The sequence below is a fragment of the Lagopus muta genome, chromosome Z (genome assembly GCF_023343835.1).
Source record: "Lagopus muta isolate bLagMut1 chromosome Z, bLagMut1 primary, whole genome shotgun sequence".
Lineage (NCBI taxonomy): Eukaryota > Metazoa > Chordata > Aves > Galliformes > Phasianidae > Lagopus > Lagopus muta.
The window spans coordinates 10,592,763-10,881,120 of NC_064472.1; the positions used below are offsets into that span (position 1 = coordinate 10,592,763).

General features: G+C 40.1%; 4 protein-coding genes and 1 non-coding gene across 8 annotated transcripts; 1 reads left to right on the top strand and 4 right to left on the bottom strand.

Annotated features, from left to right (window-relative positions):
• Nucleotides 1-1,582: 1,582 nt before the first annotated feature.
• GOLPH3 (golgi phosphoprotein 3) lies at nucleotides 1,583-32,518 on the bottom strand. Its single transcript, XM_048930958.1, has 4 exons — nucleotides 31,989-32,518; nucleotides 13,753-13,884; nucleotides 8,485-8,599; nucleotides 1,583-5,457 (listed from the first exon to the last, which is right to left on the bottom strand). Exons 1-4 carry the CDS (start codon nucleotides 32,199-32,201, stop codon nucleotides 5,033-5,035), a joined length of 885 nt encoding a protein of 294 aa, XP_048786915.1. The 5' UTR covers nucleotides 32,202-32,518; the 3' UTR covers nucleotides 1,583-5,032.
• A 13,054-nt stretch (nucleotides 32,519-45,572) lies between these two features.
• On the bottom strand, nucleotides 45,573-79,371 carry MTMR12 (myotubularin related protein 12). The gene is made up of 16 exons (XM_048931185.1): nucleotides 79,202-79,371; nucleotides 73,047-73,101; nucleotides 71,747-71,886; nucleotides 69,971-70,043; nucleotides 66,738-66,868; nucleotides 66,028-66,121; nucleotides 64,049-64,172; nucleotides 62,857-62,932; nucleotides 60,805-60,911; nucleotides 58,588-58,712; nucleotides 54,317-54,395; nucleotides 52,627-52,697; nucleotides 51,281-51,453; nucleotides 50,443-50,610; nucleotides 49,641-49,802; nucleotides 45,573-48,614 (listed from the first exon to the last, which is right to left on the bottom strand). The coding sequence occupies exons 1-16, from the start codon at nucleotides 79,259-79,261 to the stop codon at nucleotides 48,039-48,041; spliced, it is 2,214 nt and encodes a 737-aa protein (XP_048787142.1). The 5' UTR covers nucleotides 79,262-79,371; the 3' UTR covers nucleotides 45,573-48,038.
• A 9,433-nt stretch (nucleotides 79,372-88,804) lies between these two features.
• Nucleotides 88,805-130,276, bottom strand: ZFR (zinc finger RNA binding protein). 3 transcript variants are annotated; one of them, XM_048931131.1, is made up of 20 exons: nucleotides 130,182-130,276; nucleotides 129,828-129,912; nucleotides 115,162-115,444; nucleotides 113,552-113,696; nucleotides 112,736-112,954; nucleotides 111,204-111,451; nucleotides 110,047-110,238; nucleotides 107,519-107,807; nucleotides 106,385-106,578; nucleotides 105,783-105,902; nucleotides 104,505-104,650; nucleotides 103,972-104,134; nucleotides 102,484-102,689; nucleotides 102,088-102,238; nucleotides 100,569-100,710; nucleotides 95,601-95,698; nucleotides 94,683-94,778; nucleotides 91,728-91,839; nucleotides 91,524-91,621; nucleotides 88,805-91,174 (listed from the first exon to the last, which is right to left on the bottom strand). In XM_048931131.1, exons 1-20 carry the CDS (start codon nucleotides 130,216-130,218, stop codon nucleotides 90,995-90,997), a joined length of 3,204 nt encoding a protein of 1,067 aa, XP_048787088.1. In that variant the 5' UTR covers nucleotides 130,219-130,276; the 3' UTR covers nucleotides 88,805-90,994. The 3 variants fall into 3 exon arrangements, with proteins under 3 accessions (XP_048787088.1, XP_048787087.1, XP_048787089.1); XM_048931130.1 differs by having other exon boundaries at nucleotides 107,507-107,807; XM_048931132.1 differs by lacking the exons at nucleotides 88,805-91,174; nucleotides 91,524-91,621; nucleotides 91,728-91,839; nucleotides 95,601-95,698 and having other exon boundaries at nucleotides 94,677-94,778; nucleotides 107,507-107,807.
• LOC125687434 (small nucleolar RNA SNORA66) lies at nucleotides 118,503-118,639 on the bottom strand. Its single transcript, XR_007374064.1, has one exon. It is a non-coding gene; the product is annotated as a small nucleolar RNA SNORA66 (small nucleolar RNA).
• Nucleotides 130,277-138,520: 8,244 nt separating the features above from the next.
• SUB1 (SUB1 regulator of transcription) lies at nucleotides 138,521-155,579 on the top strand. 2 transcript variants are annotated; one of them, XM_048931404.1, is made up of 5 exons: nucleotides 138,521-138,539; nucleotides 140,393-140,465; nucleotides 142,034-142,153; nucleotides 149,757-149,865; nucleotides 152,153-155,579. In XM_048931404.1, the coding sequence occupies exons 2-5, from the start codon at nucleotides 140,394-140,396 to the stop codon at nucleotides 152,230-152,232; spliced, it is 381 nt and encodes a 126-aa protein (XP_048787361.1). In that variant the 5' UTR covers nucleotides 138,521-138,539; nucleotide 140,393; the 3' UTR covers nucleotides 152,233-155,579. The 2 variants fall into 2 exon arrangements, with proteins under 2 accessions (XP_048787361.1, XP_048787360.1); XM_048931403.1 differs by having other exon boundaries at nucleotides 138,532-138,568.
• The last annotated feature ends 132,779 nt before the right edge of the window (nucleotides 155,580-288,358 follow it).

Below are 288,358 nucleotides of genomic sequence, written 5' to 3' on the forward strand. Positions count from 1 at the left end.
ACTGTGAACTTCTGCATGGATAAAGGACCTGGGTTTACTAAATTCCTTCTCCAAGTCCTCTGAACATAGGATCTGAGATTTTAGTGGTGTGTAGGTGTTGTTCTGCTTAGCATTGCGACACATGTCTTAGGTAAACCTTTCAGAAGTGACTGAGGTCCTCAGGGAATTAAGAAGTCAGAACAGAATTTTAAAAGCTGGTCCTAACATGATTCCATTTGAGAAGGCAGGAAACAAAGAAGGACCCATACAGATGCTCTGATAATGGCAAAGCAAGATTATGAATACTACCACTTTTTACAATAGGCTGCTGAAGGCTTCTCCTACCATCTATTGAGGGAAAAAGTAAAAAAGGAGGAATCTTGTCTACATCCTCACTACAAGAGAAATTTAATAAGGAGACAGCAAGTCCTTGGAACACTGACTCAGAAACAAGATCTACTTACATTACGGAAGTGGCAAAAGTCATGTTATTCAGCTGCAAGTCTTCCCTCTGCTGCATGGACAATAGCTTGCTGTTGAAGTGAGCAACAAGCAGTGTCAATGTAAATTAAATCATTTTTTTGTTCATCTTATGAAATTGTACCTTATAAGCTATATCAGAAATCCAGCTGTTTCAGTTCAGCCACAGAGGCAGCTAGAACAGACAAAGCTATTTGTTGGAGGGGAACCTGCTCAAACCATCAGCCAGAGAAGAGGCAAAAGCAGTTCTGACAACAAGGTGATGGAAAGCTGAGCTCAAGGTGGCTCTAGATCTGAAGGCAATAATAAAAGGTCAAAATGAAAAGGCAAGACTGACAACATCTGAGGCTGGAAGTCAGTACAGATTGCTTATGAGCACAAAAGAGGAAGTCACGGAGATACACAGAAAAGGAACAGAAGACCAGGTGCCAAAGTCAAGAGAGAAAAAAACTAGAAACAGCGAAATGCCTTAAAGTTCAGATAGGTTATGGGGAGAAAAAAAAGAAGAAAAAAAAAAAGGCTACGATACATCAGCATTTCCTTCCCTACTTCTCCCTCTGTTGTATAAGCCAGTTATAACTGTGTACACAAGTTTCTCCCACTTCCGAGTCAGAAGGTGTTTCTTCCTCAGCTCTTCACAGGGTTCATGTTGCTGCTCTCTAGAAAGGAGAAAACAAGAACTGATGGGAGGAAACTCCAGATGTTGTCCAGAGATGAGCACAGGCAGTGATTCTATCCTTGCTTCTTCCCCACCCAAAGAGCCTGCCTTCCTACCCCAGGTCCTCTGAAATCTCACTTCAATGTTTAACACTTAGAAAGCACTCGGCTGCAACTCTTTTCCTGAGTAATTATGTCAATGTACATACTAAGCATTGCTACAGAATAAATGAGTTGTTCTCAAGAAATGCATACTTCTCTGCAAGGAGAGACACAACAGGCTCTGACTGCCCAAGTGCTAAAAGCCCAGTTTACACAGAATTGATGCTGTAATGGAAATCTGACAAGTTCTGTTTCCCAAACTGGTGAAGACCAAAAGCTTAACACTTATGAACTGCCCAACAAATGAATAAAAAATCCTTTGGGTATGACGTGCACGTGATACACATTAACCACTTGCAGTTGATAGCTTGAAAGGGTGCTTTATTTTGATTGAGTACAGATTCAGTTCACAGAGAACACATCAATACATATCTTCACTTTGTAGGAGAAATGGGCATGAACACAAGCACTCAGTCACCAGTCTTTTGTAGCCAAATTATGCAACTTGTACCTTGAAAGCATCATGCATGAGAGTTTTCACTAAAACCCCATATAGGAGCACTGTAGTCATCTCTAGAAACAGAGGAGGTTAATCTCAAGGACTGTAACTGCATACGTGTACATCACTTGTGGATTTATCCTTCAAAATCCTGTTTTGATGTTAACATGGAAGTGTGTTTTAAAAGAATGAGTCCATGAATAACATCTTCCCCCTTGAGGTTCAAGTTCTTCTGCATACAGCTAGCAGCCTTCACTTCAAGCAGCCAGTGAGAGTTGGAACCCAACCAGCCAAAACTCCCTTAAAACCACATTAGTCAGTTGCAGTGGCAGCTATCAGGAAGAAGGGTTCCGGATCTCAGCAAAACAGAGTGGTCTCCACGTTCAACCATTTTATTAGAACCTGATACAGTAACAAAGGCAAGGTTGTTTGCCAAAGCAGCCCCTATTCATCTACCTAACTTACCGTCATTGCTAGCCTTAACGTTTGGTGGCACTTGGACTTGAAGACTCCAAAGCTCTTCTATTTTCCCCACATACCCAACTTCATATCAGGCAACCTAGCAGAAGATACTGTTGCTCTTCACAAACCACTCAGTACTGACACCAGACCTATCCAACATCTGTAACAAGTTCCCTCATTACACAGGTTCTACCTTGAAGGAAAAGCAAGGTGCTAAGTACTGCAGGGAGTTGACATCTGCCTGTCTGCATGTACGGGGATGGGACACTACCTCTCTCCAGAGGCAGTTAAAGAGGAGTGACATATTTACACATGCTGGCTCAAAGGCAGACAAAAGCCCTGAATGTGGGGGCACCTAACGTGAAACATGGCAGGAACACAAGTATGGAGTGAAGATGACAGGTGAGAGGGCAGAAAGGGAATTATGAAAAGATGTCGGCAGACCAAAACGTTTCATTTCAGCTTTTCAAAGCCATTTTAGAAGTTTTGTGCACTCAACCAGCTTCTGAGTGCTCAACTGTTTTTCTGACTCTTACAACTAATTTATTTTCTCCTCTCAAAGAGCTCCAAAACACAAGAAGACACCACCAGCAACACAATGAAAGCAGTGGAATAGCAAATAATACCAAGCACAGAAAGTATTCTGTAAGCTGTCAAATGTAAGTAACCTTCATTTTTCCTCCACTTACAACAATCAAGGCTTGAAAATGTTTAAAATAATTGTCTTAAAGCTGCAAGTTCATGCCCAAGGTCCTCAAAGTTCTGAACAGCATCTCACAACTGAGAAAACACTGTTTATCTTTTTATTTGTAAACCAGAGTTTGAAATACTTTATAATATTCTTATAGTTTCATCTTTCCCCCCCTCTTCCCCCCCCAAAGAAACAGCATTTAAGTACTGATATGAACAGAGTGGTGTTAAATGTTAAGGAGCATGTTTTTAAAATCCTTATTAAAAAATGTAATCATGAATTTAATTTGTGTTTTAAACTAAGCTACTAAATAATTTGAAATAAGCATCTAAATAATTTGAAATGAAGTGCAAAATTGGAAGTCCAGTCACAGATGAGGCTGCGTTGTGCTCATGACAGAAGAGGCCTACCTGGGCAGGCGCAGCTGCACACTCACAAGCTAACTCTGCCTGTCTCTGTCATGAAGGCTGCAACGCCACTGATCTATGCAGTATAAACTCACCCTTTCTAATAAGAAGGATATTAACTAACGCTCTCAGTTAAGCAATAAAACCTTTCTAATTAGCAACAGAAAATAAAAAATGACATGCTTGCTCTGTTTCAGGCACTTTCAAGATCATAGTTTATTTACTGTAGGTAAAAAGCTAGTATACAGATTAAGAGATCCCTTAAATTTCAACTCTACAGTTATACACCATCTAGTATTCTTGCTCTGAATATTAACCAATAACGTTTCTAAACACCTGTAAGCCCCGCTATAAATCTGCGTTATGAGGAAAAAATTATATAAACCAATACGTATTTGTTCAATGCATAATATTTACATTGTGAAAACTGTGGGAGATGTAACAAGGAGTGGTCAAGAGGCAATAAATTTTAAAAAGCCAAAGTTGTAAATATTTGTTGTTGTTTTTCCCCCCCCCCCCCCAGCAGTGTGCTAATCAGCATAATTGTATACAAAAATTAAAATGAGTGTCCCACTGCAGAAATCTTAATCATCCAAACTGCAGTCATTACTTGCAAACCACGTACATGCAATACCTGCTAGGACTGACTTTGTTTTAAAGTGTAAAATAGATTATGACACTTAGACAAACATTAACTTGCATACAAACAAAATTAAAACTGCACTCAAGAACTGTACTGGTCACAAGCATCTTCCATACAGGAGGGGAAAGAAAAACAAACACTTAACAATGACAGAAAGTGGTCTCTTTCTGTACACTAATTATCAAAGGCAATGTATAGACTGAGAATATCTGGATGGCAAATTCTGTAGACACTGGAAACAAAAAGCTTTCACATACATGCTCTTTATAAGAGGCCTTTCTTTCCAACAAATGGCAACAACTGACAGCAAGTAAGGGGCACCAGGCGTACAACTAAATAGATCTTGCAAAATACTAAGATAGGACAGTTGTTAATATACAACTTGAACTATATATACAATATAATGGAATGTATTCCATCCCCAAACTGGTTTATGAAACAACTGGACCTTTCTACACTAGCCTTCTGACTCACCTATCATTCTAATGAAAGTATAAGTACATGAGAGACTTACATGAAAAGTAAAACTTTATAGGGCATCTTCACAGGACCATTGACAAAGCTGCTTAACGGAATTTCTGCTTTTAAAGTAATTTTGTTAGACATAATTGAAAAAAAGGTCTGTGTATAAAATGCCCTGACAGACACTTCAACATAGAGCTTTGGTGATTTAAAAGGCCCTTTTTGATCTGCTATGAATCATACTGTAGAAGTACTGATGCATGCACACATCTGTGTCAGCTGAGACTAGTGATCCAATTGCATGCACATTTCCTCGAGGTGCTTTCCATGTTAAACCACTTCAGTAACAATAAAATGAAAAACAGAGTAACCAAAGTACTTCAGATAACTCCTACTTAACATGAAATGGAATGCCAATATGGCAGTAAAACCTTTTTCTGTTGTTGTGTTAAACAGGAAGCTCTCTTGTACCAGCAGAACCCTGTATACAAATGCACAGAGAAGGAAGGAATACACCATTTATAATCCCCATTAAACAAGAGCTGATTCATCATGTGAGAAGGTACAAATTACAGGAAATATGAATAGTCAATAGAAGAGAAACAACTGGTTTACATGGAAGAAAAGAGAACACTTCAGTCTGATTGCAGTTATTTTGTGAAAGCTGCTACAACAGCCCACAGAACCTCATTTGTGTTGGCTTTCATACATTCAACCTCAGGGTCTAAATCCAGAAGCTGCCGCACTCTCTTTGTGGCTAAATCATACTGCTCATCCAGAAGGGGGGCAAAAGCGTTCTCCAGGACATCTGAAGCATGGGCTAAGTAAACGAGTGCCAGCAAGCGCTTGTCCATGCGGTGGGGGTCGTTCACCCATTTGTCAAGAACCGCCTCCTGAACCTTCTTGATGAGGCGCTGTTTGATGTTGTTGTTGGTGAGCGGGTGCGTAGTCATGTCAAAAAGAAGGAAGTTCTGTTTCTCTGTGGTCAGTACACCTTTTTCCACTAGATTTTTAGCTAACCGTTCACGGACATTTCGTAACTGGTAGTGCAACTTTAACGGGTTCCATGTTTCACCTAAAAACAAACAAACAAACGAACAAAAAAGCTAGTCAGGCAAAAACTAAGCTGAACTATTACAGTGATTTTCTTCCCTGTGGTGCAGAATGAGCTGTCAAATTCATATAGCTGACTACTACAGTAAGATATTGTGGTCATGTCAGCACTTCTCTGATCTCTGACCTATCCAGATACATGGATAAGGACACAAAACACGAGAACAAATTTGAAGAGTTTCAGGGTATGTTTATAGCTGGGATTCAGTGTTAGCTAAGTCATGCCTTGACCAAGAATATGATAAATAAGCACTCTTGTACTTATGAAGAACAACCACAAAGAGTTTTACTAGAGATACCAAAAACAGTTATTGTTTGCAATTTAAAAAGCACTTCCTCCAACCTTGTGTATTTAGAATAGTTGGGTTGGAAGGAACTTTCCCAGTTTGTCTAGACCAGTTGCCTGACTTCTTCAGGGCTAATTAAAAGTTAAAACATATTTGTCTGCTTCCAGTATTTACCAATTCAGAGATGGGAGGAACTGTCACTGCCATTCTTTCTGCCATAAAGACAGCTAATATGTGGCTATCCTACATGACTCTGGTTTTTCTATTTCCTCAAGTTTATGCTCTCCATTTCTGCTCCTCTCAAGAGCACTTCAGAGCACATGTATGCACTTCAGAGAAGGGAATTTTTAAAGCACAAAATGTCAACAGCTACATATGAAACTGAAGTTGTTAAGCACTGCGAAATCCATCTCCGTTTAGAAGTTTACTTCACCTAATATCTTTAGGGTCAGCTTACCTCAGTATTTCAGCATTAAGAACTCCTCCTGATATTAAAAAGCCATTGCACTTTCACAGGTGAGGAAAGAAACAGTATTGAACATTTCTTATGTAGAAATAGCTTTTCCATAAACAATATGGCAACTTCTACAGCACTGTGTTTCTATTTTTTGGTTAGTTTTCAGTAATAATAAATAAAAACACAGAAGAATTTAAGTCTTTCCCACTTGTTGCAAGGTGACAAACTGTATGCAAGTAACAGCCAAGTCAAGTAAACAAATGGGGTGACACCAACTGCGTAGTAAAAGAAGTCCTGTAGGTCCAACTCCTTACTGCTGTGGGATTGTCCAGCCTGAACATGAATGCAACTATCACACACCATCACCTCCCAAAAAGGCACTGTCCTTTTGAACATTTTTTCCTAGCTGCTTCTGAATCTGGTAGGTGGTTGTGCGATGATAAGAATTAGTGCTGTGGTGACACCTTGTGACCAACCTCTACCACTACACATTTATTCCAATAAAGATGGATGGCTTTTTTTTTTTCCCCCCTACAGGGAGATTTGGCTTTTTGACCCAAACTTCTGTATTCTGTATACTTGCCTCTCTTTGAGGTTATCTTATAAGCCCAGAAAATGTAGCTTCCAACATCCATATAAAGATTTCCACAACGGCTTTGATCTCGCATGCACTGGAACAGAAGCAGCATTCTTGCACTTCTGATAACAATGGCTGGAATAACTATTTTCCCTGGATCAGGCTCCGGAGTAAAGAATCCATTAAAATATTCTTCAAAGGGCAGATCTCAACTATGAGAAATGCAAAGTACCCTAATGCCACTGAAGAACCAGTAATTAAATGCTCATGTGCAAGCAAAAAACACTGATCTGTCTCAGTCAAAGCACTAATGATAATAACTTTCCTGGAGCCAAAGTTTATGAGGCTCACGCCTCAAGGAAAACCTACAAGATAGTTCATTAACTACATGACCTTCTCTGAATCAGTACTAACTTGATGTTGATAAGGTGAAACATCGGTATTTGTGAGGAGGAAAACAACTGCCTTTACAAGCTGTAGAAGCAAAGGAGAGCTGAGCAACAACAGCCTAAATCGTGGGGATGTGCTGCAGCCCTGCCCCCTACTGACAAGAACTCTCATTCTCTCTATCCACTGACCAACACTCATTGAACTAGAAAGAAGGAACAGAAAAAACGGAATATGAACTGTGCAGGAGAACACAGAAGAGCAAGGCAGGCTTTTTGAGGTAGCGCAGGAAGAACATAAACACAAAGAAGTAGAGAACTGGAGAAAATTTTGCTCAGTTTTGAAACTCATCTGTTTCTACAAGTAACAAACAGGTTCAGGTGAACAATCCCAAGTCTCACAGTCCCCTTCCTTCCAAAGCCATGTTCTTGACAGAACGGTTTTCATTTTCTCCTCCATTATTCACATCATTGAAGAACAGCTCTGATCTTCTGCAGAAAAGTTGCATTTTGTGTGTTTTGTAAAAACAGGTGAGTCTTAGCAAAGAATTCCCGCTACAGAAAAAAAAACAAAAAACAAAAAGCAAGAAAACCAGTACACGCTACAACTGTTGGAGAGTTATATGAAGAGTTTTAACTGCAATTGTAAAGATGAAATCAAACTGATGTTTATTTCCTCTCCTTTTTTTTGTTTTGCAAAAAATGTTTAGCTTTATATGAAGATTTGTGCACAAACCCTTCATTTAGGTCAACTAGAAGTGCGATGCAGTGTTTGAAAATATTTGTTACATTTCTCCAGGTAATAAAGAACTCATCTTTATTATTTCTTTACGACTGACGGCTGAATTTTCACTCTCAATTTTTACAACCATACAGGTAGCTTCTTAAGTTCTTATCCAAAGTTCTGAGCACTGAATCCAAATGACCATGCTCCAGGCTTCCAGTAGCTTTCATTTCCAGTTACAAAGAAAGACAGTAAAGATAGTTATAGCTCCAGGGCAGAGTCCTGATTCACTTCAGATTACCAGAAGACACATTTCAGTGCAGAGCTGAGATGTTCTCTGACATTTCTACCTAGATCCTTTCTGTACCAAGTTGAAAGCAACAGTTACTTACATTTGATTAAAGGCTACAATCAACAAGAGACTACTCCAGAAGGCAGACTAATTAAATTTTTGCATAATTTCTTCTCCAAAATTTAACAGTATAATCTCTAGTGAATCCAAGTAACCAGCTTTATTGAGGGGAGAAAAAAAGCAAATACATTATGTCCAAGGCTTACCACTAAGCAGTTCAATCCAATTTTGTACTGTTTCAGGAGGCTGGGTCTCTTTTATGTGTTTCAGAGCTTCATCAAGCAGAACATCCCCTGTAGGAGCATCAGACTTGCAAATCACCTAAAACAGAATAAAACACAGTATTTTCACTTAATTCATACACCACAAACATCCAATAACAAAAAAAAAGAAAAAAAAAAAAAGAAGAAAATCTACTTGTAATGAGAACAAAGGGAAACCAAAAAGTGACAAGTCTTTTTGTTACGAATATGCAAGTTTTAAAAATATCTCATTAAAAGGCTACTCAATATTTTAATTGCAAAAAAAAGTGTTGAGTCAGTTATCTATTATCAAAAGTTAATTAACTAAAACTATAGCTATTAAGCATGTGTTAACACTAACTGTTATTTATTTTAAGGAAGATAAACCACTAAAGTGGTCCTTCCTTTCCTCCTCAAAACAAAAAATGCACTACAGTTTAAACTGTTCTCTGGTGGCAGTCTACTTCACTGTTTCAAACCAGTTGAACAAACTGCAGTTAACTGGGCAACAAAGTTGAGAAATCAATTAGAAAAATAAAAAAGCAGGTTTTCTTCTCTCAAAGATCACTGGGTAATGATGAGCTCAACAGAACATCTGTAATTTTTACAGCTCTGCAGAACACACTGATGAGAAACTTTACTTTCCATTCACTAACAGTTAAGCAAACTATATACATACAAAAACTGGTATTGCACACTACAGGAATTAATGCTTGTCAATTTTAAAATGATTTAATTATTTCCCCCAGAGAGCACTGGGGAAAAAATCATTCACAGTAACATAACAGCATAAGAATTTGAGTAACTGCTTATTTAAAAGTACAAGCAGTTATATAAACCATGCACTAATACCAGCTTTTCTGGTTAAAAGACAACAGCATGAAACTGAAAAGATACAGATTTAAGTAACCTGAGTCAATGTATTTAATAAGGAAGATATTCCTCTTTCCCACAACAGTATTTCTTCAGGAAAAGACTAATTGCCAGATACAAAGCTGCTTATGCAAATGATTAAATCTGGCAATTGTTTCACAGTTGGCACTTTATATGCAGGTAAAGAAATAACAGGAAACAAAGAAAAACTCAACCACATCAAAACAATTCCACATCTACAGGAGAAGCAGCAGGTAAGAAATGTTACTTTTGGGCAAAGCTTCCCAATAATCAGAAGGTGCCTGCTATCACATAGAAAAAGCTTAAAGTATTCCAAAGAAATACAGCCCAAGTTTACCTCTGTCAATCAAACAATCCATACTATAAGCTACAGAGGAGTTGTGTTTTCATAGTCTGCAGATGAACAGAACAAAATGAGTGGGACAGCTCTGTAATGTCAAGATTATCCTTAACCAGAGATACGTCCAAAGACAACAACGTGAAATGAGAAAGAAATGCAAGTATTTTAGTCAGGATGAGAAACCAGGAGCACATGAAAGATTCAATGCATCACTATGTAATTCAGAACAGAAAAAAAAAACAAAACAAAAAACCCTCCAGCAGCAGGCTGCAAGTCAAATGAATCAACAAAAAGGAAGTCCTTTAGCAAGCTGAAAATTTCATTCTAATCTGTGTTAATAGGAAAACCACAGGAAAGATCTCTATATAGATATCAGGTCATTTCTGGAACTTTATTTCCATTTTAGACAGCATGCATAAAGCACTGAATTTGAAATTTGAATAAAATCAGCAAGAATGGAACAGTCAACAATGACAGGCTAAGAAGAATTAGATTTGCTTAGATATAAAAATAAATCATGCAAAATATTTTTGCAAAGTGGGTATCAATCAGGAGTTTAGAGTTTAATTTTAGTTCAGACAAACCCTACTAAAAACAAACCCCAACACGTGCATCTTTCTGATTTACAAGCCTGTAGCTCAGCTTAACTCAAAAACCTCATTAACCACACACACACCAAGTCATCTCAAATCTCTTCCAGTTTCACACCATGTTTTTCTGAACTTCTGGAAGTTTCTATTCTCTAAATACATCAGAGCAAGTTTCAAGTGTTTTTGGTTGCTACACTGTGTTCTATTAATAGCAACCTTTCATGCCTTTTTTTCAAGATCAGCAAAAAAACAACACATAGAAAATCTCTTACGAAGTTTAGAAAACAGCTTCCCTTGATTACATGGAGTGAAGAAACCTTTTATTACCACTGCAAGGAAGCTTAAGAAGGTAGTCAGCACATGATTCATGATGACAGAATGAGCCTCAACATAAAGGCACTTAGAGGAAAGCTACAAGGAGCACAATCTTCCATTCAACTCTATCAGGTCTCTCTGAGCCCTTGTGAAGCCACAAAATGTGGTGGTTTTGCCCCGAGTTTATCTCTGCAGCAAGGCACTCAGATAACAGAGCACTGTCTCTTCTCAATTCTCTGCTAAACAGAACAATCCCTAAACAGATTCTTCCAATTATCCTCCCCTAAAAAAAAAAAAACAAAAACAAAAACACACATATATGTGTGTGTGTATATATATATAGATATAGATATATATTTTTTTTACAATTACGCTTTACAATTCCACAGTATTTTTTCTTCTTGCTCTCTCAGCACACAGAGACATGCAGTAAGGGGAGCTCTACCATCTTTTTCCTCTACTCACAAATCTGCCTTCTTGGACAAGGATTTATTGACTAATATCTTTTGGTTAATTCTTTCCAGAGTCACTGAAGCACAAGAAGAGTGGAAATTGAGTGAGTTGGGCATGCTGTGAATTGAACCATCACAGAAGACAAAGTATCCACATGGGGGAATATTTTTTCCTCTTTTTAATAGATGAACAAAGGTAAAGGTAAAGAAGCTACAAACCTGATTACTCAGAGATTATGATCCTTAGACCTATTGCAGAAATCTTTCTTTACTCCAATTCTTCAGAAATTTATCACATACTGGATGTGCCTCTTATCCAGCCACCAAGAATATTTCAATAGTATAAAGTATTTAATTTGCATTTTCCACAACGTTGTTCTGCAATTAAGCAGCACTGAAGATTAAGCACCTCATGCACTAATTTCCCGAGTGAACTCTTCATTACTTAGTTTTAGTAATAACAATAAAAAAATCACTCATGCATGAATTGCTCAGAATTGTCAATTATAAAACAGAGGTTAATCCAAGGATTTCCTGAGATTTCTTTCATTTCAAGAAAAAAAGCTGTAATTATTGGTTTTGCTTTCTGAAAGGGTAAAAGGCAGCACAAAATTCCATTTTCCATCTTCAACAACCATTAGTCTTAGAAATTATTTTATTTACATACAAACCTCAACTTTCTTTGTGACACCAGTAGATAGAACTCTGAAATAATACAGTGACTATATACTCTCCAGACAAATTCGGTAGGACATACCAACACAGAGACCAGTCACAGTGGCTATCAGAAGTTTTTCCTAAAGTCCATCATCACCTCTCTGCCAGTTTCTTAGTTTCATCTGTATCTGGCATTTAAGTACAGTTACGATCCTGCATACTGTCCAAAAAACTAGTCCTGCTGTTCCCCTTCAGCTTATTGCTTGTGTTCCACCTCTGATGACAAGATCAAGACAATGATTCAAGTAAAAATTTAACTGAGCAGAGAAGTGAATGAGTTTTAAGACAGAGTGATTACCTGATAAGGCTGCACAAACAGTATTAACAGCTAAAGGGAAACTCAAAAAAAGCCTCCTTGCAAAGACAGAACTGCGCTGCTTAGCTGCAGCACCAACTGACGTAACTGAAAGTGAAGCTTTCCCCTTCAGAACATGGCTGGAATGATAACATGGTTTGAGTTTGAGTTACAAATCAGAGCACCGAGCTCTCAGAACAGCTACACAATATTAAACACTGCAAGACTTGAAATAACATAGGAAACAATACAAGAACGATTTCTATACAGAGAAGTGAAGAAGGAGAGAAGAAACACCAGACTATGTATCAGTAGTTAGGAATTTTACTTGCACGAAGTTCCTTAGGTAGAAATCAATTGCATTTGAATTTTATATTAAATCTTCTCCAAAGAACTCTCCTGCCTGCAAAGCAATCTCTAGATTTGTTGTTTTGTTCAACAACAGAAAGAATAAAGCATTAAAACGTTATGTAGCTTTCAGCTTTCCTTAAAAGATGTAAAAAAACACCCAGTCAAAAACCAGACAAACAAAACCCCAAAATCACATGCTTAAAAATAAGGAGGAATACAAGAATTTGGTTTGTATGCTGCAGTAAAGGTATGGCGCAGGTTATTTTTCTATTTTCCTAAAAAGCACAGTTAAAACTTCAGTTAAGCAGACCTGACAAAGTTTGCATAGAAAGAAAATAACTGCTAAAGAACATTCCTGAATGCCTAAGGAGCCAAAAGCTTTGTGGGGGAAAAAAGATTGTGCAAACTAATAAGTGCTGAATATGCTTACATAAACCTAAAAGAAGTAGGAGCTGTTTGCCTCAACAGAGGTTCAATTCTTCAGTAAAGAGGGAAGCTGAGAGATGTTTGGGGAACTTGGAAGCTCTCCTTTAAGAAAAAAAAAAATCAGCAAAGCATAATATTGATAGAGAAATAGCCCACAAAAGAGAATTCATTTGTGGTGAATAGAAATATCTGACCACGCATTCAGTAATTTTAGAAATATCCACTAAAGCTGATGAAGTAAAAAAATTCTTCGAAGAACTTTTGTACATTTCGTAAAGGAAAAATCCAGCAGCAGAAGGAATAAATTAAAGCTTCTAATCTTCAGCTTAATTCAATCAGGAACCTTAAAACCCATCTTAAACATAAGTGACCAAAACCATTTTAGCTAGACAGATTTGAGCATTCCCAGGGACCAAATCACAGAGATATCTCCTATTACAATTCAGGATGCATCTAGTACACTGCCAGTGAGTTGTCCTTATCAGGCCCAGCCCACATCTCGCTCATGCTGCAAGAGCCAGTTCCTTCAGCAGATCACAGCTGGTGCTTGCTGGCTCCTAGTAGCAACTGCTGCCATGGCACCCAGGCCACCACTACTGCCAACTGGTTATGAAAGGTTCCCAAGTGCAGCAGGAACATGTCAATGAGAACAAACAGGAGCTGTGAACAAGTACAGAAAATTTTCCAAGGCACTTCAGCTCGCTGTTTAAACTCTATGCATGCAGCTTAAGTCACTACTCAACCTCTAACCAGATATTAAAAAGCCTGTTTTGTTACAACTGATTGTAATTTATAGCTACAGCACTGTCTGAAACAGAACTCAAAAGCAAAACTGACCACAACTCCACTTACTTTTCTAGTCAGCAGACTTTTGCGCCTCATTCCACAAGCCTCTAGCTGAAGACGTCCACGCAACGCAAGTTCAATTAGCATGCAGCCACGCAATCCTGAGGAGATGCAATCATTCCAGAAGGATGTGTAACCCTGTGAAGAATGAAAGACAGTCAGATACTTCCACCTGCACCTGAAAACAAATAGAAAAAGAAACATGCTGTGTACTCTAAGCAGTTACCTTGCCTTCATAAACTTTTATGACAAAAAAACATCGTATCTATACTGTACATGTTAAAGAGAAACAGATGAATTTTCTTACTTTTGAGGTTTTGTCAATTCTTTGAAGAACTGGGAAGTTTCAAGAAAGTGACAGGAAAAAAAAACCAGCAAGGTAGGCCACCGAGTTCATATACATCAAAATAAATCTAACATATTTTTAAGACGTCAGACGCTTGGCATTACTAATATCTCACAGGCTTATCTGAGTTTCATGATAAACAGAAACATGCCATAAACAACATGGCACTGAAATAATGATTATCAACATTAAGTAAGATAGAGAACCTCTTTAAATGGAAAGATTAAACAAATGCTGCAATCAGCACAAACTGAAGACCAGATTTCCCAGGCTGAACAGAGTACAGTGACGCAAGGCAATGCTACATGCTTGGGGCAAAGTGGCTGGAAGATTGCAGAGGGAAAGCATCTGGAGGTGTTGGTCAGTGCTCAGCTGAACACGAGCCAGCAGCGTGCCCAGGTAGCCATGAAGGTCCATGTCATCCTGGCTTGTGTCAGAAACAGCATCCTATGAACATCAGAAGGTGTTTGTCCCTCTGTACTTAGCCCTGGTGAGGCTGCACCTCAGGTATTGTGTTCAGTTTTGGGCCCTCACTACAAGACATTGAGGCCCTGGAGTGTATACAGAGAAGGCAGTGAAGCTGTGAGGGGTCCAGTGAATGGCTGAAGGAGCTGGGACTGTTCAGAGTGGAGAAGAAGAGGGAGACTTTACTGCTCTCTTCAACTCCCTGAAAGGAGATTGCGGCGAGCTGGGGGTTGGCCTCCTCTTCCATGTAACTAGTGACACGATGAGAAGGAATGGCCTCTAGTTGCACCAGGGAAGGTTCAGGTTGCATGTTAGGAAGAGCTTCTGTGAAAGAGTGATCAGGCATTGGAATGGCTGCCCAGGGAGGTGGTGGAGTCACCATCCCTCAGGTGTTCAAGAAACATGCAGATGTTGTACTGAGGGATGTGGATTAGTGGAAAATATGAAATATTGGTGATTGATGGACAGTTGGACTGGGTTATGTTGAAGGTCACATTCACATTGGTGATTCGACAACTGCAAACCAAAAGAAAACAAGAAGTTTCCAAATAAGTATTTGGAACAGTTACTACTGTCATCTAAACCCCCTGAAAACATTAATATTTCCGAAACATGAAGCATACTTTTCTCACGTGGACTGCAAACCACATTTATTTTATGAACCACATCACAACTTTTATGCTTCATCTACATTTCTGCATTCATAGCTGTCCACAGAACAGAACACTTGATCCAGTAAATTTACTTACCAGTTAGAAACACGCATTTATTGGTTTTTGTACTTCACTGCTTGCATGCAGCGACGAAGACTTATAAAAAGGATTCTATTTTAATCACTAAATACCCAACACTGTTCTTTTTGGTTTTGTAATGCTAAGACAGAACAAAATCATTTTGAGAAATGATCTGCCTTTTGATAAATGACTGCAAAAACAGTGGTATGATCCAGAAAGGCCTTCCAAAAATCCTGTAGCAATGCATCCTGTCCATGAAAACAGTCACTTTGGATTACAGGAAACAACAGAAAAAAGGAGAGCACTCAAAATTTACCCTAGCCAGTAACTAAGACTAGCTCAAATTAACACAACCTTACAGTATTTGCAAATGACATCTGTCAGAGACACCAGAGAGACATACCAGAAGTCCACTACAGCATACACAAACTATTCCCCAGCTAATGCATGCCATTAAATACAGATTTCTAAGAACGTAATACTTGTTTCCACTTCGGATTTAGATGTTTTCAAGAGCTGTATTCTATAAATGAGTAATAGTTGTAAAAATTCCACAGGAACACTGAATTTCTAGGAAGTTGTTAATGAAATATTAGATCTTCACCTAAAAGGCCGTAAGTATAAGGCTCCAAATGCATTTTGGAAGTTATTTTACCAGTCTTTTTACTCAAAATGGATCTTTGTGAGAATGAGCTATTATCAGATGTCAGCCATTCCACCAACTTTTTGGTTGGCATCAGACCAGTTCTGTCTTAGAAGAAAAACAAACATGTAAGATAAGGTGCAGTACTTGCTTTATGAAATAAAATGATGACTCCTACATTCAATTTCAAATCAATTACGCCTTTTAAGTAAAAAATAATTTCTGAAATCAGACAAGATATACACATACTAAAAATCTACTGGACAAACAGCTGTGACTTAATAAATGAGTATTTCTTTATACTTATTAAGTATTATACTGTTAAGTGAACAGTTTAAGTCCTGGAAATTATTCCCTTGTTTAGTAAGAAAAGATGAATTTATTTTTGAAGTATTTGCCAAGGAGACGACAGCAATTACTCAGTATTAAATCCTTTGTTTCAGCAATTATCCAACATGTATGACCACAGACTGTGAGATGTAGATAAATGAATAATCCTAGGATTATTCAGGTCAGAAGGGACCTCACAAAGTCTCTGTTCCAACTTTCAGCTCAAAGCAGGTTCAGCTATGAAGTCAGTCCAAATCACACAGGGCTTTATTCAAGCAGGTCTTGAAAACTCTACGAGGATGGAGACTACAAAACCATCTGATGATTTAATGAAGCAATCCTAAAAATCAGTTCGAAAGGATTATGATCTTCAAAAAGGGAACTGCTTAGTCTACTGAGTTCCATGACATTAAAGTCACAAGAAGGTACATTGCCTCAACTTTTTTTTCAGGCTCAAAGTTTGCAGGGCATCCACAAGAAAAGGAACATCTCATTAGACACAGATTATGTTAGCACAGTAAGGAACAAGGTATTCTATAACAGCCAGTGACATCCTAAACATTTTACAATCTGTTAAATTGGTCTTTCTAGATAGTTCAAGCAGATGGACTGACTGACCGTGCTCAGGGTTACTGCAAAGACGTCAGTCAACTGAAGGAACCTTCAGAGAAGGTAAGGTTAGCACACAGCAGTCTCACTAAATCATCCTTTAAATTAACTGGAAGTTTCTGGTGTAGCTGAAACAAAGTAAAAGCAGGCATTTATCTTCCACAATCATCTACCTCAAATGATACATGTAGACAAAGTAAAGAAAAGAAAAACAATAGTGGTCAGCATTATAGTACTATCTGTTAAAGAGGTGAACAGTGAAGAAAAGAAGAATGAAAAGGGTAGAGAGAACATGCAGAGAGGAAGAACAACTTTGTAGAATTGCACAAGAAACAATTACTTCTCCTTTTTCCAGACAAGAAATAGAGGGTGGCAACCGAAATTATCTTTTTTTAACCTGTCAAAGGCCAATTTCTTGTCTACATAAGAATTTGACTGTTTTCACAGGAAGATGGAAATTATTAGAAGAAAACTTCTAAATGGATTCTGTAAGCAGGACACAATCTGGGAGATTTGCACAGAAGTACACAGCATGCACTGGAAGTCTTTCTGTGCATGTTAGTCCCTGGCCACTGCTGGTTAAAGAGTACTGAAGACAATAAGGATTCAGTTTGACTTCTAACGCTGTTTTTATGTTATGTTCCAAACAGCTAGCAGTCTCAAAATACTTAAAGAACAAAGATCACTACTAACAGGCACCAGTCATGTCACTGTTTGATGTTCTCGAACAACATCAATATTCCCAGCAAAACAACACCAAATATTTTTCTCTCTTCCTACAAGCCTCTGCTAATTTTATAAACATCCTAACTGAGTGAAATACTTATTTTCATTAAAGTTGATAGCAATGGTGGTGGAGAAGACTTAAAATGTAGTGAGTGTTTTTATCTGACAGCAATTGCATCAGTGTAGCACAAAGCTATGAACAGCTCACAAGACAATTTTAAATCTACACTGATTCAATGATCCTTAGCCTGCTTACAACCATCATGTTTATTTACAGAAACACAGTAGAAAAGTGGTTTTCTTTTGAGATAGCCTAGGAATTCCAATATAAAAAATAGTTTTGCTAGACAAGCATAAAGGGAAATAAAAAAAGTTTATAGTGGAAACTTGCAATTATATTAACTTCGAAAGCTCAAGCTTTCCACTAGAGTACAGCAAAGCACAGAGCTAAGACTAACATCCTCTTTCTATTTAAGAAATAGGTTATCCAAAATCCATGCTCGTTAAAACATTAATCTCCCATCACACAATGAAGTGTAAGTGGAGTTGAGTGGGACCATGTAATAAGCTACTTCAGAAAACTGTTTTGCCCATAAGAGTTACTAAAAACCTCTTTATAGAAAGACACCCTCTCTCCAGTTCTTCAATTATCTCATAACAGGAAACCAGAAGTTCTACTATGCTCTGCATGGATCAGAAAATGGCAGAGAACTTTGAAAAACATCACAGATTCATAAGAAAAGAGGAAAAATGGTTGTGGAGCTCCAACCCTGATGCTTTCAAGATACACTCGTAGTAACACAAACCATGCTTAAAGCAGTTGGTAAAGGCTGTCTGCTTATTGAACCTTCCGCAGCACATGGTAGACTGTAGCATTCAGTGCATTTCCTTACCTAACGCAGCAAGTCTCAAGCTATTACTGATTACTTTACAGATCACAGAGCCACAGCAAATGAATGTGAGCTTTCTAAGTCTTCATTAAAAAAAATCATAAAGCTATGTAGTAGTCCATGAAGGTTACTGAGAGTTAATATGACCCACTTGCTAAAAAAATAGAATTCATTTATTAAGAGAACAAGCCCTTCAGGCTCATCTTCAGCTCCACAGACTCAATAACAGTCAGTATTAAGGTCAGTGCTAGGCTGAAGACTCAGCTCTGACTCAGACTCTTTTACATTTATGAAGAGCCGTAGCAGCAGAGCTTCTGAGAGGAGTCAACTCTTTACAACAGTAGGTAACAGCAGGACAAGGGGAAATGGTTTTAAGTTGAAGGGCAAGAGATTGAGGTTGGATGTGACGGGCAAGTTCTTTACAGAGAGAGTGGTGAGGTGCTGGAACAGGCTGCCCAGAGAGGCTGTGGATGCTCCGTCCCTGGAGGTGTTCAAGGCCAGGTTGGATGGGGCCCTGGGCAGCCTGGTCTGGTATTAAGGGTGGAGGCTGGTGGCCCTGCCTGTGGCAGGGGGGTTGGATCTTGATGATCCATGAGGTCCCTTCCAACCCAAGCCATTCCATGATAGCACACAAAGTAATGTCACCCAATCTAAATTTCTCTCCTTAAAAACCTTTTCATTTCATATTCCATCCTCACAGTACTCCCTCCCTGTTTAAAAGGGGAACAAAAGATCTACTGTAACAAAACTGAAATGAAACACATAAAGGGGAGCTACCTAAAAATCAGACATGCTTGTACTCAGGAAATTCCGAATTCTTCTTTTACAAAATACACAAACAAAAAGAGTTCAAAAATTTAGTAAGGAATGCAATTTTTGAAGCACTTTTCATCCACAACAGTTCTACCAGTAGAGAAGTTTGCCAAGCTGGTAACAGAAAGTTAAGATAAATAACAATCACAGCTCCTGAGGGGTTCGAAGTCCTAGATACAAAACAATAAACTGGATTATTGACCACGAAAACACGAAACCCAAAAAATCAGGGTTTCTCAAATAGGAGGCATAATCAAAGAAAGCCTCCACGTTAGTGCACAGTAAATTCTCTATTTACAGGTAGTCTTTTTTCCATTAAAAGGGGATCTCAAAGGAAGATATTCAACCATCTCTTCTTGGGTGTTTAAAGATAGCTACTAGTCTTGAACTCTTCAGGATTTTGCCTGTACTTTTATTACTTCAGCACAGCATTCAAATACTGTGTGAATGGCAGCCATATAAGGCCTCTAAAACATAAAACTATGATGTTTACATATGAGCAGATGTCTAGTTTTCTCAAGCAGTAGTTTCTTCACTGGCTTCTATTCTTCCTGATACTGGCAGACTATTTTTACATTAAGTTCTCAGAAATCACAGATGACAAACATACTGAAAAACATTCCAGGCCTGACAGCATTGTGGGGCATTACTGAGCTCAAATGTACTAGGTCTCCTCAATAAGTTTCACTAAATTAACATGCCAGCATAACAAAGACACAACGCTAGAAATGTCATGGTCTGTCTGTGAACCACAGTTCTGGAAACACAAGAAATACAAGGTGGCTCACCTCTCCTTCAAAGATGAGGAAAAGGAAAAACAGTTGCCAGCAGATGTATAATTTCAGATGGACCAGATAAATCAGATGTAGAACTTGGAAGAACTCAGTCAGTTTGATTTATTTGTAGGCTAAGGCAAAACAGTATGATATAAACTATAAGCTGCACTGCGCAATAAAGAAATGGCATTTACACAGCATGATGCATAAAGAAGCAAGAAAACTCAAATGATCACTGAGTAGCCATCCCAGTAATGAGAGAAAGACTCACTTAGTACTCACTTAAGTACTTAGAAGTTCTTAACACAGCAGCAATAAACACCAGGGAGGAAAAAAGAAAAGCAGGAAAAGAAACAGAGGTCAAAACAATACCCCAGTGCATAATCATTTTGACAGCATAAGAATCACTTTGAAACCACTACTTTCCATACATCATTTCAATTGCTCTTCCTTCAGGAGTCTCATTTTAATTACAGCGACTTTTAAAATCACAGCATTTCACCTCAACCTTGCACAAAACTCCTTGAACCTGAGAAGGTAATTCCTCCTCTGTGTCTTCATTTACAGCCATTTGAGAGCCAGGCGAAAATAGGCAGACAAACAGAACCTGAACTGCTGCTGATAAACAGTATCTGATTTTTGCAGGGATAACTGCATACACCGTCCAGGAGCACTGCAGTGGGTTAAAACTGTTTTTCAGCCACTGTTTCCACACCAAGAATGGCTGCTGCCCTTCCCTTGCATTCTGTGCAAGCATAAATTCTAAAGTTGCTACAACAGATTTTATTTTCTGCTTCACAACTATGACATTTAATGGAATTCACCTTTTTTAAGCATTTTGTTTTTAATGAAGAGTACTAGCAAATTAAGGAGCATGGGGCTATCATAACTCTCACAAAGAAGAGAACCACCTTAACATACTGTTGATTTTTATGTAGGCCCTCTGCAATCATTACTAATATTTTGAATGTTTAAAAGCAGCTATAATCATTTAAAAAAACTGCAACATTTCCTTAAAGCTGTTCTCATATTCAAAGATGTAAAATACCAACTAAAAGCAGTACGTATACAAAAAGGATAAGGCAAGTATCTGGTTTATTACAAACTGTGTTTTTTAACATAAAATTTCACTCCTTTATGTTGACCTAAAATGTTCATTTTATGAATTCCTAATGCATCTGCAATCAATACTCTTCTACAGAAACACTACATCTCCTCAGGTATTTCTATCACATCTTGCAACTAAATGGATATCCCAGCAGAGAAGGGCAGAAGACGACAAAGAACAGAATGGGAACCTTGAATTCAGAACCTTTACATAACACTGCTGAAAGTAAAATTGCTGCTTAGGAAATATTGCCTGGTATTGTTGCAGGTAAGTAAATCTATCCTCCGTGACACTGCAACTTCAAAAAATCTTATGCAAATCAAAGTCAATAACCAAGCTGCTGTAATACAGGCTTCTTAGATAAGGAAGCCCCTTCAAAGACAGCGATTCATTTAGGAATACTATCATTCTACAAAGAAGAACAAATACAACTGCTGAATTTTCAGTGCAAGTCAGGAAGACTGATGCAACGTAAGCTTAATTCAACATTGACCATACTCATCAAAGCATCTGTCCAACAAAACTAGTACCTGACTTCTGCAGCCAATCCTAAAAACTTCAACGTTCCTTTTTAGAGCAGGAAATGCTTATATCAGAATAACAACATCTTCTAAAACAAAACAAAACAAAACAACCTACGTTTGTTCTTACAGAAAATTGTTGCAAGAAGCTTCTCGACATAAAAATAAGCAAACAATTTTAGTAAGAAATGAACACTAAGTACAAAAAAAGCAAAATTTCTTAAGTTCTCAATGACCCAAATAGGAAAAACAGGTCAGCGCTTCAAGAAATAACTGCATGCTCATTCTGATAATTTGAATCCCACAAATCAACACCTGCAAAACCATGGTCAGCATAGCACGGCTGGGCAGCATAACTTTAGGTAATATATAACACCACACTAGCAGGAATTGTTCGGAATCAAACATCTTCACACAGAAATAGCAGAAAAGTGGCTACAAAAGTTATGAAAGCTGTTAAGCTACCAGAAGCACTGCAAAAATGCTACTTGTGTCTCTGACCTGTACAAATACTGAAATGATGTAACACTGTTTGCTTTATTGGCTTCTTATATATGTTTCTTTTTTTTTTTTTTTTTCCAAAATTAATTACTGTGTAGAACTATATACTTAACAAATCTGCTAATTCCATTTTAATGTCTAAACAATTATTTCAAATACCACTTCTGTATAATTACTACAAACCTAGATTTATTTAATTCTTCATAACCAGGAAAACTGGAAATTTAGCTTTATCAGTTAATAATCTTCAAAGTGCCGATAGTTCACTGCAAGTAGAGGAGACATAACAGGAATATAATGGCAATTCTATGCTAGTTCTGCTCTACTCCTCTCCTGAACAGCCAGCATGAGTTTCTGCTTAACTAGGTCCTCAAGTGGACCTCTGTCAAGTCCTCAGCCAGCTCTTCAAGGAACCTTAGAGAGACTGTAAACATGCAAAGCACCCTAATTACAGAAAGAACCAACTGAAAGTCTTTTTACCAGCATATCTAACCACATTCATAAGGAGCTGGGGGAAAATGCAAACAATACATAACGATGATAGAAGAGAAAGGAAAAGCTTAATTGTAACAAAACTTGAAGACAGGCTGGAACGTGTTAAATTGTTTGAATTGTCACAATAATACTGGGCTAACCTCAGTACAGGTATGTTCTATTACAACACTAATCCATTTTCACCTTCAAAGAATCAAAAAATACATTCTATCTTTTCCAAGGCACGTTACTGTAGTTTAATGTTCCTGTAGATGAGCTTAACAGCACAGAAGTTGCAGCTGACAGTGGAAGTCTTAAACAAGAAAAGCAGATATGGTCAAAATCTGTATGTCCTTTAATGACTCAGGGAGTCTCTCTCACTTTCCAAAAATGTTCAAAGCTCATATACTGATCCCTACGTACAAAAGCTATAGATTTTTTATTTTTATATTTTTACCTCTAAGAAAATCCATGTCTAAGAAATCCAACCTAAGAAATGCAGTAACACTACAGTTGTGCACAATGCCAAATGAGTTAAAACATAACATCAAGTTCAGCTTCTGTGGCAGTATTCTCTGCCAAGACCCAAATCAATTTCCTTTGCAAGGGATCTGCACGGTCTCAGCCCAACCTACTCATGTTTAGCTGAAAAGAAAACGTTCAGGGTTAGTCTTGCTTAAGAATTCTTCAATAATCATTTCCTTCATTTCCACTCATTGTTTATCCTTCTCTTCCCTGTATTATGGACCTAAAAGACAAGCAAATAACAAAAACCTGTTATGGTGAAGACGCTCAAAGTTGTTTCATTGTGTTTAGATTCTAAGACAATAAGTTTCCCTAAAGTGCAAAAAATTGATTTTAGTTTTGGCAGCAATAACACCTGGCAGATTTCAATTTTAACTTCTTCCCTAACCAACTTCTTTTAAAGAATGGCACAACGCAGCTTCACCTAATAGGAATGCATTCAGAGAGGGTAATTTTGAGTACACTATAAATCTAGTGAAGAAAACAGGGAGTCTCATTTTTCAAGATGCCCTTAAATTGGTACAAAATAATTTCAGATTCAGCAAAAGGAACCATTCTATCTATCTGCATAACTGGAAAAAAATGAGAATACTAGAGAGACGTTCATCCCTCATCAGTCATACCTCAAACACAGTAACATGGAAAAAAAGGATTTGAGAATACTCAAAATATTCAAGACAAACTTCTCTAGGAGAATATTTTGTATTTTCTGATGTGTCAAAGCAAAAACATTTCAGCTCCATACCTGGATATTTAATTTGCAATTATAAAAAATGATTCCTCTTTACTGTCTTTAAGAAACTGTGCCAACCTACATTTAACCAACTCTTCACAGCAATTCTTACCTTTCAGGCAAGCCAGTGCCTTCTCAGCACTGCAGAGGTTTAAGACAGAAAAGCAAACTTGAGTGCAGAACTGCTCAAATACTACAATTTGAAGAACATAGTGCCAAACTGCAGTCCTTTTTCCAACTTCAGTGACATTTAAATCATTAGCCATTTTACTGGAATATAAATTGTAGTCTAGTTATAAACACAAGGTTGTAAAGAAAGTCTCTGAAGCGTTCTGACAGCCAAACAGTAGAAATACTACAGGAAAGCATGCAGACATACTCTGAAAAGTGTAATTTTGTTGACAAGAAACTTGCCAGTTATTTGACTGACTTGAAATTGCATTTAAGAATAACAAATAGCAATTGCTGTTAACTACTGAAAGCATTAAAGCCAAATGCTACCACCCAGCTTTGTAAGCATGTGCACAGACATATACTCAGGTATCTTCTCACCAAAGGGAAGATCTAAAAGACAACTTTGCTGAAGAGGAAGCAACTTATCCATGCACAGTGCTGAACCTTTAACAAAAGACACAGAATCCTCACTTCTGGCATGATTAGGTGCATGCACAAGCAGACAGCTACTTCAATTAATGTGCAGTTCATGCAACGCTGCCTTCTGTCGAAGTCCAACTTCTGTTCTCCATACGCTGTGCAAAATTTGCAATAAGCTTGTTCCATAACCTGCAACTTAATTTCTACACTACCAGCTATTGTCACTGAGCATACAATCTGGCCCCAATTTGAAAGAAATGTTTAATTAGAACTGGTGCTCAAATCCTCCACAGCAGATATTTCATTCAAAAGGAATCTTCCCACAGCAGTAAGCAAACATGGCAGGAACAGACACAAAGAGATCACATCCTGCCTAGGTGCAAATTTAACAAGCAGAAGCTCACAGTACAGCACAGCACACCAGTGGTGCTGGGCTAACCCTGGCGGGCAGCTGAGCCCCATGACTAATTGCTCTCTCTCCTTCAGCAGGATAGGGTGAGAATGGAAAAAAAAACAAAAACAAAAAACAACCCACAGTGCTGTGTGCTGAAATATGGAAAGTTTAATAAGAAAAGCAAAGAAGAAAGAAAAAAAGAAAAAAGTGATGCAAAGGCAACGGCTCACCACCTCCCACACGGAAGACAGAACCACCCAGTCCCTGAGCAACGACCCCCACCTCCTCTTTATTTTGCTGAGCATGAGGCCATATGGCACATAATACCCGCGGGCCGGCTATCCTGGCAGACTCCCCCACAGCTGCGGGTGAGGCCTTCCCACTGCGCCCCAGGGACAAACAGGGAAGGCCTTGATGCTGCTGGGCAGCTTTCAGCAACAGCTCTAACAGGATCCTTTATCAGCAATGGTTAGGTCACGAATGGAGAACTGCATACCAAACCAGCTGCTGCAGGGAAAATTAACTCCACCACAGCCAGACATGGCACGGCTCTTCTCACAGAAAGAGAAGAGCTGAAATCCTGTACGTCCTTCTAATGCAGAGAAAGTGGGTCTAATGCTGGCTAAGTAATAGGGGGATGCTTAACTGATTTGGATTGACTAGGCAACACAATTAGAACTCTCTCCTCTTGACTTACCAATATACTGGTATCAGCCCTTAAAAACAACAGCCATCCTTCTCCCCTACCTTTTTTCTCCCCTCCATAGTTGTGACAACTTAAGCACAAAGTAAAGCACTGGGTTAATAGAAACAGAGGAGCAGCAGAGTAATTAAGTTTGAAGGAGGTGAACCATCTTTATTTATCAGTCATTGTGAAGATAATGAATTTCCAGAGCAATGTCTTAGAGGTTCTAAAAAATGTGTACAAAATGAGATTGTCTGAATTCCCCTAGATCCCTTCAGCTTGTTGTTTTTCAGAACAGCCTTTGTTTCATCTACCCAGGTGCAAAAAGTTTGCAAGAAACAGACCATCTCCTAAGAATGCCACGTCACAACATTCTCTCTATGAGATAAGAAAAAATCCACCTGTTGCCCTGCTCTTGCACTAAAAGGAACAAGTTATTCCATTTAGTGTTTAAAATGTACCAACTGCAAAGTCTTGTACACAGCCTGCGGATGCTGCTAAAGCAGAAACCATATCTGAATAACCTATAGGAAAGCAGCTGTAGTTGGTGCTTCAGAGAGAGCCCTGGCACCCTTCCTGCCGTATACCTCAATCCAATCAGAAAGTACTATACTTGCCTCTTCCAGTAAGACATGCAAAACATGTGCTGAAACTCAGTACACAGGAATGATTCTCTCCTAGTCAAGACTGTCAGATGGGGAAGAAACAAGCATCTGCAGAAGTAAAAACTGGAAAGACCGTTTGCTAAACAGAAAATCCATGGTACAACACCTGCCTGCATACAAAAGACTGCAAGCCTGTCAGGTAATGGCTGGCTATAATGACACAATGCTATCCAAAAAGACTGTAAAAGGAAATTATTATGAAACATTTAGCAATAAGCAGCTTACACATGGGAAGAAAACTAGCAACAGAAAGATATGCCAAAAGCCCAACAGCCTAACTTCCTGGTGTGATGAACAGCACTCTGCAATGTCCACAAACAGCAGTAAGTCCTGCAAACATTTAATGCCTTTCCAATTACAAAGATCTAGCTCACAAGGCATACCACTCATCATCTTAATGGGTCACCACAAACAAAATGAAACAAAAGGGCTGAAATACTGTAGTTCAATGTAAGTTAAGAGGTGGGGCCAACCCATGGTTCTGCACTGAGACTAACAGTCTTCCTCATACCACAACACGCCTATCTGCTCCCACACACCCAGCTTTACAGGCAGCATCTTTTAGAGGAAGAGAACAGTTTTGTTCTATTTCATGTTTTTATGAATTTTTTTTATTTTTATGTCAGTAATATGCATGTTAAATTTTTCTGCAGTAGCATTTCAATATTTCATTCTGAAACTAAAGAAAATAAATTACTGAAATTGACATTTTACAAGCAGGTTAGCTATGGAAAAACAAGTACTCAGCAGCAGTACACAGTGAGACAATTGATATTTTTACCTTCCTCACTAAAAGCTCAGTGCAAATGTGCCTATGCAAAGAAAACTGACTTGCACTGTTACTGGGAACTAGCTTCCCCTTCCCCAGCTAACACAACACCAGTGAACGTGTGCTGCAGTCACTTGCTCTGAGAAGAAAATTCATAGCTGACATACTGCCTGCAATTCTTAGGCTGTCAATTCGGCCTCGCAAAGAAGGCCCATTACATGCAGCTTAATTGAGATAAGTGCACCGGTGCCTCAAATGCTTCGCTGTCAAAAAAAAAAACAAAAAACCACAACCCCAAACCCTGAAAATATATATTTTTTAAAATATAAAACACTGCTTTTCTGTTCCACAATTACTCACTCCACGACTAACCAGCAGTACTTTCTCAGGTACACATTATGAAAAAATCTGCCAGAAAAACAGCTTGCTGGAAGAGAAGAGTTATAGCTTTCCTTATTAACAGCACTAAAAAAATTGTGATGTATCACTAGAAAGGCTCTGAATAAGTTTTTGTCTGGTTTTCCTACACTAGACACTTGAGATGAAAGGAAGAATTATGCTACACTTGAAGTTATTCATGAATAAATAATACAGATCACAGATTAGCCACGCTAGAGGAGTGGGGATAACACACGCTGCATCCAAACTTTGAAAAATGAACACCTTTTCAACACAAAGTCAACTTATAGATATAACGCTGCTTCCAGATCCTCCAAAGACTTGAGGAGGATTTACTGGCAAGCACAGTAAAGGGGCACTTCACTGCATCTCAGAATTCGTGTACTCCTCAGCTTGCACCTCTCATCTTCTGCCAGCTCAGACCTTGTGTTGGGAGGTGAAAGAAGGGAGAAAGGCAGAGAACTACGAAAGGAATGACTTAATCACAGACATTACCCCCCTCCATTGTTATACCATGGATATGGTTTTCTTTTAAGCAGAACTAAGAAGGTTACAACAAAACTTTTCAAAACCAGTATTTTTTTCTTTGCCTACAAATTATCAACCCCACAACCTTCTGCATCATCACAAAATCAAAATTTAAAACTGGACAAAACACCACTCCATTTCAAAAGTTGTAATTTTTTTTCCCCACTTTTCATGAAAAACTCTTTAGGATTAGCAGGAATTTCACTAATAAATCTAACTGCTCAGATTTTTTTTTTAAGGATAAACAACATTATAGCACTAACCTGATCAGCATCAAACAACACACTTGAAACAGGTAAACCAACTCCCAAATAATTTATTTCAATAGAATGAAAATTTAACATGGAAGCCTTCACGTTATTTTGGCAAAAAGCTACACTGTAACTCTACTGTTAACACTGAAACTTCACCCATAAAAAAGGCTTCCAAAGGCCCAGCATGAGCAAAGATGCCAAAGAATTTCTGCACCTAATTAAGTGACTGAATATTGCTTCACTCTCACAAATAACATCTTAGGCTTCACCAAAGGAACAAATAATAGAGCCAGAAACATTCCCTGTTGGAGCAGGCAGTAGTACAACTTATTTCAGCATACTTCACATGAGCTTTCTTTCAGCAAACAACAGACTAGTTACAGATCAAATACGAGTTTTACCTTATTAGCATTATTATCTAAACTATAAACCTCTGTAGCTGCTTTGACTCATCTAGCTGTGACATAGGATACATATAACAGCTGTAAGCACCACTGCATTTCAACAGATTCCCAACCACTATCAAGAGAGACATCCAAAAAGAAAAAAAAGGAAAAGACAAAACAAAACCTACATACAGAAAAAAAAAAAAAAACCACCTTAAAGAGGGATGGCTACTGAGCACTCTGTAGCCTTCCAGCTTCCTATGGGACAGAGCTGGACAGTATCTGGAAGAGCCACTGTTGAAGAGCCCACTGGCCTGCACTAGCCCTTTCGCTGTCATTTACAAATAAGCAGTTAGTGTTTACCACTCAATTCTTTTGGCAGTGATGACCTCAGATGCTTCAGAAGTTCCATATAACAATCTCCCTTTCACCGCAGCTTTGACCTATCCTACCACAATACTATTTTTAACTTCACACAGCAAAGTATTTTATTTCAGTATTTTTTATTCCTGTAGCAACAGGCTACTACTCTGCTCTAGATGGATGAACAAGACTCCCCTTTGCAGCCTCATTTCCAGAGGGATTCCAGGTATTTATTGAAGGATGTTCCCTCTAGAACTGCAGTAATGCATTCTGTTCCACTGAATTATCTGTTCCTCCAAGGACACAGCATTTGACACCTTATGCAAGCATGTGTGTATATCAGCACACACCCCTTGCAACCTGTCTCAACCTTGGAATACAGAAATAGTTATGAATACATAGGAGATACAGAAAAGGAACCATCAGTGGAAAAAAAAAAAAAAAAAAGAAGAACAATCAGCCCATGTACATAAATCACATTTTAATAAGATCAAACTTACCAGAAAAGAAAAAAAAAATTAAAAAGACAATGCCTAGGAAGCATGTGTAAAGGCTGTTAATTGTGTTCAAGCATTAAGAATGAGGTGCTCTGCGTTTGTTAGGGCAGCAGGATGTGCTCATGGCTGAACCAACAGTGCGGAGACAACCAGGCAACAACTCAAGCTCTGCGATGGCTGCTGAGGGCCTTGTGCTGCCACGAAAGCAGGATTCTCACAAATACCTTGCCATCTCCTAGAAACACTGAGCGCACCTGTCCATCACTGAATCTTCCTGTAAAGCTCTCCGAAGAGCAAAGGCTCTTCCACCTATACAAAGAAATTATAAACAGTGTCCACTGGCACGCGAGGCATTCCTGATAAAATTTACATGTTATGCCATAATTCACTACTGTTTAATGTTTAAAAAAATTAACTCCAAAACTGTCAAAGCTAAGTTATCAATGCAGTTAGCAGTGACTTTTGTGAAGTAACTGTTTTTAGGGAAATGCATTCTTACCAAAGTACAGTCTTGTAACTTTTATTCTATTCCAACACAATGAAGTAATTCAGCATACAGTCAAACAAGAACATTGATAACTGCAGATTCACTGGCTTTAGTTGAGATTAAAGCTCACATACCTGCTTTTGCCTGTCTCTTACCCTCTGTGCAGTTTCACAGTTGTTCTTTATAGACCTTTTATTACTTTTCTCCACTTGCTGTCATGAGAAAGCCTCAAACAAATGTCAATGGGGATCAATTCTACTGGAAGTAAAAACTTCATAAAAAGCATTCCCAACTGCATAAAATAAATTTGTTTTGCTCACTAGAACAACAGAAAACCCCAAATCTTCAAAAATTTATCTAGTTTTAAATTTAAAAAACCCTGAAGATAAAGAGCTTCACTTCTATAAAAGACAGAGGTACAAACAGACACAGAAGTAAAACACAGGCTCTAGTGATTCGTGCCTAACAAGCCTCAGAAACTGCGTGCTAGTTGGTGCACATAAGCCCCCCACCCTACAGATGACATTATCATTCTCATCATTCTTCTTGTCTGACGTTTCAACTGCAAAATCTCAAGGGAGTCACGAATACCCATGCCACTGCAATCAATTCCCTTTTTTGTACACAGAAACACTGCATTACCTGTAGCATGCACCATCACCACTTATACTAAAAGTCAGATGATTTAGCAGTGCAAAGCTGCATTTTTTAGGCCCAGTATGAATTACTGACTTCTGATATACAAGGAAACACTCGTGCTGTATATTCTTTCTAAGCAGACAGAATGCTCCCTAGTTTGAAATCTTTACAGCCCAGAACCCACGGATTCAGCAGATTTACCACACATATGAGGAAAAAAAGGGCTGGAAATTCACCTAGTCTAACCCATCTTTCTCAGAGCAAGTCCTCCTATCCTGACTTGACTCAGCAAGCCCAACTCTTCCCTGCAACTATTCAGGCGAGTTAGAAGAGCAACACACATAGGCACATCTTCAGGATCAGTAGGAAGAAGCACACATCTCTGTGAGTATCTGCTGACTTTACTGTGATGCCATGGCAAGGTCCGTCTGGGAAAAAAGGGATTAGAAGAACGTGGACTGAAGTACGTGGACTGAGAGAGAAATAAAGCATGTTATTGCAACAGATATATACACAGACAGAACCCCAACAACAAAATTACCATTATTTAGGAAAACTACTTCCTAATCTACACAACATCAACCAGTCAAGTTATTCTAGATGCAACCCACTGCCAAGGAACACACTGCTTGGCAGTTTCCTCTTGTTATTTTCTGCTTGTGAACGGCTTCATACTTCCACCCAAATCAGTCTTCTTTAGTTTACTTGCAACACCAATAGAGAATTAAGCAGGTCACTTAATTAAGCACACGTGACAGCTAGTAACTAAAATAAAGGCATCACAACAAAGGTGTGCTTCACCACACAGCATATCAAACTGTTTTCCCTGATAAGGCTTTGCACAGTGTGCAGGTCCTTTGTATTGATTATCACTTCATAATGATAAGTCAGTACGAAGCTGACCACCACATCCATAGAAATACGCTTTGCTGTTCACACAACCACGACAAACAAGGGTATCATAAACTCAGTGAAACACGGAGTTACATAAAAACCTATTTCCTCATTTTGACCCGCTTAGGATTCGAGGCCCGTTTTTATTATGTCTGTCTCCATCAACTTTCCGGCCTTTTTCGCACGCATTAGCCTCAGAAGCGTTTTCAGAAAGGGCTGCCGAGCGTCCCGAAGCCCTGCGGGCACAAGGCGTTACACAGCCCAGACTCCCACGTCCCAGCGGCGGGCGAGCAGCAGTAGCACAGCCACCGCAAGGCTGCCCGGGCCTCACGGCAGCCGCGTCCCACCTGCAGGCACCCCAACCCTGGCCTCCAGAGCCTCCCCCGACCCACCCGCACCCCGGCCCAGCCAACACACGGCAGATCCCCCCTCCCCCACACACGCTCCCCGTCACCGGCGTCCCCTCTCCCCGGACCCCCCCGCACGGTCCGCACCTCGCGGTCCTTGAGGCCCAGGAGCAGCACCTCCTCCATCAGGGTCAGCCGCGTTTCCTTGGAGTCTCCCTTCTCGTCGTCTCCCGGCTCTTCCCGACGGCCTTCGTCCTCCGGGCCGCCCCCGGCCCCCCTCTCCTTGTCGGCGGCGGCGCTGCGGGACGCCTCGGTGCGGCGCTGCACCAGGCCGGAGCTGCGCTGCGTGAGGGACGTCATGGCTGCGGGCGGCGGGAGGGCAGAGGCCGGGCCGGGGGTTTGGGAGGTTTGGGGGGTGGGGAGGAGGAGGAAGAGGAGGAGGAGAAGAAGAAGGAGGAGGCGGCGGCGGGGGGCTCGGCGACAACTCGGGAGCGCGGAGACGGAGTAGCGGGAGCCGCTCCCACTCGGCCCTACCCGCACCGCGGCTGCGGCCGGCCGGGGGCGGTCATGGGGAGTGGGGCCGGGCCGCGGAGGCGGAGGCAGCGGGGGCCGAGCTGGCGGAGGCGGCTTCGCGTGCAATATGGCGGCGCGGGCTGATGTCAGCGGAGGATGTGGCAGCGGCGGGAGGGGGGGGGCGCCGGAAAAGGCCGCGGGCGGGAGGAGCCCCGGGGGGACGGGAGGAGACGACGGCGGTGGCGGGAGGGGCGCTGCGCTGTGGTCCGCCCCGAGGAGCGCCGCCATCAGCGGGGCGGGGAGTGGCCGGCCGGCCGGCGACGGAGCTGAGCGCAGCTGGAGCCCGCGTCGCGGCTTTGGCGGCCTTTCCGGCTTTGGGCTATAGCTAGTTGCGTCCAGCAGGCGTTTGCGTAAATAAAAGGTGCCTCGGTATCGCCACAAGACCTGTTCTGCGGAAATGCCTTCGCTGAATAGTGGAATCTCTGTTAATTCGGTCCTCCATAAGCTGCAGCAGTTTGCTCAGCGCTGCGATCAGGGTGACGGGCTTGCAGTCGTTGCAACAAAGCAGCGCCGTCCTCTCCTCCCGCGTGGACGCAGTGCGCTGTTGGGGCTGTTAAGATCATTTCCATTTTGCTACCGCTGTTTAACTACGTTCTTTTTTTCCCCTAATTCCATTTTAGACGTTAACCGATGGAAGGCTCGTTAACAGCTCCTGGTTATTCACGTCATTTCTTTTGTCATTATTTTTTGAGTCCTGTTCTGGGCAGTCACAAAGGACTCGTCGTTGGTCTTTGTTTTGTTTTTCAGTTTTGTGAAAAATGATTTTAAAAGCAGTTGCTGACCATTTTGCTAATTGCCAGCTTTTCCGTTTCGTATTACAAAAGTGACCAAATGAGTATAACTTGTAGGTCAATAAGGGTGTTAAAGTTTGTTGGTCAGTTTCATGTCTGTTAGAGTGAGACATACTATGAAATCATATTTGATAGAGTCACTTTTCTGCCTTTACATGCTCAGATGTTTGCATGAATTTAATGGTGTAACTTCAAAGAAATATATTTTTGTTATTAATTTCAATTCCAATTCCTTATCATTGAACTGAACTAATAAGCACTGTATGAATCAGTATTTATAATTGAATTTTGATCTGGTCTTTTATTATTGTTTCTTTGGTTTTTCTATACCAGATCACTGCCAATAAACAAAACCAAAGGAGGGCAAACAAGACACATTTCAGCATCCAATTTCACTAGTGTTAAAGCCCCGAATAGTACCAAGAACTGCTGTTTCAGAGGGGGACCACGCAGCTTGTTGGATCTTCTTCACCTGGCAGATCCCAGTGTGCCACATAACAACTTTCTCTGCAATCTGTACCAGAACATATTTCAAAAATACTGATGAGTCCAATGTGGTTGTGTCAGGAGCCCAGGAGGCTGTATCCCTAGCCCTTGTGTAATATGTGCATCCCATCATATGGGCTGTCACCTGGCACGTCCCAACTCCAGAGGCACCTGGCCACAGAGCTGAAGGGCTACATTTTTTAATTGTTCTGTTAAGAAGAAATAATGCAAATGCAGGGGCTGTCATCCATAAATAGTTTCTGTTTGGCTTACAGTAAACTAATAGCACATCCCTGTTTGTTCCTAAGCCAATATCTGGCAGAATTTCTCTTAACAGCTGCTGACAAGCTGAAGTTATCCTAGCCAGGTGTAGGAGACTTCAAAAGCACTTGGATTTTCTGAACTGCTGCCAGCCCTTTGGGTAGCAGAAATAAAAGGGAAAATAGCAAAGCGTGAATCTTAGACTTGCTTTGTGTTGCACTGATTGCAGTTCCCACGATTCACTTTGCAGTGGGAGTAGGGCTTTTTCTGATATCAGCAGAAAAGACAATTAACAAACCAAGTGCAAATGTCTTGGGATAGCAGGTAAGACAAAGAGTAACAATATTTAACAAGCAGGAGGTCAACTGCTATTCATTCTTGACAAATGTGTTCTAGCTTAAATGTCCTGAGCTTGGCATGTAGTTAGTCAGTACTGGAAGTTCTAAACCATGATATGCTCCAAAACTTTGGGCTTTGTAGGTAAATGTAGGTTCCACTGTTATAATAGCAAGATACTGCTGGGCTGATTTTTCTTTTGAAGGACAATCAGGTTAATAACTTGTGCACATTTTGAGGTTAATGTCAAGAATACAGAAGTTATTTTCTAACAGAAGCAGCATCTAGAAGGCTGCTCACCCTAGTATTGCTTCCCCATCAGTGTTTTGCCAGTCGAGCTCGTTCACATTCCTATCCATGTCTTCCATTCCCTTACAATGAAGGTCTGCCTCTCCACCATTGTAACTGGTGTCATGTGGAGATGCTGCTGGAATCATTGAAAGGATCTGCTGTGACACACACAAATGGTATTAACCATTAATCATTTCTGGAATCTGGTGATTAGGAAGCTGCACAAATTGGCACCATATCATGACTGAAGGAGCTCTACACTCTCTTACAACATGGAAACCAGTGGCCAGGAACAAAGGAACACAGGGATTTCCTAAGGCCAAACCATCCTTAAAAATGTACTGATTACAGATATGTGTTTAAGTAAATTCTGCAGTGAGCATTAATAATCAAAAGCAGTTTGAAGGAACAAAATATCTTGAGGTTTGTTCTATCCAGTATTATTGCTGATCTCCGACAGCAAGATTTTGACCTGCAGTAGGAACAAAGGCATAGAAGGACAGCAGGAGAGGGAGCCAGCGATTTTGACTTGACTTGCAAGAGAAGTGAGCAGACCAACATGTGGCATTTGAGGTGGGAAGAAACTAGAGTCTATGGCCAAAAGTCTGTAAAAAACATGTTTAGAATGCAGTGGCTGCACACTGCTCTGTAGTGTTTTCTCTCTTGCAGTTTCAGCTGTACCTGTTTCACTTGTACTGTTGTCCTGGTACCAAATAAAACCTTCACTAGCCATTGCAGACCAACTGGCATTTTCTTCTTGGTTTTATCAATGAACTTCCCAACACTAGTAGCATAGCAGCAAATTTTGCTAAGAAGCTCCAAGTGTTACATTTCTTTTTGTCCATACAACAAATCCATGCTCTGACAGCAATTGGCACTCAGTAGTCAGATATCATTTAAACTACCACTTCACAAAGCTGAAATTTGGCAGTATATCTTTTCAAATAAGCTTCTCTTTAATTCTCTTCCTTGGCAGATTTAGGAATGATATTGTCTCAAAAATATGAAGAATTACTCCGTATTTGACATAGACTGGATCAGGTTATGATGAACTCACAAATTACATCCAGTGGCACAGTGCCAGGCATTAATACCTAGCTCATATAAAATCTGGTGTAGCCACTAAGTCAGTAAAATGATTCATCTTAGATTCACAGTGCTTTGAATTAAAAATTTAGTAATGCCTTTAATATTTTTAAAAACAAAACCAATAGTCTTTTTTCTTGCAGGCTGACTGACAGACGTTTTTGGGAGACCAAAGGCAGACACAGAAAGGCGTTAACTTTCCCAAAAGATCTCCTTCGTTTCATGTATTTGTAGGTCCTCTCATTTTCTCCTCACCTGTGGAGTTCAGACGATTGCTAGTTCCTGAAATCTTTGCATTTTAACGGCATCTTCTCCCTGTGTGTGAGCAGTGCTGCTCAGTAGCAAGAATTTGTACTCATTATTTTAATACTGCAATTATAGTACTGAAATAAGGAAGACAAAGCATCAGTTAAAGTGCAGTTTGTAAGGAATATGTGTTTTCATTTCTACACAGTGATTCAATCCAACTGTTATCACTAGGAAAAATGTGTAGCTATCTTAGCAAGTTCAGTGTGAAAAATGGGGTGGAAATTTTGTGAAACCAACACCACAGTGGTCACTGGGATCCTGGCAAAATTTAAAGCACTTAATCCAATGGCTTGTATATAAAATCAGTTTTGAAAAAGCTTTGTTTCCCTTCCCATGTAACAAATCAGTAACTATCTGTTCTCTCTAGGGTGTGTAAATACTTATCAACTCGTTGAAAAATACATAAAGCCAGATGGTGCACAGAAAATGTTTCCATGGAGTTGTAATTTAAAAGCCTCTGTGCAGAGAGGTGAAGGAGAGGAAGGGAGTTAGATTGCTCCTGAGGGCTCAGCCAAGCACATCACACGGTCTGTTCCACACCTGCTTTGTGCAGGATGGTTTCACTCCTGACAGCAGCCAGGCTGCGATCACAGCACACAGAGGGTTTTGAAGTAGCACCAGTGATAGTACTTCCAGTAATGCCATCTACCAAAGCATGCAATAGGCGTTCATTGGTGGAAGACGCAGACATCTCTGGATTATGCTTCTCCCTGACTCATTCAGGACTCAAAACAGAGTGGAAGCGCATCTGATTAGCTGGATTTGTTATGCTGAAAGTTGACTCTGAAAACACAAAGTCGTGCTAGTCAAGCATTATGGAGCACTCTATTGCACCTTCTCGTTGTGGATGTGCTTGATCTGCACTGAGGGGAGGAGTGCAGCAGCACAGCACACCGCCAGGCACTGACAGCTTTTTCCATTTTGACCTGAATTTGAAGTGCCTCCATCGACTGTGAAGGAGAAGGCTGAGAAAATCACCTGCAAATGTTTTCCCACAGGGTTAATGTGAGCCAAATGTGGATTGATTTTCTTTGGGTAAATCCTGCACTGGACTATGTCTGTGCAACACCATCTATCTTCAGTGTCATAACATTTTCACTGGATCATTTCTGTGCAATGGCTTTTAAAAAGAGCTTCTCACCAGCTAACACTTTACCATCAATGCAAACCCTGATTAATATATTTGATGCTAAAAAGCTGCTGTCTCTACAGATCTCTTCATAAGGGATTTGCAAGAAATTTTTGAATGAAATCAACTCTACAGACCACATCTTTAGCTTAAACTAAAGTAATCATTCAAAATGGTGGGACAGAGACAACTCTATTGTGCCGCTACCTGCATAATATTGATTGAAGAGCAGCAGATGCCTAAGAACTTCTGCTGTGCGCTTGTGCAGCGCTGGGCACAAGACAATCTGCACATGGCTAAATAAGATGATGTATAATATTCAAGCATGAGTCTTTAGAGAGTGTGATAACAATGTCTCCATTTTAAAAATATTAGTATTTTTAGCAATCACCATGGATTCAAACAGAAAAGAAGCTTGACTGAGTAATCAGGAGCCTGGATGGCAAAGCAATTATGTAATGCCTTGTTTTTCCTGCTCACGCTTCTGCCTTCAAGTGGATTTTTATATTTTTTTCCAACTGAGAACTAGATTGGGAAAAAAGAGAGAGGATTTGGGGCTTCGTTCTTGGAGATGAACAGAGCTGAAACAGCACCAGAAATAACTGATATATCTGGAAAGATGAGAGTGATGTTTGATTTATTCTTTATGATTTCATCCAGTTTTTAGGGACACCTAGAAGGCCTGTGTAAAAGTGCTTCCCTTGCTTGTTTAGTGAATGCTCCCATTTGAGTCTGTTGGCTGCTGAGCCTTAGGCTGGTTCTCACGCTCCCAGGGGTCACTGAAGTCAGGATCAGACAGGCCTTCAAGACTCCAGTGACTTCCATGGGGAGGAGAGAGAAAAAGAAATAAGCATCTAAATTATCACCATTCACAGTTTTCAATGAAGGTTAGGAACACAGATTCAGTGGAGAAACCCAGCTGATGACTAGAAAAAGAAATACATCCAGCAGTGTGAAGTTGTGGCCAGGATCCTCTCAACAGCACCAATGCATCTACATGGCTGTACAGAGAATGAGACATGCTGCACATCGGTATTTCACCTGCATAGAGACTTAGCTGAGATCCCATCTGATTTGTAAGTCATCTTCCAAAGATAAAATACATTTCTTTTTTCTCTTGCTGAGAGATGACATATGAGCTTTCCATATTTAACGCAGAATATGTCGAATTGATGAGTCAGCCATCCCGGTCAAGGTGTCCTACTTTGGCATGTATGATCTTTTCTTACTAAATGTTTTCACTAATGTTTTCTTAGGCAGTTGCTTAATTCTGTCTGCCAAAGGATAAAGTAATGATTTAACAGCTATTTACTGCACAGTAAGTCCTTCAGAGAGAAATTAAAACAACCTTTAAAAATCCCCCAAGACCAAAATTACCCTCACTGTTCATATTCTGCATCACACAACAGCAAATGCAGCCCTTGCGTTCCTGCAGAACAAACACACAAGAAGAATACATTTTAGCCTTTGCTGACTGCTCCTGTGGCTGCCATCCCTCAAGGAAATGGCTCTCAGCTCAGAGTGGGTGAGCAGCTCTAGGCGTACCCCAAAGTGCTGAAAGCACTCCCAATCCTGGATGCATGGTCCCACTCTGAAGACTGGCTCTAAAAGAGAACTTTAGGAGGCTCTCTTTTTTTGCCTCAAATGGGTTCTGTTTTCCTAACTGCAAACTCAACGTGGAACTGGAGAACCAAGCTGGCACTTCGCCATTGGTGATGAATGTCCTGTGGCCAAAATAAAAGCACAGTTTGCGTCTGCACAGAACATGACATGCCCTCAGATATGGACATAATCTTTGAACACGTGTTCAATGGTACACGTAAAACCAGGGTTAATACAAAGTGCTAAAGCATCTCTAGCATCCTGTTTTCTGACAGGAGCTATATCTGAAGTGTGATACAGACACATTGCTCTTGGGTATGCGATTGCAGTTGAACCACACACCTCAGCAAATGCCTTTTACTAAGGTGTACTCTGAGCTCTCCTCCCTTCCCTGGAGTGCTGACAGTAGCAGGGACTTAGTTTTGATGCTAACATCAATAAATAGGGCATGGAAATGAGGGAGGACCACAACTGTTGCAGTAAGAAAATGCCTTTTTTACCACTGTTTCCAAGTGCATTCTGAAAATATACTGTCACACACAAATCATGTTCAGTTTTGAAAATACATGGATAAAAACTTCAAAGTTTTTACTATGTCTCTTCAGCACATCTGACAAAAATTTTTTATATATATATATATATATATATATAATATATATATTATATATATATATATATAAAATCCTGATTATGCTCCATCTGCCAACTTTCCTTTTGCAGGAAGAGATCTTTCTTGATCTGGGCAACTGGCCAGCTTATAGAGTCCTACAGGTTACTCCAGTTAGGAATAAAGCACCTTTTATACCATTTGGCTTATTTACAAAAATACACAGCCCTGCTTCTTTGAGCATGGCTTAAATCAAACAGCTGGAGACAGCTTCTTTAAACATAGCTCCATCAGCCAGAACCCTGACCTCAAAGCCCTTCTGTGAGGCTTCTCCCACCAGTTCTGCAGGGAGCGATACATCTTGTGCTCTTCACCGCTATCACATACACCTCAAAGTCTGACCTGACACACCGAAGCTGCCCACGTGCACTTATGCTGCGATTGCCTACCTCAACACAGACGTGTTCCCATAGCTCAGCACTGAGGGATTGGTGATAACCAGGTGGAGATTACTTGCTTATTAACGCAAAGCAAACCTCCCTAAAGCTGACCCAAGCAGACATCCAGGAGAGATAGGAAATCAGCATCAGCGTGTGATTTAAGATGAGAAGTAACAGATTTAGCCTGCACCAAGAGAGGTTCAGGTTGGATATTAAGAAAACTTCCTTCTCCAAAGAAGTGGTGAGGCATTGGCACAGGCTGCCCATGGAGCTGGTGTAGTCACCATCACCAGAGGTGTTCAAGAAATGAGATGAGTCACTGAGGAGTATGGTTAGTGGGAGCGGTGGGGATGAGTCAGTGTTTGGACTAGATGGTCTTACAGGTCTTTTCCAACCTTCATGATCCTGTGATTCTATGGTTTTATCTGGAAAAGGTCCTGCTGCCAGTCTAGTTGTCAGTGTAGCACCTACTGGCGAGTCAACAGCTATGCAAATTGAACAAAAGCTAAGATAGATGAATTAAATACATTTTCTGTACTTTAGCATTCAGCCACATCTTAAGAAAATTTCACTAGGGACTGAATCCTTCCAAAAAAGCCTTTCCATAGTCACCCCAGCTAAGCAAATGCTGTTAAAAGGTTTTAATCCCTCCAGAGCCTCTTATCCCCTGCATTGAAAAAAGAGGTAATATTACTTCCTCACTTAAAAGAGTTCAGCTCTATTAAAGAATTGCTGGTCAGCCCTGTGATTAAGTTTACTCTTTAAACTCCAGTTCTCACACAGAAACAATGGCATGTGAGGGACAAACAGGTGATCTGAAACAGCCAACTCGACTTTACCAAGGGCAGATTGTGCCTGATGCATCTGGTTCAGTGATGGAGTGGTGGCATCTGTAGATAAAGGGCAGGCAACTGATGTCATCTACCTAGACTGCGCAAGGTCTTTGACATGGTCCCGCACCACATCCTTGTCTCTAAATTGGAGACATTTGAAAGGTGGAATGTTTGCAGGATCAAGAATTGGTTGGATGGCTGCATCCAGAGGGATATGTTCAGAGGCTCTATGTCCCATGAACGTAGAGGCTGGTCACAAGTGGTGTTCCCCAGGGATCTGTCTTGGGGCCTAATGAGGTTGAACAAAGCCAAGCGCAAGGTGTTGTGCTTAAGCCAGGGAAATCCCAGGTATGTTTACAGACTGGGAGAAGAACTTGAGAGCAGTCTTGTGGAGAAGGACTTGGAGTCACAACAGAAGCTTGGAGCGCTGAAGCGCCTCTCCTACAAAGACAGGTTGAAGGAGCTGCGCTTGTTCATCCTGGAGAAGGCTCAGGGGACACCTCATTGTGGGCTTCCAGTACTTAAAGGGAGCTTATAAAGAGGAGAGAAACAACTTTTTACATGTCCTGATAGTGACAGAACAAAGGGGAACAGTTTTAAACTAAAAAAGGGGAGATTTAGATTACATGTTGGGGAAAACTTTTGACTGAAAGGTGGTGATGGTGAGGCACTGGCACTGCTGCCCAGAGAGCTGTGGTGCCCCATCCCTGGAGGTGTTCACAGCTGTGTTGGATAGGGCCCTGTGCAGCCTGAGCTGGCAACTAGCCCATGGCAGGAGGATGGAAATAAGTGATTTTTGAGGCCTCTTCCAACCAAAACCACACTTAGATTCTAAGAATATAAAGTAAATTTCTTGGTGGCAAGAGCAGCTGTACACAATGTTATTCTGATAAAGACATCAATGAGCATGTGTTTCAGCTGGAGAATCATTTGCTTTGTGAGGGAAGTCCTCGCTGGCTTCAAAAGGGAAAGGATGTCTGCCAGTCTAGACGGAATAATAATGTTAGCAGCCAGCACCAATAGGGCTACTAATGCTTTAATAAGGTACAAAGATTATGAAGAATCATTTATGTTTGATCATTTCCTGTTGCCTGAGTCCAGGTCCCTGGTAATTATATTTCAGCTCTTTCTAGCATCCACTGTTACCTGCAGAGGCCTTGTGTATTCATGGAGCTTCTATTTAATACCGATACATTGAATAATGATTTTACTATTAATGTACTTCATTTCATTTCACTTCATTTCATTTCAGTAACTAGCCCTTTTTATCATCATCTCTGCCAGATAGCTATTCAACTGCAATTTGAATAATAAAAATGGGCCACTACCTGTGGAAAAGCACTGGGTGGATGAATAGCCTTGGAAAATTAGGGTCTTGGTCAGAAGGGAGAGACTTGCATGCTGCCCCTAGGATGGACAATGGGCTGCATATGGACAAAGCACGTCAAACACATTAAAACTAACAAGAAACGAGATGTGAGTGAATAAAATATGCTGAAAACGAAGAGTAACCCCTCAGTTATGTATAACAAGAAGCTTAAATGAGAAAAGCAGAAATGCATCAGGAATCCAAAGTCACTTTCAGAGTGATGATTGTTTTCACATTACAAGTCAAAACATGATTTTTGCTTTTCAGCAGCCACAATCACTGCTAAATCACAACCCAGGCAGAATGATGATATTTAAAACATGCCCAAGTCCAAACCAAAGCACAGCCTGAGGAATGTGCCTGATGACTGTGGATCAGGCTGGCTTATTCTGCCTACCGTAGCTTCTTCCTGTAACAACCAGCTCAGATCCAACGCAGATCTGATCACCCTGGAAGGCTTTTTCAGGCAACTCAAAACCAAAGCTTCTTTTGTTTGGTTGGTGGCTTATTTTGTCTACTTTCGGTAGTGGTTTTGTGCTTCCTGTGTTTTCTTCTCAGAAGAGTTAAACAGCTATGTGTGCCATTTATGACCTTTCAAATAAATACACGTTAGGTCTGGTTCCCAAAGTTTCTTTTTTTCAACAACATAGCAGCTCCAGAGCCATCTCTACTGCAGTTGTGATTCCACCTTCCCCTCCTGCTGTAATTGGCAGTTGCCTGTTGGGAAAGTCACCCTCAAGCAATCTGCCATAGATGTTTCCCTTGCACAACCATGGCGTGATACATCAGCAAGCTGATGTAATAGAAAACTAATCTACAACAGCAAAATATTTATTTCTATACAATCATGTGGCAGCCAAACTAACAGCTGGGCAGCAGGAGCACACTGCTGGGTAGCGCTCAGCAGGAGTCCCTCAAGCAGCAGATGCCCCACATCAGATGCAACCCAAACCCAGGCAGTCAGGCACTCAGGATTCCTCGAGGCAGACATCAACCCTGCAAAGTACTGAAAGTTTCCAGAAGCCACGTTACGTTAGAAAACATAGTTTGGGATTATCAGCCTGTGTTTTCTTTATGCAGTTTCCATCTAGGAAAAATAACACGCAACAGGATTTTATTTATTCTGAATATTTACTCTTAATTACAGGACAACTACCAGAGCTGCCATGCTCCATACTGACACAGAAGTGAGGGATCTTGTAATCTGAAAACCTGCACATTAATTGTCATGAGTTAGGACATCTGCAGCACTCCCTTACCTAGCTTTCACATGTTCTTACCATCTCAGAATGCAGAAGGAGAAACCACAGCATGTGTAAACTCAGTCTTTTTCAAACTTCATCAAAGAGCTTTCACGAGAGCGTGTCAAGAAAGAGTTGTTTAAGAGTGAACTCACAGTAGAAAGCTTGAGCTGGGAAAATATAAAGTGGAGGAAGTGACTTTGTTAGAAACAGATAGTATTTATCTGTGTATGAGGAACTTGGTAAGAGGAATTCTGTTTTGTACATCGAGGTCATGGTGAAAGCTGTGCTTCATGTTTTTGTGGTGATGCAAGAAATGAGCTCTCCATATAAAGTCTTTTTATCTGTCATCACGTCCATAAACATTCTTTAAAACAATGTTTGTAGAAACAGAAAGAAAAAGTGAATCCTCCTCGCTGAAATTGAGCGAGCTACCAGCCCACAGGCTTGGCACTGTTTACAAAATATGTGAAGATTTACACTTAATTAGCAGAACTGTACATTAATTCTAGCTCGGTTAACTGTTACTCATTTTTATTTTTTCTTTTCTTTTTTTTTTCTTTTTTCTTACCAGAATGGGAATACTATTAACAAGGATTTTAAGTGTCTTTCAGAAGTCATAAAAATGCCATCTGATTCCCAGGAAAATCAAAAGGTTCCCAAGACTGAATTTGGGCTCCTACAATAAAATGAAAGAAGTATTTCAGAACACAGAAACAGACATTAACCAAGACAAATAAAAATTTTGTGGCATAACACGTGATATTTGATCTGACTGTAAATGAGTGGACTTTCCTATCTGAGAGTTGCATTCATTTTTGTATGAACACTGCATGCATGGGGATTCTCACTTTCTCCCTAGTGACCACAGAGGACTGCTCACACTTCCTCTCCACCTACCTGTACCAGAGCTTTGGCAATCAGCTGGTAGTTCTGATCATGCTTTACAGAAATAGATTTCAAGTTACTAGACACTAAGAAGCAGGCTGCAGACCACCTGGCCTGGCCAAGCCACCACAAGCCCATTTATTCAGTCCCCCAGGAACAGAGTTACTGAAGTTGGCTTTTCAGCAAGTTACTAGCAATGACAGACTAACTGCAAACACTGCATCTCACTTCAGAACAGAGGAGATGAAGAGAGCGGAGATCGAAGGTGTCATGGTGTGAGCAGGGCTGGGGAATTTCAAGGAACAGCAGCACAGCCGGACAAGTCATCACTGTGGGAAAGCACTTTCCACGGTTCTGCTTTTTACAAAGCTATTTATCAAATGCTTTCCTAGGTAAACATAATGACCTTGTTTCAAGCAGCCAGGCAAAGCAATAGGGGAAATACTGCTTGTTTTGAAACAGCTATTTCTCAAACTCAAACAGCAGCTGTGTTCATCTTTTGTGCTCAGTGCCTTCTGGGATACACCAGGTTCAGTGTTCTGCAAAGCCTGGCAAAAAGCATTTCTCACAGGGTAGTTTTACTATAAATAAAGGAAAAGAACATGGCCCCATCAGAAGGATCTTACCTCACACCCCTTTCAGTCACTAGCTACAACATGGAAGAGCCAAAGGAGTTCTGAATATGAAATGCTTTTGAAGATTGAAAATATTTCATTACTCCACCTCTTCTTTGTCACAGAAGAAGAAACACACCTCAGGTAATTTATAAACCAAGTTTCATGCAAAACATGAGTATCAGGCAGTAAGCACTGTATACAAAGCTTCCAGCTCAAGACTTGAAGAAAGGAAACCTCTGTGTGACAAATAACCCATTGGCAAGACACGCACTACAGAGACTGTCATACTAACTCCTGAAATGGTTATGCTTATGTGCTTTGAACAAGGAATGAAAAAGCTTTAATTGCAGGAAGAGAACAGGAGGATGAGCCGGATGTAAGTACCTTTATAAAGCACTCGGATTCCAGCAAGGCATGCAGCATAGCTGAGCACATTCACTACAGTGAATGCCATCTCAAAGCCAAGTGGTCAAAGTACACACAGGGATCTGAGATGTGGGTGAGGCTGTGGCACACCTTGTGTTACAATGCAACCCAGCACCCCGCTGCCGTGCCTGTTCCAACAGCAAATTCTTCTTAAACCTCACAGCAATTTTATATGTTCTCTTTAGGAAATTATTTTTGAGTGATTTGTGCTCATGCTAGATTTCAGGGCAGGAACTAGTAATATGTCACCTCTGGAAAAAATAAATCACATGTTTTTCATTTGTGCTCTACAGTTTACCATGACCAGCACCCGACCTGGACTCAGAACACGTTCAGTTTGAGGAATACTCAGCCACTGTAATTTCAGGAAGTTCCTGTGCTAACACACTAAGAACAATGCTCCTCCTTGAAATGGGGAAACAACTCAATGAAAGACAAGCACACCATTGTGAATGAAAAAATTTAATAGATCCCCAAAACAGTTAAGATTGCAATATTTTAATAGATCCCCAAAAAATGCCATTCGGCAGACACGCTCTAGATCAGTTCAGGAGCTTACCATAGTCATCCTATGGCACTGCACTGAATTTTGATCTTTTCTGAACTGATACACTCGTCCTACAGCATAGCCAGGTCAAAACTGTACAGCATCCTCTCCGTAAGTCTGCAAATACCCTGTGTACAACTCAACAAGCCTTGACACTGCGATTGTCAAGTTCACTACAATTTAAAGTGTCATTTTGCAAAACAGAGCTTAAACATACATTGTCATTTCAAGATAAATATGACAAAGTATATTTTATTGACACTCTCCACACTGCCCACTAAAGAGGAAGAAGAGTTGCATTTATTTTTTTAAGCCAACTATACAATTGCTAGATCGCATTCAGTGTAAAAACTTGGAGGTATAAACAGAAGTTGAGTGAAAATATTAAGTACGTTTCCAATCCTGCAGTGCAGAAAACCAACAACAATGGTATTTACTCTACATTAGAAGTGTTCCTATGTTCAATTCCACATATATGCTTCTCCTCTATATAGATTTCTGATAACTTATGTACAAATCAGATGTCCAACATCTGTAATATAAATATGTGATCTTTAGGACACAGCCACAGTAATAGTTTGATCAAAAGTACAGAAAATTTCATGTAATAGATTTTTTTTCTAATGACAGTGTTTAAAAACCCCCTGAACCCAAATGACCCTTAGAATGACGGATATTTCTTCTCTACAAAAATGCATTGCTCAAACACACATAGAAATCACTGGATAAATGGATTGCTTGAGCTACACTAAGGTCAGAATGACATGTGCTGGGCAGCCCATTCCAATAAACGCTAGCTGTACAAACAGCAACGAGATATGTATCAAAGCAGAAAGGAAAAGTACTAGCATATTTTTAAACAAACTGCTACAAATTCAGGCTACTAAGATTAAGGCAATCAGCAGTTGAAAAGCTTCAATTTGGCATAGAGTTGCAGCAAGATCTCTCCCTCCCCCCACTTATACATTTCTTTTAACATTAATATTTTAAAGAGCTGCAGATGATCTTCTATTACACGTATGAAGTACAATTCACTGTGAAGTGACTGATCTGTAACTTAGTTTAATAACCCTGATTACATTGAGCTGCTCAAATTTTAAAGTGTTAGTTTTACTATTTAAATTTTCCAGCATGGATTTCTAAATCATACAGAGAATATTCAACATCCACCATCTCAAATTAACTGATACTATGATTTGCATTTATTCTTGGGGTACTCTATCATTTAAGGGCTCAAAATAGATTTGACAGTCAGATAGCACTCAACTTTACAAAGGACAGTTATTTGCAGCAAAAATACTTTTTATATAAACATATACACAGTAGATCAAAAATCAACAGGCTTTTCTTTATGGCTTTTTTCACTGAGGTACTGTTAGAACATCCAGTAACAGGACGCATATGTTTGTAGGGTATGAAAGCCACATTCATAATCTGTACCACTAACTCATGTCAAGTGGCAACAGACTGCAAATTCAAGACTGCCTTCCCTTCCGTGTAGAGGTCTCAGTGCAAAGCTTCAGAAAGCCGCAAAGGCAACTGGCATATGCAGAGAAATTAGAGTAAAAAAATTTTCACATCTAAAGGAGAGGAAAAGAATATCCATAATAAACTAGAATCTCTGTCAGGTCGTTTCCTACAATCAACAGCAAACATTTGGGACTTAATTTTCCAAGGCAGCAAGGGAGTATGACAGCAGACACAATAGGTCTTGAAATGTTTAGTTTAGCTCTTGCACCTGATCTTTAAGCTAAGTGCAAGCAGAGCCTTAGGAAAGCCAAGCTGCTATTATACCACTACACAAGGTGAAGTTCTGCAAGCCAATGATAAACACTGTCAGAAAGGATGAGGCTGACAAGCACATGACTTCATTTGACGCCACATCAGACAGAAATCCCCAAGTTCTATTCTCAGCTGTAAAAGCTTATGTTTGAAAGCACATTTAGTTTCACCTTGCCTTCCTTATTTCACATGATGGACAACTGCTGATGTATTTATTAATAGTTCCTGTTAGCTTTTAGCACAAAAGGAACAATGTTTAATGTTAAGCAAGTCTGCAGATTCCTCACAACTGCTGCTGTATGCATTTAGTATTCTACCTCTGAATCATAATTTTTTTTTTTTTTTGCATAAAGCAGCCATGTGGTGCTGCTACACTTGTTTTTCTTTTACACCTATACTAAAAATGTGTTTCTGCAATAAATACTGTCAGAGTGAAATGGAAGTTCAAAATATACTCAGCCAAGTTTCCTTTACCCTACAGACCCACTCAGCAGGCTGTGGATACTCGAGTTCTTTAGATTAGGATACAGCAAAACATCTTAAACTCAGCTTAACCACATACATACTTAAATGTATATACACTTTATAACATATCACTACTTAGATCAACAAATTCGTCATCTCTCTTGACCAAGTCATCCTCATCTTCCAAGTCTTTCCAGGTGCTAGTGGGTAAAGCTGGTTTGACAGACTGTCTCTGAAGTAAAGCAAAAGGAAACAAAGACGACAAACGGGCAGAATTTCTCAGCGTTGGAACACCATGTATGTCTCCAGAAACAGCTTGACTATGTTCTTCATCCATTTTCACCTGCAAGTTTTGCACTTCCTCCATCAAGTCCAAAATCTTGGCAGCTGTGGCTATTGTACCACCGCCATGAAGCTGTGCTTCAGGAATCCATCGTAAATAGCGTTGAGCCCAGACTTTGATTTCAGGTCCATCGATGCGAGGCAACAGAAGACCGTGATAATCAACAGGCTTACTATGCCAGCTATCGTAAAACTCCCTGAAGCTATTTGGAGGTTCATCTGAAGAATTAATGAACTTGCCAATTCTTTTACCCAGAATGTTTTTAATTAGATGATCTGTTTCCTCCCTGAAAAATCCTCTCTTTGGGGAAGATTTTGTTTGTGTCAGTGGCAAAGAAAGCTGCCGTTGATGCTTGAAGGGGAAAAAGAAAATAAAAATATACAAAGATAAATATTGATAAGACTTTAGAAATCTTCAGCAGAAGAAAAACATTGAAACTGTGTTCATAAAACACCTAAAAATCGATTAAGTGACTTAAACACAGCCTTGCCTTTGCTATAGTGTCTGAAACTGCTACTCCTCATGGCTAATGCATCAAATAACTCATACAGCATTCTGTATTTGCATCTACTTTCTCTGCAACTATAGCAGTGAAGTAACACTGAATAAAGCATTCCTTGAAACAGGAAAACGCCCTTCATACAAGCATTACAGATTTCCAAGTTTAATTTAAGATGGCCATACAAATCAAAGAGCATTTGACTTAGAAGTTTTTAATTCTATATTTCCTCATTACTTGCCACTTTACAGAAGCATATTATGCTGTATACCATAACGGTGCCACACCTGAGAATGCTTTAGTGCAGAAGAGACTTTAGACAAGAAGGAAACTACAGAACAGCCACCCCAAACAAGTTGTTTCTTCTGAATTTATGTTATTTGCTAGTAATGAGGTGACCTACTCAATACTGCATATCCTTAACAGATGTTTTTTGTTCCTGGGTTTCACTGGGTTTTGTTTGTTTGTTTGTTTTTAAATACATGCACACACTCCCATTATACTCAGGGCAAAAATCAAGGAGTCAATTACAAGCCTGTTATGCGCTTCAATTAAGTACTCAGTGAAATAAAACAATAAAATAACTTAAAATCATTACAACTCACCTGGACATTAAGTCCCAGGAAGAAGTTAATAGTTGTATGCAAGTGCAGTAGTAAGAAAAACTGTGCTGTGCACAGAAACCATGGAAGATTGATTGAAAAGCTGAGAGATGCGAGCAGCACTCAAGACCTAGATAAGTCTGAGCTGTACATATATTTTGTCAGTTAAAAGTTGACACTAATGTAAGCATGTTAGAAGTATGACTGAGTTGTACTTCTTTTCTTATTCGTAAATGATAGAAAGAACAGGTTAAGCAAAAAAAAAGAAAATCTTACTTTGAATCGTGCAGTTTTCCGTTGGCTTTTTTCTGGTTTTGGTTTCTCTGCATAAAGAGGGTTGTTCAGAAAAGCCTGGGCCTTGAGATCAAATTGCACAGACCAGTCCCACACAGTAAGAAATCTGAAAGGACTGCTTTGTGCCTTCAGGATTTCACCAGTCTGTCAAAGCATTAAGACAGTTAGAAAGGATTTCTGACCAAGTTAAGGTGAAGTTTAGAAACATTCTGGAAGCTGGGCAGGAGATGAACTCAAACACAGAGGGCATGTCAGGACTATGGAATAAACCTCTCTGTATTTCACTGCAGTCACACAGTGATACCAATTTAAATTTTATGCTCAACACTTCATATGCTAAACAGTGATCTTCAATTTCTTAGGCTCTTTACTGCCTACTTCCACCTCCTTATGCTAGGGAAAAGCATTAACCGAATATAAATCCACAACCAAAAAACACTCATTTTAGAACAAAGCAGAGTATGTAACAGGAGAATTTTGTAGATAATTTACGCAGGACAGCTTAGGTTAAGGAGCTCAATTTTCACTGGAGAGTAATGAACATGGAACTACAGCTCCACACTAGAAGTTACAGATTTCTGAGTTATTTTCATCTTGTCATCACACACTCCGAAGTACTGAACATGACTCTCTAGACCCAAAGTTGAACCGACTCACCTCCAAGGCATCATCCTTCAATTAAATAAGGAAAAATATCCTACTAGTGATTTTTTTTTTTATATATTCCTCGTCTATCAGACAAACTTGTTAGCCAGCACATTGCATGCACAAAACAAACCCTTACCGTAGTAGTGTCTTTTTGATGTTGTGAGTTGAAGAAGAAAGTGCTGAATATAGGCACATAGAGGCTGTCCGACAAGACAGTCAAGTAAGTTTCTGTGAACTCAAATGCTGGAGGATACTGTTGTACCAACTGCCAGACACAGTTCAGCAAGAGCAGAAACACAGGAGCCTAAAAGAAAACATTGTATCAGTTTCACAAAAATAAAGTACGTTCTATCATGCAGACCATTTATTTTACAGTATTCAGCATCTACAAATCAAAGAACGCAACCTGGTGAATTACAGAATTGCTGTATACAACTTTGGCTGAACTCTGCAGCATCATCTGAGTGACCCCAAGCCATCTATTTGAAGAAGGGAGCAACACTTTCTAAGCTGAATTTGTACATATTAGCTCACTATAAAAGGCTGTAAGGGAGCCGCTTTCAAAGTTGCAAAACTAGTTAATAACAACTGTTAATTATTGAGCAGTTTACACCTATGATTTCCATTCTTTACAGCAATCTGATTCATTCCCAAAATACAAACATATGAAGCTGTGACAAAAATGCATAAGTCACTTGAGTTATTTCTACAGATGTTAACCATTCAACAGTTTAAAAGGATACAAGATGCGAGTCTTTTCTGAAAGGCTCAGACTGAAGTTAAATTTCATGTTTATTCTTTAGTTATAAAGACGTTGCTGAACTTTAAATAGCAGAAACACTAACACTGTACAAAGTATTGACCCGTGAAGCAGAAAAAAAACAAAAGAGCTTCTGGATGGATAGCTAAGCCCCTCCTTATGCTGATATTTTAAATATCAGGTAAGGAAAATTAAAGAAAAATAAATATCATACCTCTTCTTTGTCACTTTTATGTAAATGATTACAACGATCCAAAAAGCCATGTCCTCCAATTACCCACTCCTTCTGAATAAGGCTCTGAAATCCCAATTTTGTTCTGCTGTATGAATCCATCATCACTTGAACCAGACTGGAGATTACACAGCACAGATCAGTAGCACTCTCTTCTACAAAAGAGAAGACAAATCTGTATTGTCTATACCATTCCTTAAGCTTTGGATAACAAAGCAAAGAATTACTAACTGCACGTTACTAAACAAAACTGTATTTCAAAACACAGAAGCACAAAATTCCTCACAAGTTATATAACAGAGACATTAAATCTGTATTTCTAATACTGTTTGTCTTTTTCCTCCTGAAAACAAAGGTTTTTGGACACATATGCAAGACAAAATAGAAAGGAAACTTTCAATACTCTAATTTAGATCCCTACTCCTTTTAGTCTTCCACAGTGCACACACTGCCTCCTTCTGCCTCCAACTATTAGGCCTGCTACTCAATCCTCACCCCTTTGTTCTGCATGCATCTTTTCACAAGGAGGGGCTGTGACTTAAAGTATCCCTAAATGCACACAAGAGACATAGGGTAAGGAGTGTACAACAGTGCTGAAATTGGCCCGTTGTGCAATATCCATCCTCTGCCATTCACATGCCTTTGAGAAACATCTTCCAGAGCTAGGTTTCTCAAATGGTAATGTGGTGAAAAATCCCTTAACTTTTAATAGAAAAATAGTGTGTTGGTTAACATTACATTTGGTTTTTCATGTGATTACTTTCATCAGTCTGGGCAAACGCACTGCTCAAGATGTGCACAGTAAGCATACACTTTACTAAAGTGATTATATATATTAGTGTGCATCTAGAGCAAAAATAATGCTTTACAAAGTTCTTATTCTCAATGTTCTGTGTGAAGCTCATCTCCTCTCTTCAATCTCAAAATACAGCAGAAGACCTTAAAAATAAGTTAGTAAATGAGAACATAAACAACAGACAGTATGACTTGCATGAAAGTTCATGAACAGCTTTCTCATTCATAATGTATTCCTCTTAGCTTTGAACTATGCTTATTAAATGTTTCCTTCTGTTTTTTTCCTGTTTGTTTGTCCTATTGCTTGTTTTGTTTTTAGACTACTGAAAGTATTTCCAGGAATGTGTGATCTTCAGCATTCTTAAAGTAGCAGACACTTATCAACTGTACCAACTTCTACCATAACTAAGAATTGACAGCGTAAGCTACATTTAAAGAACTTCAAAAAGAAAAATCAGAACTACTTCTATAAATCAGATAGTTTATTGAAATTTAAAATAATATAAAATAGGACAATCTCATCAACTTCTTACCAATAAGGAGGACATTTGTATGCTGCCTTTCCAGACACTCAACAACTTCTATGGCTTTCTTCAAGACTCGCCTATTGTGGTATAGAAAAGTTTAGTTTAGCTATTAAGATGTTAGCTAGTTAGCTATTAAGATGTTTACTTTTTTGTTTTAAAGTAGCCTCCTAAAAAGTAGTTAAAATATACTATTGAAACTTGCTTATTCCTGTAATATAAAACTTCACTCATCTTCTACAGATGAAGCATTTAATTTCAACATCAAGCTTCCAGGAGATATCCTTATTTGACAATCAATCGTGTGTTTCCACTGTTAGCTCTGTACATACATCATACAGTACTTGATTCTGAATCTGTACAAATCATTACCTACATTGAAGATTTCTATTGCTAAGATCCAAATCTTTATCCCAGTACACTGCCTCACTTATTTTCCAACCTACTACATGGTACGTTTCTCCCACAACCTCTGTTTGAGCAACAGAGGGGAAGACCAGCAATCAGATGTTGTAAGCATGCAGACAATGCTTACTCAGAGATTATCATTAAACACAGATGACTGAATGGAGTTAAAGATCATGTAAAAATAGACTTACTCTACTGGTTTCTAGTCCTAACTCTTCATGAAGTTGGCATTTTCTGAAAATGTTTGCATGCACATGAGGATTCTTGCAACTGATTAGGCCACTAACAGAAGCTAACAGTTTAGTCTCTAATTGTAAAGCTGTCAGATTCTTCGGTGTAGTTGAGAAGGCATTCCTACTGACTCCAAGAGCCAAGAATAGGCTCAGAAAGTAACTGCATCCAAGTACAGAACTGACCAGTCTCAAAGCAGCCTAAGGAACTTGGGCTGGTATGTACTTTAGCTAAATTATGAGTTATGTCAATAGATTTCCCAATATATGACCTTCACTAGAACCTCTCATTCAATCAATGTCAGTATTTGTTGATTATTATTCTGCACAGAATGAAGTTAAGCTCACTGCAAAAAAGCTGAAAAAGTACTTCATGGTAACAAGCTGATCACAGAATAAGCCAACAGATAATTCAGACAACACAAAATGACACTGAAAACAAATAAAAGAACCTCAACATTCCACTACACCAAGCCTTATGCCAGCCAACACCATTCCAAGACTTACTCACTGTGGACTGCTGAGAGAAGAAAAAGAACTTGAGGAACAATCAGGAGAGGAAGGGGACAAAACTGAGAACAACTGTCATTTTATTAATCTGTGGAGGGCTAACATCTTGAATACTGCAGTTCATCCCATCCTAAAGGATATTACAGAAGTAGAGAGTACAGAGAATGGCAAGGCAAGTCAGAGACATGGAACAGGTTTCAAGCAAGAAAGAAAGAATACTTCAGTTTGGAAAGAAGCTAAGTACAGGAAGGAAATTTACAGATATATAGTTTTAAGAGATTTCCTCAAAGAACTGTAATTGGAACGATCTGCTGCTTCTCCCAATCTTTTAAAAGTGGGGTGCTTCACACAATTCTGCATTGTTGAAATGGTGAACTATATTGTAGAAATAAGATAAATAGGACCGTAGTATTGCCTTAGTTTCCTGAAATATGAAGACGTTCTTCACCTTTCCAGTAGGAAAGAAAATTTTTGAAAACCCTCAAAATTCAAATTCAATTAGAAATTCAATTAGCAGCAATCTGAAAACAAGAGTTATAGGTATAGCAAACCTGATGATCTCTAGCCAGTTTGTGCTCTCCAACAATGAAAACCATTTCACATCAGTTGCCCAGAAGTCTGTACTGTTATCTGAACAAAACAAGAAAAGCAGTTTACTCGTAAGTAGCACTAAGTAATAGGCATCCGTTATATTACTTCTCAGTTACAAAGGATTACACAACAACTAATGCTGAGTCAGTAAATCATAGCTACTGTTAAAGCTGACACTTGATTTATAACTAAACAAGGAAGTAAAGTAGTCTTGCAAATACCAGTAAAGCTTTGTAGCAAGAAGACTTTTAGAAGACTTGCACAGTAACCAAACCAAGGAAAGAAACTTGTTGGCAATATGGGAAAAGTTTAATAAGATGAGACAAAGTATTACTTCTGATTTGAATTTCAGGTGTCTTGACTTTAAAGCATGATCTATGTAAATCTTAACATAAGAAGGTAGGACTTTGAAAATGACTAACACTGAAACCAGAAATACAAATGGGTTGTAAAAAGGAAAAAAAAGCAGCATTAAAGCACATAAAAAAAGAGAATAGCTAGGATCAACCAGAGGCCAGTGTCATATCAGGAAGTCATAATTCCTATGAACCTCACTAAAATGTTTGTAGCTGGTTAAACACAACCTAAATTTCTACTGCTTTTATTTTTTGCATAATCAATATTCAGAAACTGAAAGGCTCTCTCTAGGCCTATATGGCCACAGAACTACCAAGTTGGAAAAGACCTCCAAGATCTTGCAGTCCAACCATCCAACTGCCACCAATGTTTCTCCACTGAACCATGTCCCCCTTGGAACAACATCTCAATATCTCATGAGCACCTCCAGGGATGGTGACTCCACCTCCTCCCTGGGCAGTCCGATCCAACAGCTGACAACTCTTTCTAGGTTGGAAAAGCCTCCAAAATCATTGGTGCAATCATTAATTGAGCACAGCCAGTTGGATGAAGAATATGACAGACTCTAGTCTGCAATGGATGAGATGGAGGAGAACACAGCCAATTCAGCAGCAAGCAGCTCACGAACTTAAAGTTCTGCAGAATCAGCTTAGCCAATGCAGAAATGCCCTGGAGTGTTCTGAGGAGTTGCTGGGACTTGATGCACAGTCACTGGACATAAAAGGGACTGTCAAATTCTCACAAGTTGTCAGACAAATAAATTCACAACGTTTTCAGCATTGCACAGCGCTGAAATCAGGAGTAAGTGATAATATTATTTGTTTAATAGTGGGCTTCTCCCAGATAAGGCATGTATTCCAAGCTGCAAAGCTTTTGCCAGTGCATAAAAGATTCAGAGATAGACTTGGCAGCGTGTCCAGTTGTTGATAATCACATCATGGTTTTATGATTTTTGTGACTGGTATTCCACATGGTGACATCATGTATGGCACTGGGAGTTAAAGAGTTAATGATCCACGTCTGTGGATTGTCAGTGGTTCTGGGTATACTTTTCTCAGAAGAGAAGAACTACAAATCCCACAACTGTTACATTTCCATTTTCCATTCAGAGAGAAAGATGAAACTGCTCACGAGTCACGAGACTGCCCCTTCTGTCACTGCTCACCTCTGCACTGTGTGCTCCCTGGCTGTCTCGCCTTCAGCATTACATTAGGGCCCTAGGTTTTGGACACTCTCTCTCTCTATTTATTAGCTTCAATTCCAATTATTTTGTACTATATTGTGTTATCTTGCATTCTGCTATTGTATTTAGTGAGTTAGTTTTCTCCCTTAGATCGTTGCCACTGTTTTGTTTTTAGGCCCATCTCCCCACCTTTTCCCTACCCCTCTTCCCCCTCTCCTAAGGCATGGGTCTGTGGGTCCCTCCATCCCATCAGTCATGGAACCAGGACGAGCCAGGCCAGAGCTTTGACACTGCATAACACTGGAGAACAATCAAAGAAAACAGCAAAGTCGATAAAGAAATAGAATAAAGAAAAGCCAATGTTATTTGGCTTGCTCTAGAGTAGTAATGCCATGGAAATTAATGGTGATGGACTATACTAAAGCTTCAGAACATACATTATAAGATCAGAAGCCAAGTATATGAAAATTTGAGTATGAGTTTGCAAAGTTGTGGCAGGAGAATACTTAGATCCTATAACTCTGGAAACTAGGCATTTATGTTCAATTTACAGCACTTCATCTCATCTGACCTTGAAAGATGAAGATCCTGATGTTGAATAGGAACCTACTGAAGGCAAAGGCAAAAAAGGAAGTGGAAGGGAAAGAAAAAAAAAGACAGTGGTGCATCAACTCCAAAGAGGACATCTGTTAGTGCAAAGCTGTCAACAAAGGGCAGCAGGAATTACTTCACTGGTGAACTATACACATTGCCTGGAGACAGTGCTACTGAAATCAGGCAGCATTACTTTGAGGTGAGAGCCCAGATGGAAGTTAGAGCATATTTTATAATGCAAACTCAAAGAGAGATCCTTCCAGAATCTAGTTCACTCAGCTATTATCACCAATGTACACAACATTCTTGCAGGTCTTGCAGTTAAGTACTGGTTTGCAGGTGCAGAATGCATGGTGAAAACTCCAGAAGAGTGAAATGCATTCAGAAGATCAACTAGCAGCCTAAACAGTGTTGCCCAATGGTATTTATTCAATACTTCAATTGTTGAATGTTTCTTTTTCTGTGCAGCTGCTACACATAGAAGATTGTGTGTTCAATTGAAAAGTGATTAACTTAGATTTGAAAACCAGGCAGATAGACCAGAAGTTGTAGCTAAATACTGTTTAATATTGCACTTCTGCATTTTGTTATGGATTTGAATACTAATTTTACGCATATTTTTCGATGAAGAATATAACAAACACTGTTATCTTAGCTCTCCCAGCAAGAATTGACTACACATTTTATCACTACTGAGCTTCCTGTACATGTTTGTTGTCTCAAACTTGAATTTCAAAAGAATACTGCATCATTTAAAAGATGACAGGCTAGCTATGAAGGAACAGTAAAATCTGTGCTTTTTTCTTGATTAAAAGAATTTTTCTAATTTCCGTGAGTAATCCAATGAAGTATCATGTATTTAGAGTTTGAGTTCAGTTCCTGTTTATCACAAGCTACACAAAGTATAAGAATGTGGAGACACTTAAGAGCATTGCTCTGGCCTCTATGAAGACTGAGTATGATATGTCGGCTGTTTAGCTAGAAAGTCTTTCAGATAAGTGTTTCAGAACCAAAAATCCAGAACTTTTCAAACACGCAGTGTGGAACTACTCTCAGAAATAATTTACTTTGGGTTTGCTCTTGGTTTTCCTGTTTTGGGGCTTGATGCTGCTAGGATTCTGACAATCAGTAGTTCATATTGATTGAAGTACATCAGACAAGAATGACAAGCTGAACAGCTCATTCACGTCGGCAGATAACAAGGCTGCAGTGCCGTCAAGTTTGGGATCAAGAGTGCAAAAGCTTTAGGCTAAATGCAAAGAAGAAGGGGAGCTATTGCTTTGTTCAGCTTCTTTCAAGCCTACATCTTTCTGATTAAAAGGCATACAGCATTTCCTGATACATGTCTTAAACTTAAGCTGGTCTTTTTCTCATAGGCGTGTAAGACTACATTGAAATTATAACCCATTGTTTTTAGCTCTTAAGTAGTATGAAGGATTTTGAGAGCACATTCTAGGAAAAAGAAATATTCACTATGAACCTCTGATGAGTTCTCATATCCTACCTTTCTCTTTGGTATCAAAAACCTTTCCAGAAAATTTACCAGAAATTATCCATACTAATTTGCAATCAATTTCCACTACATTCTACATATAAAACCAAAAGGCATTAGAGCTATCATGTATTAAAGCTATGCTGCAAATATACAGTGCCTCAATGATTGTCAGCTTCTTATGTCCAACAAACAGTAGTCTATGGGAAAAGTTAGCATTTAAACTAGTACTTGATACAACCCAAAGGATTAAAAAAATCTTAACATCAAACATCCAATTTCAGTGTATCAGAGAAAGTTGAAGTCTGTCACAATTGCAATCCCCCTAATGTATACTACTGAACATTTAAACTTCGGTAAAAGCTGCTCTTCTAAGGAGATTTTCAAATACCGTGACTGCTTAGCAAGAGATAAGTCTAAGAACTACAGATATCCATTAGCCTGCCAGTCATGGGCACAGTCCTTAGCTACATACTGATAAGTCTGCATTTAAACAGTATCAGAAAATAAGGCACCAAGAGAAGGGCTACCTTTATTAGACACAGAACAGCGCTGTCATTCGTTCACTGATTTCAGAGACAGGACTACTTTGAAGGTCAACGTACCTATCAGAAACAGCTGTTTAAATCTTGTGTACGCAGTCTGGATTTCTTGCAGAGATGGAAGGCTGCTCGATAAGTCGTCTGTCTTCAGGAGTTCATAGGGAGGTTTTCTAATTGTCCTATAGATTCTATATCAAATCACCAAGAGATTAAAGCCTTCTGCTTCACAGGTCAAATAATGCACCAACTAAATACAAAGTTAATATGAGTAAGTTTGGGAAATCACTATAAGACTAAGAGACAGAGATCCCCAAAAGCTAGTGGCCTCCATGAAATTCTACATACTGATTGGAAGCTTGTCTACAAGCTTATGAAAATTTTTGCTGCTCTGACCTCTCACACTGAGAAGAGTAATGCCCATACATAATTGTGCACTTTATGAATATTACAAAGACTGTTTGATTTTTACTACTGCTTCCTCAGTAGGCATTGTCTTCCCAACAGACGCCAAAATTACTTTAATGGAAGACTATTTACAGGCAAATCCAGAAAGAGGATGGATAGAAACACCCACATTTCCCAGCAGACAATTTTCCCTGACTTCTACCAAGTTACATTCTGGCACTTAGCTACCAAATCTGTTCATGAGACATGAGAGTAAAAGAAGAAACTACTTCAACTTAAACAAGACAGTATATCCCTCCCTTGTACTTCTCTATACACATGCATTTTCCCCTAGGAGGGGAGAAAAATGTTAGGCCAGGTAAGCTTTGGTTTGAACCAGAGAGGACCCTCTCACTCATGCTCCAGAGGTTGTGTATTTGTGTATGAGTAAGATACTAAGCATCGACTTTGTAAATAGCTATTGTTACACTTTTTGTTGTAAAGTTTTTGCAAAAGCTACTGCAGCTTATAATTCAGAAGTTGTAGGCAATTGGTCAGCACAGGACAGTATTTTGTTTCCTGGTTGTTGTAAAACAGAAGACTGCTTTAAATAAGAATTACAGGAGTACCTTTGAGAAATGTAGGTCACCAGATCTACTAGAGGATGCATCAGACCAGAAGAGCATCAAGCAAAAGCATTAACTTGTCAATTATGACAATTCTTCCAAACTGAAATAAACGATTAGTGGCAGGATATTCGGCTCTAAAACCTTTCCAATAAAATATGCTGTCAATTATATACATCTGCTGTGTGACTTAGTTAAGATTCCCATTACAGTGACACGTTAACACATCCTTATGGACATCTTGCACCTGCATTTTGAAATATTAGTGGTAAACTACCAGTACTCCATTCCATAGCAAAAATACATAAACACCAATACTGCCCACAAGTTCAGAATCCACAGATAAGGATCAGAATATCAGTAGATACTTTATTAGTGCTTACTGTTAGCTTTACTTCCACATTATGAAACAGCATTAAGAGCCACAACACACAAACTTCCCCATTTCAGAAGGAAATGCTTGAGAATCTGTAGGAAGGGTCAGAAGCCTCTCACATGGAAATATAATTAAGAACTTCTTGTATTTAAAAATAAAGAGCCAAATTAAGTTACTATTTGTTAGTTCTCTGATTAACAGGCTCCCATCTATGGCAAACAAGTGGCTAGTGGTGAAGCAGATAATATACACTGACTTGACTTCACCTCTTAGGAGCAAATTATTAGATAAGTTCTCTCCAGGACACCAAATAAGTTAAAAAAAAAAAAAAAAAAAAAAAAGCTGGGTGTAGGGAAGCAGCAAGTCATCAGCAGGCATCTGTGTTCTTTATCTCAGCTTTCACATTTTTCAAACTGCTGAGCTGCACCAACTCACTAATTCAGCTTTAAAAAAAAAAGTCTTACCAACACATTTGTAGTGAACTACTACAAACCAGCTGAGAAGACAGCTGATTTTACAAAGATTAACCTCAACTAAAAAAAATCATGTTTAGAGATGAAGAGTTTGGACTCATTCACTTGCAAACATTAATTAATGATACTACTACTGTAGTTAAGAACTACAGAGTTGGCACTGCTTTACTTAAGAAGGATGGTTTGTACAGAGATTAGTCTGGTATTATATATTTCTGCAAGTAAGTCTGTAATGACATTACAGTCCTGCACAACTGACCAGGGATGCTACTAGACCAAGGACTTAAACCCATTTCACTACAGTAAACTACTTTTAGTTCTAGCTCTGATGCGTGCAAGCTTAAAGATATGGCATATATGGAAAAAGAGAAGCAAGGTCCATACCAAGCAAAGTGTTGTGGACAGAATAGCTATTACTGACCCATCCAAGAAGGCTTTTTGCATTTGTGAAGTGCTGTCATCCTGTTCTTTGGGAAATGCAGACATTTTGAGAAGAGCAGCACCATTATGGCAAGACCAACACCAAATCTGCAGAAAGACATTTACTGTGATAGAAGTTGATAAACCATTTCATACAAAGTAGCTGACTGAGTCATTACAGGAAATCTTTTTACGCTGTGCTTTGTTGAATGTTTTATGTATTCACAATTCAGTAATAGCAAAGTTCTTCTCTATTTGCATCCCAATTACATGCCTCAGTACGCTATTTACATTGGAAGATCTGCTGAAGATGGCTCTTGTAAATAACTCAACAGTCATCAGGAATAGTAGTATTTTTCTAGTAGCTAAGCCACAAAATAACTCACAATATATACACTCTCATGGTTTTCCACATGAACTGTACGTAAAGAGTAACTAAGCCCATGAAACATTAAACATGTGCTCCACAGCTACACAGGTTGTGCAACACACAGAAAAGTGATGCCTACTTATTTTCACAGGAATTGCAAGTTACAAAGAGCACAATAACACTAATTAATAGAACAAATTTTCAGCTACAAAACACATTTTTCTATGTAGTCACCACCATTAGCTATGCATTTCACAAGTGATGAATAAAAGCATGCATGCCACACTTAAAACTCTGCACCAGGGGAGTGACCCACTGTGCTGTCACCATTGCTAAAAGGCACCACTGCAGCTTCACTGTGCTGTCATCCAACGTTTGGTGTCCACAAACGTTCAGCGAGTGCAAATGAACATTGATGGCTGCAATTTTTCCCCACATGGAGGAATTCGATGACACATCTTTGCTTCATATGCACTTCCACTGGCAGCCTGACAAAATGGCATCTGACCTTCGCTGCCATCAGTGGCATGGCAACAAGACATAAAGCAATATTAGCTGGGAAGGCTCAGTCTCTACAGTCATACTCTCAACAACTGTCTCTGACACTGTGGGCAGACAGAATCAAATAGGAGGCATTACTTTTGGAGCAGCCCTCATAGAACAAACTGCACTGTTACAAGTATTCTTTACAAGAGGTCAGTCCTCAAAGCTTCTCACTTCCCTATGCACCTTCTCGAGTCCCATCAGAGTAGATATAGCCAAGATATTTTGAACACAAACTTCCTGTAGAGGATTTGAAATAAGAAGAATTCTACTAAGCTTCTAACCAATGCAAAGTGCAATAAAAAGCTTCTTTATATTGTCTGGTCAAATGAAGGCAAGTAATTTAAATTATTTTGATCTTCACTATCAGAAAGTAAAGATTAGACAGGACAGAAAAGAACTATTTTCATGAACTGATTAAGAGTATAAGTATACATGTTTTTAATTGGCAAATTTGATAGACACTCAGCAACTAAGGTCAAATATCCTTAGTGAGGTTACTTTGCTTCTTGTCTGTATTCTGTCTTACCAGTTCTTCAAGAGTGGTGCAAGCCAGGAAACCAAATCCAGCTACAGGTAGTAGAATATAATTTATACTTATATATAGTTTCATTTTCTGTTGAGACTGGTAGAATTACTTGATTTTTCTTTCCCCCTACTGGCCTTGTAGAAATGCTGCACTGTTATAGACATACTATTTACCAGTACTCAAACTGGCTAACTGTGCTGTTCAACTATACCTGCACATGCAGGTCTTCACCTCTATACTCAAAATGCATTTCCAGCCCTACATCCTGCCCCAGCTGGGTAACAGTCAGCACTCAGTGTCATGAGACACAGGCTGATGGAAACACAAGTGAACAGTACGTGCAGAGTATAGGATGTTAGATATTTGATATAAGTAAACAGGTCTGTGAATCAGCAGATTACGTTCTTTGCTTCACACCATTCAAGGGAATACAGAACACTTCGTGCACCTCTCTTTCCAAAATCTATTTCCTTTACTATAGGCTACGTAAACTAAATGTGAACTGTTAGAAACACATTTTGAAGATGAATGCATTAACATCCAGAGTATTAGTTGAATTTTATCATCTCAATATGATTATTGACCTCAGCCACACATGCATATATACTTACAGGAATGCCTCTGCCTTCATACTTCAAAATACTCTCTTCAGAAACGCATATGGGAACAACAAAATACAAAGGCAACCTAAGATGACAAAAAAAAAGTTTCATGCAGTTGGGAACAGAACGAAGAACAATCTCCAAACTCCTTTAATGCTGGCGTGTGCTTTAGCCCACATGCTAATTATGTATTCAGTCTTAGAGCAACAAAAATCTTTCCAACTAGATAATTCTGTCCTCAATAAAATTTTCAGCTTGTTAATATTTTTTTCCAATCCTGAACTGTTCATTTTCACTGAAGCACTACCCTGGCTTCCTAAGGCTGCAATTAAATCCCACATTCAATTATAATATCCAAGAATGATCATTAAGGCAGTCTTTGTTCTCACACTACTAGCTGTTTCAACCATATCCATGTAATATTAGATAACTAATTCAATTTCTTCATCTTGTAAGCCATGCGAGTCACAATTCAAGGATGTCATTTAATATATCATGAGTTTCCAATGTAGATATTATTCCAGTAAGATATGACTTATGTTTAAGGCCCACACAAGCCATGATAAGTATTTAACCTTATCTTGAGTCTCAAAGCAGATCCAGAATGAGTAATTAAGATTTAGCTCTACTTTGAAAATTGGACTTTCTTTCCAAGATCTATGAAACTTTACAGGATTTGACTGTTGAACAGTAGTATACAATGTATTGTACAGATCTCAAACATCTTAGCTAAACTGGAATGCATATACATCTCTAACCTTCCACTATTGGAGCAATAATTTAATTTCCACCAGCACACTCGCTGATATACTTTAAACCAGTTACTTTTTTTCCACCCAAAAATTTAAAAAAAAAACCACACTTAACTACATGTGATTTGAGTTTTTAACAAGTGTCATGCTGGCTGGTTAAGTGTGATAAAGTACAGATACTAGACCCACATTATTTCAATTCCACTTTAACGTGGTGTTCTTCACCCTTGGAGATAATCAGAACTATTCTGATTAAACTTAATTTGGAAGTTAATTCTGCTTGAGCAAGGATTGCATAAAACAACCTCCCAGCTCAAAGCATACTATAACACAAAATACAAATCAGATGCTAAAAATCAGGCATAATACTACCTTATGATGCCAAGCATTAATTTTCTGCACGAATGAGATGTATTTCTAAATTTCATTATTAGACATGGCAAGCTTACTTTTCGGAGACTTTGTAGCCTTCATTGGTAGACACTGCTTTGTACTGCACATTCCCCTTTGTTCGCTCCAACTCATCACGCCAGTCTTCAAGAGTATCAAACATCACAGTTTGGTTTCTTCCATCTATCAGACAAATAATGTTAATTCAGATTTCGCATTTCATTTAAAGCTCATTCTTTCATCACAGCTGTGAGTTTTACACTGAATACAGCATCTGAGGAATTTAGTAAGAATGGGAAATTGATTACGGCGGTTGGCCATAATCATTTCAACTAAGACTTTTCCCATGCTTCCACTTAGGCACCTCAGCAACAGTTACAACAGCAGTCCGATTTAGCCACAATTCTAATTCAACAGACACATAATTTACGGAGTAATGTCAATTGTTCTGGACACTGGTCATAATTAAACATCCTGCAAAACTGAAAAGATAAGTGGTGCTGGAACTTCCACGGAAGATACAACTGCAGTGCTAATAAAGACTAGTTTCTTCCACATTTACTTAGCCTCTTCCTGGAGAAACCTCTTTTTCTGATGTTTGTAGTTGAAACTGAATAGCAGTTACAGATGAATTACCTAAGTCAGCAATGTGCCCTTGCACCAAAGGAAGCCAACGTATTTTTTGTCTGCATTAATTAAACCACTTCCCACAAACTGAACGAGCTGATTATTCCTCTCAATTCAGAACTGGAAAGGCCACTGCTGGAACAACGTATCCAGCACTGCGGTCCTCAGTACAAGACAGGAACTGTACAAATCAGTTGAAGATCCACTCAGGGTTTGTTGAAACAAGAGATAAGAGCTTGAATGCTGGAATTATTCAGCTTGGAGAATAGAAAACTCCATGGGATCTCAACACATATAAACTCCTGATGAGGAAGATGGGAGAAGCAGGAATTAAGAATTTGTTGCTAGACTCTCAGAGGTATCCAGTGAGATGATATATGGCAGCATGCACAAGTTGGAATGCAGCAAATTCCATAACATAAGAATAACAATGAGGGCAGTCAAATAATGAAATAGGTTGCCCCAGAATTGTGGATTCTGTCCTTAGAGATATTCAAAACTCAACTGGATGCAACTCTGAGGAATTTGCTGTAGTTGAGCCTACTCCGAGTAGTGCAGGGCAGAGTGGAGAAGATGGAAAGGCATATGACTGCTTGATATCCAAAGGTTTCACCTGATCCAATGATTTTGTAATTGCATGAAATACTTTGATAAGTATCCATTTAACATCTTGGGTACAAGGAAAACTTTCTTCTGGAAAAGCAGCATGTATTTTTGGTGCACCAAGAATCAGGTTAACTTAAAACAACGCTACCTGCTTCAATTGAAGATAAAACCACTGAATACTAAGAAGTGCACTGATAACCTTTTATCTGAAGTTTTGAATATTACTATATTTTTCAGCAAAGTTTGATCAAGAGGGAAAGGTATGTAATAAATCAGCAAAAAGGAAGTCAGATAACTACTGGAACCTCAGTAAATGAACCTATGGGTTTTTTTGTAGTTGCCTGGGAAAAGTAGAATGCTTGCAAATAAGAGAGAAAGGGGAAATTCTCTGTCAGTGGCCATTGCAACTGTAATAATTCAAAAAATTAAGAACAGGAAGTTTGGTTCGCTGCAATGCTACACAAAAGAGTAATAAAATAAGCAAAATATGTTCCAGATGAGAGCACCCTGGAGAAATGCATACGAAAAGCATTTGAAAATACTGATAACAGTCTTCAATCCAAAGATGGTATCTTGCTTGCAAAAATTCTGCACAACTTCATGGACATTCACAAAGGCCAACTGCAGATGATTTTGAGATTTTTAGGACAAAGTGAAAGAATGCATGACAAATGAATCTTCAGAGGCAGACTGCTAATCAGGTAGAGTCATAAACCAAGTACAAACTCAGCTACTAAGCATCCCAGACTGCTTTAGGAACTAACAGCATGCAACAGATACCATCTAAAAATACAAGAACATTTACCTGTGTTGTTCGGGGCAGCTGATGCATAAGAAAACAAAAACAAGCGTTTAAGCAGCTTAGGAGTCTGGCTATGATGAATTATGCCACTGACAATCTAGGAAAGGACCAAAAATTAACACCCAGACTAATTAAACAGTTAATGTAAACAACATCACTTTTGAATCCCCTCTCCCAGGTTTAAAACAAAACTGCTCTATGGGTTCTGTCTACAGCAGCTGAAGAGTAACTTCTGGAAGGGCTTCCCTTGTGTTCAGGACAATATGCTTACCTGACTCCCTGAGAAGCATTCTACATGTTCAATTTATAGATTGACTCATTTAGTTTTGCATTTAAAAAAAACTCGAATTATCAGGAAACTAACTGCTTTACTATTAGCAAGACTGAAGTGCACAGTGTTGTAAAATAAGCAACATAAGCACAGAATAGCTTTACAAGTTTGTTGGATCTGAAGCTAATTATACATACCACTCTCATGCTCCATTTATCCTCATGTGCGACTACATTTTATTTTTTTAACTGCTGTATGTAAAAATGTTTAATGAATAAGGCTGGCTTAAAGAAGTCTCTCTCAATTGGCAATGCTCACAAAACACTTCAACTTAAATGGATTTCTTAGAATTAAATTCATCCTTCCCTAATCCCCAACAAAGAAACTAATACCTAAACCATGCTTAAATGGTTAATGGAACAAATGAAGTTCCTATACTTACTCTTTTTACTTCCTCTTCTTTTGTGTATCTGAGGCAGAAGTTAAATACTCTAAGGTCCTTGCAGTAGATAATTAGCTTCTCTGGGTATTTTCTCAGTTGTCCGGTTAGAAGTTTCTTTTTCTCATCATAAACTGCAAAATCAACAAGATTTAAAAAAAAAAAATCAAAAAGAACAGCACCATGAATTAATAACATTATCCCTACTTGCCCATGCAAAATCTGAGAAACTAATTCAACCCCATGTTTCAGCAATTTGAAACAAGCAAGCTACAACAATATTGAAAGCTGTGGGTTGATGCACTCATCAGCTTTAACATAAGCCCACTCACATTACTTGCTACAAGGTAGGAACTGGACTTACAGCCAAACCATCTGCTCAGTGTTTATTTTTGTTCATTCTGACAGCATAAGTTCAGTTTTGAAATACATGAAGAATAATTTAGTAGTTTTGCTTGAGAGTTAAACAACTGTGTTAGTTAACCTTATTTTAAAATTGTTTATTTTAAACTGTAACAAATCCCTCAAGACAGCCCTTTGTTCACTTCCTTTTGTGAATATGTATTTTTGCATCTTCAATTCTCTTTTTCTCCTGGAGCCTCAAGAATAGAGCTATTCTTGAGTTCCAGGAAAGAAAGAGAATCTACCTCCTGTGGAAGAAGGGATGGGCAGCTCAGAAAGAATACAAAGTTAAGATGTGCAGAGACAAAATCAGAAAGGCAAAAGCCCAGCTTGAACTCAACTTGGCCACTGTGGTAAAAAGGAACAAGAAGCTCTTTTACAAATACATCAGCAGTAAGAGAAGGACTAAGGAGAATCTCCATTCTTCACTGGATGAGGCTGGGAATGTGACCACTGAGGACAAGGAAAAGGCAGAGGTTCTGGATGCCTTCTTTACGTCTGTCTTTAAAGGTCACACCAGTTATCCTCAGGGTGCTCCACTCTCTGACCTGGTAGTCTCGGCTGGGGTGCAGACAGAACCTCCTGCAATTTGGGAGGACGCAGTCACAGACCTACTACTGCTGGACTGTCACAAGTCCATGGGGCCGGATGGGATTCACCCAGAGAGCTGAGGGAACTGGCGGAGGTGAAAGCCGAGCCGCTTGCCATGATCTATCAGCGCTCCTTGTTGACGGGTGAGGTCCCAGAAGACTGGAGGCTTGCCAGTGTGAATCCCATCTACAAGAAGGGTTGTAAGGAGGATCCGGGGAACTACAGGCCTGTTACCATGACCTGTGTGCCAGGGAAGGTTATGGAGCAGATTGTCTTGAGGGAGATCACACGGCATGTGCGGGACAACCAGGGGATCAGACCTAGCCAGCCTGGGCTCAGAAGGGCAGGTTCTGCTTGACTCAACCTGATCTCCTATGATCGAGTGACCCGTCTGGTAGACGAGGGAAAGGCTGCTGATGTAGTTTACCTCGACTTCTGCAAGGCATTTGACACTGCCTCCCACAGTATTCTCCTACAGAAGCTGGCAGCCCGTGGCTTGGACAGGTACGCTCTTGGCTGGGTAAGGAACTGGCTGGAAGGCCGGGCCCAGAGAGTGAATGGAACTGAATCCAGCTGGCGACCTGTAATGAGTGGTGTGCCCCAGGTCGGTGCTGGGGCCTGTGCTCTTCCATGTCTTTATTGGTGACCTGGATGACGGCACTGAGTGCGCCCTCAGTAAGCATGAGGATGACACCAAGTTGCAGGAAGTGTCAATCGGCCTGGGGGTAGCGAGGCCCTGCAGAGGGATCTGGACAGGCTGGAGAGCTGGGCTGAAGCCAACGGGATGAGGTTCAGCAAGGCCAAATGCCGGGTCCTGCACTTTGGCTACAATAACCCCAGGCAACACTGCAGGCTTGGGGTGGAGCAGCTGAAGACTGTATAGAGGAAATGGACCTGGGGCTATCGATTGATGCTGGGCTGAACAGGAGCCAGCAGTGTGCCCAGGTGGCCAAGAAGGCCAATGGCATCCTGGCTTGCATCAGAAATGGTGTTGCCAACAGGTTTGCCAGCCAGTGCTCAGCACCTCCAGTACTGTGTCCAGTTTTGGGCCCCCCACTGCAAGACAGACATTGAGGCCCTGGAGCGGGTTCAAAGAAAGGCAACAGAGCTGGTGAGGGGTCTGAAGCACAGGGCTTATGAGGAGCAGCTGAAGGAGCTGGGAATGTTCAGCCTGGAGAAGAGGAGGCTCAGGGGAGACCTCACTGCTCTCTATAACTACCTGAAGGGAGGTTGTAGTGAGCTGGGGGTCGGGCTCTTCTCTCTTAAAACTGGTGATAGGACTGGAGGGAATGGCTTCAAGCTGCACCATGGGAGATTTAGGCTGGGCGTTAGAAAATACTACTTGTCTGAAAGAGCGGTCAGGCAGTAGAATGGGCTGCTCAGGGAGGTGGCAGAGTCACTGACCCTGAAGGTATTCCAGGAACGATTGGACTTTATGTTGAGAGATATGGTCTAGTGAGTACTGCTGGTGATAGGTGGATGGTTGGACTGGATGATCCTGGGGGTCTTTTCCAATCTTAGTGATTCTATGATTCAAGTACTATCAGCAAGGCCACTGGAAATAAAACCAAACGCTTTAATAACAACGCACCAATATTCTCCCTCATCTACTCCTTTACCAATCCACACACTGTCTGTAAATACTCTGAACACTAATCCAAAATCAGGCTGCTCAGTAGAGTCTGCTTACAAATTACTAGTCTCATGCCTACTTTCTTTTTTTTTTTTAAAGTGACATAGACATACCTATAAGCTCTGCTGCAAAACATCACTTTGACTTGTAAAGTAAAAGCTCATTTTTTAACACTTTTGACATTTTGAAGAAATCAAGAGTCTCAACAAACAAAGTACCCTTAGGTACAAACAAAAGGCGTTCAGGAATTACGGACCTGTACTACTCTACAATGCAATTGCTTAAATCAATTTCTAACTTCATATTTACGGGAAATAGTTGACACATAGAATAAGATATTTGTACAATTTTAATCAGAGACTTTGTACATTTTTCACCACAAATAAATGCATTTTGAAGAAACTGATTAATCTACATTTTGTTTAGGGCAGACAAGCATGAGGGATGGAACTGGATCTTGCAGATTTTCTATCTGTCATTTCATCATTAAAATTAACCAGATTACCCAACCTAGTCCTGAAAGTAGAAACTCCATTCATTTTCTAAAAACGATATGCACAGAACAAGAATTAGAAGGCATTTACACACATTAAATCAAGAGCTGACCTACCTCCATAGATTTGATCTACACATTGCAGAGTTATGTCATTTTCTCCAATGATCTTATTCTTAAGTTGTGGCTCCTAGAACACAAGAAAAAAATCTCAGAAATCTTGCACTACTAAGAACTAGCACTTCTCACAAGTAAAGTGTGTAGTTGGCACAGACTGCAATACCAGTTTCACTCTTATTTTTGTAAGCTGTGTAAGACAAAACACGAAACAGCTCTTAAAATACAGATAGACATAAGTTACACAGGCATGGTATATAAGCTGAAGATCATGTTTAAGTTTCTACCATGTCTACAATCATTCTTACTTTCCAAGTAACTTTGAAGCACACATTTCTACTGAAGGTCACGTTTTAAACCAGAATCACTGCCGTAAACAGGAAATACACGAACTTTATGTAATCCAAGCTCTTTTATGAAGTTTCCTTGCTGTGGGAAACTGGCAGGAAACAGAAAGTGTCTTAAAAGAATGCATATCCCAAGTATTCTCAAGACACTTATTCCAACGTAAGAATTGGACTTATCACTAGGCAAAATAAAGTCACACAAGCCAGTTTTGTCAGGCTCCCTTCACCTTCCACAAATTCAGAGGATTCAAAAAGAACTTGAGTGATGCCACAAAAAACTAGTGCCAGAAGGCTTGTGTACACTTCATGAGCAAATAACATATAGCTGCGAACAAAGTCAGCTCATTCAAACTATTTCCAGGTCTGCACTACTCTGGAATAGGCGACTAACAATAAACTTACACTGAGAAATACTTGCTGACTCAGCTTGTTATAAATCCAGGATTTAACAAGCTGAGAACAGAACAGAAATTAGCAAGGTCACTGCCATGTTTAGAATATATCTCATGGGATCTGTGGGAATGGCTGTGCAGCTTTGTCCAAATTCCTTTCAGAAGGTTTGAAAAACCTCGTATTTTGCTTTAGAAGCCTTAGTTTTCAATATTAAATTCCCTGAAACTTTGTTCCCCAAATATCTGACTGCAATCAACACATCTCACTCACTTTCAAGTTGATCTGGGACTCCTAAGAGCCACATATTAGTTCTTCCTACACTTGCAACACCTAAATGAACCAGGTTCACATTGAAGAAGTGTTGCACTAATACCCCTCTTTGAGGACTCAATTTGAATACCAAAGAAAAGGAAACTAGACAAGTTATTTCTAAGAACTGGGAATGTTTTAGCTTTTAAAACATTTGTCAGCTTGAAATCTTTGTAGTTGACATTTGTCCCCGAGTGGAATAACGCAGAGCTTTACTGAGCCATACAGCAGTTATTTTGAGGATTTCCACTGTATTTTGGCCTACCCAGTCTTTTGGAACTGCAAAATGGTTCTGTAGATGCAACCCAAATTCAAGCCCAATGTTACACAGCATTAGAAAGAAATATGTTTGATGTTGACACTTTTGCAGTTGCTACTTCCCAAGCAGTAAGATTTAAACTAATTGTAGATTTAGCTTTCAAACCATTCTGTTCTTTTAACTTAAGCTTAAACATAATTACTGATTCACAAAATAAAAACTTAAACTACATCTAGTTATAAATATCCATATACAAACTTCAAATACTTTCACTGAAGCAGTCTGAGCTTGAGGCAGGATATGTATGGATCAAATAGATGCAGACTGATTAACACAAGTCTAGCACCATTAAAACTTCATATAAATATATATTCATTCTTATATAAAGGAAAAGTAAATTTATTTAGTCAAAGAGACTATACTTCTTCAGAGTCTGTTTGGTCATAATAAGAAGACTTGTCTTCCTACATTATCATCTGAAGTAGAATCGTCATCAAGGAAAGCAATCTTGAAGTTTGTGCACACAAGTTTTCCGTAAGTGCCACGATTTGATCCATCTTCTTGTATGTACTTATATACTGTGCTTGCCTCACAAAGCAGCTGTTCACCTGTATAAAACAAACATTAACTTGTAATAACTGATATGTACCATTATTTCAGTACATTTTAAAATTAGCATTTACTTCCTTTGCAGCTTCTTGTAACTGTATGCCTGAAGATATTTAAGTACTTACAGAAAGAATAATAGGAAGCTCTTGCAATCAGTACCCAGAGAGTCTCTCAGGTTACTAACACAACTAAAGATGAACCAAATGTGGTTCAGCTGAACACAGCATATTTTGTAATGAGAAGCATCTTGACCATGGCCCAGTAGCTGAAGAATAAAGAGCCACTACACATTTGTATATCTGAAAAACAAAACCCAAACCCCAGTAAAGAGCAGTTAATACAGTCAATGAGCTAACTGAAAACTCCCAGTTTTCCACACCACTAAACTTTAATAACGCTGAAAAAATCTGAGTTAATTATTACAGCATTCTCACAGCTAGTTTTCCACAGCCTTTACTGGAAATCTTTATTTTACACATCCCACACTATTTTAAAGTTCTCAAACAAGTTACAAAAATGTTTAGTGAAGTTTCAATCTCCAAGTTAGCAGGTACACAACTTTAAGTTTAAAATCAAAGCAGGTTTTAATAAGTACAGACATTTAGACTACTCTTTTCTAGAAAGAAAACGTGACAGAACAATACTACATTAAGCTTTCACCTGCGTTCTGTCATAGCATTCTCATCTTTCCTAACCATGGAAAACACTGATTGTATTTTCAAACAAATGTAAATTTTAGAAGACTTATAGAATGAATGAGATAGGGAAAGGCCAAAGTAGCTCAAAAGTGGAAAGAGAGCACATAGAAGTTAAGTATCTACTAGATTCACTACTATCCACGAGGCCTTCGGTTTGAAGGTAAAAAAAAAAACCTAAACCCCCTTAAAGAAACAGGACAAAATGGAAGTTTGGACTATTTTCTACATGCATCTTAGTTGAAGATACTGTTCTCTACAAAATATACATCAACTTTTTATAAATTCTCAATAATCCACACAGATAGATACTTAAAATATTCAACCTGCATGGAGGTAATCCACAAACAAGTATTTTACCATCCTCAACTTGGATGGAACTTGGGTAATTATGGTACACAAATGAGTGTACGTATAATAACTCTTATATAATTCTTTTATTATTTAATTCTAAGCACAGTTACCTGGTAGTAAACGAGGATTTACTTCCTTTTCAATGGGTTCCTTTATATGTATTTCCTAGAGAGAAGAAGAATAATTACTTCTTTGCAGAAATCATATCTTTAACATACACTGTACACGACTGCACTCACATTCTAGCTAACAGGAAAATTAAAGCTGGGGAGAGTACTTCCTCTCTTAAGGTAAAGAGAAAGTTTGCAGTACACTTTTTCCACTTAGTGATCTATCTAATAGACAGCTGGCCTTTAGATAGTTTCACAATGTTGAAAACTTCAAAAATGAAATTGCTTTGATTAGGAACAGACAAAAAATAAGCATTACTAACAGCATAATTTTCTTCAGTAAAAATAAATGGATGAGTGTAAACGTAGTGTTACATTGCCTCCGAGAGTTCACTGGAAACTCTTCCACATAACTAGTATTTGTTTATAATGCACCCTTGGTAGTTTTTAATTCCTCATCCTTTGTTAGCTGTTTTCACTTTTCTTACGTGTATTTTTGCAAGTCACTCAATAGCACTAAGATTATAGTGAAATAGACTTCAGAATCCCAGAGCAAGGGGAAACACAAGTCAGAAGATATGTGGACTTCAGTTTTGACTCAAAATGCGTGAAACAAACCTATTCAACCCTCAATATTTCTTATTCCAGCCTTGAGGTGCTGATAGTTGGCTAAAAATCTCCAGCTGAAGGAGTATTAAACAGGACACACTGCACCCTTCCTGCTCAGACGGATCAGACTTCCTCCTGCAGTCAGAGTCACTTTGCATGCACTCAAGTTTTTGTGGAAAACTATTAGTTAACTGGAAACCACCCCCAGGGCCACAGCAGTAAGCACACTAATTTTAGCTTCTGACAGCATCCAAAGTCAGATTTTTCAAATCAAGACAAGCAATCGCGAGGAGACATAAGCAACAGGAAAAAAAGGCTCTGAGAGCACAAAAATAATCTCCACTTACCATGCATATAAACATTTGCTCTCAAGGCTCAAAAGAGTTTTACAGCTGCACAGTAAAACTAAAAATACCAGGAAACTATGAGAGCAGCAGGCTTTCAAGGCAGGCTGACAGAGGTAAAGGTTCTAAAAAAGCAGCGGTGTTATGAAGAAAAAAGATCAGTTGGCAGCTGACACAGAAAACAGAACACAGTTTGCTGGCTTTGACTTCCAAGACAGGCTCTTGCACAAGCAGTTTTAATGGAAGTTACAAGCTACTATACAAATACAGTGCAGGTCAACCATTGCCACGTTCAGAGAAGAAATGAGGTTTTCTAATGTTGGGTCTTCACCATTGGCAGCTCTGCAATGTGTTTTCCAGTGCCTTTACAGTTATGCATCCTATATCACTACGTGTACCTAGGCACAGCACAGTTCACTTAGAAACTGTGCACCAACAATCACTGCTGCTGAACAATAAGAAGTATATTGACTTGGCATTCTCCTATTAGCCTCAAAGAGATTACAAAGAATGTAATAACTACTGTGCATATACATAAATCACTTAACCTTCACACTACACCTACCATTTTTTTCAGTGCTGCCAGAAAATTACAGGAAAAAAGAAAGAAGACTCCAAAGGATTCCTCTGAGCTAACATCTATCCGTTAAAATGTAACAAAGCTTCTTATAACAGGTTCAAAATAGTTTGTCCCCATGACACGAGCAGTTAAAGGATAGATTAGTTGACTTTTGAAAACAGCAGGAATTTTACTTAGATAGCGCCACAGCAAATCAGAGACTTCAGTCAAACATACACAGCTTTTAAAAAATGCAACTCCACCGCCAGTTAACAGGAAACAGAATGATGTACTAACTACAAGCAGAATTCCTATGTAACAGCTTACCACTGCTGAAACTCCACAAACAAGGGATCTATGAGAGTCAACACTTGCATTCCCTCACAAAAGCAATCCTGCTAAGATGGTTTTCATTCATATGCAAGCAATGAACAGCTGAACACTGCCGAAGAATCCATTCTGCTGCACTTGTTTCCCAAAGAAGGGCATTTAAACATTGAGTTCTATTAAAGCCACTTCATGCTGCTCTTTTTAAGAGACAAGGCAAAGATCTGAGGAAAAGTCGTTAACTAACCACAGGACAGTACAAGCTGTACTGAACTCAGTTTAGCTACTCTTTCTTCTTTACCAACTCAAAGTTTCTAGAGTGTTCCAGTTTGGGACAATCAGATCCTAGAACTGACCAGTGCCTATAGCCACAACAAGGCACACTCCTCAACACCGGTTCAATCACAGCCGTACAGTTTATGCTCTCTTATACCCAGGTTTGTGTGACTACATAATGAGGTAATTCACAGTTTGTAAGACCAGATAGGAAGCCTCTACATGTGCTTGGCTTTATTGTTACTGCCTAATGATAGCTGAACCAGTTCACGAACAGGACAAATGAGCACAGAACCAAAAGCAAAGAAAGCAGCAGAAGCAGGTCTATCCTTTTCAACAAACTATAAAATCCGCTCAGACCACAGGAAGCTTCACTCTTCAACCATTTGTAGAAGTTAAACATGCAAGCATTTTATGTATACAACCACTGAAAGCTCCCCCCACCTCTGTGCTGGTGCTTCTTCACCTGCAGTGTCCTCATTCTGAGCGCCTGAAGCAGCATCTTCACACGTCTTACTCAAGATACAACACAAAAAGTCCTATTAGGAATGATATATAAAAGACATGTAGAGGACACTATGCAGGAAGTTTGGATTGCCTTAGAAAGGGGGGAAACAAAGACCTCCACTCTACTGAACATCGTACAAACGTTCTCTACGTACATGTATATCGTACTCTGCATGCCTTTTTCCAGGTTATCTGAGTAAACGGTGAGAGGCTACACACCAACGTTTGATGCTGTTATGATTGGTAACTTCAGAGTACACAGAACTGCAGTCTGACATGGCACACCATATAGCAATTTGTTCAGCACCATCCTTCTCACTGATCCAAGCCAACCTCAGCTGACTGCACTGTGACCGCCCTGCAGACACCACGCTCCCCATGGACTTTTTGCTTCAATAGCCAGGTGTTGCCTAATGTTGTTAAATGGCTTTCTTAAATAGCCTGCAGGGAAGCTCCACGTCATACTGAAGCATGCTGTGGACTTTTTTTTTTTTTTTAATTTAGCTATACTTCACTACACTCAGCCTCCTGTTAAAGACTATTTTCTGATCAAGTCCAACCCCATCCTGTATTCCAAATAAAACAGAAGAGATACCACATTTTAATCAAAATAACAGTACTGAAAATAATCTCTAAATGCCTGTTTTCCTTCCTTTCACAGCTCCATTATCCAAGTACCCATTAGATCACTGCACATGTTTTCCACATTTGTTTCATCTTTTATCCTTTCCTCCTTCCTCACATTGTTCTGTTCATCTCCTCTGACTTCAGTGCCCGGTTTCCCCCACGTCAGCTTGCAGCCCAGCTGCCTACTTAGGAGACTTTTAATCCTTACACCACCCATCGCTCCCATGACTCTAATCAGGACAGCCATCAGTACAGAACACACAGTGAGATATCATGATCTACCAGGAACAAGTGTTTGTAGTAGTTACGGGCTGCTTAAGTCCCACTCACATTCTGCAGGGCACACTCTGCATCTACTGAGTAACCAGCAGTCACCCCCCCTTTCTGATCTTGTTTTGACTCCACACTCACTCAGAGCTCTGATGGGGCAAAGCAACAACCAGGCACCACTACTGCTGCTCTGAAACTGCATGGAACAGAATCACTGAGTTTTCAGTTGATACTTACATATGTTAGAGAAAGAACATACCGCGAGTTAATACAAGAACTAATCTCTTACAAGAATTAACATGAGAATTTTAACTTCAAAGCATATACACAAAATAAAGAGCAAGCTTCTAATCAAGGCTGACAGCACAACTTTTATTCAAACTGAGGTTTTATGGAAGACGTGATTCAGCATGTTAATCTTGTATAAGTTTACAGTTTCTAAGTTTTAAAGCTAGGAAGTGTGAAGTAATTCATCGCTTCTGTTTTCTGTGTCCCCACAGAAAAATATTCCTAGCCTATGACCAGGCATGTCAAAACACTGACTTTTACACCCTGGTGTTCACTCCATTTCCTGCAGGGTAGCCAAGTCTGTCCTGAGGGGAAGTGTGTCATTAATATCAACATCCTATGGGCTCACTCTTAACAGACCACTGATTGATCTGTGGCTCCATACAGCAGAGCATAACTAGGTTATATTTAGCCAGATGTCAGAAACTCCACTTTTCCAGACGTTCTGTGAAACACAACGGAAGCCACTTCCATTCCTTAACAAATAGCATCTTCTGTTCACACCTTACTTGTACCGTGCCATGTAGAACTACTACCATGGGTAGAATTCTCACTTCTTCAACAAAAAAAAAACAAAAGCAGCTTAAAGCAAGCTTGATCTCCATCATCAGATCAAATGCCATCTAGATGTAGCCTTAAGCTCACAAAGCCCCTGTGCAGCTGTTTCCCACTTTGTGGAAGAGTCTACCAGAGGAGGACACTAAACGTGACTTTCATCTATGTGCTTTTCCAGGCAACTAACTGCTAATGAAACCAACAGCCTACAGCCTATCCTAGTATGGAAATTGCATAATCTTGATGAGATGAGAGTTTCCAGTTCACCAAATTACGTCCCACAGAAAAGGGCCTGGAACATTTCCACTGTTTTACCAGCACAGCCTGTTTCAATACTCAGCTACATGGAAGTTAACATGTACAGAAAATGTGTCCTGAAGGTTGTCATTTCCACATGCACATAGAATACAGTTCCTTGACAGATACTCACTTCTGCTTATTTTTAGTCTACTTAACATGGTTTTCTAGATCTCCAGTCAATTCCACAGGTTTCATGGGTTTCATTAGATATCTAGAGTTGTATTTTTAATACTACTAAAAAACATTCAAGTCTTCCAGCTTCCTGTGCAATCACGCCATGGGGCAATTATAGGTTGTCAGAAAGACAGCAACACTTCACAGAGCAAAGAGTTAGACTTGCTTTACCTGCTGCCAGCATCTGACCTCTGTTTCATTGAGCTCTTGAAACCACAGAAGGACAGCAGCTTTGTGGCAGCAGTCAGCATCTACATATTTCAAAGCTTCAGCTGCAAGGGCCCATGAAATTTAAGTACATGAGGAAAGCAGCATGAACAAATAAAAAACAAATGACCAAGCTCTGGTACATTAATTAAGAAGTTCATCTTTCAACATTAAGTGCTCTCATCATCCTTCCCGCAGCCACCAGGAGCTGCAGTGTTCCACAGCAGTAGTTCTAACCAGGTTAACTACGCTCCATGGTTTGATGGCTTGGCGCACTGCATGTATGCAGCTTACGCCTTTTCCCAACAGCCTTTTTTTTCCACTGAGAAATACAATCACCCAGCACGCTCGCTTAAAGGGTGAACTACCTTTTAGCAAGCCTAACAAGCGAAGCTCCTACCTCGATTCCAGGAGCTTTATTTGTAGAATGGGACCACTTTCATAAGGTGAAAGACTGACTCACACGTGGACGTATTTGCAGACCCAAGAAGTCTTGGTACCTGCTGCTCATATCCTTTCACTGGGGAGTATAAGGAAGCTTTGAAGTGCCAAAACTGCACGTCACCAAGGCTGAAAAACCTACAAAAACAGAGCTGCTGCCACAAATAAGGAAATAGGCTTTGTACAGCACAGTTGACTTAAAGAGGCCACGGTAACTCTGCGCTGGTATCTCAGAGTCAGGGACAAGCAAAACAGAGGGTTCTCCAAGGTCCTTTCAGCAATCTGCTCAGTACTAATTAACAAGATAAGAAAACATTTTCCCGCAGAAGCTATCATGAGAACGGGAGATAAAGCGTTATTTTGACGCAGACTACAGGGAATCGAGGAAGACAACAAGCACAAAGGACTCGTTTCCAAGATCAACCTTCCCGGAACGCAGCGGTCGGCAGCACGAACGAGCTGAAGGGCAGTGAACCAAAGCCACGTGCCCAACGGCCGCTCCAGCCTGGCCGCCAGCACCGCGCCCCGCCGACAAGCGAAGGAACAGCCGAGCGTCCGCCCTCCGCACCGCACGGAAACCCAGCGGGAGAACGGGAGCGGGGAGCGGGACAACCCGCCGCGGAACCCCGCCGCCCCGTCAGCCCTCCCTCCCGCCCGGCCGCGCCCCGCACCTCCGGGCTGATGTAGGACACGAAGGACGGCTTGGCCGCCTTGGCTCCGCTGCCCAACATGGCTCCGGCCGCCTCCCGTCCGCCCCAGCGACCAGCGGCACCGCCGCCGCTTCACGGCACTCCTCCTCGGCGAGGCCCCGGCCGCGGCATCCGGCGCACGGAACACGACCGCCGCGTCACTCTGCCCCGCCCCGCCTCGCTCACTGGGCAGAGCGGCTGTCCGTCATGAGAGCGCCCTCCTTCTATTGGCTGGCGGCCGTGGGGCGGGAGTGCCGAGGAAGCACCGTGTCAGTGCCTCGCTGCTGGGCGCAATTAGCGCCGTTCATTAACCCCGAGTGGTGGCTGCTGAGCGGGTGGGCAGGGTGGCGACAGCGGCCACGCTTGTAAAACACTGATGGAATGGATGAGCTAAGAGAGGTTTTGAAGTTCTTACAGTTCCAAATCCTGCCGTGGGCTGGTTGCCGCCACCAGTTCAGGCTGCCCAGGGCCCCGTTCCAAGCCGGCCTTGAGCGCCTCCAGGGATGGAGCACCACAGCTCTGGGCAGCAGTGCCATCGCCTCACCACCCTCTGAGGGAAGAATTTCCCCGTAACGTCTGACCTAACTCTCTCCTCTTTTGGTTTAAAGCCATTTCCCCTTGTCCTATCGCTATCAGACTGCGTAAAAAGTCCTTACTCCTTCTGCTCATGAGTTCCTTCAAGTACTGGAAGGCTGATGTGTCCCTGGAGCTTTCTCTTCTCAGGGCTGAACAAGCCCAGCTCCTTCAACTTGTCTTTGTGGGAGAGACACTCCATCCTCTGACTGTCTTCACAACCCTCCTCTGAACCCACCTCAACAGCACAAATGTCCTTCCTGGGGGCCCCTGGCCTGGACATGATACTGCAGATGAGGTCTTGGGAGGGCAGAACAGAGGGGGACAGCCCCCTCCCTGTCCCTGCTGCCACCCCTCTGTTAATGCAGTCCAGGATACCGCTGGCCTTCTGGGCTGCAAGCGCTCACTGCTGCCTCACGTGCAGCTTTTTGTCTGCCAGAACCCCTAAGTCCTTCTCTGTGGGTCTGCTCTCAAGAATATTTTCTCCTAATATGTGCATGCAGCTAGGATTGCCCTGAACCAAGAGAAACACCTTGCATTTGGCCTTGTTCAACCTCATTCAGTCCTTACGGGCTCACTTTTCAAGCCTGTCCAGATCCCCCTGGATGGCATTTCTTCCTTCTGTTGTGTGCACCCCTCAGCTTGGTGTCATCTGCAAACTTGTTGAAGGTTCACTCAGTCCCACCGTCTGTGTCATTGATAAAGATGTCAAAGAGCATCCGTCCAAAGGAGGACCACTAGGAGTATTACCCCCAAGTTTACTCTGATGTTAACAGCTGACCAAGTAAAAAATCAGCTGTTTGATGGCATTGTGTGTATGGAAAGGAAAGGTATGTTTTTATATTGTGCCAGAGAATCTTAACTCCAGTGGAGAGTGCAGAGGTAACACGGGAACTCATTCTTTAATGTCTCATCGAAAGAGCCCTACATCCAAGAAGCCAAATGTAACCACTGATCTGCAGTAACAGCAAAAAACAAAACACCTCCACAGCCCCATGCTCCGCTCCCAGCAGCAATCAGGGCCACTGTGGGGCACAGGGCAGGTGGGGAAGCAGGGTGCGCGGGGTTCCACTGCAGAGATCTGCAGCCTTTCTCCAAGAAAGAGAGGGCTGAATTTGGAGCCTCCTAACATTGGTCAGTGTCGTCATATTTTTAGAATGGAAGAAACAAAGCTATTACATATGCAAAGTAACTTACCTCGGGGAAGCACATTTGCATCTGAAAAGAACAGCTGCAACCCGAAGTCACTGTGCCTCAACAAACTGCGGGGTACCGGGGCTCTGCTTTCACTTCCCCAAAAAGCCCTCTGTGCTGTCTTTCCCTTTTCTCTCTTTCAGTCTGGAGTATCTGTGAGGAGCATCCCCAGAAATCAAAAGCAGCTCCTGGGTGGTGTATTAATGCTGCCTCTCTTCCCGTGTCGTTTCAGCAAGTCTGGCTCTGTGCTTCCAACAACTCTCTGTCCATTTGAAAATGAAAGTGAGCATATCAAATCCTGTCATTTCACTTTTAGATGCGTGTCAGTGACAGTTATGCAAATGGTGGAGAGGAAAACTTTATAAAAAGTCATATTCTAGCATGTTTGTGGTGGTGAAGAACATTCAGCATTTCACAGCCCTTGCTTTATCATAGGCTTTTTTAAAAAACTGCTCCTGATATTTTGTTTTCCTTCTAAAAATATAATCATGGTATTTACCCCTAAAGCTGTCTGCAGGAGGGGAATGCACAGACCAGCTCTGCTCTTTCTATGAATGGAGGTTGCTTTGTTTAAAAAACTTACATGCCATGAATTTGAGTAATTCCTTTGGCCAAATTCTCAGCTGTGCCCCGGGGCTTGGTGGAGCAGCTGAGGGAGGGAAACAAGAGTACAAGAAATGTTCTCTAGTGTTTACTTTGAGGCAGTCATCCTTCCTCATCAGTGTTCCCTTGATACTATGGATCCCATGCCATTCCCCACATAAGGCTGGAGTGCAGTTGGTAAAGATCACCAACTGTGTCTTTCTGCTACATTGCAGCTTTTCTGCTGAAAAGCTGCCCTGAGACAATTGGAAGATTTTTCTTGTTTTACTCTTGTTTGAGCATTACCAGAAGAACAGTCCATATGTGCAGAAATCTAGACATTTCCACAGAACAATTAGGTTGATACTCCCAGAGCATAACAGATGGGCATGCATGCATTGGAGGTAGGTCCCAGGAGCGATGGATTTACATTGTGAACCCAGAGATCAGCTTGCTGGACCTGACACTTCCTTTTTGTATTGCTCAAATAAATAACTCAGGGATTGCTATATTAAACAGCATAAGACCACATTACTGAAATGAGTGTGCAAGAAATGTGGAAGGCTCGAGACTAAACTTGACGTCAGATTACTGGAAACAATCAGAACTAAAAATTGGAAATAAGAAATGTACTGATGACTTATAGGTAAGGGTCAGCAAATCAGTCTGCCCATAAACAACCAGCTATATCTCTGCTGTAAACAGGTTAAAACAATTTCTTATTAAAAGTCTTAGCTTTGTCTACAGTGAGCCAATTCTATAAAAAACTAGAAGCAGATGAATAAGACAGTGCTTTTAGTGCTGCCATGATGGCTCAGGCAGCAATCCGCCGTTCCTTCAGCCCCAGTGATGTAAGCAATGGCAATTTTGTGTCTATACTTTCGTACTGTTTTTGTTTTACAAAGGCTTTCCAGAGCTAATGAGGAAATTGAGGTTTTTAAGCCCTGGTCAAGCAATAACCCAGATAATGGAAGAGCAGTTGAGAGAGAGAGATGCTGTGAGGGCATCACACCAACGGCCTGCCAAAACATGACTGCAAGACTTTATTAGTGACAACACAAAGAAGAGCAGGATGGAGGCATTGATTGCTAAGAGCACACACTGGAGATGGGCGTTTACTTCAGTGATTGAGATGTTCTTGGGGATTACATATTTTAAAGGTGAGAATGGAAAACATTGTATTGCAATGAAAGCAGTGAAAATTGAGGGAAGAAAGCATGTCACTGCTAATAACAAAACCACCATTTTTCCACCACTTTCTTAGCTTTATGTAGAAGAAGAGGGAATAAATAGTATCTCTCATCACCTGAGGAAACACATGCACCAGAAATAAAAAAGAACACAGAAGCTAGGGATGTACCCCACCTTTTTTCAGCTCTTTTTCAAGCAGACAGTTATTTATGCATGGGTGCACAGTGTTCTTTGTTGTGTGGTAAACCTCTTTATTTGACTCCCCAAAGGCTCTGAATCCAAATTCCTCAGCTGAGGAATTCTCATCACTCATACCTGAAGGTGGAGCCAAAGCCTGTCTGCATCAGCACTTAGGCCGGTGCCAGAGCTGAGTGTGAGGCAGAGTGACACAAGGCTTGCCTCCCAGCCTCAGTTCTTCTGAACCTGCAGTCAAATGCTGAGCATCATGAGCTCCCAGAAGACTAAGAAAGATGAATATACATATTGTTTGAGCCGACTCTTCTGCCTTGGAAAGAAACTTAGGTAAGGACACACTCAGCTTCCAGTTTAGATGCCTGTCCCTGAGCTAGATGGTGGAGAAAGCTTCCAAGGAGTTCCTGCTGGAATTACCAGGCAGCCCAGATTCCTTCTGCAATGTGGATCAGAAGTCCCTGGGGAAGATTTCTGGCTATCCATCACCAGCTGAGAATGCAGTCCACTAGGTAATAGGTGTTTCTTGTTGGACTCCTCCTGCTGGATAAGTGGTCCTTCTCTGGAGTAAGCCAGAGAGAACCACCCAGCATCTGAGTCAGATCGGGCAGGGCAGACAGCGTACCAGTGGGGCAACCCGTGTCAGTTCTCGGCAGGGCCTCTTCTCGTTGTAAAGCATGATCAAACTAAGCTTTTGTTAGCAATATCCCATGTCATCTGTTTTCTCTTTTAGAAGTGACTATTGTATCTAGCATGTGACTTAAGTAAAATGTTTGTTTCAATTTGCATACTAAGCCCTTGTGTTCTCTGCTAATGAAAAATACACGTGTGACTCACAGTAATCATGTAGCTTAGGTACTGACAGAAGCCATCCAGCTCAGTACTTCTTTTGTCATCCTCAGTTCCCCTTCAGTTGCTGTAACTGAAAATCCTGGCTTGGATAGTTTAAGAAACAGGCATTCTGAAATGGCAAACAGGCCCATTAAGAATGATGTGGTCTTCAGAGGATGCTAATGGTAAAACACAAATGGGACTCTAGAGGCTGGCTCTAGCTTCCACTTTTTATCCCTGAATCAAAAGACTTTAGTCTGAGCAAGGCAAACTTTCATTTTAATATAGCAAATGAATATTTGAAGGAGCAAACCTTGTAAAAGTAGCAGATCTTGAAAAAGAAACCCGCTCAAATCATATATTCCACATTAGCAATTGTCTGCCATTTGCTAAAACAATATTCACTAGAATTGCTGTGGTTTTCTAAGCATGTGGAAAAACTTTCTTTTGACCACACTTTCTAGGCTTTAAACACATTAATGGTGATGTGTACACTGAGTTTAGTTCACCTGAATGTCAGATGGGTGTTAGAAAATCAGTCTGTCTATCCTCTAGCACTCACCTGTGCTTCCAGAACTCCAGAACATTTTTTCCAGGGAAATTAGTTATTCTTCTATTCCATCCTGATGTGTGCATGACATCTGTGGAGGGGCTGTTCCTCAAGGAGAATGTGAAAAACAGTAGAGCCCTTGGCACTCACGCTGCTTTTCTTTCACTTTGCTTTGTTGCTTCTTGGGAAACGGTTTTGCCCTGGCGTGTCCTGTAATGCAAGCTCTGAATTGGTCATGCATCTTGTAAGCTGGCGTGCCTTTGTATACACTGGAGAACATGCTGGGGACTTTAGTGAAAGCATCCAGAATCTCTGTTCATGAATTACCACTGCCATGTGAGGAACGCTTATCCTGAATCCATTACCCTGAAATCACTCCTGACAGCATGAGAGGCAGACAGAACAGCTGCAAGGCATTTCTTAAGAAATGGAATGCCAAAAAAGCCTGTTTCTTCATACAGGAATCACGTCTGAAATGTCTCTCCTCCTGTTCCCAATGACAGACTCTTCTGAAACACATATTCTTAAGTCTTCATTTATAACTTTCTTAGGCTGCATTCCTCAGCACAAATCTTTACCTGAGAAAACTTCTTCAGCTCATTTCTTCTCTGCAGCCCACACTGCCTCTGAATGTACTGAATCTCTCTTCTATCTTCCCTTGTACTTGCTTGCCAGAACATATCATGTTTCATATTTACTTCTGATTTACTTGTAAGAATAAGTACTCTTTGCTTGCAGGAGTCCGTTCCGGTACTTGAAGGGAGTGTATAAATCAGAGGAGGAATGACTGTTTACATGGGTTGATAGTGATAGGACAAGACAAAATGCTCTTAAACTAAGACAGGGGAGGTTGAGGTGAGATATTAGGAGGAAGCTTTTCAGGTTTCCCAAGGAGGCTGTGGATGCCCCATCCCTGGAGGCATTCAAGGCCAGGCTGCATGTGGCTCTGGGCAGCCTGGTCTGGTGGTTGGTGACCATGCACATAGCAGGGGGGGTGAAACTCGATGATCACTGTGATCCTTTTCAACCCAGCCCATTCTGTGATTCTGTGATTCTGTGATTCTGTGATTATGATGCTTGGGCTTCCAACCACTGCTCTCGAGTTATGCACCAACACTGATTTTATACTGGGTTTTTCTGCAATGGCAACTCTGCTGCATCGTATTTGTGTTTTATTTCATTTATTGTTGAGTGTGCCTTTGGAAATAATCAGGAACAGCTGGAACACCACAGTTTTTGCACTGTACTCATCACAGTGATGTGAGAATTACCTCAGCCTTTCCAAACAGCAGCAGCTGATGATGACAGAGCGCTCTCTGCTGCTCAGGCATACAGACACCTTTCAAGTACCACCCCAGCTAATCTGGGTGATTTCCTGCCTAAAACCACACATTTTTCTTTTTGTCTGTGCAAGATTTTGATTTTGCACGTGGCGTCACTCACTATTCATTCAAATGTAACAGCGAGGCACAAACGCCAGATACACAGCTTTACTTGGCAAGTAAGACAGACACAGTAAAGGTCAGTTCCTTCTCTCTGTCTTCCCCATCCCCTCCAGCACAATATCTCCTAACATTTCCTTATTAGCACCCATTTCAAACTTGACATCCTGTATCAGCTGGCACTTCTGTTTTCTTCTGTTATGGTGGAGCACTGCAATTGCTCCATGGATGGCAAATCACACGCTACACTGGCTCTTCTCTCTGCATGAAACAGAGCTCTTCTCTTATTGCTCCTCCACTATTTGTTTTTCCCTTTTGGCTGTTATACTACGTGAAATATCTTTTTTTCTGTTTTTCATTTAGCTTTTATTTGCAGATCTCTATCAAAGTGTCTTCCTCACTTTATCTCTGCAGTTGCACCCATTCAACCAATTCTGTTCTTTCTGATACTGTTTTTCTCAGTTCATCTACCCTTTCTTCTCTTTTCTCAAAATCATAAAATTTGATCAGACTACTTCTTTTCATAGGGAAAATGCAACTACCGAGGTGACTGGTTATCCTGCTAAAATGTTTTTCTGCTAACTTGTTTATGTCCTCAGCTCTGAAAAAAGGCATCAAAACCATAATATACTTGAAACAGAACACATTATCAGAAACAATGCGATTGGGCATGGAAAAAAATGGCCCGGTGTGATATACAAAGCTAGAAAAAGTTCACTGATCAATGTGAAAAATGGAGAAATTCATGCGTACATTTGAATGGGTTAAATATTTATAGCATTAATAAATGTATTTAGTAAGCTACCAGGAATGATTAGTCCCTCGTGCAGGCAGAGCACATTTCTTACACAGCAGTAAGGATGTAATCTAAGTTAATCACTGTACAGTAAAAGTTACTGTTTGGAAGAGAAAAATGTTATGCCAATTATTCACAGAACCAGAGAATATCCCAAGCTGGAAGGGATCAACAAAGACCATCAAATCCAACCCCTGGCTCCACAGGACCACCCAAAATCCAAACCCTACGTCTGAGGGCAGTGTCCAAATGCTCCTTGAATGCTGTCACACAGAGCAGAGCTCAGCGCTGCCCTCCGCTGCCTGTGAGGCACTGTACTAACTCTCAACAGCTTGCGTAGGTGTAAATTGCAAAACAGACACTAAGTAAACTATCAACTTTACTAGGAGAAACTGGGATGCCACTTAATTATCATAGGTATCTGAACTTCCCCTCCTGCTGTGGTATGCAGAGATTTTTAACACTGCACTGCTTTCCTATTGGTTACCCCACCTTGTAGCGATAGTTTCATGTGACTATACTAGCAGTATTCTAGACCCCACCAGCACGAAGAGATGAAATACCAACAGCTTTCTCTCCTGCCTATAAATACATGGTAGTTCCTAAGCAACGCCACGTTAGATGTCACCAGGCACACTGCGGTATCCTTATAGGGCTGGTAGACACGGTCCCACAGCTCTGTGGAATATGTCCCCTCTTGGAGCTCCACATTCTCTAGATGCAAATAAAATGGCATTAAATCCATGCGTTCAGGCACCTTAATCACACCTATATTGTTGTTACTTGCACTGGTAGCAATACAGGTCAGCTGACTGTTTTAATAGCAAACTGTTCACTTGTATAACCAGCAAGTTACTGACAAATCTAAATATATTCCTGAAGATAAGTCTGTGATAAAGGTATCTCACATATTCTGGAGAGAATGTCCTACTCTTCTGCTCATACATGCATACACTTGCTGTGAACATGATGCAGGATGCAGAACAGGAAAGAAAACAAGGTTTATATAAGGAGCAAGGCTTGTCACTCATGTAGAAATGAGACTTTTCATCTCCTTTTTATGATAATCTTTTAGTGTAGAACAAATGAAGTACTTTCCGTTGGTCAGCCATTCCGTTCTGAAAACTCATACTGCCAAATGTAGGAAACTTCAAAAATTAATAGATGTTTCTTGATACCTTTCATGTATCTCTGGATTTAAAATATCAACACGAAAGTGGATTGATGAAGAAATATATTTGAAAGTATTTAAGCTAGGCTGTCAGGCTTTAAATCATCCTGAAATAAATCATTCATTGTCCCTGTTAGTCTACTGCAAATGGGAAAAAAAAATTGATCATCTGAATTTCCCCTACCCCCTTATTGTCGGTATGCTAGTAAAATGCATTGGGGCAGTCCGAAGAAGTCCTCATCGTTTATTAAGGAAATGAATTTGGCATTGTATGAATACTTAATAGATCAATCATCAGCTGATATTCAACAAACTATGAGAACATCAAATATGCTTAAAATCATAGTAGGAATATCTAAAGGTGATTCGAACTCTTAGTGTTGCCAGGTACAATAAGTACTACTAAACCACTTCTGAGTAGTGAAGAAAGTCTCAAAATAGAAGCAAATCAACACACCACGTTAACAGTTCTGTAAGATTAGCAGTGCATACAGAATTCCACAATACGTCAAAAAGCTGACGGACAGTATCCAACAGATTTAATCTCTGGCAATGCCTCTATGAACACACCATTTGAAACCATGCTGCTCAGCAGGATCCTACCATGGATGTGCCTGTACGTGGACAGGATGCACTCGAAAACTAGGCAGACAAGTCGAAGTCTGAATAAGAAGCTTCAAAACAGGAGCTTCCATTTTCACAAATTGTTCCTCAAAGGTAAGCACTTTTTTGCGTATTGTGATCATGATGTAGAGCATTTTGAGATTTCACATAGCACTGATGAATAAAAAAGGCAAATTCTTCTTATTTGTAAACCGCTAGGATTATCAAAGCGCTTTACAGTAATTACTTGTTTTTAAAATGGTCAAATGGTCTTAGCTTTGTCTTCCCAAGCACACTATTTAATATTTAAAGTTAAAAGTAGCTCTGTACTTTTTAAATCTAGCTTTTCCATCCTTCTTAGCTTTGCCAGATACAGGAGTTAACTAGTTAAAACAAGCCTATAAAAATGGGCAGGAAAAAAGCAACAAAGTGTAATTGACTCTTCACCACACAAGTAAAAAAATCACAGTCACAGCTTCATATTTAATGTGGAATCATTTTAAGTATACAATATTTCAAAAGACTCAGAAACTAGTTAAAAAAGGAAAGCCAGCAGAACAAAAACACAGGAAATCCGAAATACATCTTGACCTTATTAATCCTGAAGTTTAGAATCACATGTCTGAGGAGACAAGTTTTTAGCTTTATGCGAACTAAACTTTGGTATTTAGTTGAACTTGCCACATGAACAGCACCTGTAGCTTCCAAAATAAATAGTAATGGCTACCTAGATGCTGTAGCAGCAAGACATCCCCTTCAAAAAACAAAAAAAGGACCAAGAACAAGCACATGCTTGGAAGCTACATCTCAAAGTTGGACTACAGAAACAAGCCTAATCTTTTTCTAAAGTAATTTTAAAGCACATGCTAATTACTGTTTTTTTGTTATACTGAAATTATTTAAGAAATGCTTCCTACCATGAGAAAGCTTTCCTTACTTACTAATCACTCACACACAGTCCTCTTAAAATTACACTCTGATGCTTAACAATACTGCGTTACATTTTTCTCTAAGATTCCCTCCACTTTCTGATATCTTATTTGTATTCCCCAGATTCATCCTGTCAGCAGTGAGTGTTGCAAAGGAGAAGTACTGTCCTATTCTAAGATTTATTTAATTAAAAAGGTCAAAGATAAATTCAACCACAAACTGCAGCAGGAGGCCTTCTTCATGAATAGTATCAGAAATGATGAATTATCTTTGTGACATCTGATACTCTCATCAGCCACTGATAAAGTAGTTACCGGAATGTTAGTCTGTGTTAATCTGTGTTTTATAGTTTGCAAATTAAGTGTAATAAACATTGAACAGAGTAAGTGATACTTCAGTTTCCAGTGTGCAACGAATTTTAGTCATTTAATAAATCTTGGTTTTTATTTGCGTGTTTCCACTGTAGTGCTGTGACAACAAATCACGCCTGTGTATCAGACCGCACGTCAATGGTATGATGTAACTTACACCACTGCTACATTTTAGCTTTTCAAAAGAGACATAAGCATACGCTATGGCCACACCAAGCAATTTTCTGGGCTTTTTGTTTGATAACCTCCACTTATTAATACTTCACTTCTAAAATTTGTATTATTGAAAAAAAATCACAGAAGTTTTATATCTATAAGGAATAACCTCACAGGCACCGATATGACAAACATTTATTTTTTAAGGACTGAGAGGCCTTAATATCATGTTGCCAAAAGTTGATGGAAAAGAATGATTAACTTTGTCCAAACGGGAAATACCTGCTTCTACTTATATGTTCAGAAAAGAAAGCCAGAAAGTTATTTTTTGGCCTTGCTATGTCACAAAGTCAATCATACAAAGAACTACGCATTTAACCTAAAATAATAGTTTTTAAAGCCCTTCTATTAAAAACAAACATCATGCAAAACTTTAATCAGTTATGCGGCTGCTTTAACTGTTGCAAGATCATACTGTATATATTAGCTTTTATACTGCTAATGCACAACTAACAGCAAATTTGCTTAGATTAACACAAATTTGTCTTAATTACATTATATCACACTAAGACAAATGCCACAAGATTGGCAAAAACATTTAACTGAGCACTCAAACAGCAGGCTAATTGTGTTGTAACCCCTTCGTGTTTAGAAAAAACCATAATCCTGCAGTCTCACTTTACAAAAAAAAAAAAAAGGTTTGTAAAATATTAACTGGGGGGGAACAGTTTATACTATCGAACACAAGGTAACTTACACAACTAGTGTCAAGAGCAAACAAAAAACCTTCTAAATAAAATGTCAAAATACACATCGCAACAAAAGCACAAATACTGCATTAAATACAGTGAAGATAAGACAACGCACTTGTTCATTAAAAAAAAGGACAAAAAAATAACAAGAGTTACTGAAGTTAGCAATACTTTTAAAGAAAATGCTATAAGGGAAAAAAACTCAGAACAATTTTTTCCTATGACAGTTTCCATTTGTAGTCTTTCCATCCATAATATGTCTGATACAGCACATCCATTACATTGTTCAGAATCTCACAGGAGAGCAAGATCGTTCTCTTCCAAATCTAATTTCTGAGTTGGTTTTGGATGTTTTAAACAGACATTATTATGCATGGCGTAAAAACAAGGCAACAAATGGATATTTTATCACCTTCAATCTCAGCATAAAAGATAAACTTTTTTTTAAAAGTTATCATAATCTTTTTTGTCTTTTTTTCCTTCTGCTTCAAATCCATCAACTCCATCACTGTCCCTTCTCCTTTTACGATTGTTATGGATGTTGAAGCGTTGATTCATCTGTGGCAATGGATCCATTCCTAAAACTTTGTGAATTTGACGGAATGCAAGGAGTCTCAGTGCAAACTACAAAAAGGGCAGAAAGAAGATATTTCAGTTAGAAACAAACATCAATTTTGAATAATTCGTCAAACAATGATTAAATGGTGTTAAGTTAATATCCCTCTCACCTCCTGCTATCTACGTTCTTCCTTTCTACAACAAAGTTAACATAATATGTGCATGTCACATTTACTGTGTCAGTGCAAGTCCAGCAGCTAAAATACATTATACTGAATCTGCAAATGTGAAATTCATACAGCAAATTCTACATGCACATATGACTGTGTTGACTTTATTTCTGGAAAGAAGAGAGCGGACTGTGACAGCTATCATGTCATCCAAATTTATTTGCTTTAAACATACTTCACCTTACCTGTGCACTTGAAGTAATATCCTCTCGTTGCTGATCTGTCATTACAGCAAGTGTATCAAAAGGATCCTTTTCACAAGGGTCCAGAAGGCCAGGACCACCTAGAATGGTTATGCTAATTAGTAGCATATCTTTACCTTGATTAAGATTGGAGATTTTTATGTTACTTCAGCATAAGTATAGATACAATGATCAAATTCAACTTGCCTTTAAGGATGATTCCTGAAGATATACACTCAAAAACTCTTCTAAGTGCATCCCCAGGGCTCTGCGGCCCAGTAGCACTGCTGATTGCTTTTTCCACAAGCAACTCCATAGCCTGTAAGAGTAATAAAGCCTGGTTAATTTAGAAGACTGTCTGAAACAGAAGAATGCTGGCACTGTTGTCCAGTCCAGAGCTTTCCATATAGAGATTTTGAAGAACACTGTACAACATAGGAGCATTTCAGTTAAATGGGAAAAAAAAAAGGCTGTTAAGAAGAAAGCTGGTGTAAGTATCAGTCTTGATATCTCTCTTTTCACAGGTAGCCTAAAAGTTTTTTATAAGTTTGTACAGTGCTACCCTACCTATTAAGATAGCCAACTTGTCCAAGATTTTTTTGAGTTTGCATGAAAAAAGATGAGTTATCTGAATCTGGCAGCCATACGAATGAAAAATGCACAGTATACCTAATGAGATTAACAGACTATGACAACATGTTTTGCTAGAAGAACACAAACTCAATCAAAAACATAATGGTCTTTTGAAGTTTAATCTAAGTGGTTACTAGGTCCTCAGTTTAACAAAACTGAAGGTTACAGTCCATGTTTTTCCTGGATATAAACTAACAGTAACTCAGATGTTCAACAAATATGAAAAAAACCCCACATTTAATGATCAGCAGACTTTCAAAAATTAACAAATCTAAAAGGGTTTAAATGACTAGCAGCATCTTACATACTACCTTTTTCCCTCTGAGCCTATTTCCTTTTTTTTTTTTTTTTTTTTTTTTTTTTGCTTTTCTTAGATACTATTAAAAAACCCCAAAAACTGTAGAAGATATTTGCAGTACTAAGGAATAGCTTTCCTTAGCTTTTTCAGCATTAAATGGATGTTTCAATACTACTTAATTTGCAAACATCTTTTTTTTTCCTCCTAGTTTACAGTTTTTCAAATGTTACCTTCTATTTTCACTTCCTAGGAATAAATTCATACAATTTGCTGTTGGCAATGTTGACTACAATTCCTCATTCCTTCCTATTTTCGGCTTGATTTAACTGTTAATTTTCACTTCTTGAACATCACATTACCATGGTCCCACCATATTACTTTGGACCAAGCTTCTCACTTCTATCAACAATAACAGCTGTTTTCAAGCATGAAGCAAAATGTAGCAGTAAAGAGAGAGAAAAAAAAAGGAATAACACCTTTTTGCACTTACTCAAATCTATTTTTTCTGAGTTCAGAACAGGACAATGTGAATTACAATTCCCTGGTGTCTGTGTGCATTAGAGGCTAGATTACACGACTGGAAAACTAACCTTGAATAATCTCGAATGATTCGTAGGAAACTGACAAAATTCTTCAAGTTTAGGTTTTTTTTAGGTGTATAAGGAGGCTACTAATATTTTCTGTGTTTAATCTTCTGAAGATCTTGTGTTATTAAAAATAGTTGAGATCTTTTTGAAAAGGTCTTTCACTTGTTACAGGCCACTAGCATACATGTCAGGAAAAGTTCTGTATCCAGATCTATAAAATTCCAGCTGTGACTTGCAGAAATCACATAAGTTTAAAAATCACCATTTGTCACTCTGCTGTTTCTTTTGTCAGGAAGACTTTGAGAACAGTCCAGAAGAACAAGTGACTGCACAGATTTCAGTGTTGGTCCACGTCACTCACTAACACAGCCTGTGCTGTCATCCTGTGCCAGAAGCAAATCAGTGAGCCTTCTTGCAGAGAACACAGCTATGCCTGCCACAAATCTTTGTTCCCTTCAGGATGTGCCTCAGAACAATGTGGCAATGAGGAAACAACATCCCTCGTTCTCCATACATGTGTCTTCTCTGTGTTGTGTTACTTGTAAGGATGCCTTTCTACAAATACACCTGGGGTTATTTTTTGGCAGTTCAGTATCGTGGTAATAACAGGGGTTAGTTAAATATTTTTCTAGTTTTTTTAAGCTATATTTGTACAGTGTAACTTTCAGAAACGTAGCACAGTAATGAGCAGGATATTTGTACATTACCATAAAAACTTAAACAGAACCCTTTTTATATTTTTCCAGGAACAATCAATGTTATCAGAAGTACTTTAATAAAATTGTCTGCAAGCCTAATGCAGCTGTAAAACACTGTTCATTAAAATAATGACAACCACTGAAACTGCCTTGACAATGCTAGCTCTCTTTCTACCAAAAGTGAGGAGTTTATAGTGGGAAGCAGCACACTGCAACAGGGTTTGGTCTGTGAAACAAACCAGTCAGTTTACCTGCATAATAGACATATTTTTGAGAGTTTTTGTTTCATACTAATCTTCTCTGGTCAACAAATTGTAAAACAGATTGCATTCCTGGAGAGCATCTTTTAACACACTCAATGCAAAAGGAATTCTCCACGACCCATCTGGAGAAACTATGAGAAGTAAATGAACTCAACCTAGAAACCCATTCTTAAGTGGCACTGATCAAGATGCGAATTTTGACACATCCACTGTCTAGAACTGTCGTATTTCATCTTGCAGAAGGGTTGTATTAACAATCACAGGAATTACTATGATTTTTTCATTTGTTCTTTAAAGTAGCCTTTCTGTTATCACAGAGTTACCTGGGCACAGACAACTGTTAAATCTCATTTAATAAAGTTAGACAATTTCTAACCAACCACCAGTAGGTGGCTAGAAAAGATTAATTTCTTTATATACAGTTAAAACAAAGATCTATAATAAGGACTGTACCAATAAAAAATTCATATGAACAAGAAATTCCTTTGGAAAAAAAAATTCCATCTCCGCATGGCTAAATCTTAGAAAATTAAGTTTCTAGAGGGACTACATAGATTCCCTCTAAATACAAAAACAACAACAAAAAATATTACTGCATGAGAAGTCTACATTTAATGGCAGTAACCTGTTCCAGTGCCTGTGTACGAATTTCAACAAGACTCATTCAAAGGAACATTACTCACCCAGCTTGGAAAATCAGACCAAGTTGGAACACGCTGACAGAGATCACGAAGAATACGAATGATAATCACACAGGACTGCAGACCATTAGCTCTAGCCTTGAGAGCAATACAAAATCAAATTAATCAATCCCAGCACCAACAGCAAATATGACTTGTTGAAAGACTAAAACACCACTGTTCAATGGAAGCTCAGATCCAAGACTGAAACAAATCATTTTACAAGTTTCCTCCATGAGCTGCCATTTACAGCAGTATTTTATAAAGGGTTAGTAATTTAAGGTGGTAGAAGTCAAAGTGCCCAGGTTATACAAGAATAACATTTCTTGATCCCCTGTACACTTTGACCCATGTTCACTTGTAACAATGAATACAGTATCTTTCTATATTAGAAATAAAAAGGATAAAGTAAAGGTCTAAGAAGTAGGTATAGAGACTGAAAGGTCAAGGGAATCTGTTTGGTTTCTTTATTGTGCCTTTGCCAGAATGCAAAGTCACTAAACCAAACAGTTGCTTCTCACCTTTCATTCCCTACACTCAATGCACTTAAAGAAATAGGAAAAAAAGTCTTAAATCTAAACACAAAGCTTTAAACACATATTCCATTATTTAAAGCAAAGTTACTCTGCAGCCTTATGGAATATATAACAAATATACAATATATGATCACCCCAAGCGAGTCAAACTTTCAACATCGCCTTCTCAAAGAGCAGAAAAAAAAAATCATGTCAAATGAGCCATAACTGCATAAAGCAGCTCCTCCATACTCAACCTCCTACATTTAAATTTAGGGACCAGAAAAATATTAAGTATTATTAGCATGAACAACGCTGAGTGTTTTCAGACAATTAAACACTTATAATGCAACTGAACTTAATCTCTCATAAGGCTACAAGAAGAAAGTAAAATGATGTTCCGAACCTGGAACCACTTAGCGTGGCGTAGAGCAGCCAGAGCGTCAAGGCATTTTTGCCTGTCCAAGACGTCCGGTGGGTCTTTCACCATACCCGAGGTTACATCTAAAATGGATTGAATTGGCAAAATGCAGTGAGGAATGGGTGTTTGACCAGGTGAGCAAGACACTTCCTTAAAGTAGCTTCAATGTCACACATGCCATTTGAATTTTAAACCCTTGAACGAGTGTAAACGTTCCATGAAAGGTATTCAATTAGGACTAGGGCATTAACCAAACGTGAAGATCAAGAGCATAATTATCTTTTTGGTTACTTCCAAATGCATTGCAGATTATGCAACGCCCAGTGCTTCTTTGTTTAAGCTGCCACTAGAAAAATACGTATCCCCTAAAATACTGAAGGAAGGATGGTTGGACACAGTGCACCAGCACAGAGAACACAAGACAGAAGGAACACAAAAATCCACTTTAACCAAGTAGAAACATTCAAACTTAGGCTGCTTGTACATTTTAACTGTCTCCTGTTTTTTGGGACCTAGACCTCAAAAGAAAAGTATTGAAACATCTCAAAAAAACCTAGATGTTTTGTAGAAATATTACTATTATACTTCATGAGAATGTAATGATTTTGCTTTAAAAGCTGACTGTAAGAACTGGAAATGCTCTTCAATATTACAGAGTTACACTGCTTTCTAAGTACCCTCTGTTATTCAGACAAATTAACACCTCAATCCATGATATATGTGCTCCAAAATAACTTAAAATGCAAAGAAAGGGGACTCCTTAAGACTTAGCAGAAAAAAAGCAAAGCAAGGAATAGTTTAAAAAACAAAGCATAACATCTGAAAGATAAAGAGAATTCAGAAGATCCCATTTATTAAATATTCAGAAAATTAATTGACAAGCTGACTGCTTTGTTACCTAAATGGAAGAGACCACAATGCCATTTTGGAAGTGGTTTTATCAACAGGAACCACCGAATAAAGTGAAATTGTATCTTCAGGTTATTTTCAGTTGTAAGGCTACACTGTAGCAATCAACTTTAAAAATTAATGTATTAATTATGAAATTGGCCACTGGGACTAGCAATAAGGAATATCGGTAGCATAACTGGTAATGTAACATAGGAAGAAACAAAAAGCCCTCTCTCAATGGCACACGTTTCACAGGAGGTGGCTATATGAAAGAATATAGTTTGTGGCAGCAAGACGTAAATTTACGTAAGTCACTTGTAGTGATGCTGCAGAAAGACAGCTCTGAAGCTGCCACTTAGTTTACTAGAAAAGCAGAATAAATAGTTGGATACCTTCCTGAGTACAAGAAGCTGTAAATAAGCATGGTGCTACAAGTTTCCGATACTACAGTTAAATTTAAGCTGAAGCACTGCATTTAGATTTAGGCATCTTCATATGATAGTCTTATTGCTCTGAACAGAATTAAGTAAAAAAGTATTTCAAAATAAGAACCAGATTGAGAAGAATACCGTTATCTTCTCACAAAAATACTCAAACATAGGGACCATATGTTAAAGTGGAAAGAAGGAACTAAAAAAGCATTTATGAAGCAAATGAACACATTTAAAGAGGTATTTAAAACAAAACAAAAAATAACCAAACACAAACAAAACAAAATGAAACTAAACCCCAAACCTATGCAAGAGAGGTGCCAGGTAAGATAACTGACAAAGTGAGCACAACTTGGATAATAGAGACAAGAAGTACACTAAGAGAAATCCTACAGAAGAAAAGAGTGGCAAAGTAAAGTTGAGAAATTTAAAGCAGAAGTATGGTTTCGGTGGGCCTAATTATTCATTATTTACATTCTTCTAAAATTAATATGCAATGAGGTGACATTGCAAAATTTCAGCACAATTCACTACATTATTTTATACTCCTCTTTCTTGACTTCTAGCTCTCAAAAACTCCAAAGTTGGAAAATAATTTTACAAAAAAGTATTACACTACTAAGTGCATAGAAGAGAATCCTATTCAATGCCAGAAATGTAAATCTAAAACGTGCTACCAATGTAGGAAGAATGTATGAACAGAATACCCTTGAAACTTAAAAAGACTGTAAAAGTCAGAAGTTGCCAAGGCACCTCTCGTGTTGAGAAAATACTGATTGAAAAAAAAAAAAAAAAAAAAGGAAACTCTTGTAATATTTAATCTGTGGATTTTTGCATCTATTTCACGTTGTAGGATTAACCCCTTAATGACTATTTAACTAAATTCAGACCCCAACCTACCACCCTGTTACACTAAGGCACAGAGTTGAGTTAATTTACAAAACTCAATCGTGAATTCTCACCCTATGTAACATATTTATAACTAGTCTAAGCATAAGGGGTTAATCTTGAGTTAGACATGCCGTGTCCACACTACTTCTTCATTAAAAGTTAACAGGTATATCAATTTCGTAGCATTATTATGCGAAATATATATTACCCAGTCAACTGTTTCAAAACTAGTGTGAACACTGCTGAATTCTAGGAGAGAGACAAGGACAAAAAGAAAAACGAAACAAACAAAAAAATAAACACAAAGTAACAGTAGATGCTAGGACGATGCATCCAAACCCCCTTTCTTTGTAAAGTATGGCAGGTGTGACAGTGAGCTTTTGAAAACCTTGGTCAAAAATCCTTCCGATGTCTTGGCGGCAACCCCTGACAGGAATCAAGTCTCTTTGCTAGAAGGCTTTGGACCGGGGCTGTTAGCTAAGGATAAAAAAAACCACGCGCACACATGTATAGATATGTACACTTTGCTTGCTGAAGGAAAGATTCCACAGCAGGGGTTAGAACACTTCAATTATATCAGATTTGGGAAACTGTCAAACGCAGAACACTGTAAAGAACAGTAGCTATGCGGTTAACAATTTTATATCACACCATATTTTTTTATCATGTAATAGATTATTATACATCAAACATAATTCTTCTCTGTGTGTAAGTCTCAGTCTCGTCTTTACTCAAACTGGTTCTTCCGGTAAAGCCTTCCTTATCACCTGAACTAGCTCCCCAAGCGAGCTAAAAAAAGAAAACTTGTAACCATTGTTAAGACACAGAGCATGAGAAGCTGCAGTAAGAAAAAGAACACAAAACACGCACTGTTATAACTCTGCAGCAAATAAGCAGCAGTCTTCATAATAAGGCCTTCTTTGCTGCAACAATTTGCAATTCAGTCTTCTATTTTCTCGTTTCAAGAGTGAACTTTACTGAACATCTATTTCATACTGCTCAGTGTCTTGGAGAGAAATCTAACTTGATTTTGCTTGCCCAGAGGCAGAACTGCATTCAGCAGTGAATAAACTTACAGTGATCATTTTAACTCAAGAGTGGGTCAGACAAAAATACAAATTTGTTTCCTTTTGGAGGCATAAATTAAGGAATTAATTGTAAGCATCTTGTTTTTATTTTTGGCTTGTATAATGTAATTTTAGACCACAAGCAATTTAACTGCAATTGAGTAGTGTGGCAAAATCAATACTGCAGTTTTTGCATAGCACATTAGCATGGTGTTTAAGGTTAAATTCTTTTAACGATTATCTGACTTAATAATCAAAAGCATTAAATGAAAGTATTCTCTATAAACTTAAGCAATATGCAAAGTCAGATTGAACACAGACCAACCAAGAGTCATGTCACACCTGAGATTGCCAAATCCTGAGTACTACTGACTGGATGTGACAGTCTACGTATAAAGCATTTATAGGTAGGTGTAATAGGCATCAGCTTAACAATCATGTACAAAGTACTCTTAACTGCTCTTCAGAAGACATCCAAACTACATGAGACATCTGGAATTTTCTCTGATTACACAGGATGACTTTGTTAACTGAGTTTGCTTATGGTGCACTAGTCACAGTCACAGAACATAACTAATGCAGTATAAAAACCTCAAATATTTTAGAGGACATGTAATGATGAGATAAAATAAAAAAACAACTGTAGCTTATATAAATATGTATATACAGAAGCACATATATACATAAACGTGTACAATTTTCTCAACCTGCATGAGAAGCATTAAAATAATCTCAGGCCTCCTATTTGTAGGTTCACTGTCAAACACCAGAGCCGTGTTTGCCATGATGTCTTTCAACTATGAAAGTACAGGATTAAAAGGAAACAAACGTTAGTTTTATCTGACCCGGAGACAAAAAGAACCAATGTACTGCAGACATTAATCATGCTTGTTGGCTTAAAAGCTTTTCAAGCTTTGAAAGTGTTACAGAATAGACCCTAAAGCAACACTGCTGGCACCAGAGAAACTGTGGACTTCAGAAACATAAATTGGTTTATGAACACCACCTTCTCCTTCAGCTCAGTGACAAGCTGTTTCTTACTATACTAGTCTGGGTTTGCCAGTTGGATATGAGACTTATTATAATACCAAAAGCCTAAAATGTACTCAAAAAGCACTACAGACCAAAAAAAAAAAAAAAAACCAACAACCTCAGAGAGCTGGAAAAAACTGCACTTTTAAAGTCAGAAGTGCTATTACCATCAAAAGTATTACACAAGAGCATTTTAAGTGCCAATGCTAATTGGAATGTGTAAGTGATGGTAATACTGATCCACTTTAAATCCAAAACCATGTGATTTGGTTTTCTGAAAGGATACAATCTTTCTTTCAAAGCAAGACTGCTCTAGAATGCAGTTTATAGCCACTTGCTACTGAATGCTTAGTTCTTCACTTAATCAAAATGACGAGGGAAAAAAATAATCAAAGTTTGTACCTTTTCCAGAAAGCTGAGGTTGGACATAAAGTTAGAATTTAAAAAAATTAAATAAATGCATCATGTAAGTATTTATTTTAACCAACTGTTGTCTACCAAGACTGGTTGTTGAAAAACAAGATTTCAATCAGTGTTGTGCCAGCATGTTACCTTCCAGGACCTTAATGCCATCTTAAGCAGAATAGATAAACATATCAAAATACATAGGAGAGAGGTAATATCTTTAACAACTTCCCAACCTCCTTCCCTCATGTTCTCCTCCCGAATGACTGGAGATGTCAGTGTGATAGTAACTTGCATTTTGGGCTCCACACATGAATTTAAAATTATCGCTGCTTCTGGGACTGCACACTTGATATCGTATTTCTCAGGACTTATAACCTAAACATTGGGAAACAGAGATTTCTATTAGCAGATAGCCAAGGCAAGTATGGGGAAGAAAATGGATTTCAACACATCTTTTTAACGGAAGGACAGAAATGCAGTAATCATTATACAGTGCAGATACATGTATTTTCAAGGAAGTCACAGCATATCCAATTAAAAAGACACCTATAAACATAGAGATATATATAGATATGGATTTACTGTTACCAAATCTGCTGTCAACAAGCACGCAGAAGAAAAAGCACTACTCATAAAGAGAATTCACATGCAAAGTAAGTTATTTAACATGAATCTTAACAGCATTTAGAAGAAATCCTCACAGCCACTTGAAATGTGAACCGTGTATGTCTCCCATTTGAATACAGCAGCCACAAAGCTGCAGCAGTTCCTCTCTCCAGCTCTCACTTTTACAGGCTGAGTACTGTTCTGAGTACTGAGGATGCTGTCACATCATCCTCAGATAGGAACAAAGGGCAAGACAGACACACAGGGAAAATGTTACAATAACAAAACGGTTATTCTAAATTGTTTCTTGCTACTATATTTAATAGTTCTACTTCAAGAAGCAACAGGCCTCAGTCATCTCCTTCCACAAACTGGAGGTGATTTGTTTGCATAGACAGACCAAGGTGTACAATTTTTAATTCTTCTTGTTTTGTTACTTTGAGCAGGACCCAATATTATTTTCGAATTAATCTGATCCTGCTAACACTTCTACCGTGCTACTGATTATGCCATGCAATTCACTGAATTGTACTGAAAGACTGATGTTACAGCAAGACTTCTATAATGACAGCGGGCAGACTTGGTTTCAGTAGGGAGCAATGGAGCTACAGACTTTATATATTTGTTACTTATGGAAGTATTGCAAATGTATTATATGAATTCCACTCAACATGCAACTAAAACTGCATGTTTGATTTGGGAATTTTTTTGTAATTAAAAAGCTACAAGACTTATTTTATTAACTTCCTTGTGGAACATCAAAACATAAACACTGAAAAGAAACAGGCCTTAATTCAGAACTTTGACCTTCAGGCAGCAAGCTTCCTTTTTAACACTGCAGTAACAGAAATTCTTCCTTGGCTCATTTTTATTTGACTGCTAAATGGAATCTATTAAATGATGATTGATACTACATTACTAGCATAAGCATCTAGAAACCTGTAAACTCACAAGAAGGAAGAAGTAAAACCTACAGCACGGTCATTGAATTCAGATGGAAACACTCAGAAAATCAGAAGAAACTGAACCTGAGCTAGGAAATGCAGCAATCAGCTTAAAGAACACGACATATTCTATGAAATGATTTTTTTTAAAAAACAGTATCACATAAAAATCAAATAAAAAAAAAATCTCAATTCTACTCACTGCAAGTTGTTTGGGAAGATTCTCAGCAATACGGCAGAGTAATGTCTTTGAAGGCTTCTCAGCACATAACAAAACAAGATTAACGTTTCTATCCCCACGGAGCAGCAAGCCTTTAGCCAAAACGCCTACCCGTAAAACTCCTTTCAAAGCTCTGCGAAGTAAATTATAGTTAAAAGCTGCATTCAAAGTAGAATTATAACCTTACAATTAATCCTGAAGATAGAAGAATGAAATAAAACAGGACTATTCCTCATCCACTTGAGGACAGTCAGTATTAAAAATCGCTATATCAAAACCTCACAAGAACAGGATCCCTGCAAGCACTGAGAACAGTCTGAGAAAAAATATAAAATGACTTTTAGAACAGAAGATTAATTTCTCAAAAAAGAAAAATACCTGTCTTTACTGCCATCTTTTTTATCATCTCCCTCTTTGCTCTTGTTTTTTTCATTGTCAGTCATGTTGTCAGAAACAAGTTTCAAAGCACGCTCAGTAATAGAAACAATTTTTTGGACTGCCTGAAGTTCCTCCTCTGTTGGATATATTGCTGCATGTTTGGTCATCACATAGCGGTCATCAGAGGAGTCAGGGCGACGCAGAGGCTAAATAGAGGAAAAAAGAGTATTTCTGAAATGTGTGTATATTTCAAAGTTCACGGAATATTCAACCCTCAAATCACTTAAATGCAATAAAACACAAACTATGTCCCCAACTAACACTCCTCACAAACAAGCTGTGGTCCTGCTGAGCATGCACTCACTCCATGACTTTCAGATGACTGGTAAGGTATTAACATGACAAGTCTCAAGATAAACTTATATAGTGAATTTAGTAACCATAGAATAATAGAATCATAGAATGGGCTGGGTTGAAAAGGATCAGTGATCATCCAGTTTCTAACACACTGTTATGTGCAGGGTCGCCAACCACCAGACCAGGCTGCCCAGAGCCACATCCAGCCTGGCCTTGAATGCCTCCAGGGATGGGGCATCCACAGCCTCCTTGGGCAACCTGTTCCAGTCTCCCCACCCTCTGTGTGAAGAACTTCTTCCTAATATCTAACCTAATCCTCCCCTGTCTTAGTTTAAGACCATTCCTTCTTGCCCTATCACTATCAGCCCTTGTAAACAGTCATTCCTCCTCCAGTTTATACACTCCCTTCAAGTACTGGAAGGCCACATTGAGGTCTCTCTGGAGCCTTCTCTTCTCCAAGCTAAACAAACCCAATTCCCTCAACCTTTCCTCATAAGAAATATGCATCCAACCCGCTGATCATCTTAGTGGCCCTCCTTGAACTCCACATCCTTCCCGTACTGGGAACCCCAGGCCTGGACGCAGTCTTCCAGATGGGGCCTCGCAAGAGCCAAGTAGAGGGGGACAATCATCTCCCTCTCCCTGCTGGCCACCCCTTTTGGATGGAGCCCTGGGCAGCCCGATCTGGTGGGTAGCAACCCTGCCCACAGAATTTGCATTGGAACTGGATCGGCTTTAACATCCCTTCCAACCCAAACAGTTCTATGATTCTATGGTGATTCTAACCCTCCTTTGGGACTAATGAACCAGCCACTTCTTACTCATACATCTGTCCACAATCATAAAATGTTCTGGGTTGGAAATAATCTTTAGAGATCAAGAAAATAATGTTCTATAATGCAGTAATACAGAAATCCATAATCACATGTATTTCATAAGAATCAGTATTTGTCTTTGAGGCATGCTTTCTTAGGTGGACTTATGTTGGAAGACAGGTTCACATATAATTTTTTGTTTACCATCCAAATATTTTACTAAGAAATACCGGAGAAAATGCAGCACTGAGTAATTTTGGTCCTTAACTGTGCCTCCTGGTAAGTAAGATTTCCCCCTTTAAGTTAAGAAACTCACAGCTGGTCCTTGTGGCTGAGGAGGCATTCCTGGTCTCACTCCCAGCAGGCCAAGAGGTCCTGGAGGTCCATGAGGATATCCTCCATCTGGTATTCTACGACGGTCATCCCAATGATGCTGCTCTTCCTCCATTCTCCTCCAGTACATGTCCTCTTCGTACCGCCTGAAGTGCATCAAACAAAGCATTCTCTTTACACAGCCATTTGCACTTCGAAACACTGTAATGAATTCTTCGATGTCCTCTCTAACCCATTTCTAGTAGTCATCTACAGATACCAGGAAACTCCAAAAGGTAAATAAAAATGAATGGCTTTTTGATAGTCAGTCTCTCTATACCAAAGTAGTTCTATTAAGTCTACATTTCTCAGGTCAACACTAATAAACAAAAAAATCCTAGAGGGTTAACAACTATTTAATTCAGAACAAGTTAGTATAGAGCTGCCATAACATTCAAAAGCACCAACTCCAGAGGCACCAACTAGCTTTATGTGAATTTCACTGCAGCCTTGTCTCACTGGTATAAATGCATTTACCTCATTTCCATCCTCCAGCGTTCTTCCTCTTCTCGTCTTCTCCAGTACTCTTCTTTCTGCATCTGTTTCCTCATCTTTTCTTCTTGAATTTTTCTTGCTCGAATGCTGGGCTTCACTTCTACTTGTAGATCTGGGTTTACTTTTTTCTAGTTAAAAAATAAAATAAAATAAACTGCTTTCCTCTCATCTCTGTTAAAACAGTTTTTCTGGAATGTTTAACACACACTACTTTTGCACAGTAACATCAGGAGGAATAAACTATAGTCTTAGAACTACATAGAGTAGTTCAAGAAAAATGTTTCCACTAATTTGAAGAATTAATGTATTACACATAGCATAAATTCCTTTTTCACCTGCCTCAAGAACCAAGCAACTTAAGATGAAAATGCTTCACATAATACCTAATAATTTACTGTTCATTCTGTAGCTGGTGACTAATCTGTAGCTAGAAAAAAAAATTTCCTCCTTAATATTGTGTGTTTCCTGATACCCTGTTCCTGAAAGAACATATTCACAAATTACTGAAAATATTTTTCTAGTAATTCTCTTTCATCCTTTTCAAGATTATGCAGGCCCATTACATTTCCAGTAACCACAGCAGATTGTTCTTACATAATTTCATAATAACCAAAATGCACACTGTACATCAATCTCTCTGCATTCATGACTGAAAAAAATGGCCCACGTTTGTTTCTCATGTCTCCACAAAGGGTTTATGTTGTCTACCCAAACAAAATTTTTCAGAAAATATTAATATAATTAGTATAATTATATATATATATAATGTATAATTAATATATATGAAAAACTTAACACTATATATAATTATATAATAATTATATATATGTAATTAATATAATAACAACAACAACAACAAAAAGTATATTATATAATCAATACACATGAAAATAAAGCTATCCAGGAACACTTTTACAGTGTTTGAAATTAATGGTAAACAACACAGAAGAACCCTGATCTGCCTGCATATGTTGTACCATATTTTAACATTGCAAACGTTCCCAAATACAGTGTTCAAAATTAAAAAAAAAATAAATAAATAAATTAAAAAAAACAAAAACAAAAACAAATGCATTTCCGATCTGCTTAACTTATTTCAAAACTATAAAGAAAATAACTAGAAGGTGAATATATTTCTCTACCTTTTCATGTGCTGTTTACTCAGAACACTTAATCTCGTAATCCTTAACGTCAGACCATTCAATTAGTCAGCTGACATCTGGTAGATTTTCAGACAGAAGCACAAGGATTTCTACTAACCTTATATTGGAGTCTGTGCCTCCTTCCTTTCAAGTGCATCTCCTTGGCATTAGGGTCATTAAAACTGCATTCACAAAGTTTGCAGTGAAAGCGGATCACCTTTCCTTCATCATTTCTTACCTGGAAAATAAAATTATAATACATGTTTCTATGGGTTTTGATTTTTAAACCCAAAACCGATGCAAAAATTAATTTAACTCAGTTATATTGGATACTGTCTGATTACAACACACATTAAAATATTTGTTTTGAAATAAGAAAAACTAGATCTTTCAGTTCTATCAGAGACACCAGCGTGCTTGCTTATGAAAAGAGTTCTTCCATTCAAAAGAACAGGCAGCTTGAAACCTGAACATGAACACACTGAGCTGAAGTCAGTAATTGCAAATCTGCAAAATATGAAAAACTGACATCAAATTCTGATCCTATATACAGTTCATCTCACCAACATGAACAGTGTCTCACTAAACTCGAAACAAAAATACACAATACAATAATGTAAGCATATAAACAAGCCTTTTCAGGTTCAATGTTTGTTTCATTCTGAACAATTTTTCGCCAAAACATCTAAAAAAAATCACCACAAATTGTCATATTAATACCTCCTCCACATAGTCATGTCCCACTGGCTGGACATCACTTTGCAAGGCAGCAAGAGTTGTAGGAGGCACCGATTCAGCTGCAGTGTCTGGTTTCACTTCCTGTGTTTGTACCGTGGTAGTGGGAGTTGCTTTAACGCTTTCAGCCGATTTCATTTCTTCCAGTTTACTTCCTGTTGTCTGAAGCTTATTGCCACCTAGAAATCAAAATTTTTCAATTCTTAGCTTCCATCAAATGAGATTATGATTACACGTGATATGCAGACTGATGATTTCATTTGCAAGTATCAATGTCCCGGGCAAAGCATAAGAAGCCTTTTAAAACTAATTAAAACTTAAATATGCTGAAATTACAATTAAACAGGGTTTTGTTTTGAATAAATATATACTTAAAAACATCTAAGCTACTTGAACACTTAGTATTAGCTTTTCTATTTTAGCATGAAAAACTTTATTGCACAAATGCAACTTATGTAATAGAAGTTACGTAACTGTAATTTTAATCATTTTCATGCTTTTTTAAAAGTGACAGAAATTAGAGGGAACAGTTTAGCAAAGATATTCTAATGATCTCTTTTCATCATCAGATATTATTTTTGTAAATGGATGAAAAAAAGTAATTAAAACCATATGTTTGTGTTAGCAAAGGTACTATGCTCTTGCTGTTGCAATTGCATGGAGTCTTTCGTTCAAGAGCAGGATAAGCTTATTTTGGAACATCTGCTTCTCATCTCTGAAAGTCTGTCATGCTCATTACAGAAGTTTCCATGCTACATTTCCACTACTACAAGGACGTCCCAGTTGCCCAGTTACCAACTATCAATGTACTTTAACAGCCCAGGCTATAAGCTGAAATTAGGGCCAGCTGGACTATAGACTGCTGTACTCCAGAAGCTACTACACTCTTATCAAGTATGAAGAAGCTTCCAGGAAAGGCAGAGATAACAGGACAGAAAACATAAATTGTGAAGCAAAACTTTTATACGCATCTTTATTTTCACCTATCAGTAATTCTCTTAATTACAACAGTTATTCATGCATAATTAACTAAATACATTTGTATTTGCTACAGTAAGATCTTAAAAAAAACTATGGAATAGGTTAGGTTTCAAAATAAAGACTGACTTCTGTACTTGCCAACAAAGTTTATTTTCGGTGTAGATATTTTCTTTACTGCTATATTAGCAGCAGTTGAAGATGTTTTGTTGTTGGACGCTGTGTTAAGTGGTGTGTTTGCCGTGGGAGTAAGAATTTTCACTGCAGAAGATGCAACAGAGGAGTTCACAGTACTGCTGCTAGTTGCTATGCTTGAAGCAGAGGCAGCTGGTTTGGAAGCAGACGTGGATGTTGAAGAAGTAGCCTGGGTAACTACATTTGGTTCAGTTGAAGGAATGGGTTTGCCAAGTTTTGTGTGCAATTTTACTACCTGTAAGAATACAAAGAAATTCATATCACTTGCCTGGAAAAACTAGAAAAAATGAACTTAAAGCTTATGGAAGCTGTAACACAAACATGAATGTAACACCAAAGAAAAAAATCAGTAACTAAAAAGTGAGCTACTGCTTCCTAACAAAAAGTGATCTTGGGATAAAAAGGACGGAGATGTAGAAGTTTCTGTCATCTGAAACTAGAAAATATTTAATCATCATCTCAGATTGCTTATTTTCATCACAAATTCATAAATTTACTCCAAAAGCTATGTGCATGAGAACAGAAAACCAATAAGCTGACAAGACAATAAAACAGAAGGAAGTGTTTTGCTCAAACTATTTCTACGTCACTGCTCTGCTGCCTTGTTGCTTTTTCTTCTCTTCAAAAAGCACAGTTCATTAAGCTATTTTGGTTCCAAATTGCTTACAAATCGAAGTTATTTAATTCAAATTCAGGAACATTGTATCTTTTGATCACTATCTTTTAAGAATATTGAAAGAACTGCCAAATTATCTAGCAAATTTGAAGAGATTAGTTAGGGAAAGGTTGTTTCTTTTTTCTGTTTTTTTTTAAACACAGATCTGCAGAGATGATTAAGGAGGACGTGCGAGGAGTATTTCAGAGCTCCTTACAAAGAGGCACAATGCTTATTCTTGAAATTAATGCTTCAGGCAGAGTAGCAGATCCTTTTACAGGCAGCTGATCACCACTGGAGAGAGTAATACAGGGGTTTCATAAAAACCAAATACACACAAGGAAAGCTAAAGTTTAAGAAAGATTTGAAAGCAGCAAGAAAACTCTGCTTTTATCTAAACCTGTAGACAATGATAACATGTATACAATAGCATACATACACTTCTTTTTTCTTTTTGTTCTTATTTTTTAAGTAAATCATAATCCCAGGCAGAATACAGACACAGTGTCAGGTAGCAGTAAAGTTTAAGCAACATTTCAAATGACTGTCTGCAGCAGAATGAATAAGATTCTTCAGAGTGTACCGAAGTAATAGATTGAGATTTCAGTTTTACACAGGTGGAGACCTAAATAAGCAGTGGCTAGTCTTCTACAGAGAAGAGAAAGCTACATCCAAATGTATGAGGACAGTAAGTACTACACCTCATGTACTCATGTGGTTATTGAGGATAACCCAAAAATTTAACATCTCAATGTATTTATAAAAGAAAGAATACTAGATAAGTCAATTTAAATTCTACTAACAACTGGACTAACAAAAAACCCTGTATTTACAAAACTTTTAAACCACAGAAACAGAGGAGCATAAAATAGCTTAGGTTGGAATGGACCTTAAAGCTCCAACCCCTCTGCTACAGCAGTCATCATGCACCAGATCAGGCAGCCCAGGGCCCCATCCAACCTGGCCTTGAACATCTCCAGGGACGGGGCGTTCAGAGCTTCTTAGGGCAGCCTGTCCCTGTGTGATTCAGTGACTCTGCATAAAAAGTTTCCCACAAAGATTTAATCTAAATCTCCTCTCTTTCAGTTTTAAACCATTTCTCCTTGTCCTACTACAATCAGACTGTGTAAAAATTAGGTCTCCCTGCTGTTTATAAGCTGACTTTACATATTGCAAAGGCCATAATGAGATGTCCCCAGAGTATCTTCTCCGGGCTCAACAAGCCCAACTCAGTCAGCCTTTCCTCACAGAAGTGCTCCAGCTCCCCGAGAATCCCTGTGGCCTCCTCTGGACTCACTCCAACATTCCAGCTACTACTGTACGGCCAAATTCAAACACAGGTCACGAGGGTTCACAGTGCAGCCTGTATTCTGTAATCCCGAATTCCTACTTAAGTGCACACCTACCAAATATTTCCAAATACTCATTATAAAGTCTACTCCAGGGTGCTGCTCTTGCTCCCGTATGTTTTCTTTGCAAGAAATGCCAAGGAGCGATGACGATTACGGAAAATAGTCTTGGAAAGAGTTAGGAGGGACATGTCCTCACTCACTCTTTTCCCCACCTCAATCAACATCTTCATCCTATGATTTTCAAATTTTCCAAAACCTCCTTTTCCCACTGATGCAGTGGCAATATTTTTCCCCCCTTCTCCCAACAATGCCCTTCTAATAGTGAGATTAAATATACGCTTGAAACAAAACACAGAACAAAATATTTTTAAACAAAATTATTCAAATTGTACTGCTTCTGTTCATTTTCTCCCCTCTAAGATGAGCGGGAAAATATACTAGTGACAAGAACAAGAGAAAGTTCTTACTTTCTGATGCTTGGCTCCACGGATATGGGCAGCATATGCATCTGCTCCTGTACAAGACACATCACAAAGCTCACAGCGCAACTGATTCTGAGTTCCACGAGCAGAAGTACTGTTGTTACTGGTGTTCTGGGATGCTTTTAACGCTGCTTCTTTCTTCTTGTGTTTCTGACCTTCTAAGTGTTCTTTGTAAGTCTGTTTAAACAAATTATACACATACACTAAGCTGCCTTTGTATTGTTTGTCCATCATTTGTGCGACCACACATAGTATAGAATGTAGCATAAAATACATGCTTTACGTAAGAAAGTCAGTATGCTGAGCATTTCTTTCATATGACAAACTCTAAGGCGTAAATAGACCACTTGTAAGATTAGAACATTTTCTTCTCTTCCAACAGAAGTCCATTTTTAGAGGTAATACTGTCTGAGTATTCCTCTCCAACACCTCCTCGATTCCTCAATGAAGTACTTTTCAAAAGATACTGCTATGGAAATCTTGATACCATCACAGAAGTTTATCTCAGTCGCAGTTTCCTGCATTGCACAGAATAATTCTCAGTTTTGAATTTTTCATCAACTTGTATGATGACAGAACTAAAAAAACTGGATTCAAATAAAGGTAGCACACAAAGCTGTGCTGAAAATGAAATGCAGAAGTTGAGATTAGCTCCTGTGCTGACATTGGCAACCTGGGAGATAATGGCAGATTCACTTAAATTACTGTATAGCCTATCACACACAAACACAGCATTAATTGTTATCTACTTGTTACACACTTGTATCCACTGTGAAACTAAACTGGGATGATGGAATACAAAGAAGAATAAATTTTCAGGTTTTCCATTCACAACATTTATATGATTGAGGAGTTTTGATGAAAGTATATTCTGTGAAGTTTGCTATCCAAAAAAAAAGCAAATCAACTTTCAGAATACTTCTGAGTCTGAAATACAGTTACAGCTTCTCTGTGCAAGCTAACAGAATGCACCTGTTTTCTCATTGTTATTCTGTAACAGCACACATTTTGATTATTTATCCCATTAGTAAAATTACAGAGTCCTTAACAGATCCTTAAAAGTTAACAAATATTTTTGACAGCTTTATAGCTGGAGAAGTTGTAACAAAAATGTATAGCAGAATATTACATAATACAGGTACCTGTGGTCCAGCACAGCTGATCTTACAAACATCGCAGTAGTGGATCTGGGGTGGTTTGGGAGGTTGTTTTGGTTTCATTTGCTTATTTTGGAATGGTGCCTTTTTAGTAAAGGTGGTCCCTGTCCAAGCAGCCGTTGCTGCAGCAGCAGCAGCAGCAGCCGCTGCCTGTTTCTGTTGCTGCTGCTGCTGCTGATAATAGGACGATGCAGCTGAATACACTGCAGCTTCATAGCCAGAATAAGAGGTACCTCAAAGATCAAAACAAATAAATGTTACATCACTGTAGATCATGTATCAATTACATAACACACAAATTACAAGCATGCGTTGTAATAAAAGTTGAGGGAACAGGGCAGAATACAAACAATGTACTGAGATCTTGTTAAGCAATCCTGGTTTTTCTTAATGTTTCACAACACACAAGTACATAATATATAACTTTTATCAGAAGCATATTTGATTTTTGACACATCTCTGCAACGCACAGTTATGTTGTTGGATATAACTACCATCTCTAAAGAATACGTGAAAATTCCTGGTACATCTTGCAGGTCTCATTATGGTGTAACAAGAATAAAATATTTATCAAAGCCAGCTGAAGTAACAGTTTTCCTGAACCAGATTTACAGTTCAAAAGTAAATTTCCTTCCATGAAAAGGAAGACAGATTACGTAGAGTAAGGGAAAAAAAAAATATATATATATAAAAAATGTAACACTGTGCTATCACATTCTGCCTCAGAGATTTAAATTGTTCCAGTGCAAAGCTGCTGGCCTGCTAAAACCTGTGCAGCACATACTAGGTATGCACTCCTTGACTGCTACTACTGAAGTTGAATAAGTCAAGGAAACTGGGCTTTTATACCTTGGAGACAGTATTCCCATAAACCTTCTACATTTACTGGTTCAACTATTTTAATCCTCTGTTTCAAGAGAGTCCCTATAAAATCCCTTTCATAAACAGAAAAGAAACAAAATAAAAATATTTAAACTAGCTATAATATGCCAGCTTGCCCGCTGGTTCTGGGTGTCTAATTACTGAAGAAAAGATGGTTGGTTTTTTTTTCCTGTTTTTGTTTGTTTGCTTTTCTTCCAAAGCACCGATTAGTCTTCTGTTTTGGTTCAATACAACCCAGACTTTTAAGATTTATAACGAATCGTTCTTCCCTACCAGTTGCCACTACAACTGTTGTTTCATCGCATCAGGCTTCCTACCAATTTCCCTGGATTAATATTTGTGTGGATGTGTCTCCTTCTCTATTCTTATTTCCCCTCATCTTTTCTCTAAATCTTCAGTAAGTCTCAACACACTGGCAGTATCCTGTATATTTTCACACGGAACAAAATAGGCATATTTAAGCATCAAATCTCTTTTAAAGATAGATCATTATACTGGCAAAATATTTTTATGTAAGTGGTTGATACTTCACAGTAGACTGACATATTTAAACACAAAATGCTAAAATTCTGAGCATTTAAATCCTACTGTAATAACTGCAAAGATCTCAGTAGCACAATCTGTAAAATTCTTACCAGAGTAAGTAACCGCTGTTGTACTGTATGTTGCACTCTGAGTATAGGATGGAACAACAGTAGCTGCAGCTGCTACTGGCTGCACAGTAGAAGATACTGGATATATAGAAAACGTAGTCGTTGCTGGACTTGGGGTTGCAGGTTTTATAGCTGTTACTTGTCGTGTTTGCTGGGCTTGAGTATATTGAGTTGCCCCTTGGCTATATCCTGCTTTCGGAGCTAATTAAGATGGAAGACAGTGCACAAACATAGACAGGCTTTAGTTGAATGAAGCGCCAACCATGTTAAGTAATATTTACTGATTATTTGATTATATTCTGGGGAACAAATCTAACAAGTGGAGGTAGCTTTTCTGGTTGGTTCCTTTTAATTTATTTATTTTTGAAGTCATAGTTACGCTCTGTGTAACTGTGTAACTCAACACTGAATAATGATATCTCAGGTTATATCACTAAGAATTAGTTACTGATTGTTTTTTCCTTTAAAAGTGCTGCCAAACCAGCCCTCTTATTCAATAGTTTTATTGGAGTATATGCTGAACTGAAGTACTTAAAAATTTTCACAGCATTTCTTATTAATGTAAAAAAAGTAATTATGCTTTGTAGCAGTCATGATACTAATAATTAAAGAACTACATAGATTAACTAACTAATGTTAATATGTTAATATGTCAACATGTTGACATAGTTCAGCAAACTTCCAAGACAAATCAGCAAAAGGTTTGTCTAGAAATATGTTTTCGGCATAAATATGTTTTAAGGTATTAAAGTAGTGCCTACATTCTATAATGACAGGAGTTTGGAGCATGCAACCCACCTGTCTGGTAGTACGACTCAGCCACTGAAGGTTGAGGCTGGGCAGCAGCAGCCACAGCTGCAGCAGTTGCTGTTGGCTGCTGATAATATTGCTTGCTGTCATAAGCTACAGCTGGGGCAGTAGATCGAACATAGGAATAGGAATCCTAAACATTTAAAAAGGAAAAAACAGTGAACATATCCATAAAATATGCATCTGGAGAAAAGGTTATTAGTAGAGGAAAAAAATCCAATAACATTTCCTTCTAACATACATTGAAGAAGATTTAAAAAAAAAAAAAAATTACAGAGGCATTGTATATAGATAGATTAAATAAAATTTTTTTAAAAATTCATTAAGTTAAATAAATTAAACCTGAAGAAAAACCTGACAGACCTTGCCAGATTTAATAAAAAATTCACCAAATGCTTTTAAATTACTCTCCTTCACAAACTACTTTTGTAACTAAAAAAGTAACTTGCTTTAGCTTTTCATATGACTGTATCATATTCCTACAAAATATGTAAGAACAATTTTGACAAAATCTGTGTCATGGTTCTATGTTTTTGTTTTTGTTTTGTTTATTTAATGGTTTCAGTATTCCACATCAAAACAACATGTAGTGTAAGGGGTATTAAAGTGTCACTGCCCCAATCCCAGGTACCTATCCCTGTACATTACAGCAGTCACGGGATCTGACCCTTCTGGGTGGGGGCGCTCTCTTGCTGCCTTGCAGTGGGTGCTGGAGGGTGCTTTCCTAGCCGTTCCAAGCTTTTCAGGTTTGACTTGGTCCCGGGAACTCTCTCTCTCACCTTGTCTGATTTATTAATCTCAATTTCAACTAAATTGTATATATTGTGTTATTTTGTATTCCGATATTATAGTAAAATAAGTTTTCCTCCATAGATTGTTGCTGCTGCTCTTTTCCTCCCTTCCTTCCTTCCCATTTTTGTGGGACTGGGGTGGGGAGGGAGGGCAGAGGCCTGTCGCCCCTGTCACGGACATAGATTGATCACAGAAGCACAGAATTGCTCAGGTTGGAAAAGACCTTAAAGATCATCAAGTTCGACCATAACCTAACCATACTACCCTAACAACCCTCTGCTAAACCGTATCCCTGAGCATCACATCCAAATGGTTTTAAACATCAAATCCAAATGGTGATTCAATCTCCCCACTGGGGAGCCTATTCCAGTGCTTAACAACCCTTTCCGTAAAGAAGTCTTTCCCATCCAACCTAAACCTCCCCTGGTGCAACTTGAGGCCATTTCCCCTTGCCCTGTCACCTGTCACCAGAGAAGAGACCAACCCTGCTCTCACTGTAAGCACCCTTCAGATATTGGAAGAGAGCAATAACGTCTCCCCTCAGCATTCTCTTCCCCAGACTAAACAGCCCCAGCTCCTTCTCCCAGTCTCTCCTCGTAGGGCATGTTCTCCAAGTCCTTTACCAGCCTGGTTGCCTTTCTCTGGACCTGCTTCAGTACCTCAATGTCCTTTCTGTACTGAGGTGCCCAAAACTGAACACAGTACTTGAGGTAAGTCCTCACCATCATCCTACGCTGGCCTTAAACATTTCAACACAGAAAGATCACAGTAATTCAGCAGTGATTTTTTAAATTTGTTTAACACACCTGGTAATTCTGCGTAGTGACAGGAGGTGGTGGTGGTGGAGCTTCTTGTTGCCTCTGTGTATAACCATAATCTGTAGCTGTGTGCGCTGTAGGATAGCCTCCATACGCAGCAGCTGTCGCAGCAGCTGCAACAGCCACTGGAGCAGGCCTGGCTACTGCAACTGTAGCTGCTGCTGGTGCGTAGGCTGCAGTAACTGTGTGCGCAGCAACTGGTGCCTGGTGGACAGTGTAGCTAGCCACTGTAGTAGGATGGGAATACGCTACACCCGAAGCTGGCTGCTGGCTATATGGGAAAAAGACAGTAAGTAAATAACCAAATTAATTCAACATACTAAGCTAATGCCTAGACATTTCAGCATCTTGGATTTGATTAATACTTGGCTGTTCTACAAGTCACCGAGGAACAGCAATCTACTTACGAACGTATTTCAATGGTTTCTATTACCTCTCTTCCTCCTCCATGAAAAAACATCTATATCACTTAAAGTTTCCATAAATACAGAAAATTGAGTGGCTGATGAATTTTTCTTAGAGAGGGTTTTTGGGTTGGTTTTGTGGTTGTTTTTATCCTGCAGCAGTAGAATTCTTTCAATCAAAGAAGTCTTTCATTCAAAACAATATGTAAGCCTTAGGTATGCTATACGTAAGCTATCTTTCCATGCCCGACAAAATTTTAAGTGCTTTATTAGCTCTTCAATAAAACTATCTACTGAATTAAAACAACTACTTTCCTGTGACAGCTCATTATTGACTTTCACTTGCATGATGTTTTCTCGTAAAATGCATTGAAGTTATGAGCTTTACCAACTTCTACAAGCCCTCGAAATTAAAACAGGAACATTTAAAAACATTCCTCTAATACCATTTTCCCACAAAAAAATTAGAATTATTAAATACTGGCCTTGCTTGTATAGCAGTCCACAGCCTCACAATATGAATCATATGAATCATCAACAAAGGACAGGCAGATCAAGCAAGAAGACTGCCATCAGGGCTCTGGCAATCTTCCAAGCACATGCTGAGCCTAATCTGCCTCTAAAATTTGCAGGTAGGATACTAATATGTGGCTATTTACAAAAAATGAATAAGCGCTACCGATCCAAATAGAAAGTTACGGCCTGTGAAATTTAATCATTTGAAGAAAAAATGATGTTACTGTCCTATTTCAATCTGTAACCACGCATTACAATCAAAGCTTAGAACAGTTACTTTGATTTATAACAAATACAGCAAACTGGGTAAAATAACGCTGTCTGCTACTTTGACATAAAATGGAAATTCAGTGATTACACCGATATTTGTTTTTGCATTTCTACACTGCGGTTCAACTATCATGACTTAAGAATCATGATAGGATTTCAGATCTCCATAGAACTACTGAAAGATAATGAAAACCCCATTTCATGTCTATCAAGAGATAGTATCTCCTATTTTACAGTAAGCAGAAATATGCTATCTCACTTGGAACATACTTGGCAAGTTGGAACTGCAGTGCGGTTCTGCTCAGAACCAAAAGGAACAAAAAGTCACAGTACTTTTTCCACAAGCCTACAATATTCTCCCTAATGTAACTACCAGAAATAAAGTATCTTTTTGCTGTAGATATAATTTTTGCTAAAGGCATTTCCATAACTCCCTTGAATTTAGTAACTAAAAAGAAATAAAATTGTAATTTAATTACAGCAGAACAAATTAGCGTATTAGAAAGCCACTCTTACTGCAGAAACACACAAAAAAAACCTGTTACTACTGGGTTTCCTATCCAGACTCTACCTCTTTCCACCACAGGTCCTTAATACTTCATTGCTCGAAACATCAACTACGTTCTGTCCAAACTAAACTCACAAGCATACTTCATCTCATTTTCAGCTTCTGAGCTTAACAGTGGAATGAAAAGATCTGAATAACAGAATCACAGAACGGACTGAGTTGGAAGGAACCTCAAAGATCATCAAGGTCCAGCCGCCTGGCTGCAGGCATGGTTGCCAAGTGCTAGATCAAGCACCAAATCATGTTGCCCAGGGCCGCAAATTGGCCCTGAGCACCTCCAGGGATGGGATGACCACAGCTCTCTGAGCATGAATGCCAGCACCACATCGCCCTCCCAGTGAAAAGCTTCCCTGACAACTGATCTAAACCTCTCTTTTAGTTTAAAACCACTTCCTCTTGTCCTGTCATTATCTATCTGCACAAAAACTTGCTTTTTCTCTTGTTTATAATCTGCCTTTAAATACTAGAAAGCTGCAATAAGGTCTCCCAGCACTCTTCTCCAGACTGAAGAAGACCACCTACCTCAGACCTTTTTCACAGGAGAAGTACTCTAGCTATCTGAGCATTTGCGTGGCCCTCCTCTGGACCCCTCCAACAGCTCCACATCACCCCTGTGTTAGGGACCGCAGACATGGATGCTGTACTCCAGCTGGGGCCTCAGGAGGGCAGAGTGGAGAGGGACAAATCACCTCCCTCACCCACTTTGGTGTGGCTCCTAACACTGCCTAACATGCCAATTCATACAGAGGTAGTGTCTTTATCAGTTCAGGTTCAGTAATAAGACTCCACCAGAAAACTCAGGAAGACTATTTTATGGTGGTAAAAGTGAATGATAATCTATAAAATTAGGCAGCATTATCCATTTATTTAACAGCAAAGAAGAGTGAATGTGTTAAGATAATTCACAGTGTCACATGAAGCAGTAGTATTTTTACTGTAGCAGTAAAATTCTATAATAAAGACATACGACACTGACAGCGCAGGCGGACTTAAACAACCTGTACTGCAACTGAACTCTTCAGCAATCCAACACTGTCAACAAGGAAAAGCCTTGTTTCACTGTATGCTCAATCCCAGCCTTGCCATCTTATTCCATCCCTTGTGTTAGTTCTGCCACTTGTCAAGCCACTGATTTACTGCATTCATCTCACAGAACACGATCAGACTTTTTTTTTTTCTGGACTCATTTTTTAACACAGTAGAACTATCAGAAACATTGGAGATCAGAGAACAGTATGCCTGCCAGAACATGAGGTATACGTATGGAAGCAGGGAAAAAAATGGGGAAAAAAGAGAAAGAAGAGAAGCCCGTTACAAAAGTATTAACTCTCCACATTTCATGAAACCATGCTCAGTTCACTATTACAGAATACATTAAGGTGCTTACAACACACTGCAAGGTAACATTATCAGACAGTTTATAAAAGAAAATGCTTTTATTCTCAGAATATATATTACCAAAGCTTCTTGAATTTTCAGTACTCAATACTGTGAAGAGATCATGATTGCTCTGAACAGAAGCATTAACATTCTGCCCAGTTCCACTTCTCTGCTATTTTTGTAACAAATTTCCTTATCATGGTATAGAATTAACAGCCCCAATAATTTGATTTCTAAGGCTAATACAGTTCTATTACCATGTTTACTGTAGCAAACCTGTTCCCCTTGCTTCTGCAACATCATGCAGAGCTAGTGATCGAGTTTGCAAGATCAGAAGAAAAAATATTCTGGAACAGACTAGTACTGCCTTTTTAAAAGAACTACTCATTGCAATATATGGCATCTTCTTTTCCAAATTTATGAGGCTTCTTTTTCTCTTGGAGTTCCTTCTAAAAATCTTTTAATATGAACTTGACCAGACACTTCCACATAATTAATTTCTGCCAAAGGATTTTTGAGCTGTTTGTCCTTCAACTTAGCAGAGATTTTTATCCTTGTTCAGATACAAATGCATCACCGCACTTGCTGAGATCAACCTATTTCCTCCCAGACTTTTTTGCCAGATCCCATGTTGCACTGATTTTCCTCCAGATTCTACAGCTCATCTTTGTACCTATACTAGTGTTATCTACTTTTTTGACCATGGATGGAAAAAAGCATATTCATCAATTCAAATGAAGCCTCCAGATACTCTACTTTCCTAAGAACAGCTTCTTGTGAAGTCACCTAAGAATGGACAAATTTCCTTTGCATCATATATCATGACACGCTATACTAATGTAAATGCTAAATAATAATCAAGATCAGTCCTCGCATAACTTCAGTATAATTATTCCTATGTGATAATCATTTTTCTAGTGACTTCTCTACTACTCTAAATCTTTTGTTAATCTATACCTCACATAATAATTTTCCACACTGCACCACACAGAGTATTTCAACTTAGTCCCAATATTTTACACTCCGAAAGACTTGATCGGTGTACAGGTTGTTAAGGTAATGACGAATATGTCAGCTGAGCTACTGTAAGAAAACGTGCATGCTCTTCACCATAACAAAGAAAGTAATTCAATTTGGCTTAATCATTCAATACAGCTGGCATAAAATTACTCCATGTTCTATGGGCTAAGAACACACAATTATTGTAGCACATACAACACGAACTCAGTGTTCTGGTAAATTACCCAAGTTTTTCTGTATGTTAATTCTTCCTTTCCCCCAAATAAATTCTAGTGCTTTTATAAGTATCTTTGAATTTAGAGCTCCAGGTCTCTTCATACGACAAGCTCCTCAGGCCGCCTGTCCTTACTAACTAGGTAAAGCTTAAAAATCACAGAATAACTGAGCCTGAGACAAACCTCTGGAAGTGATCTGCTCTAATCCTATGCTCAAAGAACAGCTAACCTTGAAGTTAAATTACGTTTTTCAGGGCTGTCATATCCTGATTATCTCCAAGAATGGAGATTGCAAGGCTACACTAAACAATTTGTTTCAGAATCTGAGCACCCTCAGTGTGAAGATTATTTTCCTCAGTTTATTAAAGTTTCAGTCTAAAAAACAAAAGAGTTCTAGGCCAACACCTAGTCAAAATAAACCCATCTAGTGACTGCTCAATTCAAGGTATTTCATACTAAAACTCTTATATTTTATGATCTTACTATCAGAAGAAAATCAAAATAAAAGCCACCCTGTGACCCAAATTGCTAGGGAAGGACTTGGCAGCTTCAAATTATACCCTGCTGTATTACCCGAGTAACTCCTCTACCAAAGATTTTAATTTGAAAGTTATGTATTTTGTTCACGCTTATTTTGCAGATGCTCACAAACCAACAGAGCTATTCCCCCAAGCTCACTTCAGTTTCTCTTCTCCAGGAACATGTTCTTCAACACCCATCCTCTAGTTCAGATCTCTATTTCACTTCATTCTCACTATCCCAGTCACATCCAGTTCACAGTTTAAACGTTGCACTGAATTATTCTACCTAGTGTTCTGTACACATTTCAGTCAACTGAAGTTCATTTTCAGCATCTTACCTGATTTACTCTTTCCCTACCTGCCCTAAAATGTTACCATATATATTTCTATTTCCCCATGTTCTTTGCTTCTTGCTCCCAGATAAACTTGTTTCTTTTCAAAAGTTTTAAACCTATACTTAGTTTACTCTCATTTTCAATAACCTTCTAAAGGAATCTGTAGACTGATAGAATGAACTCTTTGTTCACAATTATTGGACAACATCACATGTGAGCAGTGTCTTTTGTCAAATATATTTGGCTCAAACTTCAAAGAACTAATAAGATACTAATTTCTACTAACATTAACAATGGCAAATACTAATCAGATCTTTCTAACGCATTAATATTGAAGTGCCACATATTATGAAATACCATTACGATAGTAAACCCCCTAGACAGTAATGACTGCAACGAGGATGTGACTGCATGTCTTTTGCCATACTAATCTCTAAAAATACATCAATCTGATTTTCTGGACAGTGAAGGGATGCACTGGCTTGTAATCTTGCAGAATTCATCCCAGAGTAGAGGCTGCCACAGAAATTAGCCTTGCCCACATTGTTGTCTGGTGTATATAATTCTTTTGATCAAAGGAAAGAAAATGTTTCCCCTTGTCCTGCAGTTATCTACCCTTTCAAAAGTTGATACCCCTCCTGTTTGTAGGCTCCCTTTAGGTACTGAAAGGCTGCAATGAGGTCACCCTGCAGCCTTCTTTTCTCCAGGCTGAACAAGCCCAGCTCCCTCAGCCTGTCTTCGTAGGGGAGGTGCTCCAGACTCCTGATCATCTTTTTGGCTCTCCTCTGGACTCTCTCTAACAGCTCTGTCTTTCTCCCTATTCAAAGTCACAGAATGGTTTAGATTTAGATTGAAAAAGACCTCTGGACAACCCCTACTCAAGCAGGCCCACCGAGAGCAGGTGTCTCAGATCCAGGCAGTTTTTGAAGATCTCCAAGCAGGAGATTCCACACCTTTCTGGGCCACATGTACCACTGCTCCACTATCCACATGTTACATATGCGCTTCCTGATGCTCAGAGGAAACCTGTGTTCCAATCTGTGCTCACTGCCACTTGCCTCAGGTGATCAATCAGAGGTTCAGGCCGCGACTCAGCAGTTCCCATACAACTAGGGGACACAGGCTAGTGGGGAAATACTGGTGGTAGGTGTACAGTTGAACTGGATAACCTGGGAGATCTTTTCCAACCTTGGTGATTCTACAATTCTGTATTACCAAGGCTGGTGCAATTCCAAACACAGAGGAAAGAATTATAAACATCTCTCAGCCCAATTCTACCCTGCAAAATCAATTAAGCTACAGTATTGGTCAAAAAAGTGTGTTTCCATGTAGATATTTAGTTTGCAAAATTCCTGCCTGAACACTTACATTTGGCTAAGATGAATTAGAAAAACCTCATCTGAGCTAAAGAAAGATCTGCACTAAGAAACGGCAGTAGTATTTTTGAAATAAAAGAGAGAAATAGAGACTGTTAGGGTGTTTTTTCATATTGAAAGTCTTTTTTTCATATGCTAGTAGAATGCTTTAAATTTTAAGTCAGAAAATGGCTACAACGCATATGCTGATAAAAAAAATTAATGAAGTACCAGTGTTCACTTAATAAAACATTATCATCCGTTTCCAAAAAACAGGTTTATTTAATTTAAATAGCTACATAATAAAAGTTTGCAAGCAAGTAATACGCCTCCACAAAAACGAGCTTAGACAAGTATTAAAACTCTTAGATCTAATACAGAACAGCCCTTATTAACTACTTATAAAGATTAATACTGATAGGAAGACTGAATTTCCTGTGATTTATCAGCCCAAGAATCACACAGAATTACAAGCATTTAAGTAGGAAAAACTGAATTCTTATCCAGAGAACATTTTGCTTTTATCCTATTCCAGACACTGACCTTTTCCTGTAACAAAGATTTGAGGCTTTCTTTGCTCCAAAGGAAAAAAAAAAAGGTAGAAAGCTTTATTTATTGCACATCAACAATATCAAGAGGATGTTACACTTTGATGTAATACTGCCTATTTTGCCAAGTAATAAAGCTTCAAGTGATTTAAATGTGAGGAGATCTTATTTTCCACAGAAGGATATTTGTGGAGTTAAGTCATCTATTAAAAAACTAACAATAACACACACACTGTAAAGCTGTTGCTATTCCAGCTTTGTTCAGAATACAGATGTCCATTATCTTGGCTTGCCTGGGCTGCACCTGAGTGCAGAGGAATTATCTTGAACCACATATAAAATACCTAACTGTTCATGTATATAAGAAACAATTTTTGTTAACATTAAAAAGAGGGCAACAAAACCAGAAGGGAATATTTGATCTTTTTGCAAATGTATCAATGCCTGGTGTGATGGCAGCAGCTGCAATTCTTAGCGAACTCTCAAGGTGCTCTTCAGAGACTTTTTGATGAAATCTTACTGGTCCTGTGCTTCATTCTTAAAAATGGTCACAAATGCACATACTGCCAAAAAGTAACTGCATGAATAAGGTCAACTGTGAAGCAAAGGATATTTTTCACCAGTAAGAGGTCTAGGAAGAGTCTGGTAAAGAGACACGATCAGTTCTTTCTTAAACATGAATGTCTGACTGCAACTCTGTGCATTTCGATTGAAAATCTGCAGGTAATGTATTTATGTCAACTAAAGATGAAATTTCAAATATACAAAAAAAAAAATCAACATTTTTTCTTGAAATCCTGGAGCCTATTCTCAAACTCCTTTATCAAAACAGAAAGTAACACTGCAAACTTTTTAGTGTTCAAAGAAGTGTGTTTAGCCTATGTATCAAAAATGCATAAAATTAGCTACCCATAACTTCATCCTGTCATAATTTAAGTTTCATTTTCAACAGCTGTATTTTAAAACATAGCACAGACAGGTGGATTTTCACCTTGAAGACACGTTTGACTCATTTAAATGAGCAGTCGTGTCCACGAAAAATGCAAAATCAACCCAATTTAATATTAAATAAGAAAACTTACATGTCTGCTGGGTAGAAAACAACATGCATCTTCACAGGCACACACAGGTGTAGATAGGCTGAAATACTATCAGCAGCAATCACTGCATTTTACTTGCCAAGTGGCACAGCCCCACGTAGCATCATACATGCACGCCAGTTGGATGGAGCGTGTGCAGTGGGATGAGAGATGGAGCCAGCACTGCGCTGCAGCCTCCGCTCCGCAGTTCTGTTGCTACCTCTGCAGTTTGCACGGGAGCTATGTGCAATCATTTCATGAAAGATATCGCTAAAAATCACAATGATGTAGAAGTTTACGGTTATGTGGGGCTGTGCTACTGGCTGCCGGGGGTGCAGACGGCCCGTGGACTGGCCTATTTTAGAGCACCAAACACTGAAAACTCTCTTCTTACAACTAAAGGACATCCCTACATTTTCAGTTTCAGCCTTCTAAAGAGCACCATTCTGATACAGATTAAAGACCATGGCTAAACCCAATTCTGCCTCTACCCAAATTATAAATTTTCTCAGAAATGCCAACTTCTAAATAACTCTTATAGGAAATTTATTTTTTCATACAAAGAATACATTTTTCAAGATAGCTTAACATAACAGTTACGCTACTCATAAGCATAATTTTTAAACTACAAATATCTTTAAATAAAACAATTAAGCTTTATTTCTTGAACTCTAACTTCTATGAATATTTTAGAATTAAGGAACTCATATTTATTGAGATCTAACTGCAGACTTTCTCAAAGTTTGATAGACTGTTGTGTTACTAGCAGGATAGCAAAACTCTGTTTAAAAATATAGTTCTGCATTTTTTCTTTCAGAGACTGTAAGACTGAAATAAGCATGACCTGAATCTACAAAAACTGATATAAGCATTACAACCTACTGCTTCTTTACAGAAACAGATATGGAGGCACTAATAAGTAACTGCTCAGATGAAGTTGCAGATCTGTGAATGAAGTTTGGGCTGAAATAATAATCACAACAACATTAGTAATAATAATAAGATTCATTTCTCCTGAACGCAATTAACAATAAACATCACAATATGGTGAACTAAGTTATTCCAGTAAGATACTTTCTAAAAGTCTGCCACTGAATAAGCATACAATTTTTATGGTCTGAATAAAATTATTTAGAACAGTAATGGAAAATATTACTTCCTATTATAATAATTCTGTGAACAGAATATTGATTGTAACGCAATTCACTATGAACCCAAAGGGAGGCCTTAAGCTATGCACATATACAATGCTCTCAAATCCTGTTTTTTTAGCAGCTCTTGGTAAAGCATTCTACAGTCTAATTACATCTCATCTGAAAAATACAGTTCCTTAAAGCAACTGTTATTTTCCCTTCCTCTTCCTGTTTCTAAAATCATCCTTCTATTATTCCGCTGCATTCCAAATGTACTGACTGCTACTAAATAGCTAAGTAATAGACTATCAGTAACTCATCTTAAAGATGCTTATGTTCTCAACATACTCTTCCTGTTTAATTAATCTTCACATTTGTTCTCACTACTTGTTTTAAAACCAATCAAATTTGACAGCTCTCTTCACTTCACACCACACCATAACTGAAGTGTCTAAACCAGCGATGCAATACAAACTCTTTATCTACCACCCTGTACTGTGTTGCACACAATGGACTGCTCATTGCCTATACAGACTCTTATATTATCAAAACGCTGCTTTTTTTCAAGAGTCTTCTTGAAGCCACATTCACAATGATAGCAGAAAACAAAAAGAACAAATTGAGATGCAACATCTGCCTAAAAAACTACTAATCAGTAACATCTTCTCTGTCATAAAAAAAAAAAGCTAAAATGGGCAAGTTCTGTATTAGAGGAAAGAAACTTCACTAGCATGGAAAATTGAATTCAGTTCTTCAGACATTCTTTATTTCCTTTAGCCACTGCTATGCTTTTCTAAGTACCAGCAACGCAACCACATTAAACCATTTTTGTATTTAATCTGTGGACAAAATTTCACTTATCATGTAACGTTCCAGCATTAAGCCTAAACCATCAAACCATTCTGAGACTGCAACTACAAAGGACTTAAATATATCAATAACAGAAAACTTTCTTATACACATGATCCTGCTGCAAATTTAAACAAGTTGGCAGACTTCCCTTTCAGAAACAACAAAGGCTCCTCTGATTACTGAGGCACCTTGCCCTCCACAGTTTACCAGCACCTCCTCTGACTCCCTGTCACTACCATTATACGGTCCACATTACCAAACCCACACCTTCTTACTGCCTCCCTGATGTTGGCGTATCTCACCTGAGAGCAGCACGTCACTTCTTTGTATCAACAGCAGTAGCTTATTAGAGGTATATCACGTATATTTCATCAACTAAAACAGCACGTGTAGGATAGCACTTAAGACTAGCATAGACTGAGCAAAGGATAATCAGTACTGTGCAGGACGATCATACCAAAAAGTCACTTGTGCTAAAAAAAAAAAAAAAAAAAAAAGAAAACAAGCAGATTCTTTTCAAGATGTGACACAACTCAAAGCACTGTCACAAAAAGCAGAGTTGGGAGTTTTTACTCTGCGATGTAGGTACATTCATCATGAAATAAAATTACGTAAGTTGTTCCAAAAGGAATACTTCCTATTCATTTCCACAGAAACGCTAACAGATACAAAGAGCATCGTAGCAGTCTTTAATAAAGAAAATTCTCAGTTACAAAACACCGTTTTTCAGCCACAATCCACTTCTGCTGGCAATGAGAAAGCATTTGCACGCAATACTCATAAAAATGTGCACCAGCAAAGGTGATCTGCTGTCACTTGTTGCCACTGCTGAAATGCACCACCCAACACCTCGCTGTGCTCACATCAACTGTTTGGTTTCTATAAAGATTCAGCAAGAGATAGTGAATATCAATGGGTGCCATTTTTACACACCTTTAAAACGCACTTCTGTGCCAGACACCATTCTGTCAAATTGCCCCTCTGCTGTCTTCTGTCACACAGCAACAAAATGCAACAGAAGACTGGTGGGAAGGTTCATCCTCTACTGACATAGCACCAACATCTGCCCCTAACACTGTGGAACAGCATAATAAAATAGGAGGCATTGTTTTTGGAGCAGCCCTCTTACTATTACTTTTGTTGCCTGTGTTTAAGAGTTGGGTGTGCTTAATGCTACCTAAGATTAATAAAAATTAACTTTGTTTAACAATGCATTTTCACTTCAGAATAAGCTGTAACTCCTACACAGTATTGTCTATTCTGTTGTCCACCACTATAAGCTTCAATTATGCGTGGTGATGCTCTAAGGTTGGGCTAGCAGGCCTATGTGGATTACAGTTTTGACACTAAATGCTTCTGGAATATGCACCTGATTGAAAAACAGACACTGCTGAAATAAAAATGAAATTAAGTACTATCAAACATGAAAAAAAATAACACACACCCACGCTCCCCCAAATTTCTCAATAACAAACTTATCTACTCACGGCATTTCCCTTCCCTTTTCTGCTCTGCACCAGTTCTGAATGTCCTGTAAAACTGCACTGCACACATATTCCTGGTTTTTTTTGCTGCACAGAAGACTGCATCTTAACCTAAACTTACACACGCTGTGATCTGCTCTGTGCCTGAATTGCTACTGTTTCCCGTATCTGTTATGGCTCACAATAGTGAATTGGTAATACTTGCACAACTTGCGGGCAAATTAAACTTAATAAATCACTGCGAAGTACCCAAGGATTTCCCACCTTATGAGCTATCTCATTACTGCAGGGACATCACTAAATGAAACTCAGAGAGCTACTCTCCTTAACAAAAACCAAAAATCTTAACACAAAGTTCATTAGATAAGACCACTGCAGTTGCAAGCAAAGAAAAGCCCACTTCTCTATCTGAATTCTCAATGCCCTTATCTCCCCATCAGTATCCCTGTATGCCAATCAGACAACTTTAAAATGAAAGCATAACAACACACTGAATATTTCTTACACACAGAATGCAAGTCAATATTAAAATCTTCATCTCAAACTGAATAGACTCAGCGGCTCAAATGAACTACAATGTGCACATATTCACACAAAAGAGGACTGGTGTGGCCAAATTACACATTTATTTCAAACTGCAAATAAACAGAATATTGTTGCTGAAATACGTAGCAGATGATTTTCGCACTGCACATAGATTTCTAGCTTTAGACCCTAATACCACCTCCAGCAGAAAGTATGAATTGAATACTCAGATTAATTTCCAGGATCAGTATTTGCATACTTTAATTATTCTCTCATTAAGTCATGATATTACTACTGGCTAATTCACAGAATTCTGAATGAAGTGCGCAGCAGGGAAATTTATGCAGTTACAACACTGAAAGGAACAAGAATGCTTCTAATCCATTATTTATAGGTTTAAAGAGCAGTTCATTCTTTTGCTGCCTTTGATTAAATATAAAGCGAGGTAAGATTTCAAGTGTTCTTTATGAAAAGCAGTGTTCGTGAACCACAACAACAAAAGACATCTGAGAGAGTTTGTTGCAATTTTAAATCTTCAATTATCTTTCCCTACCAGCCACCATCTTCTGCTCAATATCCCTGGAATGGAATATACATTTTGTAGCACTCAGTAAAGCAGCTATTGACGATCTGACAGATCTATTTTTTTATAATAAATTCCCCTTTCCAATCTTTTAAGCACTTCCTGTGTTTTCTGCTCAAAATATTAAAGTCTTATGAAAGGACTGCTTTAACACTGACTGCTGTGTCTCTTAACTTTCCAAGACAGCAAACATACACACCATTTATAGGAGTCTTTTACTGATACACAAATGGAACAGTCTACCATACTTGTGGTAGGAAAGGAAAAATCTCCTTTTGCCATTTTCTCAAAAACACATTTACAGTTAAATGAAAACAGTTTTGAAATTGAACTTTATTCTAATAATGTTTTTAAGCCGCAGTGCAAAAGTAAATTTCAAATGAGTTGTTCAAGTTCTTAAACCTGCACACCTCAGCTCCACCATAAAAGGAAAAACAACTTTAGCACTTCATCTCCACTTCATAATTGCAGTCATACAGATGTCATAGTTTATTGTTCACTTATAGATTATTTGTTTTCTTATCCGAAAGAAAAAAAAATCCTCTACGCTATTTAAAAAGTCTTCCACATTTCATGAGGACTCAGTTTCAAATTTCACTATAACCATCAAGTAGCACATAAACATGTTGCAAGCGCCCCATCTGAGAAGAACTAGAAGATACACTGAATTTAATCTCTCCCTTTAAATATTCAATACTGGAAGTAAATAAAAATGAAAGCATACTATGTCTGCTTCAAGGAAAGAACAGCTGCACGATCTTGGGAGTCATTCAAAGATCTCCCTAAGACTTTACTCTTCCTACATCAGGTATGCAAGTTTGATTAGCTTCTTACCACTAATACGCACTTGCATTTGTTTCTAATAACTTCCCATGTATTTGCTTTATTCTTTTGTTTGTTTGTTTTCCTATTAAACAAGAGTCAAGGCAAGCCTTCATTACAGATCTATGTAACAACTAACGTGGATTTAAACAGAGGCTTTAGGTTGCTACTCCAATACAAGTCAAAAACATAAATGCTTCTGCTTATAGTCCCCTTTTTTCCCCCCTCAAATTAAATAAGTTGATATCAGAAGAAGAGATAATAGGCGCTACCAATTCCTACTTTGTTTTTTACACTCTGATACACAATCCTCAACAAACAAAAATACCAACAATTACAGGAGTGCCCCTGAACAACAGGTACAGTTTCAGATCCCTGAGCTCCACTGTAAGACCTCTCCTGGTCTTAGGTAACACCAAGAAAGGAAATCTTTTTGAAATCCGATAGGCCCTGAGGTACCTTCTCTATTTTCTTAGGCAAAACATTCTTTATATCATAATATCATAGGGAAATATGACAGCCCCCCGTATTTTCTGGACCTCCAGCTCTTCCCTCATCCACCCACTCCCCCACAGGTTAGGCTGGCGTAATTTTAACCTAGATTAACGAGGACCGCACCCTCCCACTCCGACAGAGCTTTGGGGTAAAGAGCTGGGGAGCGAGCCCGGCCCTCAGCGCGGCCGAAGGAGTCGAAGGGCCCGGGCCGCAGGCGGAACACGCCGGTGCCGGCTGAAAGTGGCCATTTTAAGGCCCCGGGACACGATGCCGCCCCCGGCTCCCTCCGTCCTCGGCGCTCAGCCCGACCTCCCGCCCTCACACGCGGGGACGGCCGGGCCGGCCGCGAAAGAGCACACGCGCCCGCGGACGGGTCGGCGGCAGAAGGGTCCCGGCGCGGAGAGGGGGCCCGGAGCGGAACGGGCCCCGGGGCAGCGTCCAGGTGCGGCGCCGGGCGCGCAGCCCCACAGGGCGGGGAGGAGGTCCCGCTGCGGGACGCGAGCGCGGGCTGCGGGCCCGGGCGGAGCGGGGCGGGGTCGCGGCGGTTACCTGTACTGAGCAGCAGCACCGCTATGGGTGAATCCAAAGTAGTTGCCGGTGGCCATTTTGGCATCTTCTCCCAGCCGGCTGGGCACTGTGGCGGCGGCAACGCGGAGGCGGCGGCGGTCGGGGCCATGACAGGAGGCCCGGCGGGAGGAGGGAAGGAGGCGGGGGAGGGGAGGGGTGGGGGTGGGGGCGAAGAAGGGGACGCGGACACACGGACAGGGGACAGAGAGAGCGCCTGGTCAGACGGGCGCCTCCGGACCGCCGCCCCCCCCCCCGCCTCCCGCCGCCCCCCTGCCGCGCCTCAACCGCCCCCTGCCCAACAGCCGCCCCCTGCCCGCCCCGAGCGCGTTTACTTACCATAGGTGAACGAAACTACCGGGCATATGGGAATCATGAGTCCGAGCTGGCGGCAGCGACGGCGGCGTCTAAACTCTCAACTCTCACCCCCCCCCTCCCACCGCCACCTCCTCCTCCTCCTCCTCACCGCCGCGCTCGCTCCCTTCCCCCCCTCCCACCCACCTACGGCGACAACGGCAGAGTGCGGCCGAACCGGCGCCGTGCGCACGCGCGAGATGTGCGAGGGGCCGCTGGGAGCTGTAGTCCGCGCCACGGCCGCGCCTCCTCCTCCTGCCCGCCGCAGAGCGCGCCTAGCGCCGGGGGGCCGCCGCCGCCACCTATTGAGGGTGCGCATGCGCGGGATGTGCAACGTCTCCTGGGAACTGTAGTTCTTGAGGCTGAGGCGCGGCCTTTCTTGAGGCCGAGGCGCGGGGAGCGTTGTTCATAGTCCTCCTCCGGAGCGTTTGTCCCTTCGTTATCCCGTGTTTTGTGCTTGTAATCACACCACAGACGTACCTACAAACTTCTGCGGCGTATATAAGCCCGATTTTCTAGCTGTTGCATGCACTGACACGGCGCAGCACAGTCTGTAGAATCGTAGAATTATTAAGATTGGAAAAGAGCATTAATATCATCTAGCCCAATTGTTAGTTCCATCCTCCCCATCTCCCCCCTGCAAAGCCATGTCCCTCAGATCTACACCTTCCTTGAACACCTCCAGTCATAGTCACCACCACTTCCCATGGCATCCTGTCCCACTGCATCACCACTCTATCTGAGAAGACGTTCTTCCTAATATCCAAGTTGAACCCCTCCTGGTGCGACTTGAGGCCGTCACTTTTTATCCTATCATGTTACCTGGGAGAAGAGACCAACCGCAACCTCGCCACAGCTTCCTTTCAGGGTGTTCTAGAGTGTGATAAGGTCTCTCCTGAGCCTGCCCTTCTCCAAACTGAACAATCCCAGTTTCCTCTGCCTCTCCTCAGACTTGTGCTCCAGATCCTTCTCTGGACATGATCCAGGGCCTTTATGCCTGTAATGAGGGGTCCAGAGTACAGTATTTGAGGTGTGACCTCATCTGTGCAAGTGTTGGTAACTCAAATCACGGAAGTCCAGGTGAAAGAGAGGTCATTGTCCCATACCAATATTTGTCCCATGCATGTACCAGATGTATCAGCATTAATTGTCTTTCCCACCAATTGTGTTGTCAGCATTCACTTCGTTACAACTCACGTAGGGCCATGCAATCAGAGGGCAGCACAGCAAAAGCTCTTGGCGTGATCCAGGACTTGGCTGGACTTGCAGCAAGCAAGTTTCATGTTCATCCAGGCCTCAGTGTGCACCACCAAAGCTACACACCTACACACAAGAGCAAGGAAGCTGTCGTCCAACTAAAGCCATTATCTGAGCTGTACCCAAGGTGCCAGAGCAGACGGTGGGCAGTATATTGCAGGCCATGCAGTAACTTTCTGTTGACTAAAAGTGCATTTCAGTGATTCTGTTCCCTGTGAATAGAAGGCTGCACCTAGAGACTTGAATTCAGTTTTGGGCCCCTTGCTACAAGAAAGGTGTTGAGGCCCTGAAGCACATCCAGAGAAGGGCAATGGGGCTATGAATGGTCTGGAGCACAAGTCTTGTCAGAAGTGGCTTAAATACTTTCATCTTATTTGTGAGCTTTGCACTATGATGTACAATGAGAAATGTACTATGATAAACTAAATCTCATAAAATAATCTGAATTAATCTGGAAGTGACCATTTCACAAGTATTTGTTTTCCATAAGTTGCTCTTATTCAAAACATTCCTGCTGTTCTTGCAAAACCAGGGTTTCCCTTATCTGGGAATTCATGCAGTCTTCCCAAGTGGTAAGGCTTCAACATGCATGATTCATGATTCTATGATACATAACATATATATATATATATATATATATATATATATATATATATATATATATATATATATATATATATATATATATATATATATATATATGTATGTATTTTAATAAATGAGAAGAGGAAAATAATTTCTCATCTGAAGTTTATATGCAGGTAATTATCAAGTATAGCTACTTACAATGCCATATATGTTTGTTTATTCACTGAATATAATTCACTTATTACTATTACTAGTTTTGCAAGGGAACTAAATAGCACTGTATCTCTTCTTCTTATCCTAATTAGAGTATAATAGGAAAAGGAACCTGCATGGGAAAAGGAATGAATTTCCAACTTCTGTTTTGCACTTACGTGAAAGTGATTTTCTGCGACTAAAGCAGGTATTAGGTAAATACATGTAATTACAATTGCTTAGAAAAATAAAACTCCTAATCCAGAACCTAAATACAAGTGTACTTCAGGAGAGGTCTCTATACAGCTTTTCACAGAAGAACTTACAGGACATGAACTCTATAACTAGATTCTGAACAGGATTAGGACACAGAACTGAGATATATTGGACCACAATTTGATGTTACTTGGACATTAAAATTTAAAATAAAATTAATTATATTAATTAAAATTAAAATTTTCTTTGTTCCGCTGCCTTTCAAGTTTTGTCAGCTACAAACCTTTCAATATAATGAAAAACATTGAGTATACAAGACACATTTAATTAAAACTATGAATGTTTATATGCATGCATAGACATTTACATGCCATTTAAAACTGTATCACTAAAGTTATATTTTGTGAGTGGAAAGTCCTGCTCTTTTTTCTTTTTTTTCTTTTTTTTCTTTTTTTCCCCCAAGGCTGATGAAGTTAATATGGAATATTTACTCTTTCAAATATCCACTTTCAAGAGCTGAGGAACAACACAGCTTGTTTATTCACAACGCAGATTTCCATCTTATGTTTCATAGCTTGTTTTGTCCAAGTCATTTGTAAGACTCTAATTCAAATATTCCATCCTTTTATTTTTTTTTGCTAAGCCTTCTGTATGTTTTGCATCAACTTTCATTTGGCAGCTGGATTCAGTTGCAATTTCACCAGAAGGTTGAATGATTTCCAGATAAATTTTGCTCATCAAATCTTCAGTGCTTATAGTGCAACAGAAAAAAAGTTCAAGATTTTCCATATTCTTGAAAAAAAACAAACCACCAAAAACAGTGGCATTGTGGAACTTTTTCTGTAAGCAGTTTCCTAATAAGAACCTGATGCTTCTTGGTGACTTTGTGAGCCATTACATAACATCTATTCATGTTACTGCGAGCTCCCAGGATCCGATTCATAGCCTGTACTTAAAAAACCTCAGTGGATTATAAAACAAGATTGCATCTCTCTATGATGAGTATCGTATTTGCAGGAAGATGAAACAGTAATAAATTTAGATTAACTCCTTTAGGGCATTCTGAACTCTACCTATTTCTGCATCCTCAGCTGGAAGGAGAATAAATTGAGTGATAAAGTGCAAATCATGTGGCAGGAGAAGAAAGGATAATAGGCTCTAGTAAAACATTATATATATGTGTGTGTGTATACATATATATATATATATATATGTATATAGCATATATATATATAAATTATCTAGCTGTTTACCTATCTACCTAAAATCAAACAGGAAAAAAAAAGTCTATTTCTGTTCTTATTAAGATTACAGAATGAAAATGTACAATGGAACACAAAACTTCAAATTGGGAGTAAGTATACACTTATCCTATTTGTCCAAAGTTCAGGGAGTCTAAGAATATCATAGATAGAAATAGCAATATATTGTTTAGGAAAACAAATCTTTGATCTTAATTTTATCTATATAAAGGGAAATCTTCAAAATATGTTTAGAAGAAAGTCTATAATTTAACAACCAGTGTCATGAATCCTACTTTAAGATGCTGCTACCATAGAACTGCAAGACTGCAGTTGAAAGCAAATGTTCTAAATCTTTTGTACCTTCTCTTAAGAAAAAAAAGAAAGAAAGAAAGAAAGAAGGAAAACATAGAATATACACTTCTTGTTGGTGGTGGTAGTGTATTGAGGTAAGATTTCTCGGAGGCAGCCTCTCAGTTCGCTCAAAACCGAGACCTTTAGCTGGCTGGTGTGACCACCAGAGGGCAGGGCAGATATAGCAGAAGGTAAAAGCTTTTCCCTTCAGCGAGCAAGGAACGTGCTAACAGAAGCAGCGCTTTCATTTCTTGAAAAGATGATCTGATATTTAGCGTTCTCCTTGTAAAAGCCCAAGATCAAAGGAGTTTTTGGTATCGGCATAAGGAGTCCCATTCTCACCTGGAAATTATTTAGGATAGCTACAAAGAGGTAAGACATTCATCATCTCATCGAGTTACTTATAAAATGAAAATATGTTTTTTAAGCAGTGAAGACAAAAAAAGCAAACGTTTCCACAATTTTTTAAATGATTAAAGTAAAAAAAAAAAAAAAAAGTTACCTTTTAATGACAGGGTTTAGAAGCTGAACAGTGACAAGATTAACATACACGGTAGTAAAATAAGCAGATTTCTTTAATAATACATGAAAGTCATCATTGTTTATAATACCAATTTCCAACAGAAAGTAAATCTTAACATTGAATCATAGTATAGAGTTGTTCAAGTGCTAATGCACACTGAGCCTCCATGGGAAATGAACTATTTGCAGTACACATGCAAAAATAAAAACTCCTTAACAAATCCCTTTACTCCCTCTTTCCTAACATTTTAAAAAAATCTGTACTGTAAGCTAACCCTCCTCATCCGATGTTCTTTACCTACTTTTTATACTGTTTAGTACTTAATACCAAATGAGCTGTTCCTTATTTTGCCTCCCCAAAACTTGTTTCTTACCAACTCTATTATTTGTAACTAGTGGAGTGAACAAATTAATAATTTCTATGAGGTCAGAAGTATTACCTTCTATTTTTCAGCATTCCTGTTCAAATCTGAATTCTAAAAATCCTATCTGAAGAAAAAGCTAATGCTTACAACATTCTTTTCAAATGTGTGATACGAAATGAGGCAATCAGACAGTCACTAGAAGAATTTAAGCCCTTTTAAGGCAACTTCCAAAGGAAAGTGTCTGATGAAGGAACAAAGAGATGAAAAAAAAAAATAACTAAGAACTCTGAAAGGGAACTGTACTCGCTGAGTGGATAGATGACTCACTTTAATAGGAGGAATTTACCTTGGAAAAAATTAAGATTCTTCCATTACTTTTCAAAAGTCAGCATCTTTTCTTTCTTCTTCTTCTTCTTCTTTTTTTTTCTTTAATAGAATAAAATACAGAAAGGGTAATTTACTAAAAAGCTCCAATGGCCACTGAACTTGACACCAGAGTAATTCTCAAATAAACTTGTAATTACAGAAGAGCATAACATGAAATCTCTAGTCATAGCAAACACTCCATCCTCACCACTAACCCACTGTTTGAAAACTCAGCTGTTTAAAAATGAACTTGGTTCTAGCTTCAGAGGAAATGATAGAGGTGGGAGGGAGATGTTAACTTAGTGAAGTTCAAACCTTAACTTATTAAGCTCCAGGTGAAAACAAAAATCTCTTCCTGTTAAGTCATTTTGATTTATTTCAATGCTGAGGGAGTTGGTTAAAAATGCATAAGGAATTGTTAATTCGAATGTGATACTCCTAAAACCTCTGCATTCTTTGTGTACCAGGTGTTGATTGGATATAAGTACACAATGCAGACAGGAGTTACAGCCTGAACTGCTGTTTCTATTCTAAAAGTTGGTACAGGCTTTGAGACCACATCATAGTCAGAGAATATATATATATTTTTCATTTAAGTGTTACATATACGGAGTCCATCTCATATTGAATTTCTTTACTGTTACCATTACATATTAAAGGATTATCTGTTCATCTTCCAGATTAAATGACTTGACAATTTTGACATTTGCACTGTTTACATGCATGTGACATAACTGTGCTTCAATTGTGCTTAAACATACATTGCATTTTCCAGAGGTTTGTATGAAGAACAGTATATTTTTTCTTTTTATTTTCCAAGATATGAAATAGCATTATGAAACAGGGAATTTACAAGAATTAGTTACAAGAGCATACTTCTAATTTTTCATATTAACTTCCTGCTTTTCTGTTAATGAAGTCAAAAGCCACATTGAGAGCCTACATATGCCAATTCACAGTGAAAACTATGCATACTCCGTGAGTCTTCTCCAGGGCTTCATCCCCCAACCTGCTTTTTCCTGAGTATTTAGAATGACTGCTTAGCATTCGCTGACTTCGGATATTATCCTGTCTGATGAACAGAAGTCTTTGGAATTTAAAAACCCAATACTTTTGATTTTAAACTTTTTATTAAGAGGTAACTGCTCTTGGAACCACAGAGGATGCTCACCCACACACAACCTCTGCAACCACATTGGCTTTACCTGTGAAATACACTCATCCTCTAACAGCACATGTCAGGCATGTCCATAGCCCACAGACTGTACGTGCCCCAGGACAGACAGCAATGCATCCCAAAACCTTTAACGTAAACTTATAATAATCTTATAACATTACTGTGTGATTTTTAGCAGTATTTTCCAGGAATAGATTGTGAGTAGCTCAAGTGTGGGCTGCATTGGTGACAACAGAGCACTGCAGAGAGGAGTGCATGGTGCAGTGCCAGCTCCACGACTCACACCTACCACAAACACTCGGTCGAATCAAGATCCATGAGTTGCACATTACATGTGCATGTGCACCTGGTGGGTAAAATGCAGTGACTGCCAATAATTATATTTCAGCCTACATATATGTGTGTGTACCTGTGAAGACACATGTTTTTTTGTTATGTGTTTTATGTTATGAAAGAGACTTGCAAGTTTTATGATTTAATTATTAAACTTGTATTATACCTAAGTTTATTCACTTTTCCTCCAAAATTATAAATTTGCAAAATTATGTTTTTAGCAGCCCCTTTTTTCCTCATGAAAGTAACATTAAATATTTTATGATGAAATCTAAAACAGAGATGAAAGTAAAATACAAGAAAAAATAAGTACATATTTCAAAATTAGGCATAATTTCAAAACTTTCTCACCTAAACTCTACTTCACAGTTGGGAAAGGAGCAGCAGATATAAAATCGCTATAAAATAACCAATCAGTGAAACTTCTGAATGCGGTAACTTCTACAAATGGCAAATGAAACACAGGGTATGCAGCATGGGGATTTTTAACTGTTATTCTTGGGAGGGTAAGAGTAGCTATAACACCTGCAGTGTCCTCCTCTTGGCACAAAGAAATACAGAGTTACAATCAGACAATCTATTCAAAGAAAAGGCTAATTGTATCACTTCACCAGACTTCTGTAAGAGGCTTCTTATCAGAGAAAAATATCCCTCCCTTCTGCATCACCCCTTATTCACATCATCAGTTTTTGGTAGCACTTATATTTGTGAACAACCATTTTCCAGGGTGAAGTCCAGGAGGAGTAAAATTTCATGACAAGCTCCTTGAGAATGGCAACCTCTGTCATTGAACCAGTGGTGCATGTTTCACAGAAACAAGGTCAAACATCCCAAACCCAGTTTTGTTGCCCTCTTTGTTTTAATTAGAAAAAAAAAAAAAAAACAAAAGTTTTGTTACATCTATACATGAATTATATTTTATACACAGCACAAGACAATCCCTCTTCACTCAATATAGCTCAGGCAAGCCAAGAGGTTGTTCAACTATGGCACGAGTGCAAGACTGGCAGAAGCCTTCCTTCCCATCTCCTCCTCACTCCCTTCCTTCAAAATTGGTGCTATTTTGGCTTCTCCGAGGAGCACTTTAGAACAGCCGTGCCTCCTCCCTTTTCCAAACCACTGTGCAGCCGCCATCAGCGCCGGTCTTCTGGTGCAGCAGGCTCTGGGGTGAAACCGCAACAGAGGTCGGCAAGCTGCCCTGTCAAGGGTGCTTACAGTCACCTTTCGTTTGATTTATTTCACCGCGTCGTTCTGCACAAACTAGGGGGACTTCTCATCATCATCAGCTTTTCCACTTTGCTCCCCCGGCCCTGGAGAGACAGCAGAGCGGGCAAAGAGAAAGGGGGGAAGGATAAAGGAGGGAAGGCGGAAGCGGACAAGGAGGAAGCGGCGCGTTGCGGTGCGGCCTCAGGTGTTGCCAGGCCTGCGGTCTCGGCATGCAAAGCAGCGGCCGTGCTCCCACTGCACTTCCTCTCCCACCCCGGAGCTCGAGGAACTGAGAGCGGCAGTTCATATAGCCGAGGGCCCCGCTCGGGCGCTGAGAGCCATCCTGCGCTCTCTGCTTCTCGCTGCTCCCTCATGAGCGGCGCTTTGCAGCCCGCACCCCTACAGCCAGCACGAGGGAAGCGGGAACAAGCAACAAAGGGACGCGCGCCCTTTAAGCACTCCTCCCCGTCACGTGGCGCGGCGCGGGGGCGGGAGCTCCGCTGGCGTCACTTCCGCTCCTCTCCTGGTACGGTGGGGCAGCGCGCGGAGCAGGACGTGAGTCTCGGGGTCCCCTCGGAGCCCCCTGCAGCCTCCCGCTGTTTTCTTCCGCCCCTCCCTCCTGAGGCCGGCCGCCAGAGCTCGGCGTCTCCCGGCCAGCCTCGGGGAGGCGCGGAGAAAGCCGTGCGGCGCAGCCTTCCTCCTTTCCTTGAGCGCCCGCTGTGCCCCGCGGGGGGGATGCCCCGCTGTGCGGTGGGCCTGGGGCGGGGAGGAGTCGCTGCCATGTTGGGGGGCGAGGAGGATTTAAGGGAGGGAGGGAGAAAATGGCGTCGGGGAACCGCCCGGCTCCGTTTCCCCCGCGCCGGGATCAGGCCCTGCCCGCAGCCGACCCCAGACCCTTTTTTTTCCTTCCTTCCTTCCTTCCTTCCTTCCTTTCTTCCTTTTTGTTCGGCTTTCCTTGCCTCACGCCGGCGCTGAGCCGCGGCCCCTCGCTCCGCCCAGCCCGCAGGACCCGGGCCGCGCTCCTGGCCCCGCTGGCCCCTCGCCCCTCTTTCCCGGGGGGCAGCGGGAGCTGTGGAAAGGAGGGGAGGAAGATGGCGGCTTGGATCCGCCTACGGCTGTTCCCGGCCTGTCTTTCTCCTCTCCCTCGCCTCGTCTTTGCGTGGCCCGTCTCACTCCGCCCTCGCTCCCCCGGCGCTTCGCCGTCTCCTCGCGCTGCCTGCCTCTTTCTAGCATATCGTTCCGCTCCCACTTTCTCCTTTTTGCAGTTTCCTCCCCTGCCTTCCTCCGTGCCGCCATTCGCGCATTCCAAGGCAGGCTTAAGGGCTTGTGGCCCCTGGCCCCCTCTTATGAGCCTCTTTTGTGCCCCACCTTCACGTCCTTGTTGTGCTTGTCCTCTTCCAGATTCCCTCTGCCTCCGTCCTGCTCTGCTTCCCCGTGCCCCGTTTCATTTTCAGTGCTGCAGTTCCCAGCATTGTACTCTGAGCTGTGACGACAGAACTTGTCCCACTTTTCAACTACATCGAGCTACTAGCGTTATACTTGTGCTCTGTGATTTCACCACCGACTTGAAAACGATGCTGTTCCTTTTCCTTTGCTAAGACTTGCTTCTCTTAGCTTTCCTTAGCTTATCTTTGTTTCTCTGTCATGCTTGTTAATAGGAAAGAACAAATGAGCTATTTATTTATTACAAAGAGTTTCTAGTAGCAGGCAGGATGTTCTGCTGCTGTATCTAACCACATGTTTGCATAGTGGAGAGATGCAGAAGTACATCTGGCAACATGCATTCAAGGAAAGTTGAATGTCCACTTGTCTGGCAAATGAATAGACTCTAGTGACTGATCTGTTAAAGCTGCAGTTGAAATAATAGCAGAACTGTAGTTCATTGTAACTAACGTGTTTTTTCAGATCTTGTATTACTGATGGGGGAGCTTAGCTTCTTATAAGATTATTGTATAGCTTTTGCTTGCAAATTCAACTAGCCATAATGCCTGTGTAAGAATATGGATAATACTGTGGTCTTTGTAGATTAAATTAATGTATTAATGTAGTATTGAGAATTCAAACTGAGGATAGTCATGTACTGTATTGTATTTTTTCCTTTTTTCTTTTAAAAACCATAATGGAACTAGCAGAAAACTGTCCCTAAACTGTTTGAAAACTGAAATGCCACACTTAAGGCAGTTGCAGGGGAGGAAAAAAAAAAAAAAAAAAAAAAAAGCTATAAAAGGGAACTGTGTATGAGATTGCGTTCTAATGTGCCTTAAAGTGTGTGAAAAGTCAGGAAAGTCTTCAGGACAGTAAACAGTATCAAGTTTGCCTTCTCGATGTAACGTGATTTATTTCTTGTATAGTGTTCTTATATTATGTTTCTCATCCTAGAATGCCTAAGTCAAAGGAACTCGTGTCTTCAAGCTCATCTGCCAGTGATTCAGATAGTGAAGTTGACAAAAAGGTGAAAATTATGTGTAGTTCATTTTGATTGTATTAACATTTATGTATCAAAATACGTGTCATTCCATATCATTTATCAGACGCTTGGAAAAAATATTATTAAGGCTTGTGTAGAAAATATACTTTTTGATTTGCAGTGAACTTTTTTCTTAGGTTGTATTTTACTTTATTTAGGTTTTTCCATGTGGTATAGCTAGACTCTATTCTCTTGGAATTCCTTCTTGCCTTATGTCAAGAAAGAAAAGATTTTGGTATCAGCTGCCCCTTGTGGCAAGAATATAGATTAATTTTAAGACTACCCCAACCTCCCCTCTTTATTTTTTTTATTGCTGGTTCAAAATGGAAACCTCCAACTGCCCTGTCATCCCTGCCAATTGCTTTTCTTGTTTATAGATATTTTTCTTCTGTTTCAGATTTTGACTTTTAGTATGATCTGTTTATTCTGTCTGCTATTTCCTCACTTAAATGCTCAGCTAAGTTGGATGTCTTTCAGTTGATTAATTTTAATGTGTTAGCTATTTCTAAATGTGTAAATTGAGTGTTCACAGTTATTTTTGGTAATCATTTAATTTGTAAATTTCTGCTAGTATGCTAGTCATTATTAACAGAACCAGCATACAGTGGAGTTAATGCTAGGTGTTAATGCAGACTTATAGTCAGTACTTGAGAAAACATAGGCTGCTCTACTGATTAAAATGTGACTTAATTGCCCTAAACAAATCAGACATTCTCTCAAATCCTGGTATGGATTTGTATTTGTATAGTATTCTCTCAAAAACTGGTATGCATTCCTTACAAATTAAACTTGAACAGTCTGCTGTGGTGGGTTTTGTTGTCACAACTGCCTACATCTGTTGCAACCATTCCTCTTTAAAATAAATTATCCACAGTGTAGTTCTAACAGTTGAGAATAACTTTTGATATCTGTATCACTTCTTTGAAGTGGAGGATGAAGAGAAGATGAGCTATAGGAGCATGATTACTGGTATAAATATTGGTAAAGGTAGTAACTTTATAGCAACTGCAAGTAATGTGATATAGAGGTGATATGATCTGGATGTTTTAAAAACGTGTTTAATTTATCTTGCTAAGGACAGAGATTGGACTCTGATTAAAAAACGGAAAAAATGTTTCCCTGATAGAGGTGACTTCCAGATCTTTTCTTCATTATCTCTTATTTTGTCTTTTTTTCAGAAGCGTTATTAGCTGTCCTGCATTTTTGTTGCTTTCACTGGAAAGGATTGTGAAACTTTCAACAGATTTTATTTTTTTAATTAAAACTAGTGAACCAACAGCATTGCTGTTACAAAAAGAGTGGGCTCTTAAAAATAATAAATGAAATAGTATAATATTTTTGAAGCTGAAGCATTCTGGTAAATTTCACAAAGAACAGAGTTAGACTCATTTGGAGACTAATTTTGAAATTGTATGACACTGGAGTCCTGCCTTCACAAAAGGAAAGTGATAGTGTGTGCTGCGTGATAGTAGTTTGTGGCCTCTAATGTAAGCTTTTCTATAATTGGTAAGAATGAGTTGTGGTTCATGCATTTGTTTTATTCTTGCTCCAAGGCAAAGCGGAAAAAGCAAGCAGTTCCAGAAAAGCCTGTGAAGAAACAAAAGACGGGTGAGAGTTCAAAAGGTGCCGCTTCTTCTAAACAAAGCAGCAACAGAGATGAGAATATGTTTCAGGTAAAAATTAATGACTTGTTTAAGGCAGCCTGTTACGTCATACTCAATATAAATTTTGAGTTGATGTCTTTATTGTATGGTGCCTACTCTCCTGAGGTGTCCTTTTGGGGGGGTTACAGTGAATGATGCAGTGCGGGTGAGATATTCAGGAAAACAATCATCAGGTCTTAGTAAAATAAAAGAAACTGAGTTGTGGCAATTGGTCCAGCCTTCGTGCATTTTGCCCATGGTAACTCTGTGGGTAGTCATTTTGTCTGCAAATACAGCACTTATCATAAATACACTGGAAATGTTAAATCGGGATGACCTCTGAGTGGACGCTTCTTTTAATCAGAGGTTTTGAAAGAAGTGTTCTTGGAAAGTGAAATAGGGTCTCTTGATTCCTATTTAACTAGGTCAAGGGCAACTTGGTTTCTGTGTTATAAGGAAGTGCCCTGGAATAAGTTTTGCTTGTTTCTTTGTGATGCAGGTGTTGCCTTTGCTTCGGCAACCTCTGATTAATGTCCCGTCGTGAAGTGCTCAGACAGCCCCGGCCAAATCACATGCTTTTATGACACCAATGTGGTGAGCGGCAAATGGCCTTTATTGCAAGCAACACACTCTTCTTATATTTGTCCCTTACATCACAGTGCTACCAATCACCCTTGCTACGGTTATCTGTGCCCAATAGATGTGTGGCATGTCTTGTCTTGCCATGTCTCATCATGGTTTCTCATGAGTCAAGGAGCCCCTGCAGAGCCTGATGACTGTCACAGCCCCCCTTTCACGTATTGCTAACCACGCAAGGGGCCCACACAGATTACGCCTGGTTACGCCTGGTGACCTTGACAGCCCCCGCTTTACGTATTTCGTTGACTACATCTCTAACTTGTGTATTTTGTTAACTACTGTTAACTTTTTCTCACTAAACATCCAGAAGGACTGCCATTCTGATGTTCTTGTTTTAGATGGTGTGAATGTAGATTTTTTTTCCTCAGCACAATGTATTTGTGAGCTTAGAGTGGTAGACTAACTTTTAGGGTTAGGTGGGGCAGTAGCAATGTGTACTGCAAGCTGTGTAAGAATATATGTAGCTTGGAATTAGTAAATGTCTGTGACTAGCTGGATTAATAAAAGCAGAGAGTAGAGAAGAAACTTAGACTCTTATTCTTAAGCTTCTGAAGGAGTCTGGGGAGGATGTTTAATGGAATGATTCCATTTCTGGGTAAGGCAAAATAAGTCGCTTTGGGCTATTGCTGTGCAAAATAATATAGCAAAAAAATTGTTTTCCAGACAAAAGATCTGCATAACTGATGTTGTAATGCAGATCAGTTGCTACTAATTATCGGTCTTTACTCAGGTATAGTTGGTGGGAGGACTTCAACTGAATACATGTTAATGTCTGGACTCTTCCATCAGTGTTCTTTGGTATTTGCCTACCTTTTAGTTACTTAACAGAAATGTTTTTTAGGTTGCTTATTCTGTTACGAAAGCATTGTAGTGCTACATCAGCTTATGTGCCTTAACTGAGATGCATCTGTTTCGGTGTAGAAATAGCATTGTGAGTCTGTAGTTACTTCCTCTCTCTTTGCTCTACCCAGGAGATCATGCTTAAAGTTCTAGTCTTTAAATTTTTAGGTATAATTTTGTTTGTTCTGAAACTGTTAGTAATACAGAAAACTTTCTCTCCTTTTTAGTTCCTTGTAGCAGTAAAGTGATCTCTGATTTGCGGTTGGCACCGCAGTATGACTTAACACCCTACTTGAACTGGTATAAATCAGGATGTGAAGCATTCACAGGATATTCAGTTTTGTGATATCCATTTTTTGTGTGGGAGTGGCAACAAATGATGTGAAACATAGAGACTTAAGGTTCTAAATGTTTAGGCTGTATTCTGGAAGAATTGCAGCTTCCTTTTTAGTGTAGAGCTCATTATGACATCAGTTTTTGCAAGACCTGTGTTTTAATGTTTTTATTTAAAATGAATGTTAATACTTGAAGCTCATGAAGTGTAGAATTATTATAAGTGGTAGGAAATTGTTTTCAGTATGAACATTTATTTACTTATTTACTTATGTGTCTTGGCCTTTATAGACTTTAAAGGTAGCTTTGTATACTTAGGAATTTGGTGAAGGGAGTTGGGCAATTGAGATCCAGAAAATTAATTCGCTCCTTGCATGATGTGTTACTAGCCGTTCTAAGGACAAGTGTTATTTGTGTGGAAGGTTTTAGTCGTCTTGCATTAGATTCCCATCTGTGGCTTCAGCTCATATAAGGTTTGCATCACGTGCTCTGGGTAGTTTGACAAATCCTGTCTTCTACTCATGCCTAATTTGGGTAAGGTTTGTTAATGCTGTCAGGATACATTATTAGTAACTGTCCAGAATGGAGCCAGGATGTTTCACAAAATTTGTTACTACTTTGTGTTGGAAAAGAAACCCCACTCCCTCCTTTCTCAGAGTTAAGTGGTACGTGTTTTTTGACTTGTCAGAAATAACGTTCATCGGTTTCACAAACGCAATGTCTTCACCTATCGTAAGATCCTAAAAATAGATGTCTGCAATGACCTGGAAGGGTGTTTGAGAGGTAATGTTGCGTGAGTATCAGTTTCAGAATTAGTGTTCTAAACCAATTTGGTGTGTTGCAGAGCCCAGCTGTTTACAGGACTCTGCATTCTAGGGGTCTATACTATCTTTCTGTGCTCCTCACAGTACAAAGATGGCTGCTTTTTTTGCAGTTTCTACTTTCAGTGTGTGTGTGTTTAAAGGAAACTGGCAATGGGAACGAAAATGTCGATTAAGGTGAAATTCATACAAGAAGTCAGTTGGATAGCTGCGAAAGGAACCTAGATGCAGTTCAGTGTGTTGTATTCTAAGAAATGAAAACTTGGAAATTGTGCTTTCTGATGTACTTAATTTAGTAGAGTGGTATGTCTAAAAAATTGTGGTATTTTATAAAAAGCATATGGACTTGTGCATGAAAGTTGAACATCATAAATTACTCTGCTATAAATCATACTCTTTTGGAACACTACTGTGATTACAGTGATAACAAAGTGCTTGAGCCCAGGGCCCAAGGAAGTTATCACAGAATCACAGAATCACAGAATCACCCGGGTTGGAAGGGACCCCAAGGATCATGTAGTTCCAACCCCCCTGCCTAGCAGGGCCACCAACATACATATTCAGATCAGGTTGCCCAGGACCCCGTCCAACCTGGCCTTAAACACGTCCAAGGACGGGGCATCCACAACCTCCCTGGGCAGCCCGTTCCAGGGCCTAACCACTCTCCTAGTAAAGAACTTCCCCCTAACATCCAACCTAAATCTTCCCTCCTTCAACTTAAAACCATTTCCCCTAGTCCTGCTGTTGTCAGCCCTTTTGAAGAGTTTACTCCCCTCCTGGGTGTAGGTTCCCTTCAGGTATTGATAGGCTGCAATGAGGTCACCCCGCAGCCTTCTCTTCTCCAGGCTGAACAAGCCCAACTCCCTCAGCCTGTCCTCATAGGGGAGGTGCTCCAGCCCCCTGATCATCTTAGTCGCCCTCCTCTGGACCCTTTCCAAAATCTCAATGTCTTTCTTGTACTGAGGGCTCCACACCTGGACACAGTACTCCAGATGGGGCCTCACAAGAGCCGAGTAGAGAGGGACAATCACCTCCCTGTCCCTGCTGGCCACCCCTCTCCTGATGGAGCCCAGGATCCCATTTGCCTTTTGAGCTGCCAGAGCGCACTGCTGGCTCATATTCAGTCTCTCGTCCATCAGGACCCCCAGGTCCTTCTCTGCCTAGCTGCTCTCAAGGACCACTCCTCCCAGCCTGTACGGATGCCTGGGGTTCTTCCGGCCCAAATGCAAAACCTTGCACTTTGCCGTGTTGAACCTCCTCAGGTTCACCCGAGCCCAGCCCTCCAGCCTGTCGAGGTCCCTCTGAATGGCATCCCTTCCTTCCACCGTATCAACCGCACCACTCAGCTTGGTGTCGTCAGCAAACTTGCTGAGGGTGCATTCAATTCCCTCATCGATGTCATTAATAAAGATGTTAAAGAGCACTGGTCCCAAGACAGACCCTTGGGGGACACCACTTGTTACCGGCCTCCACCTGGACATAGAGCCATTGACCACCACCCTCTGTCTGTGGCCTTTCAACCAATTGCTTATCCATCGGGTTGTCCACCCATCAAATCCACTTCCCTCCAATTTGGAGATGAGGATGTGGTGGGGGACCATGTCAAAGGCCTTGCTCAGGTCCAGGTAAATGACATCGGTCGCCTTCCCTTCGTCCACCAATGCCGTCACTCCATCATAGAAGGCCACAAGATTAGTTAGGCATGACCTTCCTTTGGTGAAGCCGTGCTGGCTGTCTCGGATCACATGCTCATTCTTTATGTGACCGAGCATGTTGTCCAGGAGGATCTGTTCCATGATCTTCCCAGGCACGGAGGTGAGACTCACCGGCCTGTAGTTCCCCGGGTCCTCCCTGCTCCCCTTCTTGTATATGGGAGTGACGTGACCCTTCCTCCAGTCGTCCGGGACCTCACCTGACAGCCACGACTTCTCAAATATGATGGAGAAGTTATTCTAGTACTATGAGCTGCTGCATTGAAAAGTTGTTCAGAGATGACTTAATGCCAGAATGAAAGGTATTTGAACTTGAAAGAAAAAGAGAAAAAAAATATCAATTTTCTTGAGTAAATCTCTATTTTGGGGAATTCTAGTAACTTTAGTTGCTAATAAGAGCTACTTCAGAAACGAGAGTTAAAACTTTTGCAATGACAACTGTTTTGTATAAAGCTCAGCTTAATGGTCACATTAAATTTATTTAATGTGAGCGTTCAGATGATGTGTGGACAGAACGGTTAAATGTAACTTAGAATCCCAGATTTGCTCTAAGAAATAAAATCTGATAAAAACACAGTGGATTAGAGATGCAGATACAGTAGAAAGGCTTAGAATCTGAGAGCACCTATATTAATTCACCTACAATAAGGTGAGGGGAGAAGAAAAACATTAAGCTAACATCACATAGTCAGCAAGTCTGAGTTAACTAGAAATAGTCCGATATGAAAATCGTTGAATCATAGAATGGCCTGGGATGAAAAGGACCATAATGATCATCTAGTTTCAACCCTCCTGCCATGGGCAGGCTCACCAACCACCAGACCATTTCAGAAAATGCTGAAATTATTTGGTAATATACTAATAGTTAATTGATAGAAATTCCGGAGTACTGCTGCTTTAAGTATTAACAACTTGAAGCTGGTGAAGTATTGCAGTGAAAAACCATGAAATGTTTTTTATGCAAGCTATTTGTAATATTCTTTGCCAACAGTGCTGACGGATTTGGCCAATCCTACGGGCCATACCAAGTTAAGTCTGAAAGAACTCAGCTCATCTGACATCATGCCTTATTTTTGTCTGCTGTATTTGTAGTGCTGTGGAAGTATTTAATAAATCAATTGCAAAATAATATAAACTGAAATTTATCGTTCACTTAAAAGGATACTTTGAAGTAAGAAAAACACGTTTTAGGCTTACAGTATCTAAGAACGCTTTAAAATTTTGGAGTTAATTCAACATGATCTATATAAGAAGAAATGGCCTTAGCTGAACTTAAAGCATACGTGTTTGTATCTATTTTGTGAAGTAATGGCTTCTGACTTAAACATCTGTGGGTGATTATTGATTTGAGAATTCGTGTTTTCTGGTCAGACTTAATGCTAGTAAGATGTACATGATCCTCTGTTAAATTGACAGTGGAAGATGTGCATTAGTTCTATTAGAAAGTAATCAAGCACAGAATCAACAAAGTTGGATAAGACCTCCAAGATTATCCAGTCCAATTGTCCACCAATCACCAGTATTTCTCCACTAAACCAGGTCCCTTAGTGCAACATGTAAATGTTTCTTGAACATCTCCAGGGATGGTGACATCACCACACCCTGGACAGCCCATTCCAGTGCTTCACCATTCTTATGGAGAAGTTCTTCCTAACATGCAACATGAATCTCCCATAGTGCAACTTGAGGCCATTTCCTCAAATCCCATTGCTAGTTACAGGAGAGGAAGCTGACCCCCACCCCACCACAACTTCTTTCAGAGAGTTCCAGAGAGCAGTAAGGTCTCCCTGACCCATCTCTTCTCCAGACTGAACAGTCCCAGCTCCCTCACCTGCTCCTCGTGTAAGGCCTGTGCTCCAGACCCCTCACCAGCTTTGTTGCCCTTCTCCGAACACACTCCAGGGCCTCAATGTCTTTCTTGTAGTGAGGAGCTTAAAATTGAATGCAGTACTCAAGGTGTGGCCTCACCAAAGCTGAGGGTCGCTTCCTTGCTCCTGCTGTCAGCACTATTTCTGATAGAATGCAGGATGCCATTGGCCTTCTTGGCCACCTGGGCACATTGCTAGCTCATGTTCAGCAGTGTGTTGACCAACATTCCCAGGTCTGTTTCTTCCGCACCGTCTAAAAGCTTTTGTGTCCCAAGCTTGTAGAGTTACCTGAGGTAGTTGTGGCCAAAGTGCAGAATTCAGCACTTGGTCTTGTTAAACTTAATCCCATTGGCCCAGCTCAGCAATCCAGGTCAAATATTCTATTTTAAATTTGTTTATTTAGGAACGAGTTCTTTCTTCATAAAGTCTATCCAGGCGATGCATACAAAATGCATTTCTTAAAGTAATGGTCTTTGTGTGTTTTGATTATCTAATTTCTGATTTTCAAATTTCCATTGTAGTTTGATTTGGTGTGAACTAATACTTCCATTAAATGTGTGAAAACCTTTAGAAAGTCTAAACATATAATGCGATCCAAAGTGTGACGCAGTTTTCTGTTGTTCCTCCTGTAGTTCCCCACCCTCTCAAAAGAAAAAATTAAAGAAACGTACTGAAATGATGAAATTCCAAAAGCATCACTTTAACAAAACCAGTTTCATGCTGTGGTATGTGTTGGTAAACTTTCAAAGTTTTTTAAAGTTTTTTACTCACTGTTTCAATTAAGTATACCTGGAGGAAGAGGAGCAAGTGTGGGACAGTTAGTGTCTTCCTTTCATTTTCATCTCTTCTGCTGTGTTTATTAAAAAAAAAAAAAAAAAAAAAAAAAAAAAAAAAAAACAAGAAAACAACAACAACAAAAAAACAACCAATAACACTAAGGCCTGTCTAGAAATTGTACTCAACTGGTGTGTATATCTAACTTGCTTTTTTTTTTGTCAATAGGGATAGTACTGAAATATGTATTTTGGAGTAGAGCTCTCTCTCTTCCTCTGTGTTTACAACTGCTGTTAACAAAGCTGTTTATGATAGAGACAAAAAAAAGAAATCAGAAAATCCGAATACTCTTGTGAGAATGCCACTTGCTAAGGATGTAGGCTTTTTACTTCAACAGAGTGAGATTTGCCAAAAAAAAAAAAAAAAACGTGTTGAATGCTCAACTGGTTTTAAGTCCTTCATCCATTTATACTGTCATTACTTATTAACCTACTGACTACTCTGGATTAAGCTCTTGAGCTGGTTGTTTCTCAGGTGTCTAAAATAAGCTGCAGTGGGTCGTGTCACACATCTGAGCCTAATACTGTTTGGAAAAGTGAATACTGTAATATGTAAAATGCATAAAATGTCTTCTGTGTTTTAACAGATTGGCAAAATGAGGTATGTCAGTGTTCGTGACTTTAAAGGGAAAGTTTTAATTGATATTAGAGAATATTGGATGGATCAAGAAGGTGAAATGAAGCCTGGCAGAAAAGGTACTGTTCTGTTTTATATTGTTGTGTATCAAAACATTGCTTACAAGTTACTGGGAAATTTTGTGTCAGATTTATATAGTTTGTTACTGCATGATATTTTTAGGATAATATTTTTAATTATAAAAAATGATTAGTTTTACCTGGAGATAAAAGCAACAAAAGCAGAGTTGGCCTGAGTCCATTTTTCTAAGTGGATCTTGCACAATTTATGGAAATACAGCATCAATTAAAATTTATTGTAGCAACCATACTTTTTTTTCCCCTCTGTTCCTTAAATCAGTTTCTTACTTTTTTTCCAATAGGATCTCTATTTCTAAATAGACTGAAAAGGTTTAATTTTATTTGGAATAATGTATTAAGTGTTTTAAAACAATTGTGTTTTTCAGTTTTTATTTAATTTCAGATTAAAATAACAGAAACATTTCATATAACACTTTCTGTGTCTGTTTAACCTGCAGCACAGCACATAAGCCTTTAGTCTTTAGTTACCACTGCCCTATCTGATTCTTATAGCATCATTTTAATGGACCATTTTCAGGACTTTTGCTATCTGTGAAGTAAGGATGGGTTGACCATTGCAGTAGTAGTGCTTTTCTTAATGTCTTGTTGCTTCTTTAGAAACATATTATTTTTCATATTGTACCAATGAAACAGGTTAGCACGAATTGTTCTGTTCTGAAGATGGAAGTCATTTAATCTAGAATCAGCATAAGGGTTATTGTATTTTCCTGGTGTGTCCAGGAGCAACACAGTGAACAAACACTTGGAAAGCTTGTGAATTGTTTTCAGCGTATCTTAAATAACCACTGTAGGTTTATGTGAACAGGTTGTACAAGGAGGTCTTTGTTGAATGTGTTACTGCAACTTAGCAAAAGTGGTTGCTCCAAGCTTGAAGGGCTAAATTGTTCTTTTCACTTCTACCTCAAGATACACCAATTGAAAGCTTGAGTGGGAAACCACAGTGATTCTTAATGGACAGGCAAATTCACAAAAATTATGTGATACAGGTGAAAATGTTTGTAGTGGCATCAAACAAGTCTGGATTTAATTAGGATAAAATTGCTAACCAGATATAGCATCTGAGTGATATTCTAGTGGTACACTTGAAGGCTGCTTATGTAGGAATCCTGAAAAAAGGATACAATTGTAAATTTGTAATAAAAATAGAAGAAATCTGATTGTTAGAAATTTATGTCAGACTATTTCAGCCAGCAGGTTTGAAATACATGCCTGCATACAGTCCTTAGGATATGTTGTTTGGGCCAACTTGATGATATTTTTTATCCTAGCAATGCCTGGCTAACTTTTCAGAACCTTTCCCCTAAGAACTGTTGGAACAACTGCTTAAAGCAGAGACATGCAGATGATTTTCTGCTTAAAATAATTGTGATTCTATGATGGAACTCTGGTGGTAATAAGAAAGGGGGAAAATAATAAAAAAATAATTAAAAAAAAAAAAAAAGAGACGCTCCCCAGAGGTGGAATTAACAGTTTCACCTGTTTTCAAGTCCTGCTCTGTGTACAGGGAGAAGGCAATGAATTGACTGAGGGATAGAGAGGGGGTAAATATTAGAAGAGCCTCGCTGCAGAGAGTGTGGTAGGCGTGTGAGTCTCTGCTTGCGTAGAGTTGGCATAGAGATTGTAGGGAAGGAGTGAGGAGGGTAAAGCACAATGGAAATGTGGTCTGTAGCTCGAACAAGTAAATGTTCAGAACTGAGGAGATGGATTGAGGGGGGCTAATTAGTTGAATGTCATAAGCATTTGTGGTGATCTTAAATTGAACAGCAAGAACAAAGGCAGCTAAGCAAGATGTTCTATGTTAAGTTGTGAGTGCTAGGATTCATTCTTCATGGTGCATTAAGAAAAAAGGAGAAACAATAACTAACCAGAATCATGTTACATCATAAATACATGAAGTTCCATCCACAGAGGTTGGCTTTTAGGAGCAAATAGAAATACAGTTGGTTTCCTACATCTCACACAGGGCTTTTGTGCTGCCTCCTTTCAGATCCAGAGCTCTGTTTCTCTTCCTGTATTTATGAAACATGTGTGAATGAATTTATGTTGTTGCTTGTTTTCTTTGTAAGGTAAACTTTTCTAGAGATAGGCAATTTCTAAAGTATTCCAAGTAAGTGGTTTCAGTCTGTTACTAAATTTGATGTATCTGGAGCATTAATAATTGTGATGTAGGCTTTGTGTATGAAATCAGTCTGGGTTGTAAGTACACAAGATACTGAACTACGGTTTTCTTTTTTTGTACTAAATATTTGTTTTTAATGCATTTCAGGTATTTCTTTAAATCCAGAGCAGTGGAACCAGCTGAAGGAACAGATTTCTGATATTGATGATGCAGTAAGAAAATTGTAAAGACAGAGCCATACAGAAATCTTTATCACGTTAGTTGTTTCAAGCAGTCTTTTTACATTGGCTTTTGTTTTCTAAAATATTGTTTTCCAAGCTATTGTATATTTGGATTGCGAAACAATTTGTAAAATGAATAATTTTTTTATGTGCATTAAACATGTATTCTGAGTGAGGCTAATTGTGTATACTTTACTGAAAGGAAATGTGTTGCTTTCACCTCATGGTGTAAAATAAACAAGTCAAGTAATATGTAAAGCTCTTTGTGTTTGTTTGTGGCCTTTTGTTTAAAGCTGTTTGCTGACAAGGCCACCAACTAATTGTAGGCTTTTTAAATTTAGTTAATAGTTACTGATTTTGTTTTCTAAGGGGATTTGAAAAATGTCTGTTTAAATTTTTTGTTTTGTTTCATATCCTTTGCTGTTTCCCTCAGCTTTCAGCTTTAAAACTTGATACAAACAGTGAATACCTGGTAAAACACACTTTTGTAGATAATTTTAAATACTGTATTTGCTAATTTACCCTATTTATTCAGATGTAAACAGTCCTGAGTATGTAGACTTTCTTGCATATTTGCATGAAGTGTTATGCTGAACAGTAACACTGGAACACCATCCACACATCATCTGTTCTAGTTTTTGTATAGCTTGCTTGACTGAAGAAATACAATTAGACTTTATTCAAGGTCTCTAGGTCTTAGAATGCGATGCATAAACTTTTACAGTAATAGACATATACCTCAGAGTAAGACAGTATTTAAAATGCTTCCAGACTTGGTTATTAGTTTAGGTACCCTTTTCAAACTTTGCATTAAATTTATTCTTGAACTCATACTGATTACTTACTCTATAGAAAACAAGATTTAATATGTCTTTGTAGACATCTGGTTCTGTTTGTTTGAGAGTATTGTGTGAACAACACTGCTTAAACCAGGCTGTAACACAGGTTAAACAGTCACACAGCCAAAAGATCAGGTTATCATGCCCTTGCCCTGCCCTCACTGCCTGACCAGATCATTTGACTTGGCTTGCCTTGAGCAGCTTACATGTGCACAACTTTTATCTTTTTAGAGACAGTGCTTACAATGGAGTGCTGGTACGTAGTGAATCCATGACTCTAGCAGACTTCAATCATTCACCAGTGTACTATTCTGATAAGAGAAGCTTCTATCCAGTGGGGATTCTGTTAGACTAGGTGTTGCCTCAAATTAAGGAGATGTTTGTAGGTGTTGTGGTTATAGAATGAAAAAGGGAGAATATGATGTTTGTATAAAACCTGAAGAGATAATGGGCGCTCCAGTAGAGAAATTAACATTGAAGAATCAAAGCTGACAGAAAAACTACAGTGAAGAAGAACCATTCCATTAGCAGAAATGGAAAAGAATTCATTGTTTGACTGCAGTTAACAGAAAGAAGGTGAACCAACTTCATGAGAATTGACATTTCAAGAATATGTAATGAATGTACAATTTTTTGCTTCCCATGATTTTTCCACTTGATGGAAAACTTAGAAGTGTTTTTAAATTTTATATAGGTAAACAAGATTTGCTACTTAATTCTGGAGTAACGAAATGCAGTTGTTTATACTGAAGACATGCATGGACATCCTGTTCTGCTAAGTGCCATATGCAGATTGTTCTTGTGCTGCAGAATTTATAATTCAGTACACATGCTTTATGAAGGGTGAGAGAAAGTGACTTAATGATATTAAATATGTGTTGTTTAATTTGAATATTATGTAAGGTATGTCATTCTGCTTTATAACTTACTGAAATATGAATTTAGGAACTACAGTGAGGGTGAATAAAAAGTGAAGAGGTGTCTTACTGTAGCTGCACTGTTTCTGGGCACAACTTTCTTCAACTGCTAATGACATGCAGGGACATGTGGACCAAAATAGACAAAAATGAAATACCTGTTAACATCAGTGCATGAAATAAATTGCTTTAGGTCTCTGAGAAGTTCTAGGGTTTTTTTTTGTTTGTTTGTTTTTTTTTTTTTTTTTTTTTTTGCTGTTGTTGTTGTTGTTTTAATTTGCAGTATGTATTTGCAGTTTTTTTTTCCTTTAAATACAAAAGTTCTGTGACCAGATTGTATCTTGTAACCTTAAAACCTTCGTATGGGTACCTTGACATGCATGATTATCACAATGGAAGGAACATTGTCTTCAGTTAGATTACTGTGGTAATAAGTAATTGGATGGCAGTTGTATATCAGAGTATGAGACAATTATGTTCAGGAAGGTGAAGAATTAAATTCATTCATTTGGAGAGAGTAAGTGAAAAAGTATTGTGATTAGTTCTCTTGTGGAAACTTGTGACGCAATTGTTCAAATAAATTACTCCCAGTTCTTACAAGACAACACTTACTGTATTTGTGGGGATATCTACCAGAGCTGCTTAGCCCATTTTATAGATAAAATTTGAGGCACTTTGATTTTACTTGGCTTGTGTACTGAAAAATAGCTTTCCAATCTGCCAGTTATATTTCTGCCTGTAATATGGATTAAAATATATATATTTTACTTGAGCTGATGTTAACATCTGTATGATGTTCTACCAAAAAGGGTAGCTAAATTAAATTGTCAGTTTTTCAGATGAATTGTGAGGAAATTCTTTCCACTTCAAATGACTGATGGCTAATTAGTTGACTTGTATTTTAAACACTCAGTGTTACTTTGAAATTAATGGTTGTGATTTGTCGTGTGTTGTCTTCAGCTGTACTACTTCTTACTTGAAAACTCCAATTTTTGGGTACAGATTATTTTCTTGCAGATGAAATAGTACTTAGGGTACAAGTAGAAGAAAATTGTGCATGTATGAAAAGGCTAATGTGAGGTAAAAATAAACACTACTCCTTTTCCCACTGAAGTTGTTAAAGAAAGATGCATTTGTTACATGATACTGATGCAGGGCATATTAGCAATGTGTTTTATGAATTTAATTACAGTTAATCAGAGGAGGAAAAATACATCAGTTAGACCAGCCAAAGTACTGTGCATTTGCTAAATCAAACTGTAATGTATGATGTTGCTCTTATGTAGAAATATTCATATTGAAATTTAAAAATGCAGCACTAAGTTTGATATTTCTGTTACAGGAAATGCCCCAGTTGTGTGATTCTTATGTGATCTGTTGGAAAAAAAAAAATTGGGAACTGTAATTCTGGTGACTTAAATGTCATATTGTTAACCATGTAGAATGTTTTATGTTTTGTTCTGTGATCTCTACTGCAGAGAGACCACTGGAAATACGAGCCCTCCAATTGTAATTTTAATGTTCAAATAAAAAAGTTGAATGGCAAATGTGTAATACGAATTTGAACACCTGGAAATAAATGAAGACTTCTGTTGAAGTAGTGTTATTTTTTAACTGCACTGTTTTTTTCTTGTGAAAATTGCTGATTGTTTCTTGCAACTATTGTAATTTGGGAATTAGAATACTTAATGTTGTGTTGGGTCTGTGTTTGTGGGAGGTGGTTTGGCTGTGTAGCCCAAAGGATAGAAGTTTTTTCTTTTTGAATAGAACAATTATCTTGCAAATATGGAAGCAGCAGATAGGAACACATTTTCAAACCCTGAGCAGAAGGGCTTGAAAAGTCACTTTTGTTAAGAAATCAGGCAATTGTCTTTCCAGTGGAATTTTTTTATCTGACAATAAATGTCACTGTAGACTAGGTAGAAAACAGCTATTCACCCACTGTTTTAAATCACTAATTAGGTTGGTGTGGAAAAATGTCTCTTCGTGCACTCACTGTGACGGGATTATCTGATTCTGTGATTGAACCAAACATTTCTTAAAGTAATTTTGATAAGTTCAGCATTTCATGGCCGCAGAAGTAGTAAAGAGTGTAGTTCATAGGGAAGAAACACAATTTGGAGTTGGTAGAAGGTTGTCTATCTGTTACCCATTACTGTCTTCTCCTTACTGATAGGATCCATCTTTGATCCTAGCTCTGGTGACTGCATGCAAAATTGAGTCAGCTGACGTGTCCCAAAGGAGACTTTCTTCATTCTATCTTATGCTTTTCCCTGCAGGCAGATACTAACAACTTGAAAAAATGCTATGGGGAGACAGTTCCTGAGTAAAAATGAATTATTACCTGGACGTTCGCCTGTTGCCAAAACAAGGGCATTTGTAATTGCAAATGGTTGATGGAAGGCAAGCAGTTGCTTTTGTAGCCTGAAAGACACTCTTAAACTGCCAAGTGGAAAAAAAACAAAAGCGTAAAGACTTACCCTCTTGTCCCTAAGTAGGGATGCATGCCTACACCTTCATTCTTTTTTTTTTTCTTTTTTTTTTTTTTTTTTTTCTATTTAATGCATGTTGGTTTTGTCTGTGATCTTTATGTTGTGTAGCCCTGGTTGCATAGAGCTGTTCCTCCTGGTGTATTGTGTCACTCTGAAACTGCCAGAGGGAGAATGCACGGGTGTCTTTTTTCTGATCTTGGCACATCTGTGACATTACTGCTCCATGGTAATAGCAGCATTTTACCTATAAGAAGAAATTGCAGTGAGCTGTGGAAAATGATTTATCTGTTAAGATTTTTTGGGAATAACGCTTTAGAGCGGAATTTTGTAGATAAGTTATATAGCTATGAATTTGTTCATGGCATTTTAACTTTGTGTTGCTGCTCTGCAGGAAACAAATGTATGGTTTTTTTTTTTTTTTTTTTTTTTTTTTTTTTTTTTTTCTTCAGTGATCCCCACAGTTCTGCAACTCCTTTATATTATTGTTGAACATGCTCTGGTTACAGCTTTTGAAAATAGACTTATTAAACTTAGGCTTGGATGCATTTCTAGTAGTTTATGTCAGGTTCAGATTCGTAGGTTGTTTTCTTAATGAAGACCGTTTGCCATGCAATCTGAGCACCTGCTGAAAAGAGGTGCAAGTATCTGCCAGAACTGAAAAGTTGCCACTTTGATTTGCCCTACAAAAAGGAGAAGACAGAATTATGCAGCTAAAACGTGCTGAAACACGGCTGGGTGTTTTGACCAGAGTGATTTATTTCAGATCAGTATTGCCTCTGTGCTATGAGCAGTCTGCTTTGTTAATGAAAGGCATCACTGATTTTTATTTTTTTTTTAAGAGTTTTTGATGCATTTACTAAAATAAAATTTTGACGGACATTTATTATTATCATTATTTTTTTTTAAATAAAGCATTGAACTTTGTGTTGTGTTGTCCTCAAGTGAGTTGGGACTAGCACATAATCTAGAAATCTATAATTCTGTAGTTTGCATGTGGTTTAGGTAACTTCCCAATTCTGGTTTGTATCTGGCTGCATTTCTGCTTGAGTCAGACTGCTGGTGTGCAACTGTAGGCATAATCTATACGGTATTTAGAATGGGAGTCTGTGTTAAGGTAGTGCCAAACAGTAGCCATTAACTCTTGAAGTATTTCTGAATGAAAATACTTTCTGTCCCTTACTTGGACTTTAAGGGTTAAATCCTCCCCTGCTTTATGGAGGGCTCTGTTGTGGAAACAGTGAGGTCTGAGGCTAGCTTGGCGGTTGTGATGAATTTTGAATAAATCTTGTTTGAGTGTTCTGTACTGCTGGCTGCCAACTGTGCAGGCAGCTGCAGCGTTTGGAAATTGAACGTTTGCGGGAGTCCTTTTTACTACTCGACACACAAAGCTGTGCGCAATGCTTTGTCTTTGGTGGAACGAGGATTTGAGTCATTTTCTAAGTAATGTGAGTTGAAGTTAGAAGCACTGTCTTAAGTAGCTTCCTGCTAGTATGTTAATGATGGGATTGAGAATATTAGGAGCGGTTGTCTTCAGCCCTCAGGAAAGACATTCCTGTGTCAGTTCCATTCGATGACTTAATTGACCAATGTTTTACACATACATTTTTGTCTTGATGTAAGTACTTTGAGCAATATGTTCAAACAAGACAGCGTTCATTGTGCAGGATACTTACAATAAGGTGTTTTCAGTTGCTAAGAATTGTGTTTCAGGAATGCTGATCGAGCAATATGAAAAACCACAGATCACACAGGCCACAATAGTATTGTCTATTGCCTTAGCAGCTTCATTGTTTTAGGCACTGCTGAGCTTTCACTGCTGTGAATATAAATTTGAAGGCTCCTTGGGAAAATGTGTAAGGATGGGTTGTTGTAAGTGAGCTTGGCTTGTACTTTGGCAGTGTGTGAGTTCTACTCTTAACTGTTCTTCTGATGCTGTAATAGGCTGGTTTCCTTTATGACATGAAGCATTAATTCACCTCTTTAATACAAACAACTCTTTCCTTAGTGGTTGGCAATCTTATTATGGCCCTACTTATGTAATTCTCCCTTAAGCAGCTTCTCTGTGGATGGGCATTCATCCTGGAGTACTGGCATTCTACCTGCTGTCTGCTTTAGTACCTGTTAACTTGTTATCTCCAGCACTCTGTACACCTGGAGGAAGAACAGCTTTCTTCCTCCAAAGCTTGCTCTGAAATAGGGTAAGGTACTGTGGCAAAGCACAGCTACAGCCTCTTTGGACTCTTTTTGGTAGGGAGAAAAAACATGGGAAATGTGTATCTAATTCACTAAATCGTTTCCAGGAAGGGTTTGCCTTTTTTGTCTTGAAAATGGACAAGCTCCGTTTCTGGCATAAGTAAGGTTCAGCTACTGACTTCTGGAGTATTTTATACTTGCAATAGATATGATGCAGGATATGCTTGTCTTCTGTTAATGAATTCCCTTTTAATGCCGTTCTGAGGGAATTTCAGATTAGCATGCTTAACTCTGAAATAGAACCATCTTGCACTTCAGTGATTACATGAATATATGCATAGCTTTTCTGATCTTTGAAGGCCTCATGTTTAGTTTACACTGGAAAACGCACATAGGTCACTCTGAAAATAATGCCTCCTATTTATTTCAATGGAAATAGCTATGGCAAGCACAATGATGTTATTTGATAGAGCCAATTCTCAGCTACAAAACGCTATTCTTCAATGTAATCACCACCATTAGCTATGCATTATCTACTCAATACTGGTGAGGTTGCTCCTCCAGAACAATGTTCAGCTTTGGGCCCCTCACTACAAGGAAGCCCTTAAGAGTGCCCAGAAAAGGGCAACAAAGCTGTGAAGAGTCTGGAGCACAGGTCTTGTGGGGAGCAGCTGGGAGAACTAGGATTGTTTAGTCTGGAGAAGAGGAGGCTCAGGGAAGACTTTATTGCTCTCTACAATTACCTGAAAGGTGTTAGTGGTGAGGTGGGGTTGGCCTCTTTTCCCGGTTAACAGTGATAGGATGCAAGATGATGGCCTCAAGTTGTGATGTGAAAGTTCAGGCTGGTTATAAGGAAAAATTTCATCTTGGAAAGTGGTGATGTATTGAAACCAGCTGCCCAGGGAAGTGGTGAAGTCATCATCCCTGGAGGTGTTCAAGGAACATGATTAGTGGGCATGGTGGGGATGGGTTGACGGTTGGGCTAGATGTCTTAGATCTATTCCAATCTGAATGATTCTGTGATTCAATGATTTTCACAAGCAATGAACAAGAGCCTTCGTGCTGTGCTTGTAAAAACTTGCCCTAGCAGAGGGTGACCTGCTACTGCCACTGCTGGAAGGCACCTCCTGCTGCCTCACTGTGCTCACATCCACTGGTTGGTCTTCATAAACATTCAGCAGGTGTTGATGAATGTCAGTGGGTGCCTAGCTCCGGCTCATCCAATATGACAATTTTCAGGCTCCTAACATTTTCATAGAATCATAGAATCACCAAGGTTGGAAAAGACCTAAAAGATCATCCAGTCCAACCGTTCACCTATTCCCAATAGCTCCCACTAAACCATGTCCCTCATTTTAGGTAAGGATGGACTCTACTTCAGATATATTCAGCTCTATCTGGCTGAAGACTTAACCCCACCACAGAATCCTTAGAGTTGGAAGGAACCTTTAAAGGTATCTAGTCCAAATTCCCTGCAATGACTGCAAAAACTAGCAGGTTTTGTTTTCAAATCTATTTTATCCTATGGACTTGTGATTATTTCAGTTTCCAAGAGGGGAAGCATGGCATTTTTTTCCCTCTCCTTTTTATATGATTTAAAATTTATGACCTCTGCACAACTGGGATGCATCTGAACTGAACAGTATATTACAAGGAGAGGTGTTACCCTGCCAGGTGGAACCTTTCGTCACTGAAGGTTAAGAGATGAATCTAGATGTACACAGCAACTTGAAGAAGATGTGTGTGAGTCGATCCAGCCACTAGATGTCAGCATTATTTTAAGTATCAACTGCAGAGCCACTTGTTCATTCCTATTCAAGCTGCGCTGGAGTGAAGTTCATTTTTGACTGTGAGTACTAGGAGTCACGCTGTATGTTCAAGGTTAGAGTCAGTAGATGTTTGTGGGTTCGCAATGCCTAATATGACACTTGATAACTAGTGCAGTAGGCTAGTGGCTGTTGTATTTGTGAAATGCTCACAAAATGCTTCTGTACCACATATCTCTTCAGCTTTGCTGTGCACAGCTAAGGGTTGCATCTTAGGGAGAGTGCTGGCTAAACAGATGTAATAGCTCACTGATACCAAAAAGATGGTGCTCTCAGCATTGCTTATTTGGTAGATCAAGTAACAGAGCAGGAACAAGTGAGGAGTTTTATTCTGGAGAGACAACAGCTCTCTGATCAGACAAGTGTCCAAACCAGCACCAAGAGAGAGTGTGCAGTCAGAGCGCAAGGGAAGGAAGGCAGAGGAGAAATTCTTTTTGACAGATGTAATTATATGCTTTGTTGTTATGTTCACCCTTTGAGGGTGGTGGACTGCTGGAACAGGCTGCCCAGGGAGGTGGCAGAGACTCCTCTGGCAATATTCAAGACCTGCCCCTATGTTTTCCCACATAACCTGTAGTAGGGAACCTGCTTTAGCAGGGAGTGAACTAGATGATCTTCATGTAACCCTTCCAACCTCCACAACTCTGCGATTCCTCATTTTTCTATGATTCCTGCTTGAGCAATGCAACATCAGCCTGTCCTGTACAAGCCTTAATTTCCAACCTCTTTTCCTGTTTCTACTTCCTTTCCATGTATGCCTTATCAAAGATGCTGAGTAGAGCTCTTAAAGTGTCTTCTGCAGCTTTCAGCTCTGTGTCAGTTCTGTTGCTTGCACTGTTTCACTAATCCACCTCGTACCATTCTCATCACTCTTAACAATTTCCTTTTTTTTTTTGTATTTCTCATAGTAAGTGATTTATAAAAATGTCATTACCTCCTTCTGTATTTCCTAGTGCTTCATGCTGTTTCTTTATTATGCTTTTGGTGCAGTCACAAGGTTTCATAGAGTCAGAAAATGGCCTGGGTTGGAAAGGACCACAAAGATTATCCAGTTTCAACCCTCCTGCTATGTGGAGGGTCACCAACCACCAAACCAGGCTGCCCAGAGCTACAACCAGCCTGGCCTTGAATGTCTCCAGGGATGAGGCATCCACAGCCTCCTTGGGCAACCTGTTCCAGTGCCTCACCACCCACTGTGTGAAGAACTTCTTCCTAGTATCTCACCTAAACCTCCCCTGTCTTAATTTAAGACCATTCCCTCTTGCCCTATCACTATCAACCCATGTAAACAGTCATTCCTCCTCCGGTTTACACACTCCCTTCAAGTACTGGAAGGCCACACTGAGGTCTCGCTGGAGCCTTCTCTTCTCCAAGCTAAACAAGCCCAGTTCCCTCAACCTTTCCTCATAGGAGAGGTGCTCCAGCCCTCCAAGAGCTCCAGGTCCTTCCTGCACTGGAGGCCCCAGGCCTGGACGCAGTCCTCCAGATGGGGCCTCACAAGAGCCGAGCAGAGGGGGACAATCATCTTCCTCTCCCTGCTGGCCACCCCTTTTTTAATGCAGCCCAGAACACAGTTGGCCTTCCGGGCTGCAAGCACACACTGCTGGCTCATGTCCAGCTTCTCGTCCACCAGGACCCCCAAGTCCTTCTCTGCAGGGTTGTTCTCAAGGAGATCTTCCCCCAGTTTGTATAAATACCTGGGATTGCCCCGTCTCAAGTGCAGCACCCTGTACTTGACCTTATTGAACCTTACTAGGTTTTCATGGGCCCACTTCACTGGGGTGTCCAGGTCCCTCTGGATGGTTTCCCTTCCCTCCAATGTATCAACTGGACATGAGGAAGTATTACTTTTCAGAAGGGGTGGTCAGGCACTGGAATGGACTGCCCAGGGAGGTGGTGGAGTCACCGACCCTGGGGGTGTTCAAGGAAAGACTGGATGTTGTGATGAGGGACACGGTTTAGTGGGAGCTACTGGGAATAGGTGAACGGTTGGACTGGATGATCTTTTAGGTCTTCTCCAACCTTGGTGATTCTATGATTCTATGAACTGCACCACTCAGCTTGGTGTCATCTGCAACTTGCTGAGGATGCACTCGATGCCATTGTCTGTCATTGATGAAGATGTTGAAGAGCACCGGTCCCAAGACCGACCCCTGATGGACACCGCTTGTGGCTGGCCTTCATGTGACACAGAACCACTGATCGCAACACTTCAGCTGCATCCAGCCAACCAATTCTTAATCCACAGAATGGTCCATCCTTCAAATCTCCAATTTAGAGAGAAGGATGTGGTGAGGATCCATGTGGCTTGTGGTGGTGGATCTCTTTATTCATCTTGACATTTGGAGTTTGAGAGGCGTTATAAACTGGCTTGAGCAAGTGACAGAGGGCCTGCAAATGTAATTCCCTAAGGACGAGGGCCTCAGGTGAAGAAGTAAATATAACATCAGTGTTTAACAACTAATAAAAAACAATGCAATAATAGTTCATCTAACGTTCAACTTTGTGTCAGTGTTGAAACTACCTCTGCTGTTTGCAAAGGATTAATTTCTGGTGTTGTGTTATAGCTCTTGTGCTGCATAGATGCTACTTTAAATGGTTTATAATGTTTTGTATTTTATGTGGGCTTTTGAATGCCTGTCCTACACAAATCTTTTGCTGAACTCCTATTTTGTCTATTAGCATTAATCACTTGGAGTGAATCCCCTCTTGCTATTCCAGAGGAAGGAAAGAGGTTACCCCTTACTGAGGCTTTTGGATCCCTTTGTCTCAAGTGTATCTGAGATTAAGAGGTTTTGAAGTGTTATTGAATTCTATACTCCCCAAAGCCCTTATATGTTTTTCAAAATTGTTATGTTTGGTTGAATCCAGTAAATACCAGACATATACTTTATTTTGAGTTGGGAATTTCATATCCTTCTGGAACAAAATACTCTTTCCCACATGTTTTGACTACATTATGTTGGCGCCGTTCGTGTCACTCCACTTAATATTGTGTCAGCATTCTCATTATATGCTGTTTTCAGAGGTTATAACTTGGATATAGAAATTTGCTTTCACTTGGAAACTTGGTCTGAGACCAGAAGTAATTACAAAAAATAAATAGATTCCCTCCTCCCCAACCCCCCAAAAATGTGTTGTTGCTTTGGGAGAAGAAGGGAGAGCAAAAAATTAGCACTGGCAAAGTGTGTGTTATAATTTGTTCTACTTTGACCAGTTAGATGATGGAAAAATGTCAGAAGATAGGATGTGTGTAATTCCTACACTTGTGGACCTGCGGGTAGAAGCCCTTCAGCTTTTTTCAAAAGGTGGGAGGATTGCGCATGCTGAAAATCTCCACACTACTCTGAAATTTACACCACAATGATTTGAAAGCACCTCTGTCTACTGAACGTGCCATACCTTCTAGTAGATATGCATCACAATTTATAATGCCATTACCTCTTTCTGGGTTGCAAGAAGATGTTGAAGGCCTAAGGTACAGAGTAAGGCGGCAGATCCATTTTTTGTGATAGGTGTGCATGGACAGGGTGTCTGGCAGGAGTAGACGGACAGAAGATTGTTGGGGTGTCCTAGGTGAGGCCTTTCTCCAGGTGGGTTGTAGTCAGGAGATGCTCTTTGTAGGGCATTGAAGTGCAACTATTTTGTTTCTGATAACTCTTTTAATGAAGTCGCAGTGATTCTTCAGTTCTGTAGGATGTAAGGCAGCTCAAAAAGAAAACCAAAAGATTATTTTGTTTGGATTTCTTGAAAGAGTCCATCTAAATGAATGTACCTCTTTTATATTTACATAAATCTTCAGGAAACAGACTGATTGTAAAACACTATGGGGAAGTCAGACAACTATTCCCTACAATAGAAGTACTTCTGCAATTAATCTGTTGCAAAAGCTCTTTACTGTGAGAGGGAAATCTAGAAACAAGATCTAACCACTCATTAAGTTACTCAGAATTATGTCCAAGATACACTTAATGCATTTCAGCAAGCAAGTGTTCTGTGTAGTTAAGAATTTCAGCAGTAGAAATTGCAGAAGATACCTGGCCTAAAGGCTTTACCGATCAGCAGAGATTTTAGGCTGAGAAAAGGTGACTATCTAGCTACAGTGAAATGTGAAAACCAAAGCAGTCTATCTTCATGATAAAAATGCAAGACTGTAGTGCTTTCCAGCTTGTACAGAGTTCAGAGAGACAGTGCATCCAGTATGAATTATCAAGGAATACTGGATCTGTCTTTATAGATTTCTAAACCAAGAATATCTTCCAGAATGACTATTCTGAAAAAAAAATCCCTAATTTAAAAAAAAAAGCTAACACGAAGTTAAGCCTTATCCTAAAGGAAATGCTACTGATGTCTGTGAAAACAAAAAGCTGCAAGTCCAGCAATGGAAGCAGTGTGAATAGACCTGAGGAAAACAGTGTGGAAATGTGCTTAACTTCCTGTTCTGGATTTGGTGTGCACGCTTATGTTGCACACACTTGTGTGTTACATTATGCCAGTGTAGTTTCCCTGGATTGAACCAAGATCTGGGATTAACTGGTAAATTATAAATGCCTCATATACCCAGTCTAAGAAATATGTTAGCAGATAAATCTGTAGAGCAGAACTAGTTGTGGGCCTATGTTTTTAGGATCTTGGGAAGCTGAAGTAAGAAGAGATGATCAGTTGCATAGCTTTGCTTGGATTGAAAAGAGGCTTTATTTTTGATAGCAAATTTTTGAAGGAGGTCATCTTTCGCCTCTAGTTGACACTGAAGTGCTGGGTTCAGTACTGGTCTTGCCGGTGATGTGCGCATACTGGAGTGTGTTCAATGAAGATGGCAAAGGGACTGGAACATCCATCCTGTGGGAAAAGATTGAGAACCTGTTTGTTTCAGCTAGAAAACGGAGAGATTTGGTTGGAGTTATCAACGTGTTTATTATGCCTGGTGAGGTGAGCAGTAAGAACAACAAAACCAAGCTTTTAATGAGAGTACTAGAGGCAGTGGCTGCAAGTTTGAAACATATAAAACTCCATTTAAATGTAAGAAAACAATTTTTTTCTGTTCTGAGGATAATCCAAAGTTACGGTATATTCTCATGAGAGCTGGTGGAGTGTCCAACCTTGGAGATATTCAAAACTCAGCAGGGCACAGCCCGGGATCACCTGCTGTAATTGCCCCCTTTGAGGAGGAGGTTTGAACTAGATAATCTCAAAGGTCCCTTTCAACCTCATCTTCTCTGTGAAATATGAGCATAGTAGATCAGAAATCTGAGACAAGACAGACCCTTTACAGAAGATGTAACAGATCTTAATTTCTACTAAATATTTAGAATCCAACAACAGTTTTGGGACAACAAAGCTGTCTAGACTCAAGCACCATGGAGAGTCAAGGATCCTCAGTATATATTCAGTTGTTTTCCAAGCTTCAAAATGAAAACTGTTACACCATGCTTATTTTGTTGGTTTGCTGCAAAGATTTTTATTTAGAAATGCATTTTAAATAACTTAGTGCAAAGAAGCTCTTTAAGTAAAAAAACAAACAAACAAACAAACCACTAATAGCCAAATTCTTGCTTGGGGAATCAAATATAATCGTAGAATCATTTGAGTTGGAGAGGACCCTTAAATGTCATCTGGTCCAACTCCCCTGAAATGAACAGGGACACCCACAGCTTTATCAGTTGTTCAGAGATCAGTCCAGTCTGACCTTGAATGTCTCCTGGTACTGGCATCCACCGCATCACTGCGCAACCTGTTCTGGTGCTTCGCCATTTTGATTGTAAAAAATTTCTTCCCTACATCTTAAATCTCCCCTCTGTTAGTTTGAAGCCACTTCCTGTCCTATCATTACAGATACTGCTGAATAGTCTATCCCTGTCTTTCTTACAGCCCCCATTAGACAGAGACAGGCCGCCTTCAGGTCTCCCTCAGCCTTCTCTTCTCCAGGCTGCACAGCCCCAGCTCTCTCAGCCTGTCCTTGTAGGGAGCTGCTCCATCCTGATAATTTCTGTGGTCCTTCTCTGAATGCACTCCCACGTCTCTTCTGTGCTGAGGCTATGTTCTATTTCATGAAAATGTAGGCTATTCTTCAACTTCATTCATGAGTGAAGGTTATGAGGACTTGAGCCTGAGAGTTTGGAGTTTTTGCAGGGGTAAAGTCTAAAAAAAATGAATAAAAAATGAGGAGCAATGGAATGGATGGAATGGAAATCTGAAGTACAATGCTGTGAAGTATGGGATGAGAGCCTTGACTCACTGAGCTGAAAAGGAAGTATGTCTCAGGGGGAGAGATAACTATGGCCCAGCTGCAGTGAGGAGAGGAGTCAGAGAAAAAAATGCTCACAAATGTAGTCTCTTAGGCTTTTATTTGTAAACTGATTTGATCAAACTTTTACACTCACACAAAGCCCTGTTGTAGATAATGGGAGTTTGTGCAAGGTTGTATGCATCATCTTGCAGGAAGGGGGACTCTGAGTTCTCAGGAAGAGTTTACACCTAGTATAAGTAACGTAAGAAATAACTGGAAATGATACATCTCAGCAGTTCGTGGTTTTGAATCAGAAGCAAACCAGCAGTTGAGAGAGAGAGCATCCAGGAAGATAGAGTTGCAGTTACAATGTTGTGCTGTCAGTGCTTCCATTAAAAACCCCTGGTGGAATTAAACATTTGGTATTGCGTCCCCTACTCCCAAATACCTTTCAGACTACAATTTGGCAGACGAATGTTCAGCCTGGGAGGCTGATGTTTTCTGAAATGTGAGCACAATTGGTTTAGACACACAACTTTGCAGGGAGTCTGGAAGGAAAGACAGTACCAGTTGGTTTCCCATTTGTTTTACAGAATAATATTTTATATTTGAAAAGCTGGTTGTTGTGGAGAATACCATGAAGTTTTGTAATTAACCTTAGCTAAAATTTTATTCCTTGCCATGAATCCTGCCAAGATATTTGCAGTGTATTTTAGAAATGTTGTTGACCCTATTGGTTTGCAACCACCTTGCTTTCTATTTGAGTATTTGAGTGTCTGAAAATTTCCAACCAGGTAATTTCATTTAATGACCTTTATACATTATGTCTTATTATGATTGCTTCACCCAGCAGAGATTGGCTGTTCTGATTGTCTCGTTATGCCCCACTTGCAAAGGGTCAAAGTGATAGCATGAAGTCCAAGAGATGAAATTAAAATTTGAGTGCTCACAGGTCAGGGCTAGGGTTCAAGACACAGCAGTACTATGATTACCAGTAAGAATGAGAAAAAAGGCTGACGTACTCAGTGCCTGATTTGCTTCTGTCGTTAACAGTAAGGACTGTTATCCTTAAAGGTAAGGAGTATGTGGGTAACTGGGCAAGTTATGGAGCATCATCACACAGTACATGTGGATCAGGTCCAGCCACCGTGGGTTCATGGCAGGCAGGTGCTGCTTGACCAACATGATCTCCTTCTATGATCAAGTGACCTGCCTGGTGGATGAGAGAAAGGCTATGGATATAACTTACTAAGACTTCAGTAAAGCCTTTGACACTGTCTCCCAAAGTATTCTCCTGGAGAAGCTGGCAGCTCATGGCTTGGACAGGTACACTCTTGGCTGGATAAAGAACTGTCTGAAGGTGATGGTGAATGGAATTAAATGCAGCTGGCAACCGGTCATGAGTGGTGATCCTATGGAGTCAGTGCTGGGGCCTGTCATAGAATCATGGAATGGCTTGGATTGGAAGAGACTCCAACGAACATCAAGCTCCAACCCCCTGCCACAGGTAGGGCCACCGAACTCCAGACCTGGTACTAGATCAGGATGCCCAGGGCCCCATCCAACCTGGGCTGAACGCCTCCAGGGAAGCAGCACCACAACCTCTCTGGGCAGCCTGTTCTAGCACCTCACCACTCTCTCTGTAAAGAACTTCCTCCTGACCTCCAACCTAAACCTTCCCTTGGTGACCTTAAAACCATTCCCCTTTGTCCTATCACTATTTACCTGAGTAAAAAGTAGATTCCTCTTCTTTTTATAATTCCCTTTAAATACTGAAAGGCTGTTATGAGGTCTTCTCACAGCTTTTTCTTCTCCAGGCTGAACAAACCCAGCTTCCTCAGCCTGTCTTCATAGAGGAGATGCTCCAGTCCTTAGATTGTCTTAGTGGCTGTCCTCTGGACCGTCTCCAACAGCTCTACATCTTTTCTGTTCCGGGGACTGCAGATCTGAATGCAGTACTTCTGCTGGGGTCTCATGAGAGCAGAGTAGAGAGGGACAATCACCTCCCTATCCCTGCTGGCCACCCCTCTTCTGATGGAGCCCAAGGTACCATTTGCCTTCTGAGCTACAAGTGCACACTGCTGGCTCATATTCAGTTTTTCATCCACCAGAACCCAGATCCTTCTCTGCAGGGCTACTCGCAAGGAATTTTTTTCCCAGCTGGTATATGTATCTGGGATTCTTCTGACCCAAGTGCAAAACTTTGCACTTGGATATGTTCAACCTCAGTAAGTTCACATGGATCCAACTTTTGAGTTTGCTGAGATCCCTGTGGATGGTGTCCCTTCCTTCTAATGTGTCCCTTGACAGTGCTTAAGAATCATAGAATGAATTGGGTTGGAAGGCACCTCAAGGATCACCACATTCCAATTCCCCTGCCACTGGTAGGGTTGCCAACTGCTAGATCAAATTCTACATTAGATTGCCCATGGCCCCTTTCAACTTGGCCTTAAATACCTGCAGGGATGAGGCATCCATAGATTCTCTGGGCAGCCTGTTCCTGCACCTCACCACTTTCCAAGTAAAAAACTTCCCCCAAACATCTAATCTAAATCTCCCACCACCCACTCTCCGAGTGAGAGATGTTGCTAGTAACATTACTCACCTAGTTAAGCCCTCTGATTATTATCCACTACTGGTTTTCCACCAGTTCATTTCCATGGAAATGAAGAGGTAGGCAAAAGAAATTCTCAGGCAAACAAAAGGGACTTCAGGGCTTCTGAAGGGATCCGGAGTGCAAGTTGTGCTCTCCTCTTTCCTCACTGAAAAGAAAAAAAACTCCTTTCTGCACAAAAGGAGGAGGGTGGGCAGACTGAATGAGTGGCTTTGAGAATAGTGTCATCCTCAGGGCTTTGGGTACTATGGCTTGGGACCCAGCCTTGAGAAAGGGGGAATGATGACAGCGGACAGGAGCTGACTGACTAGAAGGGCCACAAATATTCTTGGGAACAAGCTGACTGGGCTGGTTAGCAGGGCTTTAAACCAGATATGATGGGAAATGGAGTGTACTAGGTGACAGAGTAGCACATGAGAACACTGTCACCTGGGAGATGGTAAGGGAAAACCCCAGACTTATCCCAGAGGTACTAGGGAGGGGTCCTCTGAGAAGGCAACAAGACCAATAGCTAAACTGAAGTGCCTCTATACCAATGCGCACAGCATGGGAAATAAACAGGAGGAGTTAGAAACCATGGCACTATTGGGAAAGTATGACCTAATTGCTATCATGGAAACATGGTGGGATGAATCCCATGATTGGAATACCTTGATTGAGGACTACAGGCTTTTCAGAAGGGATAGACAGTGTAGGAGGGGTGGCAGAGTTGCCCTCTATGTTAGGAAGTGGATTGATTGTGAAGAGTTGTGAGCAACAGCCACGATGAGATTGAGAGCTTGTAGGTAAAAATCAATGATTGGTCCAGTAAAGGGCATCTAGTGGTTGGGGTCTGCCACAGGCAGCCTGATCAGTAGGGGGCTGTTGATGAGGCCTTCTTGCTTCAGCTGCAGGAGGTATCACACTTACGGGCCCTTGTTCTGATGGGGGATTTCAATCACCTGGATATCTGCTGGGATAGTGGCATGGCAGGCGGTAGACAATCTGGGAGATTTCTGGAGTCTGTCAAGTTGACTTCATGGTCCAGGTAATAGATGGAGCAACCCGAGGTGAAGCCTTACTGGACCTGGTGCTCACTAGTGCGGAGGAGAGCATTAGAGAGGTTAAGACTGGAAGCAGCCTGGGATGTAGTGACCATGCCTTGGTGGAGTTTGTGATCTTGAAGAATGCAGACCTGGCAAAAAGCAGAGCTAGGACCTTATGCTTTAGGAAAACAAACTTCCAGCTGTTCAAGGAACTGCTGAGTAGGATCCCCTGGGAAACTGTCCTTAAAGGCATAGGCACAGATCAGAGCTGGCAGCTCTTTAAGGACACCCTTCAGAGAGCGCAAAAAGGCTCTCCATCTCCCAGCAGAAGTTGAGCAGGGGAGGTAGGTGTCTGTCATGGCTGTGCAAGGACCTGCAGCTTAAACTGAGAGCAGATGGAGCTGAACTTGGCAAGGACTGTGTTGATCTGCCTGAGGGTAGGGAGGCCCTGCAGAGGGATCTAGATAAGCTAGATCGCTGGGCTGAGGTGAATGGGATGAGGTTCAACAAGGCCAAGTGTTGGGTCCTGCAATTTGGCCACAATAACCCCATACAGCGTTACAGGCTTGGGGATGAGTGGCTGGATGAGTGTGAAGAAGAGAAGGATCTGGGGGTGTTGGTTGATGCTCGGCTGAACATGAGCCATCGTGTCCAGGTGGCCAAGAAGGCCAATGGCATCCTGGCCTGCATTAGAAATAGTGTGGCCAGCAGGAGCAGGGAGGTGATCATCCCCCCGTACTCAGCTCTGGTGAGGCTGCACTTTGAGTATTGTGTTCAGTTTTGGGCTCCTCACTACGAGAAAGCATTGAGATCCTGGAGCATGTCCAGAGAAGGGCACCAAACTGGTGAGGGGTCTGGAGCACAGGGCTTATGAGGAGCAGCTGAGAGAGCTGGGATTGTTCAGTCTGGAGAAGAGGAGGCTCAGGGGAGACCTCCTTGCACTGTACAACTTCCTGAAGGGAGGCTGTGATGAGGAGGGGTTTGGCCTCTTCTCCCAGGCAACAAACAGGACCCAAGGAAATGGCCACAAATTGTGTCAGAGGAGGTTTAGGTTGGACATGAGGAAAAACTTTTTCTCTCAGAGGGTGGTCAGGCACTGCGATGGCTGCCCAGGGAGGTGGTGGAGTCGCCGTCCCTGGCAGTGTTCAAGAGGCGCCTGGATGAGGAGCTACAAGATATGGTTTAGTTTGTGGTAGCAATGGTAATGGGAGGACGGTTGGACTAGATGATCTTATAGGTCATTTCCAACCTTGTGATTCTATGAAAGATAACAAAAAGGGATTCTACAGGTACACAGGCAGGAGGAGTGGGGTGTGGTTTCTGTCCCACTGTAATGGTTTGAACAAGTATGAATCCTTCACATGAAATTGAACATATATAAGTCCATGGGACCAGATGATATCCATCCTAGCGTTCTGAAAGAGATGGCTGATGTGGTTGCCAAGTCACTCCCCACCATATTTGAAAAATCATGGCTGTCTGGTGAATTCCCTGGTGACTGGAAAAAGGGAAACGTTAGCCCCATTTTTCAGAAAGGGAGAAAGGAAGACCAGGGGAACTACAGGCCGGTGATTCTCACTTCTGTACCTAGGAAGATCATGGAGCAATCCTCCTAGAAGCTTTGTTAAGGTACATACGAGATGAAGAGGTGATTTGAGACAGCCAGCATGGCTTCACCAAGGGCAGATCATGCCTGACCAATCTGGTGGCCTTCTATGATGGAGTGGTGGCTTCAGTGGATGGGGGAAGGGCAGTGGATGTCATCTATCTGGACTTCCCAGAGTCTTTGACATGGTCCCTCACCACATCCTTCTCTCTAAAGTGTTGTGATCAATGGTTCTGTGTCACAAGAAGGCCGGCCACAAGTGGTGTCCCTCAGTGGTCGGTCTTGGGACTGGTGCTCTTCAACATCTTCATCAATGACAGATAATGGCATCGAGTTCATCCTCAGCAAGTTGCAGATGACACCAAGCTGAGTGGTGCAGTTGATACATTGGAGGGAAGGGAATCCATCCAGAGGGACCTGGACAGCCCAGTGAAGTGGGCCCATGAAAACCTAGTAAGGTTCAATAAGGTCAAGTACAGGGTGCTGCACTTGAGATGGGGCAATCCCAGGTATTTATACAAACTGGGGGAAGATCTCCTTGAGAACAACCCTGCAGAGAAGGACTTGGGGGTCCTGGTGGACGAGAAGCTGGACATGAGCCAGCAGTGTGTGCTTGCAGCCCGGAAGGCCAACTGTGTTCTGGGCTGCATTAAAAAAGGGGTGGCCAGCAGGGAGAGGAAGATGATTGTCCCCCTCTGCTCGGCTCTTGTGAGGCCCCATCTGGAGGACTGCGTCCAGGCCTGGGGCCCCCAGTGCAGGAAGGACCTGGAGCTCTTGGAGGGCTGGAGCACCTCTCCTATGAGGAAAGGTTGAGGGAACTGGGCTTGTTTAGCTTGGAGAAGAGAAGGCTCCAGCGAGACCTCAGTGTGGCCTTCCAGTACTTGAAGGGAGTGTGTAAACCGGAGGAGGAATGACTGTTTACATGGGTTGATAGTGATAGGGCAAGAGGGAATGGTCTTAAATTAAGACAGGGGAGGTTTAGGTGAGATACTAGGAAGAAGTTCTTCACACAGTGGGTGGTGAGGCACTGGAACAGGTTGCCCAAGGAGGCTGTGGATGCCTCATCCCTGGAGACATTCAAGGCCGGGCTGGTTGTAGCTCTGGGCAGCCTGGTCTGGTGGTTGGTGACCCTGCACATAGCAGGGGGTTTGTAACTAGAAGATAATTGTCGTCCTTTTCAACGCAGGCCATTTTATGACTCTATGATTCTATGATCTTTTAGTTTAAGAAATTTGTAGATGTGGCACTAAGGGGCATAATTAGCCGGCATGGTGAGGATGGGCTGATGTTGGACTAGATGATCTTAGATGTCTGTTCCAACTTTAACAATTCTATGATTTCTGACAGAACAGCTCAGCTTCAAGTGGACAGTCTAATCCCAGCAGATCTGAGCAGAGTGGATATTCCCACAAGCTGCTTGTAATCACAGGTTTTCCAGAATCATAGAATTGTAGAATCATAGAATCACAAGGTTGGAAATGACCTATAAGATCATCTAGTCCAACCGTCTCCTCATCACCATTGCCACCACAAGCACTAAACCACATCATGCAGCTCCTCATCCAGACACCTCTTGAACACTGCCAGGGACGGCGACTCCACCACCTCCCTGGGCAGCCATCGCAGTGCCTGACCACTCTCTGAGAGAAAAAGTTCTTTATGTCCAACCTAAACCTCCTCTGATACAACTTGTGGCCATTGCCCCGTGTCCTGCTCATTGCCTGGGAGAAGAGGCCAGATCCCTCTTCACCACAGCCTCCCTTCAGGAAGTTGTACAGTGCAGTGATGTCTCCCCTGAGCCTCCTCTTCTCCAGACTGAACAATCCCAGCTCTCTCAGCCACTCTTCATAAGGTTTGTGCTCCAGACCCCTCACCAGTTTTGTTGCCCTTTCTGTGAAACTCAGTGAAATCATGTGTTTAAGTTGTGTTTAGTACAGACCCATAATTCCAAGAGCTTTTGTCCTGTTAGTAAAAAAAAATAATAATAAAAAAGCAAAGTAATGAGTAAAATTCACTTTTATGCTTAACTATTCTTCATCTTGATTTCATTCCGAACTGTTATTAACTGTAATGAATTGAAATTCCTGCTCTTTTCTTTTGGCCACAAACAAGGAATTTACTATGAAGTACAGGCCAACACTAGACTGATCCATGGTGTTACTGTACCTTTGTGACACCCCAGAAAAAGCTGAAACTCCCCAGTCTGTGGGGGAATGGCTGGGGAGGTTTGTGATTGATTAAGAAAATCTAGAAGGCAATGCATAACTGAAATGAAGAATTTCTGATCTGTGTCCTACAACATGAGTAGCAGATGACATGGAAAAACTAGTGATGTGCATTAGGGAAAGGTTTGAAACAGAAAAAGAAAAGCACATCTAGAGCCTTCTGCCTCAGGAGTGGTAAAGGTAGGCTGGAAAAAAGCTGTCACAAAGGCATGTGCAGAAAGGGGTACTGAAAAAATAAGGCTGTGCTCAATGACATCTATCTTTCTGGATGGTGGCAAAAGACAGGGCTTAAAACAGTAGGACTTGCAAGGTCATACTCTAAAGAGTGTTCACTTTGCCACTGCTAGATCTACATTAGTACTGAGCTAAACAGACCGCGGGTCTGACTCACCAGGGCAATTTATAACAGTACTGGCAATGTTACACGTCTCAACTCGTATCTTCACACTAACAAAGCAGAGAGATGAGGTCTCTATCTGTAAGGACTGGTTGACTGGACCTATGCACTAAATTTCCCTCTGAGTGGCTGTGAAAGCAAATGAGTCTGCAGGGATGCAGATAGCAGCAGCAATTCGGCTCACTGTGTTTCTCGTTTTGTAAGTTGCAGATATATGTCTGGCAATACCGATGCAGACCTTTCCAAACACAGTTCTGTTGTCGTCAGTGTGATGGCAACAGAGATTAATTTGGCTCTTTGTATCTTTTCTTAGCTTATTGGAATATAATCCTAAAATATTTTCTTTCAGCTTTTAATAATATTTTCCTTATTTTTGGAAGATCTGCAACTTAAGCAATATATGACAGATTGCATATAAGCCTACTTTAGCTAGAGAGCAGTGCTTCAGTGCATTCTTGAAAAAAGTTATCGAAAAGCATAAGAATCTATCCTAAGTGCATAGATGGAAAAACATTCAAATGTGTATGTTCCTTTCTGTGACCTTTTTTCAAGCCAGTTTGAGGGTGAACCTCTTTTCATTTGACTGTCTTGGCTCTTTACCTCCTGCTCCAAACCAACCCACTGATCTAATGGAATCCGATCACTGCAAATTTGTGTCATTTTTCTTCAAAGTTTTCTCTACATTCTTTAGCTATGTTATAATCTGATCCACGTGGTTCTTTGTGTCCATTTTTAATATCGAGCACAGAACAATAGTACCACTTCACATACATAAGATTCCAAACAAAAAGCTTAGCTTTTCAAGCCCCACAGTAAATGGCAGCAGGGATTTAAGCAGAAAGTTGTTTCTATAACCTTTTATGATTTTTGTGGTTCAGCTTGTAATCCTACAGATGACATCTGCATTGCTCTTAATGCAACTTGTTGATGCAATCAGGAAAACAAAGATTTTTCTGGTGAGGTAGAAGAAAGGAAAGGAATGCTTTTTGGGATATAATGCGATTCCACAATCTCTTGAGACAGCTTAATCTATAAATTCATCTTATAAATGTGTTCACATTGACAGAAGTCCCCATATTTCTTGTTGCATAGAAATTGGTGGGTGCAGAAATGTTTAACGTCTGTGTCATGACCAGCAAAGCTGCTGTGGGGAAGTACTGAAAACGCCCTGCTTTTGGAACAGCCTGCAGCAGACAGTTTTCTGTAGAGGAAGATTTTTCATATTGCCTCCATCAGAAAGGTGTTTTAAGCAGCTGCTTTTGGAAACAAGGCACTGAACTGGAGGTCCTTAGGCTGTCCTGTTTTTTGGCACCAGAAACTAACACCAATTGTAAGCCTGTCCAGACTGAAAAGAAGGTGAAGAGCCATGTGGTTAGAAGGAAATAATTTATTTCAGGTGATTTCTGATTCGGGAATAAGTATTTGCATTAATAAAAGTAAGAAGGAGGTGCTTTGATAGCTTTTAAAATGTTCAGTGTTGTTACAGGCAATGGCACAGCCAATTCTCCCCTTTCAGATTTGTATGTTGCTGAGCACAGAGTATATGACCTTTTATCACAATATCACATAGCACAAGCGTGACAGAGTACAAAGCTGCCCATAGGGGAAACATACAAAACAATTTTTTTTATCAGGCCGTAACTGAGGTCCCTTTTTGATCTTTTCAACCCTTGTAACAACTGTTCTGCTTCCTCCTTTTCCCATAGGAGGTACAATTTACCAAAGTCTTTCACTCTTCAGCTTGCTGGGTAGGAGATATGCTTTTTTTTTTCTCCTCCCCCAACTCACTCCCTCCACCCCCCTGGAAATTTTCTTTTTCCAAATAGTAACCTTGAATTTAAGGGAAAAAGAAAAAATATTTAGTTTGAACAGGAATATCCTATTGTTTTTTAACAGTAAAAATAGCTTTCTAACCTTTACTGCTAGATAACTGAGGAGTATTGGTATCTCCCCTTCATGACACAAATCAAGCACTTAAGCTATGCTTGTGGATGTGTTCAGTGTGGAGTGTTTGGATGTAGAGCATGCAGATCTACAGATTCACTTACAGCTATAAGGTGCATTACTCAAGCTAAGCATTATGAAGCTGAGCAGTGTTTAGTGTAGTTTCATTTCATTTTTACTTGTAAAATACATCCACAACTAATGGCTTTCTCTGGCTGTCCCCCAAAGGTCTTTGTTAGATGCCTCTCTTCGTTTCTGTTTCTCATACATTTAACAAACTGCATTTTTGTGAATAGCATTTCATGAGATATCTCCATCCTTCTGACAGACAATTTTCTTTTACCTTGTTCTTGCCCGTACCTATTCCAACTGTCTTTTGCACTATCTTTGATTTGCATCTTGATTTCTCATTCTTTTAGCTTACTATACATGGTGTGAAACTTTTGCCTCTTCTTCTTCACTTGTTCTGTGCTTTCAAATGTTGTCTTTGCCTGTTTGGAAGCCCTGGTGCCAAAGAACTATGTGGGCTCCCAGGTCACATGGGTGACACAGAAATATTGTGCACAGAGAAGAGGATGATGGATTATGATTTTCTGATTATTTAAGTTTGGCAGCTGAAGAACCGATTCTGTGTGTGTGTGTGAAATCATCTGAAATTGAGCTGATTGCCTTCTGTAGATTGGGAGCTTTGGGTGCTGAACTTGAGAGGAAGGAGCAGGAACATAGATCTGAAAATATGTGGAGAGTGTGATGCTTTGGGTAATGCTGTGAGCATAGTTCAGCCCTACCTGTATGTGAAACCATATCCTGAGCTTCCACTAATTTAAGGAATAGGAAGGAAAGATAAAATCCAACTTTGTCATCATGTATTTTGAATAGTTGGAGCGGGAAAGTCCTTCAGGAGGAAAGCAGTAACATAAGCATTGTCTTTTCCCTCTGAAGTTCTGTTGTCCCAGCTGAAATGTAAGTCTGGACACCTCAGAATGTGAAATACGAACAGGCAGAGAAATAGCTTTTCTCTTTACTCTCTTTTCTGCACAGTTGGTAACTGACCTCCAGCCTCCTCAGGTGTGTGGGAACTCGCTTGTGAATTCAAGTGTTGAGAAAGAAAACACCTGTTCTTTCAGTCCAAGCAGCTGGGTGTAACACCAGACGAGTAACACCAGCTACTCTTTTAACGATGGCCTTAGTTCAGGGAGATAATTCACAGGCTTAAAATGCCATCTGCAACTCTCTTGTCCCATGACTTTAATTTTTGCGTCCAAACCCCACTGACACTCACTGGGAAACAAACACCCACTTCCCTGGCTTCCCTGGTTATTTGGGAAACAACTCTCATTTGCTGCATGTGGTAAAACCGAATCAGTTATGACTGGTTTTGTTTTTCAACCTGCAAAGTGTGTTACTCACCTCTGATTTCATTGTAAATGTCAGGAATAATCCTTGGCAGCTGTTCAGTGCTGTCTACAATTTGTAGCCCAGTGAAAGGATTTACCTTTCTACTCATTGCTCTGCAGAGAAAAGCAATGATTTTACTTAATTTTTTCCTAAAGTAAAAGTTGACAGGATCTCTAAGATCACCTGATTTCCTGTTGATACCAGCAGTATCATTCCTTCAAACAAAGCAGTAAACCCAGCACACAGAATTTCTGCATAGAATTCATGTTTAAATCCCATTACTCATACTCATACCTGATACCTCACCAGCTGAATTACTGCATAACTGCTCAGGCAGTTCCTCAGTGATCAGAGCTGTTTGTTCACTTTCTGGCAACAGGTCTGATATTTACGTTGAAAATAGATCCTATTACAGCTGATTATTTTACATCAATAAGGAAACCAAAAGTACGTTGCAATTCCATGTGGGGAGGCCAAAGCAGGCGTCTGATCATCTATTCCAATCAAACGTCTTGAAATGAGATCTTGTTTTCTCAGTTACAGCACTTTTAGGCTTCAACCTTTCTGAGATTCAGAAGTCAGTTACTGATGGTGTCTCATATGGGTTATTATTTGATTTTTTCTGACATCAGTTCTGATTTGGGAGCAGTAAACCAGGCTCTTCAGTTAGGTGTCTGTAAAGGTATAGAGTTGTATGAAAAACTGTTCAACTGGATTTCAGCCTTCCTTAGCCAAAGTTACACTGAGCTTTATGTTCAGACTCAAGACTGATTTTTATTTTGGAATCTGAAAGATAATCAGGGGTTAAATTTATTCAAACACGTTTTTTGATTCATGTCTGTATGATAAAATCCAATGCTTTCTGAAATGATGTCCATATTCTGTACCTATCTTCAGTGGGAAGCTTGTTGCTTAGAGAACAGCTGTGCTAGAGAATAACACCATAACACTTCCCTGATGTGGGGCAAGTCCTGAGAGGTATTTTCATCATTTGATACTGTACATACTCCACCAAACTATCTTCAGAACATTCTTTTATTCCATTTATTTGGTATTTATGTAAGAGATGCTGTGATTGCTCTAAAGTTTGAACCCCATGTCTGAGCTATCTGCACAAACTTTTTGTTTTTCCCATATACACACTAAAGCCATTGGGAGGAGGATTGGCATTAAACTATGGTTCATGTAACTGAAATACTTAATAATTAGAGTAGTCAGAAGAATGCAGTTATTAAACTTACTTCAGACCAGCACTGTTGCTGCTGAGATAATTTACTCAGCTCTGCTTAGTTTGTAGCATTGCCTTTTGGATGGAACTAGAGCTGATGAGGTGGCATTGCCTTCCCACCCCATGAATGCATGCATGTTTAATTTACAAGCCTTTTATTCCTAATCTTGAACCACCTCTAAAACATGTAAGTAAATTTCACAGTTAAAATTGATTGAACATTATCTTTCCCTTCCCTTCCCTTCCCTTCCCTTCCCTTCCCTTCCCTTCCTTTCAGAGGCAGGAAAGGTCCTTCTTCACCTCTTCAAAATTCAGTGAAAGAAGAAACTGGGGCAGTTGAAGAAACATCTTTTTTTTTTTTTTTTTTTTTTTTTTTTGTGGGATGCCTTCCTGTAGGAAAGGTCAGGCAGTTCATCAGCTCTCCCACCATCTCCTGCTGTCATTCCTCCTTAGGTGCTTCCTGCCTGGAAGGAAGGAAGGAAGGAGGAGAAAGGAGGGAGTGCAGGGATTTGGGAGAATTTAGAAGCATGGGAAGGTTTCCTAGAAATGTGCTGCTTCAACCTCCACTCTGCCTCCTGTTCTGTGGCACCAGACAGCTTTCACCACGTACTCGTAGCTGAATGGTTTTTGACACTTGAAAAAGGAGACATAGCCTGGCTGGAGCCACATTAAGGAAAGTGAGTTTTAGAGGTGAGGTGAGACATCTGCTTCTCCCCCAGATTTATGGCTGCAGTGGATTCTCCTGTCATCCCTCATTCTGCACCTGCACCTTCACTCACTGCTCCACTGTTATTTCCAAGCGATAATGGATTTCATCTGTCTCCTGGTGCAGTCTGGGGCTCCTCCAGGTGCATGCTCTGGCTCACAAGATGTCCCCTGGCCAAGAATGGCCCTCTGCCTGAAGCCTGGACCTGTTTGTTTAAGAAGGACCTGCCAAGAATATGTAACTTTCTTTTTAATTATTTTATGTTGTAGATAGCAGTAGATAGCATATGCAATGTTTTTATTAGTGCTGCAAAGGAGGACAAACAGATGGAGAGCCAAGGCCTGAATCCTGGCTACTAGAGGGGTTGCTGAGGGAGAGGGATTCTCAGCAAACTTAAGATGGCAGTCCTACAGATGGATCTTGTCCTCACATCTTCCAGATTCTGCTGGAATGTGAATTCTACTAAGGGCTTGCACCAGTATGGCTCATATGTACCTGGATACAGTTGGGGGTAAATGTAGTAGTACTTGCCACCCATTGAGGGTTGCAAGGCTATTCTGGATCTTGCTGGTTAAGGCAGTTGAACTTGGAGTGAAATCTAGCCTACAATGAAGCCTTTCACTTGTTTGGTCAGCCTTGTATCACAGGTCAGCCTTCAGCATGCACCCAGATAAAGCCACAGTGTCCCAGAGGGATGATTTATCACCCTAGCCATGACAGAGCAGGCTACTGTCAGTGACAGAGCATTTGCTGCTCAGTTCTGTGATGAGTGAAAGGGCAGTAGATCCTTGGGTACTCTGATAAATCTGCCACTCCCTACACAGTCCTTCTAACTCATTTTATCTTTTACTTTGTAAAACTATTTCAATTTGTTTGCTGCTTGATGTGAAGAATTTCTTCCACTGCCCATTAAAGAGTTTAGCCCAAGCACTCCAGGAAACCCAGATGCAGAGCAGGCTGGAGGAAAGCACGCATCTGAATAGCTTAGAATCATTATGATTGGAAAAGACCACTAAGTCCAACCACTTACCTGCCCTCGCCATGTTCACTGTGCCCCTCAGTACCACATCTCCATGGTTCTTGGACACCTCTAGAGTGACTCCACCCTGTGCCAATGCCTTTCCACAGTTTTGGAGAAGTGTTTCCTAATATCCAATCCTATGGAGAAATTCGAGGACATTACATCTGATCCTTTCATCCTACCTTCACCATGCATGCATATTCAAAAAGAAATGAAAGGAGAGAATCGGGTAGCTGTGCAAAATCAGTTATCTATTAAGACCTTATTAGCAAAATATATTTGAAATTCAGAATATAAAGCAAATCTTTTTTCCTTTACTGCTGGGGCCAGACTGCACACAAAAAAGGGCAGATCTGAGATTTAGGAGAATTAACTACTTGTCCTGATTTTTGTAACACAGTTAAAATTTTGTCTTCATACATATACTATAATGTACTGTATTAAACTGGAGAGTGGTTCTGCTCCTTCTGCATGGGAGAACCAGATAATAAATAAGCTAACCAAGCTGGATCCATCTATATGTTGCTCAGTAGTCTGCAGGAGACACTTTGTGCATCAAGGGCAGAAGCACATTAGAGAAAGATTTAGGTTTTTAAATATCCTTAAAAACTGAATTTGAAGTGCCTGATTATTTTTTTAGTGTTGGAGCTCAGCCTTTCTGAAATCATGCTGGCAAAATTTTCAGTTTTATGAGTGTTTTTAGACAGTCACATATGCAGAGACTTGGGCTTGAACCAACTGTGGCAGAGAAGAAAGGAATGAGCTGTACAACCAGTGGTACAATGCTGTGGCCTGCTGATTCCCTATGGCTGGGCTGATGGATGATGGACCCTTTGTGCTTATTGGTTTTCCCACTGAATACAGTGTCCGACCCCAGCAGTTGCTAGAAGATTATCCTTCACAGCAGCATGGAGTGACTCTTCTTTTTCTGTCCCTTCTCCCCTGCAGAATGGAGCATTTCAGATGAAATTCCTATGCATAGTGCAGGACAAAATATTTTTTCCCATTGTGTTGGAATGCAACAAGAGCAGGGATGAAATGCTTTGGGTATGAAAAGAAGGAAAATAACAATACATGGCCGTCTGCAGTGCAGCAAGGGAAACAAAACACACCAGGAGAGGCATTTTGAAGCATACTTCCTGCATGTATTGAATGCTTTAAAACATGATGCTTTTCCTTTCAAAAACAGTGAACCCACTGGCATCACAATCCTTTATTTTTTTGGGTCAGTGATACATTCCTGTCTTCATAGGAAACTTTGCTGCAAATGAGATGGCATTCAGCAATCGTTACTATCACAGATGGAGAAGAACTGGCATGTGGTGTGTTTGGATGAATATGCAATCAAGTTTTGTGAGAAAAATATCTATAAAAATGAATCAGATGCTGCCTTGCTATCTACTGCATGCTCAGTGGTCCATGGTACTGAAAATAAACAATGCTTAAAAACATTTTGTGGGTCAGTATAAAAACACACTGCATTTGACTTTGTAATTTCATATGATGTTTTTCAGCAGCATGTGTTACTTTTACAAAAAAAAAAAAAAGAAGAAGAAGAAGAGGAAAAATCCTTTATTGATTATTTATTTTCTTTTCATGTGGAAAATGTTTTCAGGCTCGCCAAAGATGAGAACACAGTGTAATATCTGACTAAAATTCTTTATTATTGTATCTTGTTTCTGCAAGAGGAAGAATGTACTGTTATTCCCAGAACTTGGTTAGAATAGCTAACCCATCTCCACAGGATGACCCTGCAGCAAGCATCTTCTTTCACATGCCCAGTCATCAGTCAACAGGAGGGGACTAAAACAGGACACACAGTGGGGCACACGGCATTAAAGAGGATTCTAAAGACAACTCATTATTCTATTATTCTTGGTTTTTGTTTCTTCCTCAGGAGGCCTCAAGCTGGATGGTGGGCTGAGGGCGCAGTAGGCACATTCCTTACATGAAATAAAATGCACTCTTTGTCTAAAGAACTGTTACCAAAGGAGAAAACATGCAAGGAAGAGGAGCTAAGATCCATAAAAAGACACAGAAATATGAAGCAGGTTGGTTGTGTGTACCTTGCGTCAAAGTTCAAAACCCTTAAAGAATTTGTAGTACCTATTTGACTTGTAAGTGCCTAAAATTATCAGGAACTGTTATAAGTCTGATAGTCCGATAGTGATAGAAAAGGGAAAAGAGCTTTAAACTAAAAGAGGGGGGATTTAAATTAGATTTTAATGGGAAATTCTTCCCTCAGAGAGCAGTGAGGTGCTGGCACTGCTGCCCAGAGAGCTGCGATGCCCCATCCCTGGAGATGCTCAAGGCTGGGTTGTATGGGGCCCTGGACAGCCTGAGCTGATGGGGGCAACCAGCCCATGGCATGGGTTGGAACTGGGTGATTTTTCAGGTCCCTTCCCATCTAAGCCATTCTTTGATTCTATGATATGTGACTTGGAAGTATCTTTTGATACTTGGCGTGGATTCAGCAAGGAAAGCATCCTCCTTTTGCCCCTCGTCTCAGCCAAATCTCAAGCAGGAAGTGTGGACTCAGACGCTTGCATTCAGGGGGATATGGGGAGCCTGCCCACCCTGCACATGCTACTGGCCTGCAGGGATGAATGTTGTCAGTAAAATCAGAACAGATGTGATGAGAATCCACAGGTAGTAAATGAACTGTGCTGTAACACTCTGCTTATTTTTTCTCGTTTTCTTCACAAAGACTGTTCTCCAAGGAGGGAGACCTGAATATTAGTTTGCCTATCTCTGCCGTAGCTGCATTCTAAGGATCAAAGGCATGGATGGAAAAGTATGGATGTCTCACACCATAACTAATAAATAATCAGATAAGCATAGAATATCCCAAGTCGGAAAGTACCCACAAGGATCACTGAAGTTGACTGCTGGCTGCACAGAAAACTACTCAGAATTCAAAACCCATCTCTGAGAACAGTGTCCAAACACCTCTCGAGCTCCAGCAGCTTGGGGCCGTGCTCATTGCCATGGGCAGCCTGTTCCATGCCCATTACCCTCTGGGGCAGAGCCTTTCCCTGATATCTATTCTGAACTTCCCCTGAATCACAAGCCCTTGTACAAATTGGAACCCACGTGTTTGAGAACAACGCTTTAGTGATGAAACTGATGTCTGCTCAGACCTTGTGCACCTCAGCTGGGTGTCAGTGTGAAACATCTGTAATGCATTTCTAGCTCGAGTTGTAATCAAAGCAATCTAAAATTCAGTGAGTGTAACTACCAGCAGAGGAAGGATGATGTTTTCAATTATCTTGCAGTTAGCAACTTTTAGTAAATTGTGCATTACAAGTTGTTTTTCTTTGCATATCTTCTGTAAAATTACATCTTAAACTTTCAGTGATGAAGCAGAGTTCTGGTTTTCAGCAGAAACTGCCGATTGCCATTTGATATCAGACATTTTGATGCTCTTTTTGTGACCAGTTAGGTTTGAACTGCATCAGGGCAACCATTGGTCATAATGAGCAGCATAGTTGAGGGAGATATTGCGTCTGTAACCCTTCACAGACAACAGGAATGGATGACATGCAGCAAAAACAGAGCGGGTCAGCATTTTACAAACAGTTACTTAAATGGACTGTAATGTGTAATGAGTCGTCTTAGCAACAGAAAATACTGCAGAAATGTTACATGGCATTTTTATAATGAGAAAAGTTGATGGAAAATTATGGGCCCTTTATTCCTCCAATGTTTTGGACACATCACCAGCCACACAGATGGTTGTACTGATAAGGATAGGAAATTTGATAGTGGCCCAGCACTTCAAAGCAGGAGACAAAGCTCCTTCCTGATGGTTTAATATCACATATAACATCTCCTACTGACTGAGTAATTACCGAAGTGAAGTTAGTCTAATTCTGTGTTATCCATTTGTGTTCATCTGGAAGAACAGACAGCCTGTCGCTGGTGCAATTGATACCTGGAATGATGGGAAAGTGGCCATTGCTGCATAAATGAATACTATGAAAGTGGAAAAAGAAACAGAAAAGGAGAGGAAAGCATCCCTGGAAAAATATGTGAAGTACTGTAGAAGTCAGGGGAGGAAAATCAACTTCTGAAATAAGCCTCAAAATGAAATCAAGGAAAAAAACAACCAGTGAATAGAACAAAGATCCCATGAGTGCTTTGGGAGCATGAAATTAAGAGTGGAACCTACAACAAGCCTGTAGTCTCCAGCTTCCTGAGACCTGCCCAGGACATGGGGCTTCACATCACTGCCTGGTTTTGTACTGATGTCTGCATCCACAGCAGCTGCAAGGTCTGCTTTTCTCCTGCTTGCTGCTCTGCTATACCCTACCTCTATTCAGCACCTTAGTAGAGCCCATATGTTGAAGATTCCTGGATCAGAGTCTTGAAATATTGCCAGCGTGCTGTCTGAAATAAGTGTCACTCAGAAATAAATGTAATAATAGTGAATGGGTGATACTAGCAATCTTCATTTTATTGTGAAACCTAGATATAATCCCAGCCTGAAAGTAGAATGTAGAATCATAGAACTGTAGAATCATAGAATCATTAGAGTTGGAAGGGAGTATTAAAACACACGTAGTCCAACTCCCCTGCAATGAACAGAGACACCCACAGCTCCATCAGGTGCTCAGAACCTTATCCACCCTGACCTTGAGTGTCTCCAGGGATGAAGCATCCACCGCATCTCTGGGCAACCTATTCCAGTGCTTCATCACCCTGACTATAAAAAAAAATTCTTCCTTATATCCAGTATATTCGGCTCTTACTGGCAGCGGGGGTTGCCACGACCCGGGTGCGACGCCTCGCGCTTGGATGTGTTGAGCCTCAGGAGGTTCCCCTGGGCGCACCGCTCAGCCTGGCCAGGTCTCTCTGGACGGCATCCCGTCCCTCGGCCGTGTCGACCGCACCGCACGGCTGGGTGCCATCCGCAAACTGCTCAGGGTGCGCTCCGTCCCACTGCCGTTCACTTGTGATGATGTTAAAGGGCGTCAGACTCAGTGCTGTCTCCTGAGGGACACCACTTATCAATGTAATTAGTTTGTGTCGCTGTCTGTTGCTTGCCTAGCATTTAATAGACAAGAAAGTAATAATAGCATTTTTTTTCGTGTGATTAGTCAGAGAAATAGACAGCTACAGTGATGGTGGAATAATGACATATCATTTTCAATGTTAAGTTAGCACCAGGATCTTAAATCAGCAATCATAGTGAATTTTCTAAAACTATATGGAGAAAGATAGAGAGCTCATGACTGAAGAGGCAGATATAGGTGTCTGGAAACAGAGGGGAGGCTTTTGGACTGCAGCTGGTTTGGGATGGCTTCACACGCCATACATGCAAGAGGAGTGGACGAGTAATTGAAATATGGTCAGAAAGCAAATGGAGCAGAAATCAGAAAGCAGATAAGAACATTTTCTAAAAAATGAACAGGTTTTGGTGTTGCTGGTTATGCTATCGGGATAGTTTTACCCTCCTCTATGGGATATTTTATCTTATCTAGCCTAAACTAAACATTAATTGAAACTGTAAATACAGACAAATATGTTTTGGAAGCTCTCATCCACAGACCTTCCCTAATGGAAACAGAATGTCTTACGTGAAACAGTGGTCTTACATGAATCACTGACTTATCTCCACCCTAAGAAAAAATAAATTTTGGATGCCTCTCTTTTAACCTGACTCTAATTTTCATGAAAACACATCTGATAGATTTGGAGACAATGATGGTATGTTCTGTACAGAAATCTTACTAGCTTTTTTTTCCCTCCTTTGGCATTCACTTGTAAGAATTGTTGGAAGATGATGCCTTCTGGAAACATTTATCCATTTCATGTTAAGAATGTGAGTAATTGTGTAGTGTATGTCATGCATATTAAATGTTTCACTATGAAAACAAATTTTAGTCATTATCTTTTCTTATGGCATTCCAATACATACTCTTAGAATACACTTTGCTTTCTGCCATCTGCCCAATTCTAAAATTAGGATGAAGGGCTGATACAAAACTGTATAAATCTCTATGATTTTAAGATTAGGCTTGGCAAGAATGCACTTCACCAGCTCTCCAGCCTGGAACCAACAACAAAATAAGTGTGGGGTGTCAGGAAGGGGCACAGCTTGTTGTGAGCTTTGCTTCACACTATCCAGTGATGGAAGACTATCGTAAAGATTATTCACTGGTAGATGGATTTTCAGGGTAAGGCACAGGTTAAACCAAAGGCAATTCAAATTGGCACTGGACTGATAGTGCTAGCAATTTTTATAGATCTTTTTTTAAAAAAATTGAAATTGTAGTTAGTCCTTGTTTTGAAGATGACCAAGGTTTCCCAGGAGAGCAGAAAGGCTGCATAAAGATACAATTCAAAAGCTACCCAAAGTTGTAACACAGAGCTCCCAAACACAAACTGAGAGGCAGAAAACATCCCTGCAGAAATTATGCTATGCAGGAATCATGGAAATCATGGTGGAGGGACCTATAGTCCTTCCTTTTGGGGAAGGAGAAGTTAGTTGACTGCCATATACATTCTCCACTCCTTCTCCCTTGCTGAAGAGGATAGAATTTAATTGGGAAATTATTTTAGCATGTGAACTCACTACCACTAAAATAATTAATCAAAGCTGATGATCAAGGCTGAAAATCACCAGTAATGGACAGTTCCCTTATGTTGTGCTGGTATTCTGGTGTTGTAAATGCAGTCTAAGTGTAAACCACAGAAGCCCTAAAATAAAGCCTTTGCGACTGGCAACGTTTTTCTCTCTACTGCACCCTGTAAAGAAGGGATGAAGTTTTCTTCTACTGTTGGCAAACACTGGTGGAGCCTGAAAACATAACATTAGTCTGGCTGATAATACTTGGCAGTTTTAGTTGGTCTGGGAGAATTTTTTCTTCAGACTGTCAAGGTCCTTCTCTGTATCTCAATATTGTTTTTGACGCAGTGATTTATTTCCTTGAACAGAGAAATAGTAGGATCTTGCAAGCCGGAAAGCACTGCCTAATATCCAACAGCTCATGTTGCCTTAAACTGAAGAAATCCAAAAGCGGTCAAAAACCTTGATTACCCTAACTTCTCTGACCCTAAATCTTGCTTCAGTTTTTTTTAATTTTTTCCTTCAGTTAATTGATACAAATATAATTTGTATCCTGTGGACCTTCCTTCTCCTTATCATCTCTCTGAAACAACAGAAGTTTTGGGAGGTGGAAAGTTGGATATTCCAGCAATCCGCACAGACAGACCATCCCAGCACCCTGTGAGGTAAGTCCATCAGCCCTCTGAGAGAACTCTTAACTAGGCCACTGAGAGCAGGGTTTGAAAGCGTGCTGTGCTTTCTGACTTTATTGCCATTTCACACTTCATTTCCGGGCAGCTGAGATCCATAACAGTTCTCAGTGCAGTACTTTTTAACAGTTCTTTGCTGTAAACTAAGTCAGTGAGTGAGTCCTGGTGGAAAACAGAGAAAAGGGAAGATAAATCAGAGGCTTTTAAATGAAGTTTTGATTCCTTATGATCTTATGTAAGCAATGGAAAATATACTTGCCTCTTGCTACTATAGTATATAACATCCTCACTCTCTGTGTGCAGCTTGCAGTGCACTGGAAGTGCTGGGATACTTTTTGTCAGGACTTTGTGATGGACAGAGATAAGACTGCTGTATGTTCCATGAAGAAACTTCTGGAAAAGTGTCCATTTGTGTGCTATGGGATGCTAATGGGGAAGGTACAAGGCCAGTATATTGACCCTGGATGACAGAGTAGTGGAATAGGTGAAACCTGGAGGCAGATGTGGCAGCAGGGCTTCAGTTTGTCTGATGACCAAGCACTTGACCAGAAGTGAAGTATCTGCTTTTAGAATCCTGTGCCTACATTATACAGCTAAATGTTAGAGAACAGCTGAAGGAACTAGTCCATTTTATGGCTTCTGGGAAAGCTGAGGTCCAGGAATGGATTCCAAGTGTGGAACTGTCAATGTAAGATATGACGTGATTGCCCTAGAGTAATCTGTAGAAATAAAGATTGAATAGGAGCATTTTTTGCAGCCTAGTTCATTCCTCCATGTATTTCAAAGATGTGCTGTGCTACCATTCAGCAAAACCTGGAAAGACTGGAGGGCTGGGCAGCTATAAGCAGATGAAGCTTAATGAAAGCAAGTGTAGAGTCTTGCACCTGGGAAGGAATAATTGCAAGTAACAGTACAGGCTAGGGCGTCACCTACTGGAGAGGAAACGTGTTGAGAAGGACCGGGAGGTCCTGGTGGACAACAGGTTGGCCATGAGCCAGCAGTGTGTGCCCTGGTGGCCAAGAAGGCCACTGGGATCCTGGGGTGCATTAAAAGGAGAGTAGCCACCAGGTCAAGGGAAGTGATCTTCCCCCTCTACTCTGTCCTGGTCAGGCGTCACTTGCATCTAGTTCTGGGCTTTCCAGTGCAAAATAGACAAGGATCTCCTGGAGAGAGTCCAGCAGAAGGCTGCAAAGATGTTAAAGGAGCAGTTCCCCTGTGAGGAAAGGCTAGGTGACCTGAGTCTGTTCAGCCTTGAGAAAAGAAGATTCAGAGGTGATCTTATTAATGTTTATAATTAAGTGCAGGAGTCAGACGGACATGGCTGACCTTTTTCAGTGGTTAGTGGGGACAGGACAAAGGGAAACAGCCATAAACTGGAGCATAGGAAGTTCTGCACAAATATTTGAAGGAACTTCTTCACAGTGAGGGTGACAGAGCACTGGAACAGGCTGCCCAGGGGGGTCTTGGGGTCTCCTTCTCTGGAGATGTTCAAGACCTGCCTGGATGCCTACCTGCACAGCCTGCTGTAGGGAGCCTGCTTTGGCAGGGGGGGTTGGACTCAATGTTCTCAAGAGGTCCCTTCCAGCCCCTACAATTTTGTGATCAGTAGAAATCTAAAAAGTGAACGTAGAATGGAAAAGCAAGATAGGTTTGCCAGTGTGGCTACAAGAACTGAAAAACATTAGTTGACAATGAGTAACGTTGTAAGTCAGTGGTACGACAAACCAACCATACCTAGAGTCATCTGGTTTCAGATACCACTCCCACATCCCAGCAGGCTTCAGCCATGTGAGAAAAACTCCAGCTCTAGCTGGTAGACCTTCAGCTCAGTGGAGCTGAAGATACTGGTAAGAATGCGTAGTTTTGGCGCTGTGCCTGCTGATTTCAACAAGAGCTTGGTGAATGTTGATTTTGGAAAGGGCTGAAGTTGAAATGATGTTTCTGTTTAAGTGCCTATGAATTAGTAATAGCTGTGAGTGCAGATGGTTACTGCTCGGGATCGTTCCTTGTAATAACCTATTACCTATTTAAGGGTAATAATTGTCAAAAGTTGCAAGGTTTTATCCAGTTCTTACAGTGCTTTTCACTGAGCGTTAAGCTTATTCCTTCGTCAGTCCTTTGCCAAAATCCTGTTTAGTGTCCAACAGAAACAAGTAGCTTTAAAGGTTTATGAAAAGGGTCATAAACATGATTTCCACTTGTGGAATTACTTCTTGTTAGAAGCAAAACAAAAAGCCTCCAATTTCCCATGCCCAACTGGCCCTGGGAGTATAACTGCACTCTTCCAATCATCACTTGTGTGTTGGTAAATTCTTTTGTAAATCTTTGTTTCCTTAATGAAGTAATTCATGAATTTTGCACCCTGTCTTCATCCAAAAATAGCATGAACCTTACCTGACCATATAATGAAACTAATATTTATTTCTCTAGTTCTAGAGTTGATAATGGCAGATCTGGGGTTGTACATATGCAGTGAGGAAAGTGAGCAAGTACCTTTAATCTATGCTGGTCAAAGTACGAGAGTATTAAGTCAACTATATGCAAGTTCTTACCTCTACTAATCTAATTTTCTCCTGAGTTGGGGATGTGGAGAATGTCATGTTTACTACATGTCAGCTTCTTCCTTTCCGTGGGGTGAACTGCTGTTTTGCATCCATTCAACAAGAGTGGACACATAGTCCCTATTCTTTCTTTCTAAGTGTAATGCTAAAGTTATAACCCATCGTGCTGATATTAACTACACCTACTAAAGATATAATTTTGTATTTCTCTTCTCACACCCTGCTTGCATTCATGCTCAGGTGATTTATTCAAGTGTTCACATTACTGTTCCAGACCCTGCTTGTACTCATGAGCTCCACCAGGACCACCAGACCCACCATAGCTGATCCTCACTCTCACCAAATGTCTGGCTAAACCTGTCCTTGTCTGTTGACCCACACTGCTGCCATGAGCAGAGTACGAAGGATGGGGAGGTGATATTTCATTATAGCCGTAGCATGTAGGTTGTTTTTCTGCAATGCCCATCTACCATCTATTAAGCAGATCCACAAGAAATATACACATGTGTACATACAACATCGTTATCTGAAATGACTTTCATTTAGGAAATACCTATATACACGTCTTCTGCAATGAGAAGAGGTAATCAAGGGCCACCTTGCCCAAAAAATCACCTCAGGAGATTACTACCTGAATCACTCACAGCACATTGGCTAGTTGAACCTGATGAGGTTCAACACAGCAAAGGGCAAGGTTTTGCACTTGGGCCGGAGGAATCCCAGGTATCTATGCAGACTGGAAGGAGCAGTCCTTGAGAGCAGCCCTGCAGAGAAGGACCTGCGGGTCCTGATGGATGAAAAGCTTAACATGAGCCAGCAGTGTGCTCTTGCAGCTCAGAAAGCAAATGGTATCCTGGGCTCCTTCAGAAGAGGGGTGGCCAGGGACAGGGAGGTGATTGTCCCCCTTTACTCTGCTCTTGTGAGGCCCCATCTGGAGTACTGTGTCCAGGTCTGGAGCCCCCAGTACAAGAAAGACAGAGAGCTGCTGGAGAGGGTCCAGAGGAGATCAGGAGTCTGGAGCACCTCCCCTACAAAGACAGGCTGAGGGAGCTGGGCTTGTTCAGCCTGGAGAAAAGAAGGCTGCAGGGTGACCTCATTGCAGCCTTTCAGTACCTACAGGGAGCCAACAAACAGAAGGGGAATCAACTCTTTGAAAGGGTTGATAACAGCAGGACAAGAGGAAATGTTTTTTAATTGAGGGAGGGGAGATTGAGGTTGGATGTCAGGGGAAGTTCTTTACAGAGAGAGTGGTGAGGTGCTGGAACAGGCTGCCCAGAGAGGCTGTGGACGCCCCGTCCCTGGAGGTGTTCAAGGCCAGGTTGGATGGGGCCCTGGGCAGCCTGGTCGAGTGTTAAATGGGGAGGTTGGTGGTCCTGCATGTGGCAGGGGGTTGGAGATTCATGATCCTTGAGGTCCCTTCCAACCTGGGCCATTCTGTGATTCTGTGATTCTGTGATTCTTAACTCTGTGATTCTGTACCCTTCTTTGTAGGCCTCAGACTGCACAGAGCATTTTCTCCTTGGTCTCATGGTAGAGGAAATAACACTGAGTCTCCACAAAAGAAATCTCCAAGGCTCCAAGTCTCCAGCTTGAAATCCTGTGAAGTGTGATATTCTCCCTCCATCACATCAAGTCTTAGCTCTCTCCATATTCTGAGTACATCTGATCTGTATCCCAAGTCTGTGAGGTCAATATGAATATTTCTTTCTCACACCAACCTCTGGGAAAACATTTGGATGAATGTTATTAATCCCCTTGGTGCCCTGCATGTCTAGGAGATGTCTACAAAACAGCACGCAAGCAGTGCTTGGAATGAACATAATGAGGCAGGTCTGATCCAAATAACAACGGAAGCCTGTCACACACCTAAATAAACAGGCGAGCATGCCAACGAACACAGTTGGTTGCAGGGTGATGTTAGTGGTAGGAGCTGCATGTTGTTGCCTGAATATTAAGGCTGGAGACTCTTTTACACAAAAATGAGGTCACTTGTTCTGCTGGACTCAGCTCTGTTTTGCCCAGAGCAACACGGAAGAGCTGTGGCATTGCTGCTGATGCTTCCCAGCCTTGGGCAAACACTAACTTTTGTCCACTCCAGAGGAGTTCTTTCAATAGAGCAGAACAAACAAACAAACCATCTCCAAGATGGATGCAGTGAGAAAGGAGCTTTGCAGAAACACAGCTTTGCTTTGCAGAAACCTAGCTTTGCAGAAACACAGAGTCACAATGTCTGAGGTTGGCAGGACCTCTGGTTCCATCTATCTCAAGCAGAGCCACCCAGAGAAGGGTGCTCAGTACCATATCCAGGTGGATTTGGAGATCTCTGAGGAGAAGACTGCACACATTCTAGGCAACCTGTGCCAGCACTGTCACCTGCACAGCACAGAAGTGCTTCCCAATGTTTAGATAGAATCCTGATGTTCTGGTTTGTGTTCCTTGCCTGTTGTCCTGGCACTGTGTACCACTGAAAAGAACCCGGCTCTGTCTTTGTACCCTTTGCATCCCCCAGGTAACATGCCTGGTAATTTCCATTGTCTGGTTCCATCCAGAGAAAACAAAGGCTGTGGAATTCTGGTGGTGGACTATGAACTTCCTCTGGGAGGGTGTTTTGGATGACAAGCAATTGTATTTGATGAGGAAAACTAGAGGTAATGGCCTCAAGTTGCTCAAGCGGAAGATCAGGTTGAATACTGGGAAAAATTTCTTCTCAAAAAGTGGTGAGGCATTGAAATAGGCTACCTGGGGAAATGGTGGAGTCACTGTCCCTGGAGGTGGTCAGGAGCCATGGAGATGTGGCACTGAGTGATGTGGTTTAGTGGGATGGTGGTGATGGATTGACTGTTGGACTAGATGACCTTAGTGGTCTTTTCCAACCTTAATGATTCTATGATTCTATGATCCGTATTAATAGAGGAGCCAACTAAAGTGAGATGTGTCTGGGAAAGCTATAACATGGAATTACCAGCATGAGAATCCCTAAAGGCATATTCCAAATTGATCAAATTAAACTCTGTTACTTTAAATGTAGAAGTGCAACATGTTTGGTATCATCTCAAAAGCAGCTCTTGTCTGCAGCTGTACACTGAATTAAGCATGTTGTCTATAATAACTCAATCTATGTCCCCGGTCAGTCAGATACAGCACCTGCATTTTAAACATGTATTTCCTGCTGTGGGATTTTGCTTCCACCCCTATTGTCCCCCAATTATCTCTTCTGGATTGTATTTGATAGTTGTTTGTTGCAAATACTGAAATAGCCTGAATAGAGGTTTGCTGTGTAGAACTAGTAATCATGGAAATATCGCTTTTGCACTTGTGCTATCTAATTACAAAATCAAGAGGACAGGACTGGTACCATGATGCCATCTCCAGACCTTCTCTGGACAGCCTTACGTTTGTGACCTTTAAGATTCCCACTGTTAATAAGGCAAGGCAACCTGGCTCAGGAGCTGTGCTCTGAAAGCACCCTAACTGCTTGGCCTAAGTCCTTAGTATGGTTTGTGAGTGTTTTGTCACAATTTAAATCAAACTAAGCCTCTCAGTTCCTGCTTCATTCACGCTACTGGGAAAATAACTTTGTTTACCTAGCTCTTAATAACTTTTGCAGTGACCGTGAAATCATGAATTTATGCAATTTTTGTGCTCCTTCAGCACCTTCCTTTTGAGGATCACAGAGTGTCTCCTGGCATGGTTAAGGAAACATCCTGTATTACTTGCATTTAATTCAATTACTCGCTCTGCTCGTGCAAGCAGAACAGGAGCCCCTGTCACTGGGCTCACATGAGATCCAGCAGCTTCACAAAGTTTCCCAGAACAACTTCATTCAGAAACTTGGATGAAGTATTTTTCTAATTAGTTAAAAGTCCTTTGACATTAAGACTCCACATAATATTTTTACAGCTAAGAATGAGTCATCAATCCTGTCTTCTCTGCTGCATACGCTGTGTAACATCACTGCCCTAGAACCTGGGCTCTCAGCACCATGACACCTTGAATCCTGGTTCTCTTCCTGCTCACTTTCCATCAGGAAAGCAGCAGAGGAGCAGCCTGATACCCTCTCTCTCATGCTGACCTTTCCACAGGGCTCCTTCACGAGGCCCCTGCACATCCCACACCAACCCAGTGTAGCGAGCAATCCTTGTAAGCTTAAAGGCAGTCCGGATTTCCTGCTGCTGGCTGCAGTGCTTGGTGTGAGAATGGGGGAAATTGATGACTTCTGAGGGATAAATTATTGCTTTTTGTTTACTTTGGCTTTTGTTTGCAGGCCACGCAATGCATTGCGCAGTTCGTTAACTCTTTCTGGGCAGTGTGCGAGGTGCTCACATCTCCTGAGCTGACCATCCTGGTGTGATGCTGCCCTCGTTGCAACCCACGCTCTGCTCCAAGCCCACGAATAACTGAAATCCCACATGAACCCTGAACTTTTTAATTTTTTTTTCTCTTTCACTGCAAATCTCTTATCTGCAAAAACACTTCCTGGACTGCCTGAGTTCTCATGCAGCCTGGGAGCTCCAACACAATTCGATTGAGCACTCTGCTGAACCGGGAGATTTACGATTTCTGCAAGTGAGGCTGCAAGTTGTTTTTGTTCCAATTAAACAATGGAAATAAGGAAAAACAAATGGTGCTGTTAAAATAATCACTGAATCCATGTGATGTGGGAGGAAAGAAGCGAAGTTCACTGTTGCTTCTCATGTATGTGCATGCTCCGCATCCGTGTATATAGGTATGGTACCTTCAATGAAAAATTAATTGTATTGCTTAATTATCAGATACCATGGGTTTCACTACCTGTGTAGACCCTAATCTGAGTTCTGAGTATTGAGTTCATTAAAAAATATACCATCCTTTTGTTTTGCTTTGTTGTTATATTATCTTATATATCTATACGTAGAGTGCAAATCATGTAATCACAGAGTCATTAAAGTTGGAAAAGACCCCTAGGATCATCCAGTTCAACCCCAAGCCATCCTCGCCATGCTCACTCACCACATCACTCAGTGCCACATCTCCATGGTTCTTGAACACCTCCAAGGACAGTGACCCAACACCTCCCTGGGCAGCCTGTGCCAATGCGCCATCACTCCTTTAGAGAAGACATTTTTCCTAATATCCAACTTGAACCTCCACTACCTCAACTTGAGGCTATTAACTCTTCTTCTAGTGCTAGTTACCTGGGAAATCTGTACCTATATCTACAAAATCTTTCTTTCACAATTACTTGTGACATAGTCTCTTATCCAAAATTACTGCTGCCTGAACATATGTAGAAGGAAACATTCAGGGGTCCTTTTAAGAAAGTTTTAAAAATTTTAAACTGTAGAAAAATACTAACCTGGCTTTTCCCAGCTTCTAAGAGACAACTAGAAAATTCAAAGCCATCTTGTGCTGTATAGCAACAATGGCTTTCATTTGCAGTCAAATGAAAGTTGGTCTGAGATTTGACTGTTCATATAGTATTTCATTTGCTGCCTTGTCTCTGTGTAAATGCATGTGCTGTAGGATTTTTCTAACTGCTTTTGGCCATTTTCTAATGTCTTCTGGACTTCTGGGTTCAGACAGCTCAGGCTTGAAAAAGGTGGGCTAGGTCATTTGTAGAGAGACCTGTTACTGTATGAGGCTTTCTTTTGCCTGTCCCCAACAAAGTTTTACAGAATCACAGCTCAGTTTGCTTGGTTGGACAGGGATAAGGAAAGAACCTGATTTTTTGGCAGAGCTGTTCAAGAAGCAGAAACAGTACCAGCAGAAAGGACTGTGTGATGCTTCACAGGGTTATACCTATTTATAATTTACCTGTTATATGTGGGAAATAAAGTAAGGGACGTATCATAAAAATATCCTTGAAAATATGCCAAATTTTTCAATTATTTGAAAAAATTAAGTTTTTGAACTTCCATGAATAATTGTCAAAGAAACAAGGACTTTGAAAACTCATGTTTTATTGCCTCACTTTTAGAAAAATTCAATCAAGGGTATTAGGACCCAGATTCATTTCGACTAGGAATCTGAGGAACTGTTCTTTGCAAGATGAATGGAGCAAGATGATTCTTGGCTGAGCCTTTCTGAGGTTCATTTCTCTCTCTAATAACTGTGCAAGGAGCTGAATTTCTCCCAGTTTAAGAGGGATGAAGCTGATCCTCTAGGATGAGGAGGAAGTTCATCAAAGTGGCTATCCCAGGTCAGACCAAGTTCTGTTCCAGCTCTGCATCCTGTTTCTGAAGAGGCTGTAAGTAATAGACAGGGAAGAGCAAATCCAGGAAAAGCAAATAGGATGTTTCTTTGAAGCAGACTTCTAACCTTTGTCTTTAGCCCAGGTGTTTGTTAAGCCTGTTTTCTATGTAACTGTCAGTGGATTTCTCTTCACTGTACTTGCCTGGTCTCCTCTTGAGATGAACAACATTTCCTGTGTATCACTGCAGCTTCTGTCAGGGAGATGTATGGAGGCACCAAGCACCACCTGCAGTTGGAGTTTCTAAGCCTCAATGACAGAAGCTTTTTTTTGAGGCCCTTCAGTATCTTAAAGAGGTAGGGAACTTTCATGTCCTTTCTATTCCAGGCAGAAACTGGAAAGGCATGATGTTCTGTGTGTAATCCATGGTTTGTGTGCACCAACATGTTCTTCAGCATTGTCCAATATCTACTTGGGCTTGAATGCTTGAGCTCATGGCCAGCAAATAGGCAACTGGATCTGGCTGCCTTCTTGGCTTGGTCTTGGCCCTGCCTCATCACTTGTCTGGTGATCCCTAGGCTGTGGCCAGCCTGACTACTCACTCTGGTCTTGTGGAATGGGACTTCTGGTATAGTCACTTCCTTGAAGTCTTTTTGTCACCTTCAGTTCTACCTTGCCATAATGTACAAGATATGCATCTCCTTCTGCTCCCTAATGTGCTTTCAGTCTCAACTGATGCTTTGTCAGCTCATCAAACCATTCTAGATTGATAAATGAATATTGTAGAAATGTCCCGCTCTCCACTTCCTAGCTGTACAGCATCCACAAGACCTACTGCTGCGTCCAGGATGACAGCTATAATCTTTAACCTACCTCTTACTTTCATCTTCTTGTCTTCTCTCCATGAATTACAGAACATAACTCATATGGCTTGTCTGTAGGCAAGTCTAAGTAACTTCATTCAAATAAAGAAATTTTAAAATGGAGATATTCTTTAATTTTCAGTATAGCAGAGACATGAAGAGAATTATGGTCACTATGAAGAAGTGAGAGAACATAGCCCAGATTACAAATCTGTTCATGTTTACAGTAACATGGTCACATTTTTATTGCTTTATTCCTCACTATGGAAATTAACATCATGGTAAGGTGGCAATCTTACTGTCTGCACAGAAAGATGTAAGTATCCTTTAAAGCTTCCATTATTTTGAGAAGACTCAAGTTGTTAACTGTTCTCCAAAAATGTACTTTGAAACACTATTCAAAAATGTATTTCCTTATAGTCCTGATGAAATTTTAAGTATCTGATTTTTTTTTTTTTTTATCCTTTTACAAGTTCTTGGCTAAGCTACAGTGCAGTGAAAGCACGAAACCTGTTGACTAGTTTGAAATGCTCTGTCCTAATAGCTCCCTGTTACAAATCCTCTGGTGCTGTTACAGGTTGCTAGGCAGAAGGGAAATAATGTCATTTGTTAAACAAAGCAGACAATGTCTTTCTTTGTAGACTTTGCACATTCTCTCAGTGGTGTGAAATCCATGTTAATAATCAGCTCACAGTGAAAAGGTCCTAGTTAAACATTACCACAAAAAAACAAAAAAACAAAAAAACAAAAAAACCAAAAAAACTTGCAAGCTGTCTGAGGGCACAGAAAATACTATTTCCCAAAAATTCACCTGGATCCTTAAAATGGTCAGTCTGTTTGTTCCCAAGGTGTTCTGACCAGGAGGAGAAGCATTTGCGCAGGCAAGGAGTACACAAGACAGACAGTTTGGCAAGGAGGATACATAGGTATACCTTTACATTGGATTGATTTCTTCCCTACACCTCTGTTTGAGTCTTGCATGTATTTATTTGGATATTCTAGATTTTTTTCACTATTTAGCTTTGTTGAAGAGAAGTCTAGGATATCCTGTGACAGTATAACTATGCCTTCTGAACTCCTGTTAACTCCTGTTACCACGGAGTGCCCCTGTGTGATCCTAGCAGAAGCAATGCTTTGCTGAAAGAGCTTTGGGCTCTAATGAAGAGGGAAAAATACCTATTATAAAGTTTCCACCATCTCCCCCTCTCTTTGAAGCTCAGAGTGAAGTTTCTGCTTTTTACTTTCCTTTTTTTTTCTTTTTTTTCTTTTTTTTTTTTTTCTTGCTTTTCTGTCTTTCCTTGCTTAAAATTTGTCTTTTCTCTGCCCAGAATTCTTTGGAGGGAAGCAGTTCCTTCTCTTTGCAAGAAATCTTGAAGGAGAGACATACATATTTAAAGCACTCACATCTCAACTTTTGGAAGGGTAAGAATGCAGTTCTTTCACTGACACTTAAACATGCCCACATATATCTGACCTGAGGCTCTGTTTTGGCCAGCAAATATTTGCTCAGTGCTGACATTTTTTAGAAAGGACAATACCATATGCAGCAGATGTTGCATATCTCTACCAGCCTGGGTCATACCAGAATGTGACAGCAGAAAGGAATTTGAATACAACTTTGGTATCCAACTACCTGTGTCCTTAACACCTACAAGGAAGAGTAATCACCCTAATTTTAAATATATTACTCCAGAATTGAGCATTAGATGATATCTATAGGTTCCATAATTTGGTCTAGCCATTTTACAGCAGAGATGTATATTATTCACCAAATAAAAAAAAGATATTTTTTATAGACACTTCAATAATCTTTCTGTTGGCACAAGCCTTCAAAGCTGATCTCTCTAGTGTGTACAAGTCAGCATAATTCTATTCTTGTAAATTATTTATCAAAAAGCCTGAGCTGGCATCATTGGCTTCATATTTACAGTGGTGGGGATCTGTTCAGTGACTTAAGGGAGCTTCTCGCACTACTTTCAAACACTTCTTGCCAGAAGAGCCCTGTTATTTATGTACTTACGTATATACGTATATAAGAATCTACCTCTGTTGCCTTGAAAAGGAAAACTTGGTGTAAAAGAATGAGAGTAGAATTAAATCCATGGCAACCAGCTTGTCTTACATCACTGCACTTTCTCTATCAGTGTCTTCCCAAGGGCTGCAGTATCTTTTTGAATTTCAGCATGTCACTCCTAGGAAGTCTCAGTGTACTGTTCCACTGCATTGATTAAAGGCATGGTTGAGCATGGTCTATACCCTCATCCACATTCATGGATGGAGCGTCTCCATAGGCAAAGCAAACAAAGCTGCTGTAGATCACCCACAGTACTGCTGTATCGTTATACCCTATGACATGCATTAAAATGAACAGTGAACTTACTCTCACATGTTTGATGCTGGAAGACTTCTCTCAAATTCCTCAATCTCTGCAAATTTTAAGACTGAGTAGCATTTTAAGAATGAATCTTAAAGTGAAATGAAATCTTAAGATTTTCATTCTTAATATACTTAAAATACAGAGCAGGATATTCAAGCAGCTTTCACACATTAGCTTCTTCTGTGGGGTAAGTGGCTGCTTCTTCTCATGGTGGCAGTGCTGCAGTTTCTCTAACTGTGATATATGGATGCTGTCCAGGCCTGGGCAGAGCTCACTTTTTCTCTGAACTAGTCACAGTCACTGTGTTTTATTCTTTGCAGACTTTGACTTTGGCTTTTCTTGGAGTGTGAAAAAGATCTAATACTGTGCTACTGCCTCCCAAAAGGGCTGTATGTACTTGCACCCTTGTGGTTCCTTGCAAAGTGCCCAGCTGGCAACACAGGAGTAAAAGCAGCACTGTTTGGATCACCTCCCCTAAACTCCGTTGGGAGAACGTAACAGGAGAACGTTACAGTCTGTGTACAAAGCAGATGACCAGTGGGTTCTGACCATCACCTGGGTTACTGAAGGGACAACTTTGTCATCAGACTCAACCACTGACCAGGAGAGAAACAAATAACAAAAGCAAACTGTAAAGAGGAAGACAGAGCAGGTATGAGCAGCCCTGCAGACTTCCTGGCCCCACCCTGTGGGTCACAGCAAGGTTGGCCTCCACCAGCCTTGGCATCTATGTTTCCATGTGTGCTCAGCCTTAGGGGTGGCTGTGTTCCTTCTCACAGATAGCACCTGGAAAAGCACTTCTTCTGGGGAGAGCTTCTATGAACTGCAAGTAACCTTTGCTGCTGATAATCCTTGGTGGGAAAGAGGATGGTGTATGCAAAGCAGTGATGTAACAAGTGGTGGGATGTAGACGCTGTTCAGCTCACCAGCAAAACAATGTCAGCCATGTCTCTTTCAAAGCTTTGTTGCTGGAAGATGGCATTTTGTTTCCTGTCATGTTGCAGGCTGCAGAGATAAATCCTGCTCAGCTGCGATCACGATAAAAAGGCCACCCCAATGGGTATGAATGCTGGAGATCTGACCAACGTGCTCAAAAGTGCAGACAGACAACCAGTGTTACAGGAAAACCTCTGAGATGGAGAGCTTCAAGGTAGCTGACTACACCCTTAACCTCAAAAAAAAGGTTGACCTTTGAAACCTGGGATGCACGACTGGAATGAGGATCAGGCACACCAGTGCTTTCATCTCATTTTTGATGGAGTAGCTTTGAGCTGATGTGGAAGTCATTTGATCTGCCTGACCTTTTGAAGAATAATTTCTGGCATACAATTTACAAGTTCTTAATAATTTATTTCAAGAGAAGGTGCTGCAGCAGCAAGGCAGTGCTGGAGCAAGGGGAGGGTTGTGCTTGAAATGGGAAGTACGTCTGCCAAGGGTAGAGTTTCTCTGAATGCCACTGATGAAGAGTAAAGTGCATTAAGGAGGGCAAAAAATTAAAAGGAGTAATTCTCCTCAACCTTCAACCAATTTATACAGGCTACTTCACTTTGAATCTTTTTAGAATCTGTATGAACCATTCTAAAATAAAAATAATTTATTTTGATTACCTGATCTCATGTATTTTCTAGTCAGTACAGAACATACTGAAAATCCTGCAAGAGATCCTGTTCTCATAAAATGCTCAGCCCAATTTTGTAAGTTTGGGAGGTTTTGGCTAGGCCAGATAAGCTTTGGAGAAGCATCTGAATATTCATTCAAGCTGAACCCACTCCAGACTGGTGTGAGCAGTTTCCTGCACTTTTGAGTTTCTGTTGCATTGAAAAATTTTGCTGACTCCGGAAGAATGAGGACATGGAGAACCTGTTGCCCCTCTGTACTTAGATGTCTGGATAAAGAGAAGCATGGGCAGTTGTTCCAAAGGGGATGGATAGAACAAATTCAGCATGGTTAATGGTGCTTTCTCAGTGAGATGCAAACAAGTATCTATGAAAGCCTCCTCAGACCTCTTGGGAAGTAATAGTTACAAAGGATGCTTTGGTGGTGGTGGCTTAAGCTAAAAATTGGCTAATAATTACTGCTACGCTTGAATATTCATGTGTCTCTCACAAGGAAAAAAGAAATGTCACCTCTTCAACCTTATTTCTTCAGTTCCTGTTGTCACACTAACATTTGAGCACCTCCCACAGACTCAAAAATAACCCAAAAATAAACATAAGAAAAAGGTGTTGCTTCCTCAACCTACTAAGAATGCAACAGTCTTCCAGGCTGGCTCTGACCTCATGCCAGCATGACTGCAAGCAGGATGTTATACTTCTCTGCATTTTCAAATCATAGATTTGTACACAGTTTGCTGACCTGTCAGTAGGATCTCTGGTATCTGGGCTGATAAGGGATCCACGCTGAGCTACTTGGTATTGCTCAAAATCTCTGCTTATTTTGGACCAGCTTAATGCAGAGCAACCATCTGGAAACCATTAGCATTGCTAAGGAGTTCCTAACATACGCTGAAGATGTCAGAAGGTTTTCAAAGATACCTTGGATGACCAAAACGTATAGAATAGCTGCACAGGAAGTTCTGAATCACCCTATAGGTACAGGGAAGAGACACCAAGCTGGATGCCTTGAATGGTGCCTGGTGGATTTGTAGAGGCACCTGTTTGCACTGGGAAAGTCCATAAGCGCAGAAAGCAATGGCATTCAGAGAAGCTGGCTCCAGCTCTGGCCATCAGCCAGGCTTGTGATGTAGGAAAGGAAGGCAGGTTTACTACCTGGGTGTGAAGGAGATTGCTTTTCAAAGCAAAGTTTCTGTGCACAGTCACTGAGGTAAGACACCCAGACAGACATCCCGCTGACTGGCAAACAATGAGAAAGTCCCCTTCCTTAGACAGCTACAACACTGAAGAACCAATCTTTTCCTTTGTTGTAAAGCTGTCTATCTCTTCACTGTAAGACATTCATTGTCTCATCAGCATTCTTATTTTAACAGTCTTGATCTTGTCTGTAGCCCAGTCTTCACAGATTAGGAAGCCTGGGATTGTCTCACGGGAAGAGTGTGGGTGTCCATGCAGAGCCCTATATGTGTAATAATATAATAAAAAGGACTTTCAGGCATATAGATGTTGATGTTTGTGACCCTTTCTTGTATTAGTACACACTTGTCCGTAGAAGTTCTTTTCAAAAAATATTTATCAGTACTTTCAATAACTTCTTAATTTGCAGGAAAAACTTCCCAGTTGAAATGCAAACTCCTATAAAGTGAAATAAAGCTGAGTGATATGGCGATGGATGCGCTTTGACAATATAGCTGAAAAAATGTTTGAAGAAAAAGCTATATAGAAAAAAAGAGTTTCCCAGGATCACTCTCTTTTCCAGAGTATCCATTTTCTCCAGTCCAAAGAATGTAAGTGAATATAGTTAACTTTTATTTCTTAATGATTTGTGCCTCAGATTTTTCATCTCTAAAAAACACATGCCAATGTAGGTCCCAACTTACATTGCTACCCATAGCTATTGCTCTTCTGCATTTTCTTCATAGAATAATCATAGAATTGTTTAGGTTGCGAGGGACTTCTACATCTCCTCTAGTCCAACTCCTCTGCAATGACCAGGGACACCCACAGCTCCATCAGGTGCTCAGAGCCTGATTCACCCTGACCTCGAGTGTCTCCAGGGATGAAGCATCCACCGCATCTCTGGGCAACCTATTCCAGTGCCTCATCACCCCGAAATTTCTTATTAATAAGAAATTTCTTTCTTATATCCAGTATAAATCTCCCCTTGTTCAATTTGAAACCATTCCTCTTGTCCTATCACCACAGATACTGATGAAGAAGTCTGTCCCTTTCTATCTTACAGGCCCCATTAGATACAAACAAGCCTCTCTTAGGTCTCCCTCTTCTCTTCCCCAGGCTGCACAGCCCCAGCTCTCAGCCCGTCCTCACAGGGAGCTGCTCCATCCTGACCATTCGTGCGGCCCTCCTCTGGACGCTCTCCAGCAGGCCCCCGTCTCTGCTGTGCTGAGCACTCCAGCTGTGGACGCAGCGCTCCAGGTGCGGTGTCACAGCGCAGAGCAGAGGGGCAGGATCCCCTCCCTCGCCCCGCTGGCCGCGCTGCTTCGGATGCAGCCCAGGATCCGGCCGGCTGCCTGGAGTGTGAGAAGTCCAAGTCAGTTCCTATTGATAATGCCAGCAGTGCCAAGAAAACTAGACAACAATAATAAAAAAGATAATATTACAAGCATAACACATGAATTTGACATCTTAACAGGAAACAGGTAAGGAAGCACCGGAATTAAAGTTATCTGTGCAATTGTAACTCTCTCCTTTACCATAAAAATACTTTTTAAATTATGCTCCACTATTCAAACTCTGCCCTAAGCTAAGAGTTAGTGATTATCCAATGTGCTTTTTCTTCATGGCACTCTGTTTTTATGGCCGAGCTCTCACGTGCAAATAGCGTTTCATTCATTTTCACAGCATTGGTCAGAGGTGATATTTTTTACAGAAGAGCTGTTAAGGTTAATGTAGAGGCTACAAATTCAGTTAGGTATATGGGCTAAGGTCATTCATTTCGCATATATTAGATGTGGATTGCAGAAATGCTGACCCAGGGCTCCATGACACATTCCATGGAACAAAGTTCTCAGGTGAAGGCTAGGTTGAATGGGGCTTTGGGCAACCTGATCTAGTGGGAGATGGCAGGGTGGCTGAAACTAGATGATCTTTAAGGTCCCTTTCAACCCAAGCCATTCTGTGACCCTATGATTCTCTAAAGCCTTCCTCTTTCCTGCTGCTTCATTTCATCCAGCATCCAAAATCACCACGTTCCTCAGCCTCTTCCCACCACTTTTCTCTTTACTCCTTCCTGTTGCCCCCCATTTATGTGCCATCCTTGAGTCCCCACTCCTTATGCTTCTCGTTTTAAGAGGATTTCTGAGTCTTCTCCTCCCTCATCTCCACCCACGTGTCTGGCTCTTGTCCTTGTTTGTTTCGGAATACAGGAATTTTCTTCTTCACATTGTCACTCCAATGATTATCACTGGAAACACAAAAGAGACAGACTCCTGGCACTCATTTCAGATGCCTGGCTCTGTTGTACATTGTGGAAATCTATGGAAATTCCATGGAAAGACCTGATTGAACTTAGGTTGAAACCTGGTTATGGAGAATGAAAACTTCAGAGGTTCAGGTATGAAAGGAATCTCGTAGTTATCAACTGAGCATGTACAAATTGAGCTTTCCAAAGGCATAAAATGTAGCCAAATTTAGGCAGATTTTCAGAAGGGCAAAAGGGATGTCTCTGATGAAAGGCAACCCCCTAACAAGTTCCTGCTCCAAGGAAGAGGGGTGCCAAGGCTTTTCAAAGAAAAGGTCACAATTGTTTTTTAAGTTGGACAAAACAATGAATTTTTCCTTACCTTCATTATTGGAAACGGCTGAGTTTGTGGACATTCTCCAAAAGCTTCAGCCTGAGGCAGATACCTGGCATGAAAAATTTCATTCCAAATGGTTATAGTTTGGCAACGTTTTATGCAGTTGAAAATAGGGTCTACAATGCGAGGGACTGAACTTTCACTCTAATGCAGAAGGTGAAGCTGCCAGCCTTACCTTTGGTCACAGCCCAGCATCTTGTTTTATCACCTGTACTGCAAACAAAGCAGCAGTGTATGTTCAGAGTGAGGCTGAATGTCTTTTTTGGGATTGTATTTTTTTCCAGAAACAAATTGTTGGGATCTATACTGAATAAATGGATTAAAGTGTCAATGCAGTCTTTAATGCAGAGGGTTTCCATGCTGTATAGGGATTTCATAATTAGAGGAGTTTCTGACAATGCAGTTTACAGAGCTCCTTTCTGAGTTCTGCTTGCCTGCATTTATGTGCATTCATCCTTTTTTAAATAAATGTGGTTTTCAGTTTACTGACAAATGTGTTAGCTACAGCTTACCCTGCATTGTCCCGGCTTCTAACAAGCTCCAGTTGGGCTGTCATGACCATTAACTCATCCATCTATTTCCTTTTTTTTTATTGCACCACTACCACCTCTCCCTTGCTGTGTTTTGGAAGGATGAATGCACAGACACAGGCTGCCCCCCAGGGCTGGGTACAGATGCTGTGCAGTGTGTGATTTTCCAGAGATTTATTCTTCAACATGCCATTCTCTATGTGTCTCACACAGTCCCTAGCTTCTTGGCTGCATTTCATGCACCATGGCAGACATATGGGGTCATTGGCCATAATCTGCAGGATCAGACTGATTCCTGGAAAAGGCAGAGGAGTCATAAGTGGCTAATGAGCTCAAACTGAGTTGCAGATATTTCACATTGGCTGTGTATGAATCAGAGCACAGTATCTCCCCCCACAGCCAAATCATTGGCTGCTCAGAGTGCTTCACAACAAATTGAACCATGGCAGATATTTGGGCACCCTCTGCTGCTGTTTTAAGACCTATCTGAGAGCACTCTGTTATTTTTTCACCACACAAGGACACCATGACTATTGGACACTGCTGCATTGGATCCCCTTGGAAAGATATGTGCCCTTCACACGGAGCCCAGAACAGTGGATGTTATGGCAGGTCACCCTGCCTGTGAAATACTAGCTCTGTTTGCACAGGTGTTAGATGGCTTTAGAGCCTGGATCTTTGGATGATATGAGTGTACAGGAGGTATATTGTGGCTTACTGAGTCTGATGGGTAGTGAACACTTTCAAAATGAAATCCTCTTTAGAACTGCTGAAACTTTCACAAGGAACAATCCTCATTTGCATTAAAAGATGTGCTTATTACCTAAGCTTTTTCACATGTTCTTTTCAATTAGTGGCAAAGAAATATCAGACCTTGGATAGATACTCCTTTCCTAATTGTTAGCTTCCTGGGACAACAGAGAGGCAACGTGTACAAATGCTATAATCCAGGGCAGACTGGATAGTTTGAGGATTGGGCCCAGTCATTTATTTTTCTAAAGGTCCCGGAAATTACTGCACAGTAGTCCATGTCCGCTTTGTGAAATGAAAAGTTATGCTTACTATTGGGAAGGTTAAAGGGAGTGAAAAAGTGGCTGGTGGGATTCAGGCATGCAGGTAGTGAGGAGCAGGGAGGGAAGTGTTTTTTGTGCTAGTGGAAAGAGGAGAGGAGGCAATAAGCGCAACAGCTGATTGAAATCTGAACTGATTAAAATCAGAAGAAAGGAGGAAATCAGAATGAATAAAATAAGAACTGATCAAAAGTATAATAAAACACAACTGGTGCAGAAACACCAGCCTTTTATCTCGGGTTCCCAACTGAAAACAAGCCTGTTTTCCAGCAGAAGGAATAATAACTGGCTGACTTTCTTTTCGAGAAGGGCCATGTGCCCGCAGGCAGTGCAGCAGCTAGATGGCATTGCTGGCTGCACTATTTCCCTTCACATTTGCTTCGAGCAGGGCTCCACGCGAATGCTTTAATCTTGGCTTGCCCAGATACTGTTTTCTTTCCTAAAGGCTGCTGATATATATTAAAAATGAGGAAGATGAATTTTAGTCAGAAGCTTCAGCAGGACTCAGGAAGTTCCAAAGTGATGTGGTGATACAGCCTTTCAGAAGCCTTACAGAATTTCAGCCTTCTCTGGACCACAGGTGTTCTATAAGAGCTGTAAAGATTTTTAAAAAGTCACTGCTACTGTGAAAAAAATAGTTCAGCACAGTGGTTCTGCAAGGACGAGGGTTTGGTTTTATCCATTAATCCAAGAGAAGTGATCCCTACTCTTCTGTTTGCTTCTCTAACTAGCTATTACCTCATCAGTAGAGGATCAGTATTAACTCACAAATGGACCCTTCCAGCCATGCTGAAGGCCATCATCAGTTCCCTGAGGGAGGCACTGTCACCTCTATGAGCCTGTTCAACTTTTGTTTTTTAACACCACTCTCCATCTAGGCGTGATTTGCATGTTTATGTACTTCAGATCTGAGGCTATCATTTTCCAGGATCACGTAATTGGCCAAATCCTGGCCTTGTCTCTGATATAAGAATATACATTTTAAGAAACTCCCTCTTTGACAGCAAAATTAACTCTCGTGTGAGAAGCGAAAATTAATTAAATGTTACATTTCATCTAAAAAGCACAGTTGCTGTGTACTTACATTACTTTCATGCCTCTGCTACAGTTTCTGCCAGCTACCTTCCCCATTATACATTCATAGAGATCCTTGAAGAACCTGGGAAGGAGAAATACATTCAAGCACCAGCTGAGCACCTACCTATCAGTTGTACCATGCAGGGCATTTGCTTCCATACTACCCTTTGCTCCACTGTGCAAGGCTCTGTGTCCTGGATGTCTCCTGCCTTTGATCCTCCAAAGCAGGATGACAGCACGGAGTTGGCTTTTGTCCTGGCCTTCATCCCTTGATTTCTCTCAGGGTACTCTTGGTGTCAGGGAGGCCCCAAGGGCCAGTAAGATTCCTGACACCCTTGCCCACAGTGCCCTAACAGCTTTCTTAAGGGTTCAGCTTGCTGCCTACAAATCTTGCAGCAGCTCTGTGGACAAAGAGGATGATTGTTTCTCTTAGCTGTGTGTCAGAAGTAGAAAGGATCCACATGGAGCATCCTCAGCAACAAGTTAAACAATAAGCTATTTGCTCCACATTTAGGGTATATTTTTTTCAATTCTAACTAAAGTACACACACCCATAGCGCAAGTCTAAGCCACATCACGGAGCTGTCTGCTTTGTGCAAAATGGTGTCACCCAGCAGGACTTCCAGAGAAGGGACAAGAAGTCAATTATGCGCTGAATGCAGAACTGAAGCCAGAATGAGACCCCAATGGTCTTTGAGTCACAATGTATTAAGTATCATGAAAAATGTAGTGCTTTCCCTATCCCACAACTCCACCCCCTTGAAAACAGCCCAGTGGTACACACTACACGTACTTCATAGGATGTGCTGTGGGGTCCCATTCTACCACTTACCAGGCAATCACCCAAAATTCAAACCCACTCCTCTAAGTTAGGGCCAGAATTGTTACACAAATGAAATGAAATGCAACCAAGATCCAGCAGAGGAGCAATCTGGATGCAATCTGCTCCAATACAAAACAAATAGCAATTTCTCGTTTATTGAAAGATTTTCTTGGCAATGGTAATGATGTATCCTTTCTTCCTTCTGCCCCGAACCCTCTGTGAACAATCTCAAACTCATCTGTTCCAGGTTGCAGAAGAAAGGTCACTGCTCTGCTCGCATTATGTCCAGAGGAATGCAGCTCTGCTCAGGGAGCTCAGGAAGATTTCTTGCAGTGGTGCCACCCCTGGCCAAGATCCTCTTGCTTTCCCTATGGTTTCCAGGCAAAGTTTTTGCAAGTTCACAGCCAATTCTGAGCTAGAAAACAAATTAAAAGGAAAAAGAAGAGCAAGCAATTCATCTCACATAGAGATGCTAAAATATCTGCAGTACTTCTTACGTTTTTGCTGTGGCTACCTCACCTCAGAAGATAGCAGCATAACGCAGGGTATGAAATCCAAGGAAGAGGTAGTGCTTCCATGTGCTTGCTGTCTATCTTCTTGCTGCTTTCCCCTCTCCAGCTCTTCACCTTCACTGTTTCCTCATAACACTTCCTCATAACACATTTGCCTTTGGCTTAGAAATGTGTCTCCTGGTATCTCTTCCCACAGCACAGAATCCTTTCTTGTGGTCTGTCCCCCGTTTCAGATGTTCGTTCCCAAGAAACTCTCCTGTAAAGTTAGCTAAAACCCACCTCTAATCAAGGCTAAATTCCTTTCTTGATCCTGGCTAGAAACAAACTCAAATCCTTGGTTCAACAAACCAAGTGGCAGTGCTTCTATAAACCCGTCTGTGGTTGCAGTGCATGTGCTTCTTGTGCTCCCTTGCAGGCTGGACACTGACACCAGCCCTGCTGGGTGATACCTGCTCTCCAGGGAGCCCTGTTGATATCCTCAGCTCAGTGAGGTCCTGAGGTCTGAACTGGAAAGCAGAACACAGTTTCTTACCAGAAATCCTCTGTGTCATGCTCTTATTACATACTTAAATAGTAGGAAACTTTTATCACTTTCAGTTGGAGGAAAAAAATGTTCATTTTAAAACCCCCAAGAGATGTGCTTTGGGCAATTTGGCATGAGGATATGAATAAGCACTTTTTGGAAAGACGTGAGTAGCAGCTCTTTCCTCATACTGCACCTTGACTCGTTACTTAAAATTGCTGTTTGAAATGTCTGTTTCTGCAAACTGAGCTCTCGTAGTGTTAATCTCTTACTTGGAGATACTTAAACCCTGAGCTCTTTGCTCTCTTAACCAGGCTGGAGAGACAGAGTGAATGATTCCCCTTGAAGAGGGAAACTCCCTGCTGCTGACTGCAGCTCTAACATTTACTACAAGGGGGAAAGGGTGCACATCTGTGCTGTGGTGGGGCAGTGAGGGCCATAGCCAAGGCCAATTCTGTGTGCTTTTGTACTGTTCTGTACTGTTCTGTACCAATGACACAACACTTTGTGAGCACAGCAGTGAAATGGTGCAAGCTTGCCACGGCAGGCCTTAGGCGCTCTGAACTCCCAGACTCACTGTTTTTCTCCAACAATTGTTGAAATATATCCAAACATATTATGAGAAGTGATGTTGCATCAGTTTAAGCAAATTGCTTTTAGGGTAAGTGTTCATTTTTGCATTTAGGCTGGTTTGGAAAACATGTTTGTGTTAGTTTTCTTTTTAAATGTAGCCCAGGGTGAAAAATAACTTTTTTAGTTATTGAATGAAAAAGTTCTTAGTACAAGGGATAATTGCTTCCAATCCATGTTGGTCAGAGTTAACACTGAGAGACTCTTAGCCAAGCTAGTTAGTGACTATGATATGTGAAGAATTTCTGTTTCCAAACTAATACAAACCAAAGGTTTTCTGTACCAGCATCATAAAATGACTGTGACGTCTCCCAGGGAAGAATAGGGATGTGTGCCTGCAGCCTTTATCAGTTAAAAATCTCTCTCTTTTTTTTGTTTTGTTTTGTTTTGTTTTGTTTATGCTGTCAAACTGAATCAGAGTCCTGGAAGGAGAACAAGTTTAGTTTTTGTCCTGTCAGCCTCTGCAGTGATTCCCTCATTTTGAAAATGTGACAAAAAACTTCGTGCAGTTATTCTTGTGTACTGATCAAAATTTTTGCCTATTGCTTTTAAACAGTGTGTACACACATACATTTTTAGTTCCCCTTGCTGTGTCATTCATGCACCTTGATGAAATACTACCTTTTTCTCAAAGATAAGCCCATAATATTTTTCTTGTATATTCAAATGCCTTTTTGCCTCTCAGACCTTTCAATTACCACCAGTGTTGATCGTGATAAATAAAAATGGAACAAAACAAATCGAAGAACGAAATGAAACTTTCCTACACCTGAGCAGTAATTTATGTCCTCCATCGAGGTGCTCACCTTTCTGCCTCCTTAAATGGATGAAAAGGGTGAAAGGAACAGCATGAGGGAAAAAAGTTATGAAACTACCTTTCTTGTCTCTGGTGTCAGAGCTGTGTATTCATTGGTGTTGGGGAGACTGGTGCTGCAGTGGGCTGTAAAATGAAAAGCCTTGGGTACATCAGTGCGTAAATGTGGTTGAGCAGCAAACACAGCTCTATGGGCTGATGGGACCTTGCAATGGGGCATCCCATTTTGTTGTTGCCTACAGTCTGTGAATGTTGGATATTTGCTCATTTGTTTGTACAATAGGAGAGAAAAGCTTGCTTTAGGGCAATAAAGGAAAGAGAAGAGACTGTTGCCCAACTCTAAAAAAGCAGATAGAAGGACACTGGAAGAGCCCAGTGAAGAAACTGATCCAATAGCTGTAAACAAGAACCTACTGAAACTGGAGCATGCATTGCTTTTTTTTAATTGTATTTTTACAATAAATTCAATTTGAATACCAGAATGTAGAAATATTCCTATGCAATGGTTTTGAACAACCCAGGAAAGTATTGTGGTACGTGCTTTGCTGTGTACCTTTCCATAACATATTTTGAACCTTTGAACTTTTGAACCTGAAAGGTTTATGTGGAGGAAATCCCTGTTGCCCTTGATATCATTGGGAGTGAAGAATAGATAAGCATGTTTCTCTGCCTGATGATGGGGCTGAGGAAGAAATAAGAAGGGATATTGATTATATCATATGATATTTGTCCACAGAGGTATTGATCATAGCTCCCTTGTAAATGTTCAGTCGGTGCAGAGGTTGCTCTTGTCAAGGCTTTGGCCATTTGCTGTGGAGCATTTAGAGTAGCCAGATTATCTGACCAAGAAGCAGTATGAGCCACAGTGGATTTTATTTCCCAGTTCCAGGGAATCAAAGCTGTCCCTCGTTTTCAACTCTCCCACCACAGAGCTCTTTCACCCCAGATGTAGAAGGTCAGTCTGCTGGGGAATACATGTGCAGCTCAGAGCCCTTGCACACTGCCTGAGGCTGCAAGAGGCAGAAAATAGCAAAAGGAGCCTCTGGGGAAAAAGGATGACAATGGGGTTTGAAAGAATTCGGTCTGGATGGTTAAGGCAGATGTGTTGCTCATGGAGGAGAGTAATTCCTAGTAAGGCAGCTGCGAGATTTCTAGGAATTACACAGAGATATCAAAGATCTTGCACGAGGAAATTGTCTGGGTTGTCCCTGGAAGAAAGTGAAATGTTTCCGTTCAAGTCACTAAAATATTTTGATGGAAAGAAGAATTATACAAACAGCCTGTTCATTCTATGCTAAAAAGAGCAAACTCCCTGGGCCAGGAGGTCCTCCTTTGCCTTTCTCCTCTGTTTACCAGTAATGTGACCCTTTTTGCTCTTTGAGATAGAGAAGCACAGAGTTTCTAATTAAAACAGAGCTTGCTGTAGTGTTTCATTTATATCACTGTATATTGTGAAAACTTTCACTTTAAAACAGCAGCAGCCCAAGACTGTCACTAAACTGGCACTGGATAATTGGCAAAGGTTTATTTTATGCTCTCAGCATTTATTTTGAATGCTTAGGTTTGTGGTTTTATTTACTTTCAGTGAAACACATTTCAGCTGTTTTGCTGTTCTGCAGTAGTCAAACTTCTGCCCAAAGGCTGTAGAACGTCTGCTTTTAAGGCTTAAAAATGTTTGTGAAATAAATTGGCTTCCTTTAAAACCCTTACCTTTGTTTACCTTCCTCCTGGAAAGTTGCCCTCTTTTGAAAGATGATGTGGTTTGGGCATTGTGGATATATAAAAAGTGTAATTGTGTAATGCTGCAGTCCCTGCCCCTTCCTTCCCCTCTGAACTTGCCATGGCACAGAAGGATCTCACTCTCATCTCACTATATTTCAAACCACTTCTGGCAACCTGAGATGGCCTCCTTCAGAGAGCTCAAGGATGAAGCTGGGGTCTCACCCAGGTGTTGCCCAAAATTAAGGTCCAGGCCCCAGAAGTAGTGTTCCCGTTTCACTGGAAGTTGTCCCAGCTCTTTCGCATTGCACTTTTTTTTGGTGTTTTGATTCTCAGTCTTATTTTCAAAATGAAATTGCCACCTACCTTCCTGCCTGCACTTAGTTCCATGTGTAAAATTGGTTTTAGTTGAATCACAAAATTCTTTGATGTCACTTTCCCTTTGCAATCCTTACTTTGAAGTCATGGAAACACAGAATCCCAGAATGCTTGAGCTGGGCAGAAGCTCTGAGTCCACCTGGTCCTACCCGTACTTAAGCAACCAGGAGCATGTCCAGCTGTCTTTTGAAGATGCTCGATTAGGAGAGTCCACAACCTGTCTGGCCAATCCATACTCGTGATATTCAAGCTCACATTTGATATGTTTAATTTCTGTCCTGTGCTAAGTGTGAACTGCTAAAAACATGCTGCATTCTTTGATAGCTACAGTCAGAAATAAGGGTATATTTTAGATGTCCTCCTTCCTCTTGCTGGTGGTGGTTAGTATCACTTCTAGCTCTGACTGTTTGTACTTCTGTGATTTATTTTGGATTGGATCTTCCAATATGTTCAGAAATGAACTTCATTGTTTGCTTATGAGCACTCCAGTCTCAACTGGTTGACCCTGAAACCATGCCATATTTTAGAAGTTAATAACTGGGTGGCTAGATGCCTAGATGCCTCATCCATTAGCTAAAGTTCGAGCCTCAAAGACAGTGTTTATCAAGCAAAACAGAAGAAGCCTTCTGCATGTTGTCCATATGACTAGTGCACTTGCTCAAGTAGAGGAAGTGCTTGGCTTTATACGCTCCTCATCTTGAGGACATGTGAATCATGGCTTCTCTGCTCTGGAGAAAAACATAATCATCCTGCTGCCTTGGCAAAGAGTTGTTTGTTTTCCCATCTGTTGAAACTGAATGGTTATGATGTAGTATATATGGGGCCAGATAGTGGCAGTGTTTTCAGAGAATTGTGATCCTCTGGCCTATGGAAGACTTACAAAGTCTGCATTTTAGGCACAGATGGATTTTTAATATTAACCAGTTAACTAGTTAATGAGCCCCTCCTATTGAGCAGAATTAATTGAAAAGATTTTTTTTTTTTTTTGCATAATCAGACCTTGATCTTTACCAGTGGGAGGAAAGAAATAAGCTTTATGAGGAATACAAAAGAGTTAATGAGGTCCCTTGACCTCATTACTCAATTACTCCTACTATATTTCTTGTACTTTTTTGGGTTGGAACAGAAGTTAGAAGGGCAGAAAGCACTCCTGGAATGGCTACCCCAGAAGGATAGCGGATGGACTTACTGGGAGAAGATGGCCCTGATGTGTGAAAAGTGGATCTTCAACCCCAGCTCCTTCACTCTACCAGATCACTCCCTAGTAGACATATAGCCAGTGAGGATTTCTATCTTCATCTATTATTATTCCCTGTATCCAGTGTCAAGGTTGTCCCAAAGACCTCCAGGCTTGCAGCTGACACAGGGCTGACCCTGCCAGAACAGCACTCCTGAAGGTTGCTGTCTCTGTGGGAGACATGTGGTTGGGGCTAGAAACTCAAAGAATGGAGGAGGGAGCCTGGTGTGTGTTTATGGCTTGATTTCTTACCAAAGGTTTTTACTGGTGAATGCTGAGTAAGCTCCTCACTTTGGTGACCCCATTTGCAGAGGGCAATGGATAGATAATTAAAGAGTCTTTTCCTCACACTTGTCTATTTTATCCTCATCTAACCTTCTCCCATGGCCTGGGAAAGGTTAACCAGTATAGAATTGAAGTGCAAAAGCTCTTTATATAATCACTGGCTTGGCAGATTGAGAGGACTCAATCTTGATAACGCAAATACTTGTGCTATTTTTTATTTTTTATTTTTTATTTTTATTTTTTATTTTATTTTTTTCTATTTGAAATAAAAGGTGTCAGACAACCAAGTATTCTCTCTCGCTTTCTCTTTTTATCATTCTGGCTTAATTTTAACATTGAGGCAAAGTGAGACTTGGGCTTTGTTGCAATGGTGGTAAACTCATGAACTTTTAACCTTCTGAGACTGCAAACTGGGAGGGGGGTTTTTTAATCTGTTTCAAGCCTTGTCAAGGACTGAATTTAGCAGGAAATAACAAACAAACTTGGGAGAACAGAGTTGTAATATCTTCAGGAATTCCTATTTTTTCCCCTGAATAGCTGAGAAACCTCAATAAGTAATCAGAATAACTTTATAAATTGTAAGACCTTCCGCTCTTTTCCTTTACAACATAACAGCCAGTCTTTCCAGAAACTATTTATGCATATTAGATGCTGAAAAAATATACACAGTACTGAAGAGGGTCACGACTCCATTTACATGTGAAAAAACAGCTCTTCATTTTAAGTGTAAATGGGGTAAGCGCCTGTTGTATTCCTATAAAACTCATGCTAGCCTGGAGGTCATTGATGTTCACTACACTTAAAGAGCACTTTCAAGAGTTCAGATTATCTCCAATATGCTTAACAAAGAATTTCTTAGAGCTTCTCAAAAAGGCTCATAAAACTTTATGTAACAGCTTCAAATACAGTTAGAGAACCAAAGAACTTTGCTTTTCTGCTTGGATATTCTTCCACTGATGTTTCTCTCAGGATGTTTCATTGTTTAATTTTGGCAAAAAGGATTAATTTTATGTACTTTCATATTTTCCTCTGAGTAACAATGATAGAAAAGCATGATTTTCATTAAAATTATCCCAATCCCAATTCTCAAACTCAGTCGCATGCTTCTGATCTGCTTTCACAACATACGTTACTGATTTCTTTTCAATCCTTATTTCAAAAACAATGACTCTGGGAACAATATAAAAATCAGAAATTGAATATTTAAACTGAAGTTCAGGCCTAACTTTAATTTGAAGGGAAGAGTGGTGCCTATGACTTAGTAAGGCCTGTGGTCTGTTTTGCATAGTGATTTACAAACGATAGGAACCAGCCTTGTAGTATAGTGGAGTTATACCGATGAAGAGGGGACCACATTATGGTTAATGAAGGAAGTTAATATCACATATAGAAGCCATGGCATGAATACTGTTGCTGTCATAACAGCTATAAGTATTCTAAGCATATTTTTCTTCAGTTTCAAATGAGAACATAGGCTACAAAGTATCTCTCCTGGGATTACATGCTGCATTTTGACAGTCACAGCCATGCACACGGAGGTCCAGGAATTAGGATTATAGTCTCTTTGCTGGGCTTCAGTGGCATGGCTACACCCTCCTCTTAGCAATCTGTTCCTTGTGTGTGAAGGTGTGCCCTTGCTTGCTTTAACTATAAAACATTTGTATGAGCAAACAATTACTGGTGTTTATTTCTGTTTCAATTCTAAATGATTGCAACTGTCTTCTGTGAGTTGTGTTTTCTACTGCATCCGTTGTATGACATTTAGAAAATCACATCAGAGGGGAAATGACCAACTATTGGTCTTATATTTGATCCCAAACAAATATTTTCGGCCAATCTAAGAGCAGCTTTAAACCATCATGGGAGGATATAACAATTAGACGTTTTGATGTTACCATGAATGTCATGTCATGGTGCAAATGGTAGAACTGCACATTGACAAAAAATATTTACAATTAGGAAGGTTGCAAATTCCCTCCCTCCCTCCCTCCCTCCCTCCCTCCCTCCCTCCCTCCCTCCCTCCCTCCCTCCCTCCCTCCCTCCCTCCCTCCCTCCCTCCCTCCCTCCCTCCCTCCCTCCCTCCCTCCCTTCCTTCCTTCCTTCCTTCCTTCCTTCCTTCCTTCCTTCCTTCCTTCCTTCCTTCCTTCCTTCCTTCCTTCCTTCCTTCCTTCCTTCCTTCCTTCCTTCCTTCCTTCCTTCCTTCCTTCCTTCCTTCCTTCCTTCCTTCCTTCCTTCCTTCCTTCCTTCCTTCCTTCCTTCCTTCCTTCCTTCCTTCCTTCCTTCCTTCCTTCCTTCCTTCCTTCCTTCCTTCCTTCCTTCCTTCCTTCCTTCCTTCCTTCCTTCCTTCCTTCCTTCCTTCCTTCCTTCCTTCCTTCCTTCCTTCCTTCCTTCCTTCCTTCCTTCCTTCCTTCCTTCCTTCCTTCCTTCCTTCCTTCCTTCCTTCCTTCCTTCCTTCCTTCCTTCCTTCCTTCCTTCCTTCCTTCCTTCCTTCCTTCCTTCCTTCCTTCCTTCCTTCCTTCCTTCCTTCCTTCCTTCCTTCCTTCCTTCCTTCCTTCCTTCCTTCCTTCCTTCCTTCCTTCCTTCCTTCCTTCCTTCCTTCCTTCCTTCCTTCCTTCCTTCCTTCCTTCCTTCCTTCCTTCCTTCCTTCCTTCCTTCCTTCCTTCCTTCCTTCCTTCCTTCCTTCCTTCCTTCCTTCCTTCCTTCCTTCCTTCCTTCCCTCCCTCCCTCCCTCCCTCCCTCCCTCCCTCCCTCCCTCCCTCCCTCCCTCCCTCCCTCCCTCCCTCCCTCCCTCCCTCCCTTCCTCTCTCTCTCTCTTTTTTTTTCTTCTGTTGCTGAAATACTGAAGCTTAGTATTTGAGAACTGTTTTTTACTTTCATAGAAATCAACAAGTTTGAGGCCATGCTTATAATTTGAAATGTTTGCTATGGACTTGAAAGAGGTAACTATATACAAATATTTTTTAAAAATTAATCAGATTCTTAATCAACTGCTCAGACTTCTCTCATTTAAGGAAATAAACAGTTTCTGTAAAAAAGAAGAAAATTGACGGTTTTTTTTTTTCCATCTGATTTCATATTTTTAATCCCATTTTTTAGCTGGAGTTTTCTTGAAGGAACACTAGTGTGTAACATTAGCTTTTTAATGATTTGTTGAGTTTTTAAGCAATTACCATCATATCTAGTTGTGCCTTTGAGTCTTTTCTTTAGCCTAAGGGATTTCAATATGTAGAAGCATCTTAGTTTGTTTTAACTGAATAGAATTTTACTTGAAATGCCATGTAGTCTTTTTTCAAATTTTCAATCACATTATTGTCTTTATGACTAGTGTCCATTTACTTACAAATATCTGAGTTTAAACTTGAGGGCTCCAAGCAACTGATCACTATTCAGTATCATTGCTAAAGGCTCCCTGACATGGCTGATTGGTATGCATTGCCAGCATATGAATTCTATCATTGTACATGATCAAACATTTTTCAACTCATTATTCTTTGTTCCCTTTTTTGGTCTTCATAACTAAGTTTGTGCTTTGCTGATTTTGTTAGGATCAGTACATGCTATCTAGTAAAAGTAAATAAGCCATTTAGCAAGCCCCAAAAGTATGAAAGGTCTAAGTGGGAATGTGGATTTTGCTTTTGAGTAACTATTGGTTACTGCATTGTTTGCTTATGTTTCCCTTGAACTGCTCCAGCTACAATTATTTCACTTAATGTAATTTTTTACTGGACACAAACATTTAACATTTTTTTCTAATCTGAACATTATGTGATGCTCAACAACTCTGAGAAATATTCTTTGCCTTTAGAGACACAAAGTTCCAGAGCAGACTTTTACCTTTAAGAGCTCTCACTAATATGAGACAAATCGATGTCTGAAAGAGAAGCTTAGAAAATGCCGGTTGATTTGTTTGTGCATCCGCCCTTCTTTAGCAATGGCTTTGCATATGGATGCAAGCAAGCAGGCCAAAGCAGAAGGAAATCAGAGGTTTGTGCCTACCAAAGAAAGGAAAATCTTGTGGTAGGGAGAAAAGCAGGCAGCCAAGTGCTTGTGAATTGCTTGGTTCAGTGAATGCTCCTTATTCATCTTTGCATGTCTGATGTCTGTCTCTGGGAACAAAATTTCCTTGAGACCTTCGCTAACACTGCTTGCAAATTGATGAGAATGTATCTGAATTTCCAGAGTCCTTATAGGGCAGCACTTGCATAATAATAGGTTTGAAATACATCCATAGGGGATGATTGCTGTGATTCAGACCACCTTCTTGTGATGGGTATCAGACTGCTGTCTACCATAATTTACCCTACTCCTATATGGTATTTCTTGCATGTCCTTTGATAGGTCTATGTCAGAAGAAAAGATTATTTTAAAAAATGGTTCATCTGCAGGGAAGTATATCTACCTATATTAATGCTGCAGTAATCTGTTTTCTGCTATGGTTTAAAACTTTTGATAAAACCTTCTAATCACACTTCAGGAGAAACCCTGTGTTCTTTCATTCCATGCTGCTGCTTCCCATAGGAATGTCCAGAAAGCAAGGCCTTTGCATATGCAGCACCTAGGTATACAAAATAAAGGAGTAAACAAAGCCTCTAACAAAAGAAAATCTATCTTTTCAAAGGTGCTGCACTGTCTGTCATTTGTCTCACTGAGTCTTGTTGCTCTAACAGGCTGGTGCAGGGCATGCTCATGCTGAGTGTAAATGAAATGCATTCACTTCAACACGGCCTGCACTAATTTGCCACTCAGTGCTTCCTGCTTGTGGGGGTGGAGGTTGCTCACCCCTGGACCTCTGGGTGGTTGAGAAAAAGAAGGATCATTCTTTCACTTTTTGTGTTGACCTATGTTTCTCAAAGATCATGATGCAAAGTGGTTTACATTCCTAAGCAGCATGGAATGTTTTGTGAAAGTAGGATGTGGGAGCAATTTAATGAAAAGGCCACATTTTTGTAGCATCTGAGAAAAGAAAAGCTGTTCACTAGGGAAAATGTAAGTGCAGCTATAACTGATTTCCAAGCAAGTAGTCTTGCCCAAGTGGCTGAAAGCTGACCTGTGACAGGTGCAAGGACAAAGTGGCTGTAAAAAACAATTTCTTTGACTGTATTTGTTCTGCCTGAAAATGCTCACATTTTAGGCATTTATTCTGCCCATATCATTTGATCAAGTAATCTTATGTAGTTCTACATGTCCCAGACCTTTGTTCAGGGTTTGCAGTTCCCAGTTGCTACGTTCTTTGTAGGCTATTGGACTTGCAACCCCATGTGCTCTGCTATGGAGCAGTGTTCACTCTTCAATGAGAATCAAACATATACTTACATACCTACTTCTTCATCAACAAAGCATATTGATATTTGAATTGACAGCAATAACAGTGCACAATTTTTCATCATCTTAATTTCAGTATCTACTATAGATAGAACAATTTTCCTGCCACAGAATTTTTCTTCCAATATTATCCAACAGTTCAACAAAAATTGCTTGCATTTGTCCTTCCATATGTTTTCTAAGATGCTAAATCAGACAAAAATGTATATTTCCAGGTTTCCTGCATCACTTTGAATGAACGTGCATTCTAGACTATTCTGTCTTCTTGATGATAATATAATTAATCACAGAGAAACTTACAAAAGCTTCATCTACACTCTCAATGCTGCCAAACCTTCTAACAGATCTTTTTCAAATGATTACTTAAAATAAATGTATGAATGGAACTTTCCTAAAGTTTTACATCGTAATGGTTTTTAATGGCACTAATGCGGCAATGATTTTGCTTTGTTTTTACAAATGCTGAGCTCACTGCCTTATTATTCTTGTTACAAAATCCTCCAAGAATTGTTCAAATAATCTAAACAGCTCCAAGAGCTGGAAGTCTTTATCAAAACTTCAATGGCTTAGGCAGAGATTTTTTGACAAGGTTAAAACGAAAATGAGCAGGGTTAATCTTGCTCGAGTGCAGATATTGTTCTGCATTTCTCACACTTGGTTTCTCTTTTTCAAATACTGAGTTGAGTGAAATGGCAAATTGTGTCCTGAACTGGCAGGAATGTTTCCGATTTGCCCACAGGCACTGGAGGCCGCCCAGCAATATGTAGCTTGCTGGGAAGCAAGACGTGATTTTCTTCCAAAACACACTTTAATAATGAAATAGTGAAATTCTTTCTGTAGTTGTTCTTGTTGCTTCTGTGTCTTATTTGCTTATCAAAAGACTCTTTTTATTCTTTCCAAAATAACTCTTTTATTGCAAGGCAAAACACTTTTAGATGTTTATTAGTATCAGTTTAAGTCAGCAATTCTAAGACTGCTCAAAGGCTGGGTTGAAAATTCCATGAAATCCTGTGACCTATACCATGCAGTGCAGGTAACTAGGTGCTACACAGCAGGCTCTCAAACTTGCAAATCTTGTTATTACATTGTGAATTATTTTTGGCTTTCCTGATTCAATAGCTCTTTGATCTCAGTGAGTAATTACTTCTTTTTCAGTAACCATACAAGCAGCTTGTGCATTCTTTTAAAACTCTTACTTCTGATATGAAAACAAAAGACATTAGGCACACCTTAAAAACCAGGACTTACTTGCTGTATTTTGTAGGCTTTGCATTTTTCGGATTTGATCCTGGAAGCTGATCTGTATAGGCAATAAATTTTGCTTTAGTATAATATGTGTTTTGTCTGAGAATTAATACATGGTAGGACACTTGTCGTGGAAAATCAAGATTATAAAAAAGTATGCAGAGAACCAGTTCTCATGTTGAAATACAAAAAAGAACCCACCATGTTTTGAATTTTAATGTAACCTCATGACGGATTAGACATTTGTAACATAATGGTGTACTGTAATGGTGTCTATTTAAGGCCAAGGTTGATGTGGATGGTCATCAGGAGAGATCTGTCTTTTTAGAGAGACTGGATATTATGTGAATGCAGGCAAAAAGCCCATGGTCAAGACGCCAATGTGCAGTGCTGCAACAAATGAAGAAAGGAAATCTGGCCCAGTCCATTCTGCAGGTTCTGTGTTAGCTGCATTATGTCAGGGGTGCAGTGTGTAAGCTATGATAAGAATGCTGTCTGGTCCAGCATCCATTGCACATGTGTATTTGAAACACAAGTGTCTGATTTCTGTGCATCTATAGGATTTGTGTGCACATCTCCAAAACCAAAAAGGTACTTTATATTTTAGCTAGTCATTGAGTTTGCATGCCCTCCATGCTATTATCTGACTTCATCTGTGCAGACAAAAAGGTGTTTTTTGCATGTAGTTACTTCCTGTGACACAGCAATGCAGATTTGCTTGCTCAGGGATGTGATTTAGCAGAGGATGTTAGAGTTAGGGCAGTATGGTTAGGTTGTGGTTGGACTTGATGATCTTCAAGGTCTTTTCCAACCTGAGCAGTTCTATGATTCTATGATTTCTGAATCTCTGACATCCCTACAGCCAGTTTGCTGGTAAATGCATAGTCAGCTGCAGTGGGGCATTACCTTAAAACAGTGTAAGCAAAGTCCTTACGATATTAGTATTCCGAATTTGTAAAAGTGATATTTTCAACAGCTACTTTTAGAAATTTAAATCAGAAACATACTCCACATATAATAAGAACTGGCTTTACTTGATAGTCTAATATCTGTTGTAGGCTTTGCTTTGTAAGAGTGTTGACTGTAAAAACACCTAAAAATGTTAGACTAAAAATCTGAAACTACGACATACTTCAATAGTTGATAATTCTTATCTTTTCTCTGTTGTCATTTGAGCGTGTGCCATTTATGACACCTTTTCATGAAGTGCTTTACCACTTTATGCATCTGTTAAAAGATTTAGAATGGAAAAATTCAAGGTGTGTCTTGTGTAAAAAAGCACACTAATAAATTCCTGCTGCTTCAGCACATTATTTTAACAAATATATTGAGTGGAAAGACTGGCTGAAGATTTAACATGCTACTTAAATTCTTACCACCATTATTTTCTGAACTTTCAAATAAAAGCAATGCAATATGTATGGATGGATTTTGAAATATCCGTTGTTGGTTCAGGTGTTCAAATTAAGATTTCACTTCAATCAAAACTTGGCACTTAATCCAAACTTCCAAACATGAACTGGAAGGTGTTTTTCTCTCCTTTTAAAAAATGCGTATATATATTTTATCACATCACAAAACACTTTACATAGTACAAATATAACCTGTTTTACTTTGCCCTAGGGCAATTTCCATTCTGTAGTAAAAGTTGCTTTATTATCACAAATCCATATAAAACATGGTGAAAACTGTTTTTCAGCTAAAATACTGAAATAATGTGTGGATTTGCAGCAGCAGATTTGTGACTTTCATGGCTAAAAATACATTTAAGAACTTCCCCTGTATATAAAAGAACTGCAAATAAATCCAAGCGAGATATACTCCAGCAGTGACCACCGAGCCTACATGAGAGAGGACAATATTCATTACGTGCTTAAACTGTGAGAAAATAGTGTTTTTGAAGAATGGCTTGCATGCACACTCAACTTCACCTCGATAACAAGTACTCACCTTACTCAAAGTCTAGTTCCCAATGTCGTCTTGCTATTTTGACTTTGGGAGAGGCTGCACAGCTCTGCTTGCACAGTGAGAGCACTTCTGGTCCAAAAGCCCAAGGCTAGCCAAATAAAGAGAATCTACCTCCTGTGGAAGAAAGGACAGGCAACTCAGAAAGAATACAAAGTTGTTAAGACAGAGACAGATCAGAGAGAAAATCAGAAAGGCAAAAGCCCAGCTTGAACTCAACCTGGCCACTGTGGTAAAAAGGAACAAAAAGCTCTTTTACAAATACATCAGCAGTAAGAGAAGGACTAAGGAGAATCTCCATTCTTCACTGGATGAGGCTGGGAATGTGACCACTGAGGACAAGGAAAAGGCAGAGGTTCTGGATGCCTTCTTTACGTCTGTCTTTAAAGGTCACACCAGTTATCCTCAGGGTGCTCCACTCTCTGACCTGGTAGTCTCGGCTGGGGTGCAGACAGAACCTCCTGCAATTTGGGAGGACGCAGTCACAGACCTACTACTGCAGCTGGACTGTCACAAGTCCATGGGGCCGGATGGGATTCACCCAGAGAGCTGAGGGAACTGGCGGAGGTGAGAGCTGAGCCGCTTGCCATGATCTATCAGCGCTCCTTGTTGACGGGTGAGGTCCCAGAAGACTGGAGGCTTGCCAGTGTGATCCCATCTACAAGAAGGGTTGTAAGGAGGATCCGGGGAACTACAGGCCTGTTACCATGACCTGTGTGCCAGGGAAGGTTATGGAGCAGATTGTCTTGAGGGAGATCACACGGCATGTGCGGGACAACCGGGGGATCAGACCTAGCCAGCCTGGGCTCAGAAGGGCAGGTCCTGCTTGAACAACCTGATCTCCTTCTATGATTGAGTGACCCGTCTGGTAGACGAGGGAAAGGCTGCTGATGTAGTCTACCTCGACTTCTGCAAGGCCTTTGACACTGCCTCCCACAGTATTCTCCTGTAGAAGCTGGCAGCCCGTGGCTTGGACAGGTACGCTCCTGGCTGGGTAAGGAACTGGCTGGAAGGCCGGGCCCAGAGAGTGAATGGAGCTGAATCCAGCTGGTGACCTGTAATGAGTGGTGTGCCCCAGGTCGGTGCTGGGGCCTGTGCTCTTCCATGTCTTTATTGGTGACCTGGATGACGGCACTGAGTGCGCCCTCAGTAAGCATGTGGATGACACCAAGTTGCAGGAAGTGTCAATCGGCCTGGGGGTAGTGAGGCCCTGCAGAGGGATCTGGACAGGCTGGAGAGCTGGGCTGAAGCCAAAGGGAAGGCCAAATGCCAGGTCCTGCACTTTGGCCACAACAACCCCAGGCAACACTGCAGGTTTGGGGCAGAGCAGCTGGAAAACTGTATAGAGGAATATTTTTGAGAAATAGAAAAGAAAACACTCTTTTCCCCATGCCTGTTATTAAATATCCTGCCTGTGAACCATGCAGGATGCTTCTTTCTCCTTCTGCAGACACAGTTATGCCTGGAGAAGGGCAGCTCTGTAGGACACAAAGGCAGAGCAGCAGAGCTGTGATGGAGTAATGCGTAAGGGAATGCTGTCAAAATACTGGCAGCACATCACTGCATATAACCATTCAGGATTCATACCTTGTCTGCCAACTACTCCTGTTTCCCAATAAGTCATTTTCTGGGGGCATTCAAACCTTTGCTTCCTTACTTTCTCATCCTTATTATGGTGAACTATGCATTAAGGAGGAAAAACAAAGATTTATTCTGCCATTTCCTACCAGTGTAAATCAATTTCTCGCCCCTTCTTTATCTTTAATCTCTGCTGGGTAGAAACTCCAGGCTCTGGGTTTGCTTTCTGGGTACTTTCTATGCCCTCATCTCTGACTGGATCTACAAGAGAATGTCAGCATATCCCCATCACAAAAAGCAGCTTGTGTTTCCAGCAATTTTTTAGAGAACTGTGTGTGGGAAATATTTTGTTTAGCTAACATGGATTTTATAGTCTGTATTCAACTCACAGTCACTTATCCTCTGTTTATTTATTATGCCAGGACTTTCTCAAAAACTTGGTATTCTGATTTTCTTCTTCCATCTTTTTTATTCTTTTCTCTGATACCTTCTTTGTGTTATGTGATCTGTTTTATGCCTTAAAAGAATGGAGTAATATGACCGTGCTGTCTGGCTTTCCCAGCCCCAAGGATTACAGCACTTGTAGTTACTGTTCCCTCTCTTTTTGAAAGATTTTTTTTCTCTTGTTCATTGAGTTCTTGGGTATAAAATACTGTAATTGTCAAATATTTCTGGTTCATTCCAGCTCCAGTTTCCAGTGTTAAGTTTTATGTTAAAATCTGAGAGTAAACTGATGATGAAGTGTCCAGGCCTGGGGCCTCCAGTACAGGAAAGAGCTGTACATGGAGCTCTTAGAGCAGGAACTAAGATGATCAGAGGGCTGGAGCACCTCTCCTATGAGAAAAGGTTGAGGGAACTGGGCTTGTTTAGCTTGGAGAAGAGAAGGCTCCAGGGAGACCTCAGTGTGACCTTCCAGTACTTGAAGGGGGCGTATAAACAGGAGGGGGAACGGCTGTTTATGAGGGTGGATAGTGATAGGACAAGAGGGAATGGTTTTAAACTGAGACAGGGCAGGTTTAGTTTAGATATTACGAGGAAGTTTTTCACTCACAGGGTGGTGAGGCACTGGAACAGGTTGCCCAAGGAGGTTGTGGATGCCCCGTCCATGGAGGTATTCAAGGCCAGGCTGGATGTGGCTCTGGGCAGCCTGGTCTGGTGGTTGGTGATCATAATCTTGATCAGATTTTCTAAAATATCATCAAGGCTAAAATTCCATATGTTTTACATATAGCATTAAAAGTCTGTAGGTGTCTTGTAGCAGCAGCCAGGAGAATTTTTTATGTAGTATTTTTGTCCTGTAGAGAGCTGAGTTCAATTAAGAAATAAGGAATTTAAAATATGTATATTTAATACACATGAAGGACTAAAGCCATGAGATTTTAAGAAAATGAAATGACAAATAAGAAAAAGGTTTTGTATCTTCAACTCAGCTTTTCAGAGTGTCTTGATTTTCATTTTAAATATTAAATGTTCCTCTGCTTGACAAAAGCAAAAATTGATGGAGTGTGAAAATGCCTTTGTGAAACTTCATAAAACTACTTACATATAAACTCTGGGCCAACTTGCAATGCAGAAATTTCCCCCTGTTTTTTAAAAAAAAACAAACTGATTTTTTATTGAATTAGTCAATCCAATACTTGAGTGATTCATTGTGAAAAACTGATCTTGAATTGCAATTCTAAATGAATTACTTAAAAGATGTTCACTGATCATTTAGTATCAACCTCCAAACGACACATGTTCAAGCAACACATCTATAGATGTTCATATTTTCACCTTAGCTTTTACCTTCCTTTTTAAAGCTCACAGAAATACACCACTGCAATAAAAGTCAGTAGAAAAGCAGTAGTAGGAGGGAGATGAATGTTATTTTAGCTCTGAGCCCCAGACAGAGTCAATTGCCTGCAGGTACACCTCCAAACTTGTCCACACCGGCGCATTTCTGGATTCTTTCTTGATGAAATTTAGGCCTATTAGTCCGTGTTATAGGGGGCATACAGGCCTGAGGGATAGGCTCTGCACTCTTTCTTTACATTTAGATTGTATGTATTTGAAGATAAATATCACATCTCAGCTATATTTCCTTTTCTTTGAACTAAGCAACCCCCTTCTCTTTTCTGCTCTTACCTATGACTGTTACTTGGGGTTTCTCCCAGGCAGGCCCATCTTATTAGCAGTGATGATTTATATCCTGCTAACCAAATAATTAATGAACATATTAAATTAGTCCCACTTAGGTTAGATATGCTGGAGGTCTACTATACTCTTCCTTGCAGTGAAAAACTGAGACAAGCTTGATCTGGTTTCTACCAGTCTAGCACGCACTTCATTGATTCATGTAGAAAATTTGTCTTTGTTTAACTTCTGAGAAAGCCTAGTAAGGGTTTTGTCACAGCTCTGTGTAAATCAGCTTAAATGACATTTGTGGCTTATCTCCACCTACAATGCCTATTATTCTCATAAAGAAAACTGGAGTTGTTGCATGCGATTTGTTCTTAGCAATTCGTGTTGACTGTAATTTATTGCTTACTCAACTTGGAGACAGTTGTTTATTTGTCCTTGTATTTTTCAGTAACTAGATTGAAGCTGGCTGGTTTGTCTTTTCTTCTTTCCCTCCTTCCCTTGAAGTACCCTATGGCTTTTTCCAGGTTTGGGAATCCCTCTGTCCATCAGGCATTTTCAGTAAGAACTGTTAGCAGCTCTAGAGCTGACCTACTTCTCTGAGTGAACATTCTCAAGACACTTATTTAAAAATCATACACTTTCTCCTTCTACTATCATAAAAAGAATGGATAGTTTTTCAGTAGTACAGAAGGGATAGTTTACATAGTTTTCATGTAGCTTGGTGGATCAAATAAGTTGATAAATTTATTCTGGGGAGAAAGAATAATATATCTGATGCAGAAAGGTTCTGTAGTTGTAACAATAAAAAGACCCCCAAGTGCTATCCAAACTAAACAATCAACAAAACATAATGTACCACTAATAACTTGGGTCACTTCAATCCAAACCCACTCAGAAGTGGTGTCACTGCTGATTTAATCCCTGTGAGTAGTGTCAAGGTCTTGGTGACTTGTATAACCCTTAGAGCTCTTCCACATAAAGGACTGCTTCCATATGAAGACTGCTTTCCAGTCTTTCATCAAAGCCTTCAGCTTTGACTGTAAGATCATCATATCCATATCTCCAGTTAAGAGATCAGGCATCTTTCATCTGTTTGTCCAGACGGATATCTTTATATATTAAAGCATAATCTTTAATGTATGGCCCACATATTGTGGCTCAAAGAAAGCTCTGTGGTTGTGGAATCCAATTAAAATCCAGAGAAAAATAAATATTTTCTCATTAACTGATGCCTATAATGTACTTCAAATTGCTTTAGCCACTGCAACCATGCGTGTATAAATAGAGTGAAAATCAGACACACTGCAGCTTTACCTAAGATGCAAGAACACTTAGTAGTTAAGGTGTGTTTTTAGTGCAGATCTTGGGCCTCAGGTAAAGGTCTGAATGATATGATATATTGTTTCCACTAAAGCAGCACTTTCCAAAGCACTTTTGCTCAGACAGAGCACTGCCAGGTTTCCCAGAGACACAAACTAGCAGTAGATTTCTGTATAAATGTTATTTTTTTAGGTTATTTCTGCAAGGCTTCTGCAGCATTTGCTGACTGCGGTGACTAAAGGGGGGATGCTGAGAGCATGAAAGATAAGCTAACTGAGCAAGTGCACAGAGAGGAAACTGTACTTCCTTCAAACCATTCTCAGTACTGTTTCTAAGTTGTTTACTTCCTATTTTGATACCTAGAGCAACAAGAGACAAGGTTTCCTAGCAGGTTTTGATTGGCCTTGGGCTCTGTTTGGCCTTGCTTCCTTTCAGGAAGCAATTGTGATAAGGTCTGGGACTTTGTTCTGGGAGGTTTTTCCATCCATAATGTTGGGAACACAGTACTCTATTCTTGTGTTAGTTTATGAAGACATTTTGAGGCACTTCAGTGATTTTAAGAGGTTTTTGTGTGCCAGACAGGATCACAGAATCACAGAATAGTAGAGATTGGAAGGCTGGACGATCTCTGGAGATGGTCTAGTTCAATTGCCCTACTCACTATAGTGGGCTGCACAGAAAATGTCTAGGTAGGTTTTGAATATGTCCAGAGAAGGCGACTCCACATTCTCTCTGGACAGCCTGTTCCAGGGCTGACAGTAAGGATTTTCTCATATTCAGATGCAACTTCCTGTGTTCCAGTTTGTACCTGCTGCTCTTTGTCCTGCCACAGGTCACCACCAAAGAGAGCCTGGCCACATCCTCTTGACTCCAACCCATTAGATATTTATAAGGACTGATGAGATCCCTTATTCTTCTTCTCTTCTCCAGGCCGAACAGGTCTCGCAGCCTTTCCTCAAAAGGGTGGTGTTCCAGGTCCCTCATCATCTTTGTGGCCTTCAGGTATTCCCTGTCTTCCTTGATCTAGGGAGTCAGTTCTGGAGTACTGGGCACAGTAGAGGGGAAGGATCACCTTCCTCAACCTGCTGTCCATCCTCTTTTTGACACACCCCAAGATACCGCTGTTCTTGTTGGACACAAGGGCACACTGATGGCTTGTGGCCAGCCCGTTGTCCATCGGGATATCCACATCCTGGTGCAGAAAGACCCTAAGAAAACCAGTCCCAGATAGGTAGTAAAATGAAAGGCCAGGAATAAATACAAAGTACACAGATATACACAGCACATGTTCCACAGTATCCTAATCCACACCATCAGCAAAGGTACAGAAAGGCCACATTTAAATGAAAGACAATAATTTTTAATTTTTCAGGTTATATTCTTAACTGTTTTGCCAGTACGATTGATAAACATTATAAATTGCCTTACTTGGAAATAGACAACATATCCTCTGTTTTCCGTTTTTCCTTACTTGTACTAGTGCTTTTGAAAACCAAAAGGAGAAAAGAAAAAAAAAGCTTTAATAAAAAGCAAAGTTTCTTGTAAACTTTTGACAAAGTCTTGAGTTATCAGTGATGTTTGGAACAAATCTTTGTCACCTTCCTTTGTCAAACATTTGTCACCTGGTGTCTTGAATGGAATATTCAAAACTTGTTTCTGGATTTATATCCTATCATTGTGAAAGTTGTGTAGCCCTTACTTTCTGACATCTCCTGTGGTTGTCACTCTCCTTCTCACCCAAAAGGGGATGATGGTATTTTTATGTTTGCTTTGCATTTCCCTGTATTTCACTGAAATGCAAGCATGTTGTCCAATGCCTTCCTACAATTCTATTGCTCATGTCATACTGTTGCCTTTCATGTATACAATAATTCTGTTTCATATTGCTATGGTCTGCTTTGAAAATGAAGGATTTTATTCCTTCTGACAGCATGGCTACTGGAGACCTCAGTCAGCAGGTGCTGTTGTTGTTCCTTAGCTTTCTTTTTTCATTTTCTCAGTTACAATGCTAAAATATTACCAAGTTGCTGAATTTTTACAGACTGTTTTTGTTTCTCTGCAAGAATTAGAAATCTTCACACCATCGTAATGTAAGGAAAACACATTTTGGAGGAAATATGCTCATAGACTTGCTCTGTATTTGATGGGTTGCCAGCATTTTTGGCTCCACTTGGAATGTGTGAGAACTGCTGTGACTTTCTGTGTGAACAACTAGAAGCTTAATGGTCTCCCGGGATTTAATAAATGAATAGTAAAATGTCAGGGTAATTTTAATGAATATTATAAATTACACATGGGAGGTCATTTAAAGAGTGCACAAATAATAGAAGGGGGGCCTTATTTGTCCTTTTTTTTTCAAACTTTATGGCAAAAACGAAAGCTGTACCTAAACCTGGAACTTCAACTTATTTTCTCTGAGAAAGGAAAAAGAAGTAAAAAACATAATATGGTCATAGAATGGCTGTGATGGAGGGGATATCAAAGCTCCCCAGCCCAACCCATGCCATGGCTGGTTGCCCCACCAGCTCAGGCTGCCCGGGGCCCCATGCAGCCCAGCCTTGAGCACCTCCAGGGATGGGGCACCACAGCTCTCTGGGCAGCAGTGCCAGCGCCTCACCACTTTCTGAGTAAAGAATTTCCATCTAATGTCTGACATAAATTTCCCCTCTTCTAGTTTAAAACTGTTCCCTCTTGCCCAGTCACCTACCTGTGTAAATAGTCAATCTCCCCTTCTGATTATAAGCTGTTTTCAAGTACTGCAAGGCTGAAATGAGGTCTCCTCAGAGCCTTCTGTCCTCCAGGCTGAACAAGCCCAGCTCCCTCAGCCTTTCTACATAGGAGAGGTCCTTCAGCCCTCTGATCTTACATGCATATATATGATTTCCTTTCTATAGAGTGGCTGTTGAAATACTGATTCAAAACAAACCTTAAGATGTTTTCTTTTGAGTGTGTGGAAAACAGTATTTCTAGGATCACGTTATCTGACCAGACACATTACTAATTTAAAAACACAGATTTACATTGGATGTTTATACTTGATTTCTGCCCAGGACCTGCACCCCTGAGGGTGACAAGTGGGATGCCCAAGAAGGGAACAGCACTTGTGATGGCACAAGTGTTGTCTGTGCCTCTTCATGAGCAAGCTTTTGCCAGATGCCTAAAGGAGCAGCTGCAAAGCATCTTATCTGTGCAGCATGGTTTGAATCAGCAGGGCTGACAGCAGCAGCAGTGCAGCAGGAAATCAGGCTGCGAGTGTCACAACTGGTCGCCCCATGGCTATTACTCAGACAACTTCAAGAAACCATTCTGGTATTTAAAATTATCTAAAAAATAAATTTAAAATATCTAAAAAAAGAAGTCTGCTTTTTGTAGGAAACTTATGTGATGTTTGTTTCCTGACATCTCTTTATTTTCTGGTAGGCATGTCAATAAAGCTCAGGCTTAACACTGTTGCTTGATGCAAATATCAGGCCATGATCTACTGACAAAATCAGAAGCACCATGGCTGGTGAGTAGGAGCGTATTTTTCCTGTTCAGGAGAGTCTTAACTAATTTTTCCTATAGCTTATTAGCCATGTACAAAGTTGGTACTATTCGCTTTCTTACTGCATGTGCTGCAGAGCTAGTGAGTGTAATTCTGGGATTTAAAACCCTGTCTCAACTTGTGTGGCAGAGGACAAAACCAGTCTCGGTACAAACAATACCAATGTCCTTTGGGACAATATATTTACATGCATTATAATTTGTAATTAAGTCCATCCTAATCCCCAGATGCACTTCCAATTCAAAATATTTTATAAACAATATGCTCCCAACATACCATACTATTATTCCCATTGTCTCTTACTGACAAGAGGCCATCCAAGCTAATGAAAAAAAATCAGGAAAAAAAAACCACATTAAGGAAGAACATTCTGCATTATTTTATTTTGAATCTTCCAGACCAGGTTCTGACAGAATACAAAAGAGTTGCATTTGAGCCAACAGTAATGACAGGGAAAGGCAGACTGTTTAGCTTACTGGGGTTCAAGTCTAAATAGAATTTTAAATAGTTATTTGTTCCTTTACTACATAGAAAGACAACTGGACTTTTTCTTCAAGAACTTATGCAGATAGCTGCAAGAAAATCTTACACAGATGATTGCAAGGCATTTTTCATGCATATAATATACTGTATGTTACTGCAATTAATTCAAGTGTATTTTGTAACACTGTCCTACATGCTTCTGTTCTGATTTTTCTTTCTTTTTTGCTACACTTTAACCACATCACATTGCATAAGAAATAAACTAGTTCTACAATTTACAGGCCACATTTAGAACCTGTGAGGACTCAGTTCTTCCTTCATCTTATTCAGACTAAACATTTAATAACAAGCCACATAAAATTCCTATCCGGGAATTTTAGCAAGGGAAGTTAGTTTACAATCTCCTGCTTACACCTTATAAAGACATATTTCAAATCTTTTAAGTTTTGATGCACTGTACCTCATCTATTTATTCAGTCTAAAGCAAATGCCTGAAACTTTGTTTCTTGCTTTTACAAAACAAGCATTTCTGTTCATTTCTCTCTAAAAAGAGTTTACAGTCCTTGCATCATTTTATATCTTCCTAATTGGCCAAGACCATCTGAAAATTCAAAACAGCTGAAGGAATAGACTTGCAGCCAGAAGAGCTAGAGAGATGGGGCTGTGGTTCCCTTCTGAGGCATGCTGAACAACCACAATAATTAACTTAGTATTTCTGGAGGTTTGTTTTGTTTTGTTTTGTTTTTCTTTTTTGTTGTTGTTTGTTTGTTTGTTTGTTTAGCCTACAAACACTGGGGGAATAGCAATCACCTGTAACACAAATTACTTAATTAAATCGTGAATGTCAGAGTGGAAGATGGAGTGTCTTTGTCTTTCCCTTGGTGCCAGAGGACAGGCTGCACGTCTTGCCCAGAGATCCTGGGGAGAACCTCCCTTCCTACCCAGCCCTCGTCAGAGTTTTCCATGCCAGGAACTTTGGCTCTGCACCTCTCCTGCTGGAAACCTGCCCCCGGAACTACAAAACCCTGAGGCATCATCAGCCAGTGCCCTCCACATTGCCGGAGCTGAGTCCTGCAAACTCTTTCCTGCTGTCAGAGCAATAGCTGATGTATGCTCCATGGATCAGTACAAGAAAAATTCTCCTTCAGGATGCATGGTGAATGGTCAGCCCTGAGGGTTGTATGTTGTATGTTGAGGATGTATGGCACACGCTTGTGCAATGGAATCTGGACCCTCTTCTATATGGTTACAACAAAGTAGCCAATATTGGGCAGCATGTCCCTGGAATTGCTGCTGGTAATTCCTGCAGGAAACTACTCTGTGCTGCTGGGTAGATTTAGGAGGTAAAACAGCATGGGAATGCTGCGTGGGAAGAGAAAAAGTTATAGACACAAGGATGTAGAGTGGAGATTGAACAGGTCCATATGGACAAGACAGATTTCACATATAAACAATGCCAAAAAATGATGTACTTTTATTTATATAGGTTTATATATTCTAATATGTAACAGGTACAGAGTTTTAAATTTTTTAACTCACAGTGACTTAGTAACTCAGTTTGGTTTGGGGACCACCATTTCACATGGCTGGGGCCCTTCCCTGGGAAATTATTTCTGCCCAGTGCAACGCAGCCATTTCAGATCCCGCACTATCACTAGACACCACAGAATCTTGGGAGAGAGTCTGTGTGAAACTGCACATTAATCACCTACAAATCTTTCTGGAGCCATGAACAAACAAGCAGTCATGCATTTCTCCACTGCTCCACCCACCCATGTCCTCCCCTCCCCAAAGTGAACAACCAGCTGAGTTAGGAAGGCAGGAATTACGCTGAAGGAATCTTCAGTGTTGAAATCCGTAGAAGTGTATATACAATCACGGTTATGTGCAACATCTCATTGACCAATGCAAAGAGTAGACTTCAACTTGCTGGTTTTAGAGAAGCCTTTATTAGCTTTATTTAAGTGGACAGACAAACTATGACTCTCTCTGTGCTTGTAATAAACTATTTAAAGCTTCATTATAAACTGTTTTGGAAATTTCTTATCTGGATTTACTGTAAGTTAAAAGTAAAGCGTGGGTAATGTTTCAGTCATCGGGAACAAAAGTTCTCAGGATTGACAGTCAGACTGTAGCATCATGGGGCAAAAGGGAACCACATGTGATCTGAATCAAGACTGCTGATTTCAGAGATGATCTTCAGAAGATGAGCTTCTTACACGAAATGTCCTCCTGGACCATGGTGCATAAAAAATACTATAGCAAAGCAAAGACCTAGCAATAGAAGACCAAAATACACAATTGCAGTGTGATTCTGGAAGAGAACAGGAGCAATCTGATCATCAAGAGCAACTGCTCTGAAGTGCTCACTGATTATTTTTTCCACAGAAATCAGAAGTATATGAATTTATGGCAGGGAATGAAAGGGATGTTCTGTAATAACTGGGACTCAGTATAAATAATGAAGGAGAGTAAAGAATGTATATTACTGGAATGTACAGCCATGGAAGATTTAAAAAACCTAAAATGAAAATAAAAGCCTTTATGAATTATGCAGGCATTGCATTTTTGGCAACATCCTGCAGAGGGGAAGTTAGGAAAGGAAAACCATTACGTGATGAGGAGGGTAGGTAGGTAAAGGGTATGTATTAAAAATAAAAACAAAAACTTTTCAGGGATATGAGCTAAGAAATGTACACAAGAGCTACAGGAAGAAGGAAAAATTCTGAGTCAAATGATTGTGGTTTCTTCTTCGTCTGGAGAATTATACAGCATTCTCCTGACTCCAAGCGGGCATGGTATCAAAAATGTTAGTGAGAGAGACTATGTTTCCAGCTTGTGCTTTGTAGGTGGTTAAGCATTTTCTTACTGTGACAACAGTGGAAGGGACAGGTTCACTGATGGTTTGAAACAATCTGGAGTTTGTAATTTTGTTCTAAAGCTGCTGGGAAAGGTCTTATCTCATATAAAGGCTAGGGAACATCTATGCAGACTTTGCAAAGAAAGAAAAAGAAAGTATGCTAGGAGCCCTTCTCTCCTCATACTCGTCACATGAGCCCATGATATTTGCAGCTCTTCTGATCCGTTTTATGTGGCTATTTATCTTATCATGAGCTGGACAGGCTTTTAGTTTGCCAGGCAGCAGCCAAGACTGTGTTCACTGTTCCAGAAAATGCCTGCAAGGGATTTGGAAAGGACAGAGTACCATGGGGTTGATCCTGTGTGCCTGAGGCACATCTTCAATGTCTTAGAAAATTTGCTTGCATGAAATCTGGATTTTCCCTGGAATGGGATTCCTGGATTTCACAGGCACAGAGAGTACAGCTGTGAAGCAGAGATGTGTGCTGTTGTGGGCATCCTGTCTGGCTGCCCATGCCTGCCCTCATACTTGTAGGTGAAACCTTTGGAACCTGTTCTTTATCTCTTGAGCCAGGCAATGGGGTACTTTTGTGCTGCCTAAGCTCCTATAGATCCCCAGTGCATATAGAATCCAATCTGTACGTTACCTTTATGACCAAACCAGTGTTTTTGCAGTATTTCAGGAAAATATTCTCTTTGGCACAAATATTGACAGATTGTAAAAATGTTTTGGAGCTACAGGTTGTAGATAAATACCTACTGGGATTTCGGTGGTGCTGGTGTTGGCCAGGTGCCTAAAACAAAGTTGGCTTCAATTTCTAATTACCTTTGTTATGTGGGCCACATTGCTTTTAAGAATGCATACATACAGTTGGAAAGTGTTCCCTCAGAGTATATGTGGTAATTCGAAGTATATAAATTTCTGGGCAGAAAACATATCTTCAAATAACTAAGCTGAACAAAATGTACAGCACATACAGTTTGGGTGTAGGTGTCACGCCGCCAGCCTGCAGATTGCTAATTGGTTTGCTAATCACTGGAACTTTAAGCTACAAGTTTACATAAGAAATGCAAAAGCTGGAGGAGAACCTAGTAAAAGGAACAACTGTAAGGTACAGCAAACAACTGCAAAAATAGACTGAGACTGCACATTTCATTTTGATCCCAGAATGAGAGCCCTGTGTAGGAAATGGTCTACACAAGCTGTAGGATTGCAACTGGCTAGATGCTAAAATGGTTTTCTGCTTACAGATAAATCCTGGGGCCTACTTTGTTTTGAACAGAGCCAGATTCTGGTCCCCTTATTCAAAACAGAGAGCCTCTTCCTTCTGCAAACTGTTCATGGAAAGCGTAATGGGAATCAATTCTGGAGTCAAATGCATCCTGCAGTGCAAACGCAGGTGTGAGGCTCTGTGCAGCAAAGAGCTTCTATGTTGCCTTTTAGGTTTTGTTCTTTCCCAGCAAATAAAGTGCCACCTCATGCCTTAGCAGAGAAACTTCCTTTGATTTCTTTTCCTTTTGTTTGTAGTTTCTGTTATCATAGATGACCTCAGTGAGTAAAAAAGTCCTTCTTTCAAGGGTTGTGTTTGAAAGCTGTGTGTAGGAAGTACTACAGGCCTTGGTGTCCTGCCAGTTCAACACACTGAAGTGATTGCTTACTCTTCAATGGGAAATCCTACTTCTTATTCCCAAAAGATTGCTTTAACACTTAAACTTTTTTTTTTATTATTATTTTGTTTTGTTTTATAAATCTGAGAGTCTGAATTATATCCTTGTGGTTAGGAAAAAAAGACATTTTACTAGGGAAGCAACTTGTTATGACCTTAGGGAGAATGCCAACTGCAATAAAAAGTACTTTCAAGTGTCATTTTTATATTAAGCAAGATTTAAAGAGACACTAAAAAATATCTGTCTCTGTTTGCCAAAATCTATATAGCCTTTTATTCTCAGAAATAATGAGGTAAAATGTTGCTTGTCTTTTCCAGATTAATGGCCTGATTTCTGTGGTCAGTACACATATAAGCGTGATAAGCTTAGTCTCTAAAATCAGACCTGATCATACCCGAGGCATTTTTCTAGCTTCCCTCTAATGCAGAAATTGGATTGTGACCAATAAGCTTCACAACAGCGTTCCCCCATATTTTTCAAGGAGTTCACAAGGTGTCTTCATTTCCAAGAAGGAGCTGGGAGGGAAATGGGTGAAATCCAAAGGAAATATGGGGATCCCTGAAACGCATCTGCAGCGAACACAAATTGTTTCCCCATCAGCCGACTGAGACTGTAGATGAGATGAAAAAAAGTATTAAGGCTTACTAGCTCCCTTTCTGTTTGCAAACTGTCTTTAAAATAAAAAATGTTGCTTGTGGGCCAGCCATTGATCCAGTGAGTTTCTAGCTTTGTGCTGCAAGAAAGACGTTGATGAAATCCATTCTCTGGGGTTTGCCAATTCATCTTGTCATCTTATATCATAAAGTATGGGGGAAATCTCAGCTATATTATAAAACAATTATAGATATCTGAAATATATTATTTGTATGGACTTTATTTTAATATATTCCTGATTCCCTTTCTAACAAAATTCTGTCTTGATTTACACTGTAGTCCTTTGTCATTGCTTGAATTACATGGATGTTGGGTAAATCAGAATTTTCCCGTTCGTAGTTTGTGTTCTGAGCCTGAATCAGAAGAAGAAAGACACTTTATAAATCTGTGAATTAAAAAAAAAAAAAAAAAAAAAAGTATTTTAAAGATTTCTGCTATTTATTAATATTAAATTGTAGAGGAGTCTAATAAATCTCCATTCTAGCAACACTATCTGCAGCCTAAATAAACCTAATTTCAAGCTATATTTCACTCCCCAGAAGAAAAATATTGATTTGCTTTTCCACTGTATTGTCTAGCAGAATCTTTTTGGTGAAGTTTTGGAGTGAATTAAAAATAAGCTTTAATGGAAAGACCTGCCTGCATACTTTTTGGATCCCTACTTTGCTACCTGTTGGCTCAGCAACAAGAAACAAAAATAGCATTTAATGTCCAGGAATATCAGGAAGCGGAAAGAGGAAGGAAAAGCAGTTGTTTAATAATGTAGTTGTCCATCTTCTCTAACACTTCTCACCCACAAGCAGGAAGTCAGTTTTAGTTAGGAAGCAGGAAATCCTCCGATGTAGTTCAAGGTCATGGCTCTATAATGAAACATCTCTTCTTCATCTACATGCTCCTCAGCTCTGGAGTGCACGTCTTCCTTTTGCCTTTCAGGCCACTTACTGATTCTTTCTTTCATTCCCTCTCACAGTCATTCACCCTAAATCCCAGCTGAATTCAAGGTCTGTTTTGTATTTTCACAGTGACCATTGCGGGCTATGTTATGCACTCAGTTGCATACAGGACACTATTTATCTTTCAAGAAATTTTATAATTAGAAATCACTCGAGCTCAAAGAACAGGCTTGGGAGTGAGTCTGCCTCTGATCAGTTGAAATCATTTTTTGTTTCCTCTTTCACACATAAGGCAATTTTTGTTCACCTTGCATTATACTGAGAGAGCAGGTGAGCAAAACCCCTTTATGTTAGAAAGTAGGATTATTATAAGCCACTCATCTCCAAGGTTTTAATAGAATACTGAAGACTCAAGTAGGCTGGCACACAGGCAATGTCATGTTGCAGATGTCCATCTGATGTTAAGGTCAAAATGTTTGCAAAGGTCTGCAGAGAAAAGAGAATTGTTGCTGTCCAAAGCTAAGCAGATTATCAATTTTGGTGCTTAAAAAAAACAGAAAATACAACTCCTACATTTTTGGCCCCAAACTGTATTGGGTTTAGTTGTATTTTCACCTTCTAGTCTAAATCTTAAAAATAATAGAAAATACATATTGTATGGCGCTGAATTTTAGCTGCTGAATGTATAAGGCTGCTCCAAAATTTATGCCCCCTATTTTATTTTCTTCGTGCATGACATCAGAGGTGGATGTTGGTGGTTTGGCAATAGAGGTTGAATCTTGCCACCATTGTTTCGTGACATTTTTTTTCTGTGTGACAGACGGCAGCAGTATGACAGATGCTGCTGTATGATGTTTTCATGGCATGAGACCATAAATGTACATAGTATGCACAGCATTAGTTCATCCGAGTCCTCCAGGAAGATGCTGGGACTGTGTTGAGGGGAGGGAGCTGCTTTAGGTGTAGTTTTATTCACATTTGTTGATGGTTGGCCTGGTCTGAGACATGCTGAAAGTAAACAAGTCTTGGCAAGAAGTCCAGCATGCAAGCTCACCCTCGGGCCCTGCTTTATTTAGCAATACAGGCATAGCATCAGCATCAGTTCTCTTAAAGTAAAAATTGCCATAGGGAATGTTACTGTACGTGAAAAAATCCATCCGCAAGTGAATTGCAACATCTCTTTGTTGGCAGTTAGTCATAACAGTTCAACATAGGGTACAGATGGTTCTTGCTGTTGCATTTATGTTTATTAGCAGCACAGGCTTAACTGATTAAAGGATAAGTCTCATCTATCCAACTGTCTTCATGTGGAGCCTGTCCCAGAAGCCTGAAATTTCTTTAGTAGGAATTTTTCTTTCTTCTTAGCCCATTTCCTATTAGGCTAGGGTCAGTGCTTTGTGTTACTGGGTCTCCTCTGGAAAGGAACAATATTTCTTGTCCAAGAGCCTGTATTTTTCTAGTCTCACATGAATAAAACCACAGCAAAAGCATAGAGCTGGATGAGCATGAACACAATCAGAAATCAGCGTTCATTAACAAGACAATAGAATCATAGAATCATAGAATCATAGAATCATAGAATCACAGAATAGTTTGAGTTGGAAGGGATCTTTAAGATCACATAGTTTGAACCTCCTGATATAGGCAGGGACACCTCCTTCTAAACTAGATTGCTCACAGTACCACTTCAGTGTCTCACCACCCTCATAGCGAATTTCTTCCTAATATTTAGTCTCAATCTACTTTCTTCCAATTCAAAATAATTTCCCCTTGTCCTGTCACTAACTGCCCTTATAAAAAATCCCTCTTCAGTTTTCCTGTAGGCCCCCTTCATGTACTAGAAGGCCACTATGTTTCCTCTGGAGCCTTTTCTTCAGGCTGAACAGCCCCAGCATTCTCAGCCTGTCCTTGTAGGGGAGGTGCTCCAGACCTCTGATCCTCTCTGTGGCCCTCCTCTGGACCTGCTCCAACAGGTTTCTTGTGTTGGAGGGCCCAGAACTGGGTGCAGTATTGCAGGTGGGGTCTCCCAAGAGCACAGTAGAGGGGCAGAATCACCTCCCTCAGCCTGGATAGTTGGCCTTCCGAGCTACAGGTGCACATTCCTGCCTCATATTGAGTATTTCATCAACCAACACCCCCAGATCCTTTTCCTCAGGGCTGTTCTCAAGCCATTCTCCATCCAACCTGTATCTGTGCGTGGGATTAACCCAAACCAGGTGCAGGAACTTGCTATTGGCCTTGCTGAATTTCATAAGGTTGGCATGGGCCCACCTCTCAAGCCTGCCCAGGACACTTTTGGATAGCATCCCTTCCCTCTAGCATGTCAACTTTGTATTGTTTGCAAACTTGTTGAGGGTGCCCTTGATCCCACTGTCCATGTTGCCAACAAAGATGCTAAATAACATTGGTCCCAGCACCAATCCCTGAGGAACATCACTCATCACTGGTCTCAACTTGGCCATTGAGCCATTGACTGCAACTCTCTGTATTACCCAGACAGGATAGTCCATCCATCAAACACATTGTTCATCATTTTATCAAGCAGGATGTCATATGGAGCAGTGCCAATCACTTTGCACAAGTCCAGATAGGTGATGTCAGTTGCTCTTCCTTTATCCACTGCTGCTGTAACTCCATCACAGAAGGCCATCAAGTTTTCCCTTGATGAAGCCATGTTGGTTACCACCAACCACCTCATCTTTATTTTCCTTGTGCCTTAGTAGAGCCTTCAGGAGGATCTGCTCCATGATCTTGCCAGGCACAGAGGTAAGACTGACTGGCTTTTAGTTCCCTGAATCTTCTTTTTTCCCCTTCTTGAAAATGGGCATTATGTTTCCCTTTTTCCAATCAGTGGGATCTTCACCAGACTACCATGACCTTTCAAATATGCTAGACAGCAGCTTGGCAACTTCATCTGCCAGTTACCTCAGAACCTGTGGATGGATTTCATTGGGTCCCAGGGCTTGTGTATATTCAGGTTCTTTAGATGGTCTTGAACCTGATCTTAACTTACAGTAACCAGGTCTTCCATCTCTGAATTCCTGTCCTTCCTGCAGGTTGGACAATGTGGCTAGAGCCCTTGATGGTGAAGACTGAGGCAAAGAAGTCATTGAACATCTCAGATTTCTCCATATCCCTTGTGACCAGGTCTCCACTTTCCTCCCGGCGGGGGCTCACATCCTTCCTGCTCTTCCTTTTATCACTGATATATACTTCTAGAATTTCTTCTTATTCCTGTTTTTGTCCTTGGCTAGATTTAATTCTTTCTGGGTTTTAACTTTCCTAACTTGATCCCTGGCTACTCAGACAATTTCTTTGTGGTCCTCCCAGGTAACCTGCCCCTGCTTCCATTCCCTATAGACTTTTTTTTTGTGCTTAAGTAAGTCCAGGAGGTCCTTGTTGATCCATGGAGGACTCCTGGCATTCTTGCCTGCCTTCCTTTTTATTGGGATGCACTGCTCCTGGGCTTGGAAGAGATGGTATTTCAATACTGATTAGCTTTCTTGGGTCCCTCTTCTCTACAGGGCTTTCTCCCATGTCACCCTGCCTAGTAGTTCCTTGAAGACTTGTAAATTGCTTTCCTAAAGTCCAGAGCAGCAAGCTTGCCACACATCCTCCCTGATGCCCTACAGATCTTGAAATCTACTGTTTTGTGGTCACTGCAGCCAAGGCTGCCTTAAGGCTTCATATTACTCACCAGCCCCTCCTTGTTGGTGAGGACAAGGTCCAGCATCGCACCTTTTCTTGTGGATTCCTGTACCACTTGGAAGAAGAAGTTATCATCAACACCTTCAAGGAAACTCTTTGATTGCTGCTGTCCTGCTGTGTTGTCCCTCCAACAAATACTGGGGTGGTTGAAGTCCCACATGAGGACCATCTTTCGTGAACATGAATCTGCTCCTGTCTGTTTATAGAGGGCCTCATCCACTCAGTCTTCCTGACTGGGTGGCCTGTAGAGACTCCTACTACAATGTCTCTTTCCCTTGCCTCCCTTTATCCCCAGCTTGTAAGCCCTCAGACAGCTCCTCATCCATCCATGGATGGAGCTCCATGGACTCCAGTTGGTTGTTGTTATAGAGGGCAACACCCCTCCTCTTTTCCCCAGCCTTTCTTTTCTAAAGCGTTTATAATTGTCCATTCCTACATTCCAGTCTTGAGAGCCATTCCCCCACATCTCAGTAATGCCAATGACATCACAGCCCAGTAGGCATCCACATGTCTACAACTCTTCTTGCTTGCATGCTCTGTGCATTAGTGTACAGACATTTGAGTTGGGTCCCACTGAAACTAATTCACCTCTTGGAATTCCCTTATCCTGCACCTTAGATACTGTCTTATTGGCCTGTGATTCAACTCCAGGCCCATAGCATCCATTACTGCTCTCAGACTCAAAGTGAGATGGTTTGAGGATCCCCTTCCCCCACAGCTCTAGTTTAATGCCCGCCTGATTAAACTGGAAAGCTTTTTGCTATAGTTTCCCCTTTCTCTGAGGGATGAACTCCATGCTCCCACAGAAAACCAGATTTCTCAAAACTAGTTCCATGACATAAGTGGCTGAAGCCCTGTTCACAACACCACTCCATTAACTATGTACTGATTTTCTTAATTCTATCAGCCCTTTCCCTTTCCATTCCACTAACTGGGAGGACTGATGAGAAAATTACCTGTGCTCACTGTTGTTCCCAGCTCCTTGTAGTCCCTTTTGATATTCTTCATGTTGGTAACAGGGTGTCACTGGTGCCTATGTGAAACAGCAGCAGCAGGTAGTAGTCCTTGGAACATACAAAGTCAAGGTAGTGGCCATTCAGTACCTGAAGAGGAGTTAAAGGAAAGAAGGAGACAGACTCTTTAGCAGGGTCTGTTGTGGTAGAACAAGAGGAAATAGCTTCAAGCTCAAAGAGGGTAAATATAGATTAGTTATAAGGAAAAAATCTTTTATAATGAGGGTGGTGAGGAACAGGTTGCCCAGTAATGTGGTTGATTCCCTTACCATGGAGACCTTTGAAGTGAGCCCTTTGAAGGCCCTGGGCACCTGATGTAGCTCTGCATGTCCCTCTTGATTGCAGAGGAATTGGACTAGGGCCTTCAGAGGTCCCTTCCAACTCTAAGGCTTCTGCAATCCTGTGACGGCATTGTGGCGGCATTGGTGGACAAGGGAAAGTTGACCAATGTCATTTACCCGGACTTAAGCAAGGCCTTTGACATGGTCCCCCACCACATCCTTATCTCCAAATTGGAGGGACGTGGATTTGATGAGTGGGCCACTAAGTGGATAAGAAATTAGTTAAAAGGCTGCAGACAGAGGATGGTCATCAATGGCTCTATGTCAAGGTGGAGGCCGGTAACGAGCGGTGTCCCCCAGGGGTCTATCTTGGGACTGGTGCTCTTCAACATCTTTATCAATGACAACAATGATGAAATCTAGTGCACCCTCAGCAAGTTTGCTGATGACACCAAGCTGAGTGGTGCGGCTGCCATGGTGGAAGGAAAGGATGCCATTCAGAGGGACCTCAACTGGCTTGAAAGGTGGGCCCGGATGAACCTGATGAGGTTCAACGCAGCAAAGTGCAAGGTTTTGCACTTGGGCCGGAGGAATCCCAGGCATCCATACAGACTGGAAGGAGCAGTCCTTGAGAGCAGCCCTGCGGAGCAGGACCTGAGGGTCCTGATGGATGAAAAGCTTAACATGAGCCAGCAGTGTGCTCTTGCAGCTCAGAAAGCAAATGGTATCTGGGCTCCATCAGAAGAGGGGTGGCCAGGGACAGGGAGGTGATTGCCCCTCATTACTCTGCTCTAGTGAGTCCCCCCATTTGGAGTACTATATCCAGGTCTGGAGCCCCCAGTACAAGAAAGACAGAGAGCTGTTAGAGAGAGTCCAGAGGAGAGCCAAAAAGATGATCAGGAGTCTGGAGCACCTCCCCTACGAAGACAGGCTGAGGGAGCTGGGCTTGTTCAGCCTGGAGAAAAGAAGGCTGCAGGGTGACCTCATTGCAGCCTTTCAGTACCTACAGGGAGCCTACAAACAGGAGGGGAATCAACTCTTTGAAAGGGTAGATAACAGCAGGACAAGGGGAAATGGTTTTAAGTTGAGGGAGGGAAGATTGAGGTTGGATGTCAGGGGAAATTCTTTACAGAGAGAGTGGTGAGGTGCTGGAGAGGTTACGGATGCCCCGTCCCTGGAGGTGTTCAAGGCCAGATTGGATGGGGCCCTGGGCAGGCTGGTTGAGTATTAAATGTGGAGGTTGGTTGCCCTGCCTGTGGCAGGGGCATTGGAGATTCATGATCCCTGAGGTCCCATCCAACCCTGGCCATTCTGTGATTCTGTGATGTTCTTTCTGTGCAGCACTGCTCTGGGTGTGAGCCATCCTGCAGCTTTTTCACAGCTTTGTGATTTTTGGTTTTCGGTATTCCACATCATAACATCATGTGGGGCACCGAGAGTTTAACTGTTAATGCTCAAGCCCTGCCCAGAAGAGAAGAAGAACTACATTCCCCAGGGGACTTTGTGGTCAGGGAGAGGAGATTTAACTCCTGGCAAGGTCACCTGATGCGCTCTTTTTCGTCTGCTCTTGGTCGTGGGTGCTGCTCCTGTCTCCCTTCTGCTCAACTGGACTGCACATCTCACCTCAGCATTGTGGTGAGGCCTATCCACCTTTCGGACATTCTCTCTCTCATTATATTTGATTTATTAGCTTCAATTCTAATTATATTGTATTATAGCGTGTTATCTTGCATTCCGATAATGTATTTAGTAAATTAGTTTGTTTCTCCTCAGATCGTTGCTGCTGTTTTTTCAGTTATTTTTGGGTCCCCTGTTTCCCTTTTCCGGAGGTGTGGATACGTGGATCTCTCTGCCCCGCTGGTCACAGAACCAGGCCAAACCAGCCCATAAAACGTTGACAAGCTTGCCATTAAGTAGATCCAATGAACATTTAATTCATTCACATTTTTTACATGTTGCTGTGTAAATGCAAGAAGTATAATTTTCATCTGACCCAGGTATGATATTACTTCTGCTATCATCATTTAGCAAGGTGCTCATTTATATATAAAAAAATAAAAAACATAATGCTTTAACCAGATGCTGATGCATTTCAGTCTAGCATCTCCTTGTTAGTTTTGGCATGAAAATTATTCCAAGAGCTGGGATGGAGGCAGGGAGATGAAGAATTTTCCTTTGCACAATTGTTAGTCCCTAACCACAGTGCTCTCTGATAACGAGGGATGTTTCAAAGATGGTATCAGATCACCACTATTGGTAGAACTTCTTCATAGTGCCAATAAAAACAATGCTGGAAAACTGCTAAAATCAACAGGATCTTGCCTTCATACTGAAAGCAAACGCTTGTCAGAAGTCCAACTCTGATAGCACTGGAATTGAAATGTGCTTACCTACAAATAAATGAGCCAGTGGAGGTCAGGCATCTTGCAGGGGCTCTATAGGTTAAAGATTGGTTGTTCCTCCTATAGTCTTGGTGATGCTCAGAGCTGTTACTTGTTATGGTCTGCTGATATCAGGAGAATGACTGCAAAGTGAAGACAAGAAAAGTCATGTGGCAGTCACTGTTGTGTCACCAGGCTACAAAATGTGAAGAAAAAAGAAGTGCTTATACCAACCTCCTGTGTGAAGATCCATGTGAGCAGATTCCACAGCACCACCATAGGTCAGAGTGGCTTTTCAATAAGCATAAAATCCCTTTTCATTTGAAAGTGTGGATGCCTTATGCCTTCTATGAAGGCTAGTACTGGCAAGTATGAAGTTCAGGGAAACACATGACACTTCTCAGAAAAAAGTGAATGCAGGACTATACTTCTGGTTCTGTTTCTAAGTGGTTGTAGGGAATCAACAATTTGTGTTTAGACAGATGCTGAGAAAGATCTTTGTATCCACAGTTGGCTTGAACTCTAAATTGAAAATTTATTTCTTCCTCTCCATAGATTGACTTTATCTGTTTAACCTTACTGCCAGGGACTGGTTAGCAAGACCTATAAAACATAACACGATTTTCTAGGAAAAACTAAATAGCCAGATCAAGGCACTTAAAAATGTGTGATTTCTTCTTACTAGCAAGAAATTAGCTGTTTTTTTTTTTTTTAACAGTTTTTTGGGGGTTATGGAAGTGTAGAAGAAAGGGAAATAGAATAGCAAGTGTAGCCTGCAAATGTTAATGAAAGATTACTACAACAACAGCATAGCACTGGCTCTATCCGTGCCTATGCGTGGCTGGGGATCATGATCTAAGACAATGCACAACCTGAAACTGATGTGGTACAGTCAAGCTCTTGTTTTAATCTCCTGGTAGGAGCAAAAATTATTCATTCTCAGTCAGCATTAAGATGCTGACTTGCCTCTGTTCAAATCATGTCAATACTGAATCCCTGAGAGGAAGATTTGTTTTTCATCCTCTGATGCAAAAACATCTTACTAGAAGAGAATCATGTGGGTCGATAACGTTCCCATTATCAGAAGGAGTCAGGAAGTTTCCTCCCTTAAGGATACAGAGCTATTCTCATTCTCTCAAGTAAGTTTTGCAAAAATTGACTAAAATGGAGAGAAGCAAAATCTGAAGTGTTGTACTTAATCAGACTTCAAATAAGAAGCTGACAGTACATGTAGTAAACAGCTATTGTCAATCACTATTCAGAAATAAATAAAGCCATTTTATCAGAGTAGCAGGGTTAGTGTGCTCCCACTCCCTGCTGTGACTTTAAGGAGGAGCAGTCAGTACTGCATGAAGTTTTATTGAAAGGCAGCTGGGTTGTAATTGCAAAAATTTGAGACAGACAGTGGAAAACAGTTTCAGACTAACACACACCTGATAATCTTTAAATCCTTTTGAGCAGCAGAAAGGATCTAGTGAACTGTAGGGTTTAACTACAGCCACTTTCTTTGATAAAAGCTGAACTTCAACATTAAAATCTCATACCAGCAGTCTGGGGACCTATGAATACCGCAGGAAGGATCAGAAAAGGCAGAATCAGACTGGTGCGATGCTGCATCACAGGAACTCACCACTAACCTATCCTTATTGCAAGGGAAGAAACAAGTTTGAGCCTCAAATTCTCACCATCCATTACTGTTTGAAGGACCAGGTGGTAGAAGATACCCGAAGGACCAGTTTTTCTTGACAAGTTAGTTCATAGAATTTATATTTTAATGTTTAAAATCTTTTATGACTACAAGAATAGAAGAAGCAAGGAACTGTGACTTTGAGAAGTCCTGGCATGTTGGATGGAATTGGCTGTTGCATTATGCTGAACTCATACTGACCAGTGCACTGCCGTATTTCAGAACACACAGGTTTCTCTAGGATTCCTTGGATCTGGCTGGACCGAGCAGAGCTTCCTACCTGATGAAACTTGTAAACTTCCTGATTTTTGCATTATTTTAAACAGATTTTTGTCTCAGTAAATCAGCATAAGCAATATTACATTTCTTGTACCCACAAGGTTCACGTTCTATTGCAAAACAGAAAATATGGTTTGAGACTTCTCATTAGCAAGCCTTTGGTAGGAGCCAGTACAAATGATCATATGAGATCAGTCAAACCTACTAGCTAGATGATACCCAGACAGCACAGAGAGGTCATTGTCTCATGCATAAAGTACAGGGAATGCTTTTGTGATCAGATGATCCTAAAATTACTATGAAATAATGGCGGATGGAAAGAAAGTAGCAACTGCTTTGGAAAAAATGATATATCTATGTACAACCGCATGGCTTTCTGAATACTGTGAACTATCCATCTATTGCTTACCCCTGGCCAAAGAGGCAAGGATAAAACTATGGAATGACCTTACTTATGGCCTTAGATGATCTGTGGACATTGCAAAAGAGTAAGAGTGCATGTCTGGAAGTGACATATATAAGGATTTTTGGGTGCTACCATTCATCCTCAGAAAAGTGGCAGCATTCAAGTGTCATTTGATGCAGCCTCTCCTGGGACATCTCTTGCAAAACGATTTTTTTTCATGGAATCACTTCAGAAAATTTTATAGAACTGAAATGTCTCATCTGCCAATCGTTGCTGCCTCTGTCACAGTCTGTGATTTTTATGGAGGATCCTCATGGTATTCTGCTGGAGCAGGAAACAGAACTGACAACTTCTGTTTCCTTCAGTCTCTAACAGCTTGTAAACGCAGGCCATTGCTCTGCACTCTGCACCAATGAGGCTCTCACAACGAGAGTACACAGATCCCTTCTTCTGGTGGAGTTATCTCATGACTCCATCGATGTCACAGAGGTTGCAAAAGAGACATCTGGATGAATACTCATTTATGTTTCATTAGGAAAGGAAAAGTGCTCCTGTGCAAGGGCTGGCTGCAAACCAGGCCTTGAGGCCTTTAGTCTCTGGAAGAGTTGGGACTGCCCATCTTCAGATACTAGAGAAACATTAACTTGCTTCCTGAAACATCTGCTGAAAGGGAGTTAGTGGTTTGCAGGGGAGATGAGAGGACAAGAACAATGCCAGCTGTTTTTTGGAGAAAGCAGAGACATGTCAGCAATTTTAGGGACCTGAGGAATCCTGCACATCTGTTGTGGCTTCTTGTATGTGGTGTAAGAAGTGCCCATGCTCCAGTGCTTTCTGTAACAGCATCTCACCTTGCTTCCATCTACTCATAACAAACACTTTAAGTGCAGTGCCGACTGACAGATAGAGAAAGAAAAAGTGATGCAGTGACGAATTTTGTATTACAGTGGATAAGCTGATGGATTTTTATCCTCTTGAAATGTTTAAATGTATCTCAAAGATGAGTGGCAGATTTCTTCACTTGCATGAAATATTATTCTGGAGATGGAAGCGATAATTTTCTAAACTTCCATATTCTAATTTACATATTTAGCTGAAAAAGCCATGCTGATTTCAAAAACTCCATACAGGTTCAATTCTGCATATTTCACTATTATACACTTTTTAGGAACCAGAATGTATATTATAAGCAAAATAAGTTAATATGAAAGCAAGTGCATTATCTGCTTAGAATAGGGATTCAACTGAGCGTTGATACAGCTTACCTTGTTTTGAGGATCTTGTTTTCGAGGATTTCTGTTTATCTCACTCATTTTGGCACTGTAGGATCAACTGCAGAGACAAAAGAACAATAAGAACATCTCACAAAACAATACATGTATGATGCTGAGAAACATCGGGACACTCATCTGGTCACTCAGTGCATGGAACAAAAACAGCAAAAAAAGCTTGATCTTTCAGGGAAAAAAAAGAGTCTGTTTGGAAATGGATGTATTCAGCAAAATATATCAACTGAACAGGAGAAAGCTCTGCATTATGGAAGAAAAACCGTCTGCTGAGTGTTTGCAGGACACTGCCATTCATAAGGCTGGACTTTGGAAATGTGTATGCAGTGCTCACAATACTTGCTAGGAGATAGAATAGAACACATGAAGACTGAATGCTCTCATCATTCTCTAGGATAGATTTCTCTCTGACTTTGGGATCAGGCAGTGCCTGGGAAAAAAGCATAGGAAGCCCTTCAGAATGCAATGAGGTTTGTTTCTTTCTTCTGTCAAAGAAAGATTACTTCACCCTAGTTGTTTCTAAGGACCGTTAAGGTTTATTTGTTGTCAAAGATTTTCCTTTGTTCTGCATCATAAACAACACAATACAAAGATCTCTTGTGTCGTTTTGGGAACCTATTCCCTTCTCAATGGAAAGCAGCTGTGGGAGCCCAGTTTCTGCAGACTTCCTAAGTGGTTTTAAACAGACCCAAACATTACGCTTGTGGGTACAATTTGCCTCCTACTTCTTATAAAGGGGGAAGGTGTTATTATTGCAGACAACTTAAAAACATAACAAAATCTGTTCTCTGATTTAATTTGAGAACGGAAAGCAAACGGTATTGTAAAGCTTAATGTTTATAGGAAAGAATGCTTTTCCTTTTCAGCTTTTTCTAAAGTCTCAAATTTGTAAGAGGAAGTTCAAAGAGGATATAAACATTAGTTCCTACTTGGTTATTTTCCATATGTGAGGTCAGTAGATTTGAGCGGATTAGTCTGGGTTCCTGAACATCTGAAAAGTTTTGAAATTACCTTCCTGAGGTTTTGAAGTAGGGTATTGTAGTTTGCAAGGAAAAAGATTGGGCTTCATGCACTGCCTTTTCACTAAGAATATGAGAGTAGAGCAGTTTGAAATAGGAGATGCATGAAATCAAAATCACACACAGCATCTTCTAAAGCACATCCATTGTAGTAATGATTTAAAACTCATCAGGCTTTTTAATAACCAGGATACCTTTCAGCAGCCTTGACACATTGTCTCCTTCTACACTGCTATTTATTATCAGAAACCTTTGGGAAGAGGCTGATTTTCTTTTTCAAATCAATTTTCACTGCAGTTAAGTAAAAGGAGCATTTTAGTGAAGATTGGTTTGTAAACAAAACAAAACAAAACAGAAAAAAATACATCTAAAACCAACTAGATTGAAATAGTTTCTGTTTCAAACACTTCTATACATTGGCATGTAAGTTTTCACTTCTACACAGTACTTCCTGTGAAAAGCAGCAGTAATTAATGTTGTGAGGTTGCAAAGCAATTTTCTCAAAAAGACTTGGTTTGGTTTACTAGAATTGAAAACATTCATCATATGGTGTCAAATATGCTTTTCACTGAAGCGCGCTGAAGTTTAAGTGAAGGGTCCTGACATAATGTTTGTGTGAGTTTATCTCCAAGTTCTAAAGATTTGGAATTGAAACACCATTAAACACAGAAAGTACAGACAAAAGTGTGGTTATGGCAGCAGCTCCTACTGTTCCTGGAGGTTTTCAAGAAAAGGTAGATGTGACACAGGTGGATACAGCTTAGTGGGCATGATGGGAATGGGTTGAATGTTTGGCTACATTATCTCAGAGGTCTTTTACAATTTAGATGATTCTATGATTCTATGAAATGCACTTCAGATGCATGAATATAAAGTAGAAGTTCTCGGTGAAAACTTTAGGCTAGTGTGCTAAATAAATCATCACAAAATAATTATCCTGAATGGTTTTGGAGATGCTAAGGCTGTCAAAAGTTTTAGGGATATGTTCTGTAAACCAGGTTCTTCCCACTGTAGAAAATGAGCACAAGTATTTTTTGACTGTCCAAAGAAAAGGTGAGATCTGAAATGTGCAAGTTGGATTCAAAATAGCTTTGAGTCCTGAGCAGTGCTTGGGTCTCTTCCAGAAAAAATAGGTTCTGAGTAGCCTCAGCTATAAGTAGTTGTAAATGAACATTATATTTATTACTTTACTTTAAAGCCTGTAAATCCTAGTCTCTTCCTTTTGAATTTTTCACCTGCATGTTATTCTGTTTCTTCTGATTAATATTTGAAATACCTGACACACAGTATACTGGTGTAGAGCACCATATACTTTGTAAAAAAAAAAAAAAAAGAAAAAAAAGAAAAAAAGTCTTTGTTAATACGCAAGAAAAGAAAAGGAAATTTAAAAATTCTTGTTAGCCTTCCATTTTGATCCAGGAACACTTCTAGGATATACCCAATTTGAAATGAGTGAGAATTTTTCTGGATCAGGGTTTAATTTTGACATCAGGAATGGTCTTAGCCTCTGGCAAGTCAATTTTCTATGAGCCCTGTGCAAGATTTCTGCCAGCACAAAAGTTCTGGATGATGTTATTACGTTCAGAGAACATCTCAATTGAATCTACAGGTAAGTTATTGCTAGGGGCATGATTTGTCATTTAAATGTTAGTAGTACAGAGGTTTATACCTGTATATGAGCAGTTCCATGAAATATATACTTGAACATCATAATTGCAAGAAATTTTACAAATAATTAGCCTCAAGTTTTATTCGTCTTGTACAAGTGATTGTATTATTGCTGTTATGTGTGTATATGCACATAGTTTAAATATGAACTCTAGATAATAAATTGTGATTTGTTAACCACACTGTACAATCCAAAAGTGCCACTTAAAAGCAGCTCAGCACCACAAAGTTGTGCTCACTTCTCACCACAGTGGGATGCGGGGGCAAGTGGAAGCAAAATAGAACTTGTGGGCTGAGGAAAAGAAAACAAAAAACAACTATTAACTAGAACAGAATGAGCGTTGGAAGCATTTTGATTTGAATAGTAGAAACTGCTCTCCTCGGCCTTCAGACAGCAATTCACAGTACCTACAGTAAGTCCTTGTTTTGTGAAATTTTGTGAAGTTCTTACTCTTCCTTATCGAGGAACCTTCTTGTTTCCGGGAAAATGGTGATGATCTTTTTCCCCTGTCCTCCTTTTGTTTGCAGCAAACTAGCAAAGAAGTGTCAGATGACAGAATGACCAAGAGTGCAGAGCAAACTGAAGCATGGAGCAATGGAGTAGTGCTGCTTCCAGCAGCTGCAATGGACTTTGGATCAGGCCATGAAATCAACTCAGATAAAACCTCCAGAAGAGCTCATGGTTTTGTCTTTGCTCAGGCAACATTTGAATTGGCTACAGTCACTGAGGGATTAAGCAGTTGGTTTTCCAATACATGTATTAGGAAACTTTACTTTGAGGTTAATGCAGAACGTCTAAACCAAATAAATCACTTTCCAGGTCAGTGTAAAAGATATAAATGTAATTCTCTTTATATTTCCCAGATTCATGTATGCAAATGTCACAGCCTTGGCTTAGACAGCAGTCTGCCACCCTGAGTACAAAGATGCTTTTTGAAGTGCTCCCCACTTTTCCATTCTCTTCCCAGAAGACAACTGGGCTGTTGCATCTTTGTCATCATTGGAAGAGGTGGCACTGGGCTGCTAGATTTCGTAGACTGGTTTTATTGATTCAGTTTAATCAGTCCAACAACTGTCTCCCAGCCCCACTCCCCTTATGAGCATCAGTGCTCCCATCACGTTAGGATTCAAAGAAAGACTAAGATATCTTTTTTTCTAAATAAGCTTTTGGTTCCAGGGGATGGTTGTGTACATAGGAGTCTGTCCAACTCAAAACAAGATTTCACCTTGCATAGGATTGGCTCATCAATATAAACTCAGGTGTCATTGAGGGAGAATAAAAGGAACCCTTGTGAGAAAAACACATTTCCCAGGGTAAAAGACTTTTTAAAAAATGTTTGTTATTTTTCGCCGTATCTTCCTCATCGACTCTACAAAGAAAGGCAAATTCAGCAATAATGGTCTCTCTGTTCTTAATAGCATATTGAAAAGAATAAAGTTACTGGACTAAGTTATTTAGATGAAAGCATTCCTGGATAGAGTAAGTAGAAAAGACCTATACTTATTGCTGTGCACTTAGCTACATGCTACTCTAAAATGCTGCTTTGTTGACCTTGGAACAGGGCATGCAATATCCTTGATGTACAACCATTAAAAGAAGATCTGACACTTCTCTTTTCATAGGGCTCTGCTGAACTCCAACAGCAGGTCATAGTCTGAGTTTTGAACCTTTTTCTTGAGGATAGATGAATGTATTCTAAAAGCAATATATCAGTCCAGCTTCTCCTCTACTGGTAATAAATATTACATGACTTTGTTTCTAAATGAAGGACTGGATGGAAGATACCTAGGATTATGTCTGCATTAAATCTGGAGATTTCTTCTTCATTATGGAAGCGTTAAATGTTTGTGCACAACCAAGACAGAATTACCCCAAGAGAAATCTTTTTTTTCCACACTCAAGTTGAAATTAAGACACTGTAATGTAGAGCTGAACTGTGATTATCAGTTACGTTGAGAGCAAAGACTCCTTATAAATCTACTTTTCCCATAGCTTTTGAAATTAAAGTATTTTGCAAGATACCCAAATCCAGATAGATTATTATTTAGGGAAATCAGGCACTTTTAATAGACTTCTATTTTTTTCCTTGTCTGCATTTTCAAAGTGCATCAAAGTATTTCCTTCCTGTGCTTAACTCATATTGCTATTATTTTTAGGTATGATACAAATTTTAAACCTGATTACAACTTTAGTTGCAAACAATTCTAATTGCTTCATATAATTTTTACAGACTCTTTATAACCACTCTGTTATGATCATCTAAATCATATTTACATGATCTACCCACTCCATGTGCAGACTACTTTCATCTAAAAAATCTTAAATTCTTCCCACTGGAAATTAAATATTATCGTTGATGTTATTTCTTTATAAGGTTTGTTTTTTTTAAATGTTTAACTACTGCATATGGTAATAATATAAACCATCAATCACTTATCACAAATATTCATGGAAAATCTGATTCTGCCCAAACAGTGTTTTGTCAGCAACTTTGGTAAATGTTAAATTTTGTTTTCTTAACTGTAGCCAGGAAAATTAATGTCCACTTTAGAAACTCATTTGGAAGATCTGTTCTGTAAACTCTTTTATTTTTTTACAAATTTCAGACATCATAATCAGTTAGTGATTAAACACTGCTGTTCTAATCAAATACACATTTACTATGTCAATCAGTCTATAAAAACACAGTAAATTTATTTTAATTAAAATACTAGCTTGACATCTCCAAGTACCTGAAGCAAGAATGTGGTGTTATGCTGTTGATCTGCCAATACAGATTTTAATTACTAACTTTGCATCTTCACTGTGTCAGGAGATAGCATGCAAATAAACTAAGAGCATATGCTGTACATATTCATACTGTTTAACATACATGTAAAGTTAATAATTTTACAGCTTTTCATGAAACTGGGAAGTCTTCCCCTTTTATGATACCCTTAAGTACAAAAGGAGATTCCCAAAGTCAGTGGAATGCTTTCAGGTATAAAATTTTTTGGTGGCTTGCCTAAGGGCAAATATAAGGACTAGCTCCAGTCTGATAAACACTGTAGCATCAGTTTGATTGCTCGTCCTTTTACCAACTTTTAAGCAAATGCAATTGACTGTGCTTATTTTCTTTCTTAAGGATGCTGAACACTTCATCAAGAAGCTTGAAGATCTTTTTATTCATTTTTCTCTGACGTCAGGGAAGGTCTTTAATGCAACAATAGCTTCCAGAGCCCATAGCGCAGCTCCTTGGCTGCTGAAATCTTCTCATGGCAAAGATGCTTTCCTTTAGATTAGAGCAGCTGAGGAGCTGCTGCCTTATTTTCTCTGTCAAAAATAATTCGGAAAGAAACTAATTGTTATAGCTGGAACTATCTGGTGGGAACCCGCATGGCAGAGCAGAGCAAGAGTTGTTTGCTCCAGCTTAAAAAGTAAAGCACATATACTGTGCTTCAAAATGACTGCTTGGTGAGGACATTAATACTCTTCAACCAAGTTTGCTGGAGAAATGACTCTTTCTTGGATCAGAGCTGCTCCTTCTGCTGCAGACAGTCATTGCCTTCCATTCTATCTGCTGGTGGCAACTCTGCAATGTTGCATTCAGAACAGGTTAGTTTAGCAAAAGACTTGCCATTTAGATTACTTCAGTCTAACCTTCTGTGATAGAGTGGCTGCATCAGTGGACAAGGGGAAGGCAATTGATGTCATATATTGGGACTTCTGCAAGGCCTTTAACATTGTCCTCCATCACACCCTTATCTCTAGACTGGAGAAATATGTATTTGAAGGGTGGACTATTTGGTAGATAAGGAACTGGTTGCAAGATTACAGTCAGAGTGTTCTGGTCAATGGCTCTATGTCCAGGTGGAGGTCAGTAGCAAACTATATCCCCCAGGGGTTTGTCTGGGGTTTGGTACTCTTTAATATCTTTATCAGTGACATAGATGATGGAATTGAGTTCATCTTCAACAAGTTTGCTGATGACGCCAAGCTGAGTGGTATGAGGTTGATACAGCAGCAGGAAGGGATGTCATCCAGAGAGACCTTTATATACTTGAAAGGTGGGTCCTTGTGAACCTAATGAGGTTTGAAGAAGCCAAGTGCAAGGTTTTGCCCTTGAGTTGAGGTAATCAAAAATATATAGACAACTGGAAGAAGAACTCCTTGAGAGTAGCCCTGCAGAGAAGGACTTAGGGGTCCTGATAAATAAAAAACTTAACATGAGCCAGCAGTGAGCACTTGCTGCCAGAAAGGCCAATGGTATCTTGGTTTCCATCAGAAGGGGGGTGGCCAGCTAGATGAGGGAGGTGACTGCCCCCTCTATTCTGCCCTTGTGAGGTTCCATCTGGAGTACTGTGTCCAGGTCTGGGACCCCCAACACAGGAAAGATGTAGAGCTCTTGGAGAGGGCCCAGAGAAGGGCCACAAGGATGATCAAAGAGCTGAAGTACCTCTCCTATGAAGGCAGGCTGAAGGAACTGATCTTGTTCATCCTGGAAAAAGGCTGAGGGAGATCTCATTGCAGCCTTCTAATATTTAAAAGGAGTTTATAAATACGAGGGAAGTCAACTTTTTACATGGGTAGATAGTGAGAGGACAAGAGGGAATGGTTTTAAACTAAAGGAAGGGAAATTTAGATTAGGTGATGGGGGGCAGTGGTGAGGTGCTGGAACAGGTTGCCGAGAGAGGTTGTGGATGCATGGAGATGTTTAATGTCAAGTTAGATGGGGCTCTGGGCAATCTGATCTAGTGCTTGATCTACAGCTGACAACTCTGCCTGTGGCAGGGAGGTTGGAACTTGATGATTCTTGAGGTCCCTTCCAACCAAGGCCATTCTATGGTTCTTGCTTTTCAGTCTCTGTAATCTCTGTAGCTGAACAGGGCTATCAGTTCTTTCAGGGAAAATTCCCATTGTGACAATGGTGTTTTATCAGCATCCTTCTTCTCAGTAATCTCTGAAAAGATCTGGCTTGAATTCCTGTTTTTGTACAACCAAAATTGACAGTTCATAGTGAATAGCTGGCAACTCCTCTGTAGACTTGTCGAGGAATAGAAAACTAATGAAAGCTTTATAATTTATAACTTTATGATTGAAATCTTACAGTCTGGGGAATTAGATTGCTATTTTTAAAATAGCTTCAGAATTTTTCAGAAATTTCAGAATTATTAATTGATGTTAATAGAATTAATGGACTGATTTGTTGCCTTCATCCTTGGAGAATCTGCAACCCACAAAGCTGTTCAAGAGCTGTCACAGTCCTTCTTACAAGTGACAAATTATTTCAAATGTGGTCTTGATTAGCCTTGCTTGTATTAATTTGAACATCTTTTTTGTAAAGCATTTTGGAAAGCCCTCTGAAATGCCACGTTAGTATTAGATGATCATGTGCTTTTACGTTGCCAGTGATCTTTATTTTGCTGTGTAGGGACAGGGTGACATAGTGAATGTCACAGGCTTAATTAGCTTTGTGCAGCCGCTGTGGTAGCCACTGCCTCAGAATGCATAAAACTTTAAAGGGAAATGAAGGAAAGGTTTCATTTTGGTAAATACCTGTTTTAAGTAACAAAAATAATCACTCAAATGCTCTTTGAAGTCCATGGAAGTATTCTCTGGGTTTAAACAAATAAACATGCTTAATTAACTCTTTAAAACATTCACTTTACTAAATCAGTTCCTTTAGTAACTGCATCAGGAGTATAACGTACAGTGAAGGTGCTCTTTAAATGGATCATGCAGCACCACTGTATGTGAGAAAGACATGGGAAACAGCTAGGCTGAAAATGCAGCCAAAGACAAAACATTCCTGCAGTGATGTGTGGTAAGTGCTAGCTGAAGGTATCCAGCACCTCCTAGGATCAGGCCTCGTGCAATTAAATTGCTGTACAAACCCTTGGTAATAGATCTTTAAATAATAAAGTGAAAGGGGAGATAGGAAAGTTGGGTGGGAACAAAGCTAACCCAATGTGTTAAAACATTATTGTTTGAGTTCCCAGCATTTCACGGCTGCGTTGTGTGGTGACTGCATTCAGCAGTGTTGATCTGGCTGGTTGTTCGGTGGGAATGCCAATCTGAGCAACAACACCATGGTATGTACTGCTCAGGTCAAATACATCTCTGATTTCTGAACACTTCATTTCTTGGGTAGTGTTTATTTTCTTCCCCGAAATACACTAATATTTGGTTTTATTCAAACCTGTGGCAGTCCTGCATTGCTTATTCCAACAGTTCTTGTCGAATTTGACCCACAAGTTATCCCTTCATGTAAATAGCTCATTTAGATCCAATCCCTAAATCCTCTGCTTAAGGCTGACTGAGTGAACTGGGCTGAAGGAAAATAATATTTCATCATGGAGAGTGGAGCTCAGAATAAATGTTTTTTGACCTTGAAGCAGCATTTGCCATGCTGGGTAGCCCGCGTTTGGAGGATGCACACACAGCTCATCTCCAGTTTCATCTTTTTCTGGGTTCCACAAAGAAAATGAGTGTAGTCCTGAGCCACTGTCAGTATGCAGAGCACACGGGGGTGGCGGATCATGTCTTGCACTGACATCATTCGTCCTCTTCAACCAAGGAGCAGAACTTTAGATGTGAAAAAAGCTGCCAGTTAACTTTTTGTGATGCTTTTCTAACATTTTCTAATAACTGGACTCAGGAGATGGCAGAGAGGGTGAACATTCATTTCATTTCTGTAGGTTGTTTGTCTTTTCCCTGTCTCTAATAGATCTGCGCTTTATCTGTTAGCATAGTTGGACTAGATGACCTTTAAAGATCCTTTTAGGGACCTATAGTCCTATCACATGGATATCCATGGACAAAACACTCCAACCAGGAATTTAGCAAGAATGTAGAAAACAAGGGATTTGCTTGGAACAATCCATAGGGAATTATTTGTCTCCAGTTTTGGAAATACAATTTTTGTGGAGGAGGTGGATGGCAGATATTGCAATTTACGACCTTTCAGTAAGAAATAAATTTCTTTTCTCCAGAAGTGATAGTACAACCACTCCCACAGGTAACAACTTCTTTTATAATCAATAGATGAAAAAATAAGAAACAAATTACAACTAATTTTATTTATTTTTCCTCCTTGTTATAGTTTTAATCTTCATCATGCTGTAAGTAATAAATTCTAGTGATACCAGACCAAAACAGTAATGTGTATATATTTTTTACTGTGGTGATGCTTGGAGTTCTCAGACAAAATGTAAGGTTTCTGGATCTAGACACAAAGAATATATACAATAGAAAGATGATTTATCTGTCTAAATAACTGTCTCTTTATCAATTTCAGAGCAATAGAATTACATCAGATGGCAATCATATTTTTTGTTAGTTCTACTTATGACTGCATGTTGAATGATGTGAGAAATTTCCAGGTTGTGACTTGCTGAACCACTACAAATACAGTTAAACTGAACAAATTCACATTTGGGGTATTCCTTGTACTGAAAGATTCCAGTAACAATATTGTCTCCTAGTTTACTGTGATTAGATCACCTGAATCTTGCATCTCTTATTTAAATCTATTTTTTCCAATTATTTTTATATACCATTATGCCTTCTAACTCTCCTTTTGCAAATATAATTAATCTATTCTAAATAATCACAATGGTTTTAATGTTTTAAACATCAATAATGAAGTAAATATAAATGCTTAATAACTAGATTCTTCATATAGCTGTAGCAGTTATCTACAGCATGTGCCAATGAATCTGATAAGAACAGTATTTTGGAAGGTTCACAACTGAACACTTCTGGGGAGACATAGACCTTTGAACACCATAGGTTGATTACTGACTTGATGAGCTGCACTTTTGTTGACTTGGGCTAGCAATACACAGCTATGCTCAGCCATATCAAATTCAGTCATGACTGAGAGATTTTTAGATAATTAAACTTAGAAGGAAAAAAAACGATGCTCTTAATGTGTTTGAAAAAAATCCGGATTATGAAAGCCAGAAATATAGAGGCCTGAGGAATATCTGAAAGATTGAACATAGTAGTCACTGCATAATCAATCACTCAACATAAAGATTTTGGAGAAATAGCATGAGAATATATGGTACAAATGTGAATCAAAATGTCTGCTTTTGAAAACTGTGGTCAGATTATTAATACAACAGAGAAATTTTACTCTGTGATTCTCTTCCACTGCTGGCAGTGAAAAGTATTAGGAAAAATTAGACATAAAACAAGTATTGTGGTTGCTTTTTCTGCTCAGACCAGGAAGGAAGACTCAAGTCTTCATCTACTTTACTTTACTTTGTCATAAGTCTACTGACTTCAGATGACTTCTGGCATCACAAAAGGACTAGAAGTAGCCCTGACAGTTTACTTTTTTCTCTTCAAGTCAATCAGCTCCTAAATTTTATACATTCCATAAGGAAACCAATTTCATCTGATCCCCAGTATCATTTCTTTTCTCTTAAGATCACAGCAGTCTGCTAATTTTATTTGATAAAATGATATGCATGTAAGTGCTGAAGCAGTGTATTTGAAGTCATATAAGTCTTTGCATAAAGCGGAAGCTTCATTCTGGCAATCATACTCTTTACACCTGAAATCTATGCTTAGACGTGGTGTTTGAAAGTGCTGGGATTTGGCTCCAGTTTAAGCAGATGGAAAGCCCAATCTCTGACATTTACTGTTTCATGCTTTTGAACATTCAGAGAGTTCAGTCAGATGGCAAATTTTCTGATGGCAAGGTAGGAAAGGAGGAAGAGAGGAAGGGAAGAAGACCTTTCTCTACATTTGCTAAAGGAGCAAAGCCTTATTTCAATGCAAAGGAAAGGTATGCTACAGCAAAAACGTGCAAACGTCACGTTTGCTGGGTGGGTGCGCAAAGCAAATAGTGGTGCTTTGATGTGAGAATGTGCTGGGCAGCGAATTCTCACTGCATGCTCAGCCCATCTTGCAACCTCAAATATTCTTTTGGTTTTCATTCCTTCCTCAGACTTTCTAATTTCTGTCATGGGATGCCTCTACTTTCCTTGAAGTGAAACAGCCCCCTGTCACGTTGCCTGCATTCAGGAAGAAAGCCTTGTGCTGTGCAGAATGGTCACATGCAGCTTAGAGTCTGTGGGACAGAGATCTGGCTTACCTTGTTTATTCCTTTTATTTTTTTAAAAAAGGATTTTCAATTGTGGCTGAAAAGCTGCCTGATGGAAAGGGATCTTGGTGTTCTGCTGGACAGTCAGCTGAATATGAGCCAGCAGTGTGCCCAGGTGGCCAAGAAGGCCAATGGCATCCTGGCTTGAATCAGGAACGGTGTGGTGAGCAGGACTAGGGTAGTCATCCTGCCCCTGTACTCAGCACTGGTGAAGCCTCACCTTGAGTACTGTGTTCAGTTTTGGGCACCTCAGTACAGAAAGGACATTGAGGTGCTGGAGCAGGTACAAAGAAGGGCAATAAGGCCTGTAAAGAGCTTGGAGAATATGCCCTGTGAGGAGAGACTGAAGGAGCTGGGGCTGTTTAATCTGGGGAAAAGGAAACTGAGGGGGGACCTTATTGCTCTCTTCCATTATCTGCTTACAGATATTGTACAGAGTGGGGTTGGTGACAGGACGAAGAGAAATGGCCTCAAGTTGCACCGGGGGAAGTTTAGGTTGGATATCAGGAAAAACTTCTTTATGGAATGGGTTGTTAAGCACTGGAATAGGCTCCCCAGGGAGGTGGTTGAGTCCCCATCCCTGGATCCCATCAACTGCTGCTGATGAGGCTGGGTGCAACAAGGTCTGATCAAAATCTGTGGAAAGTTACTTGTTTATGTCTGAAATATGCATTGTGGGTTTGTGTTTTGTGAGCTTCAGGTGCTGATTTGTCTCTCTAGTATTAGAACACAGAGGATGAATCACCCAGAGGTGCAGCTTTCATGCACTGACTCGTAAAAGCCAGCAACAAGCTGAGTTGGAGGGCCAGCCACAGGCAGCCCAAATGGAGGTGAGGTAAGTGTCATTGATAATGACAAAACCAGAATCTCTATACTGATTTTGAAACCAATTATGGACCTGATCTGGCAATTCAAAACAAAAATTAAAAATCAACGTCCACCTTAGGACAATGAAAAACAGAATGGAATCTTGTTGCCCTTGAAATCTAGAAGCATTTTTTGCACCTCTCCAATGCACAGGGAGATGAACACATCCTTGTCTCTTTAAGAAACCTGCAAGTGATGATAGAGATAGAAAAGGAAGTGTTTCAAACTGAAAACTGTGGCTGCCTTTTTGATACATGATTTAAGTAGATTTTGCCAAGCACAGTGCTGCTGGGCTAGAGTGATTCAGATGCTCAAACAAGATTATTTAGAGCTAGCCTGAGTGATACTACACTGGAGAACAGATAACCCGGAACATGCAGCTAGAAAGGTGAAGAGGAGTTGCACTGTGTTTTATGGCCTGTATCTCTGGTACTTTTGGAAGGCTGGCTTTACGCATGAAAGGGAAAAGCCACAGGTGACACCTCTGAATCCCGAAGACTAAGGATCAATTAGCTAACTTGCAGTTTTTCCTCAGAGAGAAATATGTTTTCCATTTTTATAACTGTGGGCTTAGAATTTGTTTTAAAGTTAACTTGTACAAATGCATCTTTTAATATGTGTTCTTTTCCATTATGACAGTTGTAGGGAGGTGCGGGGTTATAAGACATGACAAATGCCTACTATTTGCAAATTCCAGAAAAAGCAAAAGACACTATTTTACTATTTAATAGACTTGGCACATAGCTGGGTACAAATATCAGGAATGTGCTCAAATACATATGCCCAGCATTTCCAGAAAATAAATTGGTTTTCTCGAATGAAATGTGCATTTCTGCCACACAGAAACAAGGAATGCCGTTTTATTTGGAGCAGAGGGAGTTATAGGGCAAGTGAGAAAACAATGTCCAAAAGGTTTATTAGTTAGCCCGACTGTTAAAAAACAATTTCCTGAAAAATACTATTTGAAAATTTATGCAATTTGACTAACCCAGTAGTAACCCAGTTGACTAACTCCTTATTTGTATTTTATCCAGAGTATGTTTAACTGAAGAAGAAAAATCTTCATGGCAGATGTGCTCAATAAAGTTAAAGAAAAGACCCTTCAAAAGAAATATCTCACCAAAGTGTTTCCAACACGGGCTTCACATGTTATCCTTACTGTGCTGTTCCTGGAAAAAATCTGTACTCCTCTTGCTTTATTCACATAGTGAATGCATTTCTTCAGGAAAAACAGTAAAAGTGTTTAATGAAATGTTTTCTATTTCCTAATGGACAGTTTTATTTTTAACTTACAGTTTATTTATTTATTTTGTGAAATATCATCAGTTTGAAACAGTAGGCCTTTTCCCCAGAAATAAGAGGAATCTGTAGAAACATTTGTACCAAAAAAAAATCGTAGCAAATTTTACTAAAACAGTATTACCATTGTTAAGGGAAGGACAGCAAAAACTGTAGTACTTTTTTTGTGGCCTCTATTCGTTGAAACAGATAACAAGCGAATAAAAGAGATGTACCTCATTGAACATCAACTGTCTGGAGTTGTGTCCCTGATCCTAACAGGCTTATTTAGTTTCTAGGGTCCTTTTATGGTCCCTTGCCTGATCTCAGACTTTTAAGACAGTTCCTACTTAAGTAAAAATACAATATTCTTAGGCATCCAGACACAATGACTGTTTTCAAAATGCAGTGCTGAATTACACACTAGCCCAGGTATTTATTCCCTGCAAAGAAACTATTGTATGTTGAACTCTGATGACCAAATTTCCAATGGAAACTGCCAAATGACTGTGCAATCAATCAGGTTTTGGAGGCTGGCGGAACTCAAGGAAAAGCTAAAGGAAGGATTAGCACTAATATGTATCATGTATTTGTCCTTCCACCTATATTAAATTTTCATAATTATATTGCTTAGGTATTGGTAAACAGTAAGAAGGTAGATGACCCTTCTGGAAATACACGAAACAAGAGAAATACAATCTTAGCAGTTTGTTTTGATGTTTAGATGTTTGTCTGTTTGCCCACTATTTTATTTCACTAAGAAGTAATATAAAGAGAGCTTCTCCAAATTGCACTGCTAAGTTTAGTGAACTTTGAAGCAGGGTTACATTATGCAAAAATTAATTCTACTTGTTTGTTCTATCTGGCTGTTTTACAAGTGCTTTGCCCAACGGACTTGCTTTGTTTTTACTAGTTCCCGAGATTTATTTAGATACTGAGTTTTTGTGTTCCTGACTCATACAAAATTGAAGAAACAACAAACTAGTTTTAACAGAGGTTGTAAGAATTTTGCTAATGTGAAGAATAAAGACTGTTCTGTTAACCAGATTGCGAAACTGATTGGAGGACTTCTCCATTCTGTTTTAGTTGGCCTAAGAAAATAGCAAGCTACGCACAACAGATGATCTAAAGTTCAAGATTAATCTCCATTTGCTTGATTGGAAAATACATTATCTTCTCTTTACATCCATGTAGGGTAAAAAAAATGTATCTTTGCATTTGTTCTCCTCGCTGTTAATATTAACAAAGAACATTACCTCTGTTTCTCAGCAAGAGACACTTCTGGACCAAGGCCTACATACACAAAAGGCCTTAGATGTTAATGTGGGATTTAGTGACTAAACCCAACAGCTCCTTTAAAACCCCGTTCAGCTCTTGTCTAATCCTGTAGGTGCCTAAAATCTGTAGAAGTCAAAGACATTAATTTAATTAATTAATTAATTAAACTTCTGAATATCTTCATCTCTTTACTTTGAATGTGTTTCAATGGGTAGAAGACATTTTCAGAACATGTTTGCAAATTTCTACTCCACCCTACTTATCAGTCTTTCTCCCAGGATAGTAAAAGTGCTCATAACGCAGTAACTCAGAGGTTACATGCCTGGGAAGAGAGTGGCAGAAGACCAGGCTCAATCCACCCTCTTCTTGTTGGACTTCAACTCAACATCCCTCTCCCCAGGATAATGGCTTACCAAGCATTCTTGCTGTAACAATCCTGGACATGTGATTTTTTGCTTACTTGCTCTTCCAGCTATGTCACGAAAGAGAATCTTGAGCCTGGAAGGAGAAAGCTTGATCTTGAGGAAGCACACAGCTGTTGATTTTTAGGAAAAGGTCTACTCTAAAAACTATGGTAGAAAGAAGCACCTCCTTATAGATAAGAGTAAGTCAGTTGAAAGATTTCAGGTCATTCTGGGCACATGTACTACAATACCTATGGACCAGATTTACATCTAAAGACGATTACTTTCTGCATATAATTATAAATACACTTTTCTGGCACTTGGTAAATGACAGTCATCTGAATGTAGCAGAAAGAAAGCTGGATGGTGAAAACACTAGGAAATAAACACAATTTAATTAGAAACTCTTATTCTTCTGTTGTTTCTCAGTGAGAATTTCAACAGTATCTTTGAATGGTTTGAGTCTCAGGGGTCTGCCCATCTTATTCTATTGTTTTTTTCTTCTTCTGCTGGACCATCAACAAAAATGTATGAGTGTAAGTGCAGTCTAACTGGGAAACTGATTAAATGAAGATGTCTCATATGTTAGAACAGCTTAAAAACGAATTTGCAAGTTCCCTTTTGTTTTTCTTGTCATTATGGGCATTGATATAGCTCGTCCAGACCAAAATCTTTAGTAAAAGATATTATTCAAGTTACGAAGTCAGACTCTGTAAAGACAAGCAATGGTAGAAATAGAAATGCATCTTCTGGTCTGTAAACATTGATCTCATTGCTAACTAATGTGCTCTATTCTTTGCTTTATCTTGAGCACTGATATTTTGCAGTATCTTGAGCACTGATCCCTGAGGACAGTTATGAATTTCACTTGTGCAAGCATCATTATTTGCTACAAACACAAATATCACTTCCCTTAAAACTGTTAAAGTACTTTGTTCCATCCCAGTACTGTTCTTCAGTCAGGGGCCTTTAAGTCCCCAGCACAGTAGGAAACATTAAAATCCCACAAGAACAGAAGAAGTATGAAGAGCTTATCATTAGATCCATTAGAAATGTCTCTTAAATTTGCTGGAGTTGTGAGCAAATATATTGTTTGTGGGTTTTTTTTTTTTTTTTTAATGTGTGTGTGTGTGTGTGTTAATGCCTTTGTCTATAGGGCATTAGGACAGATAGAACAAGGAAAGTTCTTAATACATGTCTGTTAAATGTTTTTTGCTATACTCAGACAAAGTATACATAGCTATATATATGTATATATATATATATGTACAATTTGGGAAATTTGACAGCTGTCAATGCTACCTGTTATGTGGCATATGTCATATGCTTAATGACAGATGATAAGGAAATTATGTTCTCTAACAAAAGAAACAGAAATTCTCCATGACTGCTTTTAACTTAAAAATACCCCAACTGTTTGGGGTTAATTCAAGGTTTCTGGTATAAAATGAGGGCTGAGAAAATGAGGCAGAAAACCTCCCATAAGCCAGACAGGAATAACAAGAGGATCTGGTCAATATGCGTGTTATCAAAACCACTTGGGTATTTTGAAAAAAATAGCCATTTGGTTGGCAGTTCTCTTGAGGTAACTGGTAAATAAACCTCTGTGTTTGATTTTGTGTCAGGATAGTTTTGAACACTTGGTTTTGATTATCCAAGTTTTCTATTAGATACTTTGAGCTGCTAGTAAGTAGTTCCTGACCTTCATACTTCATTGTATTTTGATCTGTGATTTGGAGAAACAATTCTAATAACTTAGGAGGTTATTGTATTTAGTGTCCTGTGTTCATGGCCTAGAGAGCTTGTAGTTTCAATCAAATGCACACAGCCAAAGGAAAAGAATATGTATCAATAATGTCCTTAGAAAGATGATTAATTGTTGGTATCTCTCTACCTGACATATAGATGCACTTCAGATCCGAGTTTCTAAACTACATATTTTTGTGTTGAGACTAAAAGTGAGACTAGATGTGAAACTTACTTTAATCTCGCACCTAAAACTCTGCCTTCAAGAGACACCGTGTTTGTGATGTGTTTTTTTTTTTTCTTGTGTTGGTTTTGAAAGCCATTTTAGTTACTTACATTCCATATTTTTTCTTGATTTTTCTAGTATTTCTTAGTATTGCTATCTATTTCCATTCTATAATATAAATGATTTTCTATTTTATATTTTTATTTCCAGAGATAGTTTAACATTATTTGATTAGAAGATTCCTCTCCATCATCACCTGTGATTCAACTGTCTTTTCAGTACTGTTTTTTCTCCCCTCTCTCTCGTCAGCTATTGCCAGTCAAGCCTGATCTTGCAGAAATGATTAAGTCTAGCAAGTATGGCTTCGAACCTACAACCAAAATACTCCAGTCAGTACTGAAAACCTTAAGGAAAATCTAACTGTGACATTCTCCAGCTTCCTTATTAGTCAAGGTGTGCTCTGCCACTTCAATGAAACAGAAGTCTTGTCAGGGCTAACTTCAAATGAAATACTGGAATTACTGGGATGAACATGTGGTGGTGTAGCAGTTTGCTGTGCCCTCATCCTGTAGGATAATATTGGGGAAAATTAGCTCCTCCTGCATTAGAAATATCCAGCCAAGGAACTGAGAAGAAGGAAAAAGAAGCCGTCTTTTATATTTCTTCAGGGTGTTGCATTCATGAATGCTTTTCCCCTTAAAAGTATTAGCAATATTAAAACTGATCTCACCTGTTTTCCCTAAGAGGCTCTTTGGAGGTCCCGTATGCAAATTATGAGCTTTCTCAATTGTACAATGAAATCCAAAATGGATTTGATGTTTCTCCCAGGTGTCTCTCAAGTATTTCATGTTAACAAAAATAAAACATTAAACAGTCCAAAAACCAAATTAATTAAGCTTTACTTGTATGCTACTGTGGTCATAATAGCACCTGTTCTCCAACCATCCAAAGTCTTCCAGGAAAAACCAAGTAGATTTTCTCATGTTAATAGCAGGCTGAAGTTTCTACTCCTTTTTTTTTTTTTTTTCTTTTAAAAATAAGATTTATTTCTATAAAGTTTTTACTTTGCAGATTGTCTTTAAAACATATTTTCAGTGGTGATTCCAACAATAGATGCAACAATAGCAGTAACTATCATTTTTAATTCTAAGAGGGGCAACTTAACCTTCCTTTCCTTTGCCAGCAATGAAGTGCTAGTAGATGGATTTTTACACGGTTATGCAGCCAGTAATAGCTTGTAGTATTTTATTCTCTAAAAGAATTTTCAGGCCTTCCTTGGTGTATCATAAAAATTAATCTGCAAGCCCTACTTCACTCCCCCTAACGCCAAGAGGCATTTTGTGCTAAATCTTCAAGGAGATGGAAGTGGGGAGCTTATAATAGAAAATTTTCTCTGCAGCTTGCTTTTCCTAGAATTACACAAAAGCCAACACAACATTTTCCTTACTCAGAACACACTGCAAAATATATTTGTCCCATCATCAACTGCAGATTTGTGATCGTGTGAACTGAGTTCACTGGCTATCATTATAATCCATCTTTGTCCTTTGAAGCTGCTGTTTCCAGCCGCACAGAATTGTCCTTCATAGAGTGTTAAGATTTTCCAAGTGAAGCCCTATAGCGCTCTCAGATGTTGCAATTCGTCAAGCACATTATAAACAATAGCAAGGAAAAATGTACAATTAATTTATTATTGGAAATGATCCTTTAATATAGAATAAACAAAATTCAATAATAATGGAAATCACATCACAAGCAGCTGAAGTGCTACAAAGTTAGACAGCGACACACAAACTTATTGCAAAAAAAGTATTGGAATTCCTGCAGTATTTTTTTTAACTTCGGAATTTAAAACATTCTATGTGTCTTTAAGTAAAATATGATCCAGTGATAAAATACAGTAGTGAATTGCTGTGTTTTTTAGCCTGCTTTCAATGTTTTCTTTACCTTTGCACATAATTGGTTATTCAGAACCACACATTACCACCCACCTTATAGGTTAGTGTCAACTACATGATGAGAATGTCCTCACAGGGACCTTTGGTTGAGAGACCATATTATTTCCTTTATTGGCTTATCCCCAGTGAGGTGTTTGCAAAACATTCCAATTATTTTTTAGGCACAGAGTCCATATTCTGATATGAATGTGACAATTCTGTTTCATAAAGATGGCATGGATGCATATTACTGGCTGAAAGGAACATTTTTTGTGGTCATCCAGAATGCCACTGAATATCAGAAATTTTGACTTTCAAGCATCAGAAAAAAATTCCATGTCTTTGCATATTTCAAACTCCAGTGAGAAAACAGACATTTTATTTCAGACTTCTAGTCTATTACTGAAATAATAATGAGCTTAATGCTGAATTGCATAGTTCTACTGATAACAAAAATCTCAGTAAATTCAGAAAGAAACTGAACTTTTAATATTTTGCTTCCACTATCCAAAATGTCTTAAATCATGTGTGTCCAACATTTTGACTTGTTTGGGCCACACTGGGTGAAGAGGATTGTCTTAAATCACATTAAAAATATAGTGTAGCTGATGTATTTAACAAAACTTCTATTTTATTCTGTTTTTTATTAACAATAAAAAAGGAGTGCAGTAAAAACATAAAACTGGTGAGGTGTTTGACCTTGTTCTCATTAAACAGTGATCAAATATGTGCTGAAAAACAAGTGCATGTAATGTGCAATACACACGGGTTTCATTTTGACTGAGTGTGTGTGGTGGCTGTGAGAGGTGGTGTTTGCACAGCACTTCACTCTCCCCTTCACAGTGTTCTGTTGTTGCCTGTGCAACCTTGTTCGAGCTACACACAATTCACAAACAATATTGCTAAAAATCATGTAATAACAGTAGAAGTTTATAATCTTGTGGGTTTGCATTGCTAGCTTTCCAGGGCTGTGTGTGGCCCTTGGGATGCAGGTTGTCTACTGACATGATTAGAATGTGGACCAAAAACATACTTCATTTCTTTCTATAGAAGTGTGTAAAAGGAAATGATATCACAATCAATTTAGAGGTATATCAGTCATTCTGAAGAGATGTTATTGTTATTTATTTTTACCATTTTGTGAACCAGCAGCATTAGCTTCCATGGTAGGAATGCAGGCAGGCCGGGGAAAAAAAAGCAGTTCTAGAGAAAGCAACCTCCCCTACTTCCTCTCTGTGATCCACATGGACTTTCAAGGCTGCCACATAAGAAGCAACCAGAGAACTTACACCAGAATGAGAGTATATTGAGTGCAAATCATAATGAGGATTTGTGACACAGGTGAAAATTTCAGTTTGGGTTCAGATCTGCCCATTACAGCAGTATTGGTTTTGGAACATCGTGCAAAAAATTTCCTTTAGTAACATCTTCACTGATGGTACACATTTAAAACCTTGAACACTTCCTGCACTTTACTACCACATGTGTGTTTCCAGTAAAAGAGGGGAGTCTTATAGGATGACATACAAGTGGAGTTGTCACAGCCACTTCCTGTAGTGAGAAATAATAACCATAGAATCACAGAAGTGTAGAATAGCTCAGGTTGGAAGAGACCTTAAAGATTACCAAGTCCAACTGCAACCTAACCATACTACCCTAACTCTAACTCATGGTGCGGTTGACACTGTGGAAGGAAGGGATGCCATTCAGAGGGACCTCAACTGGCTTGAAAGGTGGGCCCGACTGAACCTAATGAGGTTCAACGCAGCAAAGTGCAAGGTTTTGCAGTTGGGCCGGAGGAATTCTAGGCATCCATACAGACTGGAAGGAGCAGTCCTTGAGAGCAGCCCTGCAGAGAAGGATCTGGGGTCCTAATTGTAAGAGATCATTCTTTTACATCATCCCAAAGCTTGCTGGGGACACAGATGAACAAGTCCAAGCAAGTCCTGGGCAAGGGTTGAGAAATCCTTTGTCTGGAGAACTTTAATGGACAAGACCTTGGCAAGGGGTGTGAAATCCTTTGTCAGAGGGAAACCGATGGACAAGGCCAGGGGCAATGAGAGAGAGATAAGCTGCAGCTTAATGGCTGTGAAGTGGTCTTTTGTGTGGACTTATCCCAAGGAAGATGGCCATCTCAGAGGGTACTCACATGACTCCTGCTCAAGCGCCCAGGGATGTCACGTAGGCAGTAGAAAAACTAGGATAAAAGAGGAATCGAAAACCATGAGGTTTAGGTTTTATTGGAAACAGATGCTTCATAAAGAAGAACAGAGGTTTTCTGGCAACAGATTCCTCATGAAGAAGAGGTTTCTGCCATGAGAAGCCTTGCGACCTGCCTCTCTCCCTCCTTGCTCTACGCTCTACCACAATGCTGAAGAAGAACAAAGCTGTCTGCCATCAGATTCCTCGTTATGGAATTCCTGCATGCTGACAGACTCTCCTGGGTCTGCTACCTGAGTCCTGCTGCTTCCTCCCAGATTGACTCTGTGACTTCTTCCTGCTACTTGCTTGTTGCCCAAGGCCAGCCATGCTGCTGCTCACAACCCCTATTGCTTTTGCCTTGAACCTTTGAAATGTCGTGCCACAGGACCGCAGCTGAATCCTGGTGGTGACTATCCACGCTTTATGCAATTCTTGCTTCTTTCCTATCTTTTCTATTGCCCTCTTTCCCTTCCCCATCTCTCTGATGATTTATAATAAACTAGTTGGACCAACATTTGAACCATTTTTAATCTCATGCCAGGTATACAGATATTAAAAGAACCTCATCTCCCTCCTATAAATTGGAGCGAGACACTAATGGATGAAAAACTGAACGTGAGCCAGCAGTGTGCTCTTGCAGCTCAGAAAGCAAATGGTATCTGGGCTCCATCAGAAGAGGGGTGGCCAGGGACAGGGAGGTGATTGTCCCTCATTACTCTGCTCTTGAGAGGCCGCATCTGAAGATACAAGAAAGACAGTAAAAGAAAGACAGAGAGCTGTTAGAGAGGGTCCAGAGGAGAGCCACAAAGATGATCAGGGGACTGGAGCACCTCCCCTGTGAAGACAGGCTGAGGGAGCTGGGCTTGTTCAGCCTGGAGAAAAGAAGGCTGCGGGGTGACCTCATTGCAGCCTTTCAGTACCTGAAGGGAGCCTACAAACAGGAGGGGAATCAACTCTTTGAAAGGGTAGATAACAGCAGGACAAGGGGAAATGGTTTTAAGTTGAGGGAGGGAAGATTGAGGTTGGATGTCAGGGGAAATTCTTTACAGAGAGAGTGGTGAGGTGCTGGAACAGGCTGCCCAGAGAGGTTACGGATGCCCCGTCCCTGGAGGTGTTCAAGGCCAGACTGGATGGGGCCCTGGGCAGCCTGGTTGAGTATTAAATGTGGAGGTTGGTGGTCCTGCCTGTGGCAGGGGGTTGGAGATTCATGATCCTTGAGGTCCCTTCCAACCTTGGCCATTCTGTGATTCTGTGATTCTGTGAACTCTGCTAAATCACGCCCCTGAGTAAATAATATCGTACTTTTGAAAAACTATATTTTTTTGCTATCTCTTGTGAAATTTTCTATCTGCACATGTCTTTTTTTGATAAATGAGTGTGGCAAATCTTCTGGAGTTGGAAATGTTGAGTTTTCTATGAGCTGAGAAGCTGAGGAAAGAACCTTCATGATTTTGAGAAGTCCTTTCCAATCTTAGAAATTACTTGAATCTATGAAGTACTTTTTGCAAGTTGTATTTACAACCAGAGTGGTCAGTTATTGCTCTGTCCTCTTAGAGTTTCCTTAGGTCTCCTGGACAGTCTTATATCTTAACTGTTGTGAGACCTTTTTGCTTGGGAATAAATGGTCCAAATACAGCTGTGATTGATGGAGTCATTGGATATAGGAACTTGTGGAGAGGGCTTAAGTTTCAGAAACTAGGTTTGCCCAACTTGTAGTCTTAGAACTGATGGAAAAAAACTGTTACACAGATGGAATCATCATTTGTCCTTAAAGAATGACCCACCTCAGAGAGTTTGGAAAAAGAAGAGCAGACCCTCCCTGTAAAAACTAAATAAATTCTTCTCTTCAAAGCGTTGCCATTTGTGCAAACTTCAGGCAGATCTACTTGGCAGCTGGCTGGCAGCTGCATTTTATTTTATTTGTTTCCACCTCTTGGAAAAAAAAAAAAGACCATTTGATGTCACATATGCTCCTAGGGTCTCCCTCTCCAGTTATTGTGATAACAATATTGGTTTTAGGCAAGGAGGAAATTTTATTCTTCCTGGCTGATTTTTGTTCTGTATTACTTTTTACTGATATCAGGGTTGTGTATAGAAAGAATTTTGCAGAGCAAGCATGGGAACATATAGTGCCTTGGATTTGGGACAAATACAGATGCATGTTGACAGATGTATCAGTCTGAGAACAAGCTCTATCAGCTGTGAAGACCCATTTAAGATAATTATTAACTGGAAAACGAAACTATGCAATAGGAAACTGGTGATGTCACAATAGATCTTTTTCCTTGGGGAACATGTTGGGAGTTCTGGTCTCCTACCCATCCACATTCAGTTGACCAGCTCTGTAAACAGGTTCTTGCAAAGTCTAACATTACTTCTGCTTGGTGTTCTACCTTTCTCCCACAGTGTCACAGAAGAACTGAGTATTGGCAAAGATGGTTTTTATACCTGAGTAATTTGCTTACCACTGGAATTTTCTATTTTACTGCTCAAAACGGAGTCCAAGTTCTTGGCAAGCTCAAATGAGGAATTTGATCATGACGTTGTTTTGCAGTGAGCCTTCTCCTAATCTGAACTGAACTGAAAATACCACTCAAGTTGATAGTTCACTGACAGTCAGTCTGTTTAAAATGCCTTTTTACATTTGTGTTCTCTGCTGCTATAAAGCTGTGGGTACATAGATGGGTGGGTCCATACTGTGCCTCCACACAGCCTGGCTCACGGCTCTGAACAAAGATCATCCTCTGAATGAAATTACCTTACTGACAGGGCACAGCTTCTGTTTTCATTACAAGAATCATTGCCGCAGTGATAGGATAACCCAGTTTTATCAAAATTTTGAAGTATCAAAATTTTGAAGTATCAAAATAATCTCAGCAGATCCACTTTGGTCTTCAGAGTTTCATGGGATTAGAGGATTAGTGTGCTCCTTGTGGGTACCAGCACTGAGTTTAGTGGTCTGATAGACATTGTAGAAGCAGAGTTGTTCAAAAGATATTTTCAGCTTGAAGTCTCCAGAGGTTTGAATAGTCTGGAAAAGCTTCAAATATGTGTCCAAATACACTGTACAATTCATAGTGCCTTCATCAGTTATCCTGTGTTTCAGAAATATCAATGATGCTTCACAGTCTCTACATATTTTTACCTTCCTGGGTACTTTGTTTTCCAATGTAGATGTAATCCAGCCCCTAGATAAATAGCTAGACACACGCAAACATACAAGAATTTGGGATATTAAAAAGCTTTCATTAAACAAGACAAAGTGCTTCTTGGTTCATTTAAAAATAATCATGGTGCTTGATTTACATATACTTTGGAACATCCTATGATTAAATGTTCCAAATCTATAATTTCAGCTACTGCTTCTGGCACAACCAGATTTAATTGCGTTAAAAAATGTAATCCTAGAAGTGCAAATTCAAAATCTTTGCACATTCCTGGCATTCCAAAAACATGCATAGTATTATAATTTAGCTTTTGTAACATCAAGCCCTAAATGCCCTCCTTGCCCACTGGCTTGGAAAAAAAGTTGAAGGCCATTACTTACATCAAGAGAGTGGTGAAAGAATTTAGAACAGTCCTGGAAAACATTCACCAATTAATTACTTCATTTTTTTAATTAAAAGCCACGATGATCACTTAGGTCTACTGTCTTTATGTCTGTATAGAAATGGGGTAATATGCACATACTGACTCTAACACAGGGATTTCAGTGAGAAAGCATGTTATATATTGCCCCTGACCTGGCTGTGGATTGTAAAAGGAAGCTGACAGAGTTGATTGTACCTTACAAATCTCCATGATCACTATATCCCTGGGTGTTCATTCATGCTTTCTGATCTTTGATGTCAGCGATGCTAAGGTGGCTCAGATAGGGAAGGTGAAAGATGTGTGAAATCTCAGGATTTCAGTGTACTATCAAAACAAATATCTTTGCCTCATTTTTAAATTCTTCCTTTGAGTTAAAGTTTAAACATGCTGTATGTTCTAATTATACCTTGTGTCAATAATTGGTATTATATATTAATAAATAACATATTTACATAATGACTTCAGAAATAGGTGAAGAGTGTCAGTGTGAACCAAAGCCTCGGCCTCTGAGGTACTGTCACATCTCTGATACAACAGGTAGGCAAATGAAGCAGTTTTACTGGTAATATATCTTTCATACTCTGATCCTTCTGCACCTGTATGACTTTGTGTAATTTTCCTTGTTCCTGGCATCTGATAGCTGTTGCCAAACCCCATGATTTTACTGTTTGCAATGTCTTTGATGCTACCACCAATGCAAAGAGCATTTCCTGTGGTGATTTGTAAAACTATTCTGAGACCAAATTTTACCTGAAATATCATCAGAAACTAAACATCCAAGCAGTAAGATGAGAAGCTGTCACAGAACAAATGAACTTTTTGCCCTCGTAGACCAAGTGACTTCTCCTGTTTATTTATGTGACACCTGATAGCATCATGACACTTCTTGAAAAATCTTTGTTATAATAATAATGATCAATTCTAGTGAGGATATTTTGAAAAGAAATCAGCTCATTACTGTATAATTCATGGTTCAAGAGGAGTGATCATCTCCTTTACTTTCAGAAGGAATTGGAAGGAATCAATTAAAAGTGACTAAGAATCAGAAAGTGACCTAATATTTTTGCATTTTGAAAAGAAATAGATTGCCTGAAAAACTGAAGTTTGCCTATGATAATGCTTCAGATTCTGCCACTGAATCTTCATCCTTCACCCTGATAGAAGAACAGTTCATCTTTTAAGCCTTTTCAACTCTACGTTTCTCAGCTGAATGCCAGTTATTGTCTGTACTAAAGGTGTCTGGACTACATTCTTAAAACATCTCAAAAGACCTTTCTTTTCCTTAACACAAAAGACAAAAAATAAGTTTTTTTACATGAATTCAGTATTTTGTATGAAAATGTGGGCACTCTTTCTCTATTTTAACCACAGTATAAATCAGAACAGAAAACAATGTAGGTTTTGGCATCTGTGTAATGTTAGTTTTGAATGATGAATACATACCAGGTTAGGGAATTACAAAAGCTGCTTGTGTGGTATGTTACTGATTTTCCAGTGTATCTCCAAGTACTGGAGCTGTTCATGTCCCAAATTCTCTGCTGTTCTCTTTGGCATTGCCCACTAGGATTTCCCACTAAGCACAAGGAATCTTCCCTTGGACTTCATCTGCCCAGTAGTGTTAGAGGGCTGTGGGGAACAGTGATGTATCATCTTATACAGAACTGCTCTGATACAGAACCAGATATCCTCGCTCTTACTTGGCAGATATTTTTCTGAACTGCTCTTAAAGATCTTTAACAGATGCCACAGTATACTGAAGTACCTTATTGCACTGTTTCCACATCTTTTTTAATTAGAACATATTCCCTAATATCCAGAAATACTCACAGAATCACAGAATGGCCAGGGTTGGAAGGGACCTCAAGGATCATGAATCTCCAACCCCCTGCCACATGCAGGGCCACCAACCTCCACATTTAATACTCAACCAGGCTGCCCAGGGCCCCATCCAGTCTGGCCTTGAACACCTCCAGGGACGGGGCGTCCACAACCTCTCTGGGCAGCCTGTTCCAGCACCTCACCACTCTCTCTGTAAAGAACTTCCCCTGACATCCAACCTCAATCTTCGCTCCCTCAACTTAAAACCATTTCCCCTTGTCCTGCTGTTGTCTGCCCTTTCAAAGAGTTGCTTCACCTCCTGTTTGTAGGCTACCTTTAGGTACAGTAAGATTTTTTTCTAATACTTTCTTATGTTTCATAACAAACATAATTGTACTTGTAATGTTATTTATATCAGACAACTACAATCATGCCCTTCTTGATCTTCTTTCTTCTGAATAAATTAGTCTTTATAAGCTTCCGTATAATTTTTTTTTTTTCAATACTCTTTCTTCTGTTCACTACTTGATTCCTCTTGGTAATCTACATCTTTCAAAAAAATGTAATGTTTAAAACTGCATAATACCATCTCACACCTCTTGATCCCTTGGAGAAGATGGATTAGTTGTCATTCAGCTCTGTATTGCTTTAACTGTACTGCTCCCCATGTTTAGTTAAGTTTATTTAATGTTCCATTGGATGTGTATTTCTATATTCTTGCTTTAGATCTATTCTATTAGAATTCCATATTAAAGTGCTGTCTATTCTCACTTACAAGTTGGATTTCAAATACTCTCTCCTTAAATATATAATTAAATATGCAAATGATGTATTCTAGTTCAAGACCTTCAAATACAGGCAGTTGACGACAGATACAAGCAAACTAAAAACTTCTCAGTTCATTTTTAACACTCCTCACATAGGTTCTCCCATTAAATCGAATGTTGTCTTGCTGCTGTTTTTTCCTTTAGATTGGATTTGGCTATGTTTGGAACACTTCCATGATGTTATTAACAGTCATTACAAGTGTTAAATAAGGTTCATATTTATTAAGAAACCATGCAATTTGTTAAGGATTTTTGTTGCAATCTGGTTCGAGCACACAGCAGTTCACTTAGTCCCGTATTCCCATTTTTATCTCCAGATGGGCCTCAGGTAAGAAAACCTTGAAATAGAAAATTATGGTAAAAAAAGCACAAAGGGAAAATTCTTCCTAACCCTATTGGATGGCAGTTGGCTTATTCAGTAAATAGTAAGGTCCCAAATTTAATAATGTTGTATGCAAGGGTGGGTATTTCTGCAGTTCTTGCAATATATTGCCTTTTTTCAAGTCCTCTAATATGTTTTTCTTTCAGTTATTCATGTTCATAAGATATAATGGATTATTACTTAAAAGAATGCTTATTTATTTATTTCTTATTTTCAACACCTTAAGATGAACAGCCTTTTGATCTTGTTGGATTTATGCTTCATCCCATATTACAGGAGAGAGTAAACAAACTACAAACAAATAAATCTTCCCAGAATTCTTCACATATTTTTCCTCAAACTCGTAACCATTTCTGATCTGTACCATTTTTAGACTGTTTTCATTGCTACAATTTCTGGTTTCATTTGGAGTTATATTAACAGACGGCAAAATTTGCCAGTGATGTAACAGGCATTTGCTTGTGTTGCTGCAACATACAGTGATAAGTGAGAGGCAGAGTATCATCCTAATTCAAATTGGTGAGAATCCTGTATGCCCAGAGATTCTTGAAGACTTTGTGAGCATATATGTGATGAAGTCTCAGTCTAAATATCAAAAGGGAAATTTCCCAAAGCCCATTGGAATACAGCTCACAATTGCTGTAATATCCCACAGTGTCTACTGAAAACTAACCCAGTCAATTAATACAGTAATTAAAGTCTTACCTTTTTTTTTTTTTTTTTTTTTTTTTTTTTAAATTAAGAATCATTACATTTTAAAGCATTTAGTTTACTCCTATTTTTCTCATCTTCATCCTGTCATATTACCTCTTTCCTTTACAGGATGTAAAACCCAGATTGTTAGAGTCCAAAGATACCACAAAGTTGGTTTGTCTTATGTGGTGGTGACCACATAAAAGCTTTAAGCTTTCCTCCATTTCATGTGGTTTTTTATTAGGATGGACAATAAAAGCAGCAGAATAAGGCTAGGTAGCACATGTGGACTTACTATAAAAAATGAAAAAAAATAGATGCTAATGAGAAAAAAGAGAATATAATAAAATGTTCAAGTGAGCATGTTTTCTGATGAGAATTATTTTAATAATGTAAATAGATATAACAAAAGTAACTGTTATCATTATCAGTTTTATGGACATCAGTTTAGGAAGAGCTTCAGCCTATGCATTTAGAGCCTATATAATAAGAGTTTGAACTGTACTGATAGATTATGTTAACTGGCAAGTATTTTAGCTTTAGTTTACGTGATTGATCTTCAAAAGTGATGATTCCTAGCTGGTAAATCTGTGAATGAGGGACTGGAATGGAGCAAGAATACTCAGTATGAACAGGAATATTTGTCAGAACTATGCCCTCCAACTCATACTCTTACTCCAGCAATGGCTTACAAGCAGATTTGTAAGGCAAAGTATATAAATTCAGGAAAAATACAGTGCAGCATCCCTGGATCCATCTAGCACCCTGTCACAACTTGTTACTCTGTGACTTGTTGGCTGTGTGTGTTGTATATGTGACTGTCCATGGATTTCTATGGCTTAAACTCCTCAAGACTCCTGTTTACCCCACATGAACCCACAACACAGTGTGGTAGAAATTTTTGTAGGTTGTCTTTGTTCTGTCTTCTTCTGGTAGGTCTGTTTGCTGTTTGTCTCTTCAATCATTTCTAAAGTGATCTAAACCATCTGCTGTAAATATACAAAGTGCAATCTGAGAGGCTTTTTAATGTCACCTACAAGACTTTTTTCAAGATCTGCATAATGAAAGTTTAAAATATAATGAATATATAATATATATAATATTATATATAATAATATATATAATATTATATATAATAATATAATGAAGTTTAAAATATAGTAAAATATTTCTACACATTTCAACTAACCTTAAGCACAGTTAGGTCTGTAGTCTAAACCAGTTGCCCAAACTCTACTATCACTGGAGAACAACAGAAGCTACTGGATGTTGATTCATCCAATTTATCTGAGGAATCTATTTCTGGCTGAAGTGAGTCGCTGTTTGAAGAGCCTTCTCTCTCCCTGACAGAGGAGTTTGGATGGCTAATGTAGACTAGCTGCTCCACTTCTACAGCTGAAAATAGATTGCTTGAATCTCAGTCTGAGAGCTCATAAACCGTATTTACTTTATACTCTTGTAATTTGGAAAGAAATTATAATCTGAAATCAAAAGAGGAATAAACTAATGAAGTAACAATACACAAGAGTATTAGCACACTCTTCCAAGGGCCTTCCAAAGTCTAAATGAATAAGGCAGCCTGGCAACAGAAACCTAGAACATAGAAGTTTGTCTGGGGTCTGACTTCAGATCAGGCTCAGACATTCCTCAAGACTGCTGTTCTGGTCAGGTGTCCTGCTAAGAAAGGAGAAATGTTGAAATAACCACAAAGCTGGGCATATGAAATACAAAACCACGCAGCCTGTGTCTGTTATCCATAACACAAATCAGAAAAGCTTTGTGAAACTTCCACTGTACTGGCTGCATGATTTGGACACAGTTTGAGTGGTTCAGTGAATGGCTTCTGCTCATACACACATAGCTAGGTTCTCTGAATATCTAGCAATTCAGTGCTGTTTTTTTTTTGTGTTCCCATACAAGCCTCCCCTTTACTGAGTAATAGAATATTGCTGCACTTTAGATTAGACAGCATCGACCCAAAACTGTCAGCAGGAGTTTACCAGAGATATAACAGAAATTTAACTTTCTCATTAACACTGATGCACACAGTTCTGCTCTTCACACATTATGTAATCGTGCAGCTGGTTTGCTCCTGCTCCTGTAGTAGAACAGGTCTGTTTCCCTCATTGAATTGTGTATGTTGTTTATGTGTAAGCTAAGAGATTTCCATAGACTACATGACGTTCCACTGAGTTCTTACTTGTGATGTAGTTAGATCAACTTTGGCTCTGCTTGTTTCCTGCTGCTGGTGCAGATAAATGACTGCTGACGTGAAACATGTAGGGACTTGTAAATGTAGCTAGAAACAAAGGAGCACAAACAATCCGACCTCTTCAGCCAGGGACTTCAGCTGCACCACCAGCAGCTACTTGTAAAGTAATGGCATCTCATGACACAGTCTTGACAATCACACAGGTCTGTACTCCCTGTTGCTCACCACAACTCACCCGTTATTGTTGCTTTTCCATGTGACTGCTTTCTTGAGTATCGGAAGTCAGTCAGATCTATCTTTTGTTTTTCACTAACTCTGGTACTGTCCTGTATCTTCTTCTAGTTGAGGTTTTCATCTGAATTCAGTTGACATATAATACCCTGGAAATGAACAAAAGTAGTTTTTTATAGGTTTCTTCACCTCCACTAAAAGAGATGACACTGGTTGAATGATGAGGTTCATGGATATTTTTTTTTAGCACTGTGTACAAAGAGAGAAGCTTATGAATATGTGGGTAGAGAACACCCAGCTTGAAATTTTCAAACAAAATTTTTCTTTTTTCCTTTTAAACACCACACTTTTCAACAATCCATATATGATTGATGCTGTAAGGTGATGAATCATAATGCAAGATGTGAGACACATTACGACATTGTCTCTCAAAGAACAGTGGAAAAACAATTGAAAAAAGAAAATATTTTTTAAAATTCATGCTTTTAAATAGCTGGATATGCACCTCAAGATTTTAGCATTAATGTTAAGACATGATTTCCTTGCGTGTCTGTGTATTTTATCCTGATCCAGCAAGTATTTTGCTATTATTAGGAATAAAAAGAGCTACAGCTGATCACCCACAAAATTGCATGTCCTCTTAACAAAGAAATGAAGTCATATTACTAGAAGTCTGAAAATTTACCTAGCCACTTCAATATCTAAATCATTTTTGAACTTCACTTCCTGACCCAATCAGTTCCCTTTCAAAACCACAGTAAGATTCCTATTCAGTTAGGTGAGCATTTGTTTAAGATCTTTGGCGATTCCTGTTGCATAATACTATGGCTGGTGAGTGTTGAGCACTATTGGTATTGTGTCTGAGTGAACCAAGAAATCATTTCTCTGCAGTGAGAAAATTCAGAAGGCAAAAGCCAAGCTTAAGCTCGACTTGGCAACTAGAGTAAAAGAGAACAAAAAACTTTTTTACAAGTACATAAACAATAAGAGGAGGGCTATGGAGAATCTCCATCCTTTACTGGATGTGGTGGGGATCATGACCACTGAGGATAAGGAAAAGGCTGAAGTTCTCAATGCTTTCTTTACATCTTTAAAACTCAGACCAATTATCCTCAGGGTACTTTAGCCCCTGACCTGGAAGTCTGGGATGGGAAGTATAATAAACCCCCCCATGATTCAGGTAGAAACACTTATAGACCTACTACTCCACCTGAACTGATACAAGTCCATGGCACCAAATGGGACCCACCCAAGTGTGCTGAGGGAGCTGTGGAGGTGATTTCCAAGCTGCTTTCCACCATCTGTCAGTGTTTCTGGTCAACTGGAGAGGTCCCAGAGGATGGGAGATTTGTCAATGTGATGCCCATTTACAAGAAAGGTCATAAATAAGATCGAGGGAACTACAGCAGACCTCAGTGCCAGGGATGGTTACAGAACAGATCGTCTTGAGTGACATCACATGGCATGTGTGGGACAACCTAGGGATCAGGGCCAGCCAGCATGAAAGGTATGTCCTGCTTGGCTGATCTGATCTCCTTCTATGATTGAGTGACCCATGTGGTGGATGAGAGAAAGGCTGTTGATGTAGTCTATCCTGACTTCAGCAAAACCTTTGACACTATCCCCCACAGTATTCTATTGGAGAAGCTGACAGCCTGAGGCTTAGAAGCACAGAATCATAGAATAGATCAGGTTGGAAAATACCTTAATCATCAAATTCAACTGCAACCTAACCATACTACCCTAACTCTAGCAACCCTCCACTAAATCATGTCCCTGAGAACCACATCCAAATGATATTTAAACACATTCAGGGAAGGTGACTCAATCACCTCCCTGGGGAGCCTATTCCAGGTACACTCTTTGCTGTGTAAAGAATGGGCTGGATGGCCTATCACATCAGACACTGCTAAAGACTCTGTCTTCTATCAGGTCTCTCCAAACCCTTCTTTTCTCCACACTGAACAGCTCCAGTGGTTAACAAGTTGATGGTACAATTTATATACAGCAGGAATCTGACCCTGAAGGTATGTCTTGGTATAGATTTTTTAGAAACATTTATTACTAGGAGAAGACCTCCCTCAAACATTCCTCAAAATCCTCCAAATTTCTTGCTTCTGCATCATATTAAGGCAGGATGCAGGAATGGGTTTTACATGGGTTTGTTGATAGCTGAGTTCACATGGGACTAATGTAATTCCAGTGGTCGTAGCTACTAGATGTATCATGCGAAGCATTATGAGTGCTCTAAGCAGATAATTACAACCATAAGTTAGTTTTCTGGGCTCAGTTCTAGATAACAATATAATTGAGCTTATGACACACATACTTCCAAATTCCTCTCATTTAAAATGATGGTGAAAAAAGGCATTCTGAGTAGAGCAGAAATCTTCAAAACAGAACTCAGAGAAACTAGGCTTTGTTTCAAAGTTAATATCCTGGCCAGACTTTAGGGAAGACTTGACAGGGTTTGTTCATCCAGCTCAGCCAATTCATGCTTCCAGATGGAAATTCTGTGAGACATTTTTTTGGTTTTGTTTGATCACCTCAAACAGTTTAGAAATAGAGTTTATCCGCATTTTGCATTGCATTATGGGTTCATTCGAGCACAATGCCGTTGAGTGCAAACTATTTAAACTCATGGTTGTCTGCACAATAGTATGAACTCCACTGCCTGCCTGGTCGTGATTTTTATGATGGGGAGGGAGAGCCATCCCATCATGCTCTCAAAAAAGTATCCTTAAATAGCTGTGAGCTCTCTTCTGTTCCTACATCTCTAAGGATGGCTTCTCAAGGGACGTCATCCACTAATACCTTAAATTGCAGGAATTTCACTTTTTGGAAGTTCAGGGTCCAGATTCTACTCTTTAATCAACAAATTAATCAACATCACAAACTTGACTAGGGCATGACTGCTACAGACCAGACTGACTTTGATCTTAACCTCTTTAATGATCCCCTCTTCATTGGTGGTGATCAAGTCCACGAAAATTTCACGTTTGGTTGGTTTATCCAAACTTGGACCAGAAAGTTATCCTCGGACTCCAGTAGTCTCCTGGATTGCGTGACCTGCCATGTTGTTTTCCCAGCAGATATCCAGGTGGTTGAAATCCCCCGTAAGGATGAGAGTCTATGAGCATAACAGCTATTACAGCTGAAGCAAGAAGGCCTCATCTCATAAAGGCTTCCCTTTATCAGGCTGCCTGTAGTATACCATGCCCACCAAATGTCCTATATTGATCTATACCCTAATTTTAACCCACGAGCTCTTGCCCTGATCATGGATCATGGCTGTTTTGCAGAGGTAGTTCTTTGCAATCTGTCTACTTAACACAGAGGGAAACTCCCCTGCCCCTCTTACTCTGCCTATCTGTTCTAAAAATCCTCAGTGATAGTATTCCAGTTGTACAGTTCAAACCACAATGCTTCTGTGATAGCAGATAGGTCATAGTTTTCTAATTACAATGCTGTTTTCATGTCCTCCTGCTTATTTCCCATGATTGCATTCACTGAGGTAGAGGCACTTCATCTGTGCTATCAACATTTCCACCTTGGAAAAGCCCTCATGAATTCCTCTGGGACAAATATGAGGTTTTCTTCTTCTGTTTCCTGAAGTGACTGTATTCTCTGATTTTCCTCTGTCATTCAGAAGTACAGCCCCTTCCCTGTCAAATCTAGTTTAAAGCTTTCACGATAAGCCCAGCCAACTTGCTGCACAGTACATTCCTCTCCTTGTCAGCTACCATCCCATCTAATGTCAACATGCCCAACCTCTCAAAGGTGCATCCAAGATCATAGTATCCAAAACCCTGAGTGTGACATCATCCACTGAGACATTCCTTCAGCTGATCCATTCTCCTTCTACCTGGGTACCAGTCTCTAGCTGGGAGGACTGAGGAGAATACTACATATGCTCCTGATTATTTCAACACCTTCTCAATGGACGTTAAGTTTCATGGCTTTTTCTTAATGTTTTTTAATTCTTTTGTTGCATTCTCTTGTGAGCCATCTTGAAAGAGGAGGAACAGATAGCTGTCCTCCAGTTTTATCATACCTGGCAGCCTCTTCCTGAATTTCCCTTCCAACCCCTACAATTCTGTGATGTGATGTGATGTGACGTGATGTGGGCCCTCTGTGAAGAGAGTATTGAGATGGTAAATAGGTGCCTCAGTGCATCTCAGTCTGGAGTCCCTAATTACTAACAGCCATAGACTTTTTTAGGTGACACTGGTTCTGACTTGGGTCCTTGACTGGGCCATTTTAATGTTATTATTCTTTTCTGGATCTGAGACATTATCCACACTTCTTCTCTTTCTATTCCCAGAGCTTCATATTTGTTGTTCAGGGAACTTCAGTAGCAAAAAATAAGCTGCTCCAAACAGAGACAGGGTATAAGTCTCCATTATCTTGCACTTTTTTTTGCCATTTGTCTCCTTGGAGTTGGAAGCTAGCTTAGCTTCTTTGCCTGGCAGGCACTTCAGACAGGGCTGTCGGTCTGTCTTTGTCACTGTATGATACCGCTCATCAATCTCTCTCTGATTGCCAGATATTTCTCAGCCTGGAGATTTCCTCACAGAACTTGGCCATCCGATCAAACAGTTCATCAAGCTGGACAGACTTGCACCTTTGACACCTCCTCTTCCCTCAGGTCCATGGGAGACTTCTATATTCTGGAGTTCCCCACAGCTAAAGGTCTGGGCAGCTCCATTTCTTCTTGGGAGGTCTATCTAAGCATACTAGTTAGCCCAGTAAAACTGTGGCTCCTTTATGTGGCTTTCTGCCTCAGCCTGACCATTATAGAGGGTGTTTACAATATGCATTTCAATACAGTGTTGCTTCTCACTGCTCCCAGTTGAGAAGAAAGTTGTCCACCTTGCACTCTCCTTTTGTGAACTGCCATGCAAATTGCCTCGTTATGGCCTTACTGATGTGCCATTCCCTGTTTGCCTGCTGTGGTAACCACAGTCCCAGAAACACACACACACATCCTAGGAGCTGAAATCTAATCTGAATCTCACCTCTTTTAGTTTAAAACCATTCCCCCTTGTCCTATTAGGCTGTGTAAAAAATTGATTTCTACTCTGCTTGTTATCTCCCTTTAAGTTTTGGCATGCCACAATGAGGAAGCCTCTTTCCTCCAGGCGGAACAAGCCCAGCTCCCTCAGCCTGTCTTCACAGGAGAGGTGCTTCAGCCCTCTGAGCAACCTCGTGACTCTCCTCTGGACCTGCTGCAAGAGCTCCAGCTCTTTCTTGTATAGAGGTCCTGGCCAGATTGGCCTCATTCTGCGGGCTGTGTGATATCCAGCGTCCGGGAGCGAGGGACATGGAATACACATAGTGTGTCATGGCAGGATGTTGGAGATGAAACTGTTAACAACTTCTTCCTGTCAGTAGAAGAGTAGTCTATAGAAAATGCCTTTCACAATTTATTTTTCAAAGGAGCCAATTCAGATGCTTTTCAACTAGATGAATGAAATCAGAGATTAAAGAAGTTTTACACTGAAAGAGAAATGAAGAGCAACTGGTTTTCCCTGTGGTGCATGCTTCAGATTCACTCAGATTACCTAGACACAGAGAGTACCTTTTGCTACAAAAGTCCCTTCTTGATTTTAAATTCTCTTCACAGTACAATTTCTCTGAAGACAGTGATACCTTCCTTTCTTATGTGACTAAGAGAAACACCCTTAGGATACAAATAGGCCTCATGCTTACTATGATGACGACCTTTTTTCTAGGGGAATTACCACTCTGTATCCTCAGAGCGATCATAACAGAAACTGAAGCAGAATTGCCAGCATGTCAAGTAACCCTTCCAGCATCAGAGTGTCCTTTGTTTGCCTGGCAGGAAAAATCACTTTGATTCTGCTTCAATTCTGATTCATGGGACTGGGAAACAGAGGGAGCAGTATTATTTATCTCTGCATTTTCAAAGGAAGAGGAAATAGATATGTGACTCATGCCAGCTCCTCAAGATTTTAGTTATGGTTGGTTTCTCTCTCTCTTTAAGTTGTGTGCGTTTGTCTTACCCTGCCAAGTGGGTAATATGCTTTCACCATACTGCTGCTTAAACTAACAGTTGTCTTTGGCAGGTACTGTAACTGCTTGGGCTCTTTTATATGTCTGGGGCTCTTACTGTGGTCAACACTTCGAGTATAGCCCATCATAAAGAATCTGTGGAGAAAACATAAAAATGAAATGATTTTTTCCACTAGTGAACAAATGGGCTTAGTAGTTATTAATATTTTACAAGCGTTTAAGGCTTTCATTAGAACTTTGAGCTGCCATTATTAACATTGTTGATGTCTCCACTGTAGAAATAAAAAGCCCTTAGAGTTTACTATTTGGCTTCTTCAAATGATATTCAAATCCAAATTCATTTTACATTTCATGCGTGTATAAAATTGTGCTATATATATAACTTTAACAGTGGCATTTGGGATTGATTTCAGAGACTTTTGTTTCAGCTTCTGCTGCTGGACTACAAAACAAATATTTTGGTATTTTGACATAAAATTTTAAGGGAATGGCCTTTAAAAAATTGGAGATACTTAATTTTTCAATTAAAAACTAACCATTTTCATGATGGATTTGTGGACAGTGTCATATTAACATTAACACTTGCTGGTCTTTCTGTTACCATAAAGCCTGAAAGATGACTGCAACATAAATGCATTGTCTGGATTTGTCAGTGTGATTATATGATAACTTAGCATCACTGGCGGTGAATTTCCTACTGAATCCAACAGGAGCTTCACATGAAGCTTCCAGTAGACAGTTCAGTTCACTGTAACATGTTTTTCATAGAGGGAACTAGCACAGGTATGAAAGCCTTGGGCACTCCTTACACTGCCCCAACTCTGGCCCTCCAAAATAAGTGTCTTTGTTAAGAAAAAGCATTTGTTTCATTGCATAAATGGCCCCAGTGAACTAGGTAACGTAATGCAGTTTGAGTAAGACACAATTTGCACGATGTTCAGAAAAAGAAATAAATCAGTGGAGTAACAAGAAGTGCATTATAATTTTAGAAATCAGATTGATGAAGACCTCAT

Coding starts and splice junctions, on each gene's coding strand:
- GOLPH3 (XM_048930958.1), bottom strand. CDS start 32,201: ATGACGTCCCTCACGCAGCGCAGCTCCGGCCTGGTGCAGCGCCGCACC. Junction 8,600..13,752: donor AAAGTCTGCTGACTAGAAAA/GTAAGTGGAGTT, acceptor ATTCTGTTTTAG/GTGATTTGCAAGTCTGATGC. Junction 5,458..8,484: donor TTGGATTGAACTGCTTAGTG/GTAAGCCTTGGA, acceptor GTTTGTTTTTAG/GTGAAACATGGAACCCGTTA.
- MTMR12 (XM_048931185.1), bottom strand. CDS start 79,261: ATGTTGGGCAGCGGAGCCAAGGCGGCCAAGCCGTCCTTCGTGTCCTAC. Junction 54,396..58,587: donor TAAACAGCTGTTTCTGATAG/GTACGTTGACCT, acceptor TGTTTTGTTCAG/ATAACAGTACAGACTTCTGG. Junction 50,611..51,280: donor ATAAAAGTGACAAAGAAGAG/GTATGATATTTA, acceptor GTTTTCTTTTAG/GCTCCTGTGTTTCTGCTCTT.
- ZFR (XM_048931130.1), bottom strand. CDS start 130,218: ATGATTCCCATATGCCCGGTAGTTTCGTTCACCTATG. Junction 102,239..102,483: donor AAAGATGGCAGTAAAGACAG/GTATTTTTCTTT, acceptor TTTACTTCGCAG/AGCTTTGAAAGGAGTTTTAC. Junction 91,622..91,727: donor TTCAGGAATCATCCTTAAAG/GCAAGTTGAATT, acceptor TAACCATTCTAG/GTGGTCCTGGCCTTCTGGAC.
- SUB1 (XM_048931404.1), top strand. CDS start 140,394: ATGCCTAAGTCAAAGGAACTCGTGTCTTCAAGCTCATCTGCCAGTGAT. Junction 140,466..142,033: donor ATAGTGAAGTTGACAAAAAG/GTGAAAATTATG, acceptor TCTTGCTCCAAG/GCAAAGCGGAAAAAGCAAGC. Junction 142,154..149,756: donor GAGATGAGAATATGTTTCAG/GTAAAAATTAAT, acceptor GTGTTTTAACAG/ATTGGCAAAATGAGGTATGT.